Source organism: Labrus bergylta, chromosome 2 (genome assembly GCF_963930695.1).
Source record: "Labrus bergylta chromosome 2, fLabBer1.1, whole genome shotgun sequence".
NCBI classification, from domain to species: Eukaryota; Metazoa; Chordata; class Actinopteri; order Labriformes; family Labridae; genus Labrus; species Labrus bergylta.
In genome coordinates, this window is record NC_089196.1 from 27,087,678 (window position 1) to 27,353,279 (window position 265,602).

The 265,602-nt window shown below is 41.4% G+C and overlaps 6 protein-coding genes and 3 long non-coding RNA genes across 11 annotated transcripts; 4 read left to right on the forward strand and 5 right to left on the reverse strand.

The window, feature by feature from the left end:
- The first annotated feature begins 30,179 nt into the window (after window positions 1-30,179).
- On the forward strand, window positions 30,180-52,928 carry LOC109991205 (transducin-like enhancer protein 1). Its single transcript, XM_029279240.2, has 20 exons — window positions 30,180-30,992; window positions 31,310-31,410; window positions 32,325-32,388; window positions 33,112-33,156; window positions 37,982-38,044; window positions 38,180-38,284; window positions 41,857-42,073; window positions 42,319-42,335; window positions 44,886-44,999; window positions 45,386-45,439; window positions 45,584-45,733; window positions 45,848-45,986; window positions 46,338-46,537; window positions 48,269-48,345; window positions 48,494-48,743; window positions 48,925-49,172; window positions 49,453-49,600; window positions 49,752-49,902; window positions 50,197-50,273; window positions 50,825-52,928. Exons 1-20 carry the CDS (start codon window positions 30,969-30,971, stop codon window positions 50,930-50,932), a joined length of 2,352 nt encoding a protein of 783 aa, XP_029135073.2. The 5' UTR covers window positions 30,180-30,968; the 3' UTR covers window positions 50,933-52,928.
- A 25,986-nt stretch (window positions 52,929-78,914) lies between these two features.
- On the reverse strand, window positions 78,915-105,899 carry rasef (RAS and EF-hand domain containing). The gene is made up of 18 exons (XM_065950376.1): window positions 105,431-105,899; window positions 101,013-101,342; window positions 94,954-95,100; window positions 93,995-94,085; window positions 92,035-92,130; window positions 91,387-91,464; window positions 91,176-91,291; window positions 89,152-89,220; window positions 88,974-89,040; window positions 88,447-88,535; window positions 85,784-86,084; window positions 84,668-84,850; window positions 83,710-83,860; window positions 83,490-83,571; window positions 83,194-83,308; window positions 81,989-82,096; window positions 81,783-81,859; window positions 78,915-80,480 (listed from the first exon to the last, which is right to left on the reverse strand). The coding sequence occupies exons 1-18, from the start codon at window positions 105,751-105,753 to the stop codon at window positions 80,378-80,380; spliced, it is 2,526 nt and encodes an 841-aa protein (XP_065806448.1). The 5' UTR covers window positions 105,754-105,899; the 3' UTR covers window positions 78,915-80,377.
- Window positions 105,900-108,382: 2,483 nt separating this feature from the next.
- On the reverse strand, window positions 108,383-125,423 carry LOC114919999 (F-box/LRR-repeat protein 2-like; the record flags this gene model as incomplete). Its single annotated transcript, XM_065962095.1, has 9 exons — window positions 108,383-108,889; window positions 109,675-109,782; window positions 110,680-110,796; window positions 110,990-111,117; window positions 111,286-111,408; window positions 111,986-112,052; window positions 112,853-112,936; window positions 123,919-124,073; window positions 125,256-125,423. Coding segments are annotated over 9 exons (1,047 nt in total), but the record flags the coding sequence as incomplete, so codon positions are not given.
- LOC136177364 (uncharacterized) lies at window positions 118,195-122,473 on the forward strand. The gene is made up of 2 exons (XR_010664992.1): window positions 118,195-119,126; window positions 119,196-122,473. It is a non-coding gene; the product is annotated as an uncharacterized lncRNA (long non-coding RNA).
- A 548-nt stretch (window positions 125,424-125,971) lies between the features above and the next one.
- On the reverse strand, window positions 125,972-129,883 carry LOC136181304 (uncharacterized). Its single transcript, XR_010667659.1, has 5 exons — window positions 129,287-129,883; window positions 128,413-128,572; window positions 127,739-127,883; window positions 126,278-126,315; window positions 125,972-126,135 (listed from the first exon to the last, which is right to left on the reverse strand). It is a non-coding gene; the product is annotated as an uncharacterized lncRNA (long non-coding RNA).
- Window positions 129,884-131,992: 2,109 nt separating this feature from the next.
- On the reverse strand, window positions 131,993-203,413 carry frmd3 (FERM domain containing 3). Its single transcript, XM_065950386.1, has 15 exons — window positions 202,662-203,413; window positions 183,547-183,651; window positions 181,751-181,793; window positions 177,015-177,093; window positions 168,241-168,338; window positions 165,139-165,262; window positions 161,931-162,018; window positions 159,887-159,975; window positions 159,619-159,682; window positions 156,592-156,680; window positions 154,114-154,188; window positions 150,709-150,777; window positions 150,418-150,542; window positions 138,916-139,156; window positions 131,993-138,030 (listed from the first exon to the last, which is right to left on the reverse strand). The coding sequence occupies exons 1-15, from the start codon at window positions 202,764-202,766 to the stop codon at window positions 137,550-137,552; spliced, it is 1,875 nt and encodes a 624-aa protein (XP_065806458.1). The 5' UTR covers window positions 202,767-203,413; the 3' UTR covers window positions 131,993-137,549.
- A 197-nt stretch (window positions 203,414-203,610) lies between these two features.
- On the forward strand, window positions 203,611-209,352 carry LOC109998622 (IDNK gluconokinase). Of its 2 annotated transcripts, none has more exons than XM_065950393.1 (6): window positions 203,611-203,801; window positions 203,902-203,997; window positions 205,147-205,177; window positions 205,299-205,385; window positions 207,290-207,333; window positions 208,823-209,352. In XM_065950393.1, the coding sequence occupies exons 2-6, from the start codon at window positions 203,960-203,962 to the stop codon at window positions 209,184-209,186; spliced, it is 564 nt and encodes a 187-aa protein (XP_065806465.1). In that variant the 5' UTR covers window positions 203,611-203,801; window positions 203,902-203,959; the 3' UTR covers window positions 209,187-209,352. The 2 variants fall into 2 exon arrangements, with proteins under 2 accessions (XP_065806465.1, XP_065806471.1); XM_065950399.1 differs by having other exon boundaries at window positions 203,914-203,997.
- A 21,949-nt stretch (window positions 209,353-231,301) lies between these two features.
- On the forward strand, window positions 231,302-238,090 carry LOC114921279 (uncharacterized). Its single transcript, XR_010664993.1, has 7 exons — window positions 231,302-233,547; window positions 233,618-233,819; window positions 234,062-234,140; window positions 234,256-234,652; window positions 236,725-236,768; window positions 236,856-236,928; window positions 237,405-238,090. It is a non-coding gene; the product is annotated as an uncharacterized lncRNA (long non-coding RNA).
- A 6,272-nt stretch (window positions 238,091-244,362) lies between these two features.
- gramd2b (GRAM domain containing 2B) lies at window positions 244,363-263,639 on the reverse strand. 2 transcript variants are annotated; one of them, XM_065950404.1, is made up of 14 exons: window positions 263,383-263,639; window positions 256,887-257,006; window positions 255,659-255,746; window positions 255,328-255,397; window positions 253,719-253,822; window positions 252,548-252,643; window positions 251,823-251,894; window positions 251,428-251,517; window positions 251,155-251,266; window positions 249,842-250,000; window positions 249,492-249,567; window positions 248,764-248,868; window positions 248,025-248,106; window positions 244,363-245,521 (listed from the first exon to the last, which is right to left on the reverse strand). In XM_065950404.1, the coding sequence occupies exons 1-14, from the start codon at window positions 263,529-263,531 to the stop codon at window positions 245,480-245,482; spliced, it is 1,365 nt and encodes a 454-aa protein (XP_065806476.1). In that variant the 5' UTR covers window positions 263,532-263,639; the 3' UTR covers window positions 244,363-245,479. The 2 variants fall into 2 exon arrangements, with proteins under 2 accessions (XP_065806476.1, XP_020509208.2); XM_020653552.3 differs by lacking the exon at window positions 263,383-263,639 and adding an exon at window positions 258,264-258,491.
- Window positions 263,640-265,602: the final 1,963 nt, after the last annotated feature.

Here is a 265,602-nt window from a genome sequence, read left to right on the forward strand (position 1 = left end):
TTTTGATGCCTGAGCACATCACATGAGTGGGGGGATGTATTAAATCTGAAATCTTTCCACTTCAGCGGGATTCAGGAAATTGTCTAGCCCGCGGGAAGTAAATGCAGATGGAGGGATGGATGGATGGAAACGGGGAGAGATGGATGTGGGGAGTGAAATGGGCGGAGGGAAAGATGGATTTAGGGAAGGGAGGGTTGGACTGAAAGAGGGGAAGGTATTTGTAAGATGGATGGATGGGTGGTGAGCAGGAGAGAGACAGGGAGGGAGGGAGGAAGGAGGAGAGAGACGGAGGTGTTGGAGAGGAGATGGCTGAGCTGTCTGTTTGAAGATAAATCAGAGAGGCAGTGTAGTGAGGAGGTCTGTATCCACAAACACACATACACACACACACACACACACACACACACACACACACACACACACACTAACAGATGTGTGTGTGTGTGTGCCCTCACACTTGAACCCACACACATGCAAACACACACAAACACAAATACACTCACTTACCCGGCTTGTGCACACTCTGCCCCACGGCGAGGTGGTAAAAGGCCACGGCTGATTGGGTGCTGCAGGCTGATTCAGCCCCGAGTGGCAGAGCAGTGCATGTTGGGATGTTTGGATACAAACGCAGTCATCCATGAACGCATGAGGTAGGTCACCCCTCATCTCCCTGTCTCTCTCATCCTTCCTTTTTTTTCCAACATCTTCTTCTTTTCTTATTTTTATTCCTTCTCTGTTGTCTTACTTTTTTTAACCCTACCTTCAAAGCCGGACCGATTGATCGGCCAGCTGATAATATCAGCCGATATTAGCATATCCAGATAATATTGATATCGGCTGATTTTAACCCAGATATGCACCGATATAACTAGATTTATTCACCAGTCTTTTTGTATTAAACTATCAGTTATGTTTCACCAGGTGTGTGCTATATGGATAACAACAAGCAGTCTCACTCTCCAAAATGTCAAGCGTTGATGCACGTACATGCGCAGTTAATTTCCAGCAGAGAGACCATCTGTTCCTCCTTAAACTGTATATCTTTACCACGAGTATTTGATAACTTCAAATCAATGTAATAAATGTGTATATCTATCTCTACAGATTGAACATATAGCTAAGAAAAGATCAGCCAAGATCAAAACTGGATTTCTATTTTTCCCAATATCGATATCGACCCAAAAAAATCAGTATCAGTCGGGCCCTAAGCTCCATACCTTCCAAAAATGTCCCAGCCAGGCTTTTAACTAATACATCTCCAGATCTGCCCTTTAACTTTGTCTCTATCAATCCGTCTTTCATACAGAGAGTGTATCCTCTACGGGCATTGACAGTATAGCTCTCAGCCCTCCTCTTGCGTATATCTGGCTTGATGCATTTCCATCTGTCTCCCATCGCACTCTCTATCTTTTTTCTTTTTTTCTGGCTTTACTTTCCCTCCATCTCTCCCTCCGCCTGCAGCCTCTCTTTTGCTAACACACGCACGCACACACGCCGTATCCCTCTCTCCCTGCAGTGTAGTGTGCTAACAGAATAATTAGTCGCGCTTGATGTCTCCGACAGTTCTAATCCTTCTAAATGGCCACCACATGCCTCCCCTCATCAGCCCAGGGCGAGGCACACATGCACACACGTAACAACCACACACACTCACGCTCAGACACACTCACATACACACTTGCGCCGCTCGTGAGTAGGGAAATTTAAATATTAGATTCCTCTCTCTGTGTTCAGGGTACTTTTGAGATACTTACGTTTAAGATTTTAAGCCCCAAACATTAAAACCGTTAGATATTGTGTTTGGACCTGTTCAAGCTACAGATGATTCCTGGAAAAAAAAACATGGCGGATAGACTTCACCTAATTCTTAACAATGAACTGAATAAGTCTCAGCTTGGGGCAGACTAAGGTGTATACATGTAAGAGTAAATTGAGCCCAAACCTAGGGAGACTCTATTTTCCTCCACAGCTACTTCACAGACTGTGTGGTCTGTTTTGAGTCACTATATTCAGATACAGCCGTAACACTCCACGATCTCTTGATAATGGAATTTCGCTCGAGGATGAACCGAAGCGCACCTCTTCCAACCCGGGCCAAGTAAGTGTACCGTGCATGAGCACAGCACAGAGAATCCACGCTAGTCAAACGATCTGCACTTCGAGGGGGGAGGTTGCTTGAGCACTGATTTGCAGAGTGTGAGTGCATCCTTTTAGTCAGACTTTGAAAAATACGACTTAGTATGGTTTGAGTCAGACTAGCATGATTACATGTGTTTTAAAAGCTTAGATTTAGTCAGACTAACACGATCTCATAAATGAACTGTGTGAGAACTTTCTGCCAGAACAAAAAATGTGTGTATGTCGGCTCAAACATTTCTGTTGGTTTGTTTTTTCCATTATCCCATATCTCTTTTTTTTGTCTGTGGTTCACTATCTCTTTCTGTGTTTTGACTCTGTCTAAGCTTCAATGGTGGTTGTGTGTGTCTGTTATGTATGTGTGTGTAAGCTCATTTTTCCCAGTGGAACACGACAAGCATCATTACAGCGTAGCTCAGAGTCAACATGGAATAAATACAAACAGATAGATGTGTTCTCTCTGTTTCGCTCTATTACACACACTAACACACTGCTGTGATGTAAGCCCTTGATACAAAGAGTGTCTGTCTCTTTGTGTTACTGGAGGTTTGCATGGCTGTGTATGTGTGAGTGTGCTCTCTCTCTGTGTTTGGTGATCCTGATAGGAAACAGAGACAGAGGCATGGGGGGGGGGGGGGTTTACAGCTTTGTACTGCTCCTCTGTGAGATTTCCCCTGTGAGAAGACGATCAGCTCAGGACGAGTACGGGTGAGAAGCAGAGAGAAAACATGAGAAGGAGCAGAGAGTGGAAAGGGAGGCCGAGAGTGAAGGAGATCCCGAGAGAGAGAGCGAGAGAGAGACAGGAGATAACAAAGCTGGGGGAAGAATCCTGCCAGGTAGATTTTATTGGAGGGAAAAGGAGAGATGGGTAAAGTCGAATGAGGGCATATTTACTAGCAAAAATAGAAAAGTGAGAGAAGGCTAAAGTAAGTTAAAATTTTGAAAGGTTCAGTGGTGGTTAAAAGGGAAAATTAATAGTTTATAACGTGTGTATTCCCGACACACCGCTCAGGAGGAAAGGCATATCGTAAAAAGAAAACAATAATAAGTTGCAGACAACAGCGACAGAGAATCTGACGCTTGATATCAATTCATTTTTTTATTAATGCTATTCTAATAGAATATACTGGCAAACAGAAAACATAATGGAGCTGGTGTCGCTGGTCTCCCACATACAGTCTATGGTCATCATGCACCAGTCACAGGATATACATGTCAACACCCTCTTCTGCTTGCTAGTGGTGCTGAATTTTCCTGAATATTTCCTGCTGCGTTCTCACATCAGCTCACCCTGATTCACGCGGGGGAATTTACAAGGTTGGCTGAGTTGAAAAAGTGTGTCTGTTTGCGTTCACACATGCAGCTCACCCTGAGAGTTTCAGGAAGTTTTTAAGCTTTTTGAAAAGTGCAGCTTTGCTTCTACCGCTTCACAAACAACAGATAATAAAACTCACCAGTACCGCTTTCAAACTCACTGCACACTGTTTAAATTGCAAAAATACATTTATCGGCTGCAATGTCCTAACCTTCACCAGGCCTCACCTTTTTGCCTGATGAAGATCTGGCACCAAAAAGTTGGTACCAATGAATGTTTTTCAGTAAGTCAGACAGTGTGCAGGAGTGTGCATAAAATAGATGTGCAACATAATTTACTTCTCCACAATATTCAAGTAAAACCTCAAATGTGAGATGTTTTTCGATAATGACACATGGGCCTTGATGCAGCTGTTGAACCAGCTGTTGTTTTTGTTGCTGCCTCAGTGTTACAAACCTCACTACATCTCTATGCAGACAAAACTCCAGGTTGTTTTGTGCACCTAGTGGTTTTTCCTGTCAGAAATTCAGCATGCAAAGCTAACTCAATTTTCACTTTCTTGATTTCTTGATCAGCTTCTATGCACAAATCAACAGATGTAATAATAGTTTTTTAAAAATGTTTAATTCACAAAGGAGGGAACCAGACTGGTTGTTTCTGGATGCATTGTCATGTTTAAAAAGCTAACATAAGAATCCAGTTCCATACTTACACAAAGAAATGAGGATATCATCAATCATTCCACCTTAGGTTGATAAGATATTAGCCAAAAGTGGAACTGAGGATGTCATCAGTGTGATGATATGTCTAAGTGTGGTGTCTTTGTTTTCCTAATAATGGAAACACTGAACAAACAGAGGAACAGAGAAGGCTCAACACATGTGCAGAGTGAGTTCAACAGTTTACAAGACAAACATTCCCACGACTGAAACACAACAGCCGTCTGCAAACAGGCTGTAGGCTGTGTGTCTTGTCTGCCACAACATTGTCTTCTTCATCATCTTCATCGTCATCTTCATCAGCACAGCCCATAACACGAGAGATCAAGTCTACACCAGAAAAGCTTCTTTAGCAGAATATGATGTAATTTCAGAAAAAACATTTAGATTTGCTTTTAGACTGTTTTCTTTGGAAAACTATAAAAAAAAACAAACAGATGAGGCATTCTCAACTTTGAAGCCTTAAGGCCTTTGTACACTGAATCAGTTCACATGAAAAAAACAAAAACAAACGATCTTATGTCATGTTTTCAAATCGACTCCTAAACTTACGTCCGTCATTACTTTTTTGGGGGAAAGGTTCACCCTTCTGTTTTTTTTTTTTTTTTTGCATCCATCTGTATGTGTGTGTGTGTGTGTGTGTGTGTGTGTGTGTGTGTGTGTGTGTGTGTGTGTGTGTGTGTGTGTGTCAAGCAGCAACTTCCGGTGTTGAATATCAAATGTGAGGAAATTATGAGGAAACGCAGAGTGTCCACTTGAAGCTGGCTGCAGAAGCGCCAGAAGTCACATACACACCCTGCTCAAAAAATCATTTTCTTACAGCAGAAATTAAAATCTTTACAGCTTGGTACAAAAAACCCAAAATTGGTCTGATTAGCTCATGTCTCCCTCGTACTGTAATGCTTCGTCCTCCATGTTTGTCCTCCTCCTCGTTCTTTTTATATCATGTGTTGCCTCAGGAGACCCCCCCACCCCACACCCCCCGTCCGCCAGGGATAGTCTCCCGTTGTGAGGTCCAAGTGTGAACAACCAGGTCCAAAGGATTTAAAGGGAAGTCCTCCTGAAATTCTCCAGACACTTTCAACTGTGCATAATGTTAAAAGAGCTTATTTGACAAACTGATAGCTGTGCAATACTTTTCTCAAGTAAACCAGCTCGTGTCCGTCTTTCTTTGTGTGTGTATGTGTGATTGTGTGTGTGTGTGTTACTAAGTGTGACCGTTAACCCATCACATGTGTAAAGTGAATGTGTGACCACACACACCGTGAGCCTCTGTGTGACTCAGAGAGCTCGCAGAGATCAAACACCAGAGCAGTCATATGGTCTGAATTAGGGTCAGTCTTCATGTTTCATCATAAAACTTCAATACAGCGAGATTCATACAACACACACACACACACACACACACACACACACACACACACACACACACACACACACACACACACACACACGCTCACACAGAGTGTTTGGTTAATGAGAGGAATGTTTGTCATGATGTGTGTCACACGATCAGGTTTTTTTTCTTTTCTCAGTGAGTGTGTGTCTGTATATGTAGTTTGGCATGATGGTGTGGTTATCTGTGTTGTGGTTAGCCAGTGCGTGCGTGTGTGTGTGTGTGTGTGTGTGTGTGTGTGTGTGTGTGTGTGTGTGTGTGTGTGTGCGTGCGTGTGTGTGTGTGTGTGTGTGTGTGTGTGTGGGTTGTGGTCCGGAACATTTTTCCAAAACCACTGACCCAGAAGCTATGAGAGGTTGTGGGCTAATGCGCCCACCCACAATCAGGAAACATATACACACATGATAGAAGCCCACGCACACACACCTGCATGAAGTCATGTGGTGTTTGACAAAGAGACATTATTAAACAACTCAAGTGAATCTCCCTGATTAGTTTATTTCTTTGCAGCTTTGCTTTAGTTTTTGTTCAAAGAAACATCAGGGCAACACATACATGGATCAAACAGAGTGAACTGCTGTGTTCATTAGAAATTAATATGTTTACAACCAAACTAGACTAGGTCATCAAATATTGGGAAATTATTTGTTTTTAGATTTGTGGTTGGTGGATGTGGTGTAGCTGTTCACCAGCAGGCTAATGGCCCGCCTCAGCTCCAGCTCTTCCCCTGTTTCTCAATTCATATAAAGTTAAGTGGGGATAGCATTTCCAATATGGCGACACCATTGTGTAGCTTCAAAACCGATCTCCAGAAACCACTTGGTGACATCACTGAGACTACATCCATGTTTTATACAATCTATGGTTTCAAAGATTTATTTTGGTGTTGAAATTCTGTTTTCTGTCTCAAAAGATGAAAGTTATAACAATCATTACTGTAGGTCCTCTGATGTCATCCTTTTCCACCTTTGTTTGCTTTAATGATATGTATTTACTCTTTACAATTCATATATGCATAACTAAGTGGCATTGACTTAACTAACTTTGTTCAAATATTTACTCTTGTGCTCTTAGCGTTCTTGGAGGATTAAAATATCTTAGAGGCAGAGTTTGTCCTGACAGACATCAAAATATCTTCCCTAAGAACGGATTATTTTGCACAATATGAGCATGTTCAAACACAGCGACACTCAAAAATGATACCGGATTGTTTTGGTTAATGTCATGTTATAATAAGTGGAAGAGGCAATCAATTCTGTTATTTTTACTGACATTTATCTGCTGTTAATAAAAAAGCCAAAATAAGTGCTGCCACCAGCACTCTTTGTTGCTGTTGGATCTTGCAGACATACAGCCTTCACACTTTGTGGCTGTTGTGGACACAAAACTCCAGATACATCTTGGACATTCAGACGGTCAACATGTCCAGGTGCTGTAAATATTTATTACACTTTTATACATTTTATACATTTATAAATTGAGAAGAAAAAATCCCGCACATTACTCCTGTTAAGTGTCACCAATTGATTAGAAAAATCTCAAGGTTTCGGTCCCTCTGAACCTTTGTACACAGGATTTTTACAGGCTTTTTTATTTTTAAGTAATAGTTTGTCATACCTTCTGAGATAACTGGATGTGCAAACACCTCCTTAAAAAAAATGTAATACAAAAATTGTATTCTTGGACACATCTAAAAAATTGCAAAAAAGAGCAGCAGAGTCAGTCGCCATGACAACAGTTTTTTTCCCTTATTTAGGATTTCCAGCATGGTGCCTACCGCTGGTCAGCCTCCGGAGCCCGCTGCAGTGACAGATGGGCGATGCCATTAATATTTACAGTCTATGGTTCAGGCTGATTTCATGATTTAAAAGTTATCTCCCTACTGCTTGAATTTTCCTGAATATTATGTGCTGCAGTCATTCAGCTCAATCTGACTTCTTGCAGAAATTTGGGGATATTTCCACGAGTTCTGTGTCTGTGTGAAAAGGCAAATTTAATTGAAAGCAAATGACCCCTCCCTTTTTAGAGCCACATGACAGCTGTTTGAAATCAAATCGGTTTAACTTGAGTGTGAACATTTATTGTACCTTTACTTCTATAAGAACCACTCAAACTCTTCTTTTAGCCACATTTTAAACATGATGGTTACAGGACTGCTGGTAACAGCTAACATGTTATATTCATGTTCTCCTTTGATTGGTTTAAAAAAGAGAAAACTTACATGAAGAGATTTCTCTGCGTAAAAGCTTTGCCAGCTGCATTGTCAAAATGTTGATCTTTGAAACTCCACAGACACATCTGGAACCTTATAATTTTGAAGCTCCCAATTTGTCAGTGTTAGGATGGTGATTTCTGTCATGCATGGACTTTCTGAAAACAACTTTCTTCTTCGAGCGCTTTTGGATGTGGAAAAGCAATTTCACTGATGTGGGGTTTAAACTCAGCACCACTGGTGTCACATGCATCATTGCAAACCACTCGACCATCCAACCCCTCTAAAGTGCTTTCAGCTATCAGATTGTGGGCTGAGAATTGTGGGCTACAAAACAAGAGTTGCTTCTTCTTTTTCTTCTTGGCAGTGAAAGTGTCCATGTGAGTTCAGAGTAAAAGTAAAAGAAGAAAAAGAAAATCTGCATGTAGGGGCAATGAAAGTCATTAGCACATTGTCACGCTACCTCGCAGTCTGCCTGGGACTTCAGCCTGTCTGCCTTTTATTAGGTCCTAAATCCCCTTGGAGTGTTTAACACACACACACACACCACACACACACACCACACACACAGACACACACACAAACACAGCCCCACTTAATGCGTCAGCAGTGTTTGTTGCAGTTCCCCTTGCCACTGTACTGCTTTGTTCTTAACATGGAAAACCTCTTTTTAACTACCGCAAGTCCAACAGTCTCACACACACACACACACACACACACACACACTTACAAACCACTGTATAGCTTCTGAACCAGCTGCGACTTCAGAGGATGATTAGGCAGCAGCAAACCTCAGCTATGATATTTTTTATGCACATGTCGCCTGCTTGCACATTAACACACATGGCTTTTATTTCCCTAATTTTGACACTCATCTCATTGAGCATTTATTTTCTTACCAGAAACTTTAGCCCTATAAAGAGGGCCGTTTCAAGGCGCGAAAAGTTCCGCCCCTGTGATGTTTTGCCCTCAATATGAATGTCCCAGATGCTTAATGGCGAGGGGGGTGGGGGAGGGCCCTTGTCTGGCACTTCTGCAACATCGAAACAGAATTTGAATTCACAGATGGGGAGAGCAATATTACGCCGTCCTATATGTGTTGTGGTGTAATTACGTTGGAGCTTTGTTACAGCGCTGTTGCAGAATTGCAAAATGAAAAGGGCTAGTGACCATGTTGTTGAACATTTTCAGGCGTTTTGTGGATGTGTGAAAAAGGCTTAAAAGGTAAGAAGTAAGTATCGCACTGATCAAGAACAGACGTCACAAAGTGCTTCATCATAAGGGAGTGAGCAGAGACATGACAAACAGACAGTCACATCATAATGACGGATCAAACAAAAGGCAAGTCTAAACAGATGGCTCTTTAACTGACAAAGCATCTGTAACTGACATCTAAGGATAAGTACGTTTGGGTTGTTTTCTGGTGCTCACTGAAATGATTGATGCTGATTTTTTACATCTTGTTTTACACGAGCAGCGAGCAGTGTTTGGCAGTAATGACGCTACAAATAGCCACGTTAGCAATTTACATTTTCCATTAGCTTAGTGGGAGGATTGTCGTTGCTGTTTGCAACATATTTGGCATCATATATCTTTGAGCTGTTTTATTTATCAAGTAGTGCAGTAGAATCCACCTTATCTGCATTTTCCCACATTAAAGTTGAAACACAGAGGAGTGTCACGGTCCAAACTCAAACTTCTGAGGATGAGTAATAGACACAAGTCTCCCAGCTGACATTTTCTTGAAGTTTACTTTCTTTGTAGTTTAGGATCACTTGGAGTGGCAACCCCACCTCAGCGTCCGATATAAATGTTGTACGTTAACAGCCCACCGCTGTGTAGAAGGAGTATTTACAAATTACAAAGTCACACCGCCAACTACTGGCCTGGCATGTGTACTACAGAGTTTTTAGTTATTTTGGCAGATCTGTGTGCACGGCGGTTGTTAACAAAATGTCGTCTGAAAACTGAACTGTTTTGAAAACTAATATAAAAAACGATTCAGTTGTCAGTGGAACGCTCTCAGGAGCCTTAGTTGGGCCAATTAAAACAGTTGTTCAACTACCAGCAGCCTCTGTCGTCGGGGAATGAGGCTTCTTTTCAGGAGCTGATCAAAGTTATTGTCTTGAAATGTAGATCAAAATGTAATAAAGAGTATTCCTAACTTCACATACAAAAGTAGCAATGACGTTTACCAAAATTGGTTCAATCATAATAATAACAAGAATAATAATGATAATAATAATTATGAAATTGTTATAAATCAGTGTTATATATGAAATTATCTTCAATGTAGCAAGCTACTTTGCTGTGTTGCTGAATCTTTTTTAACAAGTAGCGTGTTATACCAGATGCTTTTATTCCAGACTTGTAGCTTCATTTTGGTTGAAATATGAACCATTCAGAAACTGTCACAAACTTGCCTCTTGACCCTCTCTTGACCCTCTACTGCTTTCAATAGTTTGATTATGACACATCTTACCTTATAAAAAAAAGTCCTCTCTAAAAGCAAGAGGACACGTCACCACAATGCCGCTCCTTCAGTTTGCGTGCTAAAGATGGTCAGAGTGTGAAATTCCCCTCAAAGCTTCTTCCTTTTCCTCTTTGGGTCATTTGTTTTCCAACGTTGATCCCTCGGAACTCAAACCTGCCTTCAGCTTCATTCTATTTACTGAGTGTAAGAGTCGGATCAAAGTGCTTCGCGCCAATTAACAGCTGTACCTCGCCTCCAGCCCCGGAGAACAATGATTGTGTTTGTGTGTGGTTAAGCATCTGATGCTTTTCTATCCCCACGACCTTGGAAACAGGCAGCAGAAAATAACAAGACATCAGTAAGTGATCATCTACAGCAGACAAACCGAAACGCTGTGTCCTTGTAATGTCATGCTGATAACAGCGTGAATAATCACCGTTGTGCATTTCTAATAATCTTTTTCCACTTTCTGAGAGTCCTTTCCCAAACAGTTTCTGTTCTGTTTCCCTCCGTCACACTTTATAAATTTAACACAGATTAAGTGTCTGATTTAACCCGTTTAGCTTGTCAATTACATTATGCAGCGTGTAAAGAGTCCAACGATCAAGAAATGAGCCTTTGATGACTGAAAGCTTCCAGTGGTTTGATGGGGCATTTTGGGTTAACAAGACACATTGGATTACATTCATCAGAAAATCACCCAAGACTAATCTGCCCCCCCCCCCCATTTGCAAGTCCAAAATTAAACCCAAAAATGTTCCCATGTTAAACTTTGTCACTTTTATAACTCCTGTGAAGAGTTTTCATCTGCTCATTAGGGCTTCCATCCACTCAAAACTCATGAAAACGTGTGAACGCACACAGTCACATTTTTCACTCTGACTTTATCCAGAGTTTCTCCTGCCAGCCTCTTTGTGTCTTTTTCCAGCAGAAAGTTGGATGGGAGAATTAGTGTCAGACAACAGATACACTTTGAGTGAAAGACAGTTGACTTCACAAAGTGACTTTTTTCCTCCTAGCAATGCCCTAAAACGTGTGTGTGTGAAGTCAAGTCGATGAAGTCTCAGACTATTTGGGGATTGTGTGATGCTACCATGTGGTTAGCAGGTCAAAGTCTAGATGAGGTTTGGATGAAAATAAATTTGGTCATTTTCATTCACACATGCAGGCCATCTTGAATCTTCAGGCCTTTTTGTGTTTATTGTGAGAACCCCTAACAACTCTGGAAATTCCCTGTGCCCACGTTTATGGGATGAACGTATATTAAACCATCCAAACACTCCCAGGATGTGCAGGGCATGTGTGAACTTGTACGAAACCTTTTCTTTTATGTCCGAACTCCTCCTGTGGCAGTCAGTTAACTGCTCTGGTTTAATAAAAGGGCTGACTGCGGTTCTCTTTACAAAACCTCAGAGAGGCTGAATTCTGCCCTTCATCTCGTCTCTTCTCGTCTTATTTCATTCAGATTCAGTCTTCTGCATATTCAGAGAGCGTTGGTCGTTCCTTTTCTTTTAAGCCTTAATGCTCAAAGGCTCAAAATCCTGTTTCAGCGACAACACCCCTTTGCATTCAGGGAGGAGGGTGTAGGTGTATTTGATCTTGTTTTTGAGTTCTTTCTACCAGAATGTGTTCTTGCATGTGCCACCTTTGACCTAAATGGCAGGTTTAGCGTCCAGTTTAGCGCCTTTGTCATGTGACCTTATCCCAGCCTCATAATTGGCCCACATGTGCTGACCTTATCAAAGCTACCTCGGTTTTATAATGGCTTTTAGCACCAGCCGCAGTCGGTCTAATGCCAATCGGGGCATTAGCACTAGTCTGTATTTACACCTGAGATCCAAACACATACAGCGCTCCCCATTACACACCACCTTAATGCTAATCTGTCCTAATAGATTTAGCATTGATCTGTGAGGCCGTAAAGCGGTTAGCGAGGTTCATAAAAGGTCACAGAAAAGAGCTGCTTCTATGACTAAGTGGTCTCATTCTAATGATCTCATCCTATACTTTTGTTTTGTTGATGCCCGGAGCACAGAGTGCTTTCATAAGAGCAGACATGACTTTCTTATCATTTCCTGAATAGAGACAGGGCACAAAGGTTCACACCCCGATGAGCATCACAAAATATGCTTTTTGAAATGAAATATAGAAGCTCTAGCTACCTCAAAAAAAAGAAGAATATTTTAATTCCTTTTGGCCTAACATAGAAGACAGGGTTTACTGACAACCAGTGGCTACTGGTCAATAGAGAGCGCTATAGGGTCACCCCATCAATTCTCACAAGTTGAATGACAGACCGTTAAAAGTTTAATATGTGGAATGTTAACGATAAAATCCCAAATTAATTTAAAACTGCCCCAAATGTACTGTATGTTATATATCTACTTACATCAGCTCAAATATTTCCAACAGTTATCAAAGCCAGAGAAATCCTTTATTTTATAGTTGTGCCATGACAGGTGTGACATGTTTGTTGTTGCCATGGAAACACAAGATGTTGTGTTAAAGACCATTGCTTAAAGATGTTTTACATGTCTATTTTTTGTTTTGGGGCTTTTTTCCTTTATTTTGATAGGACAGTGGATGGAGTGTGAGACCTGGGAGTGAGAGTGGGGAACGACATGCCGAGAAAGGAGCCCCAGGCCAGACTTGAACCCAGGCTGCCCGCTTGGAGGACTACAGCCTCGGTATATGGGGCGCGACCGAACTGCATGGCCTTCTGCAGCCCATGTCCGAAGATGATTTTGACTGTTGTTTCAAGTAGCTCTTGAGTTGTAACCACTTATACATGTAATCATTAGTGTGACCTTTGACTGCTTTGAAGACCGCCATCTTGCATGAATTGGTGCACAATGAATCCTGGGAAACGTAGGACGCATTTGATGGAGCCTACAAATTATTCGAAAGTGTTACATAATCATTTTCTTCATTATGACTTTATCTGAATACTCTCAGGCTCTCCAGCTGAGTATTATCGAGAATTTAATACGATGCTTACAATATGACAGGCGGTCGGTCTCCTGCAAGTCTAAGTGAAAAGCTTTTGTGTGTGTGTGGGTGTGTGTATGCACGCGTGTGTGTGTGTGTGTGTGTGTGTGTGTGTGTGTGTGTATGCATCCCCTCATGCTCTAGACTCATGAAATTAAGTCCAGGAGCCAGAGCTTAGTTCAGTCTGATTCACACTGATCCTATTGGTAGTTATGCAAAAGCCAGACTGAAACACACACACACACACACACACACAGAAAGGCATGCGTTTTGTAATGTCAGACAGGTATGTGTATGGAAGTGTGTTGACATGTGCACCTACGTTTCTGTGAGTGTGTATTTCTGTGAGTGTGTGTTTGTGTGTTTGTGTGTTTGTGTGTTTGTGTGTTTGTGTGTGTAGTTGGGCAGGTGGGAGCAATGCTGGAACCATAAGCCTCTTTTACATCAGTGTTGAATAACTTAGTTAGAGTAAATCTTCTTAGTCGGCTCTCTCACCCACAGCCGCCACCTCTCCTCATTAGTTTGTCTTCTCATGTCTTTCTCCCACCGTCCTCTCCTTCATCTGTTTGCCCCCCCTCCCCCCCTTTCACCCACAGTCTAGCCCATATTTAACCTTTGGAACCGCACTGATATACAAACTAAACCAACAAATTAAACCTATATGCAGATGCTTGTATGAACATGAATTTGGGGGGTGGAGCCTTACACTCTTGCTCTTTTCACATCTGCACTCCTAAATTCTAGAAACTTTTACAACAGCAAGCTGCTGACATTTTCAAGAGTTGCTCTGTCTCACACACACACACACACATACACATCCCTCAAAGCAGGTGATTTTTCCTGTCTGATAAAGGAGGACGACGACAGGAATTGATGCAAAGTTGAACGCAGGATATGCCTCCAATGTGTTACACACATAGGCAGGCCAGCCAAAGGAGGCAGAACCAGAGGAGGAACATGCTGGTAGTATATAATGTCAGAATCAGGAGGGCAGAAGAGCACTGTGTGTGTGTGTGTGTGTGTGTGTGTGTGTGTGTGTGTGTGTGTGTGTGTGTGTGTGTGTGTGTGTGTGTGTGTAGGTGAAGCTCCCTCTGTTTGTTTGCAGGCCGTGCCGACACACTAAACACTGAAACACCAATATTTTGGTTTCCACAGCATCCCCCTTATGTCACGTCTTGCCTCCTGAGACATCACTCCTCTTGGACAGAGACAATTTGAATCTGTGTATGACCTGAGAAACTCACAGGGTGCACTCACACTAGGTTGAAGTTGCTAAAGCACGGTGACCTCTTGTACATAACATCATGATACAACTCATGCATGGCTTTACGTGATCAAGAAGCATCATTATTTTGCAAGACAGGCGGACTAAAATTCAAATATAAAACTCTAGGACTTCCCAATGGAAGGCTGGGATCAATTATCCTTCATGTTCACATTGTGTCGCTGTGCTTGTGCTTGTGCATGAGCAACTGTACCATGACAAAGCACACCTCTTCCAGCTATGCCAGGGCTTAGGAAGTGTACCGTGCTTAAGCGTTAAACGGAGGCGGTTTACACCTAGCATTAACATCAGTCCCATAGGTGAGCTGATAACAAGGTAATTAGACTTCATGCAAGGTGTGAACGCACCCCAATGATGAGGACGATTGAGCTCTGACAGCTCAAACCACATACAGAGGGGGTCTTGCATGTAAATGTTAATGCATCCTAGGTAGCATTCTGGACTCCACCCCTCAACTGGGGTAACAATGCTGCCTCTCACTTGGTTTTAAATAAGGATGCATTCAGTCCTTGGCAACAGGCAGGCGCTTATTTACATGTTTGGCAGGGAAGTGAGTTCTGATCTCAATGTGACAAAAAAGGCTTTAGACTTTGTTTTGCTAAATCTGTGCTAATACAAACCCAGCCGCCCTGACGTAACTTGTGGGGATTCCGTGCTTTACTCAAGGACACGTCTGCAGTGCGGACGCCTGTGTCATGAGGGCTATAACCCTCTTTGTTCTCACTTAACCACCTGATTGGCCTTAAAGGCCACATGCTCCAAACCAACGCCACCTCAACTGAGAGGCCCGGTTTGCTAAATACGTAAGAGGCCTGTTAGAGGTTCATACAGTAGATGTGCGCGAGTAGCTTTACGTGCGTGTGCGCGCGTGTGAGAGAGCGCACACGCGCTGCAGCTTCTTCTATCTTTATCTCTTCTCTCAATGTGTATAAGAGCTCAGTTGTGGTTTAACAGTATTAGTGCTTACTTAAAGGGTCGCAAGAGTCTCAGTGTCTAAGCCTGTCTCTTGGATTAGCACGACAGCCGTGGAGAGCCTGCACACACACACACACACACACACACACACACACACACACACACACACACACACACTCTTCTATTTGCATTTCTTTGTATATGCACCCACACATACACACACTTGTATTTGCATTCCCATGGCCATAACAAGCCTTTGATTATCAGTCGTGGTGGGTATTTCCCCCAAGCCTGTTTGCATGGCTGTTAAACAAACTGGCTGCTGGAGTATCTAGAGAGCTATCTTTGTTCCCTATTTCACACAAAGGGCAAGCCATGAATAGCTCGCATGCACACGTTATTGTCTGATGGCGTTGCGTTTGAAAACACACACCTAATGACCAATGAATACACTTCCTTCCTGACACACACACACACACACACCTACATGGATTCCTTGCTTGATCACACATCATCAACAAAGGGAATGCATTTTAAAGGCGGTGTCATCTGAAATTCAAAAGGCTGCAGAAGGAGATCAACTTCATCTTTCATTGTACACTCTCGCACAAAAGGATTTTGTGTTCTTTTTTTTGCGGCTGAGCAACTTGGCAGCTACAATTCTGCTTTCTGTTTTATCCTTGTTAAAGTGAGGAGGAAAACTAGAGGAGAGTGCTTCAAAAAGAATAGACAGATCAAACACGCGCATCAAAAAGGCGGATCAGAATACCCCAGTGGAATAAAGTTTGACTCTGCTTTGGACTTTGAACATCACTCGCTGCTGTAAAACCATGAGATACTGTATGAAATAACACGGATATGCGAGGCGCTACAAAGCAGTCAGAGAGCATTTTAAGACAAAAACAGAGCCCTCGGCTTTTTGATCTCAGATGTTCTCAAGATCGCACGCGACCCGGGTACTTTGTGGAGCATTTTATCTGAAGCACTTAACACGACAATAAATGTAAAAACTTTAACTGTGATCGTTTCAGGTCAATTTAACAGATTTAATAGTTATACTCTGGAGGACTGTGTGCCCGTTCTTCTGCAGCACACTCCTTGACAGCGGCAGCATGATTTATTTGGAAATGTTTGCAGTACACAAACAATTTTGTCAAAGAGGGAAAAACAGTTTAACTGATTCATAATCGTCCTAACAGATGTGTTTCTAAGAGGGCCTATGGCAAGGTGTTGTACTTGTGTATGGCAGGCAGTGAAAAGGAATGACACATGCTTCCTTTGGCCAATCAGGGACCTTGACTCAGGTGGAATCAAACTCACCTCACCTGGAGTCAGAAGCCCTTTTCATACTGAAACGACGAAACTAAGCTCATATCAGCTGTCATTACGTCTTTGTACATTCACATTGATTCCGCGCTGGTATGATATTGGTGTCAGAGTCTGTGAATTCAAATTGGGTTTTGATGTTGCAGAAGCACGACACAGCGGGAGCTCCACGTACACACACAGTCAAGATGCACACACACACACACACACACACACACACACACACACACACACACACACACACACACAGTGCTGCGCTTCCCTGCTGGCTCTGCTGATCCTGTCTCTGTAATGTCTCTGTTACCTCACAATCGGTACAAAGGGGAGATCACTTTCGTCCCCAAATCAAGCCTCTGTGACATTCAGATTGAAGGTGAAACATCACAGGGGCATAAATAACACGCCCTGAAACGACAGTCTGAATAACGTTATGAAGGGTACACTACTGATGATGTGTCCTGTGCCCAACTGTCCTGAAGGTTACCCAGGACAAGATACACGTATCCCCCCCCCCCGCCCCCCTCCATGTTGAGCATCTACCACTCTCAACAACTCAACAAATGTCGTGAAATGCTCCCCACCTATTGGCACAAAGGAATTCTTAAAAATCCCGTCCTGTGTATTTGATTCTCAAGTATGATTGAAACTAGGTGAATAGAAGTTACAGCTTCTTTTAGGATTTCTTTGTTTGTTACGAAGCAGATTGACAGCTGATGCCTCTTTATGATCTAAAAAGCTACAAGATTATAAGAGAAACAATTTATTTAATTTTCATGTATATATAAATATATATCTTGCTGAGTTTGTTGTTCACATGCACCTCACTATGGAAGCAATTAGTGATCAGAATTCAAATGAAATTTGAAAATTCAAATGCATTAACAGAAATGCTTTTTAATTTTCAGAATATGAGTGTATTATTTGACTCAAAAATACAATGATGATTAATTTATCTAATTTGAATTTGAACATGCTCGCTGAAAGTTCAGTGTGTGTTGAAAAAAACCACTCCGATCACCACCTGCATCACAGTGTGAACTGAAGTCTGCCCTAGTGTTAAAGATTCACCCCACCACCCATCGTAGTGCGCGTTCTGCCCGCTCGCCTCATAGACTGTAAATATTACGTTAGCCTGCCTGAGAGCTGGAGTCTGACGTCACTTTCCTGCGCCGTCCACTTTGCCATTTCGTTTTCGAGTTGGTTTGAATTATGATCACTTTTTAGCACGGCAAGTTTGAAAAGGAAAAGCCAAAGACCTTTTAGTTTTCATTTGAATGATGTCATACAATATGCATGCATAGAGAGTAAAAGTATAATGCAAACTGGATGACTGAATATTAATTCTAAATATAGGTCAAATAATGCACCTATATTCTGAAAATTAAAACGTGTTTCTGTTACTGTATTTTCATTTTAAAATGAGCTTTTTCATTTGGATTATGACATAAATGTAGCGGGCCATTTTTTGAAAATAATAAAGCAAATGTCATTTTAATTTAGTCAAAGAATGTGCATTTTTGAAGTTGAAAACTAAAATGAAATTAGATAAATTAATCATAATTTTATTTTTGTGTCAAATAATACACTCATATTCTGAAAATTAAAAAGCATTTCTGTTAATGCATTTGAATTTCAAATTAGCTTTATCATTTGAATTCTGATCACTAATCGCTTCCATACCTCACAGAGGGAGATGAACCCTGCAAGAAAAAGCAACGGAGTCCAACGCCACGATGACCAATTTTTGCCTTCTTATCAGTGCTACATGTAGCTCGACATATTTACCAAATCAACGAAAGAGTTGGAAACAAACATGCAGGCAGGAAGAAGAAAGTACAAAGCAGCTTTATTACGTGCACGAAGATTGCACCAGTGGCATTACATAAACGGTATCAACCAATCACACTCGTTTGCAGGGAATTGCCCTAAATGTTGCCTGCTGCCTGCACTGACGTCTTGTGGATATTTTATTAGGAGGCTGATCGAAAAACTACAAAGGTTGGGTTAAAAAATTCACACGTGCAGCTTATCCTGAACTTTTCAGGAGTTTGGGGGATTTTAACACACACACACACTCACACACACACACACACACACACACACACACGCTCAGACACACAAACATTGCTCGAAGCTACAGGCTCCAGCCAATACAGTCTCTTAAATGGTTTTACACTAGGTTGTTTTTGGTCTGAAGGTCAGTCATGCCCCATTAGAGGGGATTAGAGGACATTGGTTAAGTTCAGAATCCAGAGCAAACACAACTCACATCATTCACCCCACTCCTTTTATTTCATGAGGAACAAGAGTCCACTTTTTCAATTCTCTGGGTAAACACCACACACAGGAAAATGAAAACATAAACCCATTTCAAATCCTCTTTCTTCTGAGAAAAACCCTTCGTTAACTACTCTGTTACAGCAGCACAACTTTGTCACCATTACAAATTGAGAGCAGATTTGTCCATTTTCACCGACATGCACTATAGTTCAAGCCAACAGTAACCTCAAAGTCACGTCCTGTCTGCAGGATCAGATGTGGCCAGATGTGGTTTGTGCTAATCGTCCAATAACGGCCTCAGAGCTACATGATGTCTTCATTAGAATTCATTTTTCAGCATTTAAAGTGATTTGCTGTGTCTCATCCCCTGTGATGAATACCATAAGCCATGCTCTCCACACACAACTCTTTGAACTCGAGTGTGTTTGAGTGTGTGTGTGTGTGTGTGTGGTTTGATTAGACAGCCTGTTGCTCAACCATCTGCTGTAGATCAAGCCTCTCTGACTGCAACTACACACATGTTTGGACACAGAAAAGCCGCCAAAACCTCTCAAAAAACATCCTGGTGATCTATACTCTTCAATCTCTGCTGACAATATTTAGCTCTGGTTCAGTTTGTTGTCTTTGCGATCAGAAATGTAGGCGGACGTCCTTGTGGCTTGGATCCAAGGTAAACAACCCACACAAACATACACATTGTGGGTTTGCAAGCTTGTCTCGTTCTGTCGCCCCGTTCCTTTCTGTGGTTCCTATAGGACTCGACTACAACAGGAAAAGCCATGAAATGAAAAGAAGTCACAGAGCAGGGAGGGTGAAGATGAGCGTATATGGTAGAGTAATATATAATGTAACAAAGCGGAGTGAGACAGAGGAGGAGGTGAGCAGGTCTGTTGCAGGCTGAAGCACATCTGGAGCTGATTGTCTCCGCAGCTCACCATGCTGCCTTTGATACGACTCGGCTCACAGCTGGACCTGATCAAAAACTGGAGGTTTTGTGGTGTGCAGGGTTATGTTTGTGTGTGTCTGTGTGTGTGGGTTTATAAGTGTTTTCAAGTTTTTATGTGTGCTTTTTCGCCTCACACTGTGTCACTTCCACATCGTCTGGCTGCACCCCCCTCAATGCACGCACACACACACACACACACACACACACACACATCTAAACCTTCACTCACAGTGCTGCACATGTTTTCCATTTAGGTTTTAATTTCCCTCCTTCTCCCCTTTTCCTTTCGTCTGTTTAAACAGCCGGCAAGCTGCCTGTAAAAGCCCTGATCTGTTTACATGATGGGCTGCCTGGTGCTAGGCTGTTTAATGCACAGTCATAAATTATAAAAGAACTCTGCAAACTGGGAATGAACACCATACTGCGGCTTTAACAAAATGCCAAAAAACCTGTTTCACATAGCTTAGATCTGGGACACCCTGAAACCATAGAAGAGGAGAAGTTTAGCCCACATTCAAGAGGAGAACCGTTACAGTTTTAAAGAGGAAAATCCCCTGATGTACATATTTAGTAACACATTGGACATAGAGGGTATCAGATTGATTTTTCCACTATAATGTCATTTAATGTAAAGCAACACATTCCCTTGCTTCCTGGAAAAATCTTGTTTGTGTGCACTTCACAGTACTCCTAATAATGTACATAAAACATAAGTGTTGTGGATGATATGATAATCAATGAAACACTTTCTGTGACTGTTATCACCCCGCATTACACTGTAAAAATATTCAGTCCTGCAACAAATTCCTTGTCAGTTTAACTCGAAGTACTTCATATTTTGTGTTCATGTGCTTTTTGCATTTATTGGATAAGACAAATGTTAGGGGGAGAGAGTGGGGGATGACCTGCCGAGGTCGGATTCAAACCCACAGTGACTGCGAGGAGGACTAAAGCCTTCGTACATGGGGTTGCGTGACTTAACCAGTAGGTCATCCGACGCCCTGTGTTTATGTCATTTTAATTTATCTGAAGTTTTCCAATTTACAAAGGGATTTAATTGTAATCAAGATCGTGAGTCAAAAGGATGAAACTTCAAATAAAGTTGACAAAACGTAAACATATAATCAAGATAAAGATGACCGTGGTGGCTACATGGAGCGGCAGTTCCTGTTTATTTAAAATAAAGTTAAGTTTAAAGAATAAAAAGTTAGGTTTAACTGGATTTTTTAAATTATAAAAAATGTACCTCAACTTATCATCTTAAATCAGTAAACTTAAAATGATGAGACACTGACTTATTTGACTTCAAACTATTTAGTTTTTTTGTTGTTGTGTATTTTTTTTAAAAGCCCCTCCAAATCTGCAGTGAATCATAAACATGAAAAACATTCACAAAGCTGATTCTGCCTCAGACTTTCTCCTGACCCTTTAACACAGTTATCCCTTCAGGGATCAGGCGGGGAAATTGTGGCTGAATTGGCCTCAGGTCAGCTCAGAACCCATGATGATACAAAGATAAAATCACAACGAGGAAAGAAACACACTGAGAAGCACAGAGGAAGCCCGACAGGGATCTTTTAAAAACAGTTGAGGATATCTGGATACCCCCTGTTTGTCCCTATCCTTCTTCCTGTATCTTATCCTATCTCCCTCTATCCCATTTTTCAAGCCCGGTGCGGTTTCGGCAGATGGCTGTTCACCATGAGTCTGGTTTTGCCCGAGCTTTCTGCCTCTTGAAAGGAAGTTTCTACTTGCCTCTGTAACTTTGCTAAATGTTGTTAAGTGCTGTGATCAGGATGGATTAACGTTGGTTGGTACCCAGCAGACTCTATGAAATATAAACAACAATGGCGGTCAACGATGGTGATTTTATTTTATTTTCTCAAAATATAGAAATCTCCTTTGTGTGTTTTTGTATGACATTAAAGATACCACTGTAAATAGAATAAGGTCAGCTTGTTTTAAATATGAAAGGTTCCTTTTAAATATCGCCCTGGAGGTCAGCTGATTCCCTTTCTATCTGCTTCCAATACGATTTCCCTCCTGTGTTTACTGAGGTGTCTCTGATCGCACCGATGATCCTGATAAGCGACGTCCAGCTTTAAACCATGGTCACATGTGTTATCTCCATCGTGATGCTTCAGTTTGCTCGGCGATAACTCTCTGAAGGCTTGAAACCTGACACCGTGGTGATGATGTCATCCATAAACCAACGCTGAGCACGGAGACTCAGAGCATGTCGCACTGACTGCAGTGATTTACTGAAGGTATGGGAGGAGGGTTGGAGGAAAAGGTTCATACCTGTAGGCAGAGTAATAAAAATCCAAACGAGGTTACATAGAGTTCAGAGCCACTGAAGTTTACGAACACGTTCTCACTGAGTTTAAACCCCGAACGTGTGTAAAAAGAAACGTCTGAATCTGATCAGCCTTGAAGTTTAGGTTTCTAGTCTTATCCTCACATAACTTCTAAAGATCGATTTTTAAATCCTTCTTTTATTAATTGCACCTCCTTTTCCTCAATGAAATGTTAAGTACTGCAAATATTTCATTTAAAAACTTCAGCACACCTGCCGTCTTTTCTCTCTCTCTTCTAGGTTTCTACTTAATGTACTTCCCCTCGGACATTGTCCCTTGTTTTCAAGCGGACCCCCTGTGTCCTTTAGGACCTCTGGGACAATGGAGTAAACGTCAACACCTCAGCTGTACTGTACTTCACCTTTTTATACGGTTTAAAAATCATATTTACACTTTTAACATGTTTATTTATACATCTTTATTTTGTTATATTTCAATACTATGAATTTATTTCTCAATGATATATGCTGTATTAGAGAAGACTGTATGGTGTCTGATATAATTCTCATTAGTTTTTTAAGATCCTACATCACAGGGGTTTGAGGATGCATTCAAATTACATTCATGATAATGTCACAATACATACTATATAGAAATTTAAATCATAAACTGGAGACATGGACTCAGAGATACTATAACATAGATCAATGGTTCTCAACTGGTCGAGCCTCAGGACCCACAACAGCGCAACCTAAATTTCAGATGTTTTTCAATGAATCAGATAGTATTTGATAAAAAAAGTTTGCAGTTTGGACCTTAGATGGTACAACGCGTGATAGAACAAAGAAACTGAACTAAACAATATTGTTTAAAAAAAAGCGCTTCATAGACCTTCGGACCCAATTTTTTATCCAGGCACACATTTTGGTCCTGACCCACCAGTTGAGATCCACTGAAGATTGCACAGAAGGTGGATGTAGTCTCAGTGACGTCACATTGAAAATGCTACCTCAACCTAACATCACAGGCAAAGCGGTTAGCGGTTAGCAAGGTGGCTACCAACACCGTGCCCACCTGTCAGTGAAGTCAGCCACACCTCTGTTTATAAAACTCTTAATATCTTCAAAAGAGGTGAGCTATAAAAACTCTCACTCCATGTTCAGTTTTATACCAATAAAATCAAGATTTATTCAGATTTTGCACTTCGCTGTAAACTTGTAACATGGGTGTTAATGGGACTTCCAGGGTTTTTATAAAGAGCCTCAAGTGGACGCTTGAGGAACTGCAGTTTTTTTTTTTTGCACTTCTGCATTGGCTTTACTTTTCAACACAGGAGGTTGCTGAATGGTTTGACCCAAGAGCATGTTGACTGTAATGCTTAGTAAAGCAAGCGAAGTAAACACACTTTTCTCATTGCATCATTACACCTCAGCTGCAACAGTTTGTGTTGAAACTTCAGATGTGTGTCTTTTTCTTTTTCACCTGCATGGTCTTTGTGATGAAGTCAATACTGCCAAACACAAAGGATTTTTTTCCCCCCCTCCTCTTCTCCTCCCCGCACACAAAAACTCTGTCCACAAATGCAAAGGTACTAAAACCCCTCCATGCAGTCCCCCCCCCCCCTCCTCCAAAACAACTTCCCACCAACAGTATCCAGAGAAAGTGTCTGACAGGCGGGATGATGGTATTCAAATAATGTCCTTGGTTGTCCATTAAAAACAGAAGAGTCAAAACAAAACAAAAGGACTCCCTGGGATAATTCTGCCAGAACCCTCATGCAAATCATCTGCTGTTGACACACACACCACCTCATGACCATGAATAAACTCTTTAACACCCTGTCCTCACACACACACACACACACACACACGCACACACAAACGCACACATGGAGACTAACCAAACTAACCAAATGCGCATATACACACACATTCAAATAGCACGCAGCCCAAACACAAAACACACATGTTTGCATATAAGCTCAGACACACAAAGAGACACACACACACACACACACACACACACACACACCACGCCAACGCTCTTCTCTTAGCAATAAGTGGGCCAAGAGTGGGATCACTCCATTAATCGTCCCACACAAAGCTGCTTGTTCAGTCATTATCTGGAAGAGCCTCTTCTCTCCTCGACAGCAGAGAGGACTGGGTCACTGCTAAAATAGCCACTTCTTCCACATGTCACTCCACCCCCCCCCCCCCCTTCCTCTCCCCTCCCCTCCCCTCCTTTAAAAACAAAGCTCGACCATTTGTTTTAGCCACTGAAATCAGAAAGAAATGGGGCATTTGCAAACCAAATGAGGCTTCTATGGCAGGTTCTTGTACCCCATCCAAAGCAGAGGCTAATTGTGTGCTCTGTGAGAGAGGGAGAGAGGGAGAGAGAGAGACTTTTGAAGTGAATGAGAGGACAGACTATTTGTTAAGAAAATCAGGAGACCAGTGAGCTCATGTGCCATCACCTATTTGCATGGTGACTGTTTCTGAAAGCAGAAAGTATATATGACTGACACACTTTAGACCGGTTCAGCAACACACAAAGTGGAAAATTAGCACCTCATGCACAGACACCACGTGGGACCCTTTCCCTAAGTGGCCCTATATTCTCTCGCTATGTAAGCCATTAATGGTTACCTTGAAGTCATAATCCAGTAATCTTAATCGTATTGTACACACTGCAAAGGCCGTAGTCTGAGTTAACGAAATGTGCTGCCAACGTGACCTCAATAGACTTTCACAACACTGTGAGCCACGCACGTAATGTTGCCATTCATTCAACTGAGGCGGCTTTGTATGGTATGTTGTTGATAAATGATAACCCTCTTTAAAGACATTACATCATCAGCTTTGAATTTGGACATCGGTGTAAAGGTACATTATTGTGGTCTCCCTTATTTCTTACCTTGACTTGTGAGTTTGAAACATCGTCTCTGAAAGGAAATTCAAACTTTCCTTTGACTGAACTGATTCAAGTATTGAGAAAACATTCTGTTTCTGTACACATGCAGAAACAATTTATACTTTTAATGAAAGGTGTGAATATTCAAAATGTTCACCCTCTAATATTATATCATTACACATCTCATGATTCTGTGTATTCTTTTGCGTTATTTCTACAACCATCAAAAAAAGACTGTACATGTCACTCCATGAACTGAAATGAACTGTGGATTTTGTGTTCCCTCACTCATGTATAAATCATTTTCACTTTTTCTGCATTCTTTGCCAAGTTGCCATATTGGAAACTTTTGCATGGTGTGCAATTGCATCATTGTTAAACTTACTGCTGAACAACCTCCAGTCAGGTAAAGAGGCAGGAGAGAACATTCACTATGTTTACAATGCACAGTTAAGTGGAGCAACAGTTATAGCCCGATTAAGGCTTTTAACTGCTGTCCTTGTCCCCGGTGTCCAAGCTCCAGAAGTCTCCACTACGTTAGGTAGTATGCCCCGTATCAGCTGGTTAGGACTGGACCTTCATTAACACCTCACATATCAAACAATCGACAAACAAGCGGCTACGTGTCAAATAGTGTGAATAAGTTTTCCTTTTATCGATGTAGCTATCGATGTTTATCTCCTTCAGATGACACAAAGACATGAAGCTTCGTCTGTTCTAGATGTGTTAGTCTGACTTGGCACTGAGTTATATGTCTCAATGTCTGACTTACACATCTGTTGGGAGTCAGTTTACTCTTGCTGTCCAACTCTGTCTGAAATCGAGAAATTCAACTTTGCATGATCTCAACTGGACTAATATGTTCACATGTTTTTCAAAAGTCCAGTTTTAGTCTGACTTGCACAATAACTCGACTTCTTTAAACGTCATGTAAACAGTCCAGCTGTACATTTTAAAAAGATGTCACTGGGTGTATGCAGATGTGCACTCTCTTGACCATCAGGACCAGCAGATTGCTGTTCACCAATGAGTCTGCTACAGTACTTTATCCTGACATAAGGTTTTGTGAATTGGCTCTGTGTAAATAAAAATGCATTTATTGATAATTACACAGAGATGACATGCATGGAACATGACTTACTGAGCAGCTAGTAATTAGCAGCAGATGCTTCCTCATGTGGATGAGGAAGGAGGCGGTCTTGTGCTTTCTTGTTCTTGTTTGTTGTGTCAACGTTTTGTTTAGAGAACTGAGAAAGCACTGAACCAACATTTTAACGATTACCTCTTTTTATAGGAACTTGGGGACATTTGAGATGCACGCATTGTCTCAGCTTCTGCTTTTATTGTTATTTCCACAACGTGGGGAGAAGTTTTCTAACTAAATGATGTTGAAGCTCAGGGTGGATCGAATCAGGTCAGGGTCATTCAGGTCATGTTCGCGTTGCACTAGATCATGGGGGAAATCTGTATTAGAACATTAATTAAAAACCATTAAATGCTTCCAAAAGGTTTGCTAAAATGTTGTCTGCAATTTGTTCATTTCCAAAAATCCTTAATCCCGATTGTATGGATCAGTAAAAATTCAATATCATTGCTGTATGACTTTTTTCCTGCAGCTTAAATGACGGATACATCACATTGTGCGAGACGTTAACTGGCTGGAAATATAAGTAGGAACATTTCCTTACCATATTTCTGTAAAAAACAAAAATACAATGGAGATCACTGAAACAACCTAAAAGACCTCACAAGTTTTTATTAGTCCTTAAACGAAAATCCACTTTTTTTTGCACCATACACATTGACGTTTATGTCTTACTCTTTGGACATTAAAGGATCTTGGAAGGGTACCACATTTAATAAGCATTACAAAGCGGTTCACAATCTCAAATTACAAATAGATTAGTAACAAATTAAAGAAGCTATTTATATCTGCAGCAGACAGTAAAAGATGCATATGGAGGACTTACGGTCGTCTATTTGGACCTGAATATAGAATGCAAATGGCTAGACATTGTGATTGGCTTATTTTATGGGACAATCTGATTGGTTGAATTCAGGGAGTGAGGGAGACATAGGGAGAAGGTCAAGTCAGGAGTCCACAAACAGAGAGAACGACAAAATGGGATTAAACACGCACGCACACACACACATACACAAACACACACACGAGTGTGGTTTCATGTGCACGCCACAACAGTACCAACTTGTGAGTGTGTGTGTGTGTGTGTGTGTGTGTGTGTTTGTGTGGGAGTGTGTAACAGTCAGGAGTCTCACATATGGACTGGATCAGCCACTGCAAAGGTCAAGGGTTGAGCTCTCTAAGCCAATCGCAGGTCGGCGTGGAGCTGAGGGGCTTTGAGCGCTGCTTAGAACAGGATAAGTGGAGCAAACAGAAATCCCTGAACCTGCTTTACGACCCAGTTTGAACAACCGCACCCCTCATGAGGTGGTCACTTCATCACAGCTGTGTTCAGTCACTCACTTTTGGTGATTCATCAGCTCATTAGCAGGTCAGGTTTGTCCGAGCTTAATAGCATTAGTCACCCAAAAGTACATGACCACAAGTCCAGGACAAGTTGACATTATTCTGTAGCTGTGACTTGCACATGCTTGTAGTTATGGTTTGTTGTTGACTGGAAAAGCTGTTTATCTTCTAATCCCAAAAAAACAATCATAATAAGCCCATTTCACACATGTAATAGTTCCTGGAAATGTCAAGCTGCACGTGTAAATACAGACGACCAAATTTATCACCCTGATCTTTACTGGAATTTACCTGCCCGTCCCTTAGAGTAACTCCAGCGAGAAGTTGGGTGAAACAATGTGTGAGACGCAGCATTGGTAGAAAAGCCAAACCTGTCATCATAACGTTGAAACCTGTTGCTTTCGCCCGTCACTCTGGATAAGTTGTTACTATCACACTGTGACTTCTGTGGTGAAGTCACAGTGGGGAGAGCCACCCCACCTTCCTCTCATACAGGGGACAATCTCCCACAGTGATGGATATGTGTGAAAGAGCAACTCGGGAAAATTTCAGGGGGCATGTTGTCGAGAAATTTTTAGAAATTTCCAGGAGAGCATGAGTGAAAGGGGCATTTAAGATTGAGTACATGGTACAAACATGGTTTTTGGGGTGTTAGAGGGCAAGAATGAGCAGCTATGCTATGCCCCAACTCATAAAAACAAACACTATCTTGTTTTTTTTTATCTTTAAAAGATAAACTTTTCTTTTGAAATGACTCACTTTATCAATCATTAATAGACACTCTTTAATTAAGAACATTGTTTTTGGCTTTTTGTGTCTTTTTGGAGAGACAGGACAGTGGTTAGAGGTGGAAATCAAGGAGAGAGAGAGAGTGAGTGAGTGAGTGGGGAATGACATGAGGGAAAGGAGGCACTGGTCGGATTCGAACCCGGGCCGCCAGCTTAATTCAATCAATCAATCAATCAATCAATCAATCAAACTTTATTTATATAGCACCTTTCAGACAAATTAAATTGCAGTTCAAAGTGCTTTACAAGAGTGCAGAAAAGTTATTGACGAAAAAGTAGTTCATAAAATCATTGATAAAATCATTGAGAGACTAATAAGAATTAAAAAAATATGTATGAAAATGAAAAAATAAATGATGACACATAAAAGCAATAAGATATTAAAATGAATACATAGGAGGAGACATTGAGTGCAGCCTCATGGGGTGTGCAAACTAAACACTCGGCCACCAGTGCAACATAAATCTTTTAATAGAACTCTCCTTTTTAACTCATTTGACCAGTAAAGTGTGTAAAACTAGAAGTAAATCATAATTATTAAATACCAAAACATTATTTTGATAATAATGTATTCTATCATATGGTACAATGTGAACATTGTTTTGTACTTACATGTAGGGGGCTATTCATTATTTATACTTTTACTACTCTCTGATATTTGGAGAGACAGGACAGTGAGATCTGTGACTGTGCACAAAGTAATTGTGTTGAAGTTTTTTTTCCCTCTCTGCATGCAAGAGCTCCTCTTTTTTTTCCCTGTGTGCCCTGCTGACCTTTTGTTTATCATATCTTGCTGTCTGGATTTGTCAGCTTGAATCAAAACGTAATACCCTGTAACCATTACAACAAATCCGGATTTCCCCTGAAAAAACGTCTCGCTTTGCATGAAATTAGTATAGGGATAAATGTACTTTTCAGTGATATTTCTGTTGTTTTTTCTGGATTCTGTTCTTTATATGCACTTTATATTTCTCTTTGGCTCTCCATGTCGCAATCATTCAGATGGAAACAACAACAAACATCTAGAAAATGTAGGGGAGCGACATATAAGCTGCTTTATTAGATTATTTTTCTTTTCAGAGAAGAGGAACAAAAGTGAGAGCAGGTCCTTCTTCATAAAAGTGCATACTGTATAATATTACACCCAAAGACAGAAGAGGAAGAGAGAGATATTTGAGTTGATTTGCCGTGACACTTGTTAGGAAGGTTCACAGCAGCTACAAAGAGGAAGACTGCGTTTGTGTGGCTGTGTGGCTGTGTGTGTGTGTGTGTGTGTGTGTGTGTGTGTGTGTGTGTGTGTGTGTGAGTGTGTGTGTGCGCGCGCGTTTGTTTGTTCCATTGTGTGTGTGTGTGTGTGTGTGTGTGTGCGCACGCCTCTAGCCCTGCTCCTGCTTGAGCCCACGTTACTTTGATTGACAGGCAGAACTTGCCTTCACAGACCGCACTGCCCGCCCAGCGCGCCTCCGGAATAGCAGCTCCTTGTTGCGCTCTGATTGGCCAGAATCTGCGTAGCTCAACCAGGTCAACCGACTCGGGGCCAGTTTACAGCGCGGCCATTGGCCAGTCGCACAATCTACATTACGAACCCCACGTGGAACGGCGGCTCTGATTGGTCCCCCGGCCGTTTTGTGGGCGGGGCCCTACATTTTCGGTTAGCTGGGAGCGTGAAACCGCGTGAGAAAGTTGCCATTGAGGTAAAGCAGAGCTGGACGGAGCACTGTTGCCGCCGCCGCTGTGGGAGTTGTCGCTATCAAAACTAACAAACACATTTCCTTTTTTTTTTGTGAAATCTATTTTGGACGTATATTTTACTGTTGAAACTCAGCGTGGAAGTAATTTTTGTTTTGTTTTTGTTGACCGTTCAAGCAACCGCACCGAGTCAAGTGTGTGTGTGTTGTGTGTTTGTGGGGGGGGCGACGACTCTTCACTGCAATTAACTTGTGTTTGGATTTGATTCTGATTGACCGAGTGAGAGCACACAGTCTGCGGCTGTCTGCAGACGGTCTGTCGGCTTCAGTTCTTGCCTTGTTTTGTGTTTGTCGTACTCGGGAGAACATCGGACGAAAAAAAAAAAAAGAAAAACCCCCAAAAAACGCTGGGAGTGACAGAGGTGGCTGCAACCTTGTTTCCCCGTTTTCTCACCTGGTTCTCGCCCTCTATTCTCCTCTGCTTTGCAAGCCTCCAGCTAATGAGCCGTTTCCCCTGTTTTTCCGGTTGATTAACGGCCGAGCCCGCCGGTGGAGAGCGGAGGAGAGACTCAGAGAGAGGAGCAGAGATTCACACTGAACTGGACGGAGCAGCGAGGAGGTCGGGGTTTTTTTTTTTTCCTTCTTCAATTAGCGGCAGTAAGTCCGAGTAATATCGACCGATGGATTCGTCTCCGTGATCTGGAGCACCCCCCCTTTCTACATCCTCACCGTACCCTCATTTGATCCCCCCCCCTAACACCGGGGTTTTGTGGGAAGGAAGCGGTCACATCCTCCCGGAGATAACCATGTTTCCCCAGGGGCGACACCCGGTAAGACTCCATTTTTTACCCCCTTTTTCTAACATTTGTAAACCAGTCTGTGTCATGGTTCACAGAGAGTGACAAAAAAAAAAACATTTTGTTGTCTTAGTTTTAAGAGTTTTCATGCTAAAGCACAAGCTCTTAATTCTTGTTAATAGTGATCTGAGTCTGCCTCAAGAGACAGTGATGCTTGTTTAATAAATGCTAATAATTTAAAGTTGCTGGAGCGGATAAGATGCAAATTGTAGGTCAAATAATGAGACAGTGTGATGTTTATAATCCATTATGTGTGTGTGTGTGTGTGTGTGTGTGTGTGTGTTTCTCAGACGCCCCATCAGGCTCCAGGCCAGCCCTTCAAGTTCACCATCCCAGAGTCACTGGACCGCATCAAGGAGGAGTTCCAGTTTCTTCAGGCACAGTACCACAGGTGGATAATACAAACACACACATTCACATATGGGGCTTCTCTGTCTGTCTGTCTGTCTGTCTGTCTGTCTGTCTGTCTGTCTGTCTGTCTGTGTATGGGCGGCACATTTGGACGCTCTAACACTAAACCTCACCCTAACCACAGCCATCCCCCCCTTACCATAATGAACAAAACCCCAGCTATGGCCTCATACTAACCTGTAAACCCGGATTAGTTTCACACACACACACACACACACACACACATGCAGCAGACCCAGTGCTCACTCTGCGGTAGGTCTTAGTCTTGGTGATGGGTGAGAGCCAGAGGGTGGCGTGTGGGCTCAGGGTTTCATAAATCACTCCTTATTTTCCCCTGTGTGTATGTAGTCATGCATTTGGTAAAAACTGCCTGTGTATATGTGTTTTTCTTAGTTCTGTGTGTGTGTGTGTGTGTACTTTACCTTGTTGGTTTTGTCTGGGAGGGTCGGCCGCAACAGGTGAAAGCTGCTGACCTACAAAGCTGTTTTGTTTCTAATTCACATCCTGATTCATGCACACAAAAGGCAGGGTTAAGCCAAACATCCTACAGACATTTTTTTGTCGCAATTTGACAAAAAGAATCCTCTTCATTTCACACTTCGTGTCCAATAGGCTGTCAGGCTTTAAGGTTGTCTTTCTGCTGGTGCTTTAATTGGCGAGCGAAAAAAAACTGACAGAAAACTACAACATGGCGACTCGGATGTATGCTTGAACTCCAAAGTACTTGATTATGTTCATTAATCAGCAAGGACACATATGTGTGACAGTAAAACATGGCCAAAGGAAACTGTGGTGCCGTCTGCTTTGCCGGCTCCACGGGGTCGAACATTTTTTAACTTTTTTGGAAGTTTCTCTTGAAGTAAATCACACTGTGTCATTGTTTTTGTTTTTCAGTCTCAAGCTGGAGTGTGAAAAGCTGGCCAGTGAAAAGACGGAGATGCAGAGACACTATGTCATGGTGAGTTCTGTGTGACTCCTAAATGTATTCGCCCCACTGTTGCACGCTTCACAGAGCAATGCTTTTGCCCTGCTGAGGGGTCCGAAGGGGAAGATGCTGTGTTCCTACGAGCTCTGTTCGTTCTGGGGCTGATCATTCATCCCTCCAACAGCTGCTTCGTGAAAACCTTCAATCAATCTTGACTTGTAAAGCGCCAATTCATAACAAGAGTTATCTCGACACTCTTTACAAAAAGAGCAGGTCAAGACCAATATTTCTACATTATGTTATTTACAAAGAGCCAGCATTAATCCACCACGAGCACAGCTTATGAAAAACAGGCAGAACCCTCGAGCGGAACCAACAACCAGACGCTTCGTTCTGTGAGTAGGCAACTCCAGCAAACGTGACAATTTACTAAATTCAAATGGTGGTGAATCTGCCTTTATCTCTTCTTTCTTTAATAGGCATTTAACCTGAAACAAGACAGGTCAAAGGAGGATTAGGGTGTGTCTAACACCATTAGCCTGACACGGAAACAGGAATGCGGTTTTAAACTATTTGCACATAAACTCAAGACTCACGCCTGGTTTAAGTGCTTTTGATTTGGATGTTTAGAGAGTGACTCGGTAAGGGTGACCTGGTTTGACACTCTTAAAAGGTTGCACGTGTTCTCTTACTTGTTAGAGCTCTTTAATTGAAATGATTTTAAAACGACTAACCTGATCTGTTTGTCCTCCACAGTACTACGAGATGTCTTACGGCCTCAACATCGAAATGCACAAACAGGTATGGGTGGTGATCTGTGCGTCTTCCTGTTTGTCCGTCTCTCTCTGTTTCCCTCCCTCTCTCATGGCAGGGCTCTGATGTATTTGGTGTGTGTGCCTGTTGACATGTCCTTGTGTGTGTGTGTGCGTGCGTGCGCAAAAGCGTTTGTGTGTGTGTGTGTGTGTGTTTTACTGTAAGGCTGTGTGTGTGGATGTGCGTTTATTTGTGATCGATGGGGCTCTGTCTCCATTTCCCCAGTTAGGGCTGGCCGCCTGAGCCCAGAGGCAGGATGAATGGCTCTGTAGATTGATTGGTGCTGTCTAGGGGAGCGGCCTGCTTTATTACATTAGAGGGGCAGGGCTGGGGAGGGTGGAGGAATCGATCACGGGCAGAGGAGAGACGTTGGAGCTCCTCTTTTTTCGAGGCAAAACCCAAACCAACACTCGTGCTAGTAGCGTGCGTTGGTCAAGTGTGCAAACACAGAAAGGCCACTTCCCTACTGTGATGTAAGGCAAGGACATTTATGTTCTGCAATGAATAATTTATGCAAACACATGAGGACAGGGACAATTAAACACATGCACACTCAAACAGAGAAAGGCAAACATGTTTATGCATGAGTACACATACGCAGACGCATAAAATGGCAAACACACAGAGTAGACACACGGACGAGGAGGGAAAACTCTGACTCTCTTTTCTCATGCACCAAAAAAAACACACTTCCCCACAGGAGAGGTGCATGGCTCAGAGCGTTTACCAGTAATTACCACTGCTATCGACCAGTCCGACCAGAGGAAATTGGAGGTGGATTGGCCTGGCTGCTCCACTGAGGAGTGGAGATGCTTCTTCTTTGACTCTCACACTCCCCTTCATCAGTTTTTGTTTTTTTTTAATTCTCACATTCTCCTACGTTTTTATCCCCCCCCCCCCATTTTTTTTTTAACACCTACTTTCTCTCCCTTTCTTTGAATCTCTTTTTACTTCTTCTAAGCTGCCGCCCCGGTTTTCTTTTTTTCTGGGCTCCTAATTCATTTTATGTCTGTGTGAAGCTACTGTTCTTTCATTGTGAGGGAGATGCATCTCTTCCTATTGTCCACACACACATAAACACACACACTAAAGCTCCAGGGGAGGTCATTAGCTTTGGGCTGCAGTTGTCAGAGCAACAAGCTTCTGTCGGAGGGGGGTACGGGGGATTCGGAACAACCTACCTCCTGCTGTGGAGGTACGAGTGTGTGCGCATGTAGTGTGGCAGTAATGCTCCAATTATATGTGTAATGGGAAGCCTGCTCTCTGTAACACACTATGTGTGTTCACTTTTCTCTGTATCCTCAAAGTTTGTTTACTCACTCTCTTAATAACTTGAATATCTTTGTGTGGGCGGTTCAGCGTAGCAACTACTCTGCACTAAGGTTTTCCAGAAGATGAGAGCCGAGTCTTCATTACCTTTATGTTATTTCCTCCATTTGTTCTTGAGTCACGCTTTGTAATAAAGACTCATTTGGGGATTGCACCTGCAGGTATTCCTGGCTTCATCTGTTTGATCCTTGTTAGTTTTGTCAGTTGGCTTAGTAAGATTAGACGAGCTGACCTGATAGTAGTCGGTCTGACTATTTTCAGAAGGCCTAATCAGCTCGCCTTTATACAAGGCTAATTATAGGCTTACAACTCAGATTTCTGAGAATGGAGGCGCAGGTGTACATTGCCTGAAATAGCACTTTATTTAGAGCTTTCTGGGACTGGAATAGGTTTGAAATTCTAAGGTTGGGGTTACAGCCTGCGAAAGTTGGGAACTTATTAGCTGGATGCCGGGGGAATCCTTCACGGGGGAGCTCTTAGGATACATACTGGAGATACACATGCATGTCGAATGCATTGGGAACACTGGCATGATTTATCACACAGACCTGTAAGTCATAGCAGACGCCTCCAAAGACGAGAACAGATGACTGTAATTAATTAAAAGCCCATTGTGTGGCCCCCTTATAGGAATATAAATCTCATGATTATGAACTGTTAAACATATTAGAAAGTGTCCTGCGATGTATCACACTGTAGACAGTCCCTAAACAATCATCAAGTATTAGCACATGATCTGAAGTCGCTTCTAGCACCTGGTCCCTTATTCTCTTTGATTCTTGATGAAGGTTGAATTATTTAATTAGTCAATTTAAAGTGTTTAGTATTCACTAAAGGTGTCTGGTGTTTACCTTCCTCTAATTTGTGTACTTATGTTTTCTTAGCATGCTTAAAGGCCTTATTCACATACTTCTTGGTAGCATCACTTGCAACTTGCTTGGAAATGTCTTTTTTTAGTAACAGATAGACTCCCAAATTACATTGGTTATATTAGGTGAAGCAGCCACTTACTTAATTAGTTCAAGACTCATTCTTAAAGGGCAAGTACTTTATTTAGCTCATCCAAGTACATAATTGGCTGAACCGTGGCAGGGTCAGTTTGTGCTGATAGGTGTGCGTGTGAGTGTGCCTGGCTGATCCAATGAGGGCATTTATGCTGTGGCACAAGAGGGCATCTCCTCAATGTCAGCTTTCAAGGAATAACAGGAGCTGTTACGTTACACAAGGAATGGGCAGCATTTCTTTGGGTTTTGCTTGGTTCCCTGCTATGATGAAGATTGTTTTAACATCCCCAGAAGAAGAATCACACAGATAGTGTTTATCCTCTGCCACAAAATCTAGGGCTTTCAGTTTAAAAAACAAACAGTACTGATGATCCAGAACTGATGAACTGAATTGACAAATAATTTGTTAGAATAGCTGCTCTATGAATGAATATGAAACTGGCCATCTTACTGGTGAAGGCTTCGATTTAGGAGGCTGCTGAAGCTAGCTCACACTCGGCCAAGTTGTCCCATTCTGTGTCGAAGCACGATAGTCCCCACTCCCCATTCCCCTACTGGCTTGCACTCACATTGCTCCAGGCCCAATTGGACCTAATCACGATTCCCTCCTGTACATATTGCCATGTAGTCATAATACGACACTTTATTTACAAGAAGTGAGGTCTCATAGTCAACACAATGGAAAAACAACACAGAAAACATGACAGCAACTTTGTGGCTTTTTTTGAGGGCCAAGGAAGAGTCCAGGGTACTCGTACCAGTCGAACAAACTGGACTTTGGGGGTCAGGCTTTGACAGGTACGAACTGCCTAGTGTGAGCCCTCAGGCCTGGCATTCACTGTCCGATTGTAGAAACGTGGCAGATTGTCAGCTCACGCTGTACGACTGAATCCTTTACGAAGCACGGCCAAAGCTCATGATTTTTGTACTCGTACTGATTGTCAACCTGAGAGCTCACACTGTATGATTTAAATCGGGACAGAGCATTCACAATTGTCAATAGAAAACTCCCACAGATGGAGGCTGATTTCAGTTGTTTCTAATGCACGGCTCACAGAGTCCTGGAGTCAGATAATAGGCGTGTGGCTCCGCTCTTAATGTGGGATTGTGAACATTTGTACGACCAAAATATCAACTTTTACTAGGGGAGCTGTCAAGAAAAGTCCAGGTAAAGTTGGGGTGAAAAACTTCACTGTTTGAGTTCACACACACAGCGTGACCAACAATCTTAAGGGAGATTCCCAGGAGTTTTGTACATGTATGAAAACACCAAGTGTTGAATGCCTCCAAAGAGCGTTCTTGTTAGCGTGCTCTATGCAGGCGGCGCATCCCCGTGTAGCATGCTAAACATAAGCATGTTGACCATAACAGGCTAGACTTAGATGAGTCAAAAATAGCTAATTGAACGGTTGTACCTAAAGGATCCTGAACGAGCTGCGAGCATGTCTGTCGACTCATGTTGACCTCTAAATAAAAAGGGAACTGGTGCAATATCCACAGATCTCTTGCACAGCTGATGTGGAAGGAAAATGACACTGTGGTTCATTTTAAAAGAAGCAATAACTACGGAGACAGGAAAGTGGAGCAACAAGTGTCTTGAAAGTTCTTAGGAATGGGGAAGTGCTGTTTATTCAAACTTTAAATGGGGGGAAACTTGCCTAAAGAACCAGTTATTTCTACATCAGGTTAGGTAATGTTGGTCAGTTAAACCCACACAGATGGTTGCTTTGTGCTGTGGATGATCCGATGTATTCATCGTTTGTTCGCAGAGTTTCCATTATGTTATGATGCTACCACAAATACATGAAAATCAACCAACTTTTCCTTGGATTTCACATAACAACACATATCCCTTTGAGGCTTTCCAGTCCAGGCTGTTCGTCTGTGTGTCTATTTATTTTGGATTTGTGTGTCTGATGAGCCATTACTACGTTTCATGGCTACTCCAGTTCCCCCTTCACCCTGGCCTTCTACGTATCAATTTTATTGGATGATGTGTAATGCGAGTCCCCTTATCTGATTTGGTGCCACTGTGGGGGTATCCGGTTTCAGCCAATTGTTGCCACCTCCGGGGGTTTTGGGGGGGGCAGGCGGATGTGTTGGCATGGATACTGGGGGAGCGCAAATTAAGTTAGTTGCTGATGAGATTATGTTGAAGTGCTGATGGGAAGAGGGACAAGAGCACAGAGGGTAAAGAGAGCAAGAGAAAAAAAAAACAACATGGACGAGAGAAACTTGAGCTCCCGCTGATAATTAGGAAGGGAAATCTTATTTCGCTGTTTGTGTGGCTGAAAATGGCACACACACTGGGTCGTGTGTACTCCGTAGTAGGAATGGGTGTTGTGATTGTGTCGTAGTCTGATGGAGGGCTCTGTGTGTATGTGTACTTGTATTACTTTATTGTTGTTATTGAACAGCTGTCTTTTCTAAATGGATGTAATTATGTTATTAACAATGAAGTCTCTTTCTCCCTCCATCAGACCGAGATTGCCAAGAGACTAAACACCATCTGTGCACAAGTCATTCCCTTCCTCTCACAGGAGGTAAGTATGTGTGACTTTGAGAGACAGACTTGTGGCTAATTTTGTACTCTCTGGTTGTCTCTGCAAGCCTGCCTCATAAATCATCTCTGTACTCTTGATGTTCAGTAATATTGTGCGTGTCTTTGTGTCGTGCAGCATCAGCAGCAGGTGGTTCAAGCTGTGGAGCGAGCAAAACAGGTGACCATGGCAGAGCTCAATGCTGTTATCGGAGTACGTGGACTGCCAGGGCTTCCACCTACAGTGTGTATTCTTCTACTTACTTCATCTTTAAATCAGCGATGTTTTTCACTTCTGCAATATTGAGCAACATCATGAAATAAAGCAGCATGTCCCACCATCATAAAAGTATAGCGGAATGACTGATCCTTGAAATGTTGAATAATGATAGGCACTAAACTGTGTATATTAGGACTGCACAACTGATTGCAATTGAAACATGTCGCTAGAGTCTGATAAATACAAAGTTTTTATGTAAACGAGCAGCATATTGACACCTGTGCTTTCGATGTAGTCAGAGGATTTTTGAGGGATTTGGTCTTCACATATGCACCTCACAGCGGGAGACTATCCCTGTCGGACAGGAGAGGGGCTTGGCTAAGACGGGACGTAAAAAAAAAAAAACGATGTGGAAGTCGATGCTATAATGAGAATATTTGCTTTTATGTCAATGCTACTTGTAGTTCAACGGAGGGATTTTTATGTATTTTGCTTTTCATTTAAAACCTTCACAATCACAGCTGAAGCTTCACTACAGTATTTTTTTTTTTTTTTTTTTAAATCATGTACCTGCAAGCGTTAAGTTAATGTGGATTTAACATTATAGGTTCATATGAGAAACTGTTGTGTCAGAGGAATTTGCAATGACCATGGAAAGATTTGGCAGAAGACGAATCAAGTAAAGTAAAAGTGGAGGATGCAGATAGTTTCTCTTCTTCATGGACTTTGAGTCAGGAAACAAATCGACTGATAGAACTGATCTTTTTCACTGTGAACACGAAGAGGAAAGAGGGTATGAATCTGTTGCAGAAGTGTGACGAGAGCAGATTATTTCAAAGCTGTCATCAGACTTTGATGAATGATGGGGCATGACCAGCTTTTCACACCTTAGCTGAAAAGGGATATGCGTGTTTAGAAGTTGAGAAAGAATGAAAAAAAACTGTTTCTCCGCCGTAACTTTGGGATGTTTAGGTTAAAAGAGAAACAGTGTCAAGCTGTTGGCGGTGACGTTTTGGGTGGGATGGGGGTAATTGAGAATACTTTGCTTTATAGGAGCCATAGGGGTCTGACTGGCGGGAGATGAGGCCAGGGGTTGAGTTGAAGGGGAATGTGGGAAAAAAAAAAGGTGGAGGGGGGGGGGGTCTTCATAGCTTAAGCTAAGTAAAGAGTAGGCAGTGGGTCTGGAGACTTAAATGTGAGGTGGGCTTGTTAGTTGGCGTGGACTGATGGGGGTCTGTGTGTGTGTGTGACGGGGGGAGAGGTGGATTTGGCAGTTGCTGTTTGAGTCTTAATTGCAGGATTTCAGTGTTTGTAAAAGGGGGGGGGGGGTCACGGCGTTGCCCTTACACTCCCCTCTTCCCCTCTCCTCCCGTCTCCCACGCCAGCCTGTCATTCACCCTGTTTGTGAGTTAAATGAGTGTAATGAAGCATGTTGCCCCTACCTCTGCACACATACATGCACACACACCAGCTCACACTAACATCCCATGACGTACCGGGCTCCCCTTTCCCTCCACAAAATACTTCCCCTCCATTTGCTCCCATCAGGGGTCCTGTTTGTGAACCTGTGCGTGGTTTTTTTTTTTTTTGCATCTGTTTGTGTGTGCGTCTGGGTGAAGCAGAGCGTGTGTTTCTGTTATCCACAGAAAAAAAAAACACACTACAGGCAGGGGTGGGATGGTTGAGTGTGTGCCTGACTTGTTTATCTAGACTCTGTGTATGCATGTTAGTGTGATCAAGTGTGACGTGTGGGTGTGTTTATGTTTGATTGTGAGGCAGGCGTGCCAGCCCTGGATATGAGTGTGTGTATGTGTGTGTGTGTGTGTGTACAGGCGGGCATAGGGGGTTGAGACTGAAAGACTGTTTTCTTGTTTAGCTTTCATTCATGGCGGCAGGACGCAGAGAGTGAAGGATGGATGAAGAGGGAAAAAAGAGGGCGAGGGCTCAGGAGAGGGGGAGTGGGTTAGTCAATTAGGTGAGATAAAAGTCGGTTTGACCTTCAGCACTCCTTCCACCCCTGCAGAGTCGCCTCCTGTGCCCCCCTTCTCCTCTCCTCTCCCTCCTTCCTCCTCCCCTCCCGGTGGCGAATCAGTGAGCTTGGATTCCCGCGGCTACTGTCTGAGGAGGCAATAATGATGTTTTGGAACACAAAGGCATTTCACGCTCAGACGAGCGCCTGATTTGGTGTGAAAGAGAGAGCAGGGCTGCCAGCCAAACTCTCTCTCTCTCCCTCTCTCTCCCTCTGACCCTCTTCTCTCCTCCCCTCTCTCCTCAGCCGCCTCACTCCCTCACTAGACCTGACAGTGAAGGCAGCAGCTGGGCCTCTCCGTTCACCCCCCCCCCCCCTCCCCCCCCCCTGCGCCCGCCCTCCTCACTTCTCCGTCATTTCTCCTCTTCCTCCCCATCTCCCTCCCCCCCTCTTCCCCTCTTCTGCCACCACATCCTCGGGCTCTGGGCTGTGATCCCAGCTGTCAGTATTGTTCAGTGTTTGACCCCAGAGGGAGGAGGGTGTGTGTGAGGCGCTGTGTGTTGGGGGAGAGGATGTGTTCACCGCCTTGTAGACTGCAGCAGCTTGTTGAGGTGGTGTAAACCAAGACACTGAAGAAACTGTGCCATCTGTTGAAGACTGCAGCAAGGCCAGAAGTCTCCATTGATTAGGTTACAGAGTGCTATTGATTGTTGCCTCCTGATGGCTCTCTGTCAGATGTCAATCCAGTTGGTCCACAACCTTGTTCTATACTACCAAGATTGTGTGGCTTAGCTTAGCATCACATTGCAAATGACAGACAGTTGGTATGTTCATAACTACGGCTGAAACAAAAATATTGATACCTTATATGTCCTCATCCTGACTCCTGTGATGCAATAACAGAGTGCTGTTGCCAAATACTTTTCTATCAATAAAACATGCAGTGCTCTCAACAGATTTATCTGCCACTGTGACTCACTCTACATTTACATGCACAGTTAAGTGGAGCTACAGTTTAAGCTCGATTAGGCCATTTAATTGGACTACTGTCCTTGTCGCAGTATACAAGCACCAGGGAGAAATCTATTTATTAACAGAACAATGTCAGACTCCACTAGGGTAGCTGGTGATATGCCCCCTTCCATCCAATCCGTTTGACCTATTAAGTCACAAACCAAACATTTGGCAAACAACTTAGCAAGCATCTTTACAGATCTGCACATTTCATACATAAACTGTGTCTCCTCGTCTCTCGCGGTTTTCACTCTAGCACTCCCCCATGTTGATACCTTCGTTTTGTTTTCTTCCTGGCTTTTTACGCATTTATGCCGTTTGACTTCCGGGTCAAAGCCCTGAACGGGAGCATGCTCAGAACGCTGAGGCCAGTTTGAGTCAGATTGAGGTGCATATATGTTAGAGTAAATCAACTCCCAACCTACATCATCTAGGTGTGTTTGTTCAACTTTGAGAAATTCGACTTCAGGAAGTACAATTCAGTGGGACTTGCATGTATCACCCTGCATTTCCTAACCCTTATAATTTCTGACCAGAGAATCCCATTTCCCCTCTTCTCCACACTGAGCTAACCACCTCCCTCCTGTATTTTTCTGTCTTTGTCTTTAAGCAGCAGCACCTATCCCATAACCACGGTGGTGCTCCTGTGCCTCTCACCCCTCACCCCGCGGGCCTCCACCCCTCTCAGCTGGGTGGTTCAGCTGGTCTCCTGGCTCTGTCAGGAGCGCTCGGTGCTATGCCTCCTCACCTGGCAGGAAAAGATGGCGGAGATAAAAAGCCGCACATGTCTGGACCTGACTCGCACCATGCAGGACCGGAGCACCTGAGAGGTGAAAGAATACACCCTCTTCAACAGAAACACCACCTGAAACATGTAGTAACCTTTTAGACCAGGGAGTTTGTGAACAACAACATTCTCAAAGTACTTTCACCTGATTCATGTTTCCGAGTGCAAGTCAGATGTTTAGTCTTCACATGTCTAACTAATTCTCCTTTTGTATGTTTTTGTTTTCTTCTCCGTGGAACTCCCAACCCTGTGACCTCAACCGCATCAACACATTTCTGATGACAACAGATCGAGAGCCGGGCACTGTAAGTACTTCCTCTTTCTGCAAAAATGCAGACTGTTTTTGATAAGCATCTCAGTTCATTTTCTTGTCTGTGTTAAAGGGATATTTTTGGTTCTTGGGGACTTGAATTTGTTGTTAGAAGCCGTTTGCATACTGTTGGACTTTAGCTCAACATCGAGATTAGCTCAGCTGATAGACATCGGGATCAGTAAACCTACTTCAAACTCTGGGGGAAACTAATTTAGAATAATCTGCTCTTAGTAAACAATCAAATGTTTACGATTTAGCAGAACTAATTAGTTATCAAACTGTTTAGATTTATAATTATGCAAGTGTCTTGTGCCAGTTGTGTAGAAATACCAGTGAAAGACCCAGAGAAACAAATATTCAGCTAATCCTGTTCCAATGCAGCCAAGCTCCTCTTGAGCCAAGCATTCATTTATCTCATGGAAAAATACAGTATCCAAACAGAATGTAAACTAAGATCTGAAACTTAAACACACTTTCACAATGTATACATATGTTTATTTTCAAATGATACTACGAGTTTTGCTGTTTGTCTTTTGCTGCTGCAGACATTAGACCCAGTTGCCCCTCAGGGACCAATGAAAAACCTCACTTCACCGTTTTAACCTCTTGTTTCACACCCAAATAGCTTTCATCCTTGTGCTGAATATTCTTTGACTGTCACTTTAAAAGTGTGTGTGTGTGTGTTTGTGTGTGTGTGTGTGTGTGTGGGGATCTCTGGGGGAGTGCTTTGGCCTGCCTATTTAGTTCTGCTCTAGATCTGCTCTGAACTGTTGGGTTTCTTTTCTCCTCCAAATGAGCTTTTTAGCATGGTCACACACACACACACACACACACACACACACACACACACACACACACACACACACACACACACACACACACACACACACACACACACACACACACACTCCCCCAGCCTAGCCTGCATTGTTGTGCCTATTTAACACCTCAGTGAGCAGATTACCCCCTTCTCCCCCCCTTCCCACCGCCCCTGATCCCGCGCTTAAAGACTCTCATTGTGTTTAATATCACCACCACTGAGAGGGGAGGGCTTTGGAAAGGGAGGGGGTGAGGGGCAGCAGTCATATGACACTGAGCTTGTGTGTGTGTGAGTGTGTGTTATGTGTGTTAGAAAGACCATGCTAAAAGCGAATGGGGGAGACGGGGGGGGGGGGGGGGGGGGGGAAATTGCTTATGTTTTGCGGGTCAGTGCTCCTGTGCTCAGCTCACTAAAACCTTTCAATAAAAGGGTAGGAGGTAGGTGGGAGGGAGGGAGGAAGAGGGGAGGGCGTGAAGGAAGGAGGGCCTTTGGCAGAATACAGATTTTCACCCCCACCCCAACCCGTCTCTCTCCCCCTGCCTCGTCTCTTGTCACCCTTTCTTCTCCTCCTCAGTCTCACACCCTCCTTCCATCTTCTTCGTCCTCTAATCTCATCCCCTCCCTTCTCCCCTTTTTTCTCACCCTCCTCCACTACCCCCCCCCCCCCACTCCCCCCACTAGTCCTCCTTCATTTACCCTTTCCCCCCTCAGAGTCCAAGCACTCGCTCTCTGGATGGTGTGCACGCGCATTCGTGTTTGTGTATGTTGGATGCACATTTCATTGACGGGCTGTGACTATAATGGACTCAACATGAAGCTTTAATCCATTAACAATAGGATCCGTTGGTCAGGAGGCAGGAGGGGGGTAGCTCTGTGTGTGTGTGTGTGTGTATGTGTATGTGTGTGTGTGTGTGTGTGTGTGTGTGTGTGTGTGTGTGTGAGAGAGTGTGTGTTTGCAGTCTTTGTGCACATGTGTGTGTGTAGCTTTGTGTGTTTAGTCTTAGGACACATGGGTGTTATGCACGTAATACACACACACACTGTCTGGTACACACTTGATCATACACACAGGCTTTTACAGTCAATTAAACTTTGTACACACACACACACACACACACACACACACACACACACACACACACACACACACACACACACACACACACACACACACACACACACACTGGTACAAGTACACACACTTGCAAACTGCAGCGAGTGCAGCTTGTCAGAGCCAGGAGAGGGAGCACTGATAGATTTTGAGGGCCACTTAATGTAATCATCAACTTCGGAGGTGTGTGTTTGTGTGAAGCTGCGACGGGCGCTGGTCAAGTGAGAAAAGCGGCTGCTGTTTAAGTGTTAGTGCTGCTTAATTCATGCTTCTGTGAACTATTAACCTATTTGCCAGTAAGAGTCTGTTTTTCTAACCTGCTCTACAAATGGCTGAAAGGCTGCTGTAATTAGTCGTAGGTGGATCAGACGGTTTAGTGAGCTCATGCAGAATGAACACAACCTCAACTGTAAAAGCAAAATTGTCTCACCGCTGCAAATCCTTTTTCTCCCTCTCTCTCTTTTGTCCTCCAAACTCTCCTTTCTCTCTTTTTTTTTGTCTTATTTTTGTCCTACACTGTCTTTTTTTTTTTTCTTTCTTCTTTAATCTCTCTTCCCTTGACTCTTCTCCGCTGTGTTCTGTCCTCCTCCTCTCTCGGCTTTCATCTGCAGAGTAACTCATTGCTGCCAGAAAGTCTAAGGAACTCAGATAAGCGACGAAATGGACCCGAGTTTCCAAATGACACCAAGAAACGCAAGGTGGAAGACAAGGACTCCAGCCACTATGTAAGACTTGATTCTTCTGACTGTGTCTTTGTTTCTGCAAAGGAAATATTATTTTTGGATCTTTCTGTTTATTTGGAAATGCCTTTTAAGTCTGTACAAATCAAATGTGTCATAGCTACATTTTGAGTTGTACAAGGCATTCCTCACCCTGTCATTCATTTCCACTCATTAGTCACTTTTTATAGTTGTATAAAATGGTCGAGGAATCAAAAGATAGCTGAAGAAATCTGTCAGAAGTTTCAATATTCACGTTCAGGTTCCTTGAAACAGCCTATTTTTTCAGTGTATTGATAGAAAATGACATTTATGACAATCTTGTGAAATAAAATGTTGAGTAATCTGTCCAGATTCTTCAACGCTGTGCCGTCTTTTTGTTTTGTTTGCAGGACAGTGACGGGGAGAAAAGTGATGATAATTTAGTGGTGGATGTCTCAAACGAGGTCAGTATTTTTTAAATCTAAACTACTACAAAGTCACAGTTGTCTGTTGGATTGAGATCTCCTATAAAGAAAAATGCAGACATCACTTCTGTGAAGTTTTTTTGTGTCTTTATGTAGTTAACCGAGTCCTTGTCCTTTCCCCAGGATCCTGCCTCCCCTCGTGGAACACCGCTCCCCTCCCCTAGAGAAAATGGCCTGGATAAAGCACGACTTCTCAAGAAAGACCCCTGCAGTCCTGCCTCTACTGCGTCATCAGCCAGCTCCTCCTCGCTCAAGTCCAAAGAGATGTCAATGGTAGGGATGGGCATGTTTAGATAGTTTGTTGATGTATGAACGGTAGAGGAATCGATTGATTGGTTATTACATTTATCAGGAGTTATGTATTTACTGTCTGCCTCTCTGTTGTAGCGAGACAAAGCAGGTACACCGGGGCTAAAGTCAAGCACACCGACACCAAGAGGGGACTCCACTCCTGGTCCGAGCTCCACCCCTGGGATCCGGCCAAATCTATCAAAACCCCCCTCCATGGAGATACCACATCCAGCAAGTTAGTCCCATATCAACCTTTTAGATACACTTTTTTTCAAATGATGTAGAGCTTTTTTTTTATTTAAAAGATCTGTTTTACTTAGATCTTCCTAAATTTAGAAAACATTTATGCAAGTATTGAGGTCCCTGGAGTCTGCTTAAACAAATTGTTTCCTTATGCTTTAATGAACTGAACTGCCAGAGAAATGATTCTAATCCTCTAATATCAGAGGATAGTGTGCTAAAGACACATCTTCAGAATCAAGGCCCATGTTTTTAAACATTTAAGGGACTCTGAACATGACTTCAGTAGTTGTTGTTTCCAGCTTTTCATGTATCGTTCCCTCCTTTCTTTCCCTCTCCTCCTCAGCTGCAGGGTTGCGGACCCCCCTGGCTGTACCAGGCCCATACCCGGGTGCGTTTGGTATGTTGCCCCACGCAGCAGGGATGAACGGGGAGCTGGCTGGTGCTGCCGGGGCTGCAGCTTATGCTGCTGGGCTGCACAACATGTCACCTCAGATGAGTGCTGCTGCTGCAGCTGCTGTAGCTGCTTATGGCCGTTCACCGATGGTGAGTGGAAAATTTATGACTTGTGTTTTTATATCTGTGTGCCTCGATATGTTGAAGAAAAGCCGCCAAATATCACATCAGATTAGGTACTTCACTGTATGCAAAGTGCAACATTTGGGCCAGATTCCCCACTTCAAACAAAACAAAGCAAAGTTCAGATGTTTGGATGGTCTGGTATCCTGTTGTTAAGGGGGGGATTCCATTTACATACATTTTTAATCACATCAAGCTCAAGCTGTTCAGCCCATGTTGTGCTATAATCACAACTTCTTCCTGCCTGTCGTCCACCATGTTGGTTTACTTTAAAGTTGTGTTGGACCGTGTGAGATTTTGAATGTCAGATCTGGTTGTTTGTGGTGTGCTTTAATGGTCTCCACTCTCTATAGGAACAAAACAGTTCAATCTATCAGTGTTTGTCGTCTTCAGTGAGGTCCCTCACATTTTAAACACCCGTTTAGACTTTCAAAATATTTTAGTGCAGTTCAGAATTAAGATGTTAATTTTGTTTGCATATTTTTTTGTATTAATTACTTGATGTTTTTTAAACAATGTGCATAAAAACCTGGCGTTAAAGTAAAGCAGTATATAATTTACATCTTTCTGTACATTATTCAGTAGAGTCTCCTCTTGAAGGTTTTTCCCGCTTCTCTCTTTGTAGACGGCCTGTAACACTTCTCTTTGATCTTTGTGATACTTCATGTTACATATTAGTGAACAGAATAGTGAATTCTTAGTGATGCCCTCTTTTATTACTTTTTAATCTTGTCTTCACGAGTTTATTTCCACAGTGGCTTCCTCTTTGCCGCTCTCCTAGTAGCACAAGGAAAAGTGTTTTTCATGTGTACTCAGCTCTAACAACTTAGCCATGAAGCCCTGTAACAAGCTCCAGGCAGATTTATAGCTGCACTGTATATTAAAGTCTTTTTCTTTCTTTGGATAGGCCTTCTGCTACTCTAAAGATAAACTCCATGTATTGCAGGTTTTCTTGAAAAAGGAAAGATCCTTTTGTTAAACGGCAGATTTTGGGACTTCTCATTTAATCAGTTAATTTTGATTTCACTTATCATAGAGCTCTTTGACATTTTGAGGTCTTTGTTTCTGTTGATCCGTGTTGAACATTTATGATTAATTTCACTGAATGCCATGTTTGAAGAGGATAAAAGATCAGGAAGTTAAAGGGTGTGAACACTTTTCATGAGCAGCACTCTTATATGGCAAAGTGTGGAAACTGTCAATAGTTGCACAGCTGTATTTCTGTGTGTGTGTGTGTGTGTGTGTGTGTGTGTGTGTGTGATAGTATTTATACAGTGTGTGTGTTGGTGTGCATTACCTTCAATCACCTCATCACTCTTGGCTGTATTTGCATAGTGTTCATTACACTGTTTAAATAGGTTTAGTGAACTCACAGCTGTGTCTGGGCAACACTTGATAGAAACTCAGGTTGTGTACTCACCAACCGTGTGTGTGTATGTTGTGTGTGTGTGTGTGTGTGTGTTTGACTAGGGGTAGCACAAGCACTGACTGCTCTACCTCTGTGTGTTTGCTGACTCTTAAACTTGTCATTCACATTCAAAGGGTGTGTGTGTGCTGGAGACTGTCTGTTTGCTTTGTGCTCACGAGTGTTTGTGTTCTGTTCCGCAGGTTGCTATTGACCCGTGTGCGTCTTCTGCCAATGCCCATGGGTGTGTGTTTGCGCTGTGCTCATAAAAATGTCTTTGTTCTCTCTTCAAGGTTGGTTTTGATCCTCATCCTCACATGAGAGTTCCTGGAATGCCTCCCAGTCTGACAGGGATCCCTGGCGGCAAACCGTAAGTGTGTTTGCGGTTTGCTTGTATGTTCGAGGACCTGAATTGCCCTCTTACAGCAACTACCACTTTCTGGAAACAAAACAAAAAAAAGAAATCTGTTCCCCCTGCATTGAAAACTCATCTTCATCCTCCTTTTTTGTATCATCAGCGCTTACTCCTTTCACGTGGCGGCTGACGGACAGATGCAGCCAGTTCCGTTCCCCCCCGACGCGTTGGTGGGCCCGGGGATTCCTCGTCACGCCCGCCAGATCAACACGCTGAACCACGGAGAGGTCGTGTGCGCGGTTACCATCAGCAACCCCACCCGACACGTTTACACTGGAGGGAAGGGATGTGTTAAGGTGTGGGACATAAGTCACCCAGGAAACAAGAGCCCGGTGTCGCAGCTCGACTGTCTGGTGAGTGAGGCGGGGGCGATGGGGTATCAAGTGTTTCTCAGGGTGATTTTAAAGCAGACGTCTCAGTGTCGTCTGAAAAGAGACGAGACATCGTATTTATGATCTCACTGTCTTGTGTTTAGAATGTAGTGATGCATATATGCAAAACATTAAACACAGTTATTTTTGTCCGCTTCATCAGAACCGAGACAACTACATCCGCTCCTGTCGATTACTTCCCGATGGCCGGACGCTGATTGTCGGCGGTGAGGCGAGCACGCTGTCAATCTGGGATTTGGCGACGCCCACTCCCAGGATTAAGGCAGAGTTAACATCTTCAGCGCCGGCATGTTACGCTCTGGCCATCAGCCCGGACTCCAAGGTGTGCTTCTCCTGCTGCAGCGATGGAAACATTGCAGTTTGGGATTTACACAACCAGACGCTCGTGAGGTAAGGGCCGTGTGTACACCATTGACTGAGTGTTAGATAAAAAGGAGAGTTTGCTCATTTTCAGAGTCAATCCTCGCTGAAGTCCAAAGGATGAATTTGATTGATTCACCTTCTTGTAAAAGTACAAATGAGTGTCTGCTGATGAGAAATACTATAAAACATTCACGCCTGGTAGTCGATGATGCATACTGACTTTCTTGCTCAGCCTCATGCTCGGTGTGTCTTTGTTTAAACATTTCTTTCTTTATGTAACTATTGACTGTATGTGTGTATCCTGCAGGCAGTTCCAGGGACACACAGACGGAGCCAGCTGTATTGACATCTCCAACGATGGCACCAAGCTGTGGACCGGAGGCCTCGATAACACGGTCCGCTCCTGGGATCTGAGAGAGGGGCGACAGCTGCAGCAGCATGACTTCACTTCCCAGGTACACACTCGGATCATCTAAACAGTGTCTTATTGACTTGTCTCAGTCCTTTGTAGTACATGTAGCATCTCCTGTAAGAAGGATGAATATTTGAAAGCTGAGTTTTGATGTTAATATAAATTAAGTAATCTTTCCTGTCTTCTCTGCGCAGATCTTCTCCCTCGGCTACTGTCCGACAGGAGAGTGGCTCGCTGTGGGAATGGAGAGCAGCAACGTCGAGGTCCTTCACGTCACCAAGCCGGACAAATACCAGCTTCATCTGCACGAGAGCTGCGTACTCTCCCTGCAGTTTGCATACTGTGGTAAGCACTTTCACTCATTTTCCTCACCTCTTCAGTATCATACTGGAACAACACTTCCTTTAGAATGAGTTACTTGACCATCAGGCAGTCAGAAACCCCTCCAAGCTTCCTTTGTGGTTTCACTTAAATATTATCTTCTGAATTGGTTTTGTCTCTTCCAGTCCACAAATGGCCCTCCTTACCTGTCTTTATATCTTAACGTCTTAAATTGAATTTTTATTTGAGATATTTTTGTCATCGTCTACCTTGATGGTCATCACTGAGAAATAATTGTTGTTTTCTTTCACTGTCCAGGTAAATGGTTTGTGAGCACAGGAAAGGACAACCTACTGAATGCATGGAGGACACCGTATGGAGCCAGCATATTCCAGGTTGGGACAACAATCCTCTTCATTGATTGTGCAATATAAAATATAACGCCTCCGTACTTGGAGTTGCTTCTTTGGCATTAACAGGGCAAAGTATCTCCACCTGCATTACATCTTTTCAGAAGGCTTTTTCCGCTAAAAGTCTGAAGTAACAAATCTCAGCTGGCATTACGTCCATTCATATTGATTCCTCGACTGCATGATATTGGTGTCCCAGTCTGTGAGTTCACGCTGCGTTTCAGGGTTGAGGAAGCACGGCACAGCGGGAGCTCCACATAGACACACAGTCAGACATGCACGCACACACAGCTTTACATTCACGTTTTAAATTGCACCTGAGAGTTTCAAACATGGCTGCTGTGAAGGATTGCTTTATTGATACCTCCTGTATCCTTTGGATGGACTAACCCTACACCTTGATATTTGATTAGAGATGAATTTTCAAACTTTTTCACCTCGATTTCAGTAGAAATTTCATGTTCTTGTTGTCGGCTTTGTTAGACATTTTCTCTGATTTTCCGCTGACCTCTCTCTCTTTCTTTCTTTCTTTTCAGTCGAAAGAATCATCCTCGGTGCTGAGCTGTGACATATCTGTGGACGACAAGTACATTGTCACCGGTTCAGGGGACAAAAAGGCCACAGTCTATGAGGTCATCTACTAGAAATATGGGACGAAAGCGTAAACACACTTTCCAACACACTTGACATATTTCAAGAAACATTCACGTGGAGCCGGAAAGTGCAGACAGAGAGGGACCTTGGTGGCGCTGTGTTTTCTGTCACATCTGCGGCAGGGACAAAGAAAGGAGACAAACGGTGCACGTGCAGACATCTGCTCTGCCTGCGTGCGCTGCGACGTGTCAGTGAGGAACTAATGCCAGCTGGATGTTAATGAAAGAAGAGGAGCTGTTTGGATTTTTCTGTCTCTCCTGATTTCTTCTCTCCTGCTCTGGGATCAGTTACAGGGACCCAACAATGACTGAACCAAAGGGGTGGCGCTGTGCTATTTAGACTGGGACTAGCTCTGCTGGACATCAGAATTTAAAACACTCTTGACCTGCCGAGAACGAACACTCAAACGAGGTGGTTTGAATATGTGGACAAATGGCCGCCAGAAACCGTGCGTAAAGATTGAGACGGAGGGAGAACAAGAAGTGTTACAGACTGCAGAACATGTGGGTTTGTATTCTGTTCCTGACAGATAAAGCCCACACAGCCCGTCGATCTCTCAGCTCTGACTCTGACCTCAGAACCTCAGCTCGCTATTCTGATACGCCTACACTGTCTGGAAAAAAAAAAAGAAGTACCTTTTGCTGTCTTAACAGTGAGTCTTATCCTCAACATCTGCACTGTAGTGGTTGCCGCCCACCTACACGCTCAGCAAACACACACAACAATGTCACAACAGCTGAAAACATTCTGGAGGCCGTGTTAAATGTGACAGGTTTGTTTGACCCTGATCGTGAAGAAAAGTATGTTTTCATGATTCTTCAGCGACGTACCTCGATTAAAAACATTTAGCATACCAAACCAAATAAGCTCCAGAGCTGGAGCAAATGATTAAGATGCCGTTACAGAAGTCTTAACTCTGATTCTGGTTTAGAGACATCATGAGTGGAAACCTGACGCAAGTGAAAGTGTTTGTAAGTGAATGAATAAATATTCTCCTCTCCTAACGTACCTGCTTCGACTCCAAAAACAAACATAAGCCGTCATGCAGAAGTTCCTCTGAACTTACTCATCTCCAAATGAAGCCACATTGTGTGATAACATGTACCAGTGACCGAGCCCCATCTTCTCTCTCAAACTATCACTGAAATGACATTTCAGAGAGAGAAAATGTTAAAAGCTTCAAATTACAAAAAAAAAGCTTATTGGAGTCTAGCCATGGCCAATGCTTGTGTTGTTATTTAGCTTCTGGTCTATTTCAATACAAATTCCCTGGATGAGGTCATAACAGTTGAAATGAATGGCCTGGGATTATCTTCCTCTTCCTTATTTTAAAAATAAATAAAGGTTTCTATCTTAAGCGTTTCATTTTCACTCTGACCCTGCCTACGTCATGTCTTACTGTTCTGACGGTCGTTCATCCTTCGTTAAAAGAGACCCATCTATCCCTCCACAAAGATCCACCCGATGAGTAAATTAACTTCAACAAGACGAAGTCAACAAACTCGATCTTATTGCCTTTCTTTTCACTTCCACGTGTTTCTGCTGTCATTCTTGAATGTGGAGCATTTGTGACATTGCCTTTTTAAAAGTACCGACTGTGTTATGTTGTCTTTCACTTCACAGACAAAATTTCAGACGGCGAGAAGTTACATATTTTTTATTTTGAGGATAGTTTTCTAGAGAAGGGGATTAAAGATGCTGCTGTGTTTCAGCTTCAGGAAGGATTCAGTCCATTTCAGCCATTTGAAACTCCTTCATTTCAAGACGTGCTTCATTTTTTTAAAAATCTGTCTGTTGAATGTTTGTAAAAATGTATATATGTTGTTTTTTTTTTTTCTTACAGGACATGCTTTAGAATTAACTGTTTTTGTACGTCTTTTACATGAAAAAGAAACGTCTAATCAGGAGAAATACTAAATGGTCTTAATGCTAGCTAATCTGAAATGATTAAAATATCTAGACAATAAATGTGGTTTGTTTTTTTGTAACTCGAGTATTCTTTGACTTCTTTGGGGTTAGCGGAAGAACTCGATCTGACGGTATTGAAACCGTCTCTCAAGGATAAATTCAACGGTTTTGTTTAGAGGAGCAGCCTCGTGAACAGGAGGAACTTAGGATAACGGTTGATCTCATTTAGCTTTGGATTCCACTGTGAAGGAGTTTGCGCCCAATTTTTCCATCCTTCCATTATCTATACCACTTTTTCCCCGTTTGGGGTTAAGGGGGTGCTGGAGTCACCAATTTACCTAACGAGCATGTGTTTGGACTGTTGGAGGAAGCCGGAGTACCCGGAGAGAACCCGTGCATGCCCGGGGAGAACATGTAAACTCCACACAGAGGCCCTGTGCGACGGGGATTCATACCTCCTCTCTGTGAGACAACAACACTCACCACTGCACCACCCTGCAGCCCCCCTGCGGTTAAAAATACAAACGAGAATTTATAACTGCTTAATTCTGGTGTCTTAACATCTGTGGTGGGAGAGGTGTTGGCATAAATGAACTTAAAGTCATCAGTTTGGAAGCCCTAAGTCTAAATACATCCATACATTTTATTTACATTATTTTTACTTGACTTATTTTCCTCATTACCTTTGGATAACAAAGCTATTTCTTCAGTTAAAACAGACTGATTGATCTCATTATGAAGGTAATAAAGTTTGTTTTCTCGTAACAACGGGGTCATTTCTGGCAATCTAAAAAACAAAGCAACATGCTGGTGGTCTCTGTGACGGGTCAGACTCCAACATGCCTTGCTGCCAGTGCTCACACTAACGAGGTACAGTAGGTGTTTGGGGATACGAGATAATAAGTAAAAATCAAATGATGTAATTAAAATGTCTGGATTCCCATCTTCTTAAGGCTTCCCAAAATCAGTGTCAGCTTTTTTTCTCACCTCTTCAAATAAAAATCATTGAGAGGCTAAAAAGATAAGCAATTAAAGCAACTGGAATTTCTTGTTTGTTTATTTGTGCAGGTAAATTAAAACAACAGCGCTTTCTTACCAGCTTCAGTTCTTCTTGTAAGCAGAGGTTAACTTCAGGTTTTGTCACACAGCTCGTCTCTGAAAAATGAAATCTTATCCATCTCGTCAGCACTGGAGTTGCACTGAAGCTCACTTGAACCTCCCTGTGCGTATACGTTTCCAAATATAACAAGTTCCTTTAGATTCTTTCAAAAGATGTTGAGATGTGCGTGTCTCTGAATCCTGCTGCCTCTTTTTTAAACATCCGCAGCCTGTGTGAAGGTGACTTTGAAGAGGGGAAAACTGAGTCACACTGAAATGTTCCAACGACATTCGATAATTTACATGACATCCTGCAAGATGCTGCGTCAGAATGTGAAGCAAACTAGAATCGACAGTAGTTGGATTTCTCTTTTTGTCTTCCACTTCAACGAGTTCTCAGAATGACTTTTTAAAAGCTTTACAAATGTATGCTATAAAAATAGAAAAGGGAAAAACAGGGACGATATATAACAACTCAAATGTATCATTTTCTTTGCAATAAAAAGAAACATATACTAAGTATTATAAAGTATTATAACTTGAAGTTAGTGAGGAAAGTATAAGCGAGACAAAAATGGTGCACAAATGCTATTTAGCTGGTCTGTGTTCTCCCCAGTGGTGGTTCTAGACCACTTTTACTGAGGGGGCCAAACTGGGGTCAGTTGTTTTGTCAGAGGGGAATATTAAACCCAGGTCAAAAATAGACAAAGATGATTGCTTTAAAAAAATATATAAATATTATGCCAAATAATAGCACACATCATTAAATACCATGATTAATATATGTTTTAGTAACAGAATTTAATACTAGATCGTGCGTCTGGCAGTTGATTCAAATACTGTGTATGTCCTTTTGGAGGGGTGGCCGCAGGGGGGGGGGGGGGGGCAATCTCAGTGTTACAGGGGCACTGGCCCCTGTTGGCCCCTGCCTAGAACCGCCCATGGTTCTCCCACATATTTAATGCCACCACTGAACCAGTGAGTACCCAAGTTGGGCCGCTCAACCCCAATCACAAATGTCTGGAGGCACTCCTGATCACCCACAAATACCAGCAGACAGTCTTCAGCATTATGTGAAAAGACTTTGAAAATTGTGGTGGCTTTTATGTCCACAAAAGGGAGTCCAACATGTTAATAACCATGGTTACAGAAAAGGGCTGTGGATGTAGGGTAACAGAGGATTCTGTAGGAAGTGAAATTGGATACGTTGCATTGCGTTGGGATGCGTTGCCATGTGTTGGGATGTGTTGCCATGTGTTGGGATGTGTTGTGATGTGTTGGGATGCGTTGCCATGTGTTGTGATGTGTTGTGATGTGTTGGGATGTGTTGGGATGTGTTGCCATGTGTTGGGATGTGTTGTGATGTGTTGGGATGCGTTGCCATGTGTTGTGATGTGTTGTGATGTGTTGGGATGTGTTGGGATGTGTTGGGATGCGTTGGGATGCGTTGTGATGTGTTGGGATGCGTTAAGATGTGTTGGGATGTGTTGGGATGCGTTGGGATGCGTTGTGATGTGTTGGGATGCGTTAAGATGTGTTGTGATGCGTTGGGATGTGTTGAGATGTGTTGGGATGCGTTGGGATGTGTTGTGATGTGTTGGGATGTGTTGAGATGTGTTGGGATGCGTTGGGATGCGTTGGGATGTGTTGGGATGCGTTGGGATGCGTTAAGATGTGTTGGGATGTGTTGGGATGCGTTAAGATGTGTTGGGATGTGTTGGGATGCGTTAAGATGTGTTGGGATGTGTTGGGATGTGTTGGGATGCGTTGTGATGCGTTGGGATGCGTTGTGATGTGTTGTGATGTGTTGTGATGTGTTGGGATACGTTAAGATGTGTTGTGATGTGTTGTGATGTGTTGTGATGTGTTGTGATGCGTTGGGATGCGTTGTGATGTGTTGGGATGCGTTGGGATGTGTTGGGATGCGTTGTGATGCGTTGGGATGCGTTGGGATGCGTTGTGATGCGTTGGGATGCGTTGTGATGTGTTGGGATGCGTTGCGATGTGTTGCGATGTGTTGTGATGTGTTGGGATGCGTTGCGATGTGTTGGGATGCGTTGCGATGCGTTGGGATGCGTTGCGATGCGTTGGGATGCGTTGCGATGCGTTGGGATGCGTTGCGATGTGTTGGGATGCGTTGCGATGTGTTGTGATGCGTTGGGATGTGTTGGGATGCGTTGCGATGTGTTGGGATGCGTTGTGATGTGTTGGGATGCGTTGTGATGTGTTGCCATACTGATACTGATACTCTGTATGATTGTATATAGAGTATTGCAAGACAATCATATTATCCATCACAGTATCTTGTTGACTGAAGAATAATATATTTCTTATCATGCTTCATTCTTTAACTTCTTTCCATCGCTGTTCAATATTATCCCGCTCTTTTTGTAAGACTGCTGTAGTTCCTTTAAAATTAAAATACTGAAATTCAGGAGCAGTGATTTGATAATTGTATAAAGTCAGGATGATGATATATCGCCTTGTCGAATTTTTAATACAGCTCAACATAAAGTCAAACAAGCAGCGATGAATGAAAAGAGGGGGGGGGCAATCTCAGTGTTACAGGGGCACTGGCCCCTGTTGGCCCCTGCCTAGAACCGCCCATGGTTCTCCCACATATTTAATGCCACCACTGAACCAGTGAGTACCCAAGTTGGGCCGCTCAACCCCAATCACAAATGTCTGGAGGCACTCCTGATCACCCACAAATACCAGCAGACAGTCTTCAGCATTATGTGAAAAGACTTTGAAAATTGTGGTGGCTTTTATGTCCACAAAAGGGAGTCCAACATGTTAATAACCATGGTTACAGAAAAGGGCTGTGGATGTAGGGTAACAGAGGATTCTATAGGAAATGAAATTGGATACGTTGCATTGCGTTGGGATGCGTTGCCATGTGTTGGGATGCGTTGCCATGTGTTGGGATGCGTTGCCATGTGTTGGGATGCGTTGCCATGTGTTGGGATGTGTTGCCATGTGTTGGGATGTGTTGTGATGTGTTGGGATGCGTTGCGATGTGTTGGGATGCGTTGCCATGTGTTGGGATGCGTTGCCATGTGTTGGGATGTGTTGTGATGTGTTGGGATGCGTTGCGATGTGTTGGGATGCGTTGCCATGTGTTGGGATGCGTTGCCATGTGTTGGGATGCGTTGCCATGTGTTGGGATGCGTTGCCATGTGTTGTGATGTGTTGTGATGTGTTGGGATGCGTTGTGATGCGTTGTGATGTGTTGGGATACGTTAAGATGTGTTGTGATGTGTTGGGATACGTTAAGATGTGTTGTGATGTGTTGTGATGTGTTGGGATGCGTTGTGATGTGTTGGGATACGTTAAGATGTGTTGGGATGCGTTGTGATGTGTTGGGATACGTTAAGATGTGTTGGGATGCGTTGTGATGTGTTGGGATACGTTAAGATGTGTTGGGATGCGTTGTGATGTGTTGGGATACGTTGTGATGTGTTGGGATACGTTAAGATGTGTTGGGATGCGTTGTGATGTGTTGGGATACGTTAAGATGTGTTGGGATGCGTTGTGATGTGTTGGGATACGTTAAGATGTGTTGTGATGTGTTGGGATACGTTAAGATGTGTTGTGATGTGTTGGGATACGTTAAGATGTGTTGTGATGTGTTGTGATGTGTTGGGATACGTTAAGATGTGTTGTGATGTGTTGTGATGTGTTGGGATGCGTTGTGATGTGTTGGGATACGTTAAGATGTGTTGTGATGTGTTGGGATGCGTTAAGATGTGTTGTGATGTGTTGGGATACGTTAAGATGTGTTGTGATGTGTTGTGATGTGTTGGGATGCGTTGTGATGTGTTGGGATGCGTTGTGATGTGTTGGGATGCGTTGTGATGTGTTGGGATGCGTTGTGATGTGTTACCATACAATATGCGATAAATGGCCCAAGATATGGATAATATCACAATACTGATACTCTGTATGATTGTATATAGAGTATTGCAAGACAATCATATTATCCATCACAGTATCTTATTGACTGAAGAATAATATATTTCTTATCATGCTTCATTCTTTAACTTCTTTCCATCGCTGTTCAATATTATCCCGCTCTTTTTGTAAGACTGCTGTAGTTCCTTTAAAATTAAAATACTGAAATTCAGGAGCAGTGATTTGATAATTGTATAAAGTCAGGATGATGATATATCGCCTTGTCGAATTTTTAATACAGCTCAACATAAAGTCAAACAAGCAGCGATGAATGAAAAGGTCAGGTGGTCGACTCTCAGGTTGAAAGAAGTCATCCTGGCTTTGCATTTACTCTGACTTTTCTGGAAAGAGACTCGAGCGCCCTTTAAGTTTTGTATCTTTGTTTTCCCGTCAATACGAGTCCTGTTTCCTCTATTTCCTCTATATTGCTCTCAGGGTCCTGCCACTTGTGCTCCTGAAGAGCGGATAAGTGGGTAAAAGTGAAGAATGAAGAAGCTGGGTGGCCCACTCCACTTGGATGATTGAGTCTGCAGAGAGAGAGTGAGAGAGTGAGAGAGAGAGAGAGAGAGAGAGAGAGAGAGAGAGAGAGAGAGAGAGAGAGAGAGAGAAAGAGGGGTTTAAAGTGAGTTTTTGTGTGTTTTTTCTTACTATATGTAGTATTGATATGGAGGTATAGATAATACAGAACACAGCAGCTGTTCAAATCAACTGTGTGTTAAATAATCAAGTCCAATCCCCTGCTTAAAACTAACACCCACAACAAACAGACAAGCTCCCTCTTCCCTGATGTAAACTGTAAATCTGATTAATTACTGTGAATATATAATTCTCTGTCTATCCCCGGCTCTGGTCGCACACACGCTTACACACACACAAACACAAACACTGACAACGTTGTGCAGAATGAGGTGATTATGTGGCAATTACAGCAGTCACAGTGACAAAATGAAAGCTGATCCTTGGAGAGAGAGAAAAAAAAAAGCAGAAAATGTCACACCAAGTTTTCAGTCCGTCCGCAGATTTCTGAGCTCTGAATCACAGCGTTCTCTTTTGATCATCACCGCTGCTGCCTCTCTCCGATACACAGACGGATTATTCCCCCCTAAATCTCCCAAATCCCTAATCCTATTTATCTCGACGCTGCTCAGCTTATGTGTACAGTATGGATGTGAGCGTACTTGTGTTTCTACATTTGTGAGGACCGGGTCAGGACACGAGTAACATTTCTGGCCGTGCTCACTTTGAAGGAGCTGTGTTTGAGGATTTTAAGATGAGTAAGAAGAAAGAAACAATCCTGAATCCATAATAACACAGAGATTCAAATGCTTGTATGATGGAGCATTTATTTAAGTTTATTATTGATGTCAATATTTTATAACTTTCCTTCATAATTTAATGTGTTCATGGTGTTTTGGCCCCTGGCTAAATGAGTCTTGGACATCCTGAATATCAAAGACTGGAAGTATACTGGACCTCTCTGAAGTGGAAAATAATAATTTGCATTGAAGTGAGGTGACTCATTTCATTTAAAAGAAAGTTAATTTCAACATTTCGTCACTTAATAACTCATTTAAAGCATGTAGCCTATCGAATATTGATTGATTATTAGAAATATGGTGACGTTTTTTTTAATGTTGTTGTTATCAAAATATTTTCACAACTTGTGCAGCAGAACAAGCTTTACACACATTATGGTAAATGGACTTGAGCTTGTATAACGATTTTCTCGTCTTCTGACTAATCAAAGTGCTTTCACACCGCAGGTCACATTCACACATTCACACTGATGGTAGAGGTTGATATGTAAAGTGACCATCAGAAGTAACAAAACAGCGGGAGCTAGTTTGGGTTAAGTGTCTTGTCCAAAGAGACATTGGTCATGTAGCTGCAGGAGCTGAGGATCGATGCCCTGACCTTCTGGTTGAGAGACGAGAGACCAACTGAGCCACAGCCTCAAAGACTAAAACACTGAAACATGATCTCATCAGTTGACATTTTGTGTGCAGAAGTTACTTCTGTCTTTTGAATACGTCATCATGAACATGAACGCTGCAACATCTCTCCTCCGGCTGTAATATGTGTGGGGGTACGTAATGTGTGAATGGTTGAGTGAGGAAAAGGAGGCTGTTTATACCTTTCATTAAAATCCATCCTGGTGATCTGATAACAAATGGATAGCTTTAAGTCCAGGTGTGAGCACACCTGAGGATTTAGATCTGACAGCATCAGAGGGGATTCTGGTGTGCATTTATCCAGATTGGTTTGGTAGTGTGAACGCTCATGTGTCCTGGTCAGCATTAAGGAACGCCCCTTCAACTGGGAAATGGCGCCTCCAATGGGTGTAAACAACAATGCATCCAGAAAGAGAGAACATTATTAAATTGTAACGGCTATGCTACATCAAAGTCTAAAAATTTATACTTTATTCAACTCTATTTTTTTCTCTCCACCACCCCATAACATAAACATCAGTGTGCACTGGCAGGAAACTCAGTCATTCAAATGAATCCAAGTACTTTATGGATCCCTCCGGAGGCAATTTGTTTGGAGCAACGTGTACACAAACGACATAAAAACAAACAGAATGATACGTCACAGCTTTAATATGAAATAAAAATGTAAAGCAGATATTAATCAGACTGATATTAAATGCAGATATTAAACAAAACAATCAGTCTAATGAAAGGATGAAAGGACTAGTCGGTGGGAAAAGATAGAAAGTTAAAAAAAGAGATAAAATAAATATTTGTTGTCTCATGAATATATTGTAAATATTGACACTTTTGGGAGTGGAAGTTATATGACTGGGCTTCCAGATAATTCCCTGCTTACCTCCCACTTTCATTAACCACTGAGTGCTTTGAGTAGGAGCTTTTTCAAATCTGTACTGTTTGTCTCTGAGGAAGACGTGGTGCGTCCAAGCGTTAGTCCTTACACCTAAATAAATTAGCTTGAAGTGATTTGTGTGCTCCAGTACTTTCTTTGGATCCGGTCTGACAGAAGGAGTCCACTGAATTATATGTTTTCAACTCCTTGTAAAAGAAGCCCAAGTCATTGAAAACAGTAAACGTGTGTTGAACATCCAAACAACCAAAACGTTGTTTGAAACCCTCCAAAGAGCGGACAAGAGCTGCATTGTTAGAAAAATGATTCATTACTGCTCCTCTAGTCTAGAACTTACACTTCATTATATATTACAGGATCTTTGATTGCAATATGGACCACAATATTTTTTTATTTTACAAACGTTTGCGATATCCTTCATCTTAAATATGAATCATTTATTTGTTTGATTTCGAGCTTTTTTTTGTTCTGCTGCATTTACTCATGACTGGATTCACTTTGACGAGTATGTAAAAGGAAGCTAAAGCTACAATGGACTCAGATTCAATTGAATTCACACACACATGGGGATAAGCAGAGTGCAGCAGCTGCCAACATGAATAAACCAGGTGTGTTAAACCATTACATCCTGTTCTGTCTTTAAGCCTCCTCGTCCTCCTCCTCTTTTCTTCTCTCTACCTTTCTCTCCTCCTCCACCTTCCTGTCTCGGTTATGTTTCCCTCCTTCTTTACTCCAAACTCTTCAAATACCGAAATATTTCTTCCCTTTCTTTTTTCTTTTTGTGTCTCCTATTTGGCCTCCTTCCCCTCATCTTCCTGTTGTTTTTCACATGTTTGTACTTCTCTTCTTTCAGAAATACTCTTTTTACTCTCCTCCCTCGAGTTTATTTACCTCTTTCCTCTCCCCCCCCGCTTTTTACTCCAACCTTTTCCAGGTATCCCACTGTGCATTGCACCTGTGTGTATGTGTGTGTGTGCTAATGAGCTTAGAGCTGTCTCCCTCCCAAGGTGAGGTGCCATGCTGGGGTGATCAGCACTGCTGGAGCTGCAGGTATCAACCATAAACACCTGCCAGGTTGCGCTGTAACACCCCCCACCCTACACACACACACATACACACACACACACACAAATACACACATTCACACAAATACACACTCAGAAAATAATTCATCTCTCTCACACTGGTACGAGTATAAATGCAGAATAAATCTTTGCTTTAGTTCTTCACATACAAACACATGAAAATCCACAAACACACATTTAATACAGTCGCCTTTCTCTCTTTTGTACATGCACACACAAACACACACACACACACACACACACACACACACACACACACAGCTGACTGCTGCGCAAGGGCGATAGCACAACTCTGTCCTGTCAACACGCAGGATAATCAGCTGCTGGGGATTGTGGGTAAGCTGTAATAATCCCTCGCATGGAATATGGAAAGCATCAGAGAGTTATTCAATAGGACAGAGATAAAGGGGTGTGCATGTTGGTGTGTGTGTGTGCTCACCTGTAGGTGTGTGCGAGACTGCGAGTGAGGCTTCTCCATCTTTATTATGCATCTTCAGCTGAAGCTGGCTGTCAGTTGGAGTTACTGAAGAAAAAAGAAAAAAAAAAAAAAAAAACATCAGTCGCCACCAGCAGCTAAAAACATCCACCCAGCCTCCCCCTCCTCCAGAGAGGCTGCAGCTGCTGAGACGTTCCCTGTCAGAGTCACCGAGTCTTAATTAAGATCTACATCCTCAACAAGCCTCATTTAGTCACTAAACACAAGAGAGTATAAATCACATTTACCTGTCAAGAGGCAAACTCTCTGCAGAACAAATCAACTTCTCTCACGTCGTGTCAGAGTCATAGTTGGGTGAAGGTAAAGTCATGCAGGAGTGCATCTTTTAGTTGTTTACAAGCGATCATAGCTGCAAACTTTGTCGCCCTTTGATCAGTTAAAGACTAAACAAGACTTATTTTTGTCAAAGCACATATCTTTACAGTCACAGGGTTAACTTTAATGCCATTTTTCATAATGCCTTCCCACGTGCTTGTGAGATAATAAAGGAGCTCCTCAGTGGTTGATGAATAACTGTCCAGTTTGATGATGCTAACAGTACATTGTTTTAATACAGAATTACATTATAGGATTATTTGGTTTTCTGGAAATCACTGTTTGCACATCTGCAGTACTCTAATGAACTTTTGGTTTATGCACTGCAGACAATAATGAGAGGCAACCTAACGGCACAAAGACGAACAGACTAAATGTGTTAATGGAGAAAGGGAGATGTAGGCCGATAAGAAAAGGAAAACAGGATATGTGAAATGTCTTCATTAGTCAGGTATTTTATGGAAACCTCACAAAATGGTTCAACTGAGATAAACTTATAATGAATACAGTGACACTCCCTTAATTCCTCGTGTTTTTGATTTACGTTGGCACACGGGGGATGGCACACGACCCTCCCTCAAAAAAGGCATCCATGTGATGAAAAATATAAATGCAATAAAAACTGTGATGCGTTCATTAAAAAGACAAAATTCCCGCCGGCACTCATGTAATTAAAATCATATAATCATATGGGCTAGAATCGTACTTTTAATTTCAATAATGACGTTCAAGTGGCGCTCGTGGTCATGGCCGCTGCAGCCTCTGTGATTTGATTGGTGGGTTCGTTGTGTTGCCTTCAGTGGGACACAAACAAACCTCACATTAACAGTTATAGTGTTGGAGTTACTACGAGTTACTACAGGTTAAGTGAAATATAATAAATTAGTTCTGATTTGCTGATAAATGTCCACTTAACTTTAATAATGGACTACAAACCAGAGAGACAGGATGATGTGGACACGACCACTGGCTGCTAACATCAGTGATGAGGATGCTAATAGCTAACCAGGGGGAGAGGTTGTGTTGCCACAGATGGGGGACTCTGAGGACAACAAGGAGGACTAAGAAGAAGATCGTTTGGATGAGCTGCATCTTGAAAGTAAGCGAGCAAACGTCAGATGAATGAAAGCTACCATGGCACATTTTAATCAGTACTGTGCAGAGATGTCTTATTTCTACACACATTTGAATATGAACTTCTATCCTCGTGTTTACAAAACGTCTTATAAAACATCGCCACACTTCCAGTGACTGATGTTTTTAGTTTTGGATGATGGTTAAATAATCTGAATAACTTTCTATTCACACTTTGATAAGTTTTATTGGCCGGGAGGTGTTTGTACAGTAAGAGAGTTTTTTTTTTAGATTTATTTTTGGGCTTTTTGTGCCTTTATTGGAGAGATAGGACAGCGGACATTGTTGGAAATCAGGGAGAGAGAGAGAGAGAGAGAGTGGGGAATGACACGCGAGAAGGGAGCACAGGTGGAATTTGAACCTGGGCCGGCCGCTTGGAGGACTACACCCTCCGTACATGGGGCGTGCGCACTAACCACTGCCCCCCCCCTCAAATCCCCAGTATGAGAGTTTTGAATTACTTTTCATAACCTCACATTTTCATACCTTCACTGCACAAAAGTCTTATTTTTATTAAGTCCAAACAAGTCACTGTAAGAGAGTTTCAGCCATGCAGTAGACATGTTTAAAAAAAAAAAGCAAGACAAGCTTCTTCAAAATGTTTTGATTTATGAGTCCAAACTGAGCGTGTTTACATTTGATAACTTCAAACACTCTCTCATCCATCCGCGTGGGATTGATCAGAAAGTCAGTGAGCACTTTTCAGACACACAGCTCCAGGGCTGTTTTCACTCCGGGGAATGAAAGCACTTCATGTTTCGACCGCTGAATTGATAACCATGAAGCAGTCTGCTGATCAGAGACATTGATTACCTATACCATGAATCATTCAAACTAATGCTGAGCACAAGGGATTAAACACACACACATACAGGCTTGTCTGTCTCTCTGTCTGTCTCGCCCCCTGTCTCTCTTTTAATCCCAAATGCTTCATTTATCCTCCACAATTAGATGGAAATAAAGGGAATAAGAAACTTTCTCATTAATCATCAGGATGCAAAGGAAATTAAAACTCCTTTGTCCCCTTCTGGGGTCGTGTTAATCCCTCGTCTTTATTCTTTTAGCCTCGGCTCTGCAACTACACACACGCACAGTCGCACACACACACACACACACACACTATAGGAAGGCAACACACAACATTTTCCATAATTATGCCGGAGGAAATAGCTAACAGCGGATACAGATCCTAAATGGTGCAGTTCCTCCCCAGAGTCTGGATTTTCAAGGGTTTTAATCAGTTAAATATGTGCATGGATACGTGGCTAATCTGCTGGTTAATCTCACTAACACTTTTTATGGGATTGCACAGTGCAGCAGGGATTACCGCACCGCAGATCACAACCTGATTTCCATAATCCTTTTCTTCTGATAAAACTCTGTTAGTCCCCCCATCCCGTCCCTTTTGTCACACTGTGAAACATCGCCCATTTATTTCATTGATTTTTTTGGCTGTACTTAATCCAAAGCTTTATTCTTAACTCTAACGCAGTGTCTCACTCACAATCAACTGGGAAACAACACAACAGAAATACTGCGGATGAAAACATTAATGTACGTCTTTATTTCCTCATAGTTATAATGGAAGCTCAGCACCATTAACTGATTACTTATTCATTTTTAGATTCCTTTTTTCCATCAGTATGTGCAGGAAAAGAAATTGCATTATGACGTGAAGAACAATGTTCCTGTTGTTTCTGACATCGATGGGAATAGTGCTCACCTGTCTCTGTGCTGTGATTTCAATTTAAACAATGGTAATTCTTAGATCGCCCTGAGGCTGATAATCCAACCGGACGTCTGCTCTCTTTGGTGTTTGATTGAAAAAAGAAAATGTTTACTTTTTTTGCCCCGTCAGGAGTCACACACATGCAGGGTGCTTTAGGAAACACATGATCAAACCTAGGGGGGTAGGAATGGCAGGGTAACTCAAGATATGGTACTCAATTTGTGCCCAACGATTAACAATAATATCACTATACAGTAGTGCTGTCACTCCGAACAAACATAGAAGATGACGCGGCACTGACACAAAACATTTGTCTTCATTTTACTCAATAATGAGCCTAACTCCAACGTTCCTGCGACATAATTATTTGTGGGTATGTAACGACCCTGTGTCTCTCCACCTAAGCAGTGATCAGGACTATTAGACTATCATTAAGGTTTTGTAACAGCGTATTAAAACATGCTCTGTCTATTCATATGCAGGGAGTTTGGAGTGTAGGATTAATTTATTAAGTACTGTGAGCTTTATTTGAAAGGGGAAATTAATGACCTCTGCAATCGTTTTGCCGACGGTAGGTGTTCAACAACTTAGCACATCTCAACAGAATACACTCTATAGGCTAAAAGGGCCAGGGTGATGTTGTTACCTCTATGCTAAATCAATATTGTCATTTCTTACATTTAAGTCCACAGATTTGTTTTGGTTTTATGATTTTGAAGAACATTTGGGCTAATGTGAGAATGTAACTCAACAAAATATATAATTTATTTAATTTGTAGACATTTCAAGCGGAAGTATTTTGCAATATTCATCAAATGAAATAGTTTATTTCATACTTTTGTTGAGCTTTATAGAATGCCAGAGTGCAATGAAAAATCAGGGCGTGTTGAATTTGGATTGTTGCGTGAGTTATGACATTTTTTAAGCTCTGTTTGTAAACTGTCGTATCGCATGTTAATCCGACTCTAAAGAGGAAACTGAAGATGAGAGATTAACTAAAGTGAACTACTCCTCAATAAAAACATTCTGTATGTTTCTACATCCATTATTATTACTCTACGTTATGTCTGTCCGTGTGTACACGTGTGTCTGTTCGACATATTTTTCAGTGTGATTTCTTTTTCTTTTTTTTTCTTTTTTATCTCTTGCTGTCTCTCTCCACTAGCCTCCATTTTCTGCTCCGAGGGTCCGGAGAATCCCCTCATGTGGAGAGAAGCTATGATAAAGTAAGCAGCAGAGAAGTGGGGGAGAAAGGGAAGGAGAGAGGGAAAGATGAAAGAAGGAGGGGAAGTTTGGGGGGTGGGGGGGGGAGAGAGAGGGTGAGGAGAACAGAGGAAGACTGAGAATTAGGCTGGGAGTAGAATACGATCAGGGGAGGAGAGACAGAAGAAAGGAGCGGGGGGGGGGGGCGAGCAGACGTTCAGTGGCTATGGCTGCGAAAATGGGGCTTTAACTGCATTACATTCTGGCAGCTCCATCTCCATCACTTTGTGGTAGAGTGTGTAAGCCCATGTGTTTACTTGAAGACCCTGTGTGTGTGTGTGTGTGTGTGTGTGTGTGTGTGTGTGTGTGTGTATGTGTGTGTGTGTGTGTGTGTGTGTGTGTAAATGTGTGTGTGGTAGTATCATCCCCATGGGGCCTTTACTCTGTCAGTGCTCAGCAATAATCAGCCTCCATCTCTCTCCTGATCCATCTCCACCTCTACGTCTCCCCTGTCACTATCACTCACCTCACTCTCCTCCCCCATCTATTTTTCACCCCCCCCCCCTCCCCCTGCTCTCCACTTCACACACACAGTTCAGATTTGTGTGTGTGTGTGTGTGTGAATCGATTCAGCCTTTGCCCTTTCTAAGCACTCTACAAGCACCATTGGCCTCACACTCTCCACTGAGCAGCATCTGTTTCACACTCCACTACTGCTGTACTCATCTCTCTCGCTCTCTCGCTCTCTCTCTCTCTCATCTCTCTCTCTCTCTCTCATCTCTCTCTCTCTCTCTCTCTCTCTCTCTCTCTCTCTCTCTCTGGGTCTCTGAGGATTCAAATGTCTCTCCATCCGTGTCTCTCCTCTCTCTTTTGTCCTATACATCTTACCTTCTTCTCATCGTCTCTCTCACTCTGCTTTGCAAGTTTTTCCAGCTGCCCCTGCCCCCTCTAACCCCCCCCCGCCCCCCCCTTGTGCTCTATATCGATTATTGCTCAGTTGGACTCAGTGAAGAATCTTAACAGTTTACAGTCCGTTGATGATAGAGGCTAAACTGCAGGTTTTGATGGCTTCCCTGTGGGATCCTGGATTTAAAAAGCCTAATTGGTCAGTGGCTTATGGTCCATGGATTTGTGGGCTTCTCTGTTCTCTGGGTCTGGATGGGAAAATGTTGTGTTTTTGATAAATGCTGGTACAGTAAACATGCATTACATGCTGTTAACTCACTGCTCGGCCTGTACGATATGAGGATAATATACACTTTGGGATAACATGGTTCAGTTCAGTTTTCGAAATTCACTCCTTTATTTTCAATATTCTGATGAAGGGAGAACGCTACAAGACCGTATAATCAACTGCTGCTCAATATTTAACAACTCCAACTCCAACATGTTATGCTTGGTTTCAGTTGCCATGGTTTCCTGTACATAAACAAGCACAGAATGTGGCGGTACCAGTAACTGGTGATATAACGAGCATAGAAATCAGACTTCCAGCCATTATTTTGCAGGTGGTATATTGACAAGCTACGCAGACGCACCAACGACAAATGTCTGTAGTGCTCACGGCGCTGTAGGACACATATGGCGTATCTACGTGGTAGATGCTATGCAGTAATATAAACCAAGCAAAAAGAGAGAGAGCACTGTTTAAAAAGCACAGATAATGCAAATGTTTTTGCCAAATTTAGACAGTGTGAGGGAGTTTGTTTGCACCTTTGGGTAAAATAAAAAACATGAAATTACCCATGATTAGAAGCTTATGACTTCTCGGGGCCCCGGTGGCCTAGTGGGTAGTTTGCGCGCCCCATGTACAGATGTTGCAGGCCTCAAAGTGGGCGGCCCAAGCTCAACTCCGACTTGTCGCTCCTTTACCAAATGTCAATCCCCACTCTCTCTCTATAGCCCCCCGATTTCTGACTCAAGGCCCAAAAGCCCAAAAATAAATATTGGAAGAAAAAATAAACTTTTTCAGAAACTGAACTACTCTATTCAAGTCTAATTCACAAGTCTGTCATCTATCTGATGTCCGAGGCACAGGGATTTTAGGATCATAATGGCAGAAGGATATGCAAGAAAGTCAAGATGTAGCCTACACTTTCTAGAGTTTGTGTACCTAGGTATCCATTCATCCATTTTTTTTCTTTATCTTCATGTAATTTCAGTTAAAAGTGGTAGTAATAACTATCGCCGATTCTCCTTTCCCGTCGTCCACCATGTTTATTGACGTCAAAGTCACGTTTCACAGTGAGAGACTTTGCCAGATTGTCAGTTTTTCCCCTCAGGACTCTGTTGGTGAATGGAATCTGTTAGTGTGTGTTGTCCTTTTCTTTGTCCAATTGCTGATCTCAAAACACAATAAGAACAAAACAGTTGAATCTTTGATTACATGTTGTGATGTGTGCGGTCTCTAACAGATTCAACATGTGTGAAATATGTTAATGTGGGCGAGGCTTTAGTAGATACATTTTAATAAAGTAACTTTTGTTGTAGTTAGGAAATCCTCCAGTGGAGCCCTGAAGGCACCAGTAAGTGGATGCATGTAGCCGGGGCCGCACTTTGTGTTCTGTTGATCGCTTAAACATCCTGATAACTAAACAAAAGGGCCTCTGCTTTGTTCTCTTGCTGCTGTCAGGTAGCGCTGACTCTGAATAAAGGCGGTTAGTCTGCGTCTCTAATTTCCCAGAGAGACACCGCAAGACGGGCTGAGACTCACAGCTCAGAGAGGAGATAATTACTGTTTCCTCCTCACCTCTCATCCTCCCTCCTCTCCTCCTCCCTTCATCCCTCCCTCCACTTTCTCTCCTGATTTTTTTTTTTTTTTCTTTCCTCGGCTCTGCCTCTCCAGCTGAGTGATTACCCCTCATTAAAAATCAGAATAAAACATTGTTAGCGCAGATCGTTAGGGCGCTCTCTCCCGCCTTCCTCTCACCCGCTACTTGGTCGTTAGCACTCAGCGCCGGCACTAAACGAGCGGCCTTTGAGGAATGTTATTCTAATTCCAATTAGCTCTTCAGGCTTGGAGGAAAGCCAAGTCGACGAGAAAAACACTAAAGCGACGGGCACGCGCGCACCAATGAGAAGCAAATAAAGGCGCACACACACATGCATGCATAAATACACTGGAGTGATGTGCACGCTCATTTTCAAGAGACCAAACACACACTCAAGCGACACACACTGAACACTCTGAGAATAGCAGCGGCTAATGGCTTTGGCAGCACTCTCACAGGGACCTGAAGAGCAATTAGGCTCCAAACTACACATTGTAAATCCCCTCTGATTACCGCGTGTGTGTATGTGTGTGTGTGTGTGTGTGTGTGTGTGTGTGTGTGTGTTAAGCGCTGTTTATCTGCCACCAATTACCTCGCCCTGCCACAAGAGACGAACACTGGATAAATGGAATCCATAAACACACACACAAACACACACACACACACACACACACACACACACACACACACACACACACACACTCGCATCTTTCAGTGCATGCACTACAGGTAAATGTGCACAGTCATACAGCGAGCAGGACACACAAATGCACACACACAAACACACACTCACAGAGTAGCTCCCTTATCAGTTTATGTTGGTGCGACTGGAGGATTTAGTCACATGACCTGCAAGACAGGAGCAGCCAGGCGCCAAAACTAATTTCCACCTTCAAAGACTCCCTTATCTCCTCCTCAGACGCTGTGTGTGTATATATGTGTGTGTGTGTCTGCATATATGTGTGTGTGCGTGTGTTTGCCTGCTTACGTGTGTGTGTGTGTGTGTGTGTGTGTGTGTGTGTGTGTGTGTGTGTGTGTGTGTGTGTGTGGTTGATGATCTGATGTCCTCTGACAGAAAGACTCGCAGCAAATCATGTATCACTGTCTCATCTGCATCAGCCATGCACACACACACACACACACACACACACACACACACACACACACACACACACACACACACACACACACACACACACACACACAGATAGATGGACAGAAAGAGGGAAATGACACACACACACACAGAAACACACGGAGCAGTGCAGGGGGGGAGGAGGAGACGGTGAGGTGATAACAGATAGGGCAAGTGAAGGATGTGAAGCGTGGAAGGAGATGAAGGGAGAGATGGATTTAAAGAGAGGGGGTGGGTGGGGTTGGGGGACACACACACACACACAAAGAAGAGCCGTGCCGTGCGTCTGATTCTGTCATTTTTCTCTCAAACAACAGATTTTTTTTTTTTTTTTTTAAAACACAACCGTGAAAAAGCCAAAGTTCAGGAGGACAAAAAGACAACAATCTGTATTCCAACAGCTCGCGTTTCACACGGGCTTCTGGGGGGAAGCAACTCTTACCCGACCTGTGAAGCAAAAATATCAAAGGTTTAGAGAAGAAAACAAGCAGGTGGAAGAAAAAAAAAAAAAAAAAAAAAAAAACGGCACACCTGGAGGTACGAGCTCCTCCAGCCTCAGCAGCAGCAGCAGCAGTATTGGTGGGGATGGTGTTGTATATTTCATGCTGCTCTTTTGAAGTTGTCCCTGCATTTTTCCACCAGCTCTTCAAAGGTCGAGGCTGCAGCAGCGTTTCATCATCCGGTACACCATGACTTTCTCCATCTCCTCACCACCACTCTCACTGATGTTTCCCTCATGATGTATTCTCTCTGTTCCAGTCCTGCCTCTCCCCCCCCCCCCCCCCCCCCCCTTAGCTTCTTTCTCCACGAGTAGTGATTTCCCTCAAATCGAATAAAAAATCAGACCATGTTTAATGCTTGGTGACCGATCTGTGAGGCACAAAGGGAACACAGATAGAGCGTGCGCCTTACTGACCTACATGATAAACCACAAATCAAAACAGACATCGGAGGATATAATGTAAGTGTGTGTGTGTGTGTGTGTGTGTGTGTGTGCATGGAGGAGGCCTGAAGAAGAAATACATGTGCTTGATGTGTTTGCATTAGTTATTTATGTTTACAGTTTGTACTTTATGTAAACGCAGCTGTTTAGGTGAATCACATGTGTTTCCAGGGTTCATTATTTCCAGTCTAATTGTCTACCAGGAATCATATACGTTCTGTAAAATGATTCCTAATGAGCTACTCGTTTATCATGTGACAGGGAGAGTTGCTGTAATAATGATATAAACAATGTCAGATAGGAAGGTGATACTGTATGAGCGTGTGCATGATATTCTTCATGTGTGTGTGTGTGACCTAGTCATGCGTATCCTTGTGTGTGTCTGGCGTGTGTGCAATGCTGTGTGCGGTTTGTTGTCCACATCATATCCATTAGCATCCTCCTGACCTGGAGCTGTTCCAGCCAATCAGATTTTAGTGTGCTGTCAGCAGGTGTCGTCAGCCCGCTGTGAGATTTATCAAAGTGACGGAGCGCACCGCACAGCACGACAGCAACATTTATCTCTCGCTCTCTTTTTCTTGCCATCTACTCTCTCTCCCTCTCTCTCGCTGTGCACAACACACACAGCAGAGCACCACATGAGAGTCACATCAGCATCACTTTATTTACTGCAGAAGCACAGGATGCTCATGCTGAAGAAGAGAAATACTGACAAATCGTGTCCGACGGCAACATTGCAACACTGCAACATGCGCACTCACAGTATGAGGCAAAAAAAACAAAAACAGAATATATATTAACCGTCATAAGAAGTAGAAAAGAAAAAGAAAGAATTTAGTATTTTTTTAGTGATGACAGACTTGCTGTAGCTCCAGTTTATGGACCTGCTCTCCTCGCTCTACTACCCAGATGTATACAAGCACACAGAACAGGTAGCATCTCGTAGGAGCAGCGCGGTTCGGCATTATTCTGATCTGGAAATGTTAGATAAAAATGTATGTATGTCAGGTTAAACTGGCATATCAAGCAGAGCAATGCGTAACCACATATGGCACAGGTAGGTGGATTTTAACCTGCATGGAGGACAGAATAATGGCGGTGCTAGCGCTGGTAATGTTTGTTTATGGCTAAATTATCTCATTTACTTGAGTTAAATTTGCCACACTCAGCAAAGCAAATTACAGGTTTTACCTACAGAGTCATGCATGTAGCATTGTGCTTTGTTTTTTGAGTCTTTTCTGACCTTTAAACTGATCGGTTACAACTTGATCATCCGTTAAACCAACTTTATGGATTATCGTAGAATCGCTGTATTTTGATAATGTTGTCTTGGGATCATGTATTGTGTATCGTATCGTCAGCTACCGTTGGTTTCCTACCCCTTATCAGGATAAAGAGCTTTCAATTTGATGAAATTGTGAGGAACAACAATTGCATTTCCATTTTCATATTCACATTTCACATTTGGTTGAATTGTTAATAACAGTTTATGATTTGTAAACACAGTATCACAACATACCACTTACACTATTATCTCTAAATAAACTGTATACTATACTCTGTCCATGAACAAGCAGGAGCAGGAAGAAGAAAACAGAAGCCAGAAAGCGTATGTGCAACGATACCAGTGAACATAAGTTAAACAAAACATGTGCTGTAGATGTGACGTCTGGAAAAACCATGTCCAGTCATTATGTGTCCATTATCTGTTAGCTTAGACGGATTCAGGCTGATTCACCTACAATGTCAGAAAGCATCAACATCCTACTATCATACACACACACACACACACACACACACACGCACGCACGCACACACGCACACACACACCATGTTTATTCTATTCTGATGGATTGTTTGGTTGCCTGCTGTTTTTCAGTACTCAATTACACCAAATGTGAAACAATAGCTTGTACACATGAAACAAGCACACACACTCATACACACACACACACACACACACACACACACACATAGACAGAGAAACAAACACACACACTCATACACACACACACACACACACACACACACACACACACACACACACACACACACACACACACACACACACACACACACACACACACACACACACACACATAGACAGAGAAACAAGCACACACACTCATACACACACACACACACACACACACACACACACACACACACACACACACACACACACACACACACACACTTATCAAGTGATTAACTGTCAAACTGCACTGCCAGAGTTCAGCAAAGGTCAGGATTGATTTACATAGACAGATGGAGAGCCCTATTAGATTGTGTGTGTGCGTGTGTGTGTGTGTACGTGTGTGTGTGTGTGCGTGTGTGTGTGTGTGCGTGTGTGTGTGTGTGCGTGTGTGTGCGCACACACACACATACGCTCCCCTGTCACTGTGTTCAGTGTAACTAGTTCATGTTACCATGGAGATGATGAGCTTGCTGTACATCATTATGATGGGGTCGTGGCACAGTGAAAGGTCAAAGGTCGTGGATGGCATGGTGTACGTGTGTTCGTGAATTTATATGTCGTGTGGGGACTGTCCTTGGAGGAAAGTCTTGATAAACAATATAATAAAATAATAAATCAGTTTGAAGCCATTTGTGTGTCATGGGTTGATTTGAGGTCGTAGATTGAATTTAAAGAGTCTGATGTGCAGAAAGAAGTAACAGAGAATCCACACAACGTATTCCAGTATCTGTCATTTCTAGATTTGATTAATTAGGTTCAATATTTTTCTGCTAACCATTTGCCACAAACTCTAAAAAATATGTGCAACTTACTTCTGCAAGATTTAAAACAGCAATATTATAATAACTATGAATCACTGGAGTCTTTTTTTTTTACTCCATGATTTGCTCAATTCATCAAAAATTGTCTGCAGGTAAAAAGAATGCGTGTGACGTTAGCAGTGTTAGTGCCACCAGACCTCGGCCCTCCCTTTTACCGTCCACATTCCTGTGGTTACACATTGATTTGCCAGTTTAACCTGACAAAGTGTACATACATTTTTATCTCAATTTTTTTCTAGACCAAAATACCACAAGCGCCCTACAAGATGCTATTCATTCAATGTGCTTGTTTACATCATGGCGGCAGAGCGGGGAGAGCAGGCCCATTAACCCTAACTTCAGCTAGTTTGCGGCTACAGGTTAACGGCGAGCCGCTGCGTTGCAGTTTGGGTGTAACATTTTGCAAACTAATAAACATATTGATTTGTAAAACATACTTTTAATTCTGCTGATGCTGTTTAACCGTTTAGTCGACCTAACCCGCACATCCCTTTTGAATACTTCAATCAAACTTGTAGCCGTAAAATCGCCTGAAATAACGCCCAAAAAATCCATCCAAATGTTTTCTTAAAACTCCAGTATCTCTCTGTAAAGACTACACAAGAACCTTTTAGAGAAAGACGAGAAGAGAGAGAGAGAGGGGAAAGTTTTCAAAGTTGGGACGTGAACATAGTTGATCAGGTTTTGTCTTGTCCCTGCAGTGAGAAAGGACAGAGCCACCTCTGCTGATGTTTACCTCAAGCAAAGTAACAGTGTTTGTGATAAGCTGGAGGGCAGCTGCTCTGTAAACCAAATCTAGGTTACATTCCTGAGTGAACAACACGTCGATATCGGCTGCTCTCGTGTGTGACAGAAGTGGTCGATATGTCAATACAGTTTCTGGACGAGATCTCTATGATGTTGCGGAGGCAGGGAGGGTCATTATGTCAGTGACTGCCTGCTTTGTGTGCAGACACACACACACACACACACAGCCAAATGTCGATGGACTGCAAGTGGTGATAGATTAATGTAAATGCACTCAATCTGTTTTCCACGCTTTGACTCAGATAAACAACATGGATGGATCTGATTTTTTAGGGGTCAAAATGTCGTTTTGGATTCGCAGTGGGGACACTTTCTCGATGTGTGTTGTCTGAGGTGTATTCAGTTTAAGAGAGCGACACCGTGGGCATCGACTGCAGCTGGAGATTATTGACAAAACATCAACAAAACAGTGTTTAGACTCTGGAAAGAATTCAGCCTGGCAACCCACGTCGTCTCTCGTCAACTGCTGTCATATCAACTTATCAGCAGAGACGCTCACAGACACTGCATGTGAGTGTGAACACACAGTCTGAACTGTACTTTGAAAAGGAGCTAAGATAAAACACTTTGGAGAGATATAAATACGCTCACATTCACAAACGTTCTCAGATTAACCTAATCAAGCTAATCTGTCAGATTAACACACATTATAAAACTGCCGCTAATCCCTGCCCGTCCTTTCTAGAGATCAAACTGAGCGGTCATTGAGATAAACAGAACCCAGGCGTCCTCACTGTCATTAGATATATTTCCTGCTTTAGCTTTACTGTTCCATCGCGTTCTCAGAAGTCGGCCTATCTGTCTCTGCTGAAACCATTTAATACAGTTTCCTGCTTTATGGTATAGCATGCCACATGTTAATGCTGATAGTGCTACACACAGGACAGCGGCTTAAATTCTCATTTCAACCCACAGAAAAAGACCCGCTTTAATACATTTCAGTTTCAGTTGATGAAAGATGAAACATAGTCCGGTTATTATAAGGCGCTTCAGGATAAAATCTGTTTATGAGGTAAAAAAAAATCAACATGAGAGCATCAGGTGAAGACACATTCAATGTTTCAGCCTTCATTTTTGTGCTTTATGTTGCCTCAGTGTTCAGTAAAATGAGCTAATTGTGTGTATGCTCTGGCACTGCTTTCCAGGAGTTACTTCATAAAATAATTTGTCAGTCTCATATTTACATTTTACATTTTGATACAGATTCAAATAATGACACTCCTTTCATGTATGTACGGGAAAAACCAGCATCACTGTAAAGCTACAGGACAACATATAACACATAATACAGGAAGCCCGTCTTGTATAACATGAGGCTGCTGCCCTCTTGCCTGCTCGAGTGGAATAGCAGCGTATTTAAACACCATCTGCTCTCATGTAAACTTCAAACAGCTTGTTTGGATGCTTTTTTTTTTTTTTTTTTTGTCGAGTTTAAAACTGTAAATGGTAGCTTTGTATTAAAAGAGCAGAAATTATACAAGAAAAGTTATTTATATAGCACATTTCGAGAACAAGGCTATTTCAAAGTGTGACACACAAGACATCAGGACGTCGTCGTGGCAAAGAGGAAAAAGATACGCATTATGGGAGTGTTTAGAAAGTTATTCACACAAGCAAATAAAAACCCCCCCAAAAGGATGAAAAACTGAAAAAGAACATCAGATAAAACAGAAGCTCTAATATGTATGTGTAGAAGTTACAGTGCAGTGTTTTTATCAATAAAAATGTTTATTCCAAGATTTGAATTAAAGGCAAACGGGTGTAAACGGTTAACTCTTAAGCATCCTTCATTTAAAAGATGTCAGAGCTGCAAATTTCGGTGTAAATTATTTAAGTCTAGTTTGTAGAAATATTTGAAATATACACACACACACACACACACACACACACACACACACACACACACACACACACACACACACACAGACACACACAGCATGAGCCAGCTTGCCAGACATTGCTTAAATGATTTGGGTCTTTGATCGTAGTGTCAAAACCAGACATGACAAACAATATGACAGATATCCATCGGATGCACCAGACTGTGTGTGTGTGTGTGTGTGTGTGTGTGTGTGTGTGTGTGTGTGTGTTTGTGTGTGTGTGTGTGTGTGTGTGTGTGTGTGTGTGTGTCTGACAAAGAGGTGGATTTGGATAGACAGTCTGCCAGTCCAGATGTCATCAGAGTGACCAGTGGTCCCATTTTCTGACCTCTGATCTTTCCAGATGGTGACACCCTGCTCTCCCAGTCAGCAACCCCCCTCTCTCCCAGGATCATAGATTTGTGTGTGTGTGTGTGTGTGTGTGTGTGTGTGTGTGTGTGTGTGTGTGTGTGTGTGTGTGTGTGTTTCTGCTGATAACAATCAGCTTTTTACTTCTGTTAAAATATTCAGATTTAATTCACATGACACTGATCAGATGATTTTTAGTCTTTTTTTCTGGAGAGATTTGCATATTTTCACGATTCTTCACACACTTAAAAAATTCGATGAAAAATTGTTCGAGTGTTCCAGCGTCTGTTGTGTTTGACCCTTTCTGAACTCGTAAAAGCCGAACAGTCGAGAACCTGCTCTGCCTCCTCTACACCAATATATTCATTACTGTCATTAACCTTCCTGCTACACAGTCCCCTTATCTAATTATCCCCCTTACCACACACACACACACGCACACACACACACACACACACACACTCATCTGCTACTCCCCTCACACCCCTTCCCCACCTACGCTACCCCGCATGTTGTTTGACAAATGAGTGGTCTCGCCTCATCAAGCACATGACAATGTAAACAGATGGGAGGTGGAAATAGGGACCCGTGCCAACTCTAAACACAATTAAACACACACAAAATACACACACACACACACACACACACACACACACACACACACACACACACACACACACACACACACACACACACACACACACACACACAGTGCAATATCCCAAACATATGTTGCATTTATTCAAACAGCGATGGTTGTCGGGACACTTGCAGACGCTTGGGGAGTATGGCTATCAGGGGGGTCTTTTAGAGCAGCTGAATGATCAGATTTATTGATTTCATTCCTCCTTTGTGCCTTTAAGTTGGAGGACAATTTGCTTGTGAGTTAGCAGCAGACACAAGGAAAGACGGATACAGTAATTAGAAAACGTTCGGAATTCATCTTTTTTTTTTTTAGGGCCCGACCGATATTTGGATTTTTTTGGGACTGATACTGATAACAATATTGAGGAGACAAAAAAATCTGATACCGATATATCGGCCGATATCTTCCTTTGATCTACGTTCGATAAGAAATATCAATAAACACATTTATTGTGTTGATCCCTCAAATGCAGTTATTAAACACTTGTGGAAAAGATTTATGATGAAGACAAGATGGCCACTCAACTGGAAAGTAACTGAGCATGTACGTGCATCACCACTTGACACTCGCTTTAGAGGGATAATGCTTGTTGTATTGCATATAGCGCCCTCTGCTGGTGACAGCCAGAGAACTTCTAGTGTAATACGATGAATCTTAAATGAATAATGGATATGCTAATATCGGCCGATTAATCGGTGGAGCTCTAGCTTTTTCGTCTTTTTGTGAATGAATATATTCACCCAAACACAGAACCTGTACTTCACTAATTCTCCATATCAGAGTCAGTTTACATGTTCGGGTTGTGCTTTTAGACTGTACATAAAAGGAGTACATAGATACTATATAGATCACAGTTCATTGGCACCACGACCACATATACAGTAGAAGACTACAGTTTATTGAGAAAGTCATTTTCAGGTGTGCGTTAGTTACATAAACAGATATTTCTTGTGACATTAACACACACGGATGCTAAAAGTTCTACCATTGAAGATACAAATTCCTTCATAGACACATGCACAGTAAAGAGAAACTGCAGGTTCTTCAGCGTTTTACTCCTCCAGACTCAGATGAAGGACCCAGTCTCTTTAAGTCAGGTGATGACATCACAGGTAAGACTGAGTACCACATGGGCTCTAAAACAACATTTCAGAGGTTTCAGTGAGCCTCAATTATCACAGCTTCTTCAAAGGTGCTTCTTATCATTGTTGACGACTGAAGTATTTAACACTTTGTTTAAATAGACTCAGTCGTCTGGTGGGGGTGTTGGGGGAGAGGGGGGGGTGGAAGCCTGTCATCATACTGAAATACTATGATTAGATAACGATGCTGTTTGAAAATCAAATGAGCATTTCATGTGACGCATACTGACAGAATAATAAACTGCTGTTCCTCAGGTTGATAATATGGCGTTATTATCAGGATATGAATTCAAACTGAATTACAATCTGAGTTTAAGGGCTTTAAATCACCTCTCATATCATTTTCATCAATCATAACACATCATAAACGTAAATAGGGACTTGGTTCCCACTACAAACCTGCTCATACAAACTGGGCGTATGAAAAGGGAAGTCAGTTGAATAGAAGTGTAACACTGTAGGGGTAATATAAAGTAGAAAATATGGGTTGTGATTTTATATAAAAAAGTCTCACTCCATAACATATTGCACCAGGGTTCATCGTATACACACAAGCTGTGTGTTTAGCTTTTCCATAACTCGATGCAGACATTAAACTTCTGTTTTCTTCTTGTCCACCATCATACTGCACAATCCCTTTTGACCCAACACTTAACTGCTGCGGTTAATAACATGAAGAATCTACTCTTCTTAGTTTGGTGGACTAACCTTCATGTGATGCTAAAACAGCCCCTCTATCTTTCATCACATGCACACAACTTGTCCAATCACATTCCTCACGTGCAGATCCTTCTCACACATGCTGTCTTCACGTTTCATGCTTTCTTTTTTCTTTCACTGTGAACTCACTTTTCAACCAGCCTGGGCAAACGGTGCATTCATACACAAATATGTGGAAGGACCTCATGCAAATGTGTGACAATAGCACAATAAAAATGCATCCTAAACATGCACAGTAACACAATACATCATGTTTAAAAAACGTTGATGAACAAAATAGTGGCGCTCGTGGAGCCGTTGATATTCTGCTGTGATCCATTGGGTTAGTAACAGTGATGATTGTGTCTTGTTGCTGCAGCTCTGCAGGTAAATAAATGTCTCATTTCTCTTTTATCAAGTGTCTGCATGTGCAGTCCTTTCCCCACTTGGGCTGAGTTCACATCAAGACACCGCCGCGTTCGAATTCTGATGAATTTGATCAGTTGCAGCAGGAGAAGTTTGGCTTTTTCCTCGGAGCGTCTAAGCTGGGGAGCTTCTGATAGTGACCTTTATCATCAAACGTAGCCTGTTTGATTACTTGCCTGCAGGAGGGAAAGAAGAGAAACAGGTGGAATATGAAATTCAGGACATAAACCAACACATTTCATGAAGGTTAACGGGGGCAGAAGATACAGCACTTAAGCCCCAAGCACGTTTACCTTCCTTTTATTTTTAATGTTTATTTAGACGATGATTGAGAACATTTAGCATGCACACAGCAGTGCAGCTACAAAGAGCATACAGGGTGTGTAGTGAATGATGTCTGCAGAATAAGAAGCATTTGTTGTTACCGTTTTTATAGTAATATTAATCTTTATGCTCAATAACTATTTTAACATTTTATGAAGGGGGATGTGTGGATACATTCATTCACATGTTAGAAAACAGTTCAATGTGTTTCATATGTTTCAAGGCAGAAGATTGTTGAGCGGATATTTGGGGTTAAATTGGGTTTGGGTGTATGTGTGTATGTGTGTGTGTGTGTGTGTGTGTGTGTGTGTGTGTGTGTGTGTGTGTGTGTGTGAGAACTGAAGGGAAGCAACTTGATCAGATTAAAACAATAACTGCCTAAAGGTTAAGTGGTAAATCCACCTGAAATGAAATCCTTCTCACATTATCAATATTTGATTAATTTCCATTAATTATTCACAGAGCTTGTACTTAATTAGATTATTTATTTAATGATAGGACTACATACATCACATTTAGCTGAGTGAACTAAACTAAACAGCACCTTTAACACCTGTGCTAGTTGTCTTTGCAGTATCTTTTTTCTCCACCAGAGGGCAGCAAAGGTCATAATTCCTATTTTTGTTAAGACTTGACATAAGGTGGTAATGATTCCTTTTTTTTTTACTACAAAAACACAATGTATCTCTTCTAATTTTCACTCAGAGTTTGAATGCATTAAGAATATCTCTATTGATAGATTTCTTGAAAACTTTATAAAAGGGAAATCTTTCCTTCAAATTAAAATGTAGAGATGGGGCACTGCTGGGACAGTGGTTAGTGCGCGCGACCTGTGTACGGAGGCTGTAGTCCTCATAGCGGGCCGCTTGGGTTCAAATCCAACCTGTGGTTCGTTTCCCACAGGTCATTCCAGTATTTCTCTCTACCTGATTTCTGACTCTATTGTCCTACCTCTCCAATAATAAATCAATAATCAAAAAGGCCCAAAATAAATCTTACAAAAAAAAGTATTACAGTGTAGAATACAAGCCTCAAGCTCCGTTTGAAGTCGACTTTATTATTGTTGTTGTTTACTTTAGTAGATGTTAGTATTGATTAAAATGACTACAGCTGTTTTTTCTATTTTCATTTGAATTAAAAAAGTCGTATCTCACCTGGCCAGGTGTAGAACAGCCTCCACGGTGTTGGAACCGTCCTTGGCACTAGTTTCACAGAACAGAGTGTTGTAGGTCTGTTGAGTGAGGAGAGGAAATCATTAAAGGTTTAGGGCGTGGGATATTAGTTACGTGTGTGAGTATATATATCAAATATTAAGAGTCAAGTATGGAATAAACAGTGGTGTTTATCTTTTTGGTGTTACCATGGCCAGTTTTTCTCCATAGCTGGTAGGAACACAGGTAACGTCCTCTGTTCTAAGATCAGATTTATTACCCACGAGCATGATGGGAATATCTTCATGGGACAAATCCTGCAGGAAAACAAATGCATCAGATGTGACATACATTTAAATAAACATAAAATGTAAAGGTTAAAGAAAAATATGGAAAACAAAAAACGACATTTTGCAGAAGTTAAATTATTTGTTTGACACGAAGTGTCACATTGTTTACCTCAAAAGTGAAAGAACTACAAGTACTCAGACCTTTTTCTGAAGTTTGTTTTAGAACTTCTATATAACAAAAGTTGTTGCAGCTTTCTAGGTGCAGTCTTATAATACTTGTGAAGTCCTTTTTAATCTTTGATAAAAAATCTAAATGCCAAAGTAACTCCTGACCAGACTGATCAACTGAGTAGTACAATATAAAGTTTCCAAAATGTGGAGTGGAACCATAATTAAGCAACATTAAGCGCTAGCGGCGGACAGAAATGTTCTTTGCTTGAGCTGCAATTGCCCACAGCCTGCATTGTTGTGTTAGCATGCTAATGTTAGCACACGTTAGTTAACTCATAGATTCATATTGCACATAAATTGACACAGAATGATCGAGATCTAAACACACCAATGTGACATCCAAATAAGCCGTGAGTATCTTATTCTTCTTTTCTCTAGTCTTTGACTAAAACAGCTTTTATACACAAGGCCGTCCCGTCCATGTAAACACAGATCTAATAACAGCACAGCTGGCGGGACTCGAGCTTCTCTCTCATTGTAGACAGTCATGACTCAGAGACATTTACAGGATATACTTGATATCTGCTGTAGTTATGTGTAAAATGTCGCACATTTTTCCTTTTATTATAGAATCAGTGAATGAGTAAAGGTACCTTTCACCACTGGTTTGCATAAAACATTTTTTCCAGACAGCTCACAACAATAACAACAAACCACACACTGCATGCATGAATGAATGTTAAACAGGTAACACACTATAAGAGCACAACACAATCAGAGTACGTCCAGCACTTACAGATCAGCTGCATGTAAACAGAGAGAAAACAAACGAGATCACTTAGTTACATTTTCAGAGAATTCTTTGAATCACTATCACAGAAAAGTAGATGGATTTCTAAAACAGACACTAGTTATTATTTACTCCTCTGTTTGAGTGAAGAGGAGTGCGTTACCTCAATCATGTCCACCCACTCTCGAACGTTCAGGAAGCTCTTCTCACAGGTGACGTCGTACAGCAGCAGCACGCCGTCCGCCCGGCGGAAATAAGACTTTGCAATGCTGCGAAACCTGAGACGTGAAATAGATCTATCTATTAATCTATCTGCTTATATTTGTTTTTTAAGAAACCCCACATAGGCAATAATGAGCTTTACTTAAATGTCACTGTTAAAAACACGCAAACAGCTCAAAATAACAAAAAGGAATAAAAAAATGATCACACATGAAAAACACACACACACACACACACCTCTCTTGTCCAGCAGTATCCCATAGTTGTAGTAAAACAGCTTCTCCGTCCACAATGAGTGTCTTCATCTGGAAATCTACCCCTAAAAAACACAAAAAAAAAGACAACACGTAAAACTTCAGATTTACGACTCTAATTTTCGTTTTCTTTTACCGGAATGTCCCCCTCCCCCTTCTCCCTTTTTTTAAAAACAGAGATGTCTTCAGTTTGTTCTTCTTACCAAGTGTAGCGCTGGTGTTTAATTTGAATTCGTTCTTGCAGAGGCGGAGCAGGAAGCTGGATTTTCCCACCGCAGCATCTCCAGCCAACACGATCCTGTAGGCCTTCTCTGACGTCATGTAGCCCAGGTCAGTGCTGTCTTTCTCCTCTTTCTGCAGAAAAGGAGCAGAGGCCGAGTGAAGATGAAGCAGATTTACAAACTAATGCAAACTGACTGCGACTGCTTGACTGCGTTCTGCAAATTCATTTCATGTAAGATGTATTTTGTCCACTTAGGGATCACTGATGCTTTCCTCATTTGTATGACATCAGTCATCTCCTCGTTCACTGTTGGTGTATGTCTCATTCTACGTAAGGAGATGTTATAATACATAAAACAAACTCCAGGAGCCCCAAAGCAGCAGTCAGAGACAGCAATGCACACAATGCTTAAGTATTTTAATGAACCAAGAACATACAGATGAGTTTGCTGAGCCTACTGGAGCACAACATGAAATGTTTGTACTGGAGACAAATGTGTGTGTTTAGAAAAACAAGCTGTGTGAGTATGACAATGAACTTTAAAGTCATTGTTTCTTTTAATGAAATTCTGACAGATGGTCAACAGAATAATTGGGAATGATCTCCTGATTACTGTAGATATTGAAACCAAATTCAACAGAGCTCTGACTCAGAGCTGTTGACCACGACCGCTCGGATCTCCGTGCACGTAATTAAGTGGCTGCATTATGTGTTCTGTTCATCAGTATTTTGTTCTCCGCTCTTTTGTCAATAGTGTAATTCTGTTAAGCTACATGTAGCATTGATATAAAGACAAATATTCTCATTATAGCGTCGTAAAGTATAAAGTATTACCGTCGGGCTAGCCCACTAGTCTAATTGGAGATCAGTCGCTTAGACATTCCCTCTGAACATCCTTCTCTCTGGTGTTTTGATGTGATCACATCTCCCTGTCTTACCTGAACATTGATGGCGCTGAGTGCTTTTCTTTTAGTTGGGGGTGGAGCCTCGGCCACGCTCAGGACTTCAGGGGCCACGCTCAGGACTTCAGGGGCCACACTCAGTACTTCAGACGGCTTCCAGTCCAAAATGGAGCTGCTGTCCGACCCGATTGCTGATTCAGCGTCCTGTGTCTCTGCCAGCTGTGATGCAGACACAAGGACATGTTTAAACATTCAACGTCCACTTAGAAACAAACTTGACCTTTTCACCACGATTCTTAAAAACACCAAACCCCTGTGCAGCACTGTAGTACTGAAAACGTGTTTGAAGCTGAAAACTAGGTGTTGTTCTACATTAGAACAGAATTCTCCTCTAAGACTTGAACATTACTTTAGGATAAAGCAAAAACTTGGCTGCAGTGCTTCACTCCTGTATGTCTTGTACGTGTAGCTTCCATGCAAACCCAATCTCTTCTCCCAGCTCAAACTCTGGTATTTGATGGATAATGAGTCATGTGTATGCCTACAGATCAGTACAAATGTATGCAATCCTCTTTTTGTCTTTAAGCATATATCTTATATCTATCTACCTGGTTGTTCTTTTGTGAGTTGATCAGTTTTTCCATCACTTTGGACTTGACTATAAAGTCTCAGCAACAATTGGATATTTTGGTAGGGTATTTTATACACATGATAATGGTCCCCAGTGGATGAAGCACACTGAACTTTGCTATCTCCAGACAATCCCTGTAGTGCCCCCTTGTGGTTAACATTTGTGGTTTTAGGGGAAATATCTTGTAAACTTTTGAAAAAGTGTGTAGTGAACCTTTGTACAAATGTTGAAGCTCCCCAGAGGATAAGTCATGATAACTTGTGAATCCATTGACTTTTGATAGTCCACCGATTTCAGAGCAAACTTTCTATTATTAACAAGATATCTGCCAATCCAAGACCAATCATTTGCTGGAAAGATCTGCTACTTAGTAAACGTGAGCATGCTAACGAATGGTTGCATGATTCATATGCAACATTAGCATTGTTAACGTGCCAACAGAACATAGAGAGAGATAAGAGAATAAAACTTTGCAAATGTTAATGAACATGTTCTCATGTGCTTATGAATCGACGTCTCACCTCAGCGTCACAGTTTTCCACCATCACGTTATATTTGCTGTCCTCCTTCTTCCTCTCCTCCCTCACTTCCTCCTCTTCTTCCTCTTCTTCTGGACCTTTGACCTCGGGCTCTGAGTCGTAGCCCTCGTGTGAGCTTCTGAGCGTAGACAGGCCGCTGTCCATGTAGACTTCAGGCAGGCTGTCCTCCTCACACTCACTGCTGTTTCTGCGCTTCAAGCCGGGGTCACACATGGCCAACGCCAGCGTGTCACAGCTGGGCCGGCGGCTGTACAGAGGGAAGTCGTCCATACGCTGGCAGAACCTGAGAGAGAGGTCAGGAAATGATCAGTGACATAAAACACAAGGGTCAGAGCAGCCTAACAACAAAGACCACATTCACTGCTTGTATCTCAGTCAACAACAGCGTAAGGGAAAACAATGCGGGAATGCCATGAGCCTGCATTTCTTCTGTTGGCCAGTAGGGGGTGATAGACTGGTTGTACCAGAGAGTCTGGATGTGTAGATGGTTTGTAGAAAATGATCATACTTCTAAGGACTCAGCTGTTTATTCTTCTGTTCATACCTTGTGTTGAGAGCATTTCTTTTTGGACAGCCTAAATAGCATCCCAGTTGAATTCAAAGTTACTATAAATTACTGATCTTGCTAGCTAAGCTAACTAGCATATGTATTGTTCTTGGCTTAACCCTCCAGCTTAGCGTTCTCCCTAAAATATGGGGACTTCTGGCTCAAAGTAAAATAAGATTGCAGCGGCAAAAAAACCGAACTCTAGACACCAAAATATAGTCCATTAAGCTATGGGTGATGTCCACAAGTCCACTTTTTATAAAAAGTTCTCTTACAATAAAAAAGATAAACATATAAATTACCTGATGTTACCTAAGACATTTTTTAAACGTCATTTTTGGTGACAAGCCGACATGCCGACATGGCGACACGACGACACAAACACTTGAAGGAATCTTGGTGTTCATGCGTTACTTTTAATGACAGCTATCCGTTTCTATCGGAAAGGTCTCCTTAAATGACTTCTTTCTCTGATTTCCCACTTTATCCACCATCGTATCTCTACAATAAAGGCACAAAGAGCCCAAAAATATATTATTTGTCCTTTTCAGAGAACTTTTCATGGTTTACAATCTGAGTAGAAACTTAAGAAGTGACTGAACTAGAGCAGCGTTAACTGGGACTTCATAGCTTTAGCATCAAGATGTCTGTTTATAGCCTCAGAGAAAAAAATGTATATACCAAACCTGCATGTTCACCCTTATGTGCACTCTGTGTATGACAGTATTTTTTCAACTGCAGCTCTGTTTTAGCTCCTCAACTATTGTTTATTTTTATGTTATTGTTTACTGCGTGCTCTTTTTTTCGCTATCCCTGCTCTTTGCTGATGTCTGCATGAACTCAATGTCCACTGAAACACTCATGGAACGACACTAGTTGGTTTACTACAAGCAGAAACCAGAAATATTTTGAAAAAGTCATTTAATTATAAAGCGATGACAGTCAACATAATTGATACACTGTAGTATTATATTAGATTAATCATTTTACCTTTCACTTTGATTGATTCCCCAAAAGCTGATGTGCATTAACTTCAGAGAAAACACCTCAAATGCTCCTTTATTTAGATGTCAAAATGTACAGCACAGAAACAGTGCCCTGGTTATTTCTTCTTTATCATATTGAGACCAAACTTTAGTCCCCAATCATGATTCTCACTTCTCGGCTTGGACAGCACCTTAAATAAATGTCTCCCAGTTATGTTTGTACTGTATAAATGTATAGTTATATTCTGGGAAAATAAACTTAAACTTTATTTTAATGGCCTGTGTACACATGGTGCGCTTCTTGCGCTGGCAGTGCTACTTTTCAATACAGAGACCAATCTAGCTCAGTGCTGTGAAACGCCCTCAGCAGCAGCTGTTTCTTGTTGCTGTGCTCGCGGCCCCCTCAGTTGAAAACAGTTCAACTCTTCAAACAGCGCTGAGCTCGTCAATGTCACTTCTCCCTCATTGACCAATCAAATCAAGACGGGCGGGAACATAAGGGTTTGTCAACAACAATGGTGGAGGAGACACTAGTCTGACTCGTCTTTTCAAAGGTCCAATTTCCAGGTCTAGACTACAGCTGCTGATGTCAGGACATGAATCCTTAAGATTGTTCTCATGTTTTCTTGGTGATATTTCCTTAAATATTATCTGTAAATATTAAGCACATGGATCTATCTAAAACACACCTAACGGACACTACCAAGAGAAGCAGAAGTGGTGAGAAGCGCTCTGACACTTCTAGCGCTGTCTGTGGCCACAGGTCCTAATGCGTCATAGTTTGATGTTAGTCACTGATGTACTGAGGCAACAATCCCTCCTGCACTGTAGATGTAAACAGAACTGATAAACCTGGTCTGATGTAAAACACCTGCTGAACAGCTGATCTTCTTCAATCTGTTACATTTCAAACGTCTGTACTTTGATGTACATGTTAGTAATGAAATGTCGGCTGTTAAATAATCCTGACTCGGCATCACCCCGATGAGAATTCAACTTCTAAAGGAATCAAATAACATCCTGTATGGTGTATATACTGACAGGTGGTGCAGGTGTGGTGAGGCATGAACAGACATAAATGTATCCCTGTCTGTATGAACTGAAGCTCTTACCTATCCATTAATGCATGCGATGATGTGTAGCAGATGCTTTTACTTCTGTTTCTGCTCTTTATCTCTCCTGGTGACCCAGCAGTATTAGACTGAAACACACAACATGTACACATTAGTTTACCATTGTTTGTGTTTGTCTTTATAACCAGTGTTCAATACTGTTATACCTGTATAATATGTTTTTTCAATGTGTCTAAGTAACAGAAACAGGTTTTAGCATGCTCTCTCTCTCTCTCTCTCTCTCTCTCTCTCTCCCACATTCACTCACTTCTTTAACTTTCAGCACAGTCATAGCTGACTTCATCGCTGAAGCCCTTTAGAATAACTTGAATGTGTTTTAACTCGTAAAAAAAAAGAAGAGAAAACATCCAGACAAACGACCCAAAGGTGAACACAACATTTATTCAAAGAAGCATCAGAATTATTGTTTCAGTTCATATAATAAAATCAGTCTTTAATTTGGAAACCAAGCTAGTTTTTGATTTTGTTGATTGTTTTTTCTTTTTTGATTAACTGTGCAGTGTTACCCTGGTGATCCTCTCCAGAGCGGTCCTCAGACCATCATTACTGTCGTGGAGTTTCCTGTTGGCTGTCCTAAACACACAAACACAAAAGTAATCATTATTGTAAACGTTTTTGAGTGTAAACAGATTTCTTTCCATCTCCGGTAGAAAAGCTCAACAACAGTCTGAGTGAGTGACTTACTGCAGGATCTCGATCTGACTCTCTAGAACGTCTCGCTCATCAGAGAAATGTTTCATGAGCTCCTCGTCTCTGAAAAAAAAAACATTAACGCTACAGTTAGTATGAATATCAACCAGAACCACAAGTTATGAAACGTATCAGGAAAAATTAGTTCACTTCAATTAGTTTCACAGGGCATGGTGTGCAACTTAAAGAACAAATGTATAATATTCAAACCATCCTGAATGAGCTTACAGACAGGAAGGAAAAAGAAATGTCTCTTTATCCAAGTAAATGTCAATAAAACAGGATTATCTGCAGCAGATCAGCTGATTCACTCAAAGACATGACACACATATTTAATGATGAACATGAGACACCTCAGAGAGAGAGAGAGAGAGAGAAGCAACAATGTAAACACTGAGATGGTCCAAAGAGGACAAGTGTAGCCCTGTTGCTTCTGTTGCTTGGCAACGCTCCTGAAGAAGTTATTGTGTGTGTGTGTGTGTGTGTGAAGTAACTCCAGGATATCCTGTTTCAGCTGTGACAAAATGAAAACACCCCCCGGGAGTGAACGCTCTGTTATTCAGTCAGAGGGGGCGGAGCCTCTGTATGACTCTGGAACCAAACTTTACAACAGTGGGGTCGTTCCATGAGCAGATTGAGACCAGATTGTACAATTTAATAGTTTAAGATTCATCATTAATTAATTAAAAGTTCATTTGGTGCGCTTCACATGCGACAGAGTTTTCTCAGTGAGGAAGTCAACATTATTTTCTAGTGTTGGTGAGAAAGAGGTCGAGAAAACCGGCTCCACAACTTTTAATTCTAGGTTTAGACTTTCAGAGTTTTCACTGAAAAAAAAGTGTGTGTGTGCGCACAGTAGAAAGAAAAAGACGATGTTGGAGTAATGTCAATATGATTGCAAATAACCAGGTGCTATAAATTAGCATTTAGCTATAAACACTTAGAGCAATGCATCTGGGACTTGTGCATCATTAGATGTTACAGCACCAACGTTACTGTATACCCATATTAAATAAACAAATGAATAAATAAAAAACTACATTTTTCCATCTCATTATGAAATATAAAATGCATCACCTGATATAGAATGAGCGGAGAAAAATCTGTTTATAACATTTGCAAGAAACTATGGGACGAAATCCAAAGCCATTCTGGATTCCGGATATTACATATTTAATATATATTTATGGTATAAGAGAGAAAGGAAGTTATTAAGGAATGTTCACTTCTGTTTGTTTGGGAAATCAATTCCCAAAATAGTGGAACTTCATCAGACAGACTAAAAACTAATGTTGTAACTTATCATTCTCTAAGTGAGTCGGGCACAGACTTTATTTAAAGGGCTCGTCGTGTTGTATGTGATCCAGCCTTAAAGGAGTGAAGAAAGAACCCCAACCTAATGACCCATAACCGTATCGAACTTTAAAGGTCACTTATTATGCAAAATACACTTGACTATGTTTTTCTAACATTAATATGTGTCCCTATCTGTCTACAAACCCCATAATTATGAAAAGAGTCAATCCTCTCCGTCTTTTGCTTGCTCCACTTTTCAGAAAATGTGTGCTCAAACAGGCCGTTTGGAGATTTTCCCTTCATGACATCACAAAGGGCAGTAACCCCTCCCCCAGATGGGTGACACGCCCACAGCTAGGTGTTTGTTCTGCCCTCTGAGTCTGCCTTCTCACTGTAAACAATAGGGCATGGAGCGAGAAAGCCCAAGACACCCAAACCCTTCCAGAGAGGGGGCGTGGTCAGACACAGGTCATTTACATTTAAAGGTACAGACACAGAAACAGCCTGTTCTGAGCAGGGCTGACACAGAGGGGTTTATAGACATGATCAAATACAGGATCAGAGTGGATTTAGAACAAAAAACTTCAAAGACATATTCTGGGGAGCTCTGAGACGTATTAAACGTATTAAAAAAGTATAATATGTGACCTTTAATAAATGTAAATGAAACATATGAAAACACAATAAGGGGGAAAAATCAGACCAAACTGAATAAAATTCACCGTTCAGAGGTGATGCTTTGATCTGTTAGTTCTGTCTGCAGCGAGTCCATCTCACTACGAAGACACGCCACTTTGGTCTGAGATTTCATCAGCTCCTGTTTTAACTTCTGGTTGTCCTGCAAAACAGAAAGAGTTAAGTGTGTCAAAAACAATTAGCCTCTTTAAACATATACCTAAATGACCAAAACATCGAGTAACCAAGAAGTCTCACCAGCGTCAGCTCGTTGATCTTCTTTTTCAAAGCTGGGCTCTCGTCTTTCACTGTGATGTTTTTGTACTTCTCTTCAATCTGAAGGTCAAGTTCACACATAGGATTAAGATTATTTGACTTTCAGATAGACCTACATCAGATTGCAGGGTTTAAAACAGCATAAACTGAACAGTACACATATACAGTCAAACAAATCCTGATGGAGCGTCAATCAATGAGTTCTAGTTGAACAGGGTTCAGTGTTTCCATGAGCGCAAAAGAATACATTAGTCCTGGTTTGTTTTCTTCTAAATGAACTCAGTGTTAAAAATAAGAAGTTGATTTTCCACTCTGCAGCAGTACAGAGTGTTTTTGTGTCATGAAGGACAAACAACATAATGTTTATTTGCGTCTGAAAAAGGTAAAATACGAGCTGCCCTCTGGCAGGAAACAATGTGTTTGACCTGTTTGTTGTTGAAGACATTATCCCGATGTCTTCTTCTTATGCTGATTAACTTCTGTTCACGTTACATCTCCCCCATGAGGAGTGAAGAAGTAGTGACGCGGTGAGTCAAATTGACGGGGAAATCCATTTAGTGTGACATATTTTTTGACTTCAGTGAAGATGTTGTGTACATGGTGTGCTGGGTAAGAGTTAAATAAACGTACCATTTGCATCCTCTGGATCTTACACTGCAGCTCACATATATCATTTTCAAAACCTCTCTGTAGCTCACTCAGTGCCGCCTCGGTTTTCTTCTTCTCCTGCACACACACAAACAAACAATTTAAAAAAATTAAATAATAATCCACATTAAGATACATTTGTGATACTATATTTATGAAAGTGTTTGCTTCCTCTGAGCTGAGGATAGACTTTGGACGGAGGCGGCTGTGGAGTTTATTAGAAACATCTAAAGTTTCCAAACATAAAAACCTCTCTGTTCACACACACACACACACACACACACACACACACACACACACACACACACACACACACACACACACACACACACACACACACACAGGTGAATGTGTTCAGAGTTTGTGTGCCTTTCAAAGAGAAAAACAAACAGAGGCTCTCCTGAGTCAATGAAGTACACTTACATAAGTTTGTTCACACATATGAAGAGATAAGAAAGAGTTCTATGTCTACAAAAAAGATTCACACCATAAATATTATATTAAATTCAATTAGTTTCTGACGTTAAGGGAGGATCTAACCGAGTAGTCTGACGTGTGGGTCATTACGTCATGGTCTTAGTTTCTGCTAAATTGATCTTTCTGTCAAGGCGCCGGCAGCTAGTGCTGTGCTGATGTCTGATTAAGACAAATGTCATAAGAGGAAAAAAAGTGTTGTTGATGCTCTCAACAAACTGCCACATCGGATGTTATGTGTGCTGCTATGTGTTACTGTTATGTGTGCTTCTCCTTTATCGTCTGTTTACTGGTGGATTATCTGTCCATGTAACTTTGTTAAATGTTGTTAAGGGCTTTTTGTAAAGTTGCTAAAAAAATATATATTTGATTGATTGATTGATTGGTGTACCAAATGTGCATTATGTGACTACAAATTTCCCCCAAGAGGACAATAAAACATTGAATTATTTGTATTAATCATTTCGTTCTCTTACTCAATAAATCCAATCATTGCTAAATCAAAAAAATGTCATATTCGGAAAAATTCCAACATTGTCAGTTCTTGGCTTTAGGAGAAAAAAAATAGGCCAACAAGGCAATAAAATATCTAAAAGATACTCTTTTAGCATTTTTATATTTTAGACTAGTTGGTTACAAGGACAGAATTACATTAATTTGTCTTGATCCCACCAAAATCCCCCAAATCAAAACCCAAATCCACCAATCCAAATGAAAATCGCCAAGCTCCATTCCTACTCTGCCTCATGTCCCTTCTCCCCAAACCACTTTTTATTCCCCTATTGTGTTTGTCTGAACACAGAAACCACTGGAGGCTCCATTCTCAGAGCAACACTACAGCCTCCCCGCTCAAACCCCTCTGGGGTCTTCATGTTGTCCTGGCACCAGCTGACACAGGTCCACCGTCTTCTTTGTCCTTCTGTTTAAACTGCAGTTTCCTGTCCCTTAATCCCTTAATCCCTCAACCTGTACGCTCGTCCAATCATCCAACACTTACTCAACATTTCGATCTTTGCCATATATTCCGTGAAATCTTGTATTCTAAATCCATTTCCTTATTGCCGTGGTGTCAGTGAAATAATTCAGTTAGGCTACACGTTGATGGTACATCAGCAGACTAAAGCAGCCTGATTCTTTGTAGAGTATCATTTTCATCCACACATCGGTCCTTATCATCGCCATCATAAACAGCTTTATCGTTTTAAACACAGGAGGCTAAAATGTGCTTTAGCACCTTTATCTATCTGCTGTTTCCTATCTGTGATCCACAGAGCTGTGAAATCAGCTGATCAGCCGCCGTGTCTGGATCAGTAATCTGATATCCTGCCGTTTGTTTGACATGAGGGAAGAGCTGAACAAACGCCTCGCTTATCGCTTTGCCCACATAAACTCCAGAGAAGCACACACACAAGTGTCGAATTCATATATTTAAAAAAAAAGGTTTAGTAGAGGTCTGAGTTTGTTCCACCTGCTCTCGTGTTTTCCTCTCAGCAGCATGAATACGTTGGTCCATCTCCTCCTCCATCTCACTGAGCTGCATCGAGGCCTGGTCCTGCGCTCTGCAACACAACACATCCCCCAAGTTTAGAGTATCAGCTGAGATTAAGGGTTTCAATCAAACAGATTAGACAGACGGACAGTGGGAAACTCTGTAACTTATTTCATTAATATGATTATTAGCACACCTGATGGTTGGGTGGGTAAAGATGCATTTGTTTGAGCAACAGTCAAGTTGGATTATTTAGTTAAAACAATACTGTAAACTCTCTGAAACCACTCCATTTAAGTTCAACCTCCGTTTGCTTGTTGTCCCTCAAGCACAGCTGTGAGACTATCCATCTATTTCCCCACTTCTTCCTCCTCCATCACACTTGTTACATAATCTTCTCGGTGCTGGACCTGATCACTTCTGCAATCCCTTTCTCTCTCTCTCTCTCTCTCTCCCTGGTTGTGTCCTGTCTCCTCTCTGTGTTTGTACTTGAGCTTAAAGTCGTTCTGTGTTTCAGTATAGAGCACCCTCTTTTTAAGGTTTCCAAGGTTGAGATGAGGTCATTCAGGCTTAAGCTTGTGGCTACACCTTTCTTTGCCTGAAATCCTTCCTGATTCAGATCATGAAGTAATCTGTGTTTAGTGCTCTGAAGTGTTCTTGACTGGCTTGAAATGGATTGACTTTATCATCCTACATGGTCACAGAGCACCTGAAGTCATTTCAGATTTTGGATCTGTTTTAAAATGATGATTTTCTTTTGACATTTATGCCACGATAAATACTTTTCAAGTTACCATTATGCATGAAAAACATAACTGAACACTTCTTCACTATATGAAAAGTATTTACCAAACTGAAAGTCCTTTTGGACAACAAGGCTGAATCATTTAAAAGGTACACGTGATAGTTTCTATACGTGTACTGTAGGTGTTTCTCACCGTTTGATGGCGAGGGCGAGGTTCTCCATCTCTGAGTTCTGCTGCTTGATCTCTTTGGTGAAGTTCATGATGACTTTCTCCAGCTGAGGGATCAGCCTGGGCTCCGTCAGACTGATGTTCTGGTACAGCGTCGAAGCTTGTTCATGCCTGCAACATATTCAGATTTGGACATGAATATTATTTGAGGACTTGAAGCGGTTAAAGAATCCTGGTTGGTTGTATTTCATACAGAACAGAACTTTAAAGAGTTCCTTAAACATTCATAGAGAAGGGCTTTGTTTTCTTTTTGTTTGAGTTCAAAGAAAAGTTGGACACAACTCTCCTGTATGTTCAACACAAATCTTCAGACATCATCTGGTTAGTTTAGCTTAGCTTAGCACAAGGCCATGGTTTAGCCATGAACTGTATAAAATATCATCTCAGTGACGTCACCCATTGGTTGTTGAAGAGGCAATGAAGCCCAACGATGGCAGTCTGGTCGCCATATTGTAGCTGTCTCCACCTCAGTTTCAATCAAGCTTAAAAACAGACAAGAGGTGGAGCCTCCTGGTCAACAGCTTCCTGTCTGGCTCATCAACCACATCCCTAATTACGCAAACTAATTCATAACAAATGGAAAAATTATTATAGAGACCAAAACCCTTTTGTACCAAGCTGTTGACATGTTTATTTCTGCTGTTAGAATTAGCATTTTAATAAAGGCTTGAATGGCGATTCCTTTGCTTCTGGAGCCAGCCTCAAGTGGTCATTAGTGGAACTACAGTTTTTGCACTTCTACATACGTAGGCTTCTTTTTGTAACACTGGAGGTTGTTGCTTTGGTTTAGCTCAGTCCTCGATGCAACGGCAGGCTAGACTCTGGCCCTGGCCCTTTTAATTGGTGCCAAATATGTAAGGAACATGCCTTTGTGGGATAAGCAGCAGAGCTGAGTGTGTGGGTTGTACCCATGAAGAACCTGCAAAATCATTTTCCAAAATGTTTAACTTTTCCTTTCAAGCTGAACGAAAATGAAAACTTTTTAAAAGAACAATCCTGAAGTTTATATTGTGCAATTCTAGTCTATTATCATCATATTTCCATTTTGACAATAAGAATAAAAACTGAAAAAACTATACGGAGGGTTTTTGAAATGAAACCAAAGTAGCTCTTTCATCATTTGCAATGGTCTAATGTGAGTAAAAGATGAACATCTACTACAGAACTCGAGTGTGATTCACTTGCTCTGTGATGCTCTCTTCTCACATCTTTATCTGCCTGTGACTCAGCGTAACTGAGTCACTGATGTTAACAAAACGATCCAGAAACCAAATCACAAAGACGAGTTAATGTCGGCGTTCACACCAGGATTTGCTGCCTCATCACTCAGTCAATCCCGTGTGTGTGTATGTCATTCTGAAGTCATTATATAACGCTGTGATTAAGCTGTAAAAGTGTCGCATAATGAAAGTTAAAGTGGGTCATTGGTGGACAGTGAGTTTGTGTTTGTCTTCTAACTGGACGGACCGGTTGTCATGTTAAAATATATAGACACAGTGACATGTCTGTCAATAACTCATGATGGCTCATTATAGAGTCAGAGTGTCAGAGACACACAAACAAACAAAGATAAACCATTGTTAGACTGACAGCGGAGGAATATCCGAAGCATTACAACCAAAGTTTGTACAGAGAGACTGTTGTTAGGTTGTCATCAGGTGGTTAAAACGTAAGGTCGTAGAAAACAATTTGATTGGATTACTTTGGGATCTATCACAGGGTTAGAAAAACTTAAACTACAAAGAAAAGGCACAACAAAATGTCAAGTTACCCAAATATAGCGTTCAAACTCTCTCAACTATTTGACTGATAAGCAATTATGGGTTTTTGTTTTGTGATTGCAGTTTCTCTGTAACGCAAAAAAGTGTTCTTTTTCAGTGTGTCATCATAAAGCCACTATACAGAAATGCTTCAACTTGATAAGAAGCACAAATATATTTGAACACCTTTAAAAAGTGAATCACCCACTGACACAGCTTCATGTTAAGTGTTTTTAATCAAACCTTTGCTCACCTGCGAGTCGACATGGGTCAACTAATATGGAAAAAAAACTCTGGCATACTATCATCTTCATTGAATTTACAGGAAATGTATTAATAACAAAGTCTAAGTGCAGAAACCTCTGTGTTTTTGTTCTACCTGGCCGTGTTGGAAAGTATCCTCATGTTAATGATGGCAGCCTCTCCTTGATTTAAAATCTCCTGATCCAGTGCAGACACTCCTCTCTCCTTACCATCTGCATGGCAGACTGTACATGATGCACAGTCCCCAAATGTAAACTGAAACGACTAAAAAAGAAGAATTTGTGCTCTCCTCGATCAAAATGTTATGCAAATCTTGTGTGCCAAACAGGGAATGTGCTATTTAAGTTGTTTATTTACATGACATTTACATGATTGTTGTGTTTCTTTTTTCTTTTTTGATTCTCCTGTAGAGGCAGCTCAGTGTGTGCAGAGATGGAGTCCACGACAAATGTCCTCAAGGGGACCAAAAGAAACATATCGTATCATTACATAGCGCGTTGAGTCAACATATCATTTTGTCTTATTTATGTTTTACTGTTTTTTGCAATTTGGGAAATGTGCAAAATATATTAGGTTTGGGCAATTTTTGTCTGCTATTTTTATAACCTGATTCTACTGTTGAGGCAGCTCAATGTGTGCCGCACTGAAGACAAGACTCATTTCCCCAAGGGGACAATGTATCGTGCCATGTCATATCATATCGTAATGATCTTATCAATGAGGTTATTATACAAAAATGGACCCGAACATTGTTCTTAACACATTTACCAACTTCAACTACAGAACATGGTGTGCTGGACATCTTTTTTTCCAGGAAATCGTGCACATAGATAATATTGCAAACTATTTGGTAACATTAACAGAACGTCAGGGTAAAGTAGATGGATGTTTTTCAAGAATGAAGCTTTTTATATATGTGCTTAGATCATTTTCAAGAACTCTACAGCAAGAACAGATTCTTATACTTTATACATTTAACTATATAAATATGTTATTTATGGCTTTTTAGGAAGACATCGTTCTAGAGCAACTAAACCTAAAATCAGAGTATGGAGGACACACATCATAGAAGCACTAAATGCCTCAATCAGCTGAGAGGTGTAATGTTCTCATCCATTACATCATCCTCAGTCAGCAAACCATCATGGTATGTAATTGATTTATTGTTCTGGATGTGTTCATCTCGTACTTTTAACAAACTTTTCTTTCATCATTTTAAAGCACACTCTGGTCTGATGCGAGCTCTGTGCTACGTTTCAGAGCTGTGGACGCTCAGCTGACTGTTACTGCGTGAAGATAAGAGGCTTCATTCAATAGATGACACCGCTGTGAAAATCAATGCAGCAATGCCACGGCACAGGAACACGAGGATCGGTCCCATGCCGCGCTTAGGGCCACACACACACACACACACACACACACACACACACACACATAATCATACACATATGTGTATTTGTGTGATATAAACAGACACTCATTTAAACAGATATAACTGCATACTCTCTCTAATGTTTTGAATATGGACTGCAGTACCCATTTTAAATGCTAGGTGTCATACTTACATATTGCTCCTTTAAACTGCAATAGAAATAAATGGTACGTTTCCGCTTCAATAACTCAAGATGGTTTGGGATGCAAAGTTTGCAAAAACAAATAAGTAATATTCAGGCAAAGACTGGATAAAGGAAAAATTGTATTCTATTCAAATGTTTATCTTTTTAGATATAAAATGCTGCGTTCCCACTCAGGCTAAACCTCTGCAGTGTTCATAAATTAGTTTTCTTCTTGGATATTGTTTCACATGACACTAAGTATCTCCTTACTGAAAGATCACAAAGACAGTGATAATAGTTCTTTCACACATGCACTCCTGAAAGTGTTTTAAAAATGGAGACAGCCTGAGTTTCTCCTTCCCACATGTCCCTCGCAGCGGGAGAGTTTGCCTTCAGCAGGCAGGAAATGACGCTTAAAAGGAGGCTGTCGTTTCTGTAATGATGATAACATCAAGGGAGGCAGACAAAGCAGCAGAGCATGACAATAATATGATAGTTTGACCTTTAAATGAATGCTTTAAATCAAATATTCACAGTATCAACAAAAGAGTATAAAGAACACACTGAAGAGCAAAAAAAAAGTGTGAAGCAGCTTCAGTTCAAGCACAAGAATCTAACCAGGTCGCAGTACACAAACTTCATCACCTCTGTCCACTTTCTCGAGGTGAATTTTCCTGAATATTACCTGCTGGAATCACACATCAGCTCACCATGAAGTTTTAATAAGGGGCTGGCAGGAAATGTTTTTGGATAACTTTGTGTAAAAAAAAAGAAGATGTGATTGCATTCAAAGGTAAAATATTCTGCAGGTTTGTGGGTATGATTTTTGTTAATTTGTGAAATGTGTGAACAGTTGTGGGACAATGTTTTGTTAAATCCCCCTTTTATTGTATGCATAAAGTCACTGCAGTACATTTAGGTCTCTGTATAGAAACATTCTGAACGTGTTTTCTATCGTCTGTAATGAAGCTGCTGACAGGTTGTTAAATATTTCAAGAGAAGAAGAAGAAGAACACTGCTGCTTGATTTGGCTTAAAATATAAACAATATGAGTTTTTCTTTCTCATTCAGTGTTGGTGGAAGCATGCTGTGGTTAAATGATTCTGAGCTAAACTAGATCATTGAGCTCTTGTTGTTTGGAAGTTTTTACCAAATAAGTGTCAACACACTTCATCAGTTTTGTTGTTTGACTGTACGACATCGTGGCTACAAACACAAGCTGAATCACATATTTTTAAATCATGAGAAGGTTTTTGATGTCTTTATTTTGAATTGAGTTCAAATCAATGAGGATAACTTACTTTTAGCTGCTAAATGTCTCTGAATCAAACCAATATCAAAAGAGGTGATGATGTAGCGTTAGAGAAACACCTGAGTGTCTATGAATATGAATCTGTCATTTTAGATTATTCAGTTTACTGCTCACTGATTTCATTGTTTATTGATTGAAATTTTGTAAAATGAAGGAAAATATCCTTAAACAATTCTGAAGTATAGTCTGGTTTCGACTCATCATTTGAACAAAATTTTCAATAGTTTAAATTTACACAACAAGTCAGTGTTTAGCATGTTAGTCTTTGACGTATTGAGTAATTGACTAAACGAGTAATCAAACAAATGATCTGAGAGACATTCAAATATAGAACACATCGTGCCATAAGGTTTTCATCAAACTGTGCACTAAATTGTGATAAACATATCCAGTGAAACTTGAAGTTTAAAGACATTATAACTTTAAAGCTGAACTCTAAACCAAGAGTCACTTCGTCTTTTGTCGCCCTTTTTGTGTCACATTCACCTTGAATTTAATATTTAATGTGAAACACTGCATGTGATAAACTCTGAAGACAAAAATATTTTCACTTATTTTACATGTAGAGATAACGAACTGAGCACTAATGTCAACCTCACTATTTAAGAAGCACAATTTATCATAAAAAAGGCCAAAGTTCAAGTCCGAACTCGTTTGAGCTGTTTTTAATCAGATTTGAGTCTCTTAAACAAAAGAAGAAATCCATGTCAATGATTCTAATAGATCCTAAACGAGTCTGTTACTTTCTGTTCTATGATTTTCACAACTTGATTATTTGTTTGTCTATTGTTATAGAAATAATGGTTATAACAAAGATTTACATTGAGGTGCCTTCACATATTAAAGACTTTTCACACCAGAACACCATCACTGTTTTCTTGACACAGTCCACGTGCATGTTATTCCAATAAAACAGGTGGAGTAGCTCTTTAAAGTCCTGTGATGTCTGATGCAGGTCAGAGCAGGTGGATTTCCCTGCAGAGAACTTTACGCACACACTGCACTCACTGTTATACATTAAGCCCATATTTTCATATTTATCTCTGCCTGCTCAGCGGACAGGTGTGTGTGTGTGTGTGTGTGTGTGTGTGTGTGTGTGTGTGTGTGTGTGTGTGTGTGTGTGTGTCTCACCTGGGGATGTACTTGGCCTGCTCGCCCATCCTCACTTCGAAGTTCTCCCACGCCACGGACACGTCTCCTCCGTCAGACTCCATCTCCTCTCCGTATCGGTCGTTGAAGCCTATGATGAACTCCTGCAGGGTGACGGTTCCGTTCTGGTCCACGTCCAGCCGGTCAAATATCCGGTCCGCCTCGGTCGCAGGCACCTGCAGCTCGGAGCAGATGGTGAGAAACTCGTTCCTCTCGATGCTGCCCGAGTTGTCTACGTCGTAGGTGCGAAACAGGGTGCGCAGCCGCTCCTGCTCCTCTGCGCTCATCCGTTTGATAGAGGGATGTGTCTGACTGGGGGAAAAAGAGGCGTTTCAGTGAGTTACAGCTGAGACACGAATCCACAGACCCCACAGGAAGGACAGGGTTTTTATTCTCCGGACAGCTGAAGACCGTCAAGTTTAACTCCACACTGTCGGTGCGCTCTTATCCAAACATGTCGACAGCTGTTTTTTTGTTTTTTTTTCATAAAAAGAACAATCGAGTTAATCCATTTCGGACGGTCAATTTGTAAAACGTGGACACTCTCTGTGTTGTCTTCACCCCGAACGAGAAAATATCCCAGCTTGTTGTAGCCAAAAGTAAGTCTGACGGACTGAGAAGCTGCTGTGTGCGTCTCAGGTAACACCAGTCATCTGTACCTGTGTGCGGTGTGTGCGGTGTGTGTGTGATATCGCTCTCTCTCTCTCTCTCGCTCTCTCTCTCTCTCTCTCTCTCTCTTTCTCTCACTTTAACAAAGAGGTCTAGGCCTCAGGCCAAGTGAAAGTGCTTTCATTGTGGGGAAAAGCTAGTAGCCTGTAATGTAGTTCAATTCCATGGATGAATTATTGAATCCACCTGTATGAACTTCCTGATACACAAGAATGATATTCAGCCTTCATAAGAGGCACACAGTGTACTGTAAGCACGTCATTTGCATAACTGGGAAGACTTGACTGCATGATAAACGTACTTTATCTAGCTAACAGTTTTCGATGCAGTGTATAAAAACTAAAATAACAAAAACAAAAAATGTAAGAAAGAACTTTCCAATACCTATATTTGACTTTATGAACAATTTGTGTTGCAGTAAAACAGAACAGTCCTGAACTTGATCCCACATAACTTTGTTTTTAACAGCCTTAAGATTTAAGATTTACTTTTTATTGGAAATTTCTGTTTTTACACTCTGTAAGTCATGTGAAACACACACATAGGCTGAAACAGACAAACAGGATCCTATGGACATGCACTAATGGAGAGATGTCAGGGTGACCCACAGCGGGCGCTCCTGAGCTGGTGTTGGGGAGGGGGGTTGGTACCTTGCTCAAGGGCAAGTGCTCAGGAAGTGATCTGGCACCTCTCCAGCTGGCAGACCAACTTCCATATTTGGTCCGCACCAGGACTTGAACCGGTGACCCTCCGGTTCCCAACTCCAAATTCCTACAGACTGAGCTACTGCCCCCCGTTAACAACCTTATACCAGATGGAACACTTTTATTTCTTTAAGATCCTATTCATTTCTTCATGTACTGTTAGATAAAGTAATATAAGGGAGGCAGCAGGGCCGGACTAATCCTCGAGGTGGCCCAGGGGCCTGAAAGAGGTGTGGGCCCCTGTTAAGCGACCTCGGTGAGTTTGGTTCTACGATTACAAAAAAATGCATTAACAACCATTTTAACTGATTGAAGGTAAAAAGTTATTTTACCAAAAAATTACTGCTCACCATTGGGTTGATTTTGTCAGAAGCAAATCTTCACGGCTCTTTGTGATCAGGTAAAATTTTGTTCAACAACTTACTTACAATAAAATAACACACAGTAGCTGCTAGGAAGCATTCGGCAATAGTTCCATATATACTGTGACTTTAAATCAACAAGAAAAAGAATAAAAGGAAACATTTGATTTTAGTGATGTAACACTTAACACTGAGAAGGACATGCAATAACAAGCATTAAGCAAATTCAAGTACTTCATCAAAGTCAGAATATGAAATAAAACAAACTTAACTAAACTGAGTAAAGTTGGTGTCGTCTTTACGCTCGTACCCAACTGTCACAAACTACCAATACACGGTGAAGTCTGCTGCCACACTGAAATACCACGAGCAAACAACTGCTGAAATACTCTACTGCAATACTCTTTGTTAACCATCAGGGGGCACTATCTGCTTCTGCCTTCTCTTGTTTGATGTCTATAGCTGAAAAGAGTGAAGACTTTGAGGTTGAGAGTACGTCTTTTTTCACAACTAACACGATGAAGTATGTGAAACAACGTCACACTGGGAAGCTTGAGACACCTCAAACATAATACATGCTGCACACTTATGATCCCTTTTCCCTAAAGGAGTGCAAGAGTCAGAGACACGAGCCCCGGTTCTGTAGGGATTTGGGCGGATGATTAAAAGCTCAGAGACAGTTGTTATGACCAGACTTTTTTAGAACGTGAATGAAAACTTTCATTAGGTGACATAAAGCTGAGAAAGGTTTAGTTAGTGTCTGTTGGAAATGTTCTGTGCTTCAATGCCAGAAACAAAGGCTGCTACTCCCTGCCCCCCCCCCCTCCTCCCATATAATCCAGACTCTCATCAGCCCCACAGTCAGAAAAAACATCAAAGAAATGCGAATGCTGAAACTGTTCTTTATGTGTTACATTAATGCCCACTGGACTTAAATTTATTTTCTTTACATGCACTCTGTGAGAAGGTTACATACACTGTAAGATTTTTTTCTCATAGTCCACTACACAGCTCCTACATTGCACCTTTTGTACATTTTGTGTTTTTTATTTTTAATTTTTTATATTTTAAATTTTTAGATTCTATTTTATATATTGTAATAGCTTCTTATACTGTATTATTTAAGTTGTTGCTAGTTCTGCTTTATTTCCTTGTTAATTGTTTAGCACCAATACACCAAGTCAAATTCCTTGTATGTGTAAATGTACTTGGCAGTAAAACACAATTCTGATTCTGATTCTACTCTGTTCATGCCGAGAGATTTTACATTTTAGTTGTGCAAAACATGTATTAATTTTCTAATATTTTATTTTAATCAAAACTTAAAAAGGTCTTCATGTAAGATATTATCATTATATATTTTCATGAAGAAAACATACGCACCTTCATTGTCGGAGAATGGAAATATAAGAGTCATGTTTATTTATATATTGACTTTAAATGAACAATATGTAGAATTGTATGATAATGTTTTCATTAAAGGTCCCATATTCAAAGTCTGCGGAAACGCGGCTTCTCCTACGTCCTCCTGTTAGCTGTAGCATTAGCGGCATGTAACGCTCGGTTCTAAAGTGCAAAAATTTGTCAGTCCGACGTCATTGTCAGTGTGAGATCACTGATCTAAGCCCATTGGCTCGTTGTGGCAAGCCCAGCAGCTCATGTTGAAATTTCCGAGACGCGTGCTGAGCAACTGACCAATAACGACAGAGCGGATCGGCAGACCAATCAGATCAGACTTGGCCCACGTGGGGTCTAACAGTGTGGGCTCAACAGAGTGTAGCTGACGGACTCAGAGCGTAGAGGGAGCAAGGAGGAGCAGTACATGAAAACAGACACTTTTTTTCAAACTTTATCTATTGTGAACGTACAAAAGTAGGAACATAGATTAAATATATGAACCCCAAAAAGGGAATAATATGGGCTGATTGATTGAAAATTGACTAACTCTATGTTATATATATATGCACTTACATTACCTCAAATATTTCCAACAGTTATCAAAGCCAAAAAAATCCATAATTTTATAGTTGTAACGGGACGTGTCGTGGCGGCCACCGAGACAGGCACAACATGTTTATTGTTGCCATGGAAACACTGGATGTTACGTCAAAGACCGCTGCATAAGGAAGCGGGACTGCTACTGAAAACTGTCGTACTGTTGCTGTTCGTGCTGCTGTGATAAAAACGGCTAGCAGAGAGAACTCCCTTGATTCCCTTTTTGTTATTGTTTTGACTGAGAGCCCCCTGGTGGCAGAACCTACATACTGTGCCTTTAACGCATGTCTTTATAAACATTTGAAAATCTTTAAAAATGTTTGATCAAAACACATCCTGAACAGGGTATCATTTTACGTGTCATATCGTGATTTGAGTATATCGTTACATCGCGTCTGCTCACTTGTTGTTGGACGTGAAGTTTTCATAGGATCGTATATTTAATTCAGTGAATTCAACTAAAGTTTAATAAAAGAAAATCTTGAAACTCTTGAAACTAATAAAAAGTTTCAAAAGTTCAAATAACTTCTTGGATTGACTTGGAAAATGGAAGTTCTTGTTTAAGGTTGTTAAAAGTACACCATCAGGTAACCCTTCATGACATTTTTTCAGAAGTAATGACTTGTGCACATTATCATTTCTCCAATGAGCTCAAGTTTTGATCTCTCACCTGCATATCAAATGTTTGTCATTGTTTGGAAACTCTTCCTCACTCTTCGAGGAGTTCTTATCCTCATTCTGAGAGTCCTCCTCTTCCTCGTCGTGCCGCTCGCTGAACCCACTGATGAACTCCTCTAAGGTCACACTGCCGTCATTGTCCACGTCCAGACGGTTGAATATTCCCTCTGCCTCCTGGGAAGGCACCCAGAGCTCCTGACAAATAGTAAAGAACTCGTTTTTTTCAATCTGCCCTGAATTATCCACATCGTAGGTGTGAAAGAGCGAAGTCAGACGCTCTCGTTCCTCCTCACTCATTCCCCTTTTTGATGCCATTTTTTCTGCTCCCAATGTCTTTGTTGACTTAGCTTCAGGAGAAAGAGTGTTACAGTAGGTTGCAAGAAAAATGCTATAAAAGTCAGAGCCTGCTGGAATTGAACTCAACAGCAAAGTTGAATAGTTAAATGTAACATTATTTCCTCTAAGGTGAGAATCAGAAAGGGTTAGAAGCAAGTTGCCAGGTCGGATGTTTGCTCCTTGTTTGAAAAAATCCCATTACTGAAGGAGGAAAGACTGCAGCTCCAAGATACATCTCGATCCTTCTGCTACCTCTCTTAAATAACCTCCCTCCTCCTTTAAACTCCTGACAAACACTTTTAGACCCCTCAAAGATGCTGTTACAAATGCTGTTAGAGCCGTGACAGAAATGAAAGTGGAAGACTCCCTGCAGGCGAGCCAAAAAGAGTGAAACAGTGTGAAGAGCAGTGGTGGAAGGTAACTATGGGTTACACAGTCGTCAACATGCCCAGTGTTTTGGACACCGGCTTCCTCCCACAGTCCAAAGACATCCTCGTTAGGTTAACTGGTGACTCTAAATTGTCTGTAGGTGTGAATGTGAGTGTGTCTGGTTGTCTGTCTCTATATGTCAGCCCTGTGATTGACTAGTGAACAGTCCAGGGTGTAACCCCGTTTTTCGTCCAATGAAAGCTGGAATCAGCTCCAGCCCCCCCCCCCGTGACCCCCGAGCGGGGAAAAAGCGGTATAGATGATGGATGGAAAGAGTTTTGGTTTCTGTTTGTTACACGTTTGTGTCCCAGTTGTGTTGATCGTTGATTGATTGTTTTTTACCAGGAAGATATTCTCATTGACATACAAGAGCTCTATTTCCAGAGAGTTCTGGCCAAGACACGAGGATAAAAGTTCCAGACATAGACCAAAGACAGACATATACAAACGGTACATAAATCAGCAAATCATGGAATCAAATAAGAAGTGTTAAGCAGAGAAATATGTACAGTTGTTACATGGTCCTTCATCCTAGTTTTAAAATCTTCACAGCTCACTAAACGCTCTAGTTGAAGGTCACTCTGCAACTTGGAACCAAGATGCACTTTCACCAAAGACAGAGCCAGTTCATACATGATGAGTCTTTAAGATCGAAGGCTACAGCTGCTGACAGCTTTAGGAATCGGCAGAGAACTTCAGTGTGTTCAGGAAAAACCGTCCACACGGAAACCCAAAGCAGAACCCAATCCGTGCTGATGAAGTACTCACTCCCATCTGCATTACTCTGAAGATGATTTATCCATCAACATAGATATCTGCATTAAAGTGCAGCTAACAATCCACTTTGGATCAAACCTTTTCTACTTTAATGACAAATCTGCTTGACGCCGAATCATACAAGCCAATCAGCTTTCAGATTCTCTGACGACCTGCAGAGCATCAGAAATGATCGATGTGACCGTCATTCAACAAAGAAAGATGTTTTCTTCTCCCTCTTTCTCTTCTTGAGGACAGACCTCACAAAGCTTTCATTTGAACTTTTTAATAATCTGCATGATGATATTGAAGCATTCACATGAGAAAATAAAAATCTGCGTTTCTGAATTAATGAGATCATAATCTTTGAATCACGAGTAACGAGGTGCTTTAGGATTCCTGGCACAGCGCTGGCACCTCAGTTACACTCTATGGGGATGGAGTATTTTTTTATATTTACTTTTGGGTGTTTTGTACCTTTATTGTAGAGATAGGACAGTGGATAGTGTCAGAAATCAGGAAGAGAGAGAGTGGGGAATGACATGCGGGAAAGGAGCCACAGGCCGGATTTGAACCTGGGCTGCCCGCTTGGAGGAGTACAGCCTCCATACATGGGGCGCGTGCCCACTAACCAATGCGCCACCAGCGCCCCGGGGATGGAGTATTTTAAGCAATCGCCCTATTGTCTCTTGAGTCAGCACATATAGCGAGTCTGAATGCATTTCAGAAGCATCACATCAGAAGCATGTTTTACCAGCACAGCTGACCCTGATCGTTCAGTCGGGGGGGTTTGAGATCTAAGTTTCCAATACAACACCAATAACAATGCTTTCTCTGTTACCCAAATACAAAAGTATCTCCTCAGAGTACCAAATGTCCCCCCGGGGGATTAAGAACATATTTCTGGCTCTGTGTCAAAGCCAAACCAAAAAAAAAAAAAAACTGGATCAAACAGTCTGGAAATGTTTGCTACTTGAAGCGTCTGCTAGATGAATTGTAGAAATGATTATTGCTCACACGCTAAAACGGTTTGTTGATCTGAAAGACAACGATGTGTTGTTGAAGATGTGACCACCCTTCAGTACAATAAGTTATTGATCTAAATTTAGATTTAAAAAAAAGGATTATAGTCAAAAGCTAGCAGGAACAATTTCACTAAACAAGTACTTTTAAATGTGATTATTTCTGAAGATTTTCAGAGTGCTACTTTTACACAAGTCAACAAGTGAATCCTCAATATCATCATCAAGGATACTATATTTGATGCTTTTCTCACATTTTGAGCAGTTTTCCATTCACTGTACGAGCTCTCTGCAAATGTTATTGTCTTTCTTTGAATGTGAGGAAAAGAATCACTCAGTTAGAGATTGTCTGCAGACAGAGGTCACTGATATAATTATGACAAGTTAAAGATCCTGATCAAAACAAGAGACAAAAAACGACAAACTTTCATAGAGGGTGCGATGATCAGATAATGTTTAATCATTGATCTACAAACACACACAAATTCTTATATTAATAATTCATCATTTATTGTCTCGGTCTTGCCCTGCCTTGGTCTTGTCTTGGTCGTGTCCTGGACTCGGATCACTCTGGTCTTGGGGATGTCTTGGTCTCGGTAAGTGTTCTCTTGACTACAACACCAAGGTCAGCTGTGGCTCAGTGGTAGTACTGAGGACACATTACATAGGAGCTTCTACCATCAGTGTGTGAAATGTATGTGTGACCTGCGGTGTAAAAACACTTTGAGTAGTCAGAAGACTAGAAAATAACTGTACAAGCTCAACTCCATTTGCCATTAAGTCCAGTTGTGTGCAGATGTTTGTGTGAGAGTCAGTGCAGAGGATAAACTGTTAGAGCAGCGTTCACTTTTCTGATGTCTTCCATAGCGGGGAGACGAGCACAGCCGAAGAGATGAAGCACCTTTAACCTTCAGAGAGAGAAAAAAAACATGAAATAAAAACTAAGCATCATTGTAAGAGAATAAGTTACTGAGAAATACTTTTCACAGAGATAGTTCAGCTCTTTTTCAAAAAAATCTTAAATTCAGACATATCACATTTGTAATTACACCAGCAGCAGCTGATCTCTTGCAGGAAACCTCACTGAACAGAAGGTCATTGTTTCCCTGGTTGGCAGTGTTAAGTTTCATTTCTCACACTGTGTTTATCATCACAAGGAGGTGGCAGGACTGCAATACACTTTTATCAAAGCTCCACTGAATTTCATGCCGATCTTTCATGTTTCTTAATAGTATCATCTTTAATGTAGTTATGTTGAATAAAAAGGTTCATCCATGCAGCCAATCCATTTGTGTTATGTTTACAAAAAAGAACAATTTAAATGTATTGACATCAAAAAGATGTGAATGCACAATGTTGGCTGAAATGTCTGAAGTTAAGGTGACCTAGAATTGTAAAAAATGCATGAAGGCAAGTAAGTAAAAGACAAAGACAAAAAGAAAAAACACTCTAGATTTAAAAAATACACAATTATGAGGATGAATATATTCTATAAATACCAAAGGAAAATAGTTTATTTAAGCATTATCACACATGAGGTCGAGATGATGTTCTCATTGCCAGCAATGATTCAGCTGCAGGTCAAAAACAAATAACAACAAAAACACTATTATTCTTAAAAGTTCCTGACAAGTCGTCATTATCACAAATCATCTGTTATAATGAATATTTATGTCTCCTCTTGAATATTTACCTCTTGCAGCGTCTGCAGAGCTTCAGTATGCTCTCCACGCTGATGTGACAGAAACTCAGTTTGACTGTTTGAAGGTGACTGCTGCAGTAATTAGCCAGGAGAGTAACCCTGAAACACAAATAAATCTGCAAGTCAGCATTTTATTTATTAGTTTAGTTTAAATCTTGGGATTTGTAGACAAACTAGCAGCATGGACTGAAATGAAAATAGCATGTTAACTGTTATCTTAAAATAATAACAGTTCACATAATGTCCAAGAAATCATCAAAATATTTAATATTAAAACACTCTGGAGTTATTTTACCTCACACTTCATGGAGAAACAAATATTTAGACACCACATCTGGATTACAGTGCTTTAAAGGGAACTTCACACTACATACTTTGTCCACAGGGGGCGCCCAAACCCCCACAAACTGAAGGCTCCTCACAGCTGCTTTAAATAAAATAATAAAATGAAATAATATAATAATATAATAAAATAATAAAATATAATAAAACAATAAAATAAAAAAATAAAAAATAAAATAAAATAAAATAAAATAAAATAAAATAAAATAAAATAAAATAAAATAAAATAAAATAAAATAAAAAATATTAAATATTCTATAATTACATATTTTATTAAATATATTTTTGGGGGGCTTTTTATGTCTTAATGTAGAGATATGACACTATTATTAGAAATCAGAGAGAGAGAGAGAGAGAGTAGGGAATGACTGCGCCCCCCCCCCCCCCATTAAATTTGAACAACAGTGCCCTAATAAAGACAACTTCTTGTGTGTTTTTACATTTTTAATTTTTTAATCGGGATTGGTGTAATAACTTATCACTCTCCCACTCTACTACAAAACTAAACAAGGTTCAACCTATCAAAAAGATTTTTGTTTAGTACATGTAATGGATCCCAAAGTAAGGGTACTGCAAAGGCCCATTAAGATGACTAACATGATCATAAACCCAGAGAGACAATCAGCTCAGTATGTTGTGTGGGCTGTGATGTACCCTCTGTTTCCTGTGCAGGTGGAGCTGAGATCCAGCTGCTGAAGTCGTCTACATCCCAGAGCCAGAGACTCCACACCGGCATCTGTTACTGCCTTACAGCCGCTCACATCCAGGGCCCTGATACACACACATACAACAACTCAAAACCACAATAGAACTGTAAGGATATCAAGATCACACCAGTGGACACATAAGACTGAATGTCCTGAGTCCTGAATCATGGTTTAGTCTTCAAGATGTTTTTTTAGGGTAAAGGTTTTACAACACTTCAGTGATAGGACTCAGTTTCAAATATTGGAGCTCAAGTTACCTGATACAAGGTGTGTATTTGCTGATGTTGAGTAGTGTCAGGTCTGTGACTGCAGGACAGGAGCTGAGAGTCAGACTCTGAAGTTTTACACAGCTCTGAAGCAAAGAGTCCACGGCAACATCAGAAACCTGTGAAGACAGAAAAAACAGATACAGAGAGCGAATGAAAGGTCGGATTCGAACCTGGACCGCCCGCTTGGAAGACTATAGCCATGCGCCACCAGCTCCCCATCGGACCAGCTTCAAAGACGGATTCAGTGTTTTCAAATGTTCTGAGTCACAAAACGTGAAACTCACCGCCTGTAGTCCAGTCAGATTTAGTGAAATGAGACCGCTGAGCTGTGATGTCATCACTGTGAGACAGTCTGTGTTTACTCGAGGCACTTGACCGATGTTGAGGTGCTGGAGGCCGGCACACGTCTAAAACATGAAAACGTTGATGTACTGCACATGCAGTGGAAAACATGTCGTGTTGTTTGTTCAGCTTTTTATGAATGGAAGGATACGTTTATTGAGACAAAAAGACAGGAAGCAAGAAAGTCTTTTCCACATCCTTAAACCTTAAAGTCTTATCTCTTTACTGAACTGTACATGTGTGAGCAGTGGGGGTTGTTTAAAGAAAGAAAAATCTCACCCTGCAGTCTTTTAACGATTACAGTATCACTAGTTGATCATCCTTGCGGTGCCAAATATATATAAAAGGCTGTTCCTGAAGTGTGCTGTTTATCACCTCATGTGACGCCGTCTGCACAGCATATGTTTGGACATAAAAATAACCATTTGTAAATGGCTGATGCTGCATTTTTTAAAAGTGAATCTTTATGCTGATTGTCTCATTTGCTTCTTAAGCTCATAAAGAGACGTGAATATTAACGTCAGTCTGTGCCAAATCCAGCTAACAACTCCTCACAGGAGCTTTAAAGAAGTGTAACATATGTTGTTCCTGCATTATGAAATCTAATGAATTGTGCAAGACACATTTTTTTAAATCACATACCTTAAAAACAGTCTGTAGACAGGACGGAGAGAGGAACTGACAGCCAAACACCTCCACTCTGCGAAGACTGACGTGAAAACAACACATAAACAAAAACATGGAACATCCACTTTGTTTCCAGGGATCTGAGCATTTAGTTCACTAAACTGTGAATCACCCTCGATAGTTGGCACCAGAATCACGAGTCGATTTAACAAATTATTTAAACCTCGCCCCACAATGCCTGTCAGGCTGCAGACGCCTGCTAGACGAGGCTGTAGCTTCAGTTAATGGGCCTGGTGGTCGTGCTCTACTACCAGGATGTAAACTAGCACACTGAACAGATAGCGTCTTGTAGGAGCAGAGCTGATTGGCAGCGTTTTGATTTAGAAAATGGAAATAAACTGCCATATTGACTTGCACATTTATCAAGGGCATGTGGATGTTAACCTGCAGGGAAGACCGGAGGCTGCCTACGCTAGCGCTGCTTATGTTAGCCACACTCGGCAAACCAAATTACAATTTTTAATAACTTGTTTTGTTATTGATAGCTCAATGTTGAGTGTTCTTTTAATCTTTAGACTATTGGGTTAAACACAAATCAAGTGTGTTTAACCAACATGTAATTAGCTGGCTGGGAACATCTGGATGGATTTACAGATGCAAATAAAGAAATGTGATTGTTGAGTCAAATCCAGGAGGAAAACCAAGACAATAAAAAAGCCCAATGAAACACAACCACACAATCAAAACTCATCAGTGTATTACATTACAAGATGTTTCTAATATAGATGATATTATAGTTCCCTACTGCTTCATGTTTACACAAGCTATAGCAGCATTATATTTTCAGAGTACACAGATAAACTAAGATGTATTCAAACTGACCTTTCTTTGTGCCTCATGACGAGTTTGACGAGTGGGTCATCAGTGAGCTGACAGCCGTTCAGGACGACAGATTTTAGTCTCAGCCTGCAGAAAAAGTAAACGAGAGACTGTTCATGATGATGACATTTCCAGTTTTCATTCAGCCTCCTGTTGCATTTGTTTTTGTGCTGGTTGAGTGTTATTTTATTACTGAGTGTCTGAGTTTATCTGTAAAGAGTTTGAAGATATAACACAGACTTAATGTTTGTAACTCTGGATTTCAGGGTTAGGGTTATCTTTTGCTGACACTGATTGGAGACTGGCTGACTCACTGAAAGTGTTAGGGATGATCTTCTTTTGTGATCCAGCTACAACAAAAACTGAACTAATAATAGCCTGGGCTCGTTGCACCTCACAACACCGTCCAGAGTGAGCATGTAGGTGAGCTGACCCAGCTTTATGTTGTCCCTGTCTTGAGAACCAGTCCTTTCCGTCACTGTCCATTTCATGACTTTCTCTCACACTTGCTTTATGTTTTATTTATATATTGAAGTGTCTGATGTAACCAGGACAGAGATAATATAAGTTTACAATGGGTGCATCTGGAGATAGTATCTGAAGGAGATTTAGGAGTCCCCTTAGGTGGAATGTTTAAACTGAGGTGTTGTATAGGAGTATTGCCATATATGGTTGTGTAACTTGATGTTTTTATGACCCATGACGGGAAAACAGATGTTTAGATGCATATAAGCAATTGTCTCTGTGTGTTCGACAGAGATCATTATTGGCTTCTTGATCCTCCTGGTCAGACGTGACCAGTGATTCTGTTTCTTGCTTAAATAAAATTATACTCTTTGAAAGCAAGTCAGTCTCAACGGCGAATTTCTTCATCATCAAACATATCAACAACAAGGAAATCCACATCAATTTTGGCGTCACGGAACAGGATCAGTTGGGGCCTTCTGCAGGGGACCACAGCTTGTTTATTATTTCCATCACTTCGTAAGTGTTTCTTTCTTTTTTTGCTGCACATATTGCGGAGCTGTTTCTGTCGTCTATCTGCAATTTTGGCCGCACTGTCAAAGAACTGAAGTGCAATGATGTGTTGATGTTGGAGTAATTCTCCGTCTAAATTGGGGTTTATTGAGTTAAAAAGTATATAAATAAAGGGGAATAAAATAAAGAAGAGATAAATAAGAGAAGAAGAGATGAAAAAAGTTGAAAGGTAATGATAGCATAAGCGCAACTAGTAACGAGACCAGTTAGCTAAATAACCATGCAAGTTTAACAAGGACAGGGCCCGTATCCTCTTAACAGTAAGTCATGTGTAAATTAGACACTGAAGTGAAAGTTGGCTTTAAGAAGTAGTCAAATTTGAGTAAAAATAAAACAAAGGGGATCCCTGGCCAGGGTATTTGAATAGATGATAAACGTATAATGTAGGAAAATAAAAGAGAAGAAATAAAGATAAGAAGTGTAAAGATGAGAAGTAAAAAGATGAAAAGTGAAGATAAGGAATAAAGATAAGAGTTTTGAGAAAAGTGGGAAAAAAGCGCTGAGTAAAGGAAAAAGTGTGCATTGAAGCATGCAGTGTGAAGTAATTTGTTAAAAGACAATTTGTTAAAAGTCTGACCAAAGTAAAAGATTTGATAGAGGAAAATTATAAATGAGTCGACTTCAAAATCTGAACTAAAATGTGTGTGCGCTCGCTGAGGCGCAGCTGTTCTTGGAATGTGTGTGCGTTCAAGCTCTATACAGCCTGAAGTGTTTGTGTGGCTGCTGGACGGTCTTTGTCTCTGTCTGTGTCTTGTCTCTTGTGTTGTGATTTGGATGGTTTTGAGAGGTCTGTGTGGTGTGGAGATGTGTATTTGATCCGGAAATGTTCTTGTATATGTGTGATTGATAAATAGAATAGATGTATTATTAAATAGGCATATATAGCAGGTGATTGGTTAAAAGGCGATTTAGTAACTTATAAGAGGGGACATTTTTGCTTCATCAGTGTTAAAACTCTATGAGCCCTTTGTCTAAGGGGACGTTTATATATCCGATTTGATAAAAAATATGAGCCTTTGTTTCAGAGGACTTTTACTTATCTGATCTTCATCAGTGTTAAAAACCTATGAGCCCTTTGTTTCAGGGGACTTTATATATTCAATTTGATAAAAATCTATGAGCCCCTCAGAGGATGTTTGTTTAATCTGATAAATACACATGAGCCTAATAAAGGACGTTTATACATAGCATAAGTGTATATAGTATCTGTTTTTAACAGAAGTGGAGAGACCAGCGAGGATAGTCTGTACCCATTCAGGTAGCAAGATTAGAGAAAAGAACAGAAAAATTCCTGATAAAGTTTAGAACTGCCGGCTGATTGGAGTGTGAACTTTTCTTTCTGTCTGTTTGAGCGTATGTGTGTGACCACATTATGCTGCAAATTTTGTCTGTTCAAAAAGAACATATAGTTTGGTTTAAAATAGGTGAAGAAGTTGGTTTTGACTATTAGAGAATACATTTTTCTATTTGGCTGTTGATTGGGAGGATATTGTGCTGATTTCTGTGTGTGCGTAGACTCTGTGCACAGGGGTGGAGCAGTGATCTTAAAAGTGTGTGTGTTCTGTGCTAGTATATTACCACCCTCTAGGAAATCAACACATTCTGTTTCATTTAATGTCCAATAACTAAGTTTAGCTGAAACATCATATAACAAGACAAAGTTACAAAAGATAATTAGACACTAACTTTATGAACATCCATTGTGAGTAACCGAGTTAGCTCTAGAAACCAGATTCAAAACGGTTCTTTGTGATGCCATTATTTTGCTTTTCTTATTGCCTTACGCCTCAGTCTCTTTTTCCGGTCTTCACATAAAATGTGCTTTTATTTAGAAAAACTGCAAAGGGGACTTCTGCTACATTGTAAAGTTATGGGAGTAAATACATACAGCTAAAATAACAACCAAGAGGAGAAAATGTTACACTTATGTTGGTTTGTGAGGTGGATTTATCTTAAAAACCTCTGTTTGGGTGACTTACTCTCTTTCAGAAGGATGCTACATGCAGCATGTTTCCATGTGTGAGCTCTGAGCTCTGACTCAGTGATGAGTGACAGGAGGATTAAATGCAAATGTAACCTTACTGTGCTTCAACTGTAATCAAATAGATATGATTGGCTTAGTTGTCACTTAATAAATCTTACTTGACCGATAAGTTTCCTTTTAATGACTCCACTAGTAAAAAGTGTACATTTTAGTGAAAGTAGGGGTGTCACAGCACCCACGGGTGAGATGTGCCTGTCTGTGCATTAAATGCACTAGGTTTGGACCATAGGGTTTGGAGACGATGTTAACCCTTTGACAGCCAGGTTAGACTGGAAGCCCTTGCTAAAATTAGGAGGCGGGTCCAAGAGGCGTTGTCTCACATAGAAAGCCAATTAGCTTACTCCTCCTGTTAAGGGGAGTGGAGAGGTAGCCCCCTCTCCTCCTTCTTCTCTCTGTGGGACACAGAGGGAAGGAAAACACACCCCAGTAGGGAGACAGCCTTTGCAATAGATAAAAAAATATATATAGATAAAGATTAGAGATAATGTGTGCATATTTCACTGAATTGTTATTGCATTGTGTATATGGATTCAGAGTGATTCAACTTTTGTTTTGTTTTCTTTCTGTTTTCTCTGTTTCTCTCTACTATGCTGTGTGAGAGCTAAAGGGAAGACAGACAGATGGATTGTGTCTGAACTGGATCAGTCCAAAAAGGCAGATGAGGAGAGACCCGGCGGGTACTTCACAAGCACTGGAAGCTTGCGGATGACAGCATGTAGGGATCCTGAATCCAGCTTGATCAAGGCCAGTGCGGTTTTATCCACAAACTCTTTCAACAAACACCTGAACTTTTCTATCTGTGTATACACATTTTTTATAGTCAACATCTTTGATACATGCTTAGTCTGTTTTCGCATAGAGGCTTACATTGTTTCTTCTATGTATCACATTACAATTATATAGGAGGAAGTCTTGGCAACAGACTGACTAATTGAAGCATTTGGTCAATAATGGAGTATTTTTGATTTGATTGATCATTTATGGAAAAGTTGATTTGATTCAAATGCAGTTGAGTGCTGTGAATGCTGGTTTCATTGTCTGAGTATGGTCTAGCTTGACCTGGGCTATTTTGAGATGGAACATTGACATTATTTCCATAATTTTAAAGATAAATAAGTGTGATTAGATGCATTAGGTGATAAAGAAGTGCTTTTGCTTTTATAGTAAGAAGGCTTTGGTCTCCTTTGGGGTTGGCAAATTCATTCACTTTCAAGTGTGGTAACAGTACTTTCTAAATAGTTTGACTTATAATACGAGGAACTAAGAGGGTCATTGTAATGTCAAAGATGGACACCAAAATTACAAAATCAATCACTCCTGTTGATGTAGTACAGAAGACTAATCCTCTTGTTAAAGATATTCCAAAAATATCAGAAAAATGGAGTAAGCGTTGGCCTGACATTGACCAGCCTTGGCCAGTAGAGGGGACTTTGAACCCGGATGTGATCAAAACAATACAGGTACTTGTGTCTATATACAAGGTAAAGCAGAAGAAGGGGAAAAAGGGAAAAAGGCGTATGGAGAAAAGACAAACTGAGCTTGGAGTTCTGCAGTTGTTTGAAAATGAAGGACAGAAACTGTTAGAAGCTGCAAATGAAAAAAGAGGCCGCGGTATGCAAGAAATACAGAAAAATGATAAGGCAGTGGGTAAGTTAATGGAGAAGGTTAACACACCCTTCTCACATACTGCCTTAGTAAAGAAGCCCCCGCCTTATGAGAAGGAAGTGAAGTTTACTGATGTTTACCCCCAGCTCCCAGTGATTATACAAAAGGGCAACTATCACATCACAGACGAGGATGAACAAATAATCGAGAAGGGAAAGGCTACAACGACCATAGAAATGTACCCAAGCTCCGACAGCAAACATAAAAAGACCCGTTTGAGAAGTTGTAGCGGTCAGCAGTTCAGACGACTGGACATAGAGGATGACAGTGAGAGTGATTCGGATGAAGCTGTTGGTGGATATGACCCAGCAGTAAGACGGATGTTGGCTAAAGCGGAGAAAAAAGGAGACAAGCCAATAAGAAGAGTGGATCCAGGAAAGGACGACACAGATGTGAGCAATGATGATGAAGACTCAGAGAGAGAAGGTTCTTCATATCTTTTCCCATTAGCAGCCGGTTCAGGAAGTAGAGAGATAAGTGAATGCTCAGATAATGAAATTGTTAGACCTGCTGGGTCTGATGATCCAGGAGGCACATGGTTTAGCCCATGTTGCAAGGGGGGAGGTTAGGAGAAAGATCATGAAAGAATATGGTTTTTGGGCACCGTACTTGCTTGAACAGATTGATTATGTCATAGGCAGGTGTACTATCTGTCTAAAAAACAACGTTCGTAGGGGTGTGATGGTTCCTCCCGGTTACATTCCAACGCCAACAGGTCCTATGCGTGAGTTAGTTGTGGATTTTGTTGACATGATAAGACCGGTAGGAGGTAAAAGATATATGTTAGTTGTTGTGGATAGATTTTCAAGGTGGCCCGAGGCCTGTCCAACTAAGCGGAAAGATGCTCAGTCTGTTGCCAAGTTTTTGTGTCGTGAGGTTATAAGCAGGTGGGGACTCCCAGACCGCATATCCTCAGATAATGGGAAAGAGTTCGTAGATAAAACAGTAAGACTAATTCTGCAAAAATTGGGAATTAAACAACGTTTAGGAGCTGTTTATCATCCGCAAAGCCAAGGTGCTTGTGAAAAAATGAATGGTGTGTTAAAAAACCGCATTGTTAAAATCTGCCAACACACAGGTTTGAATTGGGTGGAAGCGCTTCCACTGGCGTTAATGGTGTGTCGTTCAAGTGGGCTCCGTGATTTGCGCATGACACCCCATGAGTTGGCAATGGGCAGACGGATGCCGACACCTTGTTTGCGTACAAGTGGCAAGGGTCCAAGTTTAGCCCTTTTAGAAGATGAAATGCGAGTGTATGTTAATTACATGGCTGCTTTACATAAGAGAATATACACATATGTCTCTGACAGGCAAAAACGAGAGGAGGTGCAAGAGAGACTCGATGAGCAAAAGACGAATGCAGTGCAACCTGGAGACAAGGTATTCGTGAAGGTGTTTAGGAGGAAGTGGTTTAATGAACGCCGTGAAGGACCATTTGAAGTAGTCCGCAGTACGGGAACTGCGGTCCAGGTTAAAGGGTCTCCTACCTGGTATCATTTATCACATTGTGTTAAAGCGCCAACAGAAGAGGTTCCACAATCACAGAACCGAGATGTTGAAAGCGCAAGAGAGCCAACAGAAGCTGCGGAAGCAGCAGAGGTTCGTGCAGACCCCCAAGGTCACGATCCGGAAGAAGGGATTGACCATGTTGGGGCTATGCATGATGATTTTGATTACACTTTTGATGATGTCAGGGATGACTTGTCAGTCCATGAGCAAGAAAGACGATTTGGTGACATTGATTTACAACATGTCCCAGAAACAACAGAGTCTATTTCTCAAGAGCATGAGTCAAAGACTCCAGAGGGCTGTGATGCCTCTACAGGAAAATTCACAGACCCAGTTGGACCAAGGAGTCCAAGGCTAACCCGAAGAAAGGTTAGACCAAAACGTTACGAGGACTAGAGTAGAAGTGATTTTGGGAAAGTCAGTTCAGCTCCCATGTCAGTGTACAAAGGAAAATAATGGGAAAGGGAAATTCCGAGTCAAGTGGGAAGATAGCCATGGTAAGGTTATTGATTTATTGGGGACATCACCACTAGAAAAGTATGTGTTGCTTAATGATCGAAGAAGGTCAAAGATTGAGGGAGACTGTAGTCTTTATTTACGTAGATCTCAGATTGAAGATCAAGGTGACTATAAGTGTACATATTATGACCCAAAATTAGTAAATATGGGAGAGCATAGTGTCCAATTGGGGTTAGGTTACAGAAACAGTATTGTGACTTTAGTGGTACTAAATGAAACTAGAATTGCAAAACCCCTGGTTGTTGAAGTAGGAAAACTGTCAACTACCATATCAACTCTCCCGCTGATTGAGAAAATAAAGCAGACATCCACCTTTTCAAAACTGAAGGTTACTGACGTCACAGAGATATTGCGTCTAAATACAGCTGAGCCTCAAATGATTTCTACAACTCAATTTCCTGTAAACATTGTGATTAAAGCTACGTTAGGGAATTCAGCACGCCTTCCATGTAAATGTGGAAAATGGAATAATGATGGTAATAATCCCCCTAATTGGAAAAATGCTCGTGGTGAAGAAATAGTGCTAACAGGACCTGAAATTAATAGTGTGCCTCGTGATCAAAGAAAGTATATTTTGTATAATCACATAAGGTTGTTTAGGGTTGAAGACGACTGTACACTTGTCCTAATCAATGTAACAGGGGAAGATCAGGGAGAATATACATGCACTTATTTGGATCCAGAGTTTAAATTTGTACCATATCACAATTATTGGGTAAAAGGGTATAGAACTCGTAAGATAATGCTTGTGGTAGAAGGCCTAGATCCTATTGAAGTAGTTACGGTGGCTAAAGAGGTTCAAAAGCAACTAGTCACTCCAAGGGTGACTGATGAACAGATGATGTCTACTACTGTAGCTCAGAGAATAACTAGTAGTATTAACGTATCAACTTTGGTTACTACTCTAGCTGCGAGTAATTTTACAAGTGAGGTTGTAATGATGGGATCTACTATCAACGAAACAATGATGAGTTCTTCGGTGTCTACAAAGTCTGTAGGTATGATGTTGACATCTATTGCTACATCTACATTAGTTAAGGCAGCTGAAACAATTCAGATGACTATGTCGAATCTGATTGGTGATTTTGTAGATGCTGACGGAACATCAGAAGGCATGACTAAACATCTTCATGCATTAGAGAAGCGTGAAACCCAATGGAAAGCTTATGGGTTTGATTCCTCGGTGTTGCAAATTGCAGACCCGTGGGCAAGTAGAAATATGTGGTACCAACAGTTGACTCATTCTGTTAGATTGGCTAGTAATTTGAGTGGTCCATGTGTCGTGAGAGTTCCAGCACCAGGCACATGGCCTTTAATTCTAGAGACGGTACCAGAACCTTTAACTTCTAAATGTCAAAATTATGCGCTATCGTGGTTGGTATTTAAGCAACAAGCACCATATGATTATTGGATGGCCGTGTCGGTGCATCTATTTACACCTCAACGGAACTGTGCTTGGTTGAAGAACTTATCATATATAAATCTCCTTGATCAGTATGAAGATATTACAACAGCAGTCCCTGATCCTATGGAAGTGACACCTGTGAAGGTTAAATCTTGTTTTTGTTCAAATGGTACTCATGGTGGAGATGGTATGTTTATGGGAATATCAGAATGTGATAACTATATGATGCAATTTGGACGACGTGATCAAAGGGCTATTGATGACATGTATATAGTGACCTTTCATGCACCACATCGCCGACTGAGTAAAACTCTAAGTGTAAAGAATCAAACTTTACCGGGTAATTTTACCATAGGAACATTTAAAGATATCTGGTGGATTTGTGGCGATAAGGCATACTTATTTTTACCTTATGGTTGGATTGGATGTTGTTATATGGCACAGTTGAAACTTCCGTATGATGTTTTTGTTATTCAGAAGGGACAAGGGTCTGATGAGGATAACTCTACGACAATCTCTAGCAGTAGAAAGAAAAGAGATTTGGCACAATTTCACAACTTGGAGTCTTATCATTGGAGGATAAGTTTGGGAGAGAAATGGGGAATAGGATTGTTTCCATGGTATGGTCTTACATACTTAGCTGATCATATTGATAATATTACATATACCCTGCAAGGTTTTGCAAACGAGACCATAAAAGGTTTTGAATATTTGTCAAATACTCAGAGGAGTCATCGATTGACGTTGCTGAAACATGACATGGCTCTTGATTACATTTTGGCCAAACAAGGTGGCCTCTGTGTAGCTTTGAATCTAACTGGAGAAGCCTGTTACACTTTGATTCCTGATGCTACTGACAATATGACTAGTGTCATAGATGCTTTGAAACTAATTAGGGATTCATTTGGTCCATCAGAAAGAGCGGGATGGTCTGCGAATACTTGGTTACAAGACCAATTAGGACCAGTAGGAGCTATAGTGGTTCAGATTTTGGTGGCTACCCTTCTATCACTGTGTGTGATGTTTTGTTTTTGTACGCTGTTGTTGACCTTTGCTAAGGCTATGATATTGAGATGGGTAGGAGTTGTGATGCCAGGAGAAAACATTCAGATGCCGCTACTGAGTGGTAATGACCTAAGTGAAGGTGAGGAGGTCATAGAGATTGGAGAGAAATATCCATTTTTGAATATCTGAATTCAACATTGACTCACTATTATTTTGAACTGGAAGTGAATTGATAAAAGGGGGGAATTGAATATTTTAATCATGTATATTAATCATGTATATGTTAATCATGTAGTGGAATAATGTGAAAGTATGATACAAAAATGAATATCTTTGATGGTTTTGTATGTACAAAGATACTGGCTGTTGATTTTTCTTCCCAGGATGATATTTGGGAGACCAATGTGAGGGTGGCTGATTGTCCAGAGATCCTTCCAGATTAATGGAGTTGAAACAACCAAACTTAAGAAAATGGAGGATGGAAATGGACAACGGAAACCTGAATGAAGACATCATGATGAGGGGTTTCGATTGAAAAATCATTGAAGGTTTATTACAATGTAACTTGTATTGTTGATAAATATTTTTGTATGTTTTACTTTATAGTAGATATTTTTAGCAAGACATATTTTTCTGGAACTGTATAAGATGCATATATTGGGACCTCAGGTGTTTTCTTTCTTTATCGATCCTTAGGGAAAGTGGTGTTAGGTAGGGAGAGGTCCATTGGAAGGTGCGATGGGTTGACCAGCCTGACTTTGGACAATTTTTTAGATTTTATTTCTGAGGTTTTGAATGTGTGCATTTATATATCATCCTGAAAAGTTTTCATAACCTTTTTCTTTTTAATTGGTTTGGAGTACTATAGGTGGTTGCCTGGGGCAGAGGAACCGTGAGAGAGTTTTTCCTGTCTAGATTGTTTGATGGATAATAAAGAAAGATAGCTGCCTGATGGGTTTTTCGCTCTCACACTCCACAAATAAAATTTTACTATATTACTAAGGTTAAGCATGAACAGAAGTGATTCGTATGAGGCTAATTAACATCATAATTGTATAATTTATCTCGTTTGCGAGACTATAGTCTCGCTAGGGGGGACTATGAAGTGTCTGATGTAACCAGGACAGAGATAATATAAGTTTACAATGGGTGCATCTGGAGATAGTATCTGAAGGAGATTTAGGAGTCCCCTTAGGTGGAATGTTTAAACTGAGGTGTTGTATAGGAGTATTGCCATATATGGTTGTGTAACTTGATGTTTTTATGACCCATGACGGGAAAACAGATGTTTAGATGCATATAAGCAATTGTCTCTGTGTGTTCGACAGAGATCATTATTGGCTTCTTGATCCTCCTGGTCAGACGTGACCAGTGATTCTGTTTCTTGCTTAAATAAAATTATACTCTTTGAAAGCAAGTCAGTCTCAACGGCGAATTTCTTCATCATCAAACATATCAACAACAAGGAAATCCACATCAATATGTTGCAAATTAGGATGTCTCCTGGAAGCCTGCTTTTGGAGATTTTCTGGGCACGCCCAACTGGGAGGAGACCCCTCAGAATCCCACAGGAGGGGTTAAAAAATGTTGCTGGGGAGAGGGAAGTCTGGGTTGACTTACTGCAGCTGCTGCGTCTGCGACCTGAATGGCTAAGCGCAAGAAAATGGATGGATGGATGGATGGAGCCGGTTCTAGCTCGTAACAAAAGGAATAGCTTAAAGAACTTACACAGGTACTTTATAATGTAAAAAATGATCGTATCCACCTGGTGTTTTGGAACAAAAACAATGAACACAGTCTATTAAACAGCATCACTACCACTGAGAAGTTACTGAATTAAAAGAAAGATCAAATGAAATATACTGTATAAATATAAAAACTGACCTTGGACAGCAGTCACTCAGAGCTTTCACTCCTGTGTCTGTCGCTCCACTCCAGCTCACATCCACACTGGTCACATGATCACACAGCTGGCCAATCAGAGGCAGCATCCGGTCACCATGGAGACCAGGACCTGTGCAACTTGTGACCTGGAGTTCCTGTAGTTCACAGATGTAGATTTAGTAATTAACTGAGTATCTGTTTTTTTAAGGGTAATCATTGACTGATACAATAAGTCGTTTACCTTCCTGCGGTCAACAGCTGACAGACATTACATAACGCTGCAGGGGATAATGACACACCGAACTACCACTAACTCTTTTATAGAGATCATAAATAGAGATCATAAATGTTACTACCTAAAAGACAACTAAATCATTACATCATGTTTAACAGTTAGTTACTACGGAAACCCTAAATGAATATCCAATATACCAACACTACAAGTTATTTCTAGTAGTTTTTCTCCATGAGATGAGATTTATTTCTTCATAATCTCATGATAAATAAGCTTCTTATCTCATGGTAACGGGATCATTTTCTGGTGATCTAGAAAACAAATCAATAGAGCCGTCACTAATAACTGGTAGACTTGATATAGAGGCAGAAACTTCATCATTGTTGGACTCTAAATTAATTCAGTGGACCCTTTCACACAGTGGAGAATCCAAATAAAGTTCTGGAGCAAACAAATCAACCAAGGCAAATCTCACAAGCTGCAAAAGCACAGCGTCTTCCTCAGAGTCGTTTAGTCCATTGAATGAATGTAACATCTGAAGTCTTTCTCTGACCTCCATCTGTGGAGGGGTTAAAGCACAAGTTTCCTTCAACATATTTAGACTCTGTCGTTTCCTCTGTCATGTCAGATTTCTGCAACGTCCCTCTTATGTCATGTCCCGCCCCCTGAGACTCCCTTCCTCCTGTCCGCTGTGAGGGACGTGTGAATAGGCAACTCATGAAGATTTCAGGGGCAGACTGTCCTGTAATTCTGAAGATATTTTCAGCAGTGCACTCGTGGAAAGGGCTTTAGTGATGCTGTGCTGCTTTAGAGACACTCTTGTGATCTGTACTCTTTACTTGTTTTGTAATCACTGACAGCTGGCACATGGAATCAGGGTGTGGGCTCATCTCAAACACAGTGTCAATAGAAGCATAAAAAATCCAGGTCATTGGCAAATCAGAAGTATTTTTTCTTCTCAGAATAGACTCCGCGGTGGCTAATTGATTAGGATGATCAAACCCTGCAGCCTGGGGGGGGCGTCTCTGTACGATCATGTGAAGGCAAACACCAACCAATACTGCTTTTATTCAACAAGAGGAATTCTGAGTCCCTGTTTTACCTCCAGAGAGTTTCTGCACAGAGTGAAGAACTTGGCCAGCCCCCAGGAGGAGAGTGAGGGTCCACTGCAGCTGTACAGACTCAGGCTGCGAGGGCGACGTCCGCCCACGCAGAGGAACCAACCCTGTGTCAGGGTGGAGTTTTCCACTCTCACGTCTCTCCCTTCACAAAGAGGTAGAGGTTAATTGTTCAGTATGTGAAGCTGCTGAGGTGAGTCAGTGACCTACAATGTGTGTGCAGGTAGAGAGCATGTGATGGTGCCGCTCGGGGGGTTATCTCACTGTGTGTTTGTCCAGGGAGTGGTCCAGTACACCGCATCACTGGAACCACTTACATCATGAGAATGCACCATGTGCTCCCATGATGTAACACACACACACACACACACACACACACACACACACATTTTGGAAATCCTACCTGGAAAAGCTCAGGACATTCCACTTATGTAATCAGCTGTGAATGTGAAGGAATGTAACTAAATACATTTACTCAACTGTACTGAACTAGAGTTAGAGGTACAGTATTTGAGTACCTTCCTCAAATTACTATTGCTTAAAAAAGGATTACGTGTCCTTTTTAAGCCGAATGAACCTTTAGGAAACAAACAGCCCACTGCACGACCAGGCCTGCTCGCCCTGCTGACCCAGACTGAGAAACAGGCTGTTTTTTCACAAGGGCCACAAGTCTTTCACATAAATAAACATGATTATTTTGGGCAATGCCGACTCACAGAGGGTGTGATCTGCAGCCAGTGAGTGCAGATGTCTGCACACCTGCATCGCTCTGCACAGATCTGTGAGCGGCAGCAGAGACAGGACGGACAGCCACACCTCATCAGGCAGACACAGCCAGCGCTCACTGACGGCGACACCTGCTGGCTGACGAATGGAAAAACAATGACAACCATTGACTGATAGGACAACTCATTTTTACCGTCAGACACAACAGATATCTGATTACTGTGATCCCTTTATATGCATTAATAATGATATCATGATCGCAGACATGAAGGTTTCTTACTCTGTACATGTTGTCAGTTTTCTCACACTGCCATGAACCTGTAAAGGAAAAACACACTTTTTACTACTGATTGTTTGATTCTTAGGACACTGGATCTTTGTAAGTTTACAGTAAACCCTTAATCCATAGTCTGGGCTTTTATTAACTTCAGGCTATGAAATTACCTTTATTTGGGACAAGTGTCAATATGAGACTTGAACTATTTTCAAACTAAAGTGGTTCGAGGTCAAAAAGCTTGAAAAGATGAAGATCAACATTATTCACTTTATTAGAATGACGTGTTTCGGCCTGTGGCCTTCATCAGGGTCAGAAAGGAGATTTAACTGTGTGCAAAATTAGGATATCAAAAAAGAAATAAAAGTAAAAATCACAAATTTGATGGTACTTTGTGAGACACCCTGCTGCACTGTGTGTGAGAGAGAGGGAGAGACTCCTGTTCAAATAATCACCAACGATCGCTGTGCTGGCCTATTAAGTTTTCATGTGACATTTGTTCTCCTAATTTTTCCAATTGATTTTCATCTCTGAAACCAGAACAAGCTGCAGAGTCCTCCCCATCCCTCCTCACCTCTATCCTTCTCTCTCTCTCTCTGGTACACACTCACATTATTCTCTGATAGATGTTGAACTTCGTCATTATTTCTTGTGTCTTGCTGTTTTTTTCTCCTTATTTTTTGATCCTCAAACTATTTCAAAAGAAAATGCATCGGGGCCTCTGATTGAGTCCCTTTTTTTAGTCAGCACATCTGGAAACATCAGGTTAGTGCCTGTGCACCATGTTTGGAGGACTAGTCTTCCAAATGGGATTTGAATCCAACCTCTGGTTTCTTTCCTGCATGACATTCCCCAATCTCTCTCGCTCCCCAATTTCTGACTCCAACCACTGTCCTGTCTCTCCAATAAAAGCACCAAAATAAACCCTTAAATGTAAAAAAAAAAAAAAAAAAAACTAGGATGTGCTGTTATTTGAAGTTTTACGGTAAATAAAGAAACTGAAGATCATTGTTACATCACACAAATCTTTTTAGATTTGCTGGACTTAACATAACGAGGACATTTACAATCCCTAATGCAGCCTTACTCGACACACATAAAACATTTTCCAACATAAACCTCAAAATGAACAGTGGAATCAATGACGACTTGTTTTGTGCAGCTGATGAGTCGGCATAAAGAAACTGTGGGGACAAACTGTTGTCTTACATCAGCATTAACACAAGAACACACACAGTGAACTCTTTCAAACATAAAGGAGAAAATCCCCCTTCAATCTTCTGACTCTCTGCCCGGAGGATGTCCCATAAAGTGTGAAATTAATTTCAGACGATGTTTCCTTAAAAGTAATGAAGCATGTTGTTCTAAATAGGGACCACAAGTATGACCCCGTCTATATGAAGCCGTTCATAAGACTAGTTGAAGAGTAATCAAGTCTTTATGTAATATGATGTTAAACTCACGCACAGCTGATGATGATGGTCCAAGGTCATCAAAGTGTGTCTCTGTTTGCAGTCGACATTTGTGTGTATCCCTGCAGGCTGAAGAAGGCTTCCTTTGGTCCTCTGGTGTGTGTCTGTTTGTGTGTCCTCTAACGAGTGACGACTGAGGTCTGCAGGAGACATTTCATCAGATGCAGATTCAACTAAAAATGAAAATAAAAACTGTTCCTACCTATAAAGTGGGTTCATACTTTTTGTCTTTTCTTATATTTTGGAACATAACTTTAAAAAATGGTAAATGGACTTGAGCTTGTTTAGCACTTTTCTCGTCTTCTGACTATTCTAAGCTCTGTCACACTGCAGGTCACACCAACACATTCACACACTGATGTTAGAGGCTGCTACGCAAAGTGACCATCAGAAGTTACAAATCCATTAAGACACATTCATACACCGCTGACGAAGCAGCAGGAGCAACTTGGGGTTAAGAGTTTTGCCCAAGAAACATCGGACATGTGGCTACAGGAGGTGGGGATCAAACCCCAGACCTTCTGGTTTAGAGATGAATGACTACCAACTGAGCCGCCCCTAAAAACAGCCAATATTAAAGAACTGGTGAGTGTAGAGGAGGAGATATGGTCTCTAGGTACAGCATCAAATACAAATGAATGTGCAAATGTCCGACCCTTTCTTTGTTACCTTTTCAATATTTCATTTTTGGTTGAAGATAACAGAGAGGCTCCTGATTTGTCATCGAGTTTTACTGAGGCTCCTCGACCCTCTGCTTTTTTCTTGGGCCCGCAGACACCACCTTCATGATGTCCACCCACATTAAGTCCCCCTCTCTTAGGAAACAAACCTGAACACAGACAGAGACAAAGACAGAGGCTAATCAAAGAGAGACAACTTAACTTCACATTGGGGGAAGGCATTGCAAATAATGCGAGGCGATTACTAGATGGTGAATCAATTTGCTTTCTTCAAACTTGTTCATATGAAATGATTACAAAATAAATAAATCATTTCCATCGCACGTAACTAAATCACAATAGGGCCTCTCAAACCTCCCTGATGCACATTTAAATTAATATTAATCGCTTTCATGATTTTGGCCTTTTCGCTGACACCTCCTTCCAGTTAGCGGTGTATTTAAGAAACAAGACTTCTAGTCCCTCTCTCTCTGCTGTTTCGCTGCCACCTCTGACCTCAACAGTAAAGCACTCTTGCTTAGCCCCACCACCACCTCAGAACCCACCTGTAGACTCTGACTGGGGGTTTAAGTTATTATACCATCACTCCTCAGCTTTCTGCATGTAAATTCAAACTGTGGGGAAGGATTAGGTCGGAGCCTAGACACCAAACACAAACTATGTTCTGCTGCAATACCTTTTCAACCAAACAAATGTGAGTTGTCTGCCTGAAATAATATTAGAGACATGAGGCTTTAAAAACACAATCACAGATATTCATGTTAATTTGCTACTCATAGAGGCAATCTGTCCTTCAGGCTTGACTCTATAACTCTACCATTAATAGATGACTCTGAATAGGCTCCTGTATGAGCTTACTGTACCTGAGTTAGTGATGCATGGAGGATGCTTCCCCACCGCAGTGACATCATCATCATCATCATCATCACCAGTCCATTGCTGATCCTTAATAAGATCATCAGTCCCAGTTTTTCTTTCTGCGGTTCCCTGAATCGATTCATCGTATTTGTTACGATAAATGTCACAACGTTTGGGTTGTGCACGCTGATGAAGTGATGCCTTCTTTTTATTGAGTTTAGATTTATTCATAACATGTAAAGTTCTCTTCTCTGTGTGTTTCTCTGCAGCTATAACTCCTTTGGTTCCAGCTTTAGTGAGACGTTTTAGAGCGTCAGGATTTGAAGTGGTTTGTTCAGATGTCTTTCCCCCTCTTGCAGGTGACTCTACGAGGCGTCCTGGTTCTGTTCCTTTTCTCTGTCTTGCTCTGAGGTGGTGCAGCTGATCCACACAGAGCTGATACCGCTCATAGACAGTCAGAGTCGGAGCTATTTTCAAACGACTGAGGCTTGAAGTCTTTTCCACGTCTTCCTGTGTCTTCTCAAACTCAGTTTCACTCGTGTTTCTCTTTGCAGAAGCTAAGCTAGATTGTTGTTCTTTGTTTGTTTCTGCCCCCTTTTTAACCATCCTCACATCCTCTGTTCTCTCTTTTGTCCCCACCTCCCCCTCCCCCTCGTACTTGACTTTACTCAGCTCAGTCCGGCGTCTTGTTTTTTCTCTCCTTGTGTCTGTTTTAGAGTTTAGTTTCAACATCTTGAGAGAGTTATTGATGTTCAATGTGGGTTCTCTGATCAAGTACGTTGCACCATTTGATGTGAAATTTCTGCAGTTTTCTTGTCTCAGAGTGTTTTTGTTGGTGGCGTCCAGGAGCTCCATATTTTGTAATTTTTCTTGCCAAGTAGCCTCATCTTTCCCCAGAGTAAAAGAACAAGGTGTGTGGGGATCATCAAAACAAGAGGGTTGTGTACATGAACCAAGGTGACTATTTGATTCAAGTTTCCAGACTTTCTCCATACCTTCTTCTTCTCCTCCTCCTCTTCCTCCATAAGCAGTATTACCACCTGCACTACAGAAAACATGAGGGTGGTATCTAGCTGAAGCTGATATTTTCTTCTCTTCATCAGCCAACATCAAACTCTCAGCTTTGCAGAATTCACGATGAACTTCTGACCCTCCGCTGAGAAAAGTGTGAGCCAAGTCCAACACCTGCCTCAGCTTCTGCTGCTCGCTGAGCAGAGACTCACTGAGGAGATGAAGGCTCAGCTCCTGGTCCGTCATTTTCCTATAGTTCCCACAATCCTCCAGGAGTTCAGACACAGAATGTCCCGTTGTTGTATCATGATGCTTCTCCATACTTGAGTTTGTGGAGTCGTTGGAAGCTCACATCATCACCAAGCTCCTTTTGCATTTTCTTGATACTTAAGATAATCTGTTGTGTTGTTAGCATGAGCTAAACAAACACAAACATGTCCTGTTAAAAAATAAAAAAATAAGCTATTTGTATGGAAATAAACATCATGAATAAAATAGGTCTGTGAAATTAACAGCAGTTTGTTATCATGAAACCAATCACAAAGGTGGGAATTTATCACAACCAATAAGAACAATCTTTTTTTAGTGTAAACAAGCAAAATTTTCTTACTCGGCTTGGTACATTTTACTCGTTGGATGGAGCCTTATTTATAAGCGGCCATGCCTTCAGAACATTGTAATGCAGTCATATGAGGCTAAACCATGCTATCAATTACCCTCATATTAATTGGAGCCAAGGCCCCCCATAAAGGGGGATAAAGGGGAAAGCTTTCTGGGGCCCAGTCGCATTGGGAGGGCCCATGGAGGTTAGCAACAACTTGGTGCATCTTCATATGACCAAAATTTACTTTACACCTAAATACTCACCCTTAGCTCTGAAATCAACTAAAGACACATATTATGTATTGTTGCGCCAGTAAAATGTACCATTTCAAAATGTCAGCCCCCCTCTTCTTCTTTTTTTTTGTAATGTTGCCAGTTTAAGTGGGCCCAGAGGGAGCTTATGTTAGCCAGGAGGAACACCACTGATCGAATGTGCCTGTTGTTTTAAATCATTTCCTGTGAGGGCCCACTCACTGAGCCTTTCAGGGGCCTGATTGGAGCCATTTAAGCAAACGTATTTAGATTTCTTTTGGATTCAGAATGGGCATGTTACAAACTAATGCAACATGTTTTACAAAATACCTAATATGCACTCTTTATTCTTATTTTTTTTTTATCACACTGCGTAAACCTGGTCACAATATTAAACAAAGTCATCACACATTGAACATTCTTCTCACATGATAAAACAGCAGCTACACAAAAATCCTACCTTCTTGTGGAGTCAAAGACATAGAGATGGTTTGAGATCTTTGGTTGAAGAAGTTATCTACTTAAAAGTAGACATGATGGTCAACAAGTCTACTATAGTACTTCAGCAATCACTGCAATCAACTCCTGAAAGATTTAAACACTCAATGTATACCAGAAATCTTGTCTCACTTACACAAACATCACCATGGAGACGCCAACACAAAGTTCAATGTCTCTTTCTCACCACCTGAGGGAGACAAAGCTCAGGATTTCAGTACTTGCTGACGGACAAAAACTAAAAAATATAAAGAAGATATTTTTAAACTCCTATTGAACAATTATAACACGTGTATAATAGAAGTGATGACACCAGAGATTGAAAAATTCACACTTTAGGCAACATATTTCAATATATATTCATCAGGGAGCTTTATTGTGGCAGTATTAACATATAAAACAATCCATGTTTTCTTTTTATAACATACAAACATTCAAAATTTTCACTTCACAAAGTTCATAAGGCTTGGTTGTCCCAGAAGACGGGGGTCATTATTTGGGGCTTTTTTTTGTCTTATTCTTCTTAAATTAAATCTCCCAGAGTTTCTTATTAAAAAGAGACTAAATGACAAAACTAAATAAATAAAAATATTCTAACTAAACCAATAAAACAACTTAACAATCAGTCCAACAATCAAAAACAACAAAGTGACCGTGCAAGAGAATCTGCTACTGTACATGCCGACACAACACTGAAATAATACTTGTTTTTCTTTTATACCACGTGATGTCAAATAGATTTGCATATAGTCGACCTGAGTTCAAATATTTAAAATCTTAAATACTCAATCAAAAGTAAATATTGTGTCTTAGGTATTTAATTTAATTTAAGGTTTGTAAATACTTGACTCATGTCAGAAAGTTCTGAATTTGTGAAACTTCAGATATGACATCGACTGGTGGATGGCGTGGATGATGTGTTTTTTTAAATCACAGTTTTATGTTCAAACAGGCAACAAAACGTGTTCTCTCAGTCCATGTTTACATACGGTTTAACAGGATAAGTAGTTCAGTAGCTTGAAACAAGAGCTAAATCTCAAAAGGCTAAAACTCCCTTTTAAACTCAAAAGGCTGCTAACTGTTTCAAGAGCTACATGCTAATGTAATGCTACAGAGAGTCTTATTTAATTACAGAAACAAAAGGCCTTTAGCTGTTTAAACTGGGATGAGTAGTTACTTTCCATTTTCCAAGCGGAGCTTTTCAAACATATTTTTCATCTTTGTCAGTAGCATGTGCCGTTAGCAATGACGTTATGTGTTAGCGTTAGCATCTAGCTTTAAGAAAACACAAAGCACAATTTGAGAAATGTTTAATATTTTTCAAGCAGCTATCATGAACTTACTGATGTAAGCTAACAAGATGCAATTCTTGTCAAGTTGATAGTTGAAAAGTTAAATGAGAAAGAAGCTAACGTAATTCCCGAACTAAGGGCCTTTTGATGAGTGGTTTAACTGAACACTTTCAATAAAGTGTTCTTTAAACATTTTTAAAAACTGAACATCTTAACCATTCATCCAGTAGCATGAGACTTGTGAGATTGGATATAAGTGTTAGAATTTTAATGAGAGCTTTCACAAAGAAGCTAACTAGCCAAACCTTTTCAGTCTAGTCTTTTATCTTTTCAGTAGTCAGTAGCATGCGCCATTTGAAATGAGTTCAGGCGTTAGTGTTAGCGTCTGACTAATGAAACACACAGCGGAAGCAACATGAAGCTAAACGCAGCCAAACATTTTCAGGCTGCTCTTGAATCTTTCCCATGCCGCCATAATGAATTGATCCTGTTTGTGCTGAGACAACTGTTTTTGTTTTTAAATTTACTGAAAGGAAGCTAACAAGATTAGCAATTTCCCAAAGGTAAGGTAATGGTTAAAACATAACTAAATAAAGAACATGATAAATGAGCTACAAGCTAATTTAATTAGCATTAAAGTGTCATTGCTATATTCCAGAAAAAAAGGCCTTTTGATGTTTGCAATGATTTGAGATGTAGTTTTACTTTACATTTACTCAGATTACTCATTACTATTTCTTAACCATCTTAATAAACTAAACTCTCCTACAGTTCATTCAGTGTCATGCACCACTCGCAGAGAGCTTAGCTGTTGGTGGTAGCGTCTGGTTTTATTGATATACACACACACAGCTAAAGCACAATGAAGCCAACTAGCCAAACATGTTTTCATCTTTTCCAAGCAGCCATCATGACTGTAATTGTTCCTCTTTGTGATGAGACATCGCCCTTACTGTTTTTCTTACAAGAAGCTAACAATATTAGCAGTTCTTGTCAAGTTAGCGGTTAAAATTCAACCCAAAGCACACTGCACAATGCGCTTTGGTGTGTAAATACTTTAAACTGCTCAGATGACTGATGCCTGATTCTGATTGATGTAAAATGCCCATAAAAGCCTCAAACTCTTCCTCTTTCACCTCCCTCCTCTCGACAAAAACAGAGAACATGCAATAATCCAAGATGATGAAGACAGCCAAGCCTACATCTAAGACCGCTTTACACAGACGAGACACACAAAGGGACGAAACAAGGGACATTTGAACCCACAGTGGGGGGTTTTTTAAGCCACAACTATAAACACATTATTTACAGATGAGCGCATGCAATTTAAAGTGAGAGGTCAGCAGAAGGAGAAGAGTGAGGGAAACTCCGGTGTTAGTCAGAGGAGGAAAAATAAAGTACCAAAGCTGGACACACACACACATGTCTGCACAGTTTTACATGAAGCCTGTACAACGTATTTAAAATCTACATTTTGCTGCGTGTGCATACTGGAGGAGCAACATGGTGATATCCCCCCCCTCTGTTACGTTTCATGAGATGTTGATCCTTTAAGCAGTGCATACAGATCAGCTCCATCCACCACAGTGAAGCTGTTCTTACACAGTCTGTGAAGTTGAATGCAAACGTCTTCATCATAGTGGTTTGGTGCTTTCGCTTGGTCTCAGCATTGAAGCTCAGTGCATGTACTGATAGTAGGAAAATAAATGCTTTGTCCCCAAATGAGCCTGACTCGGTTGTTACTGCATATTTTTCTACAGTACGCATAAAGCATGTTAATGCATAAAGTCTTCAGAGTTACATGATAATGCAGCTGATAATATGATGTTATAATGAAAGGACTTTGAGGATGATGTTCTCTGCAGAGGCCTCCGAAGCAGATTCAGAGTACGGAGAGTGATTTCTAAAAAATAAACTTCAGTTCTTTAAAAAAGACTGAAATACTGTGCGAGAGCTTTGAAAGAGAGATTGGCCAATCTAGACTCCATGTTTCAGCTACTGACTGCAGCATACTTATAATGAAGCAGCATGGAGCTATGATGGCCTACCTGTAGTCTGTGCTCTCCACAGTAAAGACTTCTAAGTAATGTTTTCATATAAAGACGTAGATGCATATGTATTTGAGGTGAAATGAACCGGTGACAACACAAAACGTCTGCAGCAGTCTCTACATCCAGCTACAGACTGGGAGTATGTACACACATAATGTTTCATAATAGCAATACAGCAAGACATGTATGGATGTTATGATTAAACTATATGTGATTAGATGCATTTTTTTTCTTTGTCTTATACATATATATATTTTGAGACACATATTTGTATTTCACACATAAACTGCAAATGCCCTGTCCTGAGAAGTTGATCCAAGTCCAACAGCATTGAAACCGATAAAACAAAACAAAAAAGTGTTCTGATTTTTTTGATCTGAAGCCATTTCTCATCAGTTCAGAGCCGTCATACCTCAGCTGAGGCTACATCCATTAAACTTTTCCATGTCATGTTCAGGCACTGTCTTTATGACGAACAGTCAACGCTCTGATGGCTGGAAGTTCCTAAAGCGAGGACACGTTTTCTTCATCAGGGCTACAGGAGTCTGATGCCCAATGACGAGTTTGGTCATTTTAGTCCTCTTGTTTACCGACAAATACACAAATTATAGGCTATGCTTTGCAAAGACTAACACATCTGAACACTTGTGGTAGGTCAAAGTCTATAGTTAATCCTTGTTCTTTTTTATGTTGGTTAACTGAATCCACATTTTAAAATGAGTTAACTTTTGTTTTAAATGCACAGTATGACATTTAACTCAAGGGGTCTCGAAATCAAAACCACGGCTATGTGTGAAATCACACACTATGGAATAGGTTGAAGACATTTTAATGTAGAAGTTTGTTTTGTTATTGTTCATCTCTGACTCTGGACCTTTTCAGGAACTTCCAACCATTGCAGCAGTGACCGTCCCAGTCATCAAACTAAACTCTGAAAACCTCTTTAGAGCGTATTACTCCCGAGAAACTTTGTCTAACACTGACAGTAAGATGTGAAAATACTGCCATGTAGTCTGTCATAATCTTCAAACAGCTGCGGTGGTTTGAATGACAAACAGGATGTAGGATGGTAAAACAGATCTTCTTAGAAATGGCTACAAATCATTTCTAGTTTTGATTTGGTGACTAACATGAGGGTCTGCCTCGTAAGCTAAATGCCTGCAGCTGAACTCCTGCTGTCTCTCTTTTGTTTGCTTCATTAGACAAAGTCCAGACAGCAGACGCCCCTGTTCCTCTGAGCATTTCTGACTTCAACAGTGCATTCAACATCAAACCCTGAATCACACTTTAACTCACTGTTTCAACACCGCTCCACATTAGCTCATGGGTAACTTTTCTTCTTCTTTACGTCAAAACGTCACAACGCTCTGTTTAAAAACTCTGAAGGACGCACTAGTAGCCTTAATTAGTGAGCATGACATGAAGTTCAGAAGACGTTCAATAAAACACACTCGTTTTCTCGTCTCAAACACACTGAAGTTTCCCTCCTGCTGCCCTCCTTTTTTTCCCCCCTAAAATGACATCACATAATCTGAAACAGTTGTAATCTGTGGTCTGTGTAAAAGATTTGTGCTCTAGCCTCTGTAGGAAACACCCCAGGGTGCTACGCGGTCAACGAACGCTGACGGTAGTCTGAAAAAATAGCTCGACACCCATCACCTCGATAAACGTCAATAAATTTACTTTTTTTTTTTATTTTAGTAATCTTCTGTAAACTGTTAATTTGAAAATAAGCTCAAAGTAGATCCTCTGACTGAAAAATTCCTGAAAGATCTGGATCACATAAAAATGTACAAAACGTTAAAAACAACTTATTTAAGATTGGTATTCATTATCAATATTTCTCTTCTGTTTTTAAATATATATAGAATGTAACTCTGATGGTGGCTATTTTTGCGTTCAGTGACAAATCAATCCTTTAACCTTCTGTCCCCTCCCACTCCGTCATGACTGACAAGGCTGTACGACCAACCGGGTGCTCCGCTCTGTGGGCGAGAACCAATCAGAGCGGTTGGTGATGTTTACCAGAGTCGGTGCATCAGCTGATCAGCATCAGGAGCAAATAGACCGAAAACAACTTCTATCAAACCAAACCAACTACTTTTTGTGACTTTCTCTCCGTCCGTTGCTTCCCTCATCTTTAATTAACACAAACTGTTTCCATAATCTGGCTCTTCCTTTTACACTTGCAGTATTTTTTTTGCCTTTTTCTGTGAAGTCCATCACCGCCATAAATGTTTGTCGTAACACATAATTGGATCCTATAAGTGAAATGTTATTTCTCTTTCATCTCTCGTTTCTTAAAGACAGTAAAAGATGCTGCCAATGAGGTGAAACAAATCTACTTTTGTCAGGGTTATTCAATCAAATATATCGTTTCTCTTTGACCGGTTGACTGAAATCTTATAAACCGTCCAAATTAACTGATGTGAAAATGCTCTCGTCCTATTGGCAGACTCTCTCTCCTGCTGTTGAAACTGAATATAAGATCATATTTACGTGTTAAGACAAACATTTGACTTTATTTGTTTCCCTGCAATGACTTCTCTCTCTCTCTCTCTTCAGTCTGACCACAGGTGCTCCATGGCCATGCTGATCCTGCACAGGATCCAGCGCCGCAGCGGGCAGTAATACTCGTAGTGAAACTGCTCAAACTCCGGCGTCTGGCGGATCTCGTGAAGGAACGACACGTCAATGTCCGACTCCAGCAGCAGCAGCAACGTGGGCACAGTGACAAGCAGCACGCCCATCACCACGGCGACGAAGCGGGCCACGCTGAGCACGCACGTGTTGACTCTCTCATTGGACGACAGCAGGCGCAGGCTGCTGCTCAGGACGCCGCTCACTCTGCTTCTCGACGCCAGGCGCGTGCGCTCGTAGGCCCGGTCCCGCTCCCTCTCGGCCTCCAGCTGGGCCTGGATATCCGGGTCTGAGTGAAGCTCCCTCAGTAGCCGAGCAGGGCTCTGCACCGGGGAGGAGAAGAGGAGGTCCACCCCGCCCTCACTGTCTTCCACAGGGGTGGGCAACATGCTGGCACAGGGGCTGCAGAGGAGAAGAGAAACGTCACACCATCTTATATAAAGTCTGAATTAACTTTACACAGTTTCCATCATAGCTGCTCCAAATAACTTAATAATGTCAAGACGTTTATGTTCATGTGCAAACAGTCTCTAAAGTGTCTTATTGACACTTACAGCAGACACAGAGCTCCGCACGCACGAGGCCAAAAATAAGTTCCACTCTGCTTTCATGTATCATTTATTTTCTCATTTGTTCATTCATTTATTAGTCCTCTCTCTCTCTCTCTCTCTCTCTCTCTCTCTTACTTACATTTTCACTTTTAGTGTTAACCAACCAGCCATGACCTTAATCATCCAATCATCGGGCTGAGGTCTCATATTTTAAATCAGTTCTCCTCTCTGATGCTGTCAACGGTCATTTTTCATCCAATCCTCCTCCACACCCATTCACCTCCAGCTCATGTCACCCCCGTTGTCTGGGTTGAACTCTCCACCTGATCCCCTCCTGCTACCTTTCCTTCAGCGCCATCATCAGTGTCTACTCTCTCCATCGAGGGGGGGGGAGTGAACATGAAGTCATGATCTATTAAACCAAAGATTTTACACTTTTCTCCTTCTTATCAGCACTAAATATTGAAATAGTTTCTGAGGGAAAAGTCTGCCTCTCAAGTTGATAAATGATTCACTACTTATAGTCTCTGTTGCTCTAATGTTTCTGATGTTACGCATTTATTATAAAGAGTTTTTTTACTAAAGAAAAAAGCTCCCTGCTGACACCCAGTGCTTCAAGGAGAGAGGTGGGAGGTCACCAAAAGAGGAGATCAAAACAAAAGACTGAAAGACGCTTAAATGTTTTTCATAAAATATAAATGAGAAGTGCTTTTGAATGTAATGAAACTCTACTCACCTGTAGACGAGCTCCGAAATGGTGAGGGGGCCGCCGCCCTCCTTGTCTTCCTCTGCTTCATCATTGGCTTTGGGCGTCTGAGGTCGGAGATTTGAGGTTTCCATGGAAACACGGGAGGGCTGCAGGTCATTGCTCGAAGCAGAGTTTCCTCCTCCGTCAGTGTTTTGTTGCTGTGTGTCAGCGGTTGCAACTGAAGGTTTGAGAGGAGACAAAGGGACGGAGTCCTTCATGGCTACGACACCTGAGGAGGGAAAAATCAGGACGGCTTTACACGACATCATACTCTGCTTTTACAGAAGACTGCAATTTAACCTGATACAATTAATCAGCCTTAAAATGAGATGACAGAATGAGATTATGCAGCATCATCACATGAGTCGGACAGAAAGGCATACGTTTTGGGGTGGTGGGAACATTTTTCACACAAACTGCAGATTACTGTAACAATAAAGTTCATATATAAAGATAGTAAATGTAAGTAAAGGTTACATATTCTGAGAAAAGAAAAAAGATGAGAGAATGAGCACATGTCCATAATCTTCACAACACTTTACTGTACAAAGTAGAAACTTATATATATGCACCCTTAAGTGTACATACCTTGTATTATTCTATTATTGTATTTTTCTCCCTTTATTTAACGGATGTAAATATGTTTGATTTTTAACTTCTTGTTATTTTTGATAATTATATTCCTGTTTCTTGAGCTGTTGTGAGAAAAAAAATCTCCTCCATGGGGGATCAATAAAGTTTATCTTTATATTTATATTCTTGGCTGTTTGGGGAAAGACAGTTTTCCTTTTTCTCCTTCTATTGTTATACATATTTTTGATTATTGCAAATATAGACAAAACTCTTCTATGATCTGAGTATCAATCAGCAGTAAAGACCTCTATCTTTATCACTGCAGGGTCAAAGTTTGATATATTGAGTGTGGTCGCCGAGTAGGTAACATCTTGGTGATATAGACACGTTTAACTTCCCTACTGTTTGTATTCTAATGTTTTTTTTCCCACGACATGTTTACACTCCCGGATTGCACGTCAAATATTCCCGTTTCTGTCTGATGCCTCCAACAGAGACTTTTGAAAAATGTGACATTTCATTGTTACTGCTATTTTCTTTGACTAAACTTTAGATATGAAGCCAAATTGTTCTGAATTATATTAAATAGTGATTGTTTTATTTTCACTTTAAGAGCTGACAATGAAGCTGCTGCCATGTTTTCCACAACCACTTGACTTTTTCTGAGTGTGATTCATTGTTTAATATCTGCTGTGTGCTCCAGTGTAGCCACGGATACACAGAAAGACAATATTTATGTAGATTGTTTGCTGTGGGAGAAAAGGGCAGTTGTAAAATGTGTCTTTTCAGTTGCAGTTAAAGACCTCGGCCACACGATGGCGCATTTTATTTTACTTTAGAATAGAGCTTCATCATACATCATCCAAAGTGATGTTTAAGGATGAACTACACAATCTGATACTCTAACTTAGGTGGTAGTATGTATTTATGTGCTTCACAGCCTTTTTAGATTTGTACTATGGATGCTGGCAAGGGACAAAAAGCTGTAGGCGAGGTAAAGACTTGTATCATCATCTTGACTCAGTTTTAAATTCATTGTGTAAAAAATTGCAATTTAATGTCACTAGAGCTTCATTAAAGTAAAGTTACTGTACAGTATTACAGAGTAGTGATTCCTGCTGACGTGACGCAGCCTGATGACAGAACGTGTGTGTGTGTGTGTGTGTGTGTGTGTGTGTGTGTGTGTGTGTGTGTGTGTGTGTGTGTGTGTGTGTGTGTGTGTGTGTGTGTGTGTGTGTGTGTGTGTGTGTTTTAAAATGCACGTCACTCTGAGGTGTTGACAAAATGATGAATTTGTCAGACATCACTGATGCCTAAGGTCACACGATCATTCAGAATACTAACGTCAGTGTCTGTGTGTGTGTGTGCGTGTGTTTGTGTGTGTGTGTGTGTGTGTGTGTGTGTGTGTGTGTGTGTGTGTGTGTGTGTGTGTGTGTGTGTGTGTGTGTGTGTGTGTGTGTGTGTGTGTATTTAAATGTGTTTGAGTGTTGAAAACAAGCCCAGCTGTCTTCCTGCTGTGGATTAAGAAGGAGCTGGAGGGTACATGTCCAGTGACAAATGACTCAGTCGACACCTTTTTAATCCGGACTCCATCTCCTCATTACACCCACACACACACAGCCACACACGCACAGCCACACACACACACACACACACACACACACACGGATTAAGATATTGTTAATATTAAGTGTGCAGTACGAGCTTGACACACAGTAATACCTTCTAACACATCTTTTAATACTTCAGAGGAGCACGCTTAAGACTCACACTCTCACAGTATAAAACTTCACAGATTTTAGAAATCACTCAAACAACAAATCTAACATGTAAGATCTGTGAGAGCGTACATCTTCTAAGTTCAGCGACGAGAGAAAGGTCGAGATGTTTTTTTTCGATCCGTTTATCAAAAGAGACATTGCCACAGAAAACACAGGGCCAAACTGACTTATCAGTTACCATGCCAACTGATTCAAAAACAACTTGAGAGAGAAATTAAAGGACACAAAGGATGAGAGCGGAAAAACCTGTGGAGCGAGCGGTGACAGCTACCATGGCAACAGAGTCAGCAAAGAGGCATGGAGTGGATGAACTGAGAGAGAAAGGGCAGCGAAGTTAAAAACACAAGGAGGTGGAAGAAAACGAGAGGAACAAAACAGCACAGAGGAGAGACACCTGAAGTCAACATTTGAAGAATACCTGTTATAGCTTTAATAAGATGAAGCTTGGTGTCTAAATCGATTACAACTTATTTCCAAAGTACAGTTTTACACTACATAAAGAGCAGACATTCATTATGAGAGAAATATAAAAACTGGATGATGACCACACTGAAGTCTTCCTCAAAATGACAGCTGATGTTTCAAAGTGGCTTTGCACTCAAACTTGAACCCAGGACACTGATGATGGGCGATGTCGGTGCAAGCCATCGCATTTAAATCACCCTAAAATCAATAAAGCGGTTTTACACATGCACAGTTCTCCTGGAAATGTCTTGGTTTTCCCCCTGCTCATATGATGTAAACGTCAGCACCCCGCCCATCACATGAGGGGAATCTTCCTGAGTATTATCTGCTACACCTCAGCTCCTGAAACTTTTTTTTTCAGATGTGGAGGGCAGTTTATGCAGGAAAGTGGATAGAGTTTGAAATGGGGGAGAGAGAGTAGGGGAAGCAGGTTGGATTTGAACCCAGGCCGCTCGCTTTGTAGGACTACAGCTTCCATACATGGAGTGCTTCTCTTTCTCCCCCCACCATCACAATATGCCTACACACGTGTTCTTCCCAGAAGACCGTTCTATACAATTCCCAGTAATGTTTAAACATGATTTTATTTAATATGTGCAAATCTAATTCTGACAACCTGAGAGCAGACGGAGCCTGAAGTAGAGATCTCACTGAGTTATAGAGGGTAATGAAGGTACCACTTTAGATCTCTAATCCATAATATTAAGAAGAGAAAGAAATAATAGAAAGTCTAATTCTCCTCATCAGAGACCTTTATGTGCAGTAAAGGACTGTTTGGATGATTATTTATAAGCTGCACTCTTATGAACTGATCCTTTAAATTAAAAACGTCCCTCACAACCCGTACGCAGACATCTTAAAAAGGGCTCACAATATTTTTACAGGTCAACAGAAAGAAATCTTGAGCCATTTTCTTTTTACCAAACATTACTCTGCTGGTTTAAAATACTGTCTGCTTTCCTTCCTGTAAGTGTAGATCCTAGTCTCTCCTTAGAAGAGGTGACTCCCCTGCAAGGTGCAACATTCATGAGTGGCATAAAAACACACTAATGAACACAGAAGCACTACACGCACACATACACACACAGAGTTGGTTATGCAGAGCTTTTTCTCTACATGCAACCCCGTAATTGTCAGAGCACCTTCAGCGCTCACCGTGTTCAACTGAGCTTGTGTGCAAAATCAGAGCGTTTTGTTTTACTAAACTTCTGTTCTTCTCAGCTCTTTTCCTCGTTGATTTCAGGAATACAAATGTTTTTTTTTCTACCTGTTATCATAAGTTGTTTGAAAATGTATTGAAAGATCTGAAGTCAAATGACTGCATGTAAAGAACACTTGATTTTTATTTTTTATTTTGTTTCGACAGTGCATCAGACGTTATCCTCTAACGAGCTCCTGTTACTGCGATGGATAACACTTATCCCCCCCTTAACAATTTCAAGTGAAAGAACAGGATCATCTGTAAAGCACCCTTTGTAACCTGATGAGGATTCAGTTTCAGGTCAAGGACACTTGAACATGATGAGTTACGACAACAGGAGTGAAACAAAATGTGTACAGTGAGTGAAGGACCCCCTCTGTGACACTGTATTAATGTCTACATATTTCTAAACCTGAGAAGTTATATTCAAATGTTTGAAGTTATAAATGATGAGCTCGTTATTCAGTGTACAGTCAAACTTCTATTTCAATATCTCACATCCAAATATTAAAATACCTCTTGAATCCTGCAACATGCTCATTTCCTACTTATCTATCTACCGACAGTATCTCTGTTTTTCACCATTGACTTCTTAAAATAGAGATGTAGTCTCAGCCCCCTCACCCATTGGTTTCTGAAGAGGACTCATGACGCCCAACAATGGCGGCCCCGTTATCGGAAAGGGGTACGTCCAGCTAATCCAAAAGCCTGTGAAGAGTTGGAGTTGAATGAAATCTTGGTTGTTGAGACGCTCACGTCTAGCTCATGTGGCTCGTCATCTTATTGGCATATTCCAAACTATGAGAACGACACGAACAAAGCTGACAGCTTGAGGTCAGAAAGAGGATTCAGCTAATGTGAAGCCGCAGTGACAGTTGATCAATATGGCGCCCCACAAGAATGACCTTCACTGAATGCGATTTTTAATTAGTTTTCAATACAGACTACACATGTATGTAACGTTTTAAAAGGGCAAGGTAAATGTTATGTAGTTATTTAATCAAATGGGAAATCTGCAATAAAAATTTAGACTTGAACTGATCTAAAGTTACTGATCGATGACGTGTCTCCGGTCTTAGGCGCTAGACTCCAGCGCTCCGGGCCTCCATTGACTTGCGTTAAAAAGTTGCACATGCGACATTTGCTCCTTTTTGATACAAAGGTGTCGGAGCATCGAGGAGCGCAGCAAAAAAAATAAAAACAGCTCCTGAACCGAGCCTATAAACATGTTTATTTCTGCTGTAAGAATTTGATTTTTAATATGGCCCCTATGACGATTCTATGACTTTTGGAGCCAGCCTCAAGTGGACACTTGAGGAACTGCAGGTTTTGCACTTCTGCATTTTTCAACACCGGACGCTGCTGCCTGATTCAAACTTTAGACAGAAAACATAGTCTGCAAAACTGTCTTGCCCTGTAACTTTTAAAGGTTTCTTATTGAATAGTAAGGATTATATTGAGTAATTACAGGACACATTAGGTCTGTGCATGTTCTCACACACTCACTCAAACACTCAAACACACATTGAAGAGGTCTCTTGAGAGTTTCAGATGTTTGACAGATTACACAGACAGTTTGCGGCACGCGGTTGCCACAACAAACCTGGCAACCCAACTACGTGGCTTGAGAAGCTCTTACATTTACTGCACTTTTCTCTTCTTCAATACTGATCTGAATTTAAAAAAATTTAAAGATCACACCACAAAGATGCAAAGCTCTGTGTGCCAAATGTTGAAGAATAAATCTAAAGCCACTAAAGTATACAAGCTCCAAGTCCATTTACTAAACTGCAAAAAGCTGCACTGCAATCCACATGCATGTTTCTTCATGTTCTTTGACACATAACTCTGCCTTTGCCACCCAGTCTTACTCTGTTCCAGCGTCTTTGTCTGAAGTCCAGTATGGATCTCGGCGATGCGCCCCCCGTGTCCCACCAGCCGCACATAAACATCCCGTGCCGTGTGATTGGCTATACGTAGATGCAGGCTGCGCCGTGTTGTAATCTTCACCTGGCACCTCAAGGCCTCAGCCACCACGATCTGGTCATCCGGAGTCTCCGATGGGTGGAAAACTTCCAGAGGCCCGGCCTGTCCTTCCTCCATCCCCTCACCCTCAGGCCTCTCTGGGGTAACGTCCAGCCCGAGTCCCCCTGACCCGGATCGGTCCCCAGCTCCCAGCTCCAAACCGCTCTGCGTGAGGCCGGTTCCGACATCATTGCTGCTCCTGTGCTCAAGAACCTCCATCTTTTTTCCCCCGGTTACAAACCTCCGACCCAGCTGTCTGTGGTAAGACCCTTACTCGCAAACTGACCGGGCTGCCAGCTGAGCTCTCAGGCTCTGATGGCTACTAACACACACACACACCAGGCCTATTCATACACACCGAGAGAGATGGTGAGAGACAGGCCCCAGACACATTCTCTCTCTCTGATGCAGAGACATGGCGGGCGCTCCTGTGAATGTCAGCGATGCTAACAAAGAGTAGAGGGGGCATTAGAGGAGGATCAGGCCCAAAGCTGCACCCTCTATAAATAACCCGGTGGTCCTGGCTGCAGAGGGGCAACTAATCTAACTCTGATTACAGAGGGGCAGGCCTGACCCTGGACGGGATGAGGATCACTTTCTTTTCCTCTTATCAGACACATGTATCTCTGATTCTCTCTGCAGCAGAGCTACTTCTCTACCACACTGACTGAGAGGGACATTGAAATGAAATATATTTTTGATTCAGTGAAGTGTGGGCAGTGAAGCGACAAACTCTAGCAGGAATATGAATAGAAGTGAATCGCAGCTGGCTTGAGGAGAAAGAGAAGACGTGTTACAGGGTCTCATTTGTTTTGATGAGTTTTGGCAGGAGAGTGCATCACGCCTCTAATGTGATACACGAATATGAAGTCTAAAGCCCATAAAACACCCATGAGCAACAGCCTTAACCAAGCATTCCCTGTGTGTGTGTGTGTGTGTGTGTGTGTGTGTGTGTGTGTGTGTGTGTGTGTGTGTGTGTGTGTGTGTGTGTGTGTGTGTGTTAGGGGGGATTTGGGGAGATAAGAGGGGGACAGGCTGTGCAAACAGAACAAGGTCATCACTGACCTTGGGTCAGCTTCCTGTTTCCCCTCTTAGGGCTCAGATTAGTGCTCTGAATTTAGACGGGGGATCCTGGAGCATCTCGAGGACACTTTATCCCAGAGTCCTCGCAGCAGCCGTCTTAAAACAGTTACCAAACAACTGTTTAAATGAGCTGGACGACCTGTCATCGAACAGATTAGATACTAAATGATTCAAATGGGGACGGATTTCAGTCGAGGCACTCGTGGGGACTTGGTTGTACAAACATAAAATGACACAGGCATTAATGTGATGATTAATAGACTTGAAAAAAAACTGCTTATACTTCCTTCTCCAGACAGCTGGCCTTTTTTAAATCCCTCCCAGAGAGTGGAGAGGATACATTTCTAGAACTTTCCAAAATCATAGCTTAAGATTTTCCACACATGCCCATCTTACAATTTCCCCCAAATTTCAGGATAGCCCGCCCCAAAAATATTGCAAAGTTGCCCACTCGTATATCTCTCACAGCAAGGTGCGGGGGCTCTGGAGAAAGGGCACGATGTGAAAAGGACACTGAGGAAGTCCCACTCTAATGTTCAGAAAATATGAATTTATGACGGTAGAGTTAGCAACAGAGTCTGACAGGATGACGGTCTCTGCCTTTATATCAATACTTTGTGTAATTAGACGTATTCAAAGTATCAAACTGACCATCAGAAAAGAGTCTGAAGCAGCTTCATTATGTGCATGAAAATCAGACCGGTCATGCAGTGGACACAGGATATACTGTAAATATCATCTCCCTTTTCCACTTTTGAATATTACCTGCTGCATTCACACATATTTCACTAGGGATGACGGTCTGTTTGGTTTGTGTTCACACATGCAGCTCATCCAGGACATTTTTGGAAATGTTCAGGAGTTGTGTGTCTGTGTGAAAGCGACCAGAAGACCAAAAGGTAACTTATTAGCTTCCATGTCAGGGTTATTCCATTGAAAGGTTTTTAGAATAATTACCAAATAAAATGTCTTCTTTTCATTGAGTATCCAGTCAACGGTCCACACACAGAGTCCGGAGCTGCAGGAGGAAACAGGCTGTCATTACTCAGCCTGTATCCTGTCAGTGGTGCATGAGGCCCTTGATTTGATGAGCACCTCCTGCCCCTCCCAAACTAACCGACCGAGACAGACGAGATGCTTAATGCTGCAGCTCTTTGACCCTGAGCCAAGAAGAATTGATTTTGCTCTTAATGGGATGAGGGGAGCAGAGAGGAAGACAGAGGGAGGAGGATGAGAGGTGGAGAAAGCGAGGGGGGGGGGGGGATGACCGTAAATTCTGTCAGAGGAGGCGTTAGAGGGAAAAGTAAATCAGCAGTGTGAGGAGAGTGATGGCTCCACAACATGATTGTACTGTACATGTGTGAAGGTCTTAAACGCTTGCACCAGGTCGATGTGTGAGGATTTGAAGGGGGTGAGGAGGGATAGGGGGAGTAAAAGATGGAGGGAAGGGGTCAGGTATACAGACAGGAAGGGCTTCAAATCTGTCATGTGTGGAGCAGAGTTGTAGGTGGATGAAAGAGTGGAAAAAAAATATATAGCCACGGCTATAAGTCAGTAGTATGGACAGTGGAGGTTATCACTTAAGTCTCAGTAGGCAAAGGGTGAAAACATGACCCTCAAGTCTTTATTTCACTTAGATTTTAAAAACGCCTCTTTCTCTCCCGGGCTGCAAAAACCCTCAAGCTGGACACTCTCACCATTTCCCAAATATAGAGCGCTTTTTATAATTTAGCAACCTATATTTTATAAAAGGCTGCTTTGATGAGCATGAGGAACAATAACGCAGAGAAACAGAGAATGGAAATATCTTACAAGTAATGGGAAAACCCTGGAGGGGAACCCTCATGGCGTAAAACCCCCAAAAATGGAGCTCACACATTAATTTCATTATTTTCATTCAATTTAGTCACTTATTCTCTACCACTCCACCATCTCCCTGCTCTGGTGATCAGCTGATAATGGGCGTTTACTCTTTAAGTAATAGTCCAACCCGACTCTGCCACAACCTCTCTCAACCAATCATCCTACAGCGGTCCAAGTTATAAAATCTGTTTCCTCTCTTCCACAGTCAGTTTGTCATTTCAGTGCGATCGCTGCAACACTCCTCCAACCCAGTCAGCTCCATTCCAGCTCAGCAGAGTTCAGATCCAGCCTCAGAAACCCGCTCCTCATCACATCCTGCATTCTTCTATCACCACCACCACCAGGGTCTAGACTCCATAGGGGGGTATCCTATCCTGCTGTCGGCCTCGCTACCCCTCTGAGTACACGAAGTCATCATGATGGAGACTAATCGCCAAAGACATTGAATATTCATCTTTTTCTAAACTGTTCAATATATGATTGTAAACTCTTACTTGAGTCTCTCCTGATTGAAGTAGTTCTAGTCTTTATAGCTCATTTCTTTATTGGGATAAACTGTACAGGGGGTTGACGTTTTTAATAACTCGTCCATATTGATTTTGTAAAGTCTAGAAGTTTTTTTATAATTAGGCATAATGAGGAGTGTTGCTGATTTGACTGACAGGTGGAGGCGGTTTGTCAGGAGGCTTGAGACCAGCTCCAACTCTTCGTCTGTTTCTAATTCATCAATAGTTGAGTCGAGTCAGCATTTCCACTACGATGACCGCCTTCATCTGGCTTCATAACACCTCTTCAGAAACCAAAGGGAGATGTCACTGAGATTACGTCCATGTTTCATACAGTCTTTGGTTATGATCTACAAAGAAAACCTTATAATACAAACTACTCTGAGGGGCTTCACTGGGTTCCCCCTGGGCAGGGTTGCTCTGCTTGGTCACATAACTTTATCTACTACTCTTCTTCACTCCCATGAGGCTCTGAGCTCTGAGACAGGTGTCAACAGGCCAGCTGATGGATGGCTTCATAAGCACCAACCCTCATTTACACCTCACCACTATAGAAACATGCACCAATATCAATTATGAATGATTTAGCAAAAAACGACTATATAAAACAAGGCAATATATATCTGATATCCATGAAAGAGATTATTCTTATTTACAGTTAGTGAATCAAAAGAGTTGGTAGCTTAACAGGAGTCGTCGAGTCCGCTCCAAACATCATGCATAAAACAGGTTTTAATGACTCTACGGGCAAGCATATGATACGACATAAACAGAGGATAATATTCAGTAAGTTATGATTTCAAAAATGTATTTCATAAAAGAAATCGTGTATTCAGTACAATTTGTAACATTTTGTTTCTGGAAACTTTTCAATTTTCAATTTTAAGGGAAGTTTTGGGGAAAAATATGTTTGTGAAAAGAAACAATATTTATCTGTTTCGCGCGATAATCATTGTAATATTGATATAGATTTCTCAGTAAACTAACTTCTCTCATCATGTTTGTTTGTGATAGAAGATTTGAGAAGCATGCCCAGGGGTTTTAACGGCAAATATCAAAGCAAGTTGTAGAAAAAGCTGTAAAATAATGAAGACTTAAAAAAAACACACACAATGGAGAAGTGCAGACTGTATACTGTATATATATATGGTTCACTTGCATCTTGTAAATGAGACAGATAAGGTTGGAAGTGATCTACTTTCACTTTTGTGATGCATCCAAAGAATATACAGACAGAAGCAAAACAACGTTTGCAGACTGAATTAAACAAAGATTTCAACAGAACTGATTCAACCGAACAAATCACTTGAGATGAGATGAGATGAGATTCAACTTTATTGTCATTACACATATACAAGTATAGAGTAACGAAATGAGGTTTGGCATCTCACCAGAAGTGCAAATAAGCAGAAAGTGCAAGAATCTGTGCTATGTACAGTAATTGAGTGCAAGAGTCTGTGCTATGTACAGTAATTCTGTGCTATGTACAGTAATTGCAAAATTTACAGATGTAGACAAAAAAGTGAATTATTAGGTAAATCTGGATGGCTGGATTAATGAGATGCAATAAATATAAATAAATGCTATAAATAAGTAATGCTAAAAAATAAGTGTGTTCTTAGGAACACACTTCTAATAGACTTCTCCTTAACAATAACATAACATGTTTTTTTTTCCGTTATGTCACAAATTCATGGACACACACACCCACACACACACACACAGGCATGGTGGTAAACTCAAGGAGGATCATGGGAAGGGTATTTTTAGTGTGCTGCGTTTGGTGTCTCCAGGGAGACAGAGGTGATGGAGGAATGGGAACATCAGCTGCTCAATTAACGCTTTCTGTCTGACACTTGTGCATGAGCTCGTTGGTACACAAGGGAGAAGCCATGTGACTTCACAGGGGTCTGTGACAGAAGGGCATGTGTGTGTGTGTGTGTGTGTGTGTGTGTGTGTGTGTGTGTGTGTGTGTGTGTGTGTAACATCTTACCGTTGTCTGTGGCCGGCTCCTCGTACTCGTTGGTGGAGGGCAGTGCAGGTACCAGCGGCTCCATGTTCATGATGAGGTTTTTATGGCTCAGAGAGTTAAAGCTTCGACTCTGACCGAACATGGCTCTGAAACACAAACATCAGCTGCTCTCACCGTTTGTTGCATTAATACATTTATCTTACATTTTTTAGAGTTCTATATACTTTAATGTTTTACTACCACAGCTCAGCAGCAGCAGCAGCAGCAGCATTTTGAATAATATGAGTTCAGGTGATTTGTAATTTGTCTTACCTGCGCACCTCTGGTGGCTCTCTCTGGATCTTAGAGCTGGCTTCTATCACCTCCTTTGCTACTTTTCCACTGACATGGAGACACACACATTAAACGCACAAAAACAAAGAGGTTTAAATGCTGTGAAATGTCTAGTTTTCATGTCACATAAATTAATTTCACATCTCACACAGGGAAAAGTATATCAGCTGCAATATCTTTATTTTAATGCATGGACTGAGGAGAGTTCTCAAAAAAACAAACAGTTAAATGTAGTTAAGAGATAATATTCACCTCTCTTAGGGATAAGCATAAAACCGATGTGAAGTTAAATAAATGTTAAGTAGATGAAACACAATAACACAGCTTGTGCAAAGATGAGAAAAGAGTAATTTTCTTGCCCTCCTGAAGAGTTAAATTATATTTTTTTTAATGTTTATGATCTAAGAATAAAACATTTCACAAACATGAATCATCACTGAGCTCAGCAGATTAGTCATGTTTGTTTTTATCAGTTTTTTAGGAGACTAACTTTACAGTATGTAAAGTCTTGGGAGCTGGAGACATGAACAGAGGCTGTAGTCCTCTAAGCGTGCACCCGGGTTCAAATTCGACCTGCGGCTCCTTTCCTACATGATGCTCCCCACTCTCTCTCTCCCTGATTTCTGACTCTATCCACTGTCCTATCTCCCCAATAAGGGCATAGAAAAAATACAAAATAAACCTTTAAATAAAAAAAGCATCAACCAGCCACACTGACAGTTAATTTTCTTCTCAAAGACTCAAGTATAAAAGAAATTCAAGCTACTACACTCCCAAACCTGAAATCTTACACAGTGTAATCAAAGATATCTCATCACACTTATTATAAGCTACAAGTCCGGATAAAAGTCCTATTTTAAAAAACCTGAATTGCTTCTCATGAGCGAATAAATCTGCAAATGCAGCAAGCACATTTTAACAGTTGAGTGTCTGGAAAAGAGATGTAGCGTTTTAATTAGTTTGTCCATCTCGTTTCCAGACACTTGGTAAAATAAATAAAATGCGGTGGCTGTATTGGCAGGTTTATTTTATTCATTAGAAGAAATTCAGGCTTTATTTTTGCAATCTAGACTCCTCAAGCTTCTATTGGGTTAAAATATTTGTTAGACTGTTTTTTGCATTTAAACCTCTGTATCAATTGTGACTTTCAAGTGCTAGTCTGACTTTTAGGCCAAGCTTAGAAGAGCCTTTTTATTTTTCCTCTTATTCAATTGTTGCTCATGATCAGAGCTGTTTCTGTGCAGCTGAGGAGGCTGTTTCCTGCCAGCAGGGTGTAGCTCCATTAGTCTGATTGTTGGGCGGTTTGAGTTTCTGGACTCTGATAGCTCAGTTTAAAGCCAGCAGGCTCCAGCAGCCCACACATTAGTCTATTGTTGCTGAGATTGATGGTTAGGTTGTAAATTAGAGGGGGGAAATGAAACATCTGGAGGAGTAGGCTTCAACCTGATCGTACAAACACATAAGCACTGCTTCCTGCCAAATGCTGGCCCTTTGAAAAACTCAGAAAAATCCTTCATGAGGAACAGTAAAGAGCTGATCCAACACAAAGTCTGACAAAGATCTGATCTGCCCTGTGTTGGGAAAATTCTCTTCGTAAGAGCACCACAAATCTCTTTCTTGTTTGCATGTGCACAAACGTCAAATTCCCATATTTCAGAGCAAACTCCAGTGAATGCTATAACTCACGGCTGAGCCTTTAAGCCAGACTGCTTTAGCGGGCAGATGAAATGGCAGCAGGCTGAAGTGTGAGTCTAGTAAAGAGCTCTGTGTGAGAGGAGGGTCTGGGAGTACAATATACAGCTTCAATAACAGACCCACAGAGAGGCTTTCCTCTGATATCCGGATCAGTAAATCACAGATACAGAGCTGGACTCAGGTGGTGACGCACAAAGGAAAGAAGAAGTATCGGGATCTGTTGATGGTGTGTACGTTTCTCAGAGCAACAGTCACTTTGATTTAAGATTTGCTGAAGTTGATTTAAGTCACATATCTCTGAAAATGGCTGAAATAAAAGAACTTTATCTCATGTAAAAGTTGAACTTAGAAGAATTGGTCACACTTTAATTTAAGGTCACAATATCCACCATTGACTATTGCTTTAGTGGCATACTGTCTGCTTATAAGTCATTATTAAGGGCTTAGTAGGACCTTACTCTACATGACTAGTCTACAGCTAATAGACCATTAACTTGAGATTTACTGCTTATTGATAGTGAGTTAGGAAGTTGTTGTACACGAGTTATGATCTTAATATTCTTTGCTTAGTATTGCCCTTACAAGGTCGAAGTAAGAAAGAGTATATTAAGATCATAATACACTTTTAAATATTTCAATAAGCAGTAATTAGGAGGGTATTGAGGGCAAACTCTGAAGGCCTTTGCAATGAGCAAAAAATTTGGATGTGTTTTTTGGATCCATAATCCGCAAAACACAAGCTACGCACAGACACCTTGCACACTGAGTCCACTGTGTTTATTTTTGAAGTCGATGAACAAACATGAATGACAACATGACATCGTATTCCTTTTTTAACGTGCATCAATTTTGGACTAAAAAAACTGACTCAGTGTGCAATAGCCTAGTAGCTATAGACTATGGTCATGTTGAATGAAGGTATAAAGAACTGCTTAATAATGACAAATAAGCTGCCAGTATATTACTAATTAGCATGCTAATAAGGAGCTGGTTGATGCCGAATTCTTCTAGCAGCTATCTCAAACACAGAAGAGAAGAGGAATGAGTCCTTCAGTCAAAAGCAAATTCCTGCACATGCAATCCTGCAAAAATACATTTATAAGCAGCATTTCATTAATAAATCAGACAAACAGTTTCCTCTTTTTATGACTGATTCATGAGCTAATGTCATTTTGAATGTCCACTTAACTTGAATGCATGAATTCAAAATGTATTATTTGTTACTTTTTTTAGATTTATGCATCTTAATGGTTTGTTAACTCTCAGTCAGGAAGCAGATGTTGTTAATGTGTTTATATGTTTATTCATTCAGATCTGATAATACGATGTGTATTGGTTGCAGGCTGTCCTGTCTCTTTGATAAACTGTTCCACTGATGAAGCTCTTATCAACAAAACATTGCTATTAAAATGTCTTTTTGCACTTTCTGCAGTGTGCAGGATATTGCTTGCAATGACTAGTGATAGTGGAAGTTGACCTGCAGGTGAACTGAGGTCTTTCAAGTGACTGAATCCCACTCTTCATCTTTGTATCTCCACCTGCAGCTGTCTGCATCTCCATCTCTCACATGCGTAAACTTTTGTCGTCTTTCACTGCTTCCCTTGAACACACACCGCATATGGCTGGAAAAAGAAAAAAGAAAATGAATCATGCTCACTGTTTAGAAAGCAAACCATAATACTTTCTCACCTGTATCTGAACCTGCTGCCTTTGAAGAAGATGTTGCTGCTGGAAACTGTCTTTATCTGACTCGACTTTGCACACCTGTCAGGGAGACAAAGATGTCATAATTATAAAGAATCTGCAGAACAAAGACAGAGTCGCTCGGCCTCGTCAGTTTATGTCTGTGACTGTGACAGTAACTCTTCATACGATACATCTTTAATGTTCTTTGAGGTAAAGTACCAACAGCGAGTGGTCTCCAGTGCAAACGTAAGCCTCTTAGTGAGAGAAAGAGGGAGATGTTTCAAGGTGTGTTTTAAAGCTTACGCTGTAGGTCAAACCTCGATGTTACGTTCAGGATCATTTATCATGCAGAGCAGCAGGGACAGTGCCAAGGTACACACAAACACACATTAACATACCTCTGCTCTGCTGTATGTGTGTGTGAGTGAGGCCGTATTTTCTCAAAGCTCTGCTTGGCTGCCATTTCCAAACTCAATTCACTTTGATTGGATTAAGATCTGATGCCTGTCTGACATGCACTCCCAGAGAAACATGAGCTGCTGTCATTAAGGGCTGTTATCAGAGAGCTTTCATAACTATGTCTTCCTTTTGTTAGCTTTTTCACTTACACGTAAAGCATGACGGTATAACATCTGCTTTGTGCCACATAGTACTCGAGAAATGTAATCATGAGCTTCCTCTGTTGTTACCGAGCAACTATAAAGTGCAGTGAATTTCTTTTGTGATATCCTCACTGGACCTCGACTGAGGCGAAGCTCGTTCAATTCTGTTTGCTCTCAACCTTGTAGCGACCATGACCACAAAAGAAATGATGTCTCTGTTCCGTCACTGTTTCCATTCCTGACACGCCGGCAGTGTCGATAGTCAGTCAATAGACGAGCAACGGCCTCGGAGCGATCAGCTGCTCCGGAGTGAAAGACGGCAGCATAATACAGCAGAGCCCCGGAGAGGGAGGAAAATTATGTGTGAAAAATCCATGTGGAAGTGGATTTCTGGAGAAAGCTTTCGAATGGCAGCAGAAACATTGATAAGGGAAAATTGAGCAGCAAAAGAATCAAAAGAAAGGATTACATTTAAATATGAATAAAAAGCTGCTACAACCAACTGTTCACCTCATCCCTTCACTCATTCCTGAGCGATGTCACCCATTGGTAACTGTAAGGGGGCTTTGGAAGCCTGTCGATGGTGGTCGGCATGCTAGAAATGCTGACTCAACCTAAATTTTAGTCGATCTAACAACAAGCTGAGAGCTGAGGCGGGTCTTAAGCCTCCAGAAAAACAGCAACACTGCACCTTTCCGTCAACCAGGTCAGCTGATCGCCTGATTGTGAATAAAGAATATCCTTCATTAAAATAAAAAATCAAAGTTATCAAAAAATCTGTAGTGTGTGCCAATATAGACTTTTGCTAATCATACCTATTTTGTTTTTTTTAAACCAGGCTGTAAAGCTTTTCATTCTTACTGTAAAAACAGCTTTTTCTGAATGGGGTGTGTATGTGACATGCTGTGCTTCAGCAGGCCAGCCTCAAGTGGACACTTGATGAACTGCAGGTTTTTGAACTTCCTTGGCTTCATATTTGAACAGCAGAGGTTTACGCTTGGTTTTAAAATCTGTGTTTATTGAAATTTGCTCTTAAGTATTAAGTGGTGCTTTCACACATACACAAACGACTTTCAGGACATATGTTGGGTGAGCTGTATGTCTGATTGCAAATGTCTGAATTTACACCCCAACTTTACCCAGAACTTTCCCTGCTAGCCTGCTGTTACATGCTCCGCGTGGGGTCGCGGTGAGCTGATTATCGAACACAGCATGGAACATTCAGGAAAAACACTCTGCACATGAGTATAGGAGGGGGTGATGTTTGTATGCAGCGACCGGTATGATCCTTGAAACCCCTTCATTATGTTTTTTTGTTCACAAGAATATTGTTCTTCAGTCTTTGTTGATATTGTGAATGTGTTGAACAACATGTAGCATTGTTATAAAGTATCAAATATTGTCGGACTCTGCTGCTCTGTCAGTCATTACCACGTTTCCTTTTACACCTTGTCGTGCCTCATGGGACCCCTCACCCCTGTCTGACAGGGAAAGCCTCCTGCTGTGAACAACTAAATCAGGAAGACTTTGGGGACCAGCTGCCTGAAATTTTCAGGCAGCAAAAAGTACAAGTACAAGTATCCAAGTACAGCTACAAAGTATAAAGGGTTGCCTACATGTGTTATCATCAACATACACGTTTTTTTAAATCCTACTTAAAATATGTAAATATTGTTTTGTCTTTAATTGTTCTTTTATCTGTAGCATTATTTGATTTGAATATTAGATGATTATTTTTATTTTATTTATGCAAAGCCTATCACCCATCTTGGGAATACTTACTCATCTTTTAGGACATTTTCTACCAACAACAACTAACTTTTTATTGACAAAGGGACATTTTGGGTGTGTGTGTGTGTGTGTATGTGTGTTGACGCACTTGTAAAAGGCCTGGTTCTCCACCCCACACTTCCATAAGTGCTTACACGCTGCAGGGGTCGATGTGTGAAATGTCAACACCAGTTTCTTCTGCAGAAAAGGACAAAAACAGGAGAAAGACAAAAACAGTGAGGATAATAAAAGAGATCACCAAAAAAAAAAAAAAAAAGAGAGGTGAGAGAAGTGCTGAACACGGTGAGAGGGAGCTGTGCAAAATGCTGACCCACAGACCCAAAGTGGTAAGCTTAGCAGGATGCTGGACAGATAGTGATTTGGCCTCAATGTCCAGCAGTAAAAGAGCTTGTAGGCTGCAGAACACTGGTTTTTATGGACAGGGAGGAGGGGGATGTATTCCTGTAAATGTCTGGTTTTCACTCCTGTGTGTCTGGTAATACAAGAGACCAGATCAATGCTGCTTTACAACGAGGGGAGAGGGAGAGAGAGAGAGAGGAAATACAGAGATCAATAACAAGGGAGGGAGGTACTGTAAAACAGATACAGCAATGGCTAGACATAACCATTAGTCATATTTATAAAAAGAAAAGACAGGGATGTTGAAACATGAACTAGTCTAAAGAAAAACCTCCACACACAGTTTACAGCTGTGCACTGATGCAGCTTGTTGCTTTTTCTAAAGTCAGCGATATTGCTCAGCCCCCTCAGCGTCACACATCAGGTATTTCTGTTATGACAAACACACATGTGCTGCAGCGTCCATGTGTGAGAGTACCAGATCTGCATGTTTAAAGTTGTCTTTGGTCCCACTTTGGCTGACATGACAAAAGTGCTTAGAAAGCATGACGTGACATTTTAATCTTTTATTTATTGCAGTATACATAGAGCATCTGAGAATATCAACAGCATATACGGTTGCAGCAGGTTAATTTAACTCTGATTGAAAAGATTTTCAAGCATGTGCTGCAGTAAAAAGGCCATTTGAAGTAGTTATCAGTTCAAAGTGGGACTGTTAAGTTCATGTGTTTTCGGCTTAATAACACCAGTGAGGGCAGAGAGTGAAATCATGCAGTGACCTGTCACATTGTGGAAGACTCTGAATAAACTTCTGATTAATTATAATGAAAAAAAAACAACTCAAATGATGTGAATGTTCACAAATATACGAACGAACACTTACAGACACATAAGGACAAAATTAGAATAAAGATATGAACACTAGCATGTTATTGTTAACTGATAATGGAGATATCTGAAGCAGTACAGACATTTAAGAAAACTAACACATGATGACACAAACAACAATGAACAGAGACATGAATGTGGTCAAGATGAAAAAGTTCCCCCAGGTCAAAGGTGAGGTGAGGGCAGGACTGTGAACAGAGGCATTTTAAATCTGAGGTTCTCAGAACAACATTGTTTTGTGCTGCTATTATTTCATGTGTTTACTCACCATTGATGACTATGTTTACACACAGAGAGAAGAGACAGAAACACAAAGATCAAACTGCATCCTCAGCCACTCATGAGTCGCCAAACAGACAAACAGGCAGACAGACTGACGGGCTAAGCAGAGATGAGAGAGCTGGTTTTAAGCCTCTGTAACGAAGAGAAGAGTTATGTGCTGGATTGGCTGATTGGTAGATTACAGAGCAACCTGGCTGCAGCTAAATTAAGAATGTGGGTTAATGTGTGAGAGAAACAGCAATGGTGGACACAGTCTTCTCTTTTTTTAAGCAGTTTAAAGGTTATATGAAAATATATGGGGCAATGTGCACCACAGTGCTCTGCTGCTCAGAATCTACCAAAGCTCTGGGCTGCAGGGGCGTGTCCAGAGGACCGGCCAGGGGTGGCATGGGCCCCCATGAAATGTGATTGGCCACCCCAGGTGCCAACCCCAAATCCTAAACCACAATGAGGCTGTGTTGTAAGAGGCTGCAATGGTTGTTTTGCTTACATTTTAGCATTTAGCATTTGAAGCACAACATTTATTGATATCTTAAATTATAGAAAAATACTTCGCACATGTTTTTCATTACACAGGTGCTCAGGGAGAACTGGGTTTTTAAAAAGTTGATAGCAAAGTCCTGCACATTGTTTCAGTTCCTAAAACAAAGCAAAAATGTTTAAGTTTAGGACTAAACCATGGCTAATAAGTGTAGTTTTTTGCAAGTTAGTCAGTGTTCAGGAGTTTGCTTGCTTTTTAAGTACCTAAAATAATGACTTTGGACATACTTCAGGCAGTAATTTGTATATGCTGCCAATCTGTTGTGTTACGTTATAAAGTTTAAAAAGTGCCCAAGTACAATAGCATTTATATGATACTTTTCATGTTAGTATTTAAAATAGAGATGAGTAGTGGAGACAGAAAGTGTTGATAAATTATAATAATTTGGGTTTGTCTGTGCAGGCAAACTTTAGGCCTCCCGTGAATTAGTTTAGCCTGAGTTGGGCCAACCCAGTCAAAAAAAAAAATCTGGACACCCCCCTGCTGGGCTGGATGACAAAGATGAGCGTACGGATGAAACCTGTGTCCCAAATGCGAGAAACCTGCGTTTAAAGACAATATTTGCTCTCTGTGTTATTTTCATGTTTCCTGACTGCAGTGAAGGCGTCTCATATTTGGGCCACAGTGGACACATAATGTGAGCGAGGAGGTTAGTCGTAACACACCCACCATCCTGTTACAGTGCATCCTGCCTGTTAAGGAGATCTGAAACAGTGACACACACATATACAGTGTGTGTGATGGTGGACAAGTTTACACAGACAAACTGTAAAGCACATTTATCTGATGTAACCATTACCCGTATGATGAAAGGAAAGAAAGGAACGCGGACAGAGGATAAAAACAGTACAGTAGAGTCCTACTGTGAATCTAAAAGTCAGGGGGGAGTTTTTAATCCAGAAGAACAACTCTCTACAAATGTAGGAGGTCAAGGTCATCATCATGCTGCACTTAAGTACAAGACTTCACAATTCGTTATCACAATGGAGGAAACTACACAGCAAAGTCTAGTGTTCAGGTTTACCCTTTAGAGGAGACGTTCATGCAGGAGGACGCTGCACTCACCTCTTTCTGAATCCCGATGACGTAAAAGGTTTTCCCCTCAAACTTCAGCTTGCTCACATCGTTCCTGCAAACAACCACAAGGTTTAATTCTGTGGACAGGACAGTGGACAGAGTTACTGCAGTAAACAAACAATGGCCGCACTACATGGGAGAGATGCCTACCATGTTGTTAAAAATTACTATTTTAAGGTGGAAAAGTTACATATTGTTGCGTCAAGGTTTAAGGTGCCCACTGGTTGATATCGGATAATAAATGTGAAATTTGTACCATTTGAGGAGGTGGATCCTCTTGTTCCCCTGGAAGACCACAAAACCTGTGGCTGTGAATCCGAGGAACGCTGTGGAGCCTGTGAAATCCTGCAAACACACACACACACACACACACACACACACACACACACACACATATGCAGTGTGAGAGGCAGAACATGGCATTATGGCATCCAGGTGGATGAACAGCGGGGTGGCGAGTGGGCATCGATAATCTCCATGGTAATGACACCAACACAAATCACTGTTTTGTTCCAAATGTCAACCCCCAAATTCTCCGTAAATGGCATCAACAGCAAAGAGTGAAAACACAGAACAGTTAGACTCAGTCTGAGATCAAAAAAAAAAAAAACATCAACTCCAGAGAATATAAACAAGATGTTCCTGTCACTCTCCGCATGGCTGTTCACGATATATTGACCTCCTTCGTTCTGCAGGAGTGCTTTTCTTTTCCTTCTTTTTTAGTGACTTTATGTTTCCTCACATTTTCTTGCAGGCTCCTTTTGATTCATGATCTTCACAGATCTATACGGATGATTCATTCCTAATTCCAGCAAACCAAATAAAAAAAGCAAATGACAGAATCTGAGCAGATAAAGGAGATCCTCTCCAGCAGACAGAATTATCCCTTTAATCTGCCAGGCGGACTCGGCTGTTCATGGGACGGTGTCCATATTGTGCAATCTGGCAAGGCGGAGGATGATCAGGAGAGCGGATTGTCAAATATTACTTTTCTCTATCAGATGTAGTCTGATCCATCTCTCATAGGAGTACAGGGAAAAACACTAGCAGTGTTCTCATCACAGTCAAATAAAGCAAAGTTTGCAAAGTAAATCTGACCAGAGTTGTTATGAAAAGGGGAATGACGCTGACCAATCAATGAAAATATACATTTCATGAACGTAAAGTTGCCATAGGAACCAGACTTCTCTTGCTGGAATCATGTTCCCAGATAAGAAAGCCTAAGTAAGTATAGTAACTTAAGGGAAGAATATGATTTTATGATCCAGTAGATGTCGCCCTTGAGCACCAGCATGAAACCAAAACAACTTGCGATGCATTGTAGTGTTAGCATGCTAATGCTAGCGCTCTTTATTTTGCTCGTATCTTCACACTGCATATACATTTACATGACATGACTGTGTCATTCAAATAAGCAGTGAGTACAGTATGTTATTCTTCTTTCTCTAGTCCCTCAATCAAAACCTTTTACACACGAGGGGATGAGTCGGCCGGCCGTCCTGGCGATGTAAACACGCTGTAGATACATCACAGACAGTGGGACTCGGGTGTCACACTCAATGTAGACAGTCATGACTCACAGAGTTATTTTCAGAGGATTTACTTGATTTGTGCTACATTTATGTGTAAAATGTAGCACATTCAGCCTTTAAAGGTAAACTCCCACACACTGTCTAACTGGCAAACATTTATCGGTTTTAGGTTGGCCTCTTGAATGTATAGTACAGAAACGTTGCCACTAAATGTTTTTTTTTTTTTCAAATTAGACAGTGTGTGGGAGTTACCTTTAAGTTTTTGAGGGACACATTGCTCCCCTACACACCGGTCTTGTGAAATGGATGTGCGAAGGTTATTTCTAATCAGAAGTGAAAGTATGAAAATGTGACATTTGTTGACCTTCCCTCGTATATCTTGTCAGTCCAACCTCTACTATTCCTTTATTTGGTGAACTCTTTGGTTTGCTGAAAGGTTGCCGAGGGTAAAGCTAACCATGTGTATATTTGTCTGTTTAATATGCAAATTAAGAGCAAGCAAGCGAGCAAAGTGTAAAGAAGACAGGTGACTTTATGTGCGCAATGGAAACAGTCAGAGTGCTCCCCTCTGGACAACATGCACGGACAACTTCAGTGAACATTTCTACTGAAATGAGACTCTACATTGCATCTCACCTATCTACAGGTGCAGAATAAATTGAACCAACATGGAAAAAGAGAGTTTTGCATCACTGTTATCACATGGGGACAGCACCAGGCCTCACATAATAACAGACTGCTCAAGTGGGCGTTCTCTGGTGACGTTACCTTGCAGGGGTGAGGGTCAACTCCGTACGTCTCCAGGCTATGAGCTCTTTGGAGCATGTTCAACTCTGCAAAAGAAGCACACTGACCCCTGAAAGAGAGAAGAGGAGAAACGAATCGACACATTGTCAGTGTTAGCTAGGTGGCTCTGGATGTTTGGATGAAAGTACACTGCAGGTATTATAATGACTTTGTGTTAATACAATTTTTTATTTTTTTGGTTTTGTTCCCCCATGAGTCCAAACCGAGTTAATGTTTTAAGTTCAGGAGCAGGACCACGCCTAAAACCACACCTCCAATTACCCGGCAAGCCGACTTACACCTGGTCACCTCACCTCACTCTGTTTGTCTCAGTTCCTTCAACCCACCCTCCCTTCCTTTATTCCTCATCCCTTCCTTTTCGTCTCGGCACATGCCTCTCCCGTGTCTCAACATTTCAGGTTACAGTCTGGGCCGGGTAGATTAATGCCCGAGAAGAAACCTCCACTCTGAGTCTCCCTTTCGCCCGATTTCCGATCAACCTCCCAGACCAGCCTTAAAGATGACGGCCATCTCTCACCTACACCCCTCTCATACACATACATCCGTCTCAATATATCATACAGAGTCACTTTAATTTGTATAAATATTGTTGTGGAGTGGTCCTTGCTACTGAAATGGACATTTACAACCTACATTTGCTCTGTTTTCATTGTTGTGTTTACAAAGAAATTCAATGACTTAACTATACACCATGAATAATTGTTATTATTAACTCATAGTTTATTTTTCACAGACACGCCCCCTTTAATGTCGGAAACTTGCCATCAACTTCAGACAATAGAAAGCTGCTTCAGAGAACCAGAAAGAAAAACCACAACACCGGTGAACCCGGGATAGATATTGTTGACGTTACACACCGTGTTGCCTTCAAGCCATAATGTTAGATGGACTTTTAGTTTGATGTTTGTTTGTCATGCTTGAGGACACAGGTCACTTCCTGTTAGTCAGTTTGAGGAAGCCAGAAGAATCTGTCTACTTATCTTTTTCTATATCTCTACAGGTCCATATTGTAAACACTGCAGAGGCAATGCTGCAAGTTTAATAAGTAAAACTGACCAGATGTTCATTACATTTTGTGTTAGAAAGCGACCTTAAGAGAAAAGGACTCAGGCCTTAGAGGATTTGTTTGCATTCAAGGATTTGAAAGAGATAAGAAACGTGTTAAAGCAACAACGTAAAAAAGGTTCAAGTCCCAATATATAAAGAGTTAAAGGTTCGATACAAGGTTAGAGGCCGTACAGAAACATAGAAGTGCAGCTGACGAGTGATTTCAAGTTGTGTCTAATATTTTATGTCCAAGAGAGAAGAATAAAAATACTGAGGCCTAATAAGCAGTGATGTTTGCATTTAACTGTTTCACTGTAATGTGCTAATACAGGTTGTGTTTGAATGTCTTATATTTGCTTAATGATGTTTTTTAACTCTGTTAAGCACTTTGAGTCACTCGATGTATGAACGGTGCTCTACAAATAAACTTGCCTTTCCTAAATAACAAAATCATTCTAAAGTTTCACTTAGAAATTCTTGTTAAAAACAATGTTATAGTCGCCATCGCAGCAGCTGTGGGTTTTAAATCCCACCTCGGCCATTTGCTGCATGTCATTCCCCACTCTCTCTCCTCCCAACATTTCCCATCTCTGACATTATAATGATTTGATTCGATGTAAATAAAAAGCTGTTTAACCAACATGTTCACATGATGTTCATCAAAATGAGGATAGTTTTCAATCTGTCTAAGGAACTACGGTGTGCGCTGTCTCCGTGCACTAACACAGCAAAGAACTGCTTTGCTATAAACACATGTCAGACACTGTCTGTAACATTTCATTTGTAAACAACCTGAAGTCTCCATCTACAGTTCAGTAAAAATCTACAAGCTGTTAATCCTGTCTGACGGACCAACAGAGGGCTCCTAGCATCGTCTGTCTCTGTGCTTTAGGAAACCAAGGATTTGTCTTTGATGTTCTGTAATCGCTGTTAAGTGTGACGGTCACAAAACTAACAGCATCATTCATGAGCTGCAGTGATGATACAAGTAAACAACCGGGGGGAGGGTTTCATGTAAACATCCCTGTGCATCATGTGATCCTATATACCAACAAGGCACAGAATAAGACAACGAGACAACATCCATATTTTCATCTTTATCACACTCATAGCCACATGCATGCACAAACACTGTGGTGCAAACATAGCCTTCTTCTTAGCTTTCCTTAGAACGTTGCAGACTTTATGAATGTTAATCCTGTCTGAGCATTTTTAGGGGCCACGCCATCTTCTTTCCATATGTAGATCAGAGAGAATCAATCAGGGGATCTAATTTATCCAGATCAGGCCATTTTTTTAACCTCATCAATCCTGTAAGGCAGCTTTACAAAATAATTCAACCTCAGAATATTCTGAAATGAAAAGCATGATGGTGTCCAGATATGGAAATGGAAATATAAAATGTGTCTTCTCCCTCTGGAAATGAATGGCATTTTTTTATTATTTCCTTTTTTTTTATCTTAAATGAAAAATCTTTTGCAATAGGGGTTACTGCCCTTTGTGATGTCATGACGGGAAAATGTTCAAAACAGCCTGTTTGAGCACACATTTTTTGAAAAGTGGAGCAGGCAAAAGACGGAGAGGATGGACTTTTGTCATAAAAACGGATGGTTTGTATACAGACCAGAGACATACAGTAGTGTTGGAAAACATGGTAAAGTGTATTTTGCACGATATGTGACCTTTAATGTGTATGAGATCAGCAGACTTATTGATGTGTGTCACTTTAGAGTAGGCTGTGAGGAGAGCCAGTCTTTCGTTTGCTGAACTGCTCTTGTTTCTGTCTGCAAAGGACATTTGCTTAAGAAAGAAAATCAGATGTTATGTTAATTGTTTTGTGTGTATATGTGGCGGTCCCGAATACATTTATATTTTAACTAAGAAATCTGCAACCAAATGTTTTCCACTCACACCGCCTGCCATCCAGAAGTACAACAAAAACGAACAAAGCAACTTACTGCCTGCCGAGAACAAAACTGTCTCTGCAGCATGTCGTGAGAACACAGATCAAAAGCCTGAGCATCGACTACTGTCACCAAAATCAAACAGTGAACTGATAACAACGATGCAGCTCCAGATAACAAAGAACTCCATCAGGCAAACAAATGCACTGATCTCTTACCTCAGCTCGTTCTTGTGTATTTCTATAATCTTCCTCTCCAATTTGAGGGACTGTTTTGGGAACAACTTGAAGTCTCTGATATAGTCTGATGGGTGCTCCTCTGGGTCGTAGTCCCCTAGCTCACCTGCAGACAGAGGGTAAAATTAGTAGGAAAATGGTAAGAAGAGACCAAGATAAAACACAGAACTGTGTAAATGTGTATATCTTTATGACAGGAACATTTTAAGCTTTTGCAATTTAACATGACATATTAAAGGGGACATATTATGAAAAATCCACTTGTACAGTGTTTTTGAACATATATTTGGGTAGCCTGAGTGTCTACTGACCCACAAAATGTGAAATAAACCCATCCAGTCCTTTGTTTGTGGTCTGCATAAGTCTTACAACACAGAGAAAAATTATCCGTTTCAAATTTGCTCAACTTGTGATGTCACAGTGGGATTCTGGTAAACAAAATACCCTCTCCTCCCCTGGTATCTCCACCCATGGACTCCAGCCCCAGCCTAGAACAAAATTTTTGCGCAGGTCCACCATTTTTATTCTCGCTACAGAGGAGTGATGTCTACAGGAAAACTCGGGGGGGGGGGGCTCATTGCATTTAAAGAGACACACACACCAAAACGGAGCGTTCTGAGAGAGCTCGTTTATACAGGGTCACAAACCTCCTCTGCTGCTTGATTCATGTTATATTTTGAGCAATGCACAGTACAGATGTTTCATTTAGACCACAGGGGGACTGTTTGAAAAGGTAGAAAAGGGGTATAATATGTCCTAAAGTAATCTTAATGGCATGGTGTTGGAGAGCTAGCTGAGAAGAGGAATAACACTTAGAAGTTTAATATAGTAAATATGAAGCAAGATCCAGCAGCTGGTTAGTTTAGCTAAGTATAAAGACTTGAACATGTGGAAAAAGCTTGCTTGGCTTTGTCTGAAGTTCATAAAAAAATCTTCCTAACAGCAGTGATGATTCTGGAGTCTGGTGGAGCACTCAACAAAACTTCACAAGGGGGCCCACCAACCAGGGTTCATCTCTATGATGTTAGAAGTAATCAAATAATTCCATTTAATTATGTTCAGAGACTTTCATTGACAATCTTTTTCTTATAAAGCACGTGATGCTTGGTAGTGCAACAAGAGTTATAGCTTAAAATCTACAAATATCGGTGCATATCTGTGATAGAATTAGCCAATACCGGTATTCACTTGATACGCTAATATCGGCCGATATCATCAGCTGGAAGATTAATGGGTTGGGCTCTATTATATATATTGAAAGGTGTTATTTTTAGGAGTAATCAGTTAGCTAATCTTACTTTCCACAAAAACCCCCCCAAAAAACAGAATAAACTACTACCCCAAATGTCAAACTATGTCTTTCACATGGGTTTTAGAAGCCTTGTGTCATCAGCAGATTTGCTAAAGACAGATCTTTTTCAACACAGGCTGTTATAATTATCACAGCTGAAAATACTCATTAGCTTTATAGATAAACATATTCCTTATTGAATCAAGAACAAAGTCCTAACAGACACTCATTTCTCTTTTAAATCCTTTTTTAATTAACAGGCATAATGAAGGTTAAAACAAATACTTGCCTGGAGTTTAATTAAACAGTAATCCACAACCTATATTCTCCAGCTCTGTAATCAACACCCTGACAAAGTGGGACCTGCCCTTGTTAAACAAAGCAGCCAATGATAAGCTGCAGACGCGCTCTAGGTCGGGATTTCGCAGCCAGTCATCCTCTGCTCTCTGGGGATACGAGCCAATCAGAGAGAGTTTACACAGTTCACGGATTTATGTATCAGCCCGAGGGGGTCTATTTATATGATACAGGACTGCTAATTCCACTCTTAATCCATATTGAAGCAAGTGGCTTTGCAATATGATTCAACATTTAAGTGTTACTACTAATTAACAGAGGGGAAAGATGTTTGCATGATCTCTTTTCCATTTACCCATGGGTGCATGCACATCTTGTGATGTGTAGTCTGTAGGAATAATTTATTTTTAACAGTCAGCTTTGTCTGTTTAAGAGATAAACAAAAGTCATTTATATTTAGGGTGTTTTAAGATTAAGATTAAGATTTACTTTTATTGATCTCCGCAAGGGGAAATTTCTGTTTTTACACTCTGTTAACCATGCAATACACACACACATACACACACAGGCTGAAATATACACACACATGCACAAACAGGATCCTATGGACATGCACTAATGGAGAGATGTCAGAGTGACGGAGCTGCCCACAGCAGGCGCTCCTGAGCTGGTGGTGGGGAGGGGGTTTGGTGCCTTGCTCAAGGGCACCTCTGCAGTGCTCAGGAAGTGATCTGGCACCTCTCCAGCTACCAGACCAACTTCCATATTTGGTCTGCACCGGGACTTGAACCGGCAACCCTCCGGTTCCCAACCCAAGTCCCTCCAGACTGAGCTCCTGCCGCCCAATTTTCACACCCATAGTTAGTTTGCTCTGGTCCGAATTATGGTTCAGTTTGTCACATTGTTACATAACGACCTCAAGTTTGGTCTGTTTTCACATGGGGACATTAACAAGTGGACCAAAAGTGTGATACAGAAGTATAATGTTCTCTGATTAGTATTGAATTCATCGCAGGAAGAATCCTGGTAGTAAACAAAGACGAGTTGACTCCTGCCTGACTGCTCCGAGGCCACTTTCCAATTTCAAACTGGACAGAAAACTCCACTGATGTTGGCTCTGGTCATCGGCTCTTATAAATATTATATATATATATAATATATATCATTTATACATATCTCTGTTGCCAAGTACATGTGCACATACAATGAATTTGACTTTGTGTGTTGGTGCAAAATTAAGGAAATGAGTCAAAAACAGCAAGAACTTAAATAAAATCCAATATAAGAAGCAATTTTTTTATATAATAGAGCATAATTTTATATAATAGAGCATAAAAAATCTGAAAACACAAGATGTACAAAATGTGCAGTACTCAAGGTGCAGTGAGCCTACAAACCTACAACAAATGCAAGACAGTCGGGATTTAGCTGAGACATGCTTAATCCACATGAGACTGTTAATACCAGAGTCACTTCTTGTTTTCATTTGGCCTCACCCTGTATGATGCACGCTCCCAGATATGCAGCTTCAGCAAAAGGACAGAGAAGACGACCATGGTAGATGTCTCTCTTCAGCTGGAGGTACAGGAGATACCTGGAAACACAGACACGATGGAGAATGAGAAAAACTGAAAATTTAAACTCACAGTTTGTTTGATCTATAGAGCCGCAGAGTAGGGCTGCAGTACCACAGATTGATTTAAAAACTTTAAAATATGAGCTGTGCCATTGGTTATCCAGACATCATGTATCTCAAACATTATAAAAACGAATCAGTTCTGTTGTCATGTCCAATAAGCTTCACATTTAACATTTCCTGAAGGTGAAAGGTGAAATCAATCAAACCAACACAGCTATTGTTTTTTATTTCATGTTCAGTGATCAAGCCGCGTTAACTATATCGTTTATAAAGTAACGCCATGAAAACAACAACTGTACAGCGGCAACTGCAACTGTGGTTTCCACGGAAACAGCATCAGGCATGCTGCTGAAAAGTAGGTTTTTTTTCCCCCCCGCGTTACCAAGGAGCTGAGAAATGACAGTGTGGTGCAGAAACTACAGGGACTTGTGTTGCCATGGGAACAGACGGGTTACCGGAGGAGATGAAACCCTGACTTAAAGAAACTCATTAAAATTGTTTTGTAACTTAAGTCAAAGAAGCAGCAAAAAGACAGTATGAACCATGTATGAGAAGCTGGCTGCTCTAGTGTCGTTTCACACAGAGTCTGTCAGTAGAGGTTTACTTTGCCGGCGATATTTACTCGACCTTTTCAGTGTGTTTAATTATGTCCTTATCTGTTACTTCTTTGTGGCATTCATCCTTTCTCTGTGTTCTCATTTTACTCTCTGAATATCTCACACTATATCTTTAACATGCTGCTTTTTTTAGACACCAAGAAGTGCAGTTTGTCCTGAGGGTAGAACTTCCTCTGGGTAATATGAGCTCATTTGTTCAGTTTAATCAATGAAAATATTATACATGAATTGTCTTTAAAACTACAAAATGTAGAATCTTAAAATGTTTACTCCATATTGCTCAAATTTGAGTTAAACTTATCCCCCTCTCTTTTGTGACTCAATGTTTGTCCTCCCTTTTCTTTTTTCTGTCACTTCTTCTCCCGCTGTGATTCCCATCTCTTCCCCGATGATACTAAGTTTGTGTAGGTAAGCTCAGTTTTTGCTTAAAACTTTCTGACAACAAAGCAGATTTAATATATGCTAAAATTTGTTCCGAAAGCTTTGAAATAATGGTAAACTTCCGAAGCGGAAACTTTACTTTGAAAGTTTTTTGCAAGCAGTAACCAGTGGTGGAGCGTGACTTTTGACCTGCGTGGTCGAGTTGGGCTGTAATCTGCAGGTGTGGCCGACAGATTGAGTATGAAAAAGTATTTGTACAATTAAAAGTGTGGTCTGGTGATCTTTGGACTGTTTCTCAAATAAGATCGTATGTCATCCACTTATTGAACTGCATTTACATCAGTATTTAAACCAGTACTACTTATTTAAAAACACATTTTGATGAGAGTTTGACTGGAAAGTCAAAATGCGATACTTAAACACCCCATCCATCCCAGTACTTCTGAGTTGTGCTGGAGAGGATGTGGACTTTTTGGATTTTATACACATATGTTGGGACTGCCCGAAATTTTTTTTAGCTTCATGAATCCGCTGCTGCATTTAATCCTCATGGAGTAGTTTTAGTGTGAAATACTTGTATGTAGATATGCATTTAGCTTGTTTTGATGCTAAAGCAGCTGGTCTGTAATGATCACATGATTACATTTTACTCGCTAATAGAAAAACATTATATACAAGATTTCATTTTATTAAGCCTGGTGATGGACAACTAAACGCCACCTACAGCTCACACAGATCGGAGAGATCAGAGGTTGTTGAAGAAAAGATACCGAAGAGATCCAAGAACTTGGAGAACTTGGAGAACTTGGAAAGCTTGGAGATATCAAATTTCTTGTATACTTCAAGATGCTTGGACATATCAGAGAGATCAGATAGTTCTAATGGATCTGAGAAATCTAAAAGATCAGATAGATCTCAGAGAATTACCAGATCTGATGGATCTGCCAAATCGGAGAGATCACAGAAATATGCTGATCTCCAAGATGATCTGAGGAAGAAGAAAAGAGACATAGTACCTCTTGAAAAAAGCACCAGATCTCATGAGAATAAAGCCCTGGAGGAGGAACGAAAACAAAAAGAAGCGCTTTCAAAGGCTCTAGAGGAGGAGCAAGCTAACACACGCAGTTTCAGTGTTGAAATTGAGAGATTAAATGCCAAATTGGCTGATTATAAAAAGTCTCAGAAAGAACTGAAGTGGTCCAGGCAAAAACTGACAGACAAAGTCAGTGAAATGTGCTCTGAGCTCGAAGACAAAAAACAGGAAATCAAGAAGCTCAGCAGCAATTTGGAGGCGTCTCCAAATGACCAACTCGTCGAGCAGCAGAAGAAAAGTCTTGAGAAAGACAAAGAAATCAAATCCCTGGATATCAATAATCAGAAATTCCTAGAACTAACTTCTGAGAATACCAGGCTGCAGAATGAACTTGAGGCTGCCCTGACCGAGTGCCAGCTTGCAAAGCTGGATAACGAGACCTGTGAATTGACCGCTGAGCTTGAAGAGAAAAATACTGCGATTGAGAAGCTCACAGATTATCTGGAGCAATTGCAGAGTCTGCAAGAAGAATCAGAAAAGCGTGAGAAGGACAATTGTGCTATAAACAAGCAACTAAGAAGACACATTGATGAGCAGAAGAACAAAATTCTGCAGAAAAACAAAGACATCAAATCCCTACTCAACATTAATTAGAGTCTTGAAATTTAAATTGAAGGCAAGGACCACATTGTTTCCTCCCTGCAGGAGAAAGTGAACCAGCAGGCCTCCGACTTCAAAGAGGAACAAGCCAATAACTGTTCACTCTTGAAGGTAGTAGAATTTCTGACACAGAAAAGCCATGAGCTGAAGTCTGAGAACGAAACGCTGAAGATTGCCCTGGACGAGTGCCAGCTTGCACAAAAACAGCTTCAGGAAGACGGAGAACGTAGGAGATTTGAGGAGGAACTGATGAAGGCCAGGTACTCAGAAGCAAATGAAAAGATTCAGAGGCTAGAAGCAGAGCTCTCTGAGAAGACTCTGGCATTAGAAAAAAGCCTAAATATGGAAGAAGGGTTAAGGTCTTCAGTCAAAATTCAACAGAAGCACTGTGAGGAGATGATTTTAAAAAGCCAGGCTGAGGTTGAATCTCTAAAACTCCAGACAACCTAGCTAAGAGAAGCCTCTGTGTCCTCAGAGCGTGTCATGTACAATGTGCAGACACTGAAGATGGAGAATGCAGATATCAGGCATAAATTCCAGGATGCAGAGAGAAAGTATGACAAACTTAAGTCAAAGTATCGCTCCCTCTCTGAACGTTTTGCGGAGAAGAAGTCTTCCGTTGATATGCTGGAGCGCACAGTAGACGCACTCAATGCACATGAGCTGGAGAGCAAGAAAAGGCGGACACAACTTGAAGACGCACTCACAAAGCAACAGACGAAGAACTCTGAGTTGCAGCAGAGAGTTGATCAAATTGCCTCTGAGAGAGAAAGGATCACCAGTGGAAAGCTTCAAGATGAGCTGAAGGACACTTTGAACAACTACATAAAGACTGTGGAGGAGAAGCACATGCTGGCCGCAGCTCTCCGGAAATCTGAGGAAAACTTCTTCAGGCTTCAAAAACAACAGCTGGACATGTCGAGTCCACGCTCAACAAGCAAAGAGAAGACTATAAAGACTATAGACCTAGGAACCAGGCACAGTTATACCAACGCTGACTGTCATCAGCTGTTTACAACTCACAGTGCCCTTCAGGTCACTGGTGAAAGACTCAGCTTTGTATGAGGTTTCACAGAACCAGAATTCATCAATCATTCACAATAAATTTACCACAAAAAAATATTACTCAATACTAATTACTAATAATTACAAAAATACTCCACCCTCAAGACCATGGAGTCCAAATTAATTTTGCCCAAATCTCTCCAAATTCAATTGACCCAAATTAGTCCAAATCAATTTGACCCAAGTATGACACAAAGAGATGTACTGTTGTTCATGTCACCGCACTCTGTGTGTGGTAAAGATTCAAATAAAAAATAAAATAATAAAATAAAAAATTGACCTGCCTCTTACTGGACAAGCTGGTTCATACCATAGATTGTGAATAAAAAAGAAAGATGAGGATTTCCAAAATATAAAGAATGAACTCTAACATCAGATTTCACGCCATCATGGATGAGATTTTTTATTTATTGATAAAATTAGTTTAGTGTGGTTCAGCTGTTTTCTACTTGTACTTCTGGATTTATACGAGTGGTGCGCGGCGCCAGTGTGAAAATGGTCTTCTCGTATCATAACAAACTAGCGCCGCCTGCTGGCATGGAGAGTTGTTTCCTCTCACCCATGTGCAGAACGTATGTGCTGGTTGTCCGTTGGCTGTAGTCTTTGCACAAAGTGCAACTTTTTGGCCAAGCCAAAGGCGTCGTGAGTCACCACAGTCGGCCTTCGTTCAGCCATTAGCTCTTTGCCGTCTGCTTGGTGTGTCAGAGCCTTTATGTGTGTTAGTTAACCCTCTATTTCTGTTTTTAGATACTTGGTTACCTTTGTGACACGGCTCCTTTAATTTCAATGTTAAATTATTATCCTGTTTTAATTCTTAGGATCAGTTGATTCAATGTAATGTCCCTTTAACTTTGTTATAGTATTATTCACTGTCAATGAATTTTGCCACAAAATACCTCTGTTAATATTAACCACCAAAAGAGCTCTTTAAGACCTTTAAGAAGTGTTTACTATTAAACTTGTGGGGCCCACAAACACACAAGCTGGAAAAAAAATAAATAAAACAAACTCCACATCGCAGGCCTGGTCGAAGCTGCGGAGTCACGACCGAGTACAGTTGAAGCCGGTTCACGTTGACCGTGCAGAAATAACAGGTGGAAACTCACAGAGGCAGAGTTCAAGTCACTAGAGTCCCAGAAACGCACCTCCATGCTGGTGGGATAGACTCGGGCTAACGGCGAGCTGCTGGCGAGCAGATGAGAAGCGAGTGGTGCCAAGAGTGTATGTCTGTAGCCTGGAGCCTCTCATCTCATGCCCACTCGTCTGGAGCCCTCTCGCCTGGAGGCATCTCGACTGGGGCCCTGAAGCCCTGAAGCCACGCCCCCTTTAGCTTTGTGAGCTTCTGAGTATCGAAATAAAAGCTTGCGTCTAATCCGCTTGTTCCTACTTCCTTGTTTTTGAACTACAGGGTTACTGCAATCATATAATGCTTCTTTATAATCGCCAATAGAACACTTAAAAAAATATGTCTAACAAATTATACAGATTATGAACAGATTCTAGTTGTGATTTTTATTTTATTTTTGATAGGCTAGATAGATACTTTATTGATCACGAGGGAAATTCAAAGCATCCAGTAGCAGCTTACAAAGAAACTCACATGACATGAAACATATTTTACATCCAAACAACAACCGCTGCCCCCTGTCATATTTGGGGGAAATGTAAAGAGGAAAAGGGCAGACTTCAAAAAACATTCTGGAAACTGGAGCACATGCAGCTCACACACATTAGCATAATAAGATTTGGATTTTGAAGATGGAAATAAAACCCATGATATTAAGCGCTCCACTGGATTTCATCACTGACTGAAGGTCCTGCTGAACTCTCCAACCTCAGCTCCACTTGCATGTGCACTTCATGTTGGTTTTTGCTTTAAATCAAGCTAATGAACAGCCACTGAAAGAGGACTGTGTAAAACAATGCAAGGAGAGCAGCCTAAAAAGAGGAAATGGCAAATTTATGAGGAATAAAGGAAATGAGAGGACAGGGACAATGTGCGGATGTGAGCTGAGAGAGACATCTGAGGGAGGAGAAGGAGCTGTGAGGACAAAGAGGGAGCAACAGAAGGCAGGGTGGTGGTGACACCTCAGGGATGGAATCACAGCGAAACGGAGCAGGGAGATGTGGAAAAGAAGGGATGGAGGATGGGGAGGGAGAAATGATGACTGTGAAGGAAGAGCAGAGATGGTGAGACTTAGCAGCTCAGATGGGACGGAGAACACGGGAAAAAAACAGAGTCCCTGCTGAGTGAGAGTCTCTTAATTATCACTGAGCCAGAGAGGACGTCTGTGTGTGTGTGTGTGTGTGTGTGTGTGTGTGTGTGTGTGTGTGTGTGTGTGTGTGTGTGTGTGTGAGAGAGAGATAGAGAGACGTTGTATAGACTACTTAGCTCTTCCTCAAAGTAAAATAATCTTTCAGTGTCTCATCATTCATTCAAATCATCCCAGGAATCATATATAAGACACCCAGGGGAGGACGGAGCGGATAAAATATGCCAAACTATTAAGACTTTCACCCAAGAGACCAGTGGATCCCTGCTGTTTGGTGAAAGTGAAACAGGGATACGATCAGAGTTGTCGAGGCAAAACAATGGCTCTCTGGATGAAGAGAAATATATTGCTAGTTGGGGGAAAAAACAGGAGAGTTTTCGAGTTTTTTCCTTTTGTCTTCTCTCTCTCGAAACAGCCTCGATCAAAGGCTGCTAGTGACCTTTTACCGCTCCACAATAAAGAGTGTACTGACATATTGCCTTACTGTGTCAGCAGCTCATAAAAAAAAGCCTTAAAGAGCGTCATCAACAGAGCACCAAAAACATCGGCCTCTTCCCTCACTCCAAGACATTACAAACACCTGCTACCTCTCCAGAGCCACATACATTGTTAACGTTGACTTTTTTATTCTGATTCCCATTTCAAAAGTCACATAAAGTGTTACAACGCTGGATGTCTTTACTGAACTAGGGAAAAGTTTCAGCTAATGAGGTAAACATATGTTGGAGTAATCCCAGGCGTAGTCTAAACAGTTTGTTCTGTAAATCACACGACAGTCCCCATGATATGAAACCAAGAATTTCACTCCAAGCCTTGATTTGAAACCTCTTACTTAGGCTCTTTTCTTTCCTGGCAGCCCTGCAGCGTTCAGCCCCTTGAAAGGCTTCCAGACAGCTGACCAATCAGAAGAAAGTGGGGAGAGGTGGGCCTTAAAGAGACAGCGGCGGAAACAAACCGTTTCAGACAAAGGTTGAAATGAGGCTAGCCCTTTTACTGACGCCAGTATTGGATGAATCAGGAGTTTTGTTGAGCTGAAAATCAGTGCTGGTGTTTCTATAGGTTTCCCAGAATGACATCATGAAACATGTGGATTATGTGGGATTTTGAAAGACAGCTCTCAACCACCTGCTGGACCTCCTGCCTTCAGACAAGTGCTACAGGTAACTTGAGCAGTCATTTTCCCCCCACGGCCATTCACACTCTTAATCAGCATACAAAATGAACAGCTGTTTTCCTCTCTCATACAAACCTTCACTACATCTTTTCTACTCAGCTATAACTACCTGGAACTGTGCAAGAACTTACAGTATATGGACTGTGATTTATTATGACTTCTGCACTTTGGATCTGCCCATGGCTACTTATTTATAACTCTCCCAGCACTTTGACTCCGGCTCCTTGTTATTTATTTACACGTTGAATGTGATTGCTTCTTACATGTATGCTTTTCTTTGTATGTAATGTGCTTCTCTGTGAATTTTTAACACGTATGTGTGACCTTTTATGCACCAACCAGCGGCGGCCCTCTTCGTGCCCACTTAAAGGCCAAGTTGCCCCTTACCGTGCCGAAACACAATTGTCCCCAAGTCCCCCACTAGCCTGCACTCAAATTGCTCCATATTGAGCCTGTTTACCTCTTACATACATCATCACGTTGTACTACTAAGATAGTTGCAGATTTTCTCAAAGACCTCAGAGTTCATGTGGGTTTTATCCAGCTGACTCTGAATATTCACGTCTACTCAAATTTCGAGTAAGCACCTGACGTCTGCATCAGAACGACATGAACCCTTTTCCATTATTTTTAAATGGTCATTGAGAGGAACGGTATTAATTTAACATTTAATGTTGCGCACAGCCACGCACACTATTAGGCCTTTTCAAACCCTGGCATTAGAAGACCACACAGGGCGCTGGTGGCACAGTGGTTAGTGTGGGCGCCACATGCATGGAGGCTGTAGTAATCAAAGCGGGCGGCCTGGGTTCGAATCCGGCCTGTGGTTTCTTTCCTGCAAGTCATTCCCCACTCTCTCTCTCTCTAATTGATTTCCAGCTCTATCCGCTATCTCTCCAATACAGGCACAAAAAGCCCAAAAATAAATGTAAATTATTGTAAGAAAAACTAACTTTTTGTATTTATTTTCACAATAGTTGTTAAAATATGCAATTTTAATCAATTTTACATTTTTACATGTTTTTGGAAGGAATCTCGTGACCCCCCCAGGGGGTACCGACCCCAAGTTTGGGAACCACTGGATTAAGCTATACGTCATGTCCACGTTGCGCACCCATTCTTGTGCTCGTGCATGAGCAACCATACCGTGCCGAAGCCTACATCTTCCAACCGTGCCAGGGCCAAAGAAGTGTACAGAGCACCCACAAGTCAAACGAACTGGACTTTGGGGGTGAAATGTGCTTGGACATGGTATGGATTGCTTAGTGTGAGTGCACCCCTAATCACTGTATCCTGTTATACAATAACAATAAAGGCTTTCAGTTCAGTTCAATTCAATATGTATTTTATATGAATAGCCAAATTTCAGGCTGATTGTTTCTTGCTCAGTCAACCAGAAACCATCCTTTACGAATTAAAGTTTTTTACCTTGTTAGCTCCTCCTTGATTTTCATTGGCTCGTGAGGATAAAACTTGACCCGGAAACACATCATGTACGGCTGCTGAGCTGCTGGAGACAAGAGAGAAAAAAAACCTTAGAGGAGAGAAGATGGAGGTCAGGAGAGATGGAGGTCGGGAGAGATGGAGGTCAGGAGAGATGGAGTCGTTTGAGAGCAGAGAAGTAAGTAAATATGACAGAAAAATGAAAGAAAAAAAGTTGATGTTTTGATGGAGAAAAGTTAAAAAGAGGGAAAGAGAGAGAAATGGATGAGTGATCCAGGAGAGGAGAGGAACAGAGTCATGAGGATTATGTAAAAGAAGTCAGGGACAAAGAAGAAAGAACATTGCAGGCTTCTAATACTGATTAGTCATTCGATAATTACAGTCTCATTCATCAAAAATACACACACACACACACACACACACACACGCACACACACACACACACACACACACACACACACACACGCACACACACACACACACACACGCCTCACTTTGATCTGATTCCTAGAGCATTTAATTTTTATACTTGTGTGTGTGTGTGTGTGTGCGTGCATGCTTGTGTGTGTGTGTGACTGCCGAAAAGAAATTAAAGCTTGGCCTCGTTTTTAAATTTGCAAGGTAACATGCACAGCACATTTATGTAAGTGCACACACACACACACACACACACACACACACACACACACACACACACACACACACACACACACACACACACACACACACACTGACTCAATGACAGGCTACAGGCCTCGGATCAAACGCCAGAAATAACTTAAACTCCCTCCTGGGGTCTCACAGATACCCCAGAACTGGTTATAAACACACAATCTCACACACACATGCAAACATTGAAAGTTAAACCTTTGATGTTAACACACACGCATGATGACAGACACACACACACACACACACACACACACACACACAGAGACACACACACATACACAGTGTGCTAAAACTTAGAGGAAACATCAGAGGCAAATGCAATAAGCCCGTTCATTATGCATTCACATATATAAGCTGTGATAAGTAAAGAAATCATATCAAATACATAAGAACCTCCATTCTCATGTATTCATTACGTCATGACGAACACCATGTTTCTTTACTTTTCATTGTGTTTCCTGATTTGATTTTGTTGTTGTTTATTTTGTACCATGCTAGGATTCCAGCGGTGTATTTTTGCCATAATAAGTACATAAGTAGAAACAATTAGAATAAAAATAACACAACGCTTCAGCATGGGGTAATGAAGACTGGGTCCATTACGTTTTATATTATTATTATTATTCTTTTTGGTTAATAAAGTGTTGAAAAAAAAAAAATCAGATTGTGTGAACAGTAAAGGACGTGGTCGAACTGACTTGTTTTGGGGGGGTTTGGTAAGTGTGTTTGAGTATTAACACAAATGAAATACAAATGTAGCGTTTGACTCTGAGGAAGGCACAGTGCGTCAAAACGTTAGCCCTAAATAAATTTGCCATAAGTGATTTGTGTGCTCCATCTGCTTCCTTTGGATCCTGTCTGGGGGCAGGACAACGCCTAAACCACACCTTCAACAGCCTGACAAGCCGACTTACCCCACTCCACCCTGTTTGTGTCAGTTCTTCGACCCACCCTCCCTTCCTCTCCTCCTTCCTCCTCCTTCGTCTTGTTTGTCTAATTCTAAGCACATTTTTGGCCGTGATCAGCTCGTGCAGAGTTACGCCTGAAACAGAAACCCATCACCCACCTGAGTCTCCCTCCGCCCTGCAGTCAGTCCATCCTCCCAGAACACAACATCCTCTTCCATCATAATCATTATCTCAACACACCGTCATCTGTCTCATCATTCACATGACCATTAAACATACGATATCACCTGCTGACTCTGTTTGTGGAATTTATTTTACATCCTCTGCTGACTTTCTAAATTGAAAAAGGGTTTCGAAGAAGAAGTAGAAGAAGAAAGCGGGTCTAATATGGAAGCAGAAGTATGTGCACATTGCCCTCACTACTTGGTCTTTAGAACTGCATCCTCTGCGGTATTATCCTGCGATGAAAAACAGCACACATCTACATAATGCATGCTGAAAGACCAAATCCTCCCACCCGCTCCCAAAGAATTTCAGCTTCCTTCTCTTTGCTCCGGCTTAAGGGACCAAGATGTTTTTTTTTTTTTTTTTTTTTTTAGTGAAAGTGAATTGGCACAAAATGCACACACACACGCACACACACTCGCACAGAGTGACGCGTGTGTGCGTAAGCTGAGACGCACAAAGGGGAAAATGAAACACAAACCACACATCCTCATTTGAGAGTAAATCCTGCCACGGGGAGAAGTGATGTGTCAGTACGACTCAGATCTGTTCAACACTTATCCTCCATCCCTCTCTCTCATCACTTCTTCTTCTTCTTCTTCTTCTCTCTCTCACTCTGTGTCAGCCTCTTCCATCTCAAGCTGTCTCTTCTTCTCTGTCTCTAGTCTCCCCTAATCTGACTTCTTTCTTTAGCTACATTTTCTATTACTGTCTCTCCCTCTCACAGACACATGCATTTTCCTTTTTATCAGTCTCTCTCCCTTCTTCTGTCTTCTCCCATCTCTCATTTTTACCCATCACCCCCCACCCAGTCTTGCACTGCTGTTCTGATGAAGCGGTAATAGCTCCTTTATTAATTTTTTAAGAAGCGAGAAAGAACAGGACAGTCATTAAACGGGTGTGCAACTTCAGACACAGACGTGTTTTAGCTGATCACACAAAAATAGACACTTCACTGAGACACTCTGCAGAAAGCCTCAGCATCATCAGCAAGCAGCAGATAGAAGACATCAGGATTTAGAAACAGTCCGTTAAAACAAAATAGTCTAATTCTTCTAGATTGGGTGACAATGTGAAAATATGGAGAAAGAAAAAAAAGGCCATTGTACTGCAAAAGTAAAACTGTTTGCTTCCTGATTTTGTCTCCCTGTTTAAATCTTTTATGAAGCAACGGCAGAGTTATCTTCCCTTGTTTCTTTTTACTCCCCCGTTATTCCAGGAAAACTAGAAAACATTTGCCTGGAGAAAGTTAAGTGGATCTCACAATTCACTCCGGAGGGATTTAAGTCTGACCTTTTTAAACTTTGCTGATTGTGCGATGCAACATTAGGTTTCATTGATTGTGTTTATTTTATTCTTGTCATCATCCATGAGGTGGTATTAAGGTGATCTAAGGTGAGTGTGTATTTATATCTTATCCCCTTTCATACATGTCCAAAACTCCTGAAAATGTCCCGATATTTTTGGAGTGAACCACTCAGCGGTCGCTCTGTGATTCACGTTTTCAAAAAAATATAGTGAACACTGAAGACTGCATTAAAAAAAGGCTTTTCACTGATTGGCTGCAGGAGCTGAAAAGGTACGGCGGCCGATAAGGGTCACACGCTCAGCAACTGATGAAACGACAAACATTTATAAAAAACGTGCAGCATATTCAGAAACGCTGCACATTCAAAAGCAAATGCAAACTACCAAAACAAATCGTTTTTGTATTTGCTGTTGTTTTCTATGAGTGTGTGTGTTTCTGACTTAAGTTTCATTTCTGCACTTTGCAGCGTGTTTGATGCTTATGCGGTTGTTTTGCCTTTTTTTGCAGCGCGTTTTTGTCTTTGGAGCGCGTTTCAGCCGTTGCATTTGTTGCATCAGTTTGCATGTTTTTCTAAATGTTCGTCGTTTCGTCAGTTGCCGAGCGTGTGACCCCTATCAGCCACCGTAAAAAGGTCTTATCCGGAAGAGTATTTTGTTTAGTTTGGACATAACTCTTTAAGTTAACTAGTTAAGATTAACTTTATGTCTCCATGTTTCCACAAAACATGACCTAACTCAAGTTCAAACATACAGTAGCTGGTGCATCAGGCCAATGAGTTCTTTTCAACCCCTGAAGTGACAAAAAAATGTCAAATGTGTACCAAGATGCCCAGACTCCCACAGTTTGCTTAAAATAACACAACGTCACTGAAGAAAACCTCAGGTGACTTTCAACAATAAACATGAAGCCTGCTGACTTGTTTAACATTTGAGTTTTCCGTCTTGTGTTTGTGATTCCCTGCCGCCGTGTCTGTGTACTTGAGTTTGTTTGTGAGTTTATTTCCTTGTTGGGCCACTCGTTCCCTTTGCGGCGCTTTCTTGTGTTCCCGCTCTTGTCACTTTGTCGGGCTTTATTGTGTCTCTGCTTGTCTCCCTGCGGTGTTTCTGAGAAAAAGACCTGTCCAACATCGTCTGGATCTGTCACTATTCCGTGAAAATGGTAATACAAGCAGCGTGGCCTGGGGCAATGCTACTTTTAGGGTCAATTCCCTGGATGGCATCAGTTCATTATGGACAGCAGAAGCCTTTTTTGTTTATGACTTTAAATAGTCTTTGTGTTGTATTCTTTTGAATGTCTAGTGGCTTGTGAGACGGTTGTTTATGTGCGGGCATGACCCCGTGTGCATCTGAGTCCCTGTGGTGCTGTCTGCTCCTTGTAGAGTTTGACCCCGTCACACTGAAGCTGCTCTCAGGAGGCTAACTCAGGCACGCATGCAAGAACATACCACACATACACACACACACACACACACACACACACACACACACACACACAAATGTGCAACCACCGGTACACACACACATAAACACACGCTTGCATTTCAAAGTCTGATTGTTGATTTTTGTATATGTGATGCAAAAGACAAAAAGAGCAGAAGAGACACTTACACTTCATCTGTCTCACCACGGGTTTATTGGGCTCCAGCCAGTGCTGACGGAGAGAGAGAGAGAGAGAGGGAGAGAGAGAGAGAAAGAGAGAGAGAGAGAGAGAGAAGATAAAGATATAAAATAGGGATACAAACTTGGTTTAAAGCAGTATATGTTTGGGTTTACTGATGGCCCAGGAGTTAGGTCGGGCCCCATGTGCGGAGGCAGTAGTCCTTCAAGTGGGTGGACCAGGTTCAGGTCCAACCTGTAGCGCCTTCCCTGCATGTCCTTCCCCACTACTACCTCCTCTACTCTATCCAAAAAACTCCAAAATAAATTGTAAAAAAGAGCTCCAACAAGTTTGTCCAATCAAATACGTCTTATGTGGATTTTGATTAATTTTTGGTTGTAAATTATATCAAGTTAAGCTAGACATGCACAGCGCACATGAAGTTGATGGACAGCGCAGAGTTCTCCTGCAGCTTCGTCAGCAGGCCTACATGTACCAGGTTGCATTGCCCCAAGAGCAGCTACAGCTTTGCACAGCTGTATTTCTAAGGCTGAATATCTTTGTTTGGAATATGGCTGAAGGGTGAAAAAGCCACCGAAAAGTTTTATTCACCGCACTCTACTGTACTCTGCCTTTTGTTCTGTAACACTTCTTGTTGTATTTGTTTTGTTTTTTTTTCCATTTTAAAAGAAGTTGGCTGCTGGCTGAGCTTCTTTTCACACAAAGAGTCTGCTCTCCTCCATGTGTGGGATGTTTTAAATATGCAGCCTGATCTTGTAATTACTTGTCACTTGATCCTGCTAAAGTACCGACTGCCATCTGATTAATTTCCAACAATCTTAATTTTGCCATGGTGACTCAGTGGAGGCGTTTCCTGTCAAGTTTGATCAACAGTTCCTGCATTTTTGTTTTTCTGCAGACATATGACTCTTTAAAGTGCTCAGTGTTTTAATTCAGTCCTTTTCCCTTCTTGGCGTTAAGATATAATCAAACATGTTTAATATTATCACAGGTCTTTAGTCTTGTCTAATGGGAATTGTGTTCTTCAATGATGTGACCATGGTCAACAACTAATAAGAGCGGTCTCACCAGCGCCAAACAGATTAACCTCGAAATCCAGGGAATAATGATTGAGTTCATATTCCAAATCCTCACCGGGGATTTCATCCCTCAAGATCCCCGATTTAGAGGGCTGCCACAATTTCTGTCCGCCCTTTCCCTCCTCCTCCGCTCTATCGTGGCACAAAGGGGAGGACTCGTCAAAGAGGCGTTCTTGCTCTCTCTGCAACGCCAGCACTTTCTGCTCCTCTTCTTTTTCCTGCTCAAAAGTTGTAGTTCTAAAATGTCACCAGGTGTATGATGGGAAATAAACTCAAAAGTAATCCTATGAGGTCCCCAGTCTTCGTAAAATCTTAGTCTGTGACTCAAATCTCCGGGATTTGCTGAAACATTGTCTTTAGACGTTAGAGGGTGTCAGAGGTTAGTCTTTAAAAACACATTTTTAAAAACAGTTTTTTCTAAGTGTTCTAGTGTAAGGGCGGCATAAGATAGATGACATCGCCATGGGGATAGTATATATATTTTTTTTTTAATGATGAAATGATCTGATTTCCTTGAGTGCTTTATGACTTTTCCACTGAGGTATCGTGACCAAAACCTCGTCCTGACCTAAACTCCCAGATCCGCCTGCACGGTCTGGAAGACTGGTGCTAAAGTGCGACATCTACCGGACATCTCCTCTGGAAGTCGAATATTATACCTTTAAAATACGTATCCATTAATCAAATTAAAGACGTGTGATAGTTACCCTCTGTTTCTCGGGGTCCACGTATCGAATACCGAAGTAGTCTTTCTCAAGCAGGTTGTAGTGGTTGCACACATGATCCAACAGGAACTGACCTTTGGTGTCCCTCTGGTAAGACATAAAAACAAATAAACATGTAAATTCATGAAGATATTTTGCATTTAATGTTAGTAAATCCCATTAACATCCCAGCTGCATGTGATACCATCTGCTTCACCGTAATCACAGCAAACACCCCCCCCCCCACTCCCTCCGCCTCCTGGGTGGTGTACTCTTGTGCTGCACGTGTGGTTTCATCGCAGAAGAACATGTCAATGGAAAATATGTGTCAGCATCTTGAGGTCTCCTGGTGACAATATAATGCTGTGGTCGGATTGAGCTGCAGTGAACATGCCAGTAAATATTCAGTTCATGAACACAGTGAAGACACAGAGATCAATAATCACTCTGCATTTATTACCTGCTGCTCGGTCAATAAGTACTGATCACATACAGACCCAGACATGCTCCGGGGTTCCCGAGAAGTCTGTGTCTCTGAACACAAAACAACAATGTCACATTTACACATCAAATATTGTGTTCATGGATGCTGGATGGTATTTATCCCATCTGAACTGTAATCCTCCTGACCTACTGAAAGATAGACATTTGGTGGTATTATGTGAATCTCACATGTCCTCAGGTGTTTTGTTTGTGTGCACGTACATTTGTGTGTGTGTGTGTGTGTGTGTGTGTGTGTGTGTGTGTGTGTGTGTGTGTGTGTGGGGGGGGGGGGTTAATAACTGCTGACAGAGGTGGATTCTGTGCTCAGTTAAGCAGGACTGATTGATTCAGGAGAAAAAGGTCTGTTTGCCCTTGTTGTGATTTATTTACCACTGGAGACACACATAAACGTAATCATCATAAACACACACACACACACACACACACACACAAAATTACACAAAGAGGCACAGCTGTTTTTGGCCTCATCTTGTCATTAAAAACAGTACGTAAAACTGTCAATCAACACTTATTTCTGAATATGATGTAGACTCAATGAGACAAGGCAACATTTAGCTTTTTTAATTCTTATCTTTCACGTCTTGTAGTCTTGTAATGTTTGTCTTTCCTGCGCTTTTGATGCCTTATCGTTGAACTCTGCCGTGTAAATAAACTTGCCTTTTCACAAAGTCTCTAATTGGTCGAACACAGAGAATGTATAAAAAGATGGACGTCAAGACATCTCACCAAAAGTGAAGCCACAACATTTTGAGTTAGTAAAAGTTTGTTACTGTCATGCTCATGTGCAAGGGTTTATTTTTCTGAGTAGTTATTTAATATGAAAAAAAAAACAACAACAGATGTAACGTCATGATCGACAGCTCTTTTGACAGATGCGGCTCCTGTGGTGATGTGTGCACAGGATTAGCAAAGAAGAAGAGGAACAGTAAAGGATACACAACAACCCCTAACACAAGAGTCCTTCAACCCTCCATAACCCAAAGTGTCTGCTTCAAACTGGTCTGCATGTGGATTGTTCCGACCTGAGAGATCTTTGACGTTTCTATCAATGAGTCCACTTTGTGTTGTTGTCAAACAGAAGAGGCGATACGCTTCACCAGCTGATCTCTACTGCACCGTCTCTGGCTCAAATTATCTCACCAGCGCAATATGTCAGTGTTCGTTACAGGTTTTTTTGGCTTCACTTGTGGAAAGTGGCGATGCGTTGTTCACCTTTATACAGTCAATGGTCGTGCACATCTTAAACTGCTTTTCTCTTTCCTCTGGTTTACTTTAACTTGACAATTGACATTTGACGCTTCGTCAGGAAAGGTTGGTATTCTTTAGTCTTCCTCAGCAAGTAAGACACAGAAGTAAACTTGAACCATTAGCTTTGTTTTGACTTTTGACTTTGTCTTTGTGCAGACATTTGTAGCTGATACGCATCAGAGGCTGAGTGATGGCCGGCAGCTGAACGGTCTCAGCAGATGGACTCCTCATAGTAAAAGGCCTGAACCTCAGATGTGCAGCATGACCATGCCAATACTCAGTTCAGCAGTCACAGTGAACGAGGTATTTCTCCACTTTTAGAAACGTCTAATTTGGTTAAAATATTGGAATCTGCTGCAGGAGGATTTGAGTCTGTGGTTGCTTGTCTCTTTAAATCTTTTTAAAATGAGATTGAAGGCATTGGAGGAATATGCATCAGGCTTTAGGTGCTTTGATGATTTCTCCTGTGACTCAGGATTGGTTGATCTATGTTTGTGTTTTATGTCTCTAACAGATGTGCTGCTGCTTGTCTTGGCCAGGACAGGTATACATTTTAGACAGATACAGATCCTTTAATTAGTTTTACAGATCTGCTGTTGAGGTTCAACACAAAACTGACAAGAAAATGACTCTTTAAATAGCACATATGATGATTTTAGCTCTTAAGTTTAATTTGTTGTCTGTACATCACTGTGTCTGTGTTTATGTTTTTTTTGTACAAGCTGCTTTATTGAATGATTCATTGAGATTGCTTTTGATTTCTGATTTCTTTCTCTCAGACACTTTAACTTTCTGAAGCGTCAGCACAATAACACCCTTAAGATAACACTGATTTTTTTTATCTGCTCATCATGTTCAAGTTTCCACAACTTTAATACAGACAATGCTCTGACAAAACACTTCTGTGCAGCTTCATAGCATTGGTCCAACTATCTCCAGATTTAATTTCAAACTTTAAAGGGGGTTAATCCTGATTTTCTTTTTATGGATATACAGTAGTTGTCATTTTTGTGCAGCTGTAACTTTAATTTAAGGATGGGTAACATTTTAATCTTAATTTTTCTATTGGTTTAATTTACATTTTTGTACAAATTTATTATTGTTTTTGTATAACTTTAATCTTACGTACGGTAAGGTAAGTTTAAGTTTCTGTACGAGATACATTTAAGTTTTTTGACAGGTTAAACATTAATATTGTTTGCTTTTGATTTACATTTTTGTACATGTTTTATTTCAATTTTGTACAGGTTCAATTTCAAATTTTGCATGGGCATTAAATCTTTACAGACAGGTTTTATATTAAATCATCTAGAAACGTCTACACTTCTATTTTGTCTTCAATATTATTCCATATGCTCTTTGTAATACATCTTGAGATAACAGTTTTTATGAATTGGCACTACACAAATAATGATTGATTGATTGATTGAATATAAAGAAGATGCTCAAAGTCTCTCTTTCTTAGTTGCCAATCTAATAAATATTATTTTCTGATTGATCTCTCCTCATTGAACTGAGATCTGAGTGTTTTTACTTCTCCAGTCTCTCTCATCTCCCAGTGATCCCTTAAAACCAACAGTTTCCCTTTTGGGTTTAATACTGCATGGACCATCTGACGGTGAAAGGGAAATTTTTTTATTTGAGGTTCTTTAAGAGAGCACCATGACCTAAATCAGCACCTTACATGACCCTGTTCAGTCCTGAGGGGGCCTTTGTCTCTGCACCTCACTCTATACTGCACCAATACGATCTCCAGTGCATATGTTTTGTTTGGTAAATGCTGCAATCTCTCACCAAGGCAACCTTTTAAATACATTACTTGATGAGTCATGCTCTATTTCTCAGTAAACAAATCTGTTATTTGCAGTGATTACAGTCTACTGTAGGTGTTTACAGAAGAGCCGATAGCAAGATGTTTCCTCATGAATTTCACAGCAGCCACTCTAAAATATGAAAACAGCAGACTGAGAAGAAATGACAAAAGCAGCGACGACGGCTCTTAACTGTCCACAAGCATCAACACAGCGTCTGTTTGTTACAAACCGAGCAGCAGAGAGCAAACATCGTTTCAGTGAATGCTCAGAAGACACGCCGTTGTCAAGCAGCAAACAGATTCAGGTCAATGCATCGAACAATGAGGGAGAATTAAAAATGAAACGAGTACAGTGAACAATACACAGAAGGAGTTCATATATAGGCTAAGTACATGAACACACTTCACAACGCACATTATCAATAATTAACTAGCAACCATTTCCAGCTGTTCAGACATTTTCACTGTAGACTGCAGATTGATAAACTGTATTTTTACCATGTTTACTACTACTCCATCCAATACTCATCCTTTGAGTAGAAGCACACACTGTGACCACTTTGAAAAATAATTATAAACCGCAGTTGCCATTTTACTGTTTCACTTTACCTCCACAGTGTGTAAAAAAAAAAGGTGACACAGAAGAGCAAAAAGCTGCAGTTCCTCACATGTCCACTTGAGGCTAGCTGAAGTTAAGCCTGCTCCAAAGTGCAGACTGCTGGTTTAACTGTAATCTTGTTTTCTGTTCATATAAAAAAGGAGAATGTCTGTGGGTGGGGTTTGTTGTTTAAAGGCATCCCAATGAACAATGGATGATATGAAAGTGAAGCCAAAACATTTAGAGCTCTCTCTGCTGACTGGTTATAGTACGGGTCATAAGATCTGAATCCTGCATGTTAACAGATGGGACATGGATCAAACCAGAAAAACATGTCAAACAAAGATTTCTCAAAAATGGTTTCAGACATTATAGTTCGTTCTTGCCAAGCTGATTTACATCAAAGCATTCCTTTTCCTGAGAGCTGTATTATTATTATTTTTAAACGTCTCCATTTTGATTTTATGAACGATGTGTTATCCATAGTTAGGCGCGTAGCTGACATGATTGACAGGTCGGCGGGATGTAACGGTTTGTCAAGAGGCCTAAAACAGTCAGCTCCAGCTCTCAGCCTGTCATTAGGTTAGCCGCCGCTGAGCCTCCGGAGCCCCCTGCAGTAACAGACGGCTGACGCCACTCAGGCTTTGTCCATCAATATTTACAGTCTATGGTAACAACTAGCTTGCTCTACTTCATTTATACAGTAAGTATACACGTTGTGTTCAATGTGCAATGAGTAAGAGTGAATAAACACTCATTTAAACAAACCTGCATGACCCTCCATCAGCAGCACAGTTACGTGCACGTCTCCTCTGACCTCTGTTACGTCACCGGGGCAACAATCATCGCTCAGGGAGACAGCCTGTCCCAATAGGCTGGTTCAGGTTTACTGTTATATCACCATGACACAAATGTAAGCTGTAAATCTAATGTGCCTCCCTGTGGGTGTAGTTGTGATTGTGTGTGTCTCCATGCTGGCCTGCCTGTGGTGTTTTGAGTGTGTGTGTGTGTGTGTGTGTGTGTGTGTGTGTGTGTGTGTGTGTGTGTGTGTGTGTGTGTGTGTGTGTGTGTGTGTGTGTGTGTGTGTGTGTGAGTGTGTGTGTGTGTTTGTGTGTCTACATCTCTTCAGGATTTTTGGCTGATCCATGACAACACTGGTACTAAGCTGTTAAATCTGAAGAGCAAACAAACACAGACACACACACCAAGGGAGGAGGGGAAAAAAAAGGAGGAAACGGAATGAAACAGGCACGCTGCGAGCCGTTTCCAGTCCGATCATCAAAGGACACCTTTCCTCTGTGTGTGTGGTTCTCAGGGCAGACGCTCGTGTGGAGAAGAGAGGCCGACTGACGCTCAGAGAGGAGACAGCGAATCGGACCAGACAGAGAGTGAAACAGGGAAAATCACGCCAAGAGGCTGGAAGACTGAGTTGGCAAAGACAGAGCTTAAAAAAAAAAAAAAAAAAAAGGGTGAATAAAAGAGAGATTTGGAGATCGACTGAGACCAGCTAGGCAAAGCGAAAGAGAGATATAAAGAGTCTATGTCATGTCCAACAAGGGCTGAATACATTTTTTATTTCCAAAGGCTGGGTATTAAAAATTAACATGGTCATCCTGTCTCTACATGATCTCACCTAATGACGGCAAAGTGCTTCTTCTCTCCGCCTCGCTGGAACACACACACACACACACACACACACACACTTTAAATAGAGCCTCTGTGTGGAGTGTATTCAGTTTAGCAAAGGAAAAGTGCACTTTGATGTGTATGTTCAAAAGTAACTACTCATCCTCTACCACTTTTCCCGATAAAGCAAAGTTCCTCAGACGCAGACCAAGCAAACAAAATGAGATGGACAAAATAGAAAACCATCAGCATGCTGAGAATAAAAATACACACATGCAGTTTATTATTCATTCCTTCATCTATAATGAATTCACTTCAAACATCTGTTACACTTTGTTAACTTTTTAACACCCAAAGGTCACAGTGATAATACGAGCTCTGGACTGAAACTCATCCAACTTCAAAAACCTTTAAAACAAAACTTTTCTTTATTTTTAAGGAGAGTAGGATATCCTTAAACCAGAATACAAAAAACTTTGCACATCCATTCCATAAGACAGGTGAGGTCAATGTGGCCATCAAACACTTAAAGGTGAACTCCCGCACACTGTGTAGCGTGGAAACAAACATTTACTGGCAACGATTCAGTACTAGACCTTCACCTTGTTAAAAAAGGCGGGACATCTTAAAAAGGGAGTGGCTACAAGTGTGCAACCGATCATCATTATGACGTCAGCTCTGAACAAACTGACACACAGATAAACATCAGCTTCCTGGTTGAGAGCACTCACATCAAAACAACTATACTGAAATACTTACAGGCGATTCTAAATAAGTTATCCATTCATAATCTCCAGATCAGTGGGTCCCAAAAACTAAAAGATGATCAATACACAAAATCAGAAATGTTGCAGCAGATCAAAAGTTCAAAAAAGGCTTAAATAGACTAATACCATTTTCTATCTTAAGACACGTAAAAGTCCCATCAAAATAAAATAGTCAACAAGATCAACACAATTGACGAACATGTCCAGAAAACATGTTAATTCTGGGGACAAATTAGAGGCAACCGATAAATTACCTCATCATATTACAAGCTTTTAAGTTGTTGACCTTCTTAACAGTTCAGGAAGCTACAGTGAAACACTTTCATTCATTTAAAGTTCCCATGAAACAAAACAGGACTTCAAGAGTACCTAACTGCAGTGTCACAAGATAGAAGACGAGATATTACGTTGGGATGAATTTAACCGGAACGTTAAGCGCTTCTTAATTGGTCAAAACATTAGGCTCAAGCTCCACCTCTTCCTCTGTTAGATCGATTGAAGGTTAGTCAGCAATTCCAATGTGGTGATCGTCGTCTTTGGGCGGATGAAACTGTCTAAGAACGAGTGGAGCTGCAGATTCAGGTGATAAATCTGAGGAGGCTCGCCAATACAAGACAAGTCTTTGGCACTGCCATATCAATTTCACTGACTTTTGGTAAACTGTCTTTTTGTTTTTCACTTTGAATCACTTGCATGGATTTGGCTGTTGCTACATGGTACGGTACAGGTTCTTACTGATAACCAGGTTTTTCCTTTTTTACAAATAAGGGATGTTTACCAATATAGTAGAAGCTTTACTTTTTTCCATTTGTATGAAAATGGCCAAAAGTTAACAATAATCAAAGACATTGTACCAAACATGGTGCTACGTTGCTGTTTATTTCAAATGAACCAAAAGTTGCAGTCAAAAGCAGACACATAATTAGTACGATATTTGGACTCTGCAACAACAAGCAGTCAAGCACTAGGACCCTGGGTGCCCTGGCCCACTTAAACACCGCTTGTTGTTTAATTAATATGCATGCCAGTTCAATTATGACTGGTCCTTATCGACTTCAGCACGATTCATTTCATGACACGGCATACCTAATTGACTGAGCTGAAACGCTGTGAGGAGAACGAGCGTTAAATGCCCGCGATCCCTGTGCAAAGCAAGCGGCACACACTCCTTATCTGCACACACAGAGAGCGTGAACGAGGGTACGACGACGGAGGTAGAGAGAGAAGGAGAGAGAGAGAGAGGATATTGGCTTTAATGATATGCTCCTCTACCTCCACACAAACCAGTAAAGAGAAGCTCACTGGCTGTCTTTACGACATTAACTCATGGCCTTCTCTGTTGTCACTGAAGCTCCTCTTTGGGGGATTGAAGATGCTAGAGGACCAATTTGCCAATTATTTGCCAATTAGGATGAGTGTGGGCAAAAGCTTTAAACCATGAATTATAACATAGGAAAACAGTGTTGTCCTATTTTTAACCGTGCCAGTGTTCCTTAAGCCAGTTTGTGTACACCATCCAAAACTAAGCCCCCAAGCCCCTGAATGGATCGATCCAGAGGCTTTAACGGGATACAACAGACAAATCAATGGGCCTGAACATGTAGTGTAGAAGAAGCCGAGGATCAAAGAAGAGGAGAGTTACAATCCGTCTCTCTCTGTATGAACTTCTCTGCACAATCAAATATCACCTTTCTTAAGTATCTCCAAAGTCTTCTGGGGGTAAAGACTTGACACGTGCTAGGTTTATCCTAAGTCAAAATTGTAACCATTTTTAGCCACCAAAAATGACGGTAACATCCTCAATGTGTCACAAAAAAAGCTTTCTCTTTTAGTCATGATAACTTGTTCGTGTTCGCATTTAGAGGAGAACAGAAATTATATTTTTAACAGCATTTCTCCGTAGTTGTGTTGAAAAGAGGAAAAATAAGATCACACTTCCCTGTGTGCTGACTTAGCTGATTATTGGCAGGTGGGTTAAAGGAGTTATGAGGGGCTGGTGGAGGTAAGATTGAGCTTGTTTGCAGGCACCTTGGGACCAAATCCAACCCTGCCTATCACATCTTTTTTTTGGTTGTTGATTGGGATGCACTGCACAGTAATACCATCATTTTAGCAGCAAAAATACAAATTAAGACTTGATAACCACTGTTAATATGTGTCTGAATGGGGACCAATCTTGTGACAGGAGCGGATTTCATGGTGAAAGTTTAGGACATCTTTTTAACGGTGGCCAACGCTTTCAATGAACGATGAATGCCAGGCTGTGTCAGAAACAGAGAGTAGATTTTATAAACCTGAAGCTTCAGTGTTTAATACAAAAACTCTGGAATACTCTTACAAAAATCAAATTCAACTAAGTCAGACCGATGTCTCTTTGTCTAACTAAGTTAAGTTTTAAGTTTCTTTATTCCGGTAATATTTTATAATAGGGTGGTTGGGTTTGGAGGGAGGGTGAGCTGAAGACACTCAAAGGATAATATAAATAAAACATGCATCAAACAGTGACGTCACCCATTGCTTACTGATGTGGAATTTGGAGTCCGACGATGGCAGTCGCTATATTTAAAATGCTGCTCAACCTAACTTTCTGTGAACCTAGACAAAGGCAAAGAGCTGGAGCTGAGACGGTACATTTAGCCTCCTTGAAAACAGCAACATGCCCGCTTGCAGTCATATCAGTCAAGCCCCTAATTGTGAATAACTCGTATCCTATAAAATCAAAAATCACCCCATACAGTGATGCAGATAAAGACATGAGCTATTCAGATCAAACCCGTTTTTTTTGCACCTGGTTGTTTATTTCTGCTGTCAAGAGGGGATTTTTTTTTTTACATGGGTGTGTATGTGACTTCAGGGGCCTTTGAAGCCAGCCTCAAGTGGGCACTCTAGGAACTGCAGTTTGTTGCACCTCCGCTTTGGCTTCATTTGTCGACACTGGAGGTTGCAGCTTGGGTATAGACGTGCAGCAAAATGTTTGAGGGTTGGACTCAAACAAGGATGGCCACGCGGACTGTGCCATCTGCTCACGAGGCACACAATCTAAACCACTGAGATAAACCAGCACCCCTTTAACTAGTCTAATACCTGTAATCTCACAATTTACATTATTTGTAAATCCGTTTTATGCTGCTTCCCATCCCTGTGTGCAGCTCTCATAATGGTGACTGTGACCTTGTCCCAGTGGGGAAGGAGACAAACCAATCACCGTATCATCACCTGCAGAGCTGCAGAGACACACACATAAAGGCATTAAGGAATTAGCCCACATGATATTAAACATGTCCTGCACTCAAGTTCATGGCTGGCCACACAGACTAATAGGCTTAGAGGTAGAGCTGTAAATTATCAATATATGGAGCAGAACCAGTTTCAGCTATAATGTAGCACCATCAATTCTCTCCCTCTGTGCAGCTGGACACTCACTCACAGGAGAGAGAAAGTGTGACGATCGAGGCAGGACTGAAGCAGTAACACTGCTGTTATGAGGGTGTGCACTCGCAGGGTGCATAAAAGCAGCTGTCTTATCTTTGCACCGCAGGATGTGGAAATTTTAGTATCAGACAAACAAACAGTCCATGAAAGAGAAACTGGAGAACGTGTGCAGAAAACAGAGGAGGAGTTTGAACCTGTGGGCTAATTTGAGAAGTCTGTTTGTAAGCCTATTTGCATATTTCTGGTACAAATTAGTGTGTCTCCGTGTGTGTGAGCCTGCAAGTGCCCGTATCCCACATTTGTTATGTCTAACAGTATGAGCATGAAATGCAATTAGGGTGTACAAGAGTTTATACACCACGGACACTCTCACCGCGATGAAGAAGACGTCTGCACACAATCAAAAAACAAACTGTACCTTCTACATCAGATTGTGATATGAGCGCACAGTCTTCTCTTTAAATCATGATGTTTCTAAGTATTTAGATAAACTGAGGGTTTGGTTAAACCACTGTGAAGGTGTTGAAGAAGTTCGTTCTGATGGATTCTCAGGCCCGGAACAAAATGACTACAGGTACACCTGAGAGTAAAGGGGGTTCAGCTACAGTGACCGGCTACAGCAATGAAAAACAGCGTAGGTGTTATGGGTCCATCATGTGGTCCCCACTGAACAGACAGGTCATTATTAGGAAACACATAGAGTAAATATCAATCGACTAAGCCTGAGTGACGTCAGCCATTTTTATTTTTTTTGTACCAGGTTGTGAACATGTTAATTTATGCTGTAAAAAAGTATTTTTCGCCTGTTGTGACTTCCTGTGTTCCTGGAGCGAGCCTCAAGCCTCAAGGCTCTTCCGCATTGGCTTCATTTGTCAAGACCCGAAGGTTGTAAACACTGATCTGAGTCACTGTTTTCATTTGAAAGCCTTGATTACTTCTTGTAAAAAAAAAAAAAAAACTATTGTTATAGTTTTTGCGTCCATCAGTTGAGCGTGTAGATATCTAAAATGTGGGTGTAATGTATCTTTTGACACCCTCGTATAGAACTGGGCCTGCTGCTGTATGGTTTAAAACAGTCTTTGTAACATTAAGATAATTCAGCAGGTTTTCTCTGCTCATTCTTTTACTTTCAAATCATTAAGATACAAGCCTGGCAGAAGATTCCATTTTTTACAGTTAATTTAATTGGATTGTTTTATGTGTACAGTGCAGCAGCCGGAGGGAAGTGTAATAAATACAGAAGAATATCCTGGTGACATACAGGAGTTCATTTAATGTCATTATGTTAAACTCATTACTTGCTGTTTTGTACAGACTCGGCATCGGCAATCTGGACAGAAGCAACTCTTCAAACTGACTATAATTATTCCGAGGAGCAGCACATGTTGCATTTTACTCCAACAACAAAACAGCACCATGTAAACGGACTATAAACAGACAAAGCACCAAACTGCACGCACAAAACGTTTTTCTGACCTGCTGACCACTCAAAGCACTCTGACAGTACCTGTCACATTCACACACTGATGAGAGGGTGCTTTCAAAAGTGTTCATCTGTATTTACTAAACGCATTTACACACTGATATGCCAGTCAGGGGTCCTTTTGGGTTCATTATCCTGCCCACATGTTGATGCAGGAGCTGGTATCAACCTGCAGCCTTCAGACTAAGAGGCCGTGAAAGTCCTCTCTCCCTTATGGTGTAGCAAAACGATCTGCGTGTGGAATGATGGTAGACGTATATGTGTTGCTTTATTTGTGTCTTTCGATTCGAACAGAATAGGAGAAGAAACACTTTTATTTTCTATTTTTTGCATGTAATACTGTAGACATATTTCGGTGCTTTCACACATGCAGAAAAACTCCTGAAAACTTCCTGAAGTTTTTCATGTGTGAACGCAAACAGCCTAATTTTCCACTCCGACTCTACACAGAATTTTTTTTTTGCCAGCCCCCTAAGTAGATTTTCTGCATCAAGTCAAGGTAATATTCAGGAAAATTCACTGCGAAAGAGTGTGAGGGGTTGATGATGTTTAACTACTGCGGCAAACGCACAACCATAGACTGCACACTTGCGTTATGTTCTCCATGAATGTAAAAAAACTGCTTCATGTTTTCCGTTAGCCACTATGTTCTTCACATCTCTTTTGTTGATACTGTGAATATGTCGAACAAGACGCTGGATATAAAGGTCAAAATTGTCTAGTGTTCTTTTGACATCATGAACTGCCTCCCGAGACACCCCCACCCCTCCCGACTGAAAGTCTCCCGCTGTGAGGTGCATGTGTCAACAAGATTTCAGGGGCAGCCTGCTTGATATTTTCCATACATTTTTCAGGAGTGCATGTGTGAAAACGACAGGAGCTTTACAAAAGTGTTATCATCCAGCATGGTGACCGTGAAAAAGGGAGTCTGTCCCTTCAAAGGTATGTTTGATTCCTCCCTCCAGCAGGACAACGAATACCAGTGAGCTCCATGTGTGACCTCATGTGGTCCTTCTACTTCAGTTTCCACCATCTTTGTGTATTCTTTTCCGTCAACAATTAGCTCATTTTTAAACTTCTCTCATTCCTGCTTAATCCTTCCCTTTGTATTCCTTCCTTTTTCAAAACCTGCACACATCTGCCTGTCTCATTTCAAATCTGTTTCATGTCATAATCTGCTTAATCTGTTTTTCCCGCTGCTGCTGCTGCTGCACCTCATTTCCTTTCCTACACCATGTCGAGTTCTTGCCGTCATACTCACGGCTCATGTAATGTGACCAAAGCATGTCATCCTATGTTTCGTCTTGTCAACTATCTCTTTCTTTCTTTTTTGCCCCCTAACCCGTTTCTTTGGATGCTCCTCTACCCTCCGTTCTCTCCCGCTGTCTCGCCTCTGTCTGCTTCCTTTCCACAAGTCAGAAAAAAGGATTAGTTCTTTTTAGTCGTCTTCCGAGGGGCATCAAAGAGGCGGCAGCGAGCTAAGATAAGAATAGAAAACTGATGCTATTTATAACTTGTTCGAAAGAATGCCTACCAGCTGAAACAATCGTACTGCATCAGCATCACACACACACACACACACACACACACACATTAACACAGGCTGTCACAAGAGATGTAGTAAATAAAAGACCTGCACCACCTTTACACACACACACACTTCTCCTTGACCGAGAAAAAGGCAGATGCAGTGAAAAACAACACCGAGTGCGTCTTTAAATAGACTGTACTGCTGAGGTATTGATAAGGTGACTCCTGGAGGAAAAGAAACGATCAGCAGGATAGATTTCGACCTTTTCAAAGTTCAACCTATTTTGGTTCATCGCTGTCATTTCTTGCTAAATAGGGTGGATTAATGTCTGTAATCGCAGCACTTTGGCTCAGTGGCTACTTTTAATCTTTTATACGAGTGAAGCATGGTCATCCCAGTCTGACTCACAAATGTATAGTGCGCGCGCGCACACACACACACACACACACACACACACACACACACACACTCACCAGTGTCAGAGCACATCGCTGACAGCTGACTGATGTTGGCCTCATGAAGAACAGTGATCACCCTTAATTATACATGATGTGTCACCGAGAAGGACGAGAGAGAGAGAGAGAGAGAGAGAGAGAGCGAGAAGGATGGATGGAGGGAGGGAGGGAGGAGGATGGTAGATGAGGGATGTGAAAGTGGGAAAAGCTGATCAAATATGAAGCTGAAGGTGGAATACAGAATAAGCAGGCGTGGTGGTGGAAAGATAAGACCTCAGGAGAGAGAAAGAGGAGAAGGACAGACGAGAAGAAGAGAAGAGAAGGAGCAGTGACGAGGAGAAGAGGAGCTGAGAGCAGAGGAGGTCACTGTGTTTTGATCTCGACATGTCGCTCCTGCAGCAGATCTGACTTCACATCACCGCCGAACATAAGAGCAGCAGGCTGCACACATTCAGCCCCCCAGGCTGTGGACACACACACACAGCAAAACACACACACAACTGAGCGTATACACACAGACACGCACCGTCTCTCTACCCATTTTATACTCTGCTGTCCAGCCATTCTTAGAGTCTCAGTAAACAACATAAACATAATAATGTTCTGCTGCAGATTGTCATCATGTCTCCTGATGCAGAAGATAAAGTCTTTTCAAAATATGTTATACCTTAAAGTGTACAGACCACAAACTGTGTATTAAGATGGACAGAGCAACAGCCGCCTGGGAGTGAAGCCAAAATATGTTGCTGACTGGCTGCAGTTTAGGTCATGAACCTCGCCTCCTCCATGTTAACAGATGGAACTCTGGTCAAACTTTTTAAAGATATTTTTTGGCCTGTTTGCCTTCATTGTACAGGACAGCTGAAGAGAGACCGGACATTTGGGGTGTAGAGAATAGAGGATGACATACAGCAATGGGCCAAGGTCAGACTCTAACCCACGGTTGCTGTACATGGGGCGCGCGTCATAACCACTAAGCTGTTGGTGCCGCAAACTATAATTTTTTATTTTTTTTCTCAGTCCCAAACTTTGTCAAAAAATATTTGTCATTATCGTGCTGACTTATGTCAAAGTGTTCATTTTTAGAAGTATTGTTGTTTTAATTTTTCAGAATTAGAGAAGATGTGAGGTCATGATCAAGAGCTCTGTTGACAAATGCAGCTCCTTGCAGCGTTCAGTAGAGGAGGAAAGGCGGGAGAAAACTAACATTACATTGAACTTTGTATACCCGTGAGTACCTGCTTCAAACTGACTGTCAAATCTGTTCTGTTGTGAACTGTGAGAACCTGAGGGATCTTTTGTGTTTTATCTGTGTTTTTAATGTTTGCTTTGCTTAGAGGAAGGGTGTGGCATCAAGTTAGCATTTTAAAGACCTTAAGATCTCAAACAAGGAAGCACTTACCTAAACTGTTTCTATCCCAGCACACCTGTGCAGAACTCTGACGCCCTGATGAAGGCCTTTAGGCTGTATATCAGTGTTTTCTACGCTTTCTTTTCTTTCCTTTCTAACTTATCCTCTCCCCCACGAGCGTGCCTGTAACCGTTTCAGAGACCACTCCACTACACTGATGTAAGCTGGTTGGCTTTTTTTGGCCCCACTACAGCGCACCTTGTATTATCGAATATTACCGGACACACTGAGCACGCCAGCCTCTGTCCATTTCACCTGAAGATCTGTAGCTCTTCTTTTTTTCGTATTTCTCTGCTTTGCTATTGATCATTCTTAAAATGGAAATTGTGTCGTTTGTTTTAATCACCAAAGTATTCAAAATTTGTAAAAATAAATAAATAAATAAATCTTTAGGACCTTGATGCTACACAAAGAGGTCAAATAAAAACTTGGATATAACCTCACACGGTTTGAAACCTCACTGTGTTTGACTCTGAAAAAAGGAATCTTTTAAAAATGATATATTAAAGATTTGGAACTACATCAAAAACAATTTCAGCTGTGACGAGATTTACAGAGAATTACATCAAAATGTGACAACAAATGAAAACTCCTGCAGCTGAAGCTCGTACAACATTGAAGGTCTACTCTACAAGATGAGCTTTATTTTTAAACACTTCTGTTGGCTCTTTTATTGAACACATATCTTGTACTTTATCCGCTCCTTTTATATTTATAACTTCTGTTTTATTTCATTGATCTCTTCCCTTTTTAACTTGTCTTTCCTTTATCCTCATTTCTACCTTATCTTTTCTTACTATGTTTTACTGACTGGTGGTAAATTCTTATTCTTACAGATGTGTTACTTTATATTGTTTTTACTATGAGCTTTTTCTCTTTAGTATTGAGCTCTGTTGTCACTTCATCATGTTTTGTCGTTTGTGTGTAAAAGGACGCTGACACTCTCACAGTAAACCAAATCCTCCAACAGGGTACCAGTAAAGTTACCTTACTCTCAATACTTTTATTTAATGTCCTTTTTTAAAAACCTCATCCCTTACGTTTGAAGCAAAGCAGTTTGCCTTCTTGAAAGCTGCCGTACAAACTTTCCTACAGTTTATTTTTGCACTTGCAGTGATGAGGCATGTGTTACGCAACGTCCACTAAAAGTCATAAATATTCATCCAATTTTCAGGCGTAATTTCATAGTCTATTTCCTTAAAAATATTCACATTTACTGTGGCTTTTTAAGACATTTAACGTTTTTCATTGAATCAGGATTAATCCAACGTTTTGCCCCCCGAAGGAGACCTGCGGCTAACGCGAGCATGTTTTATGCAAAGTCAAGAACTGACGCCTTGGAGGAAAGTTAAAAGAAATCAGGACACTGCGGACGTTAAAGAAAAATGTTCAGATGATGATTTGTTTTCTGAAAAGCACGATATTATCCCAAGAATTTTTTATTTTTTTTATGAAGCCATTCAATTTAGAGCTGTCTCTGTTACCTCATCCTGACCTACTTATTCAGCTCAATGGAGAGAAGCAAAAAGACGACAAAATAAGAGAGACAGGCAGGAGCAAGGGAAGAGGGGAGCAAAAGCAGCGGATAAAGTGAGAGATGGGAGTGTGTGTGGTTGAAACAGGAGACGTGCTGTTGTTGAGTAGAAGTGTAGCATGAGGAGCGCAGGATATCATGAAATATGTAGGAAGGAGCCGCCCGGCAAACGGAACACAAAGCCATTAAAGAAAGTCCTGGAAAAAGCAGTCAGCTAGAAGTATAAATGTCCATTTCCTCATCACACACAAGCACACCTAAAAGCACACACACACACACACACACACACACACACACACACACACTTGTTCACAATCTATGACTCTTTTATTCATGCATCTCCTGGAGAAAAGCCACTCTTGAATGTTCGCTGACGTGAACACAGATGTTCGACACACTTTTGTGCTTTAAAAGACACAAGCCGGCAGGTAGACATGTGTGCACACGACCTCTCTCTCTCTCTGCCTCTCTGTGCACTTTGTGTTATTTTGACAGTACATGTAGAGGACAGTGAGACAGCAAGTTTGACAGGCAGCTAGTTTTTTTTTGCTCATTCAGGGTCAGACAACGAGGCCGAGGCAGCTGACGCCGTCCTGCAAAGATCAAGCTGAGATGATTGACCTGTATGATGAGGCATTCATTATTCCACATATATTTGTCCTTAATTCAAGTTGTGGGTGCTCTAAACATATGAGTAAGAGATTGGCAAATACAACAGTCTTGAATCTTGGCAGCAGCTAGAGCTCAGGAGCCACACAGGATCTAATTTATTTGTAAACAGGAAAAATTTTATTTTGCTTTGTTGAGCCGCCAAGAAAAAGTTTTAATGTGAGATCTCAAAGGAGAAGAGTCTCTCGCACTTTTTAGTGTTTTTAAGTTTTCATGCTGGCTGCACTTCAGTTTAAGGTGATGGTTTAGCTTAATCCAACAGAGGGTCCTGTGTGGGGCTGCAGCAAAGACTGTATAAAACATGGACGTGGTTTCAGTGACATCACCGATTTGTATCTGAAGGTTTGTTATGAGGCCAAACGACGGTGATCGCCAGGCTAGAAACAGACAAAGAGGTGAAGCAGACAACTACAACACACCCACCTGTCAGTCAACTCAGCAACTCTTTGTGCTTAACTCTTTGCCTCAATAAAACCGGAACTGATGAGATACAAAAAAGTAATCAAGCACAGTTTTTACAAATTAAGAAATGAACTACAGCAACCAGAACCAATTTTTCCAAAAGTAAATCACCAATGTGACAAAACGAAAAGACATATGTAAAGCATACTATAAAAACAAAAACAAAACAATCAAACAAACCAGTAACATAAAAAAAACCCATCCCACTTAAAAAAAATAATAACACTAGTATATAAATAAGCAACAACAAATAAACAAACAAACACACAAGACAAAAGAAGATTAATCAACATCTGCTGTAGAATTTAGCATTTTAAGAAGCGCCGATGGTCTAGTGGTTAGGGTGTGCCCCGTGTTCTGAGGTAAAAGTCCTCTAAAGCAGGCGGCCCGGGTTCAAGTCTGTCTGTGGCTCCTTTCTTGCACGTCTCTCTCTCTCTACAACAACTTCCTACTTAAATGGGTTCTAAATAGAAAGTGGGAATTTTAAGTTTGGCTTTGAAGCCAGCTTCAAGTGGACACTCGAGGAACAGTAATTTTTTTGCACGTCTGCTTAGGTTTCATTTTGTAATATCGGAGGCTGCCTCCTCTGGACTGGAGCTGATATTAGTTAACATTGTGATCAATGGACAGGTGATCAGTCAGCCACAGCATGTCACCCTAAGACAGACGATCATTGATTACTCGCCCTCACACATTCGAGCAATTTACAGAAGCAGCTGACTACAACCAACATGGCTTTGGAGTGCACGGAGGAAGATAATTGGTGTATTTTTTTCCTTCCTTTATTCGTGTATATATCCTGTTAAATCAAAATGAAAATGTGATCACAAAACAGGGTAAAGGTATTCTGAAAGAAAATGTGATGGCAAATTAGTTTTTAACTTTTCTCTTTGTAGTTTTAAATCATTTTACTTCAATGAAACCTTCATTTAAAGGAAACAAATATGCACAGTAAGATCCCTAGTTTTGGTTTGCAGTCACTGCAATGACTCTCACAATATGCTGTCTCATCATTTGAAATCCAGCATGTTGGAAAACGACATTTATCCTATAACCTCTAGGACGGCAGGCCCTTCTCTCTCTTTAAATATAGACACACAGCTTCAATCGACAAACTGCAATCAATAACCCAAACAGCAGACCTCTCTGCCCTCATCACCATCACTATCATCACCGACACCACCACCACCACACCCATGTGGACCATTTCCTCTGCTGAGGACCAAACTTCATCAGAACTTCTCTCCATGTCAGTCGCATTAAGCTTGGATTTTAAACACACTCGTGGAAATACATAGCCCATGTTCTTCCCTCCCTCTTCTATATCTCATAAAGGCAAAACGGAGGAAGCCTAAATCACATCAGCATGGAAACTAGAAGAACAATACGTCTAAATGTTCTCTGGTTGTACAAAAATGTCTATAGTCTATGACCAGTATTATAATGAAAAATATAGGCTGCAGCCTCAATTCACGATTTGCAGTCTCTGAGCAAATGTAAGGTTATTGATCTGCAGCCGCCACGTGTTTTTGCATCAATCTGAGCGGACAGTATAGCCTACATGAGGTGTGTGAGGAATTCTCACCTGGATGCTGCAGGAGATCTCGGAGTCGTCAAGTAACCTGATCGTGCACAGGACCTCCTGGTCCAAGGAGCGGATGCTGGGGCTGCGAAACCGGAGCATTTTCATCCTCCTGTCGTTTCTGTTTCAGCTCCTCATGACAGCGGATCCACGCGCAGTGCAGACGCTATAACGCAGCCTACATACAATGAGGATCTACGCAAACATGCATGCACGCATGTATGCACCTCTCCGTCGGGTCTCGTCAACCCCCTGTGTGACGCCCTTGAGGATGAACGATTGGATAGAGAGAAGGATGGATGAGTAACCGAATAGATGGATGCAACAGGGCTGGAGGGAGGAGAGCTTTCATCCGTCTCTTGCCTGCCACTGATGGATTCACAGGAGAGGATGGCTTTTTCCCCTCCCCTCTCTCTCTCTCTCTCTCTCTCTCTATCTCCCTCTCTCTCTCGCTCTCATCCATTCTTTCTGTGTCCAAATTACAGCATGAACCTTCGCACTAATGTGCATGGTGTCAGATTACCAAAATGTCTGTCCATTGATTGTGCTTTGTTTAAAAAAAAATGTTTTTAGACCTCTAAATTATTTCAATATTTTATAATAGGCCCATTCGTTGAATTATGCAGCCAAAATGTGAAAAATAATGACACATTTTCATTGTTAATATAGGCTACAGTGCATTTATCCACACGTGCATTTGGGTAGAAGAATTAATAATGTGCGGTTTATAAAATTATTGCATACTGTTATCAGAAAATTATTAAAACTCATCTCAGTGAGATTATTTTTTCAACAACAATGACGTCAAAGGCAAATTAGTATCAACGTAATGAGAGCGAGCGCGCCCACAGAGCAGAGCGCTGTCTCTTTAACGGCGCAAACGCAAACGTGCGTCGTGCGTCATCACGTATAATAGTCATGTGGTATGGTCTCTTTTAAACATGAGAGAAGTGGCTACAGTTTGTTGTGGTCTCCTTTCCTCTCCATAACGGGGAAGTTTTGCTCCGCTTGAATAACAAATGTAGCGTTTTTATTCTCTAAATAAGCGACCGGATACTAATTCCGGTTTTTTTGGGGTGGTGGGTTACACCTGTGCAGGGATGAGTTCACAGCACCTCAAGTAGCAGCACAAGTCCATTGCATAGGTATGTTTCATCACATGGGAGCTCATGTTATTCCTTCATATTCCGATGGTGGAGTTGATGATTTAAATCTGTGTCAGAGGTGTTAATAATAATCTGCAGGTACAACCTTAGGGTCGTGATCTACCTTCAGGAGTCTGAAGATCCACAGAGAGAACAATGATCTACGTTATCATGGGAGTGTCGGGCTGTGGGAAGTAAGTATATGTGTGTGTGTGTGTGTGTGTGTGTGTGTGTGTGTAGAGGACACACACATTCACAGCTTTACAAGGTTGCATTCAACATAGAAGCACACTAAAGTTATCTCAGTAAAACAAACAATGCAACAGTTTTACCAATAGCAATTTTATATTTATTTATTTATTTATTTATTTATTCATTCATTCATTTATTTATTTTTATAAAGCACAGTTCATTACAGGTGAGCTTAATGTGGTCTTTACATTGCGGATTGTTAGGATTCATTTAGTCACATGAGGGGAAAAAAGCTGTGTAGGAGCTTTGGAGGGGACGAGGTGAAAGTTTATTCGCTGTTATTGTTACATTACATAACAGGTTACAGTACACCTGTCAGGTATAAGGCCAGCACTGCATAATGCCCACTGTAGGACTGTGCAAAAAACAAAAACAAATGAATAGTCATTTAGTTTTACCGTCTGCTGTAGACCTGGGACTGGTTAGTCCACTCCAGGTGTCCAGACTGCTCTGGTTTATGAATGTGTCATTAGGTATGTTTAAGTACACTGTCACCCTTTCTTTCTCCATGAATCTGCTTTAACTTCTAACATTTTAGTCTTTTAAAGATGTTATATTCAGTCGTTACTTGACTTAAGGTAATGTGCCGAGAAAAATGCAGAGAAAGCCAAAAATGTAACAACGACCCAAAATGTTGTAAAAAAAAAAAATATATATATATATATATATAATAAAACCCGAAATGTAATAACTGGTCGATAATGTATCAGGATGCTGAGCCCAAAACTTAATGACTTTCTGCATAAATATTTTTCTCCTTATAAGTGTAATAACTGTATTACATCTCAGAGTGAGTCAATCATTTATGGATTAAAGGCCTTATTGCTTCAATGTGTAGTGTCATACACACATATATGTATATTTTAACATATCATTCAAGGACAGTTTTAATTCATTATCTAAATATTTAGTTTAAAATACTTTTATTATTGTGCTGCCAGTTATTTATTTATTAATTTGATACTTTTGGTTTCAAGGAGAGCGAGTGAGGTCAACATGCATTTCATTACACTGACTATGATACGCTCTTTAATATGTTTGACAAATTAATTGTGTTGTTAAATTTACGTCTCGTCTTTTTCCTTGAACAGAAGTAGTTTCGGGGCCTTCCTGTCAGAAAAGGTAATTGGATCCACTCACTTCTCCACATAAACAAACACTCTGAAAACCCAGAACACAGAAAATCTTAACACTCTGTGTGTGTGTGTGTGTGTGTGTGTGTGTGTGTGTGTCGACTCTTCAGCTGGGCTGGCCCTTACATGAAGGAGATAACTTCCACCCACAGGAGAACATTGACAAGATAGCTCGTGGTGAACCATTGACAGACCAGGTCAGCCTGTGTGTGTGTGTGTGTGTGTGTGTGTGTGTGTCTCTGTCTGTGTGTGTGTGTGTGTGTCTCTGTCTGTGTGTCTTGTCAGCTCAAATTGAATGTCAGTCATTTTTGGAGTAAGCCATTTGTCTCCTGTCATGGATAAATCACTCTCTCAGACTTGCAGCCACGGAAACACAACAAGTGTCTGGAGCAGCTTCACAGGAGCAGACAGTGAAAGCAGCAGGGGAGGAAACTCACTTTTTACTGGTATTTATCGTTTGTTTCGAGTCCTCCAAACAATCGACTGGCTACCTGCCAAAGTTGAGTTTACACACGCTTACAGGCAGAGCGAGCCCAGCCAACATTTGGCAGCAGATTGCCTTAAGCGCTGTTTGGTGACTGATGATAACCTCCCACTCAGAAATCAACTCTCAAACGAGGGGAGAATTAACCTGGGACTCGCTCTGTTTAATTCATCGGCATGTTTAGAAAAATACTCAACAGTTGGCCTTTGAATGTATGATGAAGTGGAGCAGAAATGTACATCCGGGATTACTGTCAAAAATACGCCTTTCATGTACTCCAGCTGAGGTGGTAAAACCCGAGTGGGCAGACCGGGGTCCCCCTGTTTGACTCAGCTTAGCTCTTCATATTAAAGCCCCGGCAGGATGACTAAAAATGGGATTCCAGCTCAGTTGTAACCACATTTGGACAGACTCTTCTTCTGATGGTAGTCTAATAGTGTGTTTATTCTGTTCTGTGTGGCTCATGTGACCCCAAAAGTGGGGCCAGTGCCTTCTCTTCTCAAACAACCAAAACGCTCAATTTAATGAGATGTATTCCCTCCTACACAGCCATGTTTAAGGCTATATGTAAACTCCACCTTACACATGTTCAAAGAGATTTTTCTACTCACTGGTTTGCTGCCCGGCCCGAGTTAAGAAAAGGGATCATATCAGACTAACTATGGCCTGAAGATATTCTCCCTGATTAATGATAATGGTACCATTAGTGTTGGATGTGTAAAAAAGCAATTGTTCAACACAGACTTAAAAAGTCAGAGAAAATGTCGGTATGTCTGCTGCCCTCAAGTGACCGAAGATAATCTGTTCTTTATGTTTGAGAAGTTATCGATGCCTCTTCAGGAAGAATGTGCGACATTGTACACATAAATACAGCAGAAATCAAATCCTGTGTAAAAGTCTCTCTGAGTCATTACTGTGGACAATGAGTGAGAAGCTTGAGTCCCGCCTGCTGTACTGTTGTCAGAGCCGTGTTTACATGGACGGGGCGGTCCTGCATATAAAGCTGTTTTAGTCAAGGACTAGAGGAAAGAAGAATAACATACTCACTGATTATTTGGATGTCACATAGGTGTCCTTCTGTGTCAATTTATGTGCCAAAGTGTGCTAACATTAGCCTGCTAACACAACAATGCAGGACACAGGTGATTGCAGCTCGAGCAATGGGCTACTTTCCCCCCCCGCTTGCGCTTTAGGGTGCTTAGTTATGTTGTTTAAAGGTGTGTCGCTGGAGGAGAGCGGAGGCTTCAGAAAAGCGGAGGTGTCGCCAAACAGCAGTTTAATGCTGGGGCTTAAGGGCTACTGGATCAAAAAGTGGCACATTCTTCCTTTAAGAAGAAAACATAGATCATAACAATGTAACAGACTGTGAAGTAAATGTACAAATATGATTTAAAAAAATATATATGGAGAGCAGAGGCCTAGTGATTACTTTGTGCGCCCCACGTGCAGACTATGCGGTCCTCGAGTCGGGAGGCCTGAATTCAGATCCAGCATGTGGTTCCCAACTCTCTCTCCCTGATTTGCGACTCTATCCACTGTCAATGAAGGATTAAAAAAGCCCCCAAATCCTAAAAGTAAAGAAATAACAAATAACCCATAGTTATTCCTTTCCTTTAGGACAGACTGCCCTGGCTCCTCAAACTACATGAAGTCATTGAGAGGTAAGATTAAGCTAAACTTTCAGACACACAGACTGTTATGCACACACGCACTGATGACTTAACCCACTTTTGTGAAGAAGAGGCTGATTGGTTTAGAGAGAGGGGGTGTGAGCCCAAGAGGAAAGCAGCGAGGTAAGAATACGCCGGCGTGAAATTGTCGGAAAAGATCAAAAATATCACTGATGGTTTTGAAAATCAGGCTGAAAACCAGGCAGCGAGGAGAGACACTTTGGGAGAGTAAAGACAGATTAAGAGAGTGAGAGTGAAGAGAGAGGAGGTGAGGGAGAGCTGAAAACTGAGCCATCTCTTTCTTAAAGCGTCTGTGGCAACATCAAAGACTCTTCCTTCCACTCCTCCACACTCAGTCACAGTTACTTTTCTCCATCTGCCCATCTTGGCCTGCCTGCTTTTCTCTTAACCTACTTCTTCTGTTTAGCCATATTTCACCAGAGTTCATTTTAAGTTCGATAAGTTTTCCAACTTTTGGAAAAAAAAAATCTAAACAAAGTAAAAATCTGTGTGATGATCTACAGTTTTTTAAAGCTCCAGTGACTGATTTTCAGTTTGTCTTGATTTTGGCTCCCCCTTGTGTACACAATATATATCTTATCTCTTTGCTGATTTTGGCAAAAATGATTTAAATGTCTTACATTTACACGCAACTAATTCAACTTTAACTTCATTATTTTCTCGAAGGAAATTAGATCTGCAGCAGGCAACAAGACACGACAGGTACAGAAAAGACGACAACAGAAATACAGACGTAAACAGCACCACGCTGGTCCAGAGGCTGAAAGATTTACGACACACAGCATAGAAAAGTGAATTAGGTCAAATAAAGTGCTTTATATGTGATTTTTTTGATCCAGCAGATGTCGCCCTTGAGCACCAGCATGAAGCCAAAACAACTCACGCTGCATTGTTGTGTTAGCATGCTAATGCTAGTGATCTTTATTATGCTCGTATCTTCAAACTGCATGTAAATTTACCCAAAATGAGCGTGATCTAGAAACACAGTTAAGCAGTGAGTACAGTATGATATTCTTCTTTTCTGTAGCCCCTCAATTAAACAACTTTTATTCGCGAGGGGAGGAGTCAGCCGCTGTCCTGGCGATGTAAACAAACTGAAGATAGGACTCGGAAAACTCGGAAAACATCACAGACAGTGGGACTCGGGTGTTACACCCATTGTAGACAGTCATGACTCACAGAGTTATTTTCAGAGGATATACTTGATTTCTATTACATTTAAGTGTGAAAATTAGCCAATCAGAATAAAGTAGGCTCATAGGGAGGGGGGTCTTAAAGAGACAGCTCCTCAAATGACTTGTGTCAAACAGGAGCTGAACTGAGGGATTTCATAAATAAGGAGACTGTTGAATTGTAAATGCAGAGCTGCTTCAGATGTTTCACTGAGTCAAACTCAAAATGAGCTTTATACGGCTACTTGAATAATTTACTCCCCTCTGTGTGTGTTTTATGATCTCAGAGAAAGGTCTTCCAGCTGTGATGCCCTGGTGGTTTGCTCTGCCCTGAAGCATCTGTACAGACACATCCTGCTCTACGGCTCCAAAGCCCTCGCTTCTCCTTCCAGTCCGAACCGAGATATCCTTCGTCCAGCCACTCCCGATGTCTTTTTTATCTTTCTGCACGGTGACTTCGATCTGATTCATCAGAGGATGGTGGACCGGATGGGACATTACATGAAGGCCGACCTGCTGCGCTCCCAGTTTGATGTTTTAGAGCCTCCGCTGGAGGAGGAGAACTTTTTGACACTTGACATCCGTAGGAGCATCTCTGACATGGCCGTGGAGGTCGAGGCACACATCACGAGCCTCAGGTCGATTCCTTAAACAAAGCCACGGCTGCCGATCAGAGGCATTCATCAGTGTGTTCCCTTTTTAGAGATGCTGGTGGTGTGTTTGTTGGGATGTTTGTGAGACGGTCTGTGCAGATGGTTTGCATGAAATGTTATTTTGTTAATGAAGTTTTAGTTAAAATAAATTCTTATAACCTTCATGAATTCCCCTTTGAATTATTTTTCTTTTGTCCCGACAACGAGGTAGACTTTTGTGGTTTTAAGTAGCGGTGGGAATCACTGGATAACTCACGATATTATATCCATCCATTATCTTTACCCCTTTTCCATTCTGTGTGACGGGCGGGTTGGAGCCGATCCCAGCTGTCATCGAGGTACACCTTATTTGCAGATGATCTTTTATTGTACATAACTAACTTTGATAATTCTATACAGCATGTGCTTAATATCATCTCAGCAGATTCTCGGGTATCAGGTTATAAAATCAATCTAGGAAAAACAGAAATAACGGCAGTATGGGAAATCCAAAAACACATTACAGTACCTAACATTCAACAGGCTTTAGGTGGACCACTAAAATTAAATATTTAGGTATGTGTCATTAATAAAAACAAGTGTCAGATAGGATATATCAAGATAATTATATTAAATTAATAATAACATGAAATCTGACATGACAAAATGGTTAAATCTTCCTTTAAATTTCACAGGAAGAATTAATTTATTTAAAATGATGTGGCTTCCTGTTACGTTCCCCAAGAGGGCTATGGGGATGAGGGGAGTAACAATAAAATGAAACCCAGGAAAAGAAGGAGGAACTAAATAAAAGGTCATTTAACAATAATTTATTTATTTTATTTTTGATCAAAAAGTCTAAACAACCAAGAACAAGCTTCTTTTTAAAAACACAACTAAAGAGAAGGCTAACAGTCTTTAACAAAATACTTTAACCAAAACACACTAAGATGAACAATCTGCACAAAGTCTTTTACTCTCCTTTATGAGTAGTCTCTGTCGTTTGATAACCTTCTGTTTTAGGGGGCAATCGAATCAAGAGTAACTCTCAGCACTATCAACAAAGTGGTCCAGCTGAGAGGGGCTAAAGTTAGGCCTATTACAGTTTTCAACTGGGTTAAGACATGGTACTTTGCATACATGCTCCCTGTATCCCTTTCTATACCACAGAAAAAAGGAGCAAGCGGAGGGAAGTTGCAGTAAAAGTAAGCTGCTGCACAAAGAAAAGTCATAATAGATTAGTTTTGGTGTGTTGTTTAAGCAATCTGAGATCAGGGAAGAATCTGGATAAGTTTTGGTTCAGAAAAATTCAACCATTAATTACTTTTTACTTTTTAATAGTGAAGTGTTTTTGTTTTTTTTATCCATCTCTAACTTCACTTAGCTCAGTAGATGTTGTTGTTTTTGTCAATAATTGTGCACTTTCTGGCTTCTCTTTGTCGGCAGGGTAACAAGAAAGGAAAGAAAGGCTCCGAAGCGGATCTATGAATGTTTCAGAAGTTAATGCAAAACGAATGAACGAACAAATGAAAAAAAACAATAATGATCACAAGCAGGGTCCTATTTCTTTATGTTTGTTTGTTTTTTTAGCTTGGACTTGATGTCAGCATAAAATGCATGCCCCTGTAATTACTAAAACACAAGTGATTTAGAAGACCAGAAGTTATAAGAAGTTTCTAAACTGTTAAAAGGTTGTCTTTAGGTCTTTACTTACAATGCTGCCCTCTGCAGGCACAGGTGTGTCACTGCATCTGTTGTGCAGCTGAGGGCTGTGTGCCTCATCTTTGTTTGGTTTCAACTCAAAACTTACAGATGTGAAATTTATGTTTTTGTTCTCTTTTTGTCTTTCCAACTGTCAAGTAAATAAAATCATTTTTCAGTGAAAAAGTGATTCCCACTTTGGTGTCCTTTTTGTACACCAAACCTGTTACCAGTTACAGTGTACTGTCGCCACCTAGAGGCTGCAGAGTGCACCACATGTCTAATCTTCCCGGTTCAATGAGTGGCCTTTTTTGTCTTTATCTGATTTTGAATGAGTTTTAACCACAAATTAAAAGTTCATCTTTGTTTAGTTGATGATAAAGACAGAGGTTAGTTTGACCTCTTCACCTTTTAGAGGAGAAAACTGTTTCTTTAGATCTCTGTCGCTTCAACGAGCCAAACTACTTTCTTCTCCTCTTGTGTCTGCTCTCTTCTTCTTTGTCGTCATCTTCCTGTTGTCCACACTTCCTTGCCACTGAGGTGGAGGTCGGAGCAGGATGTTCATGAATGAGGACGGCGGTGGTTGTGGGGACGACTCAGTCTTATGGTGGAGGTTGGGCGTCAGGGACGTCGGGTGGTAGTAGAGCCCGATCAACTCGCCTCCTGGACTTCTCACACTGACGTCAACGCCAAGGGTCATCGCCATGTTTTCAATTGTTTGAATGTTCAATAAGATTTAAAAAAAACTCTTTCAAATTTTTTTTTGTCATGCATGAAAGATGTATTTACTTCTGAATAATGTCTGTGTGTGAAACGTTGGATGTCATAACGTTACAGACTCTTTCACTTCCATGAAATCTTCTTCATTTCGGTTTATGCTCTCTGTGAAACACTTTGGTACAAAGCCTGTTTGTTTTTGACCTTTGACCTTCTAGTGTGTAACTGGTGATAATGTCAGTGAGCTCCTCCCCCTGTTACTCTTTTTTCTTTTCCCCCGAGCAGAATAAGAGAACCTGTTTCTGGTTTCACATGTTAGAAATAAAGATGTAGAAATACTCAGTGAAGTTTGGTGTTTGAGTCACTGACAGCGTCCAGAGAAGCTTCACTCTGACAGTTCAACATGAGGAGCAACAATAAGAACAAAAACACTCAACTGTGCAATCAAACTGTTGTTTTTTTATTTATTGATTTTTGTTGTTGCATTGTTCAAACAAGAGCTGTCTCCCTGAGGACGGATTCTCTCTCAGCTGCAGGAGAAAGTGTTAGAAGAGGCGACTGCAGCTTCAGCTCTCTCTTGTTCTCCTCCTGCAGGACGTCTGCTTGTCTCTGACGATGACCTTGATCATCACCATGGTAACATCGGCAATTTGATAGAGACTTTTAGAGTTTTCAGGACTTTTCAACTCGAGCAGAGTTCTTAGTGTGTGCACCAGGAAGGACTGCAGCTTCACACACTTACAAGAATTATCAGCTGACTTTAAACACAGCAGATTGTTTTTATTTTTTTTTGTTTTGGATGTGATCTCTGAGGCCGTGAGAGCAACTTGTTACTTTTTCTCAGAGAAGATTTCAACATTCAGACAGTGAGGAGGGAGACAACAACAGGAAAGCAGCTTCAACAACTAGTTTAAGTTTTGTGAGATTATTTTAGGTCTAAATCAACTTACAGGTGGAGGAGATGAAACTCTTCAGACAGTGCTGGGATCAGGAAGCTTTCAGGGATGTGAGGAGCAGGAGGCAGGACTTTTCCTACGATGTTCTCAGCAGAAGATCAGCGTCAAACTGTCACATCACGCCATGGCCCATTTTTTTATACACTCTCATTTTGGAGCAGACGAGGCGCAGGTGAAGCAGAGACATGCAGCTTTGTTTTGGTGCGTTTGCTTGTTCAAACTTTGTTTCTTGCTTGAAACCAAACCTGAGAGGGTTTCTGTCAGCACGTCAGCAAATGAGAAAGAGCTCAGCTGTTCTGTGGTCGAAGAGATGTTAGGAGGCGACAGACATTTAGACGACTGAGGAGCAGGAGGCCGGCAGACTTTTAAAAAGCAGCTCTCAGCAGAGGAGGAGGACGATCAGCAGACATGTTTCAGCAGAGCAGAAGGACTGCAGGTCGGATGTGAAGAAGATTTCAGGAGGAGCTCACGTCATCTCAGAGAGGTTGTAGTCAGAGAAAGACGAGGATGAGTTTTTCTCTGTGCAGCCTTAAAGGAGAACTACTGACTGATGAGGAACATTAGAAGGACAAACTGAAGCTGGAGGACTCATGGGAGGACTTGTCCACCTTTGTGTCAGAGCTCACTGATGTTGTGCTGAACAGGAAACCATCAGGAGTGAGTTGACAGCATGGTGATGGACTGAGGAGCACTGAGGAGTTCTCTGAGCAGGAGGGAGCCACACTTTGAGCTTCTTAAACAAATCTCACAAATCTCACAAACAAATCTCACAAGGCGGACTGAGGACTTTAAACCAAAGCCAGCTAGGCTAGCTGAGCAGGAGTGTTGTTGAAGGTTACAGCAGACTGAGAGAACGGCTGTGTCTGCAGAGGTGGAAGGTTTGGTGCAGGAGGAGTTTGAGGAGACCGTGATCAGCTACTTGAAACGGTCATATGTTGAGGAAGAGATGGCCGGACTTTGTGCAGGTTTTTTAACAGAAGAAGAGAAATACTGACACGTGAAGGAGCAGACAAAGAGGACTGCAACTTCTGTTGTTCCAGAGTCAGCGTGATGGAGACAGATTTGACTTAATAAGAGGGTTTAGTGTTCAAACAGGAGGTGAGGGGTGGAGAGATAATGTAGGTTTGATTGGAGGTTTTTCAGGTGCAGAGGAGACATGAAGTAAAAGGAGGAGGTGGAACTTATGATGCAGGAGGAGTCTGAGGAGGAACGAACACGTGTTGTCATGACCTGTCAGGTGACTGAGGAGGAAGAGGCGGGGCTTCACTGAGGAGGTCTGAGGAGTGAAGCAGGTTTCTGTCCGGGTTTGTAACAGACTGACAGACACAGGAGGGCGGTGGAGGAGATCTTTGAATGGTAGAGAGGAGGAGGAGCAGGAGGACTCAGGAGACATTTGGAGGTCATGAGCAGAGGTGAGGCGTCATGAGTGACAACTGACAACCAGCTACCAGAGGAAGCAACCAAAGGCTGCAACAAACTCAGGCAACTCACAGCAAACAGTTGCTTTTTCTTCAGTGTCATCGTTTATCGTTTCTGAGAGCAGAGAGTCGTCTGAACTTTACCAGAGTTTGTTTTTGAGAGAGAGAGAGAGAGAGGAGCAGCAACCACCTAACGTTTGTTTTTAACAAGCAGCATCTTTCTTTCTGCTGTCATCTCTGATGCTTTCACTGTGCTGCTCTTTGTTTTCTCTCTGCGGATATTAAAAGGTGTCCTGTCTGCGAGGAGGCACAGTGTGGTGAGCAGAGGGCCGTCCTCACCTGAGTCACACTCGTTCACTCACAGCTGACCTGCAGTGTGACCACGTTAAAGCGGCTTCACGCCCTCTGAGGGGCGAGTCGAGGGGGGAGGGATGGAGTGAATGAAGTTACATCCTTCATTTCATCCTCACTGCATCTTAATCTGTATATTATAATCCTAAGAATACACTTATATTTATAGCATTTATTTATATTTATAGCATCCCATTAATCCAGCCATCCAGATATACCTAATAATTCACTTTTTTTAGTCTACATCTGTAAATTTTGTAATTACTGTACATAGCACAGACTCTTTCTGCTTATTTGCACTTCTGGTGAGATGCCAAACCTCATTTCGTTACTCTATACTTGTATATGTGTAATGACAATAAAGTTGAATCTCATCTCATTTAACCGTCACCAGGTGTTGTTTTAGGATCTTTATCAGACCTGTCTCTTAAACTGAACTAAACCTCAGAGCAGAAAATTACTCTTTACTTCTTTATCTTATTTTCTCTCTTCTTTCATGTCAAATCGATCAGGACTGTACGGAGACTTTAGAGTCGGTGACTGGCGCCAGTCCACAATTTATTAACCCTTAACGTGTCCTTTATCAAACCTGCCAATGTGTTTTTTTTTTAAAAATCATTCCTTCTTTACCTCAGACTGAAACTCAACCAAAGCCCTAACCCTTACAGAGGGAGATGGTGAAACGTGTCAGTGCTCATCACCTGCTGCTGCAGTGTGGAGACGTGTGTTCATACACATCACACATGACAGATTATCAGTTTTAAGCGTCTTTATATCACAGCTGAGAGGTGATCAGTGTTTCTTTAACTCCTCACAGTTTTAAACTTGTGGGTCATTTTTATCTTTTTTTCTTATTGAAGCACTGAGTCTTACTTTGGTCTGTTTTCCAGAGCTGTCTTTATATTTGCATGTATACCAGCAGTAGTAGAAGTGACTATGATAATGAAGTTGGAGTTGTGATCAGAGTCGTTTCAGACTGAGTTCGCAGGCCGACCCCGTCACCTTGAATCTGTGTGTCAGACGTTCACATTACAGACACTCTTCATCCTTTAAATATCTTCTAAGTGTTCGAGATGTAACTACAATTCTCATATAAATGTCATGCTGTTCAGTCTCAGGTCGTCTCATTATCAGTGTGTTTTAACATCCTACCACCAGGGGGCAGCAGAGCCTGAAGAGAGAGTATCAGAGAGCAGTGATGGGGTTTCTCTCTCAGTCCCAGGTATCAATAAACCTGCACCACCCGAGGTCAAAGCACAAACTACATCCCCCTCTAATGTCATCGTTCCATCTTTGCAGAGGTTTTTTTTAAATCTTTGATGATTATTGACACATCAGCTGTTCTTGTTTCAGAACAGGACGGATGCTGCTGCTCGCTGTGCCTGCTCGCTGTGCCTGCTCACAGCGGCGTCCAGGTCGAGTACTCGTGGCTGTGCCTGTCTTAGGTCGTCCCCAGGTTCAGCAGGGGGGATCTTACCCGTCATAGGCTATCCAGTCTGCCATACTCACCAGTACTTACAGGATTCTGGATTCTGCCCAAGTGTCTGACTTTCTCTCTTCAGGCTCATGAACTGGTTTACGACCAGTTTCTAAATTTCCACTATCTGCTGCCACACACTCATTATCAGCGTGTTTAAACATCCCACCACCAGGGGGCAGCAGAGCCTGAAGAGAGAGTATCAGAGAGCAGTGATGGGGTTTCTCTCTCAGTCCCAGGTATCAATAAACCTGTACCACCCATCGTTCCCTCTTTGGAGAGTTTTTTTTTTTTTTTGATTATTGACACATCAGCTGTTCTTGTTTCAGAACACGCAGGATGCTACCGCTCGCTGTGCCTGCTCACAGCGGCGTCCAGGTCGAGTACTCGTGGCTGTGCCTGTCTTAGGTCGTCCCCAGGTTCAGCAGGGGGGATCTTACCCGTCATAGGCTATCCAGTCTGCCATACTCGCCTCTTTCTCAGGTGTGATATTCATCAAATAGCACCAGCAGTGCAGCTTTAGGGAGAGTCTGAACCAGCCCAACCTGATGGGCGCAGGATCGATACTTACAGGACTTTGGATTCTGCCCCAGTGCCTCACTTTCTCTCTCCAGGCTATTGAACTGGTTTACTGGTTTAAATAAAATCTAAATGGTCTAAATGTTCCCTGTCTCACACACACATTAAGGCGTCTTGTGTTCTCACAGGACTCTATAAGTGATACATAAGCGACGCCCTGTGTGCTGGATTAAGACCTGGACTGTAACAAGGATGAAGAGCTGAAATGCAAACATGAGACCCCCTCACAGATTCCCCCGCGGGGCGCCGACTGCTCCGTTCAGCCCTCATGAGTCACTTTATTTACAACTCCATCATCTGTGAAATAGTTCCTACGACAACAGACTGCTGCACTGTTCACCGCCGCCTGTCTGAACACTCACAGGTCTTTAAGAGCCGGAGCCGACAGCAGCTGTGGTGTCAGCAGGTCGTTTCAGGTGTTTGGATCTCGTGGACTTTTATTTACACTCTGAAATAATCAAACTTGTTCTGGATCAAACGTTCACCATCAGAGCTCACGTTTCACTTCCACTGGAGTCAGTCAGGGGTCAGGGTTTGGACTGAGGTCACTTTAGGTCTGAGGTGAAGGCAGGCTGAGTAAGTCAAGACCGGGTTAGTTAAGACCCGGTTAGTTAAGACCAGATTAGTTATGACCCGGTCTTTTTTTTCTATTTTTCTATTTTTCTATTTTTTTCTATTTCTATTTTTTTTGTTCTGTGTTTTTATTTTTTCTATTTTCTATTTTTATTTTTCTATTTTTCTGTTATTTTCCTTTTGTGTTTTTCTATTGTTCTCTTTTTTCTATTTTTCTTTCAAAGATGCTTTTTCCATTTTTTATTTTCTTCATGAAACTTTAAACTGAATCATGTGAACTTTGTGATCAATCTAACTGTTTCTTTTCTACGTATAATTTGTAATAGGTGGTTGCTGACCACATCTCTCTCTCTCTCGCTCTTTCTCCTCCTTCTCTCGCTCTCTCTCTCTCTTTAAAAAAGCTTGAGGGTTGTACACATCCAAGAGGATTGCTGAACGCGGGCCGAGCTCCTCCTCAATCTGTTGGAGATCCTCTCTGTTATTCTAATCCAGCCTCCATCCTCTCTCACCTCCTCGTTGTCTCTCCTCTCTGGACCCACTCCGTTCCTCCGCCGCTCTCTCCTCTTTGCGTTCCTCTCCAGTAACTCCTTCTTCTTCCTCTCTGTCCGTCTCAGCTGGACAAACAACTTCCTCCTCGCCTCCCACAGACGCAGAGTGTCCCTGTGGCCGTCGATCACCGCGTTACCTGAGACTGAGAAGAAACAAAGACGTTCAGTCTGATGTCATCATAATCACTAACAGGTGTATCTATAGGAGGTCATGATGTCATCATAATCACTAACATAATAATCAGAGTTGATATAAATCGGTGACCTTTGAACTTACCTCGACTCCAGATGAGCCTCTCCTGCTCGTAGTTTCTGTAGATGCTTCTGATGGCGTTCTCCCTCACCCGCCTCAGGTGAAACAGACACAGTCGGCTGTACAGGCTCAGTCCAGGAGGCGTGGGCCCCCATCTGTGTCTCCATCCGCGGTTATATTTCCCCTCCTCCTCCTGAAGTCTGAGTATCTCCTCTCTTATGCTCCTAAACTTCTCCTCCAGGCTCGTTCTTATGCTCTCGTTTAATGCCCTCCTCTCCTCCATCAGTTCTTGTTCTTTCTCCTCCTTCTCTTGTCTCTCTCTCTCCTCCTTCTCTTGTCTCTCTCTCTCCTCCTTCTCTTGTCTCTCTCTCTCTTTCTCTCTTTTCACTCGCTCTTTCTCCTCCTTCTCTTGACTCTCTCTCTCCTTCTCTCTTTTCACTCGCTCTTTCTCCTCCTTCTCTTGCCTCTCTCTCTCCTCCTTCTCCTGACTCTCTCGCTCCTTCTTCTCTCTTTTAACTCGTTCTTTCTCTTCCTGCTGTTGTTCCTTCTCCTTCTTCTCCATCTCTTTTTTGTCTTTCTCCTCTTTTTGTCTCTCCTTCTTCTCCCTTTTCACTCTTTCCTTCTCCTCCTTCTTTCGCCTTTCTTTCTCCTCTCTCTCCCTCTTCTGTATTTCTTTCTCCTCCTTTTTAACTCGCTCTTTTTCCTCCTTCTCCTGCTTGCAGCGCTCTTTCTCCTCCTTCTCCTTCCGGTCTTTCTCCTTCTTCTCCTGTCCCTCTCTCTCCTTCTTTTCCCTTTTAACTCGTTCTTTCTCCTCCTTCTCCTGTCTCTCTCGCTCCTTCTTCTCTCTTTTCACTCGTTCATTCTCCTCCTTCTTCTCCTGCTTGCAGCGCTCTTTCTCCTTTTTCATTTGCTCAGGAGTTTCTTTGGGCTCCCTGCTGAGTCTCTCCCTGTCCTTACTCCTCCTGAGATATTTATCTACGAGGAGCTGGACATTTATTCTCCTCTCTACCTTTCTCTCGTCCTCATCTGTCTCTGAAAGGCTGATGGTGTCTCCAGCGCAGGAGGGTCTCTCACTCCCTCCTGCCTGGTCCTTCCTGGATGGGACGATGATGATGGTATCTCCGCAGGACAAAGGGCTCTCACTCCTTTGTCCTTTGGGCTTCTTGATGGTGGTAGAAGGCTTTACTCGACGAGACGGAGGGCTCTCACCCCTCCGCTCGGAGTCTTCACAGATCATGAAAGGGTGGATGTTGTACCGAAACGGAGGTCTCTCACTCCTCCGTTTGGTCCCTTTCATGATGGTGGGTGGCTCAATGTCTCCTGGAGAGGAAGGTCTCTCACCCCTTCCTCTTGCACAACAAGAATAATCTGTCAGGAGAAAAAACAGCCGGAGAAATAATCGGCACTCAGCAGCTTTCCTTGTCAGATATCTAGAAAAGACAAAAAGTGAAGAAAGCAAAGTCGATCTTGTCCAGTTCTGCCCGTCCTCTCTGTTATTCTCTCCTGTGGTTGGAGGTACAGGCTGCCCGGGGCCGAGAGCAACAGATGCAAACTTTCCTGCAATTAATGTTCTTAATATTGTTTAAATCATGAATGCACTTTCCAGCAGCACTGTGGCACTTTTTATATTGCTTCTGAACCATTCCTGTGTCATTTTTAACAAACAGTGACATTTTTCTTTTTCTTGGTTGTATTCCAGCAGGTTGTGTTGCACTGACTTATGTCTTTTTATCTGTTGTGTTTTGTGCCCACTGCTGTAAAACAAATTTGAGTTCCAGGGACAATAAAGGTCTGAACTGAACTAAAACTTTAGCAGTGGTGTAGTGCAGGTATAGGCAGTTAAACAGAGTATAGGCACTGGCTGCGCGCTCAGGAGCTCTTGCACAAAGCGCTTTTGCACTGAGAAGAAAAGCGCTGCACGTCCGTCAAGTCTCTTAACAGCCGCTGTATGACCGACACTGCTCCGTTACTTTTTACTGCATGTTTTATATTTGTGATCGTTTATTTCCCGATCAGACATGGAGCGAGGAGGATGTGAGGATCTGTAGACGGCAAAACTACGAGAATATCGTTCATTTGGAAAAGAGCGCCTGTAACGTCAACAGCGCCTTTCTGTCATGCAAGCACAGTTCACCATCATGATGCAACTGTTTGCTCTATTGACAATGTCCCAAACCTTGTGCGTGGCTATCTTCTGTCCTCGCTGCTGGCTGGGCAGACCTTTGAACCGTAGTACAAGGGATTCATCGAGAGTGATAAAGTTCTGTACATTTCCCTTTACGACATTGTCCCAAGGACATGTAAGATAAGATAAGATAGTCCTTTATTGATCCCCAGTGGGGAAATTCAAGTACTGCAGCAGTAAAAGATAACAAGAAGAACATGCATATGAGTATTAATACATTTAGAATATATAGGAATAAAAATAAAGATACTATGTATTTACAACTATTATAAGCAGGATGTCTGTCTGTGATTAAGAAGACATAGTAGTGTGCTGGAAATTTCTGTTAACAATGCAAAAGAAAGGATCATGAGTCAATCAATGTCTTTGTTTAGTTTAATTCTTCTTGCAAGTAGAAGGAACAAAGCTTCAGAGTGTCGATACAGTCTGAAGGAAAGCTCGAAGTAATCACAATATGCTTGGGTTTATATAATACACATGCTAAGGATTGCTGATACAGGCGCAGTCAAATATCAAATACATTTCGTCATACATTTCAATACGTCGCAGAACAGTAATGTCAAGGAAACTTCAAGTCTGAGTATCTTTGATATTTAGCTATTTGTGACAAACCTTCATCCTTGGTATAGACAAAACAAGAATATTACGTATTAAATTATTGTTGCATTTCTCACGCAAGCTGTAAATAAAATGTGTCCTCGACAGTAAACAGAATTTTTCCATTACAGTTCCCTCCTTTTGATTATATTTTAATCACCTTAAAGGCTTTATATGCGACCTGTGAAAAGGCAAACATCAGTTATGACAATCCTAAGGTTCAAATCACAACATCATAAAATTCACATTGAAAAGCAAGTCGCTGTTTTTGTAGCCATAGACAGCTGTTTAAAAGAATGGCAAGAATGGGCAGCTGTGGCTCAGTTGGTAGAGTCAGTGCCTCTCAACCAGCAGGTTGAGGGTTCAATCCCCAGCTGAGCAACATGTCTGACATGTCCTTGAGCAAGACACTTAACCCTGCATTCAGTGGCAGTGTGTGAATGGATTAGTGTTGTACTCAATCTCTGATGTACATCATTTTGGATAAAAGTGTCTGCTAAGTACATTGTAACATTAGGTCACAGAAGATTTAAGACACATCATTCTTTTCCATGTAAGTCATGATTCTCGTCGTCAGAGGACTCATCCGAGTCATGACAGAAAGAAAGAGTGGCCAGAATGTCAGTTACGTCAGTCTCAACATGCATGAATCCCTGAAGGCAGATTCAATGGTCTTCTCAGACAACCTGCGTAGGTAGGGAATGAAGCAGCAGCCACATCCCGCTAATACTGAAACACAACAGATGATGGCAACAAAGGCTGAGGTGAAGAAGGACTTCCATTTACCAAACAGGGAATCAAAGAAATTCCAGGCCAAGTCTTCAACACCATGGTTTTCTGCTAATTCGATTGATAATGCCTCTAAGCCTTGTAACGCCCTAGCAACAGAACCATCTGGTGCTGTGTTGTTGAGAATAAATGTGCAACACTGATTACCGACGAGCTTACAAACACTGCCTTTTTCTACCAAGAGCATTTCAAGTGTGATTCGATTCTGCCAGGCCATTTGCGTAGCAGCATCCAACTGTTCGGCTAACCCGCAATTCACACATACAATAGGTTTTGCTCCGTCGGACGGCTCGCGCCCATTCTCACTGGATCTGTTTCTGGGATGTCAGCGCAGCGGAGCGCACCCATGACACATCACAGGAGAACTACAAGATCCCGAGGGAATTAAGAGAAAAACATGCAAACAACATGTTGCTTTGTCTTTCTGAGGATGCATTGTTGTTAATTCGTTCCTGTTTTGACGTAATGTTGATAAAGTGATGAAAAATACGATCGCGAGTCCTAGAGTGAAGGCAACGTAGTGCGTGGCGCTGACGGACCGGGGCGCGCACGGAGTATGTGTGAATTGGGCTTCAGCCTTGACTGCGTCACGTGTGTGGTTAAGGAAACGTTGTTGAATGTACGCAAGGTAATTGATCCAATCTACATTTTTGTTTATGGTAACCCACCAGAAGAGAGAGGATTCAAAACTTGCTGCAATCTGGTTTCTGGCCTTAAATTGTTCAGGAACTCCGCGAAGAACACCTATGGCGTCTATATAAATGTTACTGTGGTTGAAACCGGTGTTGAAGAGAGAATAATCTGCGATTATTGGAAGCAACAAATTGACCATGTTGACATGTGCCAACCCAGTTTTGGTGTAAAACAGATCTAAGTTTTTATACCACCGCACCGCCACCCAACATCAGCACGGGGTTGAATCTGGGAATTAAGTTGTGCTGAGTAATCCGTGTAGGTGTATTTACAATTGGTGGCATAGCCTACATGTACAGAGCCAATTGATCTACGATAACATTCAAAGGTGACATCGGTTGTTGAAGAAGAAGAACGGTGATCTGGACTCGGGTGCCGGGGAAAACAGATAATGTAACATCTTGCACTTAGTAACAGGGGCAACCTTTTGGGTGAACAGCCAATGCATACAATGGGTACCTTTAGCGGCAGAGGTCAGATTTAGCGCAAACGGTACTAAAGTCAGGGTCGGACGGCTAAGTGCGCAGACATTACAGTCATGATTCAGAGTTTGCTGCGCTGTATGAGTCACCCATTGAAGCCAGCTGAGGCTTTATTACCTTGAGTTGGAATGGAACAAGGGTGTCCTTTCCTGTCTGAACGATACCCACGTACCAGAAACCTGCATCATCAGATGAGACATCTTTTATTGTTATTTTGACAGATACACACTGTGTGGTGTAACGGGACATATAGGGTACATATTGCTTGGTTATGGTCCAACGGCTAACATATTTGGTGTAAGGGTTTACGTGATTTAGTCTATCTGAATGAGCAACAACGTCGTACCAGGAGTAGCATGGTTGAGGACAGACGTATTTTGCTCTGCTCTCCGATGTGGCCATTCTGTTAATTGTATCCAGCCATAGCCGGAGAGTAGATGTTGTGCCTGAGGTCAGTATGACCTGTTTGGGCTGAGGAGTGACGCTGCGCTTTTTACGTCTGTTCTGAGTAAAATGATGTATGTGGACCTGGAGGGGTCCACGAGATGTAGGTGTCAGGTGTAAACTTACATCAAGGGTCAAGTCAGTGAAGTTGGTAGTCTGCTCGGGCTGTGAAACACGAGTCTGTATGTTGAACCAGATAAAGGGAAACAGGGCAGTTACCAGCACACGTCACCCTCTTTTAGGCGTTCATCAGAGGGCCTTTTTCTACCTTTTGATTTGCCTACTGTTTTCTCTTTTCAATCAGAGCTCTTTTCCATCAGAGCTGAGGTCCGCTCAGATCTGTCGTCCGCTGCTTCTGCTGGTGCATTGACTTTCCTGCAATGGCTTGCGTGTACCCACGTTGCTCGTTCAGCGACCTTCACAGCTGTGTGTGCTGGAGCACCAGCATGAAACCAAAACAAACTGCTGTTTGGCGACACCTCCGCTTTTCTGAAGCCTCCGCTCTCCTGCAGAGACACACCTCCAACCCCTCTCCACTCATGTGGAGGAGTTATGAATTAGAACGCACCATTAAGCACAGGCTATGGACAAAATTGTATCACTTATCCAAATTCAAACATATGTTAATAGTTGATCAGGGCTTAAAAAGTCATTTTTCTACAAAGGAAGCTTGTACTGTACATAACATGCCTCTTGCCTTTTTTTAAACATAATCTTTATTTGAGGACCAGAGCTCTGAATAATGTAAATGTTATGACTTGTTTTACCTTCTCATGATCTGTAACTCCTGTAAGGTGCAGAACGGGGCTGAATGACCACATGCAGACTCTCCGCTCCGTTAAACAAGACGCTCACGCCTCATTTTAAGAGGAACAACATCTTAAAATACACAGACGAGCACTTGTCAAACATTTGGCACAATGCTGTTATTAACCCTGTTACACAACAAGTTACAGTGAAACCTGCAAAGCTGGTCAGAAAATGCTGAATGAAATGTATGCACACCTAAATATTTGTGAGTAATTACAATTTTCTTTAAAATTTCAAGAAAGAAATATCTATTTTCTCATCTTTGTGTTTTAATCAATAATATGTAAAAACGTTTTTTCTAGTTTTTAGCAGATTTAAAGTATATTTCATATCAATGTTGATTTTTATAAGCTTTTTAAAATCATAATTCTACTGTGTTTAACATTTTGTGTAATAAAACAATTATTTTGAACCTGTTCTATTTTTCTGTCATTGAATAACTTACAGTATTTATATATAAAATACAGTATTTCTATAGTTTGGTCAATTCCTCATAGAGCCACTGGGGGGCAGCAGAGCAGCATTACTGTAACAATAAATACATGAAAGGAGAAGTGAAACTTAAACTACATTATCTGACCAAATATGTAACATTTGTACATGTAAAAATATGTATATTTTCAGCCCTGCTATATTGTTTAAATTATCAAATAATCAGACAGAATCAATCAGCTTAGAAGTTTATTAAGAACTACCAGAACCCACCCCAAAAAAAACAAAAAAAACAAATGTAGGGATGGATTAGAAGTATAAAGTGGAATAAGTTAAGTACAAAAAACTCTAAATTTAGCTTTTATGCTTTCTGCTACTTGCAAGTAAACTATCTATACATTTTCCCATTTTTTTCAATGTTTTTCGATTTCATGATGTCGTAGGTTTTTCCCAGAATTCCACTTTCTAACAATTTGTACAGCCAGAAAGAATATTTAACTGTACTGTGTGTCTCTCCACCCTGCATATCTCTAACTGAACTTGCAGCAACACAAGGCCTTAAATTGGGATGGGCTTTTATTTGAAGTTTTACGGTTCATCAAATAGGGACGGTGGCCTTGCTTTGTGCACGCGGCGCACTGCAAAAGTCAAAAGTTGATCTTCAGTTGAAATAATTGCATAATTTGAGTGATTTGAATATTGTTCTTTATTATTACAAGTAACGTTTTTATGGCTGAGGCTGTGTTTGGTTTGGAGGACACATTTCACAGCTGGAACAGAAATGTAAGACTGTGAAAGCTCTTGTGGTTTGTCTCTTTTTCTTAATTTGACACTTTCTTTATGTGAGGCAACTCCAGAGGACCTTTCTGTTTCTTTTTCTCTGCTCTTCAAAAGACTTTTTAAAAATCTATGCTTTACATTTCATGACAAGTTAGAGCATCGATAACAGATTAGTTTAGTTTCAAGCTAATTCTAAAGCTAAATCTAATCATCATCATGTTCTGATCGTATTTAATCTGTCAAACCGCTTTTCATGCATTCACATCTCTTTCCTTATCCATAATTTTATCTTTGAGTACAATCTTCACAGCGAATACGCACAAAGAAAAATGATTAGAGGGATTTAGATTTAACGCCTTCAAGTTACACCACACTGCTGACAGGCAGGTTGAACTCCTCTGACCAAAGTTTGTCTCTTTGCTATCAAGGTGAGATCAGGTCGAGGCTTTGTGATGATCGCTGATGTCACAGTATCTTCAGGAGACACACACACACTAATGTCCATAACCAGGATGCCCCCACACTCTCTGCCAGACAGACAGACAGACAGACAGACAGACAGACACACAAAGAGGACACAAAAGGAGGAATTAAAAAAAAAAAAAAAAAAGAAACACACAAACACATCGTGAACTTCTGTTTCTTGAGGGGGCTGAATAAAACTTTTAAAGGTTACTTTGCGGTTTTCTTGGTTTTTGAAGAGATAAATTATTCACTGGGTGTAATTAAAGTCAGACACCGGACTCATAATGAACAGTAAAGATATGATCTATGCCAAAGAGTTCAAAGTAAATACTTTGTGCCTGTGCATATGCTCAACAACACAAACATACTCTGCATACATCAGACTGCATGCAAACAGAAAGAGCTGCTGATGTTATTGAAGAGCTTGAGCTGCCCTCTAGTGGTTGTGTTTAGGAGACAGTCAGTAAACAGAACAGAATGATTAAATGTGCATGTGTTAATACTTTGATGAAGGAGAAGGGAAGTGGAAAATAAAAATGTAAAGAGATATAAAAACATAACTTGCTTGTTTTCTAATCGTTCAAAAATGGCCGACCAGTTTTTTGTTTCACGTTTCTTCTTTGAGACTTATTAGTGATGCCAAATACAACATGTGTTCCCTACTGTTTTATTGAAAGTAATTAGAAACCGCTTCAAATGTCCTTAAAATCCACACCATGACATGGTATGATACGAAATGAGCAGGCCCGGTTCATACATTTAAAATAAGGGCGCAATGCAAACTTCTGCACCCTCAATTTAAACTTCTGCACCCTCAATTGAATGGACGCAAAAAAAAAAAAAATAACGATAGGTTTTATTTTAAAAGCAATAATTAATCAAAACTTACAAATGACAACAGATCGTGTTTACTACACCCATGATCGGATGGTCATGACAGGTGCACATGACCTGTCTGTTCAGCTGGGACCACATGATGGACTCATAACACCTACACTACTTCTCCTTTGCTGTTGCCGATCACTGTAGCTACACCCCCTTTAATCTCAGATACACTCAAGTCACTTTATTCTAAGCTGGAATGGAAATGAGGCCTGAGATATCAATAATAATAATAATAATAATAATAATACTTTAATTGTAGGGCACTTTTCAAGACAGATACACAAAGTGCTTTGCAGAATATGACAATACAGCAATCTTAAGATTTGTCCTCAAACAGATAACATCAAATCTAAAAGTCAGCTAGATGAGTAAAAGTGTTTCTCAGTCGGCGACGGATACAAAGATAACCCTCCTACAGCTCAAAATCAGTGTGGTGCAGTGTATCAACTGGAGCTCTACTGAATATAAGCACAACAACAAAACAATAAATCAAAGTAAGAGGTAGGCATTGAAGGTTTATTGGAACATCTTCAACTGTGAAAAGTGAATCTTCATAGTCATTGTACTGTCCCTGCTGAGGTGTCGTAACTTCAACTAGACAGCCAGCCAAACTCCATATAAAACGACACCGGAGTCAGGATGTAACATTTTAGCTCCTTAATTTATTCCAGACTCACTGTGCATGTGGTTAAGAATCAGGAGTGAAACTGAAAATATAGATTGGTACAACACAATTAACAAGATGTCCTTTATACAAAGATAATTTGTAATCATCAAAATAATAAACAAGGTAACTACTTTTATGCTTGTAGCTGTGTCTTAATTGTTTAAATGACATGCATTAATGTATGCAAATGTAATAATATAACAAAAGATACTTTTCAATATCTTAAAGGTGAACGCAATGCCTCTGCTGGAGAAACAACTGGATGGCACTGGATTTACTCTTGAGCTCCTGCCACAGATTCTAGCCCTCTACTAGACCATGGCCCTTTCCGAATTGTCACAGTTCAGTATGCAGTTCGTACTATTCAGTATGGAGTTTCAGTATACTGAACTTTCATGGTCATTCAGTGTGCATTTTTTGGGTCCACGCTGTATACTGAACTTTTCAGTATGGATACTAACTTCCGGATTTTATGCAGTATGGATCGGATGTGTGCTTTCAGGAAATGAATTGTGTTTTACCACCGACAATGCTGTGCGAAATTAAATGTAAATCGTCACATCACGTGCGCCTCCAAATCAAAACAAACGAGCGTGGATTCATTTAATCAATTCTTAATCTAGAATTAAAGTCCCGACTGAAATCACTACTTTTAATTAACAACAGACAATATAACAAATATCTGCATTATTATAAAACCTTTCCCCCTTTATTTAAATAATGATTTAACTATTTAAATGCGTCTTTATTGGTTTATTTTATATTCTGTGTATTACTGTCTTTCATTTGTACTTTCCTTTATGTACTGTATTATTTAGTTATTTAATCTGCCTTTTACTTGATTTACATTGTGATATATGATACTGTATATGCACATTACTCTTCTTGAATAAAGCTAAACAAAAAAACAAACAAAAAAAAAAAAAAACGGGTGGATGCGGCCGGTTTGGGAAACGTAAATGACGTCACTTCCATACTGCATACTAAAACTTCCTACTTCCTGTTCCTAAAGGAAGTGATGCAAAACCCCCCTATACAGTAGGGGGAGCTAAATTACAGAAAAACTGAATATTTATAAAACATAGAAATAGCCTGGAAGGCAAAACAGTCATTGTTTTACATCTGTATTTTCATGCCTGAGAGAAAAGGTCTCCTGGGAGAGAGAGTTGAGAAGATCAGAGTTTTGAGATAAACATTCAACCTTTTTTTCCAGGCGCAACGTCAACCTCTCTCTTTTAAATGCATCGTTAGGAGCCGAGACTACTTTTGGAGACAAACTTTATTTATCTTTACTGCCTGTGATGGCGAAAAACACTCATTCAAGCAGCGACGGAACAAGCAGAGCAAAAAGATTGTTGTCCAATTTTCAATCTGAGACCGGCAGTTTCAGGCTCTCAGGGGAAGCCTGAAATCTATTCCTTATATTCCAACTCCCGTTCTCCTCTGTCTGTGCAAAGTCACAACACTTCTTTTATTTGCACACACCAAGGTCAAGATTATACAAATATTAAAGGTGTGTAAGGAGAGTGGACGCCAACAGGCTTATACAAAGGGATCCTTTCTTAATAGATACAATTTAAAAACACACAATATTAATTTTAGTATGATACCTTCCACTCGTTGAGAGTGAAGTAGTCAGCCTCTCTCTCTCACTGATGCACCTTTAAGAGTGTGGAGTCACCTGTTGCAGGTAAAATCTCTATTCATTTATAATCATCTCTACAGGTTATCGTATGATCATACAACCAACCCCCTTGAGTTCTTTCACCTTTAATAGTAGATCAGATCAAACAGCACATCCAAACATTTACAAATGATTTTACTTTAAATACTGTGCTGGCTTGTTGGTAAAAACATTTCCACCCAAGAATGTGCAAAAACAGTTGTCTTTCTTTTGCTGCATTTACCATTTATCTCAGTATTTTCAGATGAAATAAACTTAAAATACAAAACTTAAATCAAATAAATTACACATTTAATGAGGTGATCTTACTGGTAAAACACACACTTCAAAAAAGATCTGTGAGACAATGTCCAAATATTTCTCGGCAGCTTTCAGAAAACTCCCGGCCTCAGCGTAGTGCTTACACAAGACAAAGTCTTTTTCTCAGTCTATGGACCCTTGAAGGGGGCTGTTCACACCAAAGTATAAATTAACTTAAAGCAAACACACAGTCTTAATTTAGTTCAGTCATTTTTATCTTATCCATACTTACCTCTGTTTCCCATGTGGTCCCATGCAGTTAAAAGAGGCTAGTCCAGCACTTCCTGGGTATTTATCAGATTGATGATGTCATCGCTGACATCACTGGAGCAGACTATCTGAAAGGGTTTTTATTTCTGAGAAATTTTTTCTTTCTAATCATTTCTTTCACGTTTAAGTTACTGGGAGAATGTAATTTAATTATTTGAAGTTCATTTAGTTGAGTTAATGATCTGAGGTTAGTTTAAGGGTTTATTTAGATTTATTTGCTTTAAGAGAAAAGTGTAAACCCAGTTGTGCTGCACCCAGTGGCAGCCATTTTCTTAATGGGGCCGTCTATAAAGTCATGAGGCATTTGTTCTTGCATGAGGAGAGGTGAGTACATGCTGCCTTTAACATGTGTCTTAATCTGATTTAATCATGACTTACGTTGCCTTATTTACATTGAACTTTTGTTGTTTTGTTAAGTTAACATGTCTTGGTTCAATCACTGTAAATAAATACTTACCTCTTAGAAAAACATCATCTGCTGAGTTGCGTTTCTACCACCTTTCTAGAAACTTGTGCTAACTACTTTACAAACATTGAGATTGACATTTCTTTCCAACTCCGTGAAATGTCGATGTGGAGTGACGTTGAGCAAGGTAATGCATGTCAATATTTACATGACTTGTAGTGAGACTTTATGGGGCACATTTCCCCTCTGAGTTTCAAAAAAAATACTTCTGTAGTACAATACAAATGTTTTATTTACTTTACTCTACATACTCTATTAATCCCCCTGTGAAATTGTGAGATATACTTCTCACACAGATGGGACGGAATTAGGGCTTCAGGTGAGATCTATTTGTAATAGATTTGATTTCCAGGAGAATCCTGGGAGAACAAATATTGTTGAACATGTTGACATTGTTGTTAGAGAAAGTGCCTCTGTGAGAAGATTAAGTTACAGGATCCCTGAGGGCCTGTCGGCCTTACTGAGGAGGGCGGTTGACCTGATGCTGTCCCTGGGGATCATCGAGTGGTGTAACCTAATGATGCTCGTACCAAAGAAGGATGGAAGCATAAAGTTCTTCATTGATTTCACGTACCTGAATTCAATTCTTGACAGTTCACAGTAATGCCATTTGGGTTGCATGGCTCTGCAGCAACTTTCCAGAGAGTCATGGACCAGGTACTTTGTGATTTCTCTGGTTTTGCTGCAGAATATCTCGATGACATTGTCATTTACAGTAACACGTGGCGGGAACACCTGCAAGCTGTCTTGGATTGCTTTCATTCTTCCAGGCTGAAAAAAAGTCCACTTTAACAATATGAACACTAGTGTGCCGATTTGTAATTGTGAAAACGTTGGGGTTTTTTCAGGTACAGGCAGATCCCAGTCTCTCCTACTCCAGTGGTTTAAACTGTAGTATTGTTGTTGCTGATAAGACGGTTAACCTGTTTTGATCAGAGTTATCAAACCATACTGCTTCATTTTGGTCATCTCAGTAAGTTGTCTGTGTCTGTGACTCGCTGTTTGGGCGCCATCTGTCAGGGGCCTGTATCAGAGAAAAGGTTCAACAAATTCTCAGGCTGTTTTTGAAACATTTACTATATTTAAGTACGTACTAATTTCTCTGGCCCACAATTCTGTAGATCATCAGACCAGTCTTCTCGCTGACTGTTTCCCACAATTCAAAGCACCAGGTCAAAGATCGAAAAGACGGACAGCAACAGCTATCTTTCAGAGAAAATAAATGCATAAAGCCGATAATTTCACCAGATATCGCAATCTCTCCTCCTCTGTATACCTATTGAAAAAATACTTTTCTTGAAAATAATTAGTTTAACTGATTCTATAGGTTTCTGTTAATGACGACTCATGAGTCACTTACTTTGCATTTCAGAAACTGATATGGACGTCATTGATGTTTGCCTGGACGGACAGTTTCTGGTGGGGAAAAAAGTGGAAACCTTAATTTGATCTACTATGTCTCTGATGGCAACAGCCACAAAGGGGTAATATCACTCACATCATTAGTTGTTCACCAGCACATGCTTATTTAGCAGCCAACAATACAAACAACTTACAAACTTAATTTGATTTATTATGAGCTTATTTTTTCGTTTAGATTAAGTGGCTGAGCTTAAGAATTACTTTTCTATTAAAATGCAAACCATTGACGTTAATGGAACCAATCTTGGGGCCTTGCTCGACTCTGGGAGTGATTAGACTCTGGTACACAGGAAATACCACCCAACATTGTCAGCAACAGTGACACCATTCCCATCTGTTGTGTTCATGGAGACGAGAAGCCTTATCCAACAGCATGTATGGTAGAAGGGCAGACTTGCCTTTTGAACATTGAGGTTGCTGATAATCTGCCTTTTGATGCTGTTCTAGAAAGAGACCTACCAGTTCTTTTTGATTTGTTGGAGCCAGAACAAAGCAGAAAGTGTAGTGCTGTGGTAACCAGAATGCAATCCAGTGAGCCCTCCGCAATTCACAGGGCCCTGCCCTTTTTCAATGAGGAGGTGGAGACCACACCTGGGAAGTCTTGGGAAAACCCACAGACAGAGAAGGCTGGAGAAAGTCCAAAAGACAGTGGTGACAATGTCAACCAGCACTGAGCCACTAGGGTTTCAAGTTCCAGGTAATATAAGTGATATGCAGAAAACTGATCACTCTTTAGTCTCTCTTTTCCAGAAGGAGAAGGAGCCGGAGGCTGAGCTGGACATCATAAATGATGAGTATATCGTGCAAAATGGCATCCTCTATCGTCAGCGTTGCAGCTTGTGGTTCCCCAAGCAACTAGAAACACTGGCCTGGCCTGCGCAGAGATGTTGCTTAGTTCTGTGAAAGTTGTCCTCAGTGCCAAATAACATCTGCTAAAACAACCCCCAGGGCTCCACTTCCACCGCTACCAATTATTGGCAGCCCATTTGAGCACCTTGGGGTGGACATTGTTGGTCCTGTTGAGAGAAGCAAAGCAGGAAACCGTTATATGCTGGTTATAACAGACTATGCTATCAAGTATCCAGAAGTCTTTCCACTAAAATCCATACCTCTGTTTGGTACAATTCTTCTTTTGGACATGAAGTGAAGGGCTGTAGGCAATGTTGAGAGCTCTGGGAGGGTGGGATCTGTTAATGTTGTATCTTATGTCATCCAGATCAGAGAGCGGCTGGAGAAAATGGGTGAGCTGGCCCAATTGCACATGTGCGGACGCCCTGCAGCAACAGAAGTCCTAGTACGACAAGTCAGCCAGACAGAGATCCTTTGACCCAGGACAGGAAGTGCTGGTGCTCCTACTTGGTGATGACAACATACGTTGGCTAAATGGCAAGGACCGTTCCACATCCTAAAGAAACTTGGGTCAACTACATACCAGGTATAAACACCAGGGCACTCACGCTCCAGTAGGGTACTACACATAAATCTCTTTAAGAGAGTGGGTGTAGTGACCTGGAAGGGGGGGGGGGAATAGATATGATGCTACTAAGTGTGCTGGATGAAGAAGAGGTGGATGCACAATACTTACCTCTCTAGTGACCTCTCAGACGGCCCAAGGTTTCAGGTGAGAGCCACCTGTAATTCAGAAGTTTTCAAGGACAATCCTGGGGGAACAAATATTGTTAAACATGACATTGTTGTTAAAGAAGGTGCTCTTGTGAGAAGTTACAGGATCCCCGAGGGCCTGTTGGCCTCACTGAGGAGGGAGGTTATCCTGATGCTGTTCCTGGGATCATTGAGTGGTGTAACCTAATGATGCTCCTACCAAAGAAGGATGGAAGCATAAGCATCTGCATTGATTTCAGGTACCTGAAATGCATTTCTTCATTTGATTCCTATCCAACACCAAGAATTGATTAACTGCTTGAAAGCCTTCAGGACACCATGGGGCCCTTTCCAGTTCACAGTAATGCCATTTGGGTTGCACGGCGCTCCAGCAACTTTCCGGAGACTCATGGACCAGGTACTTTGTGATTTCTCTGGTTTTGCTGGAGCATATATGAATGACATTATCATTTCCAGTAACATGTGGCAGAAACACCTGTAAGCTTGTCTTTGATCACTTTCATTCTGCCTGGGTGACTGTCAACCCATCGAAGTGCGTCTTTGTTGCTGCAGAGATTAGTACCTGGGCCACGTCATCAGCAATGGGGTTGTGCATCCTCAGGTCAACAAAACCCAGGCCATAGAGTCCTGTCCCCTGCCACGAACAACGCAGCGCCGATCCTTTTTGTACTATCCGGCTTCATCACCGCTTCATACCGCATTTCTCCAACAGGGCAGCTCTACTCACAGACTTGACTAGATCCCGGAGGCCCAATCAGATCCAGTGGACAGAGCAGGCAGTGGCAGCTTTCAGTGATATCCAGCAATCACAAAGTAAGCAACCTGTTCTGTACAGCCCAAACTTTCATGAACATTTTCTTTTGCAAACTGATGCTTCTGACAGGGGTTTGGGAGCTGTGTTACTCCAGGGACCTCTGAATGATTGGCATCCAGTCGCCTACATCAGCTGGAAACTGTTCCCCAGAGAGGTTCGGTATTCGGCGGTGGTGAAGGAGGCACTGGCTATTAAGTGGGCCATTGATTCCTTCCGATACTAACATCTTGGTTGAGCGTTCACCCTGGAGACAGATCACAAGGCCTGTTTGGTTTGTACATTTGGTTTTCTTTTTTTTTTTTTTTTTGGGAAAAATAAAAACCCACCTTTTCTTGAAACTTGTCTTGTGCCTCACTGCTTATTCCCTAACAGTCCCCCACAAGAGAATCCTTCTCACCAGGATTGACAAGTGTAGCCTGTCAGGCCATGAAATGTTTGCCTGATTTCACCTATGGCTTTGATGATGTCACCAGTTGTAATCATTCCATTAAGATGTGGGTTCTTCTTTTTTAGGCTTTGGTAGAGAAACTACCCAGTGGTGATAAGCAAACGTACCACGAGCTCCTCACACCGAAATACGAGGGTTTTGAAGGTAAACTTTTTATGATTCTGAGAAAACTCTGCATGGCTCCTTTTTTTTTTTTTTTTTTTTTTTATTGGTACAATGTAACACGGGGAATTCAGAATCATGTCTTTCTGTGTTTCAGGATTATTCTCTGAATGGTATTATGTTTTTATCAACAAGGATATACAATGCGTTTCTACTCAAAGGATGGGTTTTTCCACATTTCAATTCGTGCAAGGGCAAAGGTCGAGACAGGTATCAAAGATTTTATTTTTTTAATCGAAGCCTCATTGTTGACCAAATTAAACATTAATTCCTGTCATCATAGATGTAGGATCTTTGAAAGAGGTTAGTTGAGACCTTCTTCTGTTAGTGTGCTCATTTTTATTTTATGATAAGCAGAATTTTAATCCCACCTCTCCACACACTCAGCTCCAGTCTCAATTAAAGAAACTTCTGCTCGTCCAAGGTTTACCACGATGACGGCTGCAGTACAGTGACTGTTCAGTCTGGGTCATGGAATCCACCTGGTGATCGGGGTCAGTGTCTTTTACCGCCTGTAATTATGATACATTGGGTAAAAGTGAGTTACTGTGTTATTACGGCGCTTGAAAGAAAATCACACATTTTCTATACCGCTGTTGGGGTTGTATCAAGTCAACTTTGGTTATATTCTTTAATAATTATACTTCATAATATAAATAAAATATCATTAAACTATGTTTAATCTTGTTTTGGGGCACCAACCTGTAATCGGGTAAATATAACCCAAATGTCACTCAAATTAGTTATTTAATTACTAATATTATTAACTATATTTAATAAATTGAAGGCGTGAAATCCGTACACAAAGCCTTCGCACCCAGTTTATATCACAATGCAAATACACCAGTAATCACAAACAACTGCTCTCTTAAATTATAACAGACTTTATTTAAACAAAGCAACACCAATCCAAAATCAATGAACTTAATTAAACAAATAACTATCATAAACTAATCTAAGCAACAAACGTGTGTGTGTGTGTGTACGATGGCGCACACCTAACAAAGACCTGTGTGTATGAGAGAGAAGGAGGGGAAGATTACTTCGTCCCACGTGGTCGCCCTTCCGATGGCGCACACCTAACAAAGCCCTAAATGTGGCCTTAAGGTCTAAAAGAGACCGAGTTCGGCCCTACACGATCTGTGTCTCTGAGGCGTCTGGATGGCTGCGAGTGTATAGATCTCTGTGTGTGGCCTACGTGCGTAATGGCGTGGTGGTGGAGTTAGTCCATTGTGGACCTAGTCTGGAAATTGGTCTGGTAGCTGGAGATGTGCCGTTTCCCTTCCTGAGTCTTGCCAAAGTGTGCTTGAGCAAGGCACCAAAACCCCAACTGCTTGGGCACTCTTTCATGTGCAGGCCCTCACTCTAACATCTCTGCATTAGTGTGTGTATTTCAGCCTGTGTGTAGCATGTCTCAATAATGGAGTGAAAAAGTAATTTCTCCCTGTGGGATTAATAAAAGATATCTTCTTACAATGTTTGTCTCTGATAAACATATTAGAAACTGTATACATATTCCTCAAATTAACACATGTAAGCCACATTAATGTGTATTCCAACTAAAAGTAAAACCAAGTTTTGATAAAGGAGGAATGTGCAACATTTTACACACAAATACAGCAGAAATCAAGTATATCCTCTGTAAATGTCTCTGAATCATGACTGTCTACAATGAGTGAAAAGCATGAGTCCCACCAGCTGTACTGTTGTGAGAACAGTGTTTACATGGACGGGAGGACCTTGTGTATAATGCTTTTTTACTCGAGGACTATAAAAGCAGAATAACATACTCACTGCTTATTTGGATGTCACGTAGGTGTCTTTAGGTCACGATCATTCTGTGTCAATCTATGTTTAATGTGAAGCTATGAGTTAACCGAGTGTGCTAGCATTAGCCTGCTAACACAACAATGCTGGCCACAGGTTATTGGAGCTCCAGCAAAGGACAAATTTGTCTGTCACTTGCTGTCCGTCAAATGGTGCTTAATCATGGTGCGTTCTAATTGATAACTCCTTCCTGTGAGTGGAGAGGGGTTGGAGGTGTGCCTCTGGAGGAAAGCGGAGGCTTCAGAATAGTGTAGGTGTGGCCAAACAGTTAATTTCAGAAGGACTGCTCCAGAGATTCTCCTGACCTGGCTGTAAACATATGCTCCTCACAGGGGGAGACTATCCCTGTCAGAAGGGAGGGCGGGCTGGGGTCTCCAGAGGTAAGATAAGACAGGGGAAAAAAAACAACGCTGCAGTAGCTGACGGAGTCCGCTGTACTATGCTATAATAAGAATCCTTGTTATCCTGAGTTTTTCAGGAGTTTTCTGCAAGTGTGAAAGCCTTATGTCTTGTTTATTGCTCCATTTTTGTTTTGGGGTTTAATTGAGACCTTTATTTTTGTGTATTGTTGGGCTTTGTACATTATGTAAAGCACTTTGTAGCGTTGGTGTTTGATAAGTGCTTTGTATACAAACTTTTTGATTAACTAATAGAAACAGTTGGACTAAGTTAAAAGGCCTGTTGGAAAAGATTGTGTGACGATTGTTTAATATTTTCTCTCTCTATGTTTGCTTTCAAGGAGTGACGGTGGTGGTGGAAAATCTCCTGTATGTTGACAGTGAGGTGAGTTCTGTGCTCTTGATTGAAGCTGTGATACACATCTAGACAAGTATTTGAGCCTCTTTGTTGTTTTCTTTTCGTCTGGGTAAGGACACTGAGTCTTTCCTGGTCATGATTCACTGCTGGTCCGATCTCCTGTCTCGTCCAGACAAAAATAAGCATGGTAAGCAATCAACATTTATTACAGTGGTAAGTGGATCTTGCATACATTAAATGTAAAGATTTCTTCACATTTAAGTAACATATTTTACTCGTGATTTTGCACACCAAGACGCCGTAGTGCCAACATGCTCGTCCTCAGTTGGCTCGAAACATCACTTCATAAATCCTTCAAACGGGAGCTTCTTGTTGTGCAGATCTTATTTTTACTTTCCTTGCCTGCTCAATACTCCAGAATGTGATTAAAAGTTAACATACTAAGCGGTTTTTGTTTTGTTTCTCAACAATAGTCGAAGAGAGCCTATTTCTTCTGTCATCGTCGGATGCTTCACAGAGGGATTGCCCGAGAACAGTTACTTAACTTTATTTGGATGCATTTTTGTTTCTTCCGTTTTGTAAACTACTCTTTATTAATATTTTGTGTTCACACTGTATTATAAAATGCCCATTGTTTCACAAATGCTCAACTTCTCTCTCCAGATGCAATCATAAAACCATCCCCTGCAATCCCTGGGCCGTCTGTGACAATTTCTGCTCCCTGCCCTGTTTGATATTGTTAGTTCTGTTACACTCGTTGTTTTTATAAAATAAATATTAGTTATTCATGTTTGTTTGAAGTATTTTTTATTTTTAAAAGTTCTGTTAAATATAAAGATGTATGCCAGTTTTCTCTAAGTCTATGAATATTGTCTTCGGTGGTCAAACTGTCTGCAATATAAGGGTCAACCAAAATTGTTATGGCCAGCTCTATGTCTACAACTTAAAGGTCACATATTATGCAAAATACACTTATCATGATTTTCTTACTCTAATATGGGTCCCTAGTCTGTCTCCAAACCCCCCAGTTATTAGAAAAGTAAATCCTCTTCTTTTGCCTGCTCCACAGGGGTTACTGCAGCTAGGTGTTTGTTCTGCCTTCTCACAGTAAAAAAATTGGGCAAAGAGTCACATTGTCTTTCAGAGAGGGTCAGCTACAGACACAGAAACAGATTGTTCTGAGCAGATAAGCTAATATCCGCAGATATTATCGGCTGGCTGATTTATCGGTCAAGCTGTGGATGATAGTGCAGCCTTTGCATGCAACTGACATACAACCACATAGTCTAGTCCGAACCAATCAGTTAAATGTACACATGCTGAATGAAAGCATTGCTTGTCTGCATAAATAAAATTTTCTTGCGATGAATTCTGACTATAGCGATGTGATTGTGGCAAATCCTTTCATTCGGATAATGATGTAACTGCACTTACTTGCACAGCCCTTTAGCCTACCCTGACCTTTGTTTTAATTTAGTTCTTTTTAAGGAGGATAATTATGATTCCAAAGAGGTGGAGAATCTCAAGTCCCTGGTGTCTCGCATCCGTCAGCTCCTGGACCTGCACAAGAAATACGACTGGAGACTTTCCCTTTTAGTCTATGAGAAGGTGTGTCTTTCATGAAAAACCCATTTTACGATCTAGAAGTGTACGACGGAGGATTAGGGCCACACAAAAAAGAAAAATCTGAAATTAGATTAAACTCATAAATGTACAAGATTAAAGTCGTAAATTTACGAGATTTAACTAATAAATTTAACGAGGTCCAAATCCTCCGTCGTAGAAGTGTATAAGATTCAAACAAATCAGAAAATTCACAGCAAGGGCTGAAATATTGATACAATAAATACAAACATATTTAGTACCACGTTTAGTTTACAAGTTTAATTTTAAGTCATAGACGATGCTTTGTGGTGGTGTATCATGAATTAAACTGTGTTGGAATATATCTTTGCTGCCTCGTCCGTCTTATATGTTAATCACTGATGTTTTTCCGACGGCATTTTAAGCTGGTTTTGGCTGTAATATTCTAATTGAATTGACTTTGACAGGAAAGTGTTTGGAGTTCTTCATGATTCTCGCCGCCACAGTGGAAAGCAGTATCCTGCCTCGTGATGAGCTTCTTCTACAGTATATCAAGGTAAGACAACACCACTGCTGGAACATTAACCCTTGTGCCCTCCTCAAATTTATTCATATATTTCTGCTGTGAAGTTACAACAACTTCCAACTTGCTTAAAACTACCAAACATTCAATTATTTTCAGGATCATAACCCTTTAAATGCTAGCTTATTAGTTAAATAGTGATTAGAGTCTTGCAAAATACTTTAGTTGATTTGCTTTGTGGCCAAAATGTACATACAAAACCTGCAATAAAATTATACATTTTTGTATAATTTGCTGTTTTTTTTCCCTGATTTCGTTTCTGCTCTTTTTATGGTTTTTGACAAGAGGGAAAGATCTCGTGCGAGAGTTCTCCCAGCCCCCGGTCTCAGGGGTGTGTGAGAGACAGGGCGGCTGCGGGAGAAATCTCACGGAAAACTTTAAATAATTTTTATATTATTATGATAATAAAAATGAATAAGTAACATCAGGTTATAGCAATGATTATAATATTCTTCCACAACATCATCATTCGCATCCTCATTATTATTGTCACCATCATCATAACTACCAGCAACAACATGCACACAAATGAAGTAGTAGAGGACCCGCGCTTCACATATTTTCAAAAAAAATGCTTAAGCCTTGTGACGATGTTCCATCCCTTGTGCAGATTAGCACAAATAACAGCTGTGCCCTCTGTTGCACTAACAACAGATGTCTCTGCGAGCAAGGAGGGTTCGACAGAGTTTGCCATTTTTAAGTTAATATGAATCACTTTTCAAAGTTGGAAAACTTTCAGTTAGTTGAGGTGACATAAACAATTCATTTTAATAGACTCGAAGTAAAACTAACTTTTTGTTTTCAGTGTATATATTACTTCAAAGTCAACAGATAACTTAAAAATAATCATTTTAAATTCAGGTAGAGCAGTAAAATAAAATAGCTCTGGAAACAAAGCATAAAACATTAAAGTTAAAAAACACCTCTAAATGGAAGCGTGAGATTGACAGATGCTCGTCACCAGCAGCACGTATATCTTCATCCTGATACTCTCTGGAGACCTTTCCCCCTGAGATTTTACACACTATTTAAGTCATTTTCTTTTCTTCATGTAAGACGCAGCGTTCAGCTGTTATTGCCGTCGCTGTCCGTTATGTTAGCCTTCAGCCGCTCAGAAGACATGCTGGAGTCCCGATCATTCTTCAGCATGCTTTAGCTAGCTTAAAGGAATCCATCACAAGGGGCAACCTCCGGTCTCGAAAAATGAAGCCAATGCGGAAGTACAAAAAACTGCAGTTCCTCGAGGTTCCGCTTGAGGCTGGCTGCAGAAGCACCGGAAGTGCCATAAGCCCACAGCCAAAAAAGCCCGTTTTTACCACAGGAATCAACATGTTTACAGCCTGGTTCAAAAAACGAGATATATCTGAGAAGTGGACGGCCCCTTCTCCTCACACTGTGGGGGGGGTGAATTTTTTTATAACTCATCGGATTTTATTCTATTAAGGAAAACGACTATGCCCATATAAGGGTTGTGGCAGATTTGATTGACAGCTCTGTGCGGTCAGCAGGTCAGGAGGCTAACAGCTTGATCCGTCTGATTTCTCCTCTTTCTTACTTCGTTTGGAGAGTTTGTTTAACACATATCTGACAACATACATGGCTTGCTGTGCGGTTAACAGACCATCCAACAAGTTGATGCTTCAGTTTTTTTTCGGTAAGTGATATAGCAGTGTTATATTTACTGCTTACTCATGTGTCGGTATTTATATTTACGGACCTAGCTTGTTTAACTGTTAACTGTACTCAGTGTAGCTCATTATTTACGGTCAATGGTTTCAAAATGTTTGTTGTTGAAAATAATGAGTTTGTGTGATGTTAGAAGCTAAAGGTTCACTTCAGCCTCCTTGTGAGATTTGTTCAAGAAGCTCAAAGTGTGGCTCCCTCCTGCTCAGAGAACTCCTCAGTGCTCCTCAGTCCATCACCATGCTGTCAACTCACTCCTGATGGTTTCCTGTTCAGCACAACATCAGTGAGCTCTGACACAAAGGTGGACAAGTCCTCCCATGAGTCCTCCAGCTTCAGTTTGTCCTTCTAATGTTCCTCATCAGTCAGTAGTTCTCCTTTAAGGCTGCACAGAGAAAAACTCATCCTCGTCTTTCTCTGACTACAACCTCTCTGAGATGACGTTAGCTCCTCCTGAAATCTTCTTCACATCCGACCTGCAGTCCTTCTGCTCTGCTGAAACATGTCTGCTGATCGTCCTCCTCCTCTGCTGAGAGCTGCTTTTTAAAAGTCTGCCGGCCTCCTGCTCCTCAGTCGTCTAAATGTCTGTCGCCTCCTAACATCTCTTCGACCACAGAACAGCTGAGCTCTTTCTCATCTGCTGACGCGCTGACAGAAATCCTCTCAGGTTTGGTTTCAAGCAAGAAACAAAGTTTGAACAAGCAAACGCACCAAAACAAAGCTGCATGTCTCTGCTTCACCTGCGCCTCGTCTGCTCCAAAATGAGAGTGTATAAAAAAACGGGCCATGGCATGATGTGACAGTTTGACGCTGATCTTCTGCTGAGAACATCGTAGGAAAAGTCCTGCCTCCTGCTCCTCACATCCCTGAAAGCTTCCTGATCCCTGATCCCTAAGTTGATTTAGACCTAAAATGATCTCACAAAACTTAAACTAGTTGTTGAAGCTGCTTTCCTGTTGTTGTCTCCCTCCTCACTGTCTGAATGTTGAAATCTTCTCTGAGAAAAAGTAACAAGTTGCTTTAACGGCCTCAGAGATCACATACAAAACTAAAAAAAATAAAAACAATCTGCTGTGTTTAAAGCCAGCTGATAATTCCTGTAAGTGTGTGTAGCTGCAGTCCTTCCTGGTGCACACACTAAGAACTCTGCTCGAGTTGAAAAGTCCTGAAAACTCTAAAAGTCTTTATCAAATTGCAGATCTTACCATGGTGATGATCAAGGTCATCGTCAGAGACAAGCAGACGTCCTGCAGGAGGAGAACAAGAGTCACCTCTTCTAACACTTTCTCCTGCAGCTGAGAGAGAATCCGTCCTCAGGGAGACAGCTCTTATTTGAACAATGAAACAACAAAAATCAATAAATAAAAAAACAACAGTTTGATTGCACAGTTGAGTATTTTTGTTCTTATTGTTGCTCCTCATGTTGAACTGTCAGAGTGAAGCTTCTCTGGACGCTGTCAGTGACCAAACACCAAACTTCACTGAGTATTTCTACATCTTTATTTCTAACATGTGAAACCAGAAACAGGTTCTCTTATTCTGCTCGGGGGGAAAGGAAAGGAGAGTAACAGGGGGAGGAGCTCACTGACATTATCACCAGTTACACACTAGAAGGTCAAAGGTCAAAAACAAACAGGCTTTGTACCAAAGTGTTTCACAGCGAGCATAAACCGAAATGAAGAAGATTTCATGGAAGTGAAAGAGTCTGTAATGTTATGACATCCGACGTTTCACTAAAGAAACAGTTTTCTCCTCTAAAAGGTGAAGAGGTCAAACTAACCTCTGTCTTTATCATCAACTAAACAAAGATGAACTTTTAATTTGTGGTTAAAACTCATTTAAAATCAGACAAAGACAAAAAAGGCCACTCATTGAACCGGGAAGATTAGACATGTGGTGCACTCTGCAGCCTCTAGGAGGCGACAGTACACTGTAACTGGTAACAACAGAGTCTTTCTTTTAAAATGTTCATCCCTCCATTAGCAGGGTAACACCTGTATCATGAATAAAGGTTCAGACTTATAAACGAAGGGTGTTTTCGTGTTTTTATGCCTTTTATTTAGAGATAGGAGCGAGGGAACCGGGTACAGCATGCAGGAAAGGAGCCACAGGTCAGAATACAACCTGGGCCGTCCACTTTCGGGGACTTCAGCCTCTGTACATGGGCATCAAGCACTAAAGACTACCCGCACTCCGATCAGTTTCAGGTTTGGTAGAGCCGCCTGGTCGTCACCACAGAGCTGTTGTACCTGCAGTAAAACAGATAAAAAGATGTGATGAACTATTTTCATTTCATTCATGACTTCATCTGCAATGTGTCACTTTAGAGCCAATAGAGCCAATACGATTTTTAAAAATTGGCTAAACATTCATGTACAGTTATAAAAGGGTCAAGTAAATATAATGAAGTTATTGAGTAAATTGTTTAACCTGCAAAAAAAAGCAGATTTAAAACGTTCAACGTGTCTAAAGTTATTAATTGGTGACATGTTTACAGTCTATAATTCAAAACGCCGAGACTCCTTTGACTCACGTCATAAGTAAAACAGATGTGCTCATAAGGACATCACACACCAGCACCCAAAAGGAGGCAGCAGAGGGACACGTCCCATGAACTGAGACATGAAGATCGAGTCATGCGGCGTCACTGGATCAGAGCACTGACTGTTTATAAAGATGGATCAGAGCAGCAGACCAAACGAGCACTTGAATGTAGCTTCTGACGTGTTTTACCTGGAGAGGTGGGAGGAGTTATGAGCTGTCAGTCCTGTCTGGCTGAACGGAGCAGAGGATGAGGATGAGGAAGAGGAGGAGCACTGTGTGGAGTCCTGACTGTGACAGAGACGCTCCTGACCAGAGAGGCACAGAGACTCCTCAAGAGGAACGACGGGGATCCCTGCAAGAGCCGCGTTCTGACACACACACACACACACACACACACACACACACACACACACACACACACACACACACACACACACAGAGTGAATGAATGTGACAGTTTGCAGTGAGTGCGTTTGCCCTTTCTGGTATCTACCTTCATCAGGACTCTCTGGTTCTTCATGTCTTGTTTCCATGGCATCACGTACAGTTTGGGTATCATGGGATGTTGGGCGGAGAACGTCGGGATGTGTGAACAGGATCGCCTCGGAGTCAATACCACGAGATAGTTAGTTTAGTGTTCAGGCTATGTGTGTAATGAACACGTACGATGAGGACAACAAATCTACCTGTGGTCTTTTTTTTTTCCCCTTCCTCTCACTGAAATCATTTCAGGATGTTTGGGTTTTAACTCTTCATTAAAAAATAAATTAACGAAAGCTTCTGTGAGGACTTGGTTATTAAAAAGACTGCAATCTGAAATGAACACTGAAGCGTCTTTATGACCTACAAAAGCAAACCAGACCACCGGCGACTTAATTCAGTTTTTTGCTGCATGTAACAAAAGATCATTCAGATGAAGTCTGGGTGTTAAATTAGATGTTCACATCGTAATTAAATTTGAATGCGTATTTAACTTTAACAGTTCAGCTTCAGAGTACAAATATGAGACTCACTCATGTTTGGTGGAGCTCCCTCCAGCAGCAGCAGCAGCAGCAGCAGCAGCCATGTTTGTTGACTGTGAGGGTCGCCTTAGAAACCTCCCAGTGCATGGTGGGTAGTGGGTAGGATTACAGGAGTAGGCTTTGAGAATAATGAATTACTTCTAACACATGATTAAGGAGAGATATTGTGGAACTGAGGTAAAAAAAAAGAATGCATAAACATGACAGCAAAAAACCTTTTATTTCAAAATAAACCTTTTATTTATTTTAGTCATTCACATCTCTGTAACAGTCGGCTGTTTGAAAAGAGTTAACTCCAAAGTGCTTCACAGCTGATGCATCAAAAGTTCATTCAACAAGAGGAAAAGTTCTGGGACCACAATCTCCATGTGGAAGATTTAGAAACCACTATGGTAGTTTTGAAATTTCTTAACAGTGGCACCTGGTGGTCATGGGAATAATGACAAATTGTCTGCAATTAGAGTACGGTGCATTCAGGGATGCTCAGACAAATCAGTTTAAAGGTGAGCCACGGTATAAATGTAAAAAATTAACTGAACTTTTCCTTTGACAAGTTAAGATGGATTTACATATTTTTAACCATACTGGGTTTAAAGGCGCAATATGAAACTCTGACACCTAGTGTTGGTTCTGCGGTCCAAATTCAAAACATTGGAGAGAGATGCTCAGAGCCTCTTTGAACAAATGAAGTCACTTTCACTCTGGGATCGAGGGTATTACTGGAATAAGTTAACAACGATGAACGGGAAGAGACCGTCGACATGTACGCTCTCGCTCAGTGGAAAGGCCGCCAGACAGTTACACTTTTCTGATAGAAAAACCAAGGGTGTAAAGTAAAGACAAACTCAGGGTGTATAAATCCCTAGATACCTTTAAATATGTTGTAATGGGAAATGTACAGCACTTTATATTTTGCCATTGAACTCATGACTTCCTTGGTCCAAAGTTCTGCCCAGGCAGCAGCGAGGACAGAAGATAGTACAAGGTTTGGGACATTGTGAGTATGTAGTGAACCTGCAGCAACATGTTTAACAACTCTCATAATTAGCCACACTTGTCATGTTAGCTATGTTATGAGCCAGTTTGTTTTGCCTCCAGCTAATCGTCATTGTGACGTACAGTAGGCCCGAAATGTAACATAATTGACCAAACTTAACCAGATGATGTGCTAAGATTTTTTGTGAATTCTCCTTTTTGAGCCCTTGATGTGACTTTAATAAATCTCATTACTGTCAGGGTGTAACATTTACTATAATTAACTACATACATATTTACAGAATATTTACAGAGCTTCACATGGTATTTTCAGGTTTTCAGTACATTCAGATTGCCTCGTCCAGCAGTCTCTGCAGGTTCTTCTGCACCTGGAAGAACAGATACTTAGTGTTATTGTAACACCGGGCTGCATGACATGATACTCAGATTCACTTTAAAATCCTTTCTAATGATAATTAATATGTTTGCTTAAACCAGTCAGTTTATTTGGATAGAATAATTCCAGTGAAAGACTGAGGCAAAGGTAGGAGAAAACCATCGTTTAGTGGAAGTACAGCAGCAGCCTGATCCGGCTGGGTTGGGTGCTAGTCCCAATCAGAGCACCTCACCCTGGCTTTGCGTCACTCGCCCTTTTTCTGCGATCTCTCTACGGACTCTCTTCTTGTGATCTCTTTGCTGTTCTTCTAAAAAAAAAAATAGCTGTCAAACCTGTACAGTGCTTTGAAGAATTTCCCCTTGGGGACAATAATGTCAAAGTCTAAAGGTGGGTGTGGGGGTCATTAGGGTCCATGTGGTAGGGTAAGTCGTATCGGCACAGTCTGGGTCTGTTGAAGGTGGCAACACTGTTTGGGCTGTGATGGCCATGTGTTAGAGTAGGTGTTGGAGTGGTGGGCGGTGAGATCTTGAATGGAGTGGGATGACTCTGGGACGCTGGAGATCACTGTCAGGCCTTCCCGAGGTGTTGTGGGACTGACTGGACAAAACTAATGTGAAGGGAGGCTCCTACTTGACCACCCTGGTGATGTCCTGGCTCTTGCTACTCATCAGTCTTCATGGTTGAGTTGTGGGGGGGCAGAAGGGGTTAGAAGCCCAGGAGGCCTTGTCTCACGTAGATGGAGGTCCCCCAACCTACAGCGAAGTGATCTGGCACTACTACCACCTGAAGTCCCTGACGCCCAGCCACCACCATTGAACTGTCATCCCCATAACCACCAGTGTCCTCATTCATGCACGGCCTGCTCCGACCTCCACCTCAGCGGCGAGGAAGTGTGGGCAACAGGAACGCCAGGACTACAAAGGAGAAATCTACCTGATAGTTTACATAAACAGAGCCTGGGTCTGTTGAAGGTGGTAATGCCTTTTTGAATGCAGTGGCTACTAAGGGCCATGTGGTAGGTTATGTAACTTATCGGTAGGGCAGGGACATCTTCACTGGGCGCTAATCCTTTCATCAGAGCACTAGTATCTTGTGTCAAAATTCTCTTGTGTCTTATGCCATCCATGTGAGTCTGCAGAGAGAATGAGCGTTGCCAAGTAGAGCGTTTGACTTTTACCATCAAGCTATCGACAAAAGATATGGCTACCACAAACCAAATGACGAAAAAAATATCGCATCATGGGTAGAAAAATAAGAGAACTTGGAGAGCAGTGTGAAGAACTTCAAAATAAAAGTCCTGGCGGCCTTCGCTGTCTGCTCATGTGTTTAAATAATAGATAAACCAAAGTTGGTGAAAGATTATCAACAACCAGAGCAGCAGGCTGATATGACATGCAGCTCTTTCTGATACACTTTTCCATGTGAGCGCGGCTGTCAGTGGCGGCTGTCAGTGGCGGCTGTCAGTGGCGGCTGTCAGCGGCGGTCTGTGTGTGAGGAGACGGGCGTCAGCCTGAAATGTTAATGTTGCTCAGTCAGTCACGCTGAGTGCGGCCTGACAGATGAGAGACGAGCTCCTCTTACAGGTGACGTCCACGTTTCTCTATGAACAGATCACTGACTATAAATGTTTGATTAATAGAAACCAGAGTCTGGTTACACGTTGCTCTCTGGAAACGTGTCCTGAGGCTCCTTTGCTTCTGACACAATGTTTGGTTTCACAGCTCGATGAAGGGATTAACGCACGTGTAGACGCTGTCTTCTAAGTACAGTTACTGAGTTTATCAGGCTGAAAGTGAAAGTCTTTACACAGCTACACTCCAGAGGGAAGAAATAGGACTTAATAACTGTTTAGGTAGAACATCTCGAGTACACATGGATTGTGCCTGAGACCACCTCTTCATGTGTACTCGGGCACAGTACCCGAGTACGGTATGAGAACAGCAAGTTTGTCTTCACACAAACAAATGAACCAGATTTTGGGGTCAAGTGTACTCGGATCATTTGCACCTTTAAAAAAAGCTAAAGACCCAGATCTGACCTTAATGATAATCATGATGATGACTGTGTTAAGGATATTTTGATGCTGATTGGAACTGCTGTCGATGTTGTGCTCTGCCTCTGGTCAATTCCTGTCAACACCTCTGGTCACTTCCTGTCAGCACCTGTGTGTCTGATCAGACTTAAAGCTGTTTGTTTGCACCTCCTGACCTTGTTTTCTCCTCTCTAGGTCCTTGCTTGTGTTGTTCTTTCTCTCTGATGTTCATCATTAAAGCGTCTGTTAAATTGTAGCTTGCTTAGATTAGAGTTTTATGCAGTCTAGCGTCAAAGATATTTTACTTTTGTAAACACTCTTCTGAGATTTTTGTAAATTGGCTATTCACCCATAAACTAAAACAAATTTTAAAGAAATGTAGATTTTAATGGGAGCCATTCCAGCGTTTTCTTCTTAGATCTTTTCTAAATTGAACGTGTTGGACACAGACAGACTGACTGACCTTCTCCAGCTTCAGCAGGTTGATGGTGAGAAGTTCAGAGAAGAGTTCCGAGTTCACGTCACTCCCCGGCAGAAAATCATTTCTGGAACAAGAACATGTTGCATATTAATTATCGGGTATCCATAAACATGAGAGAGTGAATATGTTATTAAAAACGATTTAAACTTTTACAAGTATACACTGTTTTACTTAATATGTCTGTTTTTCTGACACGCAGATTGTTTTTAAATACATTCAAAGTAAACTTCATGATCACACGGTCTGATGACAGAGCTGACGGCGTGCGTTTAGTTCAGAAGCTGGTCTAACTGAAGGCTGAAAGTAAAGAGACGCGGTGTTGTAGTACTTGATATCATTCCTGAGACCACTTTTTGAAGGTCTCAGTCTCATCTCGGAATAAAAAGCTGCTCTTTTTCGGTTCACCTGTGTGAGTTCAGTTTTTCTCACATTATCTCATCAGTTCACTGGTCGAACCTTGGGAGACTTACATTTTGGAAAGTTGTAGCTTTTTCAGGTCCTAGTGATACTGTGAATGTTCTGACTACATTTACAACAACTGCAGCTCTGTTTCAGCTCCTCCATTATTCAATCGTGGCAGCCAAGATGTGACAACAAATAAGAAAACATTTAAATAAAACTTTCCCCCCCCGACTCTTTCTCATCAGTTTGAAGAACATCTTTGTGATGTTTCGAGGCCTCTTCGCACAGACTTTGTGTTTCTGACAGGGTGTGGACTCACTCCTGGTGGGCGAACTCTGTGACGGAGCCGAGCGTCGACAGTCTCTGCTCCAACGAGACGATCTTCAAGGCGAGGTAACAGGAGGACAGGACCAGGACGCACACTCTGGGAAAACAAACACACACACACACACACACACACACACACACACACACACAGCCGATAATCAGCCAAGGAACAGTTCAACACAGATAATAAAAGCAAGCTCTGCATATAAGAGCAGCTGCAGTAGCTGTAGACTTAACGTGCAAATTGTTTGACCTACTTTCGTAAAATTCTCTGAATTAATGAACAAAATCAAACAGTCTGATAACGGACCAAAAAGAGGACATCTTGAATTACTGTATTTAGTATATGTACTAATTACTGAATACATACCAATTAAAACATTGGAACATTACTTGATGTAATGAATGAATAAATAGAGGGATAAATACATTTAATTTTTGGATGAATGCATGGATGGTGTCAAGATTTGTTCCCGTTTAGGCAATCCTCTTCCTTGTGGCCTGAACCGCTAATGTGAACTTTTGTTTTTTTTCCCAGTTTTTGGATTTGTTGGCCTTTGTTTGAGCTTTAAGATTCTCTAAGAGTAAGCTTTCTGTGTTCTGCCTTTATCTTTGCTGTACGTTGGGCCGTCTGTCGTTGTTTTGATTTTACTAACCGGTTTCAAAGATGAATGAACGTTTTTAAAGGACAATGAATGGGTCAATTAGTGGTTAACTCACAGAAACAGGTAGACAAACAGCACAGTGTTGAGTGAAATGGGTTTCAGTGTTCTTGTGTTGATCACAACATCTGAGCCTGAAACAGAAAAAACACTCACTCATTGAAACAAAACAATCAAATAAAACATTCAATTCAATTTGTTGTTTGTGAAAAAAAAAAAACATCTTAGTAGTTATAACTTCAGCAACAGTCCTATCCCGACAGAAAACTATCATTATTATAAACTTACCTGAGGAGATCTGGGGAAACTTTGGACTACTGCTGGTTAAAATGTGTAGTTGATATATTTTCAGAGATAATAGGTTTGTAGTTTTTACAGTAGTTATATTTACAGACAGTTTGTTTATACCGGTGGGGTGTGTGTCGTGCTGCTTGCTGTCTGGGCTCTGCTGGTTCTGATGTTGGTTCTGATTCTGATTCTTCACTTTGTGTTGGTGGCTCGGATGTTCAGGAGGAGCTGAACCGTCTGTTTGCTTCAAAACGTCCAAAAACGGAGGGACGGGGAACTCTGCAGTGTTCAAGAGACAGGAAGTTGTGAGGACAGGAAGACTCTGGAGACTTGAAAACCTGACTGAATCTGCAGATTAGGATAGTTTACAGACTCATGAAATATACATTCAAGAAAACTTAATGGATCTTTGTTGGTCGGTTGTTTAAATGAATCTTTGGTTATTAAACATTTTGCAGGTTAACTGGTTTGTTGGTTTATTGATTGGCTAGTTGATTGGTTATTGGTTATTTGGTTGGATGGTTGGTCAACTATTTGTCTGTTTGGTTTGCTGGTTGATAAGTTGATTGTTGGGTTGGATTGTTTGTTTGTTTGTTTGTTTGTTTGTTTGTTTATTTAATAGGTTAGTTGAGTTAATAGTTGGTTACTTAATGGCTGTTTTGTTGGTTAATTTGTTGGTTAGTTTGTTCCTTGATAGGTTGGTCAGGTGGATTTTTTTTGTTGGGTGGTTAACTGGTTTATTGTTTGGTTTATTGTTTGGTTTGTTGGTGGATTGGTTGAAGGGTTAATTTGTTGGTAAGTTGGTTTGCAGTTTGTTTTGTTTGGTTATTTAATACATTGGTTGGATAAATGGTTACTTGGTTGCTATGTTGGTTGATAAATTGATTGTTCGGTTGGATTATTTGATTGGTTGGCTGGTTTAATGGTTGGTAACTTCGTTTGTTCCATGATAGGATGGGGGCTTGGTTTGCTTGTTGGTTGATTGGTTGGTTGGTCGGTTGGATTGTTTGTTGGTTTGTTGGGTGGTTAACTGGTTAATTGTTTTGTTTGTTGGTGGATAAGGGTTAAAGGGTTTGCAGTTTGTTTGGTTATTTAAAACCTTGGTTGGATAAATCATTGGTTGCTATGTTAGTTGATAAGTTGATTGCTCGGTTGGATTGTTTGGTTGGTTGGTTTGTTTGTTGTTTGGTTTGTTTGTTGGTTGGTTGGATGCTCTGTGTGTTCGGTTGGATTGTTTCTTGGTTTTTTTGTTGGTGGATTGGTTGAAGGGTTAATTTGTTGGTAAGTTGTTTTACAGTTTGATTGTTTGTTTGGTTATTTAATACGTTGTTTGGTTAAGTGGTTGGTTACTTGGTAATTCCATTGGTTGGTTGGTTGGTTGAAGGATTGATGAATTGGTTACTTGGATAAGTGTTTTTTTTGGCCGGTTTTACCTGCTATCTTGTCGTAGTCTGGTGTCTGGGAGTCGGAGCTGCTGCTCTCCTCCATCTCCTGCCTCCTCTGTCTCACTGCTCCGTCCAGATCAGTGAAATCACCCGTAAAATTCTGCAGAAACAAACACGACATGTAAGCTAATAGAAAAACAGAACGAGGTTTCAGCTGATGATGAATGTCAGAGAGGAGACCTTCAAGGCAGTCGTACTACAATATGGTAAAGATGGTTCTTTACACTTGTTTCAGTTTCAGTGAGTATGTGTCTGACCTACCAGAGGAAAGCGAGGTGACAGAGGTGACCTTTGACCTCTGAAGCTGCTCTCAGCAGAGGAGGGGAAGGGGCTACTGCACGGACTCTTCTCCTGTTCAAACACAAACCACGTACAGTCAGATTTATGAGGTCATATTAATTCAGTATTCATTGAAGATATTGATCAAACCAAAAAAGAACATACATTTAGCAGATTTTTGAAAACGAAATGAAAGGAGGACAAGAGAATCAAACATTGAGTAAATCATAAAACACATTTCATATTTAACTCAGCAATATGTTCTCTTCATGAGGATATTTTCTCCTGTTGGAAGAAACCCTCTTCTCTTTAGAGGTTGTCTGCCTAGCAACAGTGTGAATGAAAATATGTGGCTGCATGATGGAGGTCGGTCCTACCTCCAGATGAAGACAGACGGAAATCAGGATCTTGTAGGTGTTGTCTCTGGACAGGAAGGACACAAACATGTACTGCAACAAAAACAAACAAACAAATAAACAGTTTACCATCAAGTTAGCGCATTTGTTTTTTATTGTTTTCTGTGAGACTTTCAACTGACCAAACTTTAAAACCCTGTTTAAAACAAACAGAAACACTAACATATCCTCAAACATGTGGAGATTTAGAGAAGCCAATGCACAATTAGGGGTTGCTCTGCGGAAAAATGTAGAAACAAATCCTTGCACACCTGAATGTGTAACAGGTGTGTCGGAGGAGTTTAAAACTTGAAGGCAATGAGAAGGGCTCCCGCACACTGTCTCGCTTTACACTGACGTATTCATTAGATGGTACAACGTTTCAGTCTAACCGACCTCCGTTGGGTATAATGGCAGCAAGAAAACATGTACATGTATTGGATGCACCTTTCTAACTAAGCATTCGCTAATAACTTAAGGTTTGCTCCCTCCAGAACCCGTCCTCTCGACCAAACATGGTTGCCATGCTGGTACTTTTCTGTATGTTGTAAATGTAGTAACTTTTTTTTGTCTGTACTTTTAGTCGTAAATAAATTCTTTGTCATGCCACCCCTGCAGAAGTCAGCGCCCCAGGTGGGCCACCCTAGTCCAAAAAGTCTGGACACGCCCCTGTCCAGTACATTATTTCACAAAGTAATCTTTCTCACCCTGTCGTTTGCGGTTGCGATCACCAGAGCGTTTGGCACCAGGATGGCAGTTTTGGTCTTTTTGATGTGAGTGACGGACATCACTGGGATGGCGATCTGAAACAAACAATCACGATGATAACCAATGCAGTCCTGATGGGATTACTTTACCGTCAGCAACCTCATCCTTCAAAGAATCATATCAGGTATTCAGCTAACGGCTTGTGGTACAGTTTAAATAGAGACCAATTGGAGCGGGAACACAGACTTAAGATAACTTCTATTTATTTATGATTAAGGACCTGATCACACTGGCACAAATAAGACAAGCTGCAACCTCCGCTGTCGAACAATGAAGCCAAGCCAAGTCAATTGGTTACTTAGCAACTAAGTGACCAGAGGCAGAGCACAACATCGACAGCTGTTCTTCAGAGTTGTAATCAGCATCGAAAACATCCTAAATATCATCATCATCATCATTAAGGTTGTAGGTGTTCATAAAGAGCTGGGTCTTTAGCTTTTTCTTAAAGGTGCAAAGGGACTCTGCTGATCGAATGGAGTTAGGAAGTTTGTTCCACCACCGGGGGGCGACAGAGAAGAAGAGTCTAGTTAGAGACTTAGGACCCTGTTGTGAAGGTTGGATCAGATGCCTTTCATTGGCAGAGCGTAGCGGGCGGGAGGGAGTGTAGACCTGCATGAGAGTTTAGAAAAGAAGGAGCCGTTTTTGTGGCTGTTTTGTAAGCGAGCTGCTTACAACTGTGTTCTGACAGATTCCTGTGAAGCTTCAGGTACATTTGAATAATTAAGGCCAATGTCTCTCCAACAAAAAATCAAACCTGCAGCTGTTGGCACCTCACTGAATTCATATATAAAAGATTACAGCTAAGTTTTGACAAAACGTCAGCAAACACAGACAGTTTGTTGCAGCGTGAAGTTCCTGTTTGAGAGTCTGAAGGGAAAGAAAACTAAAGAGAAAGTCTGAGCGCCTCTGTGATAAAAACCCCCCGGGGGAGGAATCTTTGAATTCTTTCCACACAGCAGAGAAGTTGAAGCATGATGGTAACCACACACACACACACACACACACACACACACACACACACACACACACACACACACACACACACACACACACACACACACACACACACAGACAGCACTCTGCAGTAATGTGTGTCCCCTGTGTCGTTACCTTTGTGTCCTTTCCGAACACTTTGGAGTGGAAGCAGATCCAGTGGTCAGAGACAAACATGCGGCCCTGGTAGAGGATGTCTTTCTGCAGAGCACAGGTGTAACCTGACAGACAGTTCAGTGGAAAAGAAGATGGGAGAGTGTAATGTTTCAGTCTTAAAACAACAAAACTGACATGGTGAAATGCACTTTCAGATATTTCTTTATCAGTGTCAACATTTCCTGCGTCCGTACGGCTGCTGCTTTAAATCTGCTGCAGTATAGACACATAATGTGTAATAGCATTAGTATTTGTATTTGTTTGTGTTTATTCAGGATGTCTTCTTGGATGAAAACCAAGCTAAAGTTTCATCGAGAAGCTGTTGCAGAGGGACAGAAAATATAAGAGCTTGAGCTGTCAGAAGATACATTTCTTTAATCGCATTTAATCACTCAATTTCAATAGTTAATAGCATTTTAGTAGCATGTTTGAAATTCCAAAATTTTGTATTTTAACACAGTTCATTTCAGGCTTTTATTTTGTATTTTTGTACTGTCTTAAATAGAGTGTACATTACTTCCAGTTTGGATACAAACCTGCTTTTATTTTGAAAGAAAACAAGGAAATTCCAGTAGATCAAAGGTTACAAACTTAACTTAAAGGTCACATATCCTCCTCCTCTTCAATCAGTGTAAATAAGTATCAGAGCTCCTCAAAAAATGTGTGTGAAGTTTCTTGTTCTAAATCCACTCTGATCCTGTATTTGATCCTGTCTATAAACCCCTCTATTTCAGCCCTGCTCAGAACAGGCTGTTTCTGTGTCTGTACCTTTAAATGTAAATGAGCTGTGTCTGACCACGCCCCCTCTCTGGAAGGGCTTGGGTGTACTCGGGCTTTCTCACTCCATGTCCTATTGTTTATGGTGAGAAGGCAGACTCAGAGGGCAGAACAAACACCTAGCTGTGGGAGTGTCACCCACCTGGGGGAGGGGTTACTGCCCTTTATGATGTCATGAAGGGAAAATCTCCAAACAACCTGTTTGAGCACACATTTTCTGTAAAGTGGAGCAGGCAAAAGACGTAGAGGATGGACTTTTCTCATCATTGGGGGGTTTGTAGACAGACTAGGGACACATGTTAGTGTGAGAGAAACATGGTGAAGTGGATTTTACAGAATATGTGACCTTTAACCAGAGAAACTGATGATGTACTGAAAAGGAAATTAATCCGCTAATGGGATAGATCGAAGCTTGATCCAAAGGCAGAGACCCTACACAGACATACGGCTAGATATAGTAAAGGTGTTTTTGCAAACTGCCTAGCGATAGCCTAGCGAATATATCCCGCGCCCCATGTAGAGAGTCCTTGAAATGGTCCTCAAAGGCAAAAAATGCCCCCCACCAATCACGTCAGGAGGCTGGCAGTGTTGCAGCAACTAAACTAAAACCTCATGTCAATACCCAAATAGTCCAGTGACATCAGTGTGAGTGAGATCTCTATGTGAACCTCTCTTTGAAATCCTCATCGTCTCTTGTTAAAGAAAAGCTCAAAGTGTCGAGTGTCTGACTTTGATCGAATCCCTCATTCAGTATTTAAGGTGGAGTGGAGAGATGTGATCATGAAAGACTCACTTTGTCGCAGCTGCTCCTCTTTGCTGATCTCCTTAAATATTTTATGGTACTGACCGTTGCTCTTCGACAGCTGAAACACAACGCATGCACACAAACGCACACACACACACACACACACATGAAACCATGTTACATGCACTATACTTTAAGAGATCTGAACACTCATCATAAAGATATAAAAAGAGGAATAAATTAAATATTGGGCGATCAAAGCCAATTAGAATGAATATGATATCACTCAGCTGTAAAAACCAGAGATTAATCACCCCCACACTGGGACTTTTATATGTGTAATAAAATATGTATCAGAGTGAACTTAATGAGAGCTCACCTGGCTGTATTGAGACTTCTTCCTCTCTATCTTGGGGTCGGCATCTGTCAGAACCTGAGTCAGCAGGGAGTGATCGAAGGTCTTTGACCTGCAGGCAGACGGTGGAGACGTCACTCATGTTATATATCACGGCCCACAGGAGCGGCTGTTCATCGGACACACTTTGAACTCTGATATATTTATACAGCACCATTCATTAAAGCTCAACAGTTCAGATTACAGATGTGATACAGAAGAGCTGTGCTGACAGGGAACCATTTAACCCTTTCACGCATGAATTCTTAACTAATGGAACAGGAGCGCACAAAGTTTTCTGAATGTCGTTTTTTACTGTAACGTGGCTCTAATACTCTGTCGTTCTTTTCTCTCTTTTCAAAGAGAGTCCAGGCCAAGGCCAAGCTTATAGTTAGGCCTGGGTGTAGACCAGCTCCTAGTGATGCTGCTCTAGGCTTAGACTAACGGGGGAACTGGCACCCTGAGCGCCTCTCTCTCTCTCTCTCCCCCCCCCCCCCCCACTCCCTGTTTGTCCCTATCTTCTTCCTGCATCTTATCCCATCTCCCCCTATCCCATTTTTCTCTCATAACATAAGAAACAGTGTGGTCTTACCTGCTCTTTTTGTAAAGTGTCTTGAGATAAGATTTGTTATGAATGGGCGCTATAAAAATAAAGATTGATTGACTAAAGACAGCGGCATCAAAGTTAGAGAAATGACATGGACCAGAAGTGTTGAGCAGAGAAACTTGTGCATACAGCGGTTTGATGATCCTTTAACCCCGTTTTTTTTAAAACCCTCCAAGTAGGAGTTGGAGACTCTGCAGCTCAGAGCAACATGATGGAGCAAACACACATGTTGATGAACAGCGCTTTAGAAATGAAACTTGCCTTGTCTGAAATTTTTTATACATCTATCATTTGAAGCATGCTTCAAGAACGATGATATCGTTTGGGCGCACTATAAAAATATTCACATCATGGGACTTCAGGGGCTCTGATTGGTTCTGATTCAACTGGCTGCCACCCTGCGAGTCCAGTCCACCTCACTGATAACATTATTTTAGAACGATAATAAAGGCTACATGTTCAATTTGAAAAGGGCAAAGTAAATATTCTGAGCTGGGGATCGAACCCCTGACCATCCCGTGGAGAGAGGACCGCCTCTACCGCTAACCACTCGTTGATGGGCGGAGGTTAATGATGGGTGGAGATACCAGGGGAGGGGATGAATACCTGACTAACGCTGGTTTCCTCCTGCTGGTTAGCTCCTGCTGCTCCGCATCGACAGTCTGCTGAGGCTCACCGACCATCCTGTCATATCTGAGCCGCTCCTCCACGTTTTCTACGTCTGAGCTGCAGACACACAGAAAACATCATCATTCAGACTGCATGCTACAAAAACAGCTGTGAAATACATGGAGTGTGACCATCGGTACAGTCAGAAGTGTAAATGTGGATGTGTGGCATAATGAAGTGTGGGATGTCGAGAAGCGTATGAAAAACAGAACGAGGTTTCAGCTGATGATGAATGTCAGAGAGGTAACATAAAGGTTTCATACAAAACCATAAAATTCAAATTGTGTGCAGCCAGTGCATCTTTCTGCAGCCGGCCGGGGTCAGGGGATCAAAGAACACTGCTGCATCTTTGAACGTCTCCTTTCACTGTAACAAACTCTCAGACAGCTCAGCTGACGAGTCCAAAGTAATATTCACCTTATGACATCACACATTGACCTTTGTGATCCATAACGAGTTCCTTTTTCGACAGTTAAGTTAATGTCCTAACTTTCAAAACTACAGGAAGTTCTGCTTTTTCTTTCAAACAATGCAGGCTTGTATCCAAACAGGAAGTAAAGCAAACTTAGCTCAATGGCAGGGTTGGTCATTTTCTAAAAACTAGCATGATTTTAAAAGTAGCATTCCCGAAATGTGCTCCGTCTTCACCGATTTCACCGATCTTCTTCGTAGCATCAACGCTGTTTTACGCCGACATGCCGACTTTCTGAACTGATATCACGTGAACACACTGAAGTCGGAAGAACGACTTCCCAACCTCGGAAACTTGGACCACCCGAGCAGCACCTGAATGCAGCATAAAGAGCAGGGAGGCGCCTGATTGGTTCATCAGATTGGTACCTCGAGGCAGACATTGGTCGAAGTTTTCACAGGCTTACAACTGCTACAGATGACGGATTTTCTTTGTTCCTTTTTCAGAGAACATGAGTTAATAATTTCTGTCAGGATCTGACGGCAATTTCAACCAGAATCTTAAAAAAGTGGATCTAGAGAAATATTACTAACCCTGCCTTTAAGCGCAATGAAAGCCGAACAAAACCTGTTAAGAAATGCAAAATAATGGAATTTCAAACATGCGATTAAAATGCGACTAATCATGATAAACTATTGCGATTCGGTGATTAATCGAAATTTAAAAAATGAATCATTTGACAGCTCTAGTTGTACTATTTGAGCTCAACTACTTTTGCAACAACTTCAACTTGTACCTGCTGCTCCCATGCAAAGAACTTCACAAACATTATATTAGCACCACTCCACATGTCCTGAGAGCATTTTTCAAATGTCTGAGCCTGCTTGCAGTCACACACTCACTGATAGTCTCTGTCCTTGTGTTTTGCAGATCCTCTGTTACGCCTCCGGGTTTCTTCCTGCTGGTTCACACTCTGTTCTGTCATCACGCTCAACAGTTTAATATCCCGACTAATCAGCCGTCTGTCCTGCTCTCCTGTCAACCTGTCTGTCTGTGTGTGTGTGTGTGTGTGTGTGTGTGTGTGTGTGTGTGTGTGTGTGTGTGTCTGCTGCTGTGAGAAATGGAACTAACCCTGCAGCCTGATCCTCTCCTGCACATTCACCTGCTTGTGGGCGTGTCTCAGGGGCCTCCTGGTCTCTCATGTCACAGCCAATGAGGGCGCAGAACAATGTGGTGTGTGCGTGTGTGTGTGTGTGTGTGTGTGTGTGTGTGTGTGTGTGTGTGTGTGTGTGTGTGTGAGCATGAAAACCTTTGATCAAGCCTTTTTCAGAGCTTAGTTCGCAGCTTAATTTTTGTTTTAAAATCGAGCTCTTTCGCAGTTTGAGTAAAGTTTGAGTTCACGAGCAGGCAGCAGTTTGTGGATCAGGTTACGCAGAAACAGAACTTTGTTCCATTTCCCCCCCAACAGGAAAAATCTGCAGAGTTTCACTTTGACACAGAGTCTTACTTTCATTTTTACTTTAAATATGAATGCCATACAGGAGGGTGCCAAACACCTGATGGATCTCTTTACACAGACTGCCGTCCTGACCTTTGACCTCATGGTTACTTCACATGGACATTGTGAGTTTATCTTATTCCACAGATTTTGTTACAAAGAGAAAGGAACAATCCGGGGAACAAGACGAATCAATGTTTGCTCTGACAGATCAACCGGGCTTCAATCAGTTTGGGCTGGCCCTAAACCAAACAAAAATGGTACCAAACAAATGGACTTGAGCTTGGATAGCGCTGAACTAGTCTTCTGACTGCTCAAAGTGCTTTTACACTGCAGGCCACACCTACACGTTCACACACATTCAGGGGTAGAGGCTGCTTTGTCCATCAGAATTAACTAATCCCATTCATTTTGTATTTAACGGCACCAATAAAATTAAAAGATAACTTAAAGTTCTGAGATGTTGAACATGTGAACACCTCAGCATGAATGAGGAAATACAATCCTGCTATTATCCTGCTTCTTTTGTGTGTGTGTGTGTGTGTGTGTGTGTGTGTGTGTGTGTGTGTGTGTGTGTGTGTGTGACATGAGCTGACTGATATGAGCTGTGGGTCAGTGGGCCACAATAACCGTCAACATGTTTACAGTCTATGGTTCATACGTGGTCTTCTCTGTGAGCCTGGACTTTAGATTTCATTATCCTACTCTGGGACTCACTAGAAATGATTTTACTCACACACACATGCACACACACCATGACGCACACACAGGCAAACACACACACACACACACACACACACACACACACACACACACACACACACTGACTCCCAAAGAAAAGATTTCCAAGACTCAAGGTCTACAGTTGCACACACAGAGTCCTAAATCTTACAAAAAAATCAAACATACTGGCAGCCTGCAAGTCTAAATGTGTTGATTCATCTTTTTATTTCTGACAGTTAAATCAAGAAAAGGAGAAATCTCACACCCGGCTTTAAATACGGACGATTCAGGGAAGTTTTCGGCCACGTTTAGCAGACAACCTGTGAAAACTTTATAGAGTTTGTAAAATGAAGTTCACGTTATTGTTGTGTTTAAATAAATGTTGTATTTTCCAAAGGGTGCCTTTGTTTGTTTGTAATGTTGTCTTATTGTTTGAGATGCTGTTGGGTTTTGACCTTCAGGGCCCCCGAGCACGTCTTCATAAAGGATCGTAAATCACTAAAACACTCAAATACAACAGCCTGCACTTTGACACTCTGCTCAAATGTTACCCATTATTGTAAAAAATGTTTTTACAAAATGTAGTTCAATTCTAATTAAAATTTTGCAAAAATGTAAAGTGCGTTACAAATTAAAATGTATTATTATTATTATTATTATGGGTGGAGATACCAGGGTGAGGGGAGGGTATTTATTTTTTTACCAGAATCCCACTGTGATGTCACAAGGAGAGCACATCTGAAACGGAGCATTTTTCTCTGTGTTGTAAGACTTATGCAGACCACAAACAAAGGACTGGATGGGTTTATTTCACATTTTGTGGGTCTGTAGACACTCAGGTTACCAAATATATGTTCAAAAACACAAATTGGATTTCTCATAATATGTCCCCTTTAATATAGTTTTTAAGCTGTTGTGTTCTTTTGTGTTTGGATAGGCCTAATAGAAGAAACAGAAACAATTTTGGGGGTCCCGAGCTAAAAAAAAGTAGGAAGCTGTGCTCTAAATGATCATAAAATACTGCAGAATCTCTTCTTGAACAACCTATTAGCTCTCATTTCTCTGTGGTTGTTACTGTAATGTTTCCATTTCTGGACCGGTTAATTCCCTCTCTGCTGGAGGAACAGTTGAGTGAATGTAATTTACTGCAGTTTGTTTGATTGAAACGGATGAAGATGAAGCGACACGCAGTGAGGCGGTGATCACTGCTGCAGTCTGAGTCTCCTGCATGCTGAGCTGTGCAAACAGACGCCAGACGCCCTTTGAAACACAAACACAAACTGAATGAACTGCAGCTCAGGCGCCTCTAATCATGACATGTCAGCACATTTGTCTTGCAGGAAATCCAAAACTCCATATATTACTTTTTTACCACTTTCAAAATCCAGTCCCAAAAGAAATTAAAACAAATAAATAAAATGTGGTGTTGATTCCCCGGAGTGCCCCTCACTCTTTTCTGGTCACAACAAACAACCTCAGTGTTTATGTGGGTTTAAGCCAGAAGGTGGGAATGTTGTTAATAATTTAATGCACAAATGTGGAGTCTGACTCAACACTGCACCAAGATCGATGTTTGTGAACAGTTTTTTCTTCTGTTGTGACTACAAGCTCCTGCTGGTTTAGCTGGATTTACTAGAAAATCCACACAAAAAGCATTTTTTGTGTGTAGATGTTTGGGTGCACTTGTACATTTTTGAAAAATAAGTCAAAAATGGTGTTTTGTCTGCAGAGGGAGCTGTCTGCATTCTGACAAACACCCTTAAAGATACAGACTTCTCCTAAAGTAAAGCTGCTCCATCGTCCCTTCTGGCCTCCGTACATGTGTGGTGGTGACTGTGTCTGCAGAGACCCGGTCCTCTCACTGGATTTAACTGTTCTGGTTTGTTTTGGTTGACTCTGGATGTTTCTGGGCGGGGAGCTGGTGTGTCTCCTCCAGCCAATGAGAGAGCAGCAGGTGAGTTTAGGAGTGGATACAATTGGCGTGCCGGTAGCCTAGTGGTTAGTGTGCGGCCAGTGGTCGAATCCGACCTGTGGCTCCTTCACAGCATGTCATTCCCCACTCTCTCTCTCTCTCTCCGATTTCTGACTCTGTTCACTTTCCTGTCTCTAAATAAAGGCAGAAAAGCCCAAAAATCTACCTTTAAAAGAAAGAGGAGTGGATACAATTCAGTGATTGGACGCGATTCAAACCAGCGAATATGACGGACGTGGACGTAGCAGCAGAAAAGAGAAAATATAATCAGATCGAGGAGAAACACCAAGTGGATAAAGCTCGTTCTAAAACGAGGGTGAACCTTCTGTTGGCTTTTACCCGTGGACGTTGAGTTGATCTGCTTCCTGTTGAACAGGCAGGTGACAAACACCGGTGGTTAGCTTGCGCTAGCATGTGTTAGCTTGCAGTGCAGCTACATACAGTAAACGTACACACTATGTCCTGCAGTGAGGGTGAGCTTCTGGGGGAGGTGAGCCCAGGAGGAGGAGGAGCCCAGTTTGAATGTTGTGTTAATTCTACAATTCAGTTGGCAGACGCTTTTATACAGAGTGACGTACATCCGAGAGTAAGAAAAACACAGGCAAGGATCCAGAGAGGAAGAAACAACGCCAGGAAGTGCAAACGAACAGCTTTAAGTCTGATCGGACACACAGGTGCTGACAGGAAGTGACCAGAGGTGCTGACAGGAAGTGACCTGAGGCAGACCACAACATCGACAGCTGTCCTTGAGAGTTCTAATCGACATCACATTTATCTGATTCTGCAGCATAGACAGTTAAAACGAAGTCAACCCTGCAGTTTTGATGTCACCCAATTCTTGAATAACTAACTATGAAACATTTATCATTTTGGGCTTACGCTGGCTTATCTGACAAGATGCATCCCCGTGTAAATCAGTATTCACCTTACAGCGTCTTTTAGTACAACCAAAAGCTGAAAAAGACGTTTTAACAGGTCGGCCTAGTGACTTGTCCAACACCAGGTAACCGAACCCTAACCCCTCCCCTGCTTTCTCATCTATTTCCCCTTCTTTCGACCAAATGTCTTTCCAGGGACTTCACCTCAAGGAACTAAATGGTTCCTGTAACCCAAGTTATCAGCATTTCTCTGAAGTCCCGGGAAGGTTATGACAATCAGGCGATGACGTGGGGAGAAGCAATAAAAGTAACTGCACTACACCACCAGACAGTAGGTGGTGTAATGAGACAAAAGTCATACAAGAAAGATGAAGCCATGCAAGGAAAGTGTAGAAGCACAGGCTTGCAGCTGCAGTCTTTGAAACATGGTGGGTGACCTACAACGCTATGAGTGCCTGACCAATTGGAGACGTTCAGCACTGCAGGCCCTGCCTCCCAAAGTCCCTGGACCTTTGGAAGGTACTACCTATCAAGCAGGGTCTTTTGTAGGGGTAGATCTATTACCCAGAACTACATTTAGATCCTGGTTCCTGCAGGGTCCAAATGCACATAGTTCCTCAAAAGGTCCCTTGTTCCTGGGGAAAGTTCCTGCGTGGAGAAGGGTTTTTTTGACTCTAAATGGGGACCATCATTTAATAAATGAACATCATATGTATTGAAGACGACTTGAAACTAGAAATTCAGACAATAAACTTCTTTGTGGATTCAGTGCAGTAGTGTCAAGACCACACTAATCGAGACCACGACATACCCGAGACTCAGTTAACAGATGTTTAGTGTGGATAAAAAATAACCAAAGCAAAAAGCTCTACACGCAGAAACAACCTGAAAGTGTTGTTACATCAAATCTGGAGACTTTTTGAAGACACTGTTAATGAGATTCTTCTTACCGGTGATGTCCGCTGGTGTTGTAGAGAGCACAGTAGTGTTTGGACATTGTGCTCTTCGTCTTTAACCGAAGCAAGTCTTCTGGACTGTAGTTCTCCATCGCAGCCGCAGGATCACTTTGACAATGTTTCTCCGAGCAGACCTGATTCATCAAGTATGTTGTTTTCAGAGTTTTAGAAAACCTAAGGTGCTCTGTTTGTATGTCTGTACTCCACTTTCTCCTCAAATATACACCGACCAATGAAACGCCTCCCTGTTCGTCTGCAGAAAAAACATCACCTAGCAGTCTGTGACTGGCTGTATAGTGGCTCTGTTTGTTTGCTTTGACAACAGTACAGTGTGTCTCAGTGATATAATGTAGACTTTTTCCTGACCCCCTCTGTCGTGCTGCCCCAAATCTCTTATCAGAGACTCTGGTCAATGATAGACAAGCTGGAGGTGTTTTGGACTTTCACTGTCTGCAACACACTTCTCTACAGTTTAGAGAGCCTGACAAAATGTTGGGAGGACGCTCGGTGGAAACAGTTTCCTTACTCTGACACAGAGTGTTTTAAAATGGGTACTACAGTCCAAATTCAAAACATTGTAGAGAGCGGTGTCCCCCCTCCTCTTTAGAGTCGATGTTCACGCAGGTCACCATGTGGTGGACACTGAAGCTTCAGTGTTTATCCAGCTCTGCCATCGGTCTGTAAACCTTTCTACATTATAACCTCTCTCCATTTTTTAAAAGCATCTCCAATATTGATCCTAGTTTGAGCACGTTTCTGCTCGTGGAGCTTATTAGAAACATGCAGAGGCTTTTTAGGTCGACTAAAAAAAAAAGCTCCCTCAACCTTCAGCGAGGTGATCGGGCACTAAACCACCCCATGTCCCTGACGCCCGGCCACCACCATCGGACTGTGTCGTCCCAACGACACACCCACCGCCGTCCTCATTCATGCACGGCCTGTGTTGACAACAGCAACGCGAGGAATACAAAGGAGAAATCCTTCCTGCATATCATCTCATCTCTGCCATCTCATTTTTCTTAACAATGAGTAACGTCTTTTACCTGCTTTTTGTAAAGCATCTTGAGATAACACTTGTTATGAATTGGCGTTACACAAATACTGATTGATTGATATCATTTTGTCTCCATAAATATTATTTTACTTCTTCCATATAAGAAAATAAATGAAAAAGGAGGATGTTAGTGTACATGGTGAATACACTTTAATCTCTCAAAGACGCTCAAGATTCAAATAGATTAAATAGAAACATGTTTTTCTCAGTGCTTTATTAAACTTGTGGCTGTATGATGCTTGATGCAATGTGTGCAGTAAAAATAAAATTCTAATTTTACCAAAAAATCCCAGTGCTGAAGGTTATCATGTATGATTCTAAATAACCAGTTAAAAGACATCACAGCGCCCCCTGTGATCAATCAGCGCAACTGCAAAGACCCAGACAGCTGATGTGATGAATCAGTCCAATCACATCCAATCGGTCACACCTGAGGTAATGTCTAACCAATCAAGCACTACAGCGCCCCCCTGCGGTTGACCACTCTCATTTTCTTAAAGGCGTTATATTTCTTTTTAGCTCAAATAAATTCTCTTTTTTTTGTTTTTGTCTGTTTGTTTTTTAAATAAATGTGTAAGGGGAGTAAAATAAATTCAACTTTCATTTCCCCTGAAGAATAAAGAATGTGATTCATGTTTTATTTATAGCTGTGTTTTTGAAGTGAGATGTAAGACTGTGCGCATGTTGCAGTGTTTGTGATGTGATTGTTACTTTATTTTTTCTTGTTTAATTTGAAGTATTTTACTCATTGAGCATTCTTATTACAAATCCGAGGTGTACTCCATATCCCGAGCCCGCTGTCTCTGTGAGACCCTCAGCTGTCTGTCAGTCAGTGTTGGAGTTTGTGATGGAGCAGGCCTGATCCAGCAGCCTGATCCGGCAGCCTGATCCAGCAGCCTGATCCGGCAGTCTGATCCGGACCTCCGCTCGGTGCTCGGTGCCTCACTGCGGCGCTGCGATGACTTGAATGCTGATTATTGTGAAGATCGACAAAGGACACGAGGAAAGGAGGAGATGAACCGTTTCCTCCGAGCTGGGAGAATGGAGGGCTGCTGACGGACTGCAGGGAGCTGTCACCCAACCACACCGCCTCCTCCTCTTCCTCCCCCTCCTCCATCACCTCCTCCTCCTCCTCTTCATCCTCCAGCGCCGCTGGCTCA

What these genes read in the sequence shown, in the direction of transcription:
- frmd3 (XM_065950386.1), bottom strand. Translation starts at nt 202,766, where the DNA reads ATGAAAATGCTCCGGTTTCGCAGCCCCAGCATCCGCTCCTTGGACCAG. An exon ending in AGATCTCCTGCAGCATCCAG is followed by an intron (nt 183,652 to 202,661) that starts GTGAGAATTCCT and finishes ATGTCTTACCAG; the next exon opens with AGGGACACCAAAGGTCAGTT. An exon ending in AGGATCCACCTCCTCAAATG is followed by an intron (nt 159,683 to 159,886) that starts GTACAAATTTCA and finishes GGTTGTTTGCAG; the next exon opens with GAACGATGTGAGCAAGCTGA.
- rasef (XM_065950376.1), bottom strand. Translation starts at nt 105,753, where the DNA reads ATGGCATCAAAAAGGGGAATGAGTGAGGAGGAACGAGAGCGTCTGACT. An exon ending in CAGGCCAAGTACATCCCCAG is followed by an intron (nt 95,101 to 101,012) that starts GTGAGACACACA and finishes AATATGTTGCAG; the next exon opens with GCATGAACAAGCTTCGACGC. An exon ending in AGTGGGTGGACATGATTGAG is followed by an intron (nt 82,097 to 83,193) that starts GTAACGCACTCC and finishes GTTTTCCTGCAG; the next exon opens with GATTTGTCCCATGAAGATAT.
- LOC109991205 (XM_029279240.2), top strand. Translation starts at nt 30,969, where the DNA reads ATGTTTCCCCAGGGGCGACACCCG. An exon ending in ACAAGGACTCCAGCCACTAT is followed by an intron (nt 45,000 to 45,385) that starts GTAAGACTTGAT and finishes TTTTGTTTGCAG; the next exon opens with GACAGTGACGGGGAGAAAAG. An exon ending in AGTCCAAAGAGATGTCAATG is followed by an intron (nt 45,734 to 45,847) that starts GTAGGGATGGGC and finishes TCTCTGTTGTAG; the next exon opens with CGAGACAAAGCAGGTACACC.
- gramd2b (XM_065950404.1), bottom strand. Translation starts at nt 263,531, where the DNA reads ATGAATCAGGTCTGCTCGGAGAAACATTGTCAAAGTGATCCTGCGGCT. An exon ending in AGGAAACCAGCGTTAGTCAG is followed by an intron (nt 255,747 to 256,886) that starts GTATTCATCCCC and finishes GTCTGCCTGCAG; the next exon opens with GTCAAAGACCTTCGATCACT. An exon ending in TGTCACCTCGCTTTCCTCTG is followed by an intron (nt 251,267 to 251,427) that starts GTAGGTCAGACA and finishes TTGTTTCTGCAG; the next exon opens with AATTTTACGGGTGATTTCAC.
- LOC109998622 (XM_065950393.1), top strand. Translation starts at nt 203,960, where the DNA reads ATGATCTACGTTATCATGGGAGTGTCGGGCTGTGGGAA. An exon ending in GGGCCTTCCTGTCAGAAAAG is followed by an intron (nt 205,178 to 205,298) that starts GTAATTGGATCC and finishes TCGACTCTTCAG; the next exon opens with CTGGGCTGGCCCTTACATGA. An exon ending in CTACATGAAGTCATTGAGAG is followed by an intron (nt 207,334 to 208,822) that starts GTAAGATTAAGC and finishes TTATGATCTCAG; the next exon opens with AGAAAGGTCTTCCAGCTGTG.